This window comes from Pseudophryne corroboree, chromosome 9, assembly GCF_028390025.1.
Source record: "Pseudophryne corroboree isolate aPseCor3 chromosome 9, aPseCor3.hap2, whole genome shotgun sequence".
Lineage (NCBI taxonomy): Eukaryota > Metazoa > Chordata > Amphibia > Anura > Myobatrachidae > Pseudophryne > Pseudophryne corroboree.
In genome coordinates, this window is record NC_086452.1 from 336,246,462 (window position 1) to 336,514,100 (window position 267,639).

The 267,639-nt window shown below is 46.5% G+C and overlaps 1 protein-coding gene and 1 long non-coding RNA gene across 5 annotated transcripts; one reads left to right on the plus strand and one right to left on the minus strand.

Annotated features, from left to right (window-relative positions):
• Positions 1-41,164: 41,164 nt before the first annotated feature.
• On the plus strand, positions 41,165-243,510 carry LOC134957012 (uncharacterized). Of its 2 annotated transcripts, none has more exons than XR_010186386.1 (5): positions 41,165-41,351; positions 130,483-130,580; positions 214,444-214,564; positions 215,393-215,527; positions 243,257-243,510. It is a non-coding gene; the product is annotated as an uncharacterized LOC134957012 (long non-coding RNA). The 2 variants fall into 2 exon arrangements; XR_010186387.1 differs by lacking the exon at positions 41,165-41,351 and adding an exon at positions 111,253-111,287.
• On the minus strand, positions 94,312-129,092 carry LOC134957011 (platelet glycoprotein IX-like). 3 transcript variants are annotated; one of them, XM_063938796.1, is made up of 3 exons: positions 129,007-129,092; positions 104,167-104,270; positions 94,312-95,437 (listed from the first exon to the last, which is right to left on the minus strand). In XM_063938796.1, exons 2-3 carry the CDS (start codon positions 104,213-104,215, stop codon positions 94,881-94,883), a joined length of 606 nt encoding a protein of 201 aa, XP_063794866.1. In that variant the 5' UTR covers positions 104,216-104,270; positions 129,007-129,092; the 3' UTR covers positions 94,312-94,880. The 3 variants fall into 3 exon arrangements, with proteins under 3 accessions (XP_063794866.1, XP_063794865.1, XP_063794867.1); XM_063938795.1 differs by lacking the exon at positions 129,007-129,092 and adding an exon at positions 111,015-111,129; XM_063938797.1 differs by lacking the exons at positions 104,167-104,270; positions 129,007-129,092 and adding an exon at positions 111,015-111,129.
• Positions 243,511-267,639: the final 24,129 nt, after the last annotated feature.

Here is a 267,639-nt window from a genome sequence, read left to right on the forward strand (position 1 = left end):
AGCGGCCCCTATGCGAAATGAGTGCATCCCATAATCAGCGCTGTTAAGCCCTAACGCACATAAACTACGTTTCAACACTGCAGCGACCTGAAACCTGGTGAGCGGCATAGAATCCCTGTGTAGTAAGCATTGTGAACTTCCCGGATGCTGTAAGGGCATGTAGGCATGTGCTAGCCAAACCGGGCATAACTCCAGTTCCGCATGACTCCTTAAAGTCACCCAACGTCCCTGACCCAACTGGTCGGTCTTGGAATGGGGTATCTTGCACAGCACCACCTCCAGTTGGCATACCACGTCCGCAAACAACAGACCGGTATCCTTTGACCATTTATTTGAAGCCACCAACTCACTAACCCTAAAAGCACCAAAAAATGCCCAGGAATTAGCCAATCTGAATAGGGACGCCTCAAACTCAGAATCAGTCACTGCAGTGAGAATTGTCAGCAATTCGCGCAACAAATGGAAATCAATGGGCCTGCGTGAATCTGCAGGAGGGGGCCTCTCCTTTGGCCAACCCTTCAACGCCTTGGAGAGGACAAAAGACCTAGTGGGATCGTTACCATGTCGAAAGCGAGCTTGGAGCAAAATACCCACTAACGCAGAGCTCATGGCTGCCTTGGACCTACCCTGCCTGTAATGGTCCCAAACTAAAGCCAGCAACAGCTCTTTGTCTGACTTACCCTCTCCCGCATACCTAGTGCGATATGACTCCCGGTCTCGCCAGGCTGCAGCATAAGCCCGATGTGTCGAGGGGGCCAAAGATTTCTGTGCCAAGTCCGCTATGCCTGATCTATAATCTGCCAGACATAAGGCTGACATGTCAACCCCAAGGACTCAACCCCTGGAGCCAATTCGTGAAATCTACTGAAGTTGAAACGTGGCAAAGCATCCGCAATGCCATTCTCAACCCCCGGCACATGCCGCGCAATGAAGTGAATGTTGAAACGCAAGTATTTCAACACCAAGAATCTCAACAACCGCAATGCCTGCGGTACGGAGGAACGTTGGTTGTTGATGGCCTGCACCGCACCCAAATTGTCACACCAGAGCGTGATGGTCCGATTCGACAATTTGGGAGCCCACAATTCCACTGCTACGATGATAGGGAAGAGTTCTAACAATAACAAATTTGCCATAAGGCCTCGAGCGACCCAGGAAGGAGGCCAGGGAGCAACACACCACTCGCCCTGAAAGAACGCCCCAAAACCGGTGGACCCTGCAGCATCCGTGAATAATTGCAGGTGGGCATTAGAAACAGGCTGGATGGGCCATAGCAACTCCAACTAAGAACGTGGAACAAACTCTCAAATCATCCCTGATCTCATTGGATAAACGAATGGTTTGATGAGCCCCAGACACTCCCGCAGTGGCCCTCTCCAGTTTAAGTCAAACAATTCTACCCATGGGGATAACCCTGCAGGCAAAATTGAAGGAACCCAGAAGAGATTGCACCTGCCTCAGCCTGACCCTACTTTTGCCCAAACAGTCCTGTATTTGGCTCAAAAGCTTCTGGACCTTATCGGCCGGAATGCGGCAGCAACCCGCTGACCTATAGTCGACGTATCCACCTCGATACCCAGGTAGGACAAGCAGTATGTGGGACCCTCGGTCTTGTCGTGCGCTACGGGAACCCCCCAACCTAGTAAACAGGGTATCTGCATACAACAACTCCTGGTAAATGTTGCTATCTCTTGGTCCTATAAAGAGAAAATTGTCCTCTGGATGATAATACCCAATCACAGATCTTTAAACTTTTTGATAAGACAAATTGGTGGACATATTGTTGTATTGATAAGGGACTGTATGCTTGATGTCACCAGACTCTGAAAGAGCCTGTGCCTTTGTGTTAACATACTCCTTGCTCAATTTTGGGATATCATAATTTGATCGCCAAATGTTTTATTACCCCACAAACCTATTACCTACTTCTGAATTTCTAGGAGCCGCTCTTTTAGGTATGCTGTGTTTACCTTAACACCACCGGTCCAGAAATTTATTTAGTACCCTGACCCTCCCTTCCCTTGTTTCTCTCTTTCCCCCTCTTTTTATGGTTTACCTTTGCACTTGTGTTATTATTGATTGTTTCTGTTATAAAATGACCAGAGCGAGGAGAGACAGACAAAGATTTCTAGACAAATTTTAATATTAGCGTGTAGGGAATACTATACAAACAATGAGATCGGGACAGGCATAAAGTAAATATGTAGACACTCCTGATTACCACTAATGAGAGACCCCAGGAATATAAATAAGATCGGTATACAAAACGGGTCACCTTGGTTACAGGATATGACGTACCGGGACCATCAGCCGGGTAATCACCATGGTTACAGATGCATTGACAATGAAATACAAAAGTCACCAGAAGTGACGATGGTACGGAGCGGCGGGACACGGAAAAAGCTCATGGGACTTGCAGTAGATTGATGTATAGGAGCCACTGGGATTGGATGTGGGAGATTTAAATAGGAGGATATGGGGAAGGGACGTTATATGCCGGATGCCTTGACAAAATCCCGATGCACAGGGTTGAAATGCATTGGTTTACCTGGAGAAAACAAACGGAGTCCACTGCGGGGAACCAGACGGGAGGCGAAAGAGTCTTGGTGGTTGCCTTGGAGATATACCAAACACGCTTTTAAGAACTACCGCCTGACAGCTCTCATCAATAGCTGGTAATTGCCCATTGTTGGACCCTTTGTGGATATTTCTGTATTGTCACCTGCACTTAAGTGTACATGTGCTTTATGTCATTTTAAAATTGTGTGTGTATATTAAATCGTAACTGTGCTTCTCTATATGCACCTTTCATTTTTGTTTCCTGATTGGGACTATCAAATTGGAAACTGGGTGATTGAGGACCCCAGAAAGGAGATGGTCTATTGTCAGAACATCAATTGATGCGCTCCTTTGTATGTATTGCCACCATTTTTTCTTCTATATATATTTGTGTGCTTATGTTTGGTCTATTTGTTTCCTTCTCCAGGAAGATTCTCTTTTGATTTAGTTTTTTTGGGAGGTTATCCCTATTGTTTTTTTACGTGGCCTTTTGCCTTTTATTTTGTTGCACTTTACTCATCTGCTGGTAAGTATATGCATGCTCATAGGTTTGTGTTGTTTTGTTGGTGGTTTTTTTTTTTGCAGCGCAAGTATATTTGATTCCTAATCGTATGTTTTTTGTAAGTATATGCATGCGAATTGTGTTGTTGTTGTTGTTGTTAAATTTGTGGTGTAGTATTGTTTGTGTAAATTGTTTGAAATATTACCCAAAAAATGTTTTGTTTATTTCCTCCTGGTGTTCTACATTAAGAAATGGATTATGATACCGAAGTAAGTGTTTATTTAACTAGGTATATTTTTTTGTTTGTTTTTTGATCACATTGGATGCTGTTTTCACATTATTTTTTGTAATTTTTAAGATGTTGGTTGCCTCGTATCTAGGGTCCGAAGCCATCCAACCCCAACCTGCCCCTCATCCTCGAAGGCAATGGAGGCGTGCAAGGCCTACTATATTCCGTACCCATGTTACCCTCTTTTTGGTATGCCAGATGATGAGGTGGTGCGGTGCTAAAGGCTGCCCCCTCCTGTCATCCTAGAAACTCTCTCAATAATAGAGAGTGATCTATACAGATCAATTTGGCATCCTACAGCAATACCAGCATTGACACAATTCCTTGCTGCGTTACATTTCTGCGCCACAGGATCCTACCAGCACGTAATTGGGGTGCTGGTAGGAATCTCCCAGTCAGCATTCTCGAAAATCCTGCGGTGTGTAATTGGTGCTTTTTTCACATGAATTAAGCAGTTCATATCACTGCCATTGGATATGAGGGCCCTAGCTGTGTTGAAGCTGCAATTCCAGGAAGGGGGTAGTCGCTTTACACACATTATTGGGGTTGTGGATGGGACACATGTTCCATTTGTGGCTCCAAAACATAATGAAGAAATCTATAGGAACCGTAAAATGTTCCACTCTCTGAATGTGATGATTGTTTGTGGCCCATCCCTCCAGATCCTTTCCCTGAATGCCACGTACCCAGGCAGTGCACATGATTCCCACGTCATTAGGCAATCAGAGATCCGGCAAAAATTAAGAATGATGGAAGGCCAAGACATGTGGCTATTGGGTGAGTTGTATTGCCATATTGTAGTTAATTGTTTTTTTGTGTTTTTATGTTTGACATATTTGTTACTTATGATTGTATTGTGTTTTTACAGGAGATCGTGGATACCCTGCCACAAACGGCATTTAATTCTACGCATACAGCCACTAGGCAGCTGGTGGAGTGCACAATTGGCATCCTGAAAGGACGCTTCTGTGTGCTCCACAGCACTGGTGGTGGCCTCATGTATTTGCCAGAAATGGTAAGTAAAATTGTGGTCTTGTGTGCAATCCTGCACAATATTGCTGTAAGGAGGCGTGTTGAGCTTCCTCAAAGTGAGGAATTGTCCCAAGAGGATGAGGAGCCAGGGGTTGGCCGGACAAGGATCCGTGGCACGGAGGCCCAGCGGGGACATGCCCTTAGGGCACGAATAGTCAGAGATTATTTTTGGTATGCTTATGTCCTGAACACGTTAGACACTTGTTTATGGTAGTATTTATATTGATATTTGTGTAAGGTATAACATATGTGGATCCAGATTTGTCTTTTCTAAATTTTTACAAATAGGCATATAAATATTATATGTGGATGTGTTTTGAGTAGGTTATTAACTTACTATGAAATGAATATGTATGTAAATGGATAAAGAATAACAGTATTGTTGTGTGGTTAACATATTTATTGGCTATATCATAATGTTTATTTAGTTTTTATTATACTAGGTTTTGACGGCTCAAATTAAAATGGAACATTGTTTAATATTAATATTAATTTGACATGCAAACCTCTTGTTTAATCTATGCTATTTTTGTACTAACACCATATAAACCTGGTCACACTAATGCAGCAATCCTGGATTGTTTAGCTGAATGGTGCTGGCAATTTTGGTGAGTTATCATTATTTTTATAACAGTGAGGTTTTTAGCAATGACAGTTGCAAATAGTCGCATATGCATATGTAAGAGGAACAAACAACACATTGTTAATATACAGTAAGATGAATAAAGTTAATGAATAAAGATGACACCATCACAGGTGTCGACCAACCAACAGTTAGCACACAGTATAAATATTAGCCAATGTGAAGAAAACGCCATTGGCACCATGCGAGCTGCCGTATTTTTGATGAGGGAGCTGCGGCTCTTAACTGCCATAATGGGCCATATATCCCCAACTCCCGAGAGCATGTGGCCTACATGGAGGTCTGCAGAAGACTGCGGGCGAGGGTCCGCACCCGTTGGACCACAGTCCAGCTTGAGCGGCGGAGGTCCGACATCCGCCGCTGTCAGCCAGAATTGCTGGCGCAGCTGCGCCAGCAAATACACGCAAGTGAGTAATCCACAATAACACTTGTGTTTGTGTGAGTGTATATTTTAGCATTTAAATGCTTAACAATTTTAGCAAACATCATTACACATAACATAGACCTGTACTGTATGCATATAGACTGTGTGGGGGTAGGTCATGCAGGACACACTGGGGAATGCAGTGGTGGGGGCCCATGTGTAGGGGTGTTGCCAGTCTCCAGAGAGGATTTAGACAGATACCACTTTCGTTGAACAAACAAGTTTAGAGTACATGGTCTGTGGGACAACATAAATATATTCAGTAAACATTACTAATGCAAGCATGATAATAAGAATGCAATGGGTAAAAATTGCCATAGTCCTGCGTAGTCTAAGTTTACAGATGTGTTATGTATAATTCAAGTGCACAAGCTGGAGCATGATCCCTAGAGGTGCAGGTGGTGGGGCAAGGCACAGTGGTTCACCGGGTAACTCCCGTGTACTCCTGTGGCCCAGTACATTCCTGTATGTCTGTGAAATATTTAAATTAATTCTAAAATATACTTTTTAAAATTAGTACTAATAAAAACTTTAAAAAGTTGTCAAAAATTGTATAAAAGCCACAATTGAAAATTTGGGCCAAAAATAAAATATAAAACCATATGAGAATTATTTTATTTTATAAAAAAAAAAACACTATACTAAATCTATTGTAATAAATTTGTAAATTTGCAAACACATAATTACATATTTTCCTATCTCTTTAGGAAAAGCACAAAGGCGGCCCACAGTAGCGGAAACAGAGGAATCCTCCCCCTCACAACCACCATCCCCCCATCAATCCTCCTCCTCCTCTCAAAAACCCTCTCCCCATCAAGCCTCCTCCCCCTCTCAACAAACCTCCCCCATCAAGCCTCCTCCCCCTCTCAACAACCCTCCCCATCAAGCCTCCTCCCCCTCTCAATAACCCTCCCCATCAAGCCTCCTCCCCCTCTCAACAAACCACACCCCATCAAGCATCCTCCCCCTCTCAACGAACCACACTCCATAAATCTGCCTCATCCTCATCCTCCTCTCCTTCTCAAGCACCTGAACTCCATCATTCAATCTACTCTTCCCCCTCTCAACCACTCTCCCCCAATCCAAACACCCTGGACATTCCAAGACCTTCCCATTCAGATCCTTCTTCCCCATCCAACCTCCAACACCCTTCCAAGACCCTTCCCCTATCCAAACTACCCCCCCCCCCTTTCAACACCCTTCCCCCATCCAAACTACCCACCCCTTTCAACACCCTTACCCCATGCCAAGCTACCCAGGAGAGTGGGCAGCTGAGGCCCCTGAGGAGGTGGAGGATGCTCTTTCGGCGTCGGTGGAGAGTAAGTAATTTCTACAAGAGAAATGTATTTGTAAGTTGATTGAAATGTAGATACAACATGTGTTTACAAACTGTGTCCTTGCAAATGCTTTGTTCAAACATATTACAACATTCCCTGTCACAGTTTATGGATTAAGGCATGCTATCACTGAGTCAGGACATGCTTGGATACATAATTCCACAGCAGATGTAGAGACGCAGTTTGCTGAGCCTGGACCATAGACCAGAAATGGTGAACCCTGGCCACTCCAGATGTGGGTAAAGTACACATCCCAGCATGCTCTGCTACAGTTTTAGCATGCCTATTTTTTGTTTAAATTGCAGGCCATGCTGGTATGTATAGTTCAGCAACAGCTGGAGGGCCAAACGTTCAACATCCCTGACCTAGCTAGTGACCTGGTAAAGTATGCTTTGTGCCTTGCTTCTAAGTTGCGTAATGTGAGTCAATAATTTTGGATTGTTTACAGGGCAGGTGCTAGGGTGTTCGGCTCCTCCCTGCAAACTATAAATTTGCACCCTCCCATATTCCTTTGGCGCGCCGGGAAAAGGGGTGTGGTCTCACAAGTAAGGGGCATGGCCACACAATAGTACCCCCATTTAAAATTACGCCACAATGTAGCACAATCTTATTCATCTTATACATAATGCCTCACCCGTAGTAGTAGCATCCTTATATGTAATGCACCCCAGTAGTAGTAGCATCCTTATACTTAATGCCCCCCAAGTAGTAGTAGCATCCTTATACATAATGCCACCCCAGTAGTAGTAGCATCCTTATACGTAGTGCACCCCCAGTAGTAGACGCGTCCTTATACGTAATGACCCCCCAGTAGTAGTAGCGTCCTTATACGTAGTGCACCCCCCAGTAGTAGAAGCGTCCTTATACGTTACTCCCCCCTAGTAGTAGTAGCGTCCTTATATGTAATGCACCCCCAGTAGTAGTACCGTCCCTATACATAATCATAATGCCCCCCCAGTAGTAGTAGCTTCATTATACGTAATGCCTGCCAGTAATAGCATCCTTATACATAATGCCCCCCCAGTAGTAGTAGCATCGTTATATGTAATGCCCCCCAGTAATAGTAGCGTCCTTGTACATAATGCCCCAAGTAGTAGTACCGCCCTTATACATAATGCCCCCCAAGTAGTAGTAGCGTCCTTATATGTAATGCCCCCCAGTAGAAGTAGCGTCCTTATATGTAATGCCCCCCCAGTAGTAGTAGCATCCTTATATGTAATGCCCCCCAGTAATAGTAGCGTCCTTATACGTAAAGCCCCCAGTAGTAGCGTCCTTATACGTATTGCCCCCCCCCCCCCAGTAATAGTAGCGTCCTTATACGTAATGCCGCCCCTGTAGTAGTAGCATCCTTACATGTAATGGCCTCCCCAGTAGTAGCGTCCATAAAGCGCGCACACACGCACACACCCAATTCACACATATATACACACACATACACACCCACCATATACACACACACCCACCATGCACACACACACACACACACACACACACAATACACACACCCACCATACACACACACACACACACACACACACACACACACACACATACATTTCTCTCTCACCCTCCACTTACCAAGTCTGGCTGGCCGTCACTGCAGTGCTTACTCTCCCACTGTTCAGCTGCCTGGTCCTATGTAGCTCCGCCCCTCTATCCCATGTAGCCCCGCCCCCTCGTGCCATCATAGCCCGCCCCTTTTCAAGACCCGCTCTGCACACAGCCACTGTCACAGGTGATTAGGGGGGGGGGAGTGGGCTTTTCATGCTGCCGGCGCCGCTGCCTGTCATACAGTGACAGGCACAGCAGCTGGCAGCAGAAGCAGGGGGTACAGGATGGCGCAGCAGCAGGGAAGTGATGCAGAGCAGGGGGAGCGTCTCTCCATCCCAGCGCCTCCCTGCACTGCATACCTTCGCTGAGCGGGTAGCGCCGGGCCTGATTGTTTACATCACAGGTTCTCAAACTCGGTCCTCAGGACCCCACACGGTGCATGTTTTGCAGGTCTCCTCATAGAGTCCCAAGTGAAATAATTAGCACCACCTGTGAACCTTTTAAAATGTGTCTGTAAGTAATTAATACACCTGTGCTCCTGCTGGGTTACCTGCAAAACATGCACTGTGTGGGATCCTGAGGATCGAGTTTGAGAACCTGTGGTTTACATCATAGGTCTGCAAACTCTGTTCTCATTACCCCACACAGTGCATGTTTTGCAGGTCTCCTAACAGAATCGCAAGTGAAATAATTAGCTCCACCTGCGGACTTTTTAAAATGTGTCTGTGAGTAATTAATACACCTGTGCACCTGCTGGGTTACCTGCAAAACATGCACTGTGTGGAGTAATGAGGACCAAGTTTGTAGACCTATGGTTTACATACATTACAGATGCTGCAGTTGGAGATCCCAATGTGGGAATGCGGGAAATCATTGGCAGGATGGAGCACCATTGCCGTGGGCTCCTTGAGGAAATAATTTCCTTAAAAAGAATGTTTAGATAATTTTGTTTGTTTCAAAATGTACCTTCATTTCATTGTTTAAAAACCATTAAAAAAAAAAAAATGTTTTATTCCAAAATTGGTGTGTTGTGTTCTGTAAAAGGTAAATAACATATATCTAGAGATGTTTCATCACTTGTAAAGGGTTAAAATTAGTGATGTGCACCGGAAATTTTTCGGGTTTTGTGTTTTGGTTTTGGATTCGGTTCCGCGGCCGTGTTTTGGATTCGGACGCGTTTTGGCAAAACCTCCCTGAAAATTTTGTCGGATTCGGGTGTGTTTTGGATTCGGGTGTTTTTTTACAAAAAAACCTCAAAATCAGCTTAAATCATAGAATTTGGGGGTCATTTTGATCCCATAGTATTATTAACCTCAATAACCATAATTTCCACTCATTTCCAGTCTATTCTGAACACCTTACACCTCACAATATTATTTTTAGTCCTAAAATTTGCACCGAGGTCGCTGCATGACTAAGCTAAGCGACCCAAGTGGCCGACACAAACACCTGGCCCATCTAGGAGTGGCACTGCAGTGTCAGACAGGATGGCAGATTTAAAAAATAGTTTCCAAACAGCACATGAGGCAAAGAAAAAAAGAGGTGCACCAAGGTCGCTGGATGGCTAAGCTAAGCGACCCAAGTGGCCGACACAAACATCTGGCCCATCTAGGAGTGGCGCTGTAGTGTCAGACAGGATGGCACTTAAAAAAATAGTCCCCAAACAGCACATGCAGCACACATATGTATAGTATACTTGACGACACAGAGGTAGAGCAATGGACTACTGTACCGTACTGCTATATATATACTGGTGGTCAGCAAAATTCTGCACTGTCCTCCTACTATATACTACAATGCAGCACAGATATGGAGCGTTTTTCAGGCAGAGAACGTAGATATTTTCAGCACACTGAGCACAGATATTTGCAGCACACTGAGCACAGATATTTGCAGCACACTGAACACAGAAACTGAGAGAATGCAGCCACGTCCTCTTGCTATCATCTCCAATGCACGTGTGAAAATGGCGGCGATGCGTGGCTCTTTATATGCAATACGAATCTTGCGAGAATACGACAGCGGGATGATGACGTTCGGGCGCGCTCGGGTTAACCGAGCAAGGCGGGAAGATCCGAGGCTGCCTCAGAACCATGTAAAATGGGTGAAGTTCGGGGGGGTTCGGATCCCGAGGAACCGAACCCGCTCATCTCTAGTTAAAATAAGTGAAAAATGACTAGTTAATCAACTACTAACTGACACTTAAAAACCAAAGGCTGTGACATGACAGTTAGGAGCTGATTGTTTGGTACTTTATCATCCCCCATTTTTACACAGACTAAACAATAAAGCATATATGGTAAACTGTGTAATGTACATTATGTCAGTCAGGGATTTTTCAAAATTAAATTCTGTGGTATTGAGAAAATAGGGCTACAAATATTTAGCAAATATATATTTGAAGCCTTAATTGCTGATTGTTATTGTGCAATTAGGTTGTCAAACTCTTCATTTTGTAGACTTTGATCACTTAATTGGACTATCACATTACAAATCCTTTGCCTAATTGATTTCTTAATTTAGAAAGGAATGGGATGATAAACTGTTACAAAAAAAACTATCACAGGGGGTAATTCCAAGTTGATCGCAGCAGGAATTTTGTTAGCAGTTGGGCAAAACCATGTGCACTGCAGGGGAGGCAGATTTAACATGTGCAGAGATAGTTAGATTTGGGTGTGGTGTGTTCAATATGCAATCTAATTTGCAGTGTAAAAGTAAAGCAGCCAGTGTTTACCCTGCACAGAAACAAAATAACCCACCCAAATCTAACTCTTTCTGCACATGTTATATCTGCCTCCCCTGCAGTGCACATGGTTTTGCCCAACTGCTAACAAAATTCCTGCTGCGATCAACTTGGAATTACCCCCACTATGCGAATATTTGCAAACTAACGAGACCATGTGCAAACCAGTGAAGGAATAGCACATGTACGATGGTCTCCGTGTTGCTAGCGATGTGTTTGGCAGCCATGCAAACACAACCGCTACCATGCAAAGCACAACAGTAAACACCTACTTTGTGCATTGCTGCATGCTCGTATGCAGTTGTACGTAGTGGGCGTTTGTTTGCATTTGTGCGATGACACCGCTGCTGTGCGAACGCTGCTTGCGTGCGCATCAAATAGCGATCAGGTCAGCGTGACCCCCATGGTTTTGCCTAACTGCTAACTAATGTGCTGCTGTGATCAACTCTGAATTACCCCCCCCCCCCCCCCCCTTCCTTTCTCCATTAGGGCTAATTCCAGAAATTTCCCAGTCTAGCTAGAAAGGTTGACCATAATATCCCTTTAGTCTGGGACACATTTGATTTACACAGGTTCTGTGGCTGGCTAAAACCAGGTAAAATTCAGGCTAGAGTTTAGCCAGCCACAGAACCTGTGTAAATCATAGGTGTCCCAGGTTAAAGGGATATTATGGTCACCCTAAGCTAGAGAGGAGGGGACCCAGGCGGAGCCTGCACACGGGACTCCTCTCTTGAAGTGCCTCTAGAGTGATTTGTGCATTTTCTTTAAGGTAAAGTATAACAAATACATTAAAAGAAAAGGAAACATTATATATATATATATATATATATATATATATATATACACACAGCTTGAGTATCCCTTATCCAAAATTCAAAATCACACATTTTTGGTTCCCCTACTGAGATAATGACATATATACATATATATTATATTATAAATCTATATAATATATTTATATATATATACACATAAAATATAATATATATGTCATTATCTCAGTAGGGGACCCAAAAATGTGGGATTTTGAATTACTCAACCTGTATATATATATATACAGCAGCAAATGGTGGCACTCGCGGGTCTTTTAGTCAGAACATAACGGACACAGCAGTCACCAGTTCAGATCAACGTTTCGTTAATTTAATAACGTCATCAGGATCCTGATGATGTTATTAAATTAACGAAACGTTGATCGGAACTGGTGACCGCTGTGTCCGTTATGTTCTGACTGAAAGATCCGCGAGTGCCACCATTTGCTGCTGTGTATCTGGTTAAAAGACCTTTTTGGGAGGTACTGGGGCACTAATAGATTGAAGGAGGGAGTGCCGGCCATCAGACTTTTATATATATATATATATATATATATATATATATATATATATACATATAGAGTGCATCCGGAAAATATTCACAGCGCTTCACTTTTTCCACATTTTGTTACGTTACAGCCTTATTCCAAAATGGAATAAATTCATTTTTTGCCTCAAAATTCTACACACAATACCCCATAAAGACGTGAAAAAAGGTTTTTTTTAGATCTTTGCAAATTTATTAAATATAAAAAACTAGGAAATCACATGTACATAAGTATTCACAGCCTTTGCCATGAAGCTAAAAATTGAGCTCAGGTGCATCCTGTTTCCACTGATCATCCTTGAGATGTTCCTACAGCTTAATTGGAGTCCACCTGTGGTAAATTCAGTTGATTGGACATGATTTGGAAAAGCACACACCTGTCTATATAAGGTCCCACACTTGACAGTGCATGTCTGAGCACAAAGCAAGCATGAAGTCAAAGGAATTGTCTGTAGACCTCTGAGACAGGATTGTGTCGAGGCACAAATCTGGGGTAGGGTACAGAATAATATCTGCTGCTTTGAAGGTCCCAATGAGCACAGTGGCCTCCATCATCCGTAAATGGAAGTTCAGAACCACCAGAACTCTTCCTAAAGCTGGCCGGCCGTCTAAACTGATCAATCTGGGGAGAAGGGCACTAGTCAGGGAGGTGACCAAGAACCCGATGGTCACTCTGTCAGAGCTACAGCATTCCTCTGTGGAGAAAGGAGAACCCCCTAGAAGTACAACCATCTCTGCAGCAATCTACCAATCAGGCCTGTATGTTAGAGTGGCCAGACGGAAGCCACTCCTTAGTAAAAAAGCACATGGCAGTCCACCTAGAGTTTGCCAAAATGCACCTGAACGACTCTAAGACCATGAGAAACAAAATTCTCTGGTCTGATGAGACAGAGATTGAACTCTTTGGCATGAATGCCAGACGTCATGTTTGGAGGAATCCAGGCACCACTCATCACCAGGCCAATACTATCCCTACAGTGAAGCATGGTGGTGGCAGCATCATGCAGTAGGGATGTTTTTCAGCGGCAGGAACTGGGAGACTAGTCAGGATAGAGGGAAAGATGAATGCAGCAATGTACAGAGACATCCTGGATGAAAACTTGCTCCAGAGCGCTCTTGACCTCAGACTGGGGCGACGGTTCATCTTTCAGCAGGACAACGACCCTAAGCACAGAGACAAGATAACAAGGGGGTGGCATCAGGACAACTCTGTGAATGTCCTTGAGTGGCCCAGCCATTGCCCAAACTTGAATCCGATTGAACATCTCTGGAGAGATCTGAAAATGACTGTGCACCGATGCTTCCCATCCAACCTGATGGAGTTTGAGAGGTGCTGTAAAGAGGAATGGGTGAAACTGCCCAAAGATAGGTGTGCCAAGCTTGTGGCATCATATTCAAAAAGACTTGAGGCTGTAATTGCGGCCAAAGGTGCATCAACAAAGTATTGAGCAAAGGCTGTGAACACTTATGTACATGTGTATTCTTAGTTTATTTTTAATACATTTGCAAAAGTCTAAAAAAATTTTTTTTTCATGTTGTCATTATGAGGTATAGTGTGTAGAATTTTGAGGAAAAAAAAATGAATTTAACCCATTTTAGAATAAGGCTGTAACATAACAAAATGTGGAAAAAATGAAGCGATGTGAATACTTTCCGGATGCACTGTGTATGTATATATATATATATATATATATATATATATATATATTTATATTATTATTGCATCCGGAAAGTATTCACAGTTACACAATTACAATGTAATGAGGACCTGCTATCATTATTTTAGTATGTTCACAGCATTCCAATTTAAAACCACACAACCTTTCCCAGAGTTTGCTCTCAAGCAACATGAACTTCATATTATATTATGCAAACGTTTCAATGCTCAGAAAATAAAGGGTTAGTCACATTATGCACAGAGGGAGGCAATCAATTTGCCACCTGTCGGGATCCCAGCAGTCAGGATACCGACATCGTAATCCTGACAACCGACAATGCCTATAGCCGGAATACCGGCTCACGGGCCATTCCTACACGACACCCATAGAGTGGGAATAGATCCTGTGGCGCGTGCAGTGAGCCACTGAGCCCACAGCGAGGCAAGAGCAGCGAGCTCGCAAAGATTCATAGTGCTCACCCCGCTGCTGGCATTCTGGCGGGAGGGATGCCGCTGTCGGGATACTGGCAGAAGGCATCCTGTCCACTGGGAATACATATGTATTCCGGGTGGTCTTCAGTATGCCGCCGGCCGGGATCCCGGCGACCAGCATACCAGCACCGGGATCCCGACCGCCGGCATGCCGACACATATTCTCCCTCTTGGGGGTCCATGACCCCCCTGGAGGGAGAATAAATAGCATCCATCATGCCCGCAGCATGGCGAGTGCAGCGAACCCACAATGGGCTCATTAGCACTCGCCCAGCTGTCGGTATGCCGGCGGTCGGGATCCCGGCGCCAGTATGGTGGCCCCCGGGATCCCGGCCCCAGCCACTCATACTACACCCATGTATTCCTGCATAGACATGCACTTTATTTTCTATCATATATAAAATGATTCTATTTTTAAATCAGATCTAGTTTTATTTTAGTAATTTTATTTATATTTTTATCCTGGTTTGTGATGATTCTGAACTTTGTATTGTATGAACCATGTCTTCTGCATACAGAGGCGGATTGGCCATACGGTTTACAAGGAAGATTCCCGGTGGGCCGACGCACCTGTGGGGCCTGTTTTATTTGAGGACATGTGGTCCTTTTTATAGACATAATGAATAAGATGCAAAATAATTTGCATATATGAAAATTACTTTGCCACTTAGCCTGTGATTGCAGATGATCTAGTGTATGCTCTGTCTGCCTGCTTGGAGGACATATAAGATTGAGTGAATAGTGATTGGGATACGGTTGGTGTAATAAACAAGAAAATATATTGTTCTAAAGAATGATATAGTTTCCTAAATTCTGAAGGTGTATCGTATAATGTGCTCATAATATTTAATTTTATTCCTTTTTAACTTCCCCCTTGATGCTGGACATGCCCACTATCTGGAAAGTCTTGGGGGGAGGGTGTTGCTGCCATGGCCCATGGCTAGACCTTAGAACTCTGGTGCTGCCCATGTGGGGCCACTAGTACAAATTTTTCAAGGGCCGCTTTTTGTTCCCAATCCGCCCCTGTCTGCATACCTCCCAACATTTTAAAAGCTACGATGGACTCCCGCGAGCGCTTAGCATCCAAAAAGGGGGTGTGGTCAATCTGAAAGGGGCATGGCCTCGCAACAGTGCCACGATTGCAAGTCTCCTTTCCGTCTACCGTCACTAAAGGGGGCATGCTCCCTCTCCCTCTGTCTCCAGTGAACAGATGCTGTATGCATGCCTATTTGCCGCTGCTCTGCTAAGCAGAGCAGCGAGTTACAGGAGTCTCCCAACTGCCCCACCACCAGTGGCGTAACTACTGCCCCCGCAGACCTCGCGGTGGCTTGGGGGCGAGGGGCTGCGGGGGCGCCGCCACTGATTTAGAGCAGATTGACATGCGGACGAGCGTCCGCATGTCAATCTGTTGTCACTAACCCTCCCTGCTGTAAGGAGGGACACGGAGGGCACAGCGCGCGCCTCTCCCGTGTCCCTCCTGCATCTGCATCGGGTCTAATAAAGGAAGTGCCGTTTGTGAGCTCTGATTGGCTCACAAACTGGCACTTCCTTTATTAGACCCGATGGAGATGCAGGAGGGACACGGGAGAGGCGTGCACTGTGCCCTCCTTGTCCCTCCTTCACAGCAGCGGGGGAGCGTGCGGGGGGGGGGAGCACTGAGGGGACATATATGGCACTGGGGGGGCACTGAAGGGGCATATATGGCACTGGGGGGGCACTGAGGGGGCATATATGGCACTGGGGGGGCACTGAGGGGGCATATATGGCACTGGGGGGCATATATGGCACTGAGGGGGCATATATGGCACTGGGGGGGCACTGAGGGGGCATATATGGCACTGAGGGGCATATATGGCACTGGGGGGGCACTGAGGGGGCATATGTGGCACTGTATGTGTACCTGGCACATGGAGGGGGGGCTATATTTGGCACTGGGGGCATGTGAGTACCTGGCACCGTGGGGGAAAATCTGGCACTGGGGACATATGTGGCACTGGGAGCACAGCCCTAGCAACAAGCACTACCCCCTAGCAACGAGCATGACACCCAGTGCATGAAACCCCTGGCAACGAGCATGACACCCAGTGCATGAAACACCTGGCAACGAGCATGACACCCTGAGCATGAAAACCCCTGGCACCGTGCATGGAACCAAGAGCATGAAACCCCTGGCAACGAGCAGGTAATTTAAAAGTAATTAGAAGCCTTACTGTAGGACTTAATGTGTAATGGGCACTACGGTGTGTGGCATAATGTATCACGGACATTGCGGTGTGTGTCATAATGTGTCACAGGCATTACGGTGTGTGGCATACTATATCACGGGCATTGTGGTATGTGGTATAATGTCTCAGGGGCATTGCAGTGTGGCATAATGTAAAACGGGCATTGCGGTATGTGTCACATACATTACGGTGTATGGTATACTATATCACGGGCATTGTGATATGTGGTATAATGTCTCAGGGTCATTGCAGTGTGTGGCATAATGTATCACGGACATTGCGGTGTGTGTCATAATGTGTCAGGCATTACGGTGTGTTGTATACTATATCACGGGCATTGTGGTATGTGGTATAATGTCTCAGGGTCATTGCAGTGTGGCATAATGTATAACGGGCATTGCGGTATGTGTCAGGCATTACTGTGTGTTGTATACTATATCACGGGCATTGTGGTATGTGGTATAATGTCTCAGGGTCATTGCAGTGTGTGTCATAATGTGTCACAGGCATTGTATGTGCTATAATCTATCAGGGGCATTGCAGTGTGTAGCATAATGTATAACGGGCATTGCGATTCCTGTCGTCATGTGTCACAGGCATTACGGTGTGTGGCATAATGTGTCACAGGCATTACGGTGTGTGGCATAATGTGTCACAGACATTGTATGTGCTATAATGTATCAGGGGCATTGCAGTGTGTAGCATAATGTATAACGGGCATTGCGATTCCTGTCGTCATGTGTCACAGGCATTACGGTGTGTGGCATAATGTGTCACAGGCATTACGGTGTGTGGCATAATGTATCGGGGGCATTATGGTGTGTGCATATTGTGTCATGTGCATTATTGTGTGTGGCATAATGGCTAAGGCCACTGCAGTATGTGGCATAATGTATACTGGGCATTACTATAAGGAGGAAAAATGACAAATAATGTAAGGGGCATGAATCAGGATTATTTTTCTTTCCTGTGGTGGCTAACGTCTGGGCGTGCAGGTTGCAAAACTGGGGTATAAGGTAGTCTTTTCCTGCAATACCACACCCCTTTATGCAAAGCCACACCCATCCCAACGAAGCCACGCCCCCTTTTTGCGACGCGCACCAAAGGCATGTTTATCCCTTTAATAGTGCCAATTATGGGGGATGGGGGGGGGGGGTCGCCGAAGAATTTTTTGGCTTGGGGGAGAAAAACTTCTAGTTACGCCACTGCCCACTACCACCACCGCAGGACACTGCGGCCCGCGGGTAGGACAGCCGTACAGTCCCAAAAAACCATGACTGTCCCGTGAAAATCTGAAAATCGGGACAGTTGGGAGGTATACTTATGTGTATAAAAGATTATGTATTATGTATTGGTTTTAAATATACATACTAGTCAACTTTAAAGTTTATCTCAATGTTACAAACTTCAGAAATGTATCCAATTTTACTATTAATGGCCTCACTTTGGATCGGTCTGGGTAGGAAATACCTACAGTGGGCTCGGAATGGCCAGAATCCCAACATTTCCCAGTAAGTATCTTCTACCTACCCCTATCCCTAATCGTATCCCTAACCCTAACCCACCCCTCCTGCAGCTAACCACATCATCCCCCACTCGCAGCCTAAGCCTAACTTTCCACCTACTTCCTAATCCTAACCTCCGACCCCAATACTTACCTCCGGGATGTGTCTGTTTTCTGACTATAGGGATCATGTCTGTATTGTGACCGCATCCCTAGGGATGTGCACCAGCCCTAATCTCGGGTTTTGGGTTCATGTTTGGATCTGTATCTCCTTTGTGTTTTGGATCTGTATTTGTTTTGCCAAAACCTCCGAAGCGAGTTTTGGATCTGTATTTGGTTTGGATCTGTATTATTTTTTTTAAAATCATAAAACCAGCTAAAATCACAGAATTTGGGCCTGTTTTTGTTCCTACAATATTATTAACCTCAATAGCCTTAATTTCCACTCTTTTACAGTCAATCTTGACCATCTCACAGCTCACAATATTGTTTTCATCCAGTTTAGGCCAAAAGGTTGCACGGAGGTACAGTAGCTGGATGACTAAGCTAAGCGACAGCAGTGGGCGACACAAACATGTGGCACTTAAACTTAAAATATAGCACATCTGGGAAACAGAATGGCACTGCAGTGACAGACAGGGTGGCAGTTTAATAAACTATACAAATGTTTGTTGTCACAGTCAGCAAAACCACAAACAGCACATAATGCAAAGAAAAGAGATACAAGATGGAATTGACCTTGGGCCCTCCCACCCATCCTTATGTTGTATATATTAAACAGGACATGCACAGTTTAGCAAACCAATTATATCAGCGACAAGGACTGTCACTTGTGGCTAAAATGATTGGTTTGTTTGGGCTCCCACAAAAATTGTTTTTTAGAAGGACTACCTCCGATAAGTAATTACTCTGAGGATGTTGATGATGAGGTGTTAATTACATTATAATCTTGTACAATAAATTTCATGTCTTCACCGCAAATTACGTAACAGGGAGGAGGTGCCTAGAATGTTCCTACCTCTACTAACTATGGCCTCACAAATGGAGCAGATGCTTTCACATTTTCAGGATTGGGGTAAAAATAATCCCACAACCAAGAGGTGGCTCTTTTTGGTTTTATGCCCAAGCATCGCAATGGCTTTCTTTTTGTCACAGTCAATAACTGCAGCCACCGGAGGCTGACTGACATAAAACAACATCATCAATATTCTCAGTGTCAGATAGTAGTAGTACACACATATACCCCTCATCCTGTTCCACTTCCACACAAATCCTCAATTTATGTCCTCCTCCTCATCACCATCTTTACTTGTACTGCTCCCTACATGTGCAGATGGTTCAGAAATGATGGAAGGAGGTGAAAGAGGCCACTATGAGAAATGTCAGACTCACACATAGCTGACGTGGACACCCCTGTATGTTCCTCAAGAATGTCTGATGGTTCTGATTCTGAATGCCCAGTTTGTCTTACTGCCTCTGCAGCTAACTTTTTTTTTTTCTTTTTTTTTTCTTTACCGCTGTAAATTAAATGATTGTACATGCCCTGGGTATCTGCATTTGTAAATGACGCTGAAGGACTTGTATTGTCATGACTGGTGGAAGCACATGCACTACTAGTATGTGCTTCCTGCTCTCCTCTCAATTGTTCGTCCTCCATATCTATCCACAAACACAAATGAAATGGGGCAGAGCACACACCACAATTTCTACAGAAAAATGTACCACCTTCAGTGTCGCACAGTACAAGTATGAGTCAGAAATAGTAATCAAACACTGTAGTTTAAGTTCACCAACAGTGTCGCACAATACATGTATACTGTAAGTCAGAAATAGTGATCGAACACTACAGTTGACCTTCACCAACAGTGTCACACAATATGTGTATGAGTACGAAATAATGTTCAAACACTGCGGTTGACCTTCACCAACAGTGTCGCAACAATACGTGTATGAGTAGGAAATAAAATATATTACTGTGGTACCACCTTCACCCACAGCGTCACACAATACGTGTGTGTGTGTCCAAATAGATATTGAACACTGCAGTTGACCTTCACCAACAGTGTCGCATATTACGTGTACGAGTAGGAAATAAGTACATCCCTGTGGGCCATCCAGTGGACTCCCAAGGAGGACCTATAAAGCGTTGTATAGACTCTTGGGAGGGGGAGGGAGTAGGACCGGGGAATGAGTTTGAAAAGAGGAAAGAATAGAGAGGGTAAGGAAGAAAAAGAGAAGACAGAAACAAACAAACAAACAAACATGGAGCAAGTCAAGGAGGGAAAGAAAAGAAAGTAGAAAGTAATATGATTTAGCGGAGACCTGGAAGAGCCATATTATATTTAGTATACCAAGGCGACCAAGTGCCATGAAACTTGTCCACTGTGTTGTTCATCAGAGTGGATAGATATTCCATCTTTGCCACAAACCAGATACGGTTCATAATTTTAGGGAGGGTAGGAGGGGTAATTTGTTTTCACGATTTAGCAATTTAGAGTTTAGCTGCACAGGCTATGTGTAAAGCCATTTTGTTTTCAGATTTAGATAACTGATAGGCTGGGGCGCACAAGAGAAGCATTGCCGGTGTGAGGGGAGGACAATCAGGTATAACTGACTTAATGAGGTTTTGGATCAAAAATCAAAAGGGAGTGATATTAGGGCAACTCCACCAAATGTGAAAAAAGCCTATTTGGCCACACTGATGCCAACAAAGATTTGAAGTGGTTGGGTAAATTTGGTGTAAGCGTTCCAGAACTAGGTACCAACGTGTGTAGATTTTGTAGGAAGTTTCCTTGATGGAGACGCTAATAGAGCATTTAGAGATATTTAAGCGTATAGCGTCCCAAGCGTCATCATCAAGAGAAAGCCCCAGGTCCTTTTCCCAGGCGTTTTCATGTGCTGCCCGGGAGGGAGAGACTGGTGACAAAATAGACTGGTACAATAGAGAGAGATGATGCCTCTGTCCTTGGAATTATATATACAAAGGTTTTTTCTGGTAGTATTCATATCACAGTGTCTAATTTGGAGGTATTGATAGAAAGATTTTAGGAGGGAATGTTTCACTTCAAGGTCTGTAAAGGAGTAGGGGACATTATTGTGAAGTATATGATGGAAGTAAGTGATGCATGCTGCTGACCATTTGGAGGCCATAAGAGAGGATCATCCAGGGGCAAAGGTTGGATTATTCCAGAGTTAGGGGAGAGGGGTGTGTATAAAGGGAGGATTTGGTATTTATTAAGTCCCAGACTAATAATGTAAGGGAGACTGTTGACACGTGTTGAATAGCTTTAGGTCTATGGCGATACCTGCTATTTTTTAGAGCTTCTATAACTAAGGGTTCAGACCTTTTTGCTCCTCTGCGAATTTGCAGAGGTTTGTGATCACATAGTCACCGTCCAAACAGAGTGAATACCCGCCCCGAGCAAGTCTGTGTACGCCGGTCAGCTGCAAATCCGTTCGCAATTCACTCAACAGTCTGTGCGTAGCCCAGGACCTACTCCTACAGTGCGATAGCAACAGGCTGTTCGGGGCCGGAGCTGACGTCACATACCCTCCCTGAAAACGCTTGGAAACGCCTGCGTTTTTCCTGACACTCCCAGAAAACGGCCAGTTACCACCCCCAAACGTCCGATTTCTTGTCAATCAACTTCCATACACCTAGCGATAAAAAAAGACACTTGATTGTTTTTCAGTTTGGCCTCGTGCATGCGCATTACGATCTGTATGTAGGCGCAGTCGATTGATAATCATCTGTCCTGCAAAAACGCACAACAGCGACCAGATCTGAATATTCCATGTGTTTGCTATTCTGCACTTACACCTTCTCATGATTTCTTTCAGGCACCAGGAGGAGGAGAAGGATAACAGGAGAGATAGCTCCAGAAAGAGTAAAAAATTTAAAAATATATATATAAAAAAACAGCATTGGGGAAATCAGAAAAATCCCAAGTGAAAAAGCAAAAGATTCAGGTAGTACCAAAAGTGGCCAAAGTGAAAAAAATGAAAACTGACGCAGAAATTCCTTTAAAAAAAAAAAAATGTCGCTAGAAAACCAACAACTGTGGTTGAGGGGAAGTGGCTTGGTGGCCATACTGAGGGTGCATGTGGACTTATCAGTGCTGGTGGGGTGATCCTCCAGCACTGTTCGGTCACCCATCCTCCCCGCTGTTATGCCCCACAGTCTTGGACCCGCCACGCCACGCTTGCCGATGCTTGGAGTGAGGTGGCACCTGTACACTATGCTTGGCTTCCTAGCCCCTATTTCCTGTTGGCTACTAACATACTGATGCCCCAGCTACCCAGTTTTCACTCTTGACTGCCCTATACAGCTTGGTTCTGTGCCATGGCTCCAATGCTTCAGCGGGCCAGATCTCAATCCCTGTGTTCCTTCTAAAGGCTCTGGATGCTGGCGCTGAGGTGGTGACCTCACTACAGCGGCCACTGCTCTGCTGACTGCTGCCACTTGGCCTGACCTGGCATTTGACGGCTCCTTCTGATGTGTCCTCGATGGAGTGTACTCTTTGGCTCTGATGCTTCTGTGAGGATTCCATTGCTCACTCCTGCTGATGTAAAAGTGCTTACCGCTGGGTCCTGGCTGAGTCCTGCTCCCCCCTGTTGTGGTGTCCATCTGTAGCAGTTGTTCTAGAGAAATCAGGATGCTCCTGTGGCATCCCTTCACCTGTAATCTAAATTCATGCAAAATTAAAAATGCTACCAAAATAAAAACCAGCAAATAAATAAATTAATTAATCTCCTAGTAAAATTAATTTGTGTAATAGTTTAGAAAAATATGTAAATAAGTAGTAGACCATATCAGATAATGTTGCGGAAGACCATGTACTGTACAAACAATTATCTAATGACACAAAACAAACAGAAACCAAACTATAAAATATACCAAATATTATAAGTGACTTGTGACCTCACAGGCAGAGTGAATCAAGTTTTGCAGAATGATTATAAATGCTTATAAGCTGTTTACATTCTTAAAGGACCTGTGTGGCTATACATGGATGTAATGAAATTCTTTTTGGGATCTCTTAAGAGAGTTCTGTGTCCAAAACTGCATTGCATCTCATTATAGGTCTGTGGAAAGTCAGTAAGTTCATGTGGTTCGCCTTTGTATGCAGCTGCTGTGCTAAAATATGTTAATCAGGGACATATTAAGAGGAGGAGGCCCATATCCATTGTCCTCCATCTAAGCCCCCTCCTCTGTAGCCATCGCCTGTCAGCACTATAGAGTCTGAGCACTAGAGGGGCACAGACTCTATTGCGCATGTGTAAATCTCTGGGGAAATACCACAGTGACCATTTTCCCATAGATTTCCTTACTGCACATGCGCAAATCTCTGGAAAAATGGCTGCAGCGCCATTTACCAGAGATCTGTGGATAGATACTGCCACCGGCAGGGGATTCTGGAGAGGTATTTAAAAAATGGGTGCAGAGTGTACGGTGTGGGCCTCTCTGGTCCCCGAGTGCTCGTGTGCACCGCATACACTCCTCCCATTATAGATACGCCACTGATGATAATGAAGCAGGAGGCGTCTTGTGTAAATAAATGCTTTCTGCCATCTTCTGAGATCTGCTTCTGTTTCCAAATACGCAGCATTGGCTCAGTTTGCATGAAAGGTTACAATGGTGGCCATTGTTTCTTAACAGCCAAGACCAGTGAAGCTGCATCTTAAAACACAACCACTGGCCATGGCATGCTCAGAATGGGAACAAAACACTCCCATTTTTCTGGAACATTGCCCATCACCGCCGCTTCCCTGCACCATAATGGCCGCAGCATATCAATCATGCTGCAGCTTAGGGGGCACTGTTACTGTTGTTGCTGATATGGATCCTGATCATGCACAGAACAGATGCTGCACATGCGCAAAACAGATCCTACACATGCGCAGAACTGATCCTGATTCTTCACGTGAAGAACAGATCCTACACAGTCACAGAACAGTTCCTGCACGTGTGCAGAACAGATCCTATACATGCACAGATCAGATCCTACACATGTGCAGAACAGATCCTACACATGGTGCAGAACAGATCCTACACATGTGCAGAACAAATTGTGCACATGCGCAGAACAGATCGTGCACATGCGCAGAACAGATCCTACACATGTGCAGAACAAATTGTGCACATGCGCAGAACAGATCGTGCACATGCGCAGAACAGATCCTACACATGTGCAGAACAAATTGTGCACATGCGCAGAACAGATCCTACATATGCGCAGAACAGATCCTACATATGCGCAGAACAGATCCTACATATGCGCAGAACAGATTCTATGCATGCGCAGATTTGATAAATGGCCCCCTTAGTGTTCTTTGTGTTCTGTGGAGAGGCATAGTGGGCCTCCACATCTTCATCTTTCTATGATCAGTCCTGTGCAAAATCCCAATTCAATCAATTGATTTTTGTGTTCTTTAAGTTCTATTCAAATGACCGGATGATAAACCTAGTGATAATTGTAATGTTAAATGTAAAGATGTGTACAGAAGGTCACACAGTGATAGATGCGTTCTAGGCATGTTTAGCTATTATGTAAATGTTAAATAATGCAAATCTTATTTCATTTTTATTTTGCCCTGATTATGATTCAGCTGCTGTGCATAAGACCCTGAATCCATTGAATTGTTACGTGTTAGAAACTCATCGCTGGGAGCGACAAGCTCAGACCTGAATTTTATACTCCCAACTGCTTCTGAATACTGATTACACCCAAATTACATGTTTGTTTGTTGATCATTTCTAGTGCTATAAAGCATTTGTAACAGATGACACTTTGAAATGCAGACAGATTCTCCTGATGGCATAGATATAATGTAACATTTCAGTCACAAATTCACATATTTCCCGTTACAATTATTCAAATGTATTTTCTTTATGTGTAGGGCAATAAACATTTACCAATAATAAAATAAGAGGAGGAATGTTAATGTACAGTGAAGGTCTAGCTAATTTATAATCCAGGCTATAACAAACATTTATACAGTAGGTTGTGGGTATGGGCTGACCACAGAATGAGACAGGCCTGTCTCCCCAAGGCTCTGAAGCCTCTGCATCTGCCAAATCTGAGCTTGTCAAGCTTTCTATATTCTCTGCTCAGCCACCGGCACCAATTCTGATGCCAATAGAGATCCCCATACTAACCAGGGCTGTCTTTTTGTAAGGGCTCAAGTTACTGAGTAGCTCCAGACCTACTCACAGATTGCGATCAGCTCAGTCCGTTTAGTTCCTGGTTTGACGTCACAAACACGCCCTGCGTTCGGCCAGCCAGTCCCCGGTTTCTCCAGACTCTCCCGCGTTTTTCCCTGACACGCCTGCGTTTTTTTAGCACACTCCGGGAAAACGCTCAGTTACCACTCAGAAACGCCCCTTTCCTGTCAATCATTCACTGATCAGCAGTGCGACTGAAAAGCGCCACAAGATCCACAGCAAAACTGCTAAGTTTTTAGCTAAATAACTAAGCGCATGCGCCCTGCGTGCCTTGCGCATGCGCAATTAGCAACAAATCGCAGCATAGCGAAAATCGGCAACGAGCGAACAACTCGGAATGACCCCCATTGATAATATTATAAAGGAAAATCAAAATTGGGGGGAGAAAAGAGAAGGAAACTGTATAGTTGACGCACTAAAGAAAAGTTAATTATTCATAAAATGTAACCTTTATTAAGTATATATTAAATATATTGCGTTTAATCGACCCAAACAGCAGTGAAACATAAGAGTTAAAATCAAACAAACTAACATGTATGTGAATCCTAATAGATTGAGAAGGTGAATAAAGAATTAAAAGGCGTATCCGCGTGTGTTTCTTATATTTAGCACTTATAGAGTTACTATGTCTATCACAGTGCTATCAAAGAATGATCACTTCCGATATTCACAATTAATTAGATGTCAGCTATCACAGTTGGTACAATAATTCACTGTTATCACTGTAATTCCCTAAAATGTATTATCCTAGATAGGATCACCTGGGAAGTAGACTTCTATATGACACAAATATCTTACATCCACTATCCGCATTGATGCATACTTCACAGTGGAAAATTTAATCATGCATGTGGGGAAGAAATTATCCAGGAAGCATGTACATTCCAGTACTGGTGTGGGACTTTTGAAGGATATGACAATCCTAATTTTATTAAAACTACAACAGAATAATATTATAAAGGCCCAGAGCTGTTCCAAGCCAAACCCCATAATGTATTATAGTGAAAATACATTACAGGTTGAGTATCCCATATCCAAATATTCCGAAAAACGGAATATTCCGAAAAATACGGACTTTTTTGAGTGAGAGTGAGATAATTAAACCTTTGTTTTTTGATGGCTCAATGTACACAAACTTTGTTTAATACACACAGTTATTAAAAATATTGTATTAAATGACCTGCAGACTGTGTGTATAAGGTGTATATGAAACATAAATGAATTGTGTGACTGTACACACACTTTGTTTAATGCACAAAGTTATAAAAAATATTGGCTAAAATTACCTTCCGGCTGTGTGTATAAGGTGTATATGTAACATAAATGCATTCTGTGCTTAGATTTAGGTCCCATCACCATGATATCTCATTATGGTATGCAGTTATTCCAAAATACGGAAAAATCCCATATCCAAAATACCTCTGTTCCCAAGCATTTTGGATAAGGGATACTCAACCTGTATTATAACATCAAGGATAAAATTATGCAGGGTACAAGAAACTCATACTCTGGGCATTGTCGCAGCCAGAACTTAGTGTGCCCATAGTAACATATTTAGGGGTCTATTTACTAAACCTTGGACGGAGATAAAGTGCATGGAGATAAAGTACCAGCCAATCAGCCCCTAACTGTCATTTTTCAAACCCAGCCTGTGACAAGGCAGTTAGGAGCCGATTGGCTGGGACTTTATCTCCGTCAACTTTATCTCCATCCAAGGCTTAGTAAATAGACCCCTAAAAGAGCCACTGTCCCAATGCTTCTAGTGCCCTAGTTTATTTTCTGAGCCATAGTAGTGCCTTAGTTAATAGTATATAACATTGTAGGGCGGCCAGTACACATTATGTAACACAGTTACCCCAATTCCCATTATGACACACAGTGCCCCCAGTTCATAGTGTGCCACATTACAGTGCTGCCCCCAGTTCATATTATACCACACTAGAGTGTCTCCGCCTCATATTGTGCCACGTTACAGTGTCTAAGTTCATGAGTATTATTATATATAATGCCCTCCAGTTCATTTTATACAACATTACAATAAACAGGACCAGGGGTATAACAAAATATATTGTAGACCCCAAAGCAAATTTTGTATGTAGCGCCCAATGGTGGAAAATTTACACGTAACTTTGACATGGAAGGTGGCCCCTCTCAGCACTGGGCCCCATAGCAGCTGCACTCCCTGCACCTACACCCTTGTATATAACACATGTAACTGTGACAGGGAAGGTGGCCCCTCTCAGCACTTGGCCCCATAGCAGCTGCACTCCCTGCACCTATGGTGGCTACACCCTTGTATATAACACATGTTTCTGGGACAGGGAAGATGGCCCCTCTCAGCACTGGGCCCCATAGCAGCTGCACTCCCTGCACCTATGGTGGCTACACCCTTGTATATAACACATGTAACTATGACAGGGAAGGTGGGCCCCTCTCAGCACTGGGTCCCATAGCAGCTGCACTGCCTGCACCTATGGTAGCTACGCCCTTGTATATAACACATGTAACTGTGACAGGGAAGGTGGCCCCTCTCAGCACTGGGCCCCATAGCAGCTGCACTCCCTGCACCTATGGTGGCTACACCCTTGTATATAACACATGTAACTGTGACAAGGAAGGTGGCCTCTCTCAGCTCTGGGTCCCATAGTAGCTGCACTCCCTGCACCTATGGTGGCTACACCCTTGTATATAACAGATGTAACTGTGACAAGGAAGGTGGCCTCTCTCAGCTCTGGGTCCCATAGTAGCTGCACTCCCTGCACCTATGGTGGCTACACCCTTGTATATAACACATGTAACTGTGACAAGGAAGGTGGCCCCTCTCAGCTCTGGGTCCCATAGCAGCTGCACTGCCTGCACCTATGGTTACTATGCTATTGACTCTGGACCTGATTCAGTAAGTAAAGCAAAAAAAATAAGATTTTACTCACCGGTAAATCTATTTCTCGTAGTCCGTAGTGGATGCTGGGACTCCGTAAGGACCATGGGGAATAGCGGCTCCGCAGGAGACTGGGCACAACTAAAGAAAGCTTTAGGACTACCTGGTGTGCACTGGCTCCTCCCACTATGACCCTCCTCCAGACCTCAGTTAGGATACTGTGCCCGGAAGAGCTGACACAATAAGGAAGGATTTTGAATCCCGGGTAAGACTCATACCAGCCACACCAGTCACACCGTATAACTCGTGATACTATACCCAGTTAACAGTATGAACAATAACTGAGAATCTCAACAGATGGCTCAACAATAACCCTTTAGTTAAACAATAACTATATACAAGTATTGCAGACAATCCACACTTGGGATGGGCGCCCAGCATGCACTACGGACTACGAGAAATAGATTTACCGGTGAGTAAAATCTTATTTTCTCTGACGTCCTAAGTGGATGCTGGGACTCCGTAAGGATCATGGGGATTATACCAAAGCTCCCAAACGGGCGGGAGAGTGCGGATGACTCTGCAGCACCGAATGGGCAAACTCTAGGTCCTCCTCAGCCAGGGTGTCAAACTTGTAGAATTTAGCAAATGTGTTTGACCCCGACCAAGTAGCTGCTCGGCAAAGTTGTAGAGCCGAGACCCCTCGGGCAGCCGCCCAAGAAGAGCCCACCTTCCTCGTGGAATGGGCTTTCACTGATTTAGGATGCGGCAATCCAGCCGCAGAATGTGCAAGCTGAATCGTACTACAGATCCAGCGAGCAATAGTCTGCTTTGAAGCAGGAGCACCCAGCTTGTTGGGTGCATACAGGATAAACAACGAGACAGTTTTCCTGACACTAGCTGTCCTGGAAACATAAATTCTCAGGGCCCTGACTACGTCCAACAACTTGGAAGCCTCCAAGTCTTCAGTAGCCGCAGGCACCACGATAGGTTGGTTCAAATGAAAAGCTGATACCACCTTAGGGAGAAACTGGGGACGAGTCCTCAATTCTGCCCTATCCATATGAAAAATCAGATAAGGGCTTTTACATGACAAAGCCGCCAATTCTGACACACGCCTGGCCGAAGCCAAGTTCAACAGCATGACCACTTTCCACGTGAGATACTTTAATTCCACGGTTTTAAGTGGCTCAAACCAATGTGACTTTAGGAAATCCAACACCACGTTGAGATCCCAAGGTGCCACTGGAGGCACAAAAGGGGGCTGACTATGCAGCACTCCCTTAACAAAAGTCTGAACTTCAGGTAGTGAAGCCAGTTCTCTCTGGAAGAAAATCGATAGAGCCGAAATCTGGACCTTAATGGAACCCAATTTTAGGCCCATAGTCACCCCTGACTGTAGGAAGTGCAGAAAACGGCCCAGCTGGAATTCCTCCGTTGGGGCCTTCCTGGCCTCACACCACGCAACATATTTTCGCCAAATGCGGTGATAATGGTTTGCGGTCACTTCTTTCCTAGCTTTAATCAGCGTAGGAATGACTTCCTCCGGAATGCCTTTTTCCTTCAGGATCCGGTGTTCAACCGTCATGCCGTCAAACGCAGCCGCGGTAAGTCTTGGAACAGACAGGGCCCCTGCTGCAGCAGGTCCTGTCTGAGCGGCAGAGGCCATGGGTCCTCTGAGATCATTTCTTGAAGTTCCGGGTACCAAGCTCTTCTTGGCCAATCCGGAACAATGAGTATAGTTCTTACTCCTCTTCTCCTTATTATCCTCAGTACCTTGGGTATGAGAGGAAGCGGAGGGAACACATAAACCGACCGGTACACCCACGGTGTCACTAGAGCATCCACAGCTATCGCCTGAGGGTCTCTTGACCTGGCGCAATATCTTTCTAGCTTTTTGTTTAGGCGGGACGCCATCATGTCCACCTGTGGCCTTTCCCAACGATTTACAATCAGTTGGAAGACTTCTGGATGAAGTCCCCACTCTCCCGGGTGGAGGTCGTGCCTGCTGAGGAAGTCTGCTTCCCAGTTGTCCACTCCCGGAATGAACACTGCTGACAGTGCTAACACGTGATTTTCCGCCCATCGGAGAATCCTTGTGGCTTCTGCCATCGCCGTCCTGCTTCTTGTGCTGCCCTGTCGGTTTACATGGGCGACTGCCGTGATGTTGTCTGACTGGATCAGTACCGGCTGGTTTTGAAGCAGGGGTTTTGCCTGACTTAGGGCATTGTAAATGGCCCTCAGTTCCAGAATATTTATGTGTAGGGAAGTCTCCTGACTTGACCATAGTCCTTGGAAGTTTCTTCCCTGTGTGACTGCCCCCCAGCCTCGAAGGCTGGCATCCGTGGTCACCAGGACCCAGTCCTGTATGCCGAATCTGCGGCCCTCTTGAAGATGAGCACTTTGCAGCCACCACAGTAGAGACACCATGGTCCTTGGAGACAGGGTTATCAGCCGATGCATCTGAAGATGCGATCCGGACCACTTGTCCAACAGATCCCACTGAAAGATCCTTGCATGGAACCTGCCGAATGGAATTGCTTCGTAGGAAGCTACCATTTTTCCCAGGACTCGCGTGCAGTGATGCACCGACACCTGTTTTGGTTTCAGGAGGCCTCTGACTAGAGATGACAGCTCCTTGGCTTTCTCCTCCGGGAGAAACACTTTTTTCTGTTCTGTGTCCAGAACCATCCCCAGGAACAGTAGACGTGTCGTAGGGACCAGCTGTGACTTTGGAATATTTAGAATCCAACCGTGCTGTTGTAGCACCTCCCGAGATAGTGCTACCCCGACCAACAACTGCTCCCTGGACCTCGCCTTTATCAGGAGATCGTCCAAGTACGGGATAATTAAAACTCCCTTTTTTCGAAGGAGTATCATCATTTCGGCCATTACCTTGGTAAATACACTCGGTGCCGTGGACAGACCAAACGGCAACTTCTGGAATTGGTAATGACAATCCTGTACCACAAATCTGAGGTACTCCTGGTGATGATGGTAAATGGGGACATGCAGGTAAGCATCCTTGATGTCCAGTGATACCATGTAATCCCCCTCGTCCAGGCTTGAAATAACCACCCTGAGCGATTCCATCTTGAACTTGAATTTTTTTATATATGTGTTCAAGGATTTCAAATTTAAAATGGGTCTCACCGAACCGTCCGGTTTCGGTACCACAAACATTGTGGAATAGTAACCCCGTCCTTGTTGAAGGAGGGGCACCTTGACTATCACCTGCTGGGAATACAGCTTGTGAATTGCCTCTAGCACTGCCTCCCTGCCGGAGGGAGTTGTTGGCAAGGCAGATTTGAGGAAACGGCGGGGGGGAGACGTCTCAAATTCCAGCTTGTACCCCTGAGATACTACTTGAAGGATCCAGGGATCCACCCGTGAGCGAGCCCACTGATTGCTGAAGTTTTTGAGACGGGCCCCCACCGTACCTGGCTCCGCCTGTGGAGCCCCAGCGTCTTGCGGTGGACTTGGAGGAAGCGGGGGAGGACTTTTGCTCCTGGGAACTGGCTGCATGCTGCAGCTTTTTCCCTCTACCTCTGCCTCTGGGCAGAAAGGACGCGCCTTTAACCCGCTTGCCTTTCTGGGGCCGAAAGGACTGTACCTGATAATAATGTGCTTTCTTTGGCTGTGAGGGAACATGGGGTAAAAATGCTGACTTCCCAGCTGTTGCTGTGGAAACGAGGTCCGAGAGACCATCCCCGAACAACTCCTCACCCTTATAAGGCAAAACTTCCATGTGCCTTTTAGAATCTGCATCACCCGTCCACTGCCGAGTCCATAATCCCCTCCTGGCAGAAATGGACATTGCACTTATTTTAGATGCCAGCTGGCAAATATCCCTCTGTGCATCTCTCATGTATAAGACTGCGTCTTTAATATGCTCTATGGTTAGCAATATAGTGTCCCTGTCTAGGGTATCAATATTTTCCGACAGGGAATCTGACCACGCAGCTGCAGCACTGCACATCCATGCTGAAGCAATAGCTGGTCTCAGTATAATACCTGTGTGAGTATATACAGACTTCAGGATAGCCTCCTGCTTTCTATCAGCAGGCTCCTTTAGGGCGGCCGTATCCGGAGACGGTAGTGCCACCTTCTTTGACAGGCGTGTGAGCGCTTTATCCACCCTAGGGGATGTTTCCCAACGTGACCTATCCTCTGGCGGGAAAGGGTACGTCATTAGTAACCTTTTAGAAATTACCAGTTTCTTATCGGAGGAAGCCCACGCTTCTTCACACGCTTCATTTAATTCCTCAGATGGGGGAAAAACCACTGGTAGTTTTTTCTCCCCAAACATAATACCCTTTTTTGTGGTACCTGGGGTAACATCAGAAATGTGCAACACATTTTTCATTGCCTCAATCATGTAACGTGTGGCCCTATTGGAAGTTACATTAGTCTCATCGTCGTCGACACTGGATTCAGTATCCGTGTCGACATCTGTGTCTGCCATCTGAGGTAGCTGGCGTTTTAGAGCCCCTGATGGGTTCTGAGACAGCTGGGCAGGCACGAGCTGAGAAGCCGGCTGTCCCACATCTGCTATGTCGTCAAACCTTTTATGTAAGGAGTTGACACTTTCACGTAATTCCTTCCACAAGTCCATCCACTCAGGTGTCGACCCCGCAGGGGGTGACATCACATTTATCGGCATCTGCTCCGCCTCCACATAAGCCTCCTCATCAAACATGTCGACACAGCCGTACCGACACACCGCACACACACAGGGAATGCTCTGACTGAGGACAGGACCCCACAAAGTCCTTTGGGGAGACAGAGAGAGAGTATGCCAGCACACACCAGAGCGCTATATATACACAGGGATTAACACTATAACTGAGTGATTTTCCCTTATAGCTGCTTATATGTATACTACTGCGCCTAAATTTAGTGCCCCCCTCTCTTTTTTACCCTTTGTAGTCTTGAAACTGCAGGGGAAAGCCTGGAAGCGATCCTTCCAGCGGAGCTGTGAGGGAAAAATGGCGCCAGTGTGCTGAGGAAGATAGCTCCGCCCCTTTTCCGGCGGACTTCTCCCGCTTTTTTATAGATATCTGGCAGGGGTATTTTTCACATATATAGCCTCTAGGACTATATTATGTGATTTTTATGCCAGCAAGGTGTTTAAATAAGAATTTACTTACCGATAATTCTATTTCTCATAGTCCGTAGTGGATGCTGGGGACTCCGAAAGGACCATGGGGAATAGCGGCTCCGCAGGAGACTGGGCACAAAGTAAAAGCTTTAGGACTAGCTGGTGTGCACTGGCTCCTCCCCCTATGACCCTCCTCCAAGCCTCAGTTAGGATACTGTGCCCGGACGAGCGTACACAATAAGGAAGGATTTTGAATCCCGGGTAAGACTCATACCAGCCACACCAATCACACCGTACAACTTGTGATCTGAACCCAGTTAACAGCATGATAACAGAAGGAGCCTCTGAAAAGATGGCTCACAACAACAATAACCCGATTTTTGTAACAATAACTATGTACAAGTAATGCAGACAATCCGCACTTGGGATGGGCGCCCAGCATCCACTACGGACTATGAGAAATAGAATTATCGGTAAGTAAATTCTTATTTTCTCTAACGTCCTAGTGGATGCTGGGGACTCCGAAAGGACCATGGGGATTATACCAAAGCTCCCAAACGGGCGGGAGAGTGCGGATGACTCTGCAGCACCGAATGAGAGAACTCCAGGTCCTCCTCAGCCAGGGTATCAAATTTGTAGAATTTAGCAAATGTGTTTGCCCCTGACCAAGTAGCTGCTCGGCAAAGTTGTAAAGCCGAGACCCCTCGGGCAGCCGCCCAAGATGAGCCCACTTTCCGTGTGGAATGGGCTTTTACAGATTTTGGCAGTGGCAGGCCTGCCACAGAATGTGCAAGCTGAATTGTACTACAAATCCAACGAGCAATCGTCTGCTTAGAAGCAGGAGCACCCAGCTTGCTGGGTGCATACAGGATAAACAGCGAATCAGATTTTCTGACTCCAGCCGTCCTGGAAACATATATTTTCAGGGCCCTGACTACGTCCAGCAACTTGGAATCCTCCAAGTCCCTAGTAGTCGCAGGCACCACAATAGGCTGGTTTAAGTGAAATGCTGAAACCACCTTAGGAAGAAATTGAGGACGAGTCCTCAATTCTGCCCTGTCCGTATGAAAAATTAGGTAAGGGCTTTTATAGGATAAAGCCGCCAATTCTGAGACACGCCTGGCTGAAGCCAGGGCTAACAGCATTACCACTTTCCATGTGAGATATTTTAAGTCCACAGTGGTGAGTGGTTCAAACCAATGTGATTTTAGGAATCCCAAAACTACATTGAGATCCCAAGGTGCCACTGGAGGCACAAAAGGAGGCTGTATATGCAGTACTCCCTTGACAAACGTCTGAACTTCAGGAACAGAAGCCAGTTCTTTTTGGAAGAATATTGACAGGGCCGAAATTTGAACCTTAATGGACCCTAATTTGAGGCCCATAGACAGTCCTGTTTGCAGGAAATGCAGGAAACGACCCAGTTGAAATTCCTCTGTAGGGGCCTTCCTGGCCTCGCACCACGCAACATATTTACGCCAAATACGGTGATAATGTTGTATGGTTACATCCTTCCTGGCTTTGATCAGGGTAGGGATGACTTCATCCGGAATGCCTTTTTCCTTCAGGATCCGGCGTTCAACCGCCATGCCGTCAAACGCAGCCGCGGTAAGTCTTGGAACAGACATGGTCCCTGCTGGAGCAGGTCCTTTCTTAGAGGTAGAGGCCACGGGTCTTCCGTGAGCATCTCTTGAATTTCCGGGTACCAAGTCCTTCTTGGCCCATCCGGAGCCACGAGTATAGTCTTTACTCCTCTCCTTCTTATGATTCTCAGTACTTTTGGTATGAGAGGAAGAGGAGGGAACACATACACTGACTGGTACACCCACGGTGTTACCAGAGCGTCCACAGCTATTGCCTGAGGGTCCCTTGACCTGGCGCAATATCTGTCCAGTTTTTTGTTGAGGCGGGACGCCATCATGTCCACCTTTGGTTTTTCCCAACGGTTCACAATCATGTGGAAGACTTCTGGGTGAAGTCCCCACTCCCCCGGGTGAAGATCATGTCTGCTGAGGAAGTCTGCTTCCCAGTTGTCCACTCCCGGAATGAACACTGCTGACAGTGCTATCACATGATTCTCCGCCCAGCGAAGAATCCTTGCCACTTCCATCATTGCCCTCCTGCTTCTTGTGCCGCCCTGTCTGTTTACGTGGGCGACTGCAGTGATGTTGTCCGACTGGATCAACACCGGCTGACCCTGAAGCAGAGGTCTTGCCTGACTTAGGGCATTGTAAATGGCCCTTAGTTCCAGGATATTTATGTGAAGTGACGTTTCCATGCTTGACCACAAGCCCTGGAAATTTCTTCCCTGTGTGACTGCTCCCCAGCCTCTCAGGCTGGCATCCGTGGTCACCAGGACCCAATCCTGAATGCCGAATCTGCGGCCCTCTAGGAGATGAGCACTCTGTAACCACCACAGGAGAGACACCCTTGTCCTTGGAGACAGGGTTATCCGCTGATGCATTTGAAGATGCGATCCGGACCATTTGTCCAGCAGATCCCACTGAAAAGTTCTTGCGTGGAATCTGCCGAATGGAATCGCTTCGTAAGAAGCCACCATCTTTCCCAGGACCCTTGTGCATTGATGTACTGACACTTGGCCTGGTCTTAGGAGGTTCCTGACTAGGTCGGATAACTCCTTGGCTTTCTCCTCCGGGAGAAACACCTTTTTCTGTACTGTGTCCAGAATCATCCCTAGGAACAGCAGACGTGTCGTCGGAATCAGCTGTGATTTTTGAATATTTAGAATCCATCCGTGCTGTCGTAGTACTACTTGAGATAGTGCTACTCCGACCTCTAACTGTTCTCTGGACCTTGCCCTTATCAGGAGATCGTCCAAGTAAGGGATAATTAAGACGCCTTTTCTTCGAAGAAGAATCATCATTTCGGCCATTACCTTGGTAAAGACCCGGGGTGCCGTGGACAATCCAAACGGCAGCGTCTGAAACTGATAGTGACAGTTCTGTACCACAAACCTGAGGTACCCTTGGTGAGAAGGGCAAATTGGGACATGGAGGTAAGCATCCTTGATGTCCAGAGACACCATATAGTCCCCTTCTTCCAGGTTCGCTATCACTGCTCTGAGTGACTCCATCTTGAACTTGAACCTTTTTATGTAAGTGTTCAAGGATTTCAGATTTAAAATGGGTCTCACCGAGCCGTCCGGCTTCGGTACCACAAACAGCGTGGAATAATACCCCTTTCCCTGTTGTAGGAGGGGTACCTTGATTATCACCTGCTGGGAATACAGCTTGTGAATGGCTTCCAATACCGCCTCCCTGTCGGGGGGAGACGTTGGTAAAGCAGACTTCAGGAACCGGCGAGGGGGAGACGTCTCGAATTCCAATTTGTACCCCTGAGATACTACCTGCAGGATCCAGGGGTCCACTTGCGAGTGTGCCCACTGCACGCTGAAATTCTTGAGACGGGCCCCCACCGTGCCTGAGTCCGCTTGTAAGGCCCCAGCGTCATGCTGAGGACTTGGCAGAAGCGGGGGAGGGCTTCTGTTCGCGGGGCAGATATGAGTGGCCTTTTGCCCGCTTGCCCTTATGGGGACGAAAGGACTGAGCCTGAAAAGACGGTATCTTTTTCTGCTGCGAGGTGACTTGGGGTAAAAAGGTGGATTTTCCAGCCGTTGCCGTGGCCACCAGGTCCGATAGACCGACCCCAAATAACTCCTCCCCTTTATACGGCAATACTTCCATATGCCGTTTGGAATCCGCATCCCCTGACCACTGTCGCGTCCATAATCCTCTTCTGGCAGAAATGGACATCGCACTTACTCTTGATGCCAGAGTGCAAATATCCCTCTGTGCATCTCGCATATATAGAAATGCATCCTTTAAATGCTCTATAGTCAATAATATATTGTCCCTGTCCAGGGTATCAATATTTTCAGTCAGGGAATCCGACCAAGCCACCCCAGCACTGCACATCCAGGCTGAGGCGATTGCTGGTCGCAGTATAATACCAGTATGTGTGTATATACTTTTAAGGATATTTTCCAGCTTCCTATCAGCTGGTTCCTTGAGGGCGGCCGTATCAGGGGACGGTAACGCCACTTGTTTTGATAAGCGTGTGAGCGCCTTATCTACGCTAGGGGGTGTTTTCCAACGCGCCCTAACCTCTGGTGGGAAAGGGTATAATGCCAATAATTTTTTAGAAATTAGCAGTTTTTTATCGGGGGAAACCCACGCTTCATCACACACCTCATTTAATTCATCTGATTCAGGAAAAACTACGGGTAGTTTTTTCACACCCCACATAATACCCTTTTTTGTGGTACTTGTAGTATCAGAAATGTTCAAAACCTCCTTCATTGCCGTGATCATGTAACGTGTGGCCCTACTGGAAAATACGTTTGTTTCCTCACCGTCGACACTGGAGTCAGTGTCCGTGTCAGTGTCTGTATCGACCTGAGGTAACGGGCGTTTTATAGCCCCTGACGGTGTTTGAGACGCCTGTACAGGTATTAACTGATTTGCCGGCTGTCTCATGTCGTCAACAGTCTTTTGTAAAGTGCCGACACTATCACGTAATTCTTTCCATAAGACCATCCAGTCAGGTGTCGACTCCCTAGGGGGTGACATCACTAACACAGGCAATTGCTCCGCCTCCACACCATTTTCCTCCTCATACATGTCGACACAGCGTACCGACACACAGCACACACACAGGGAATGCTCTGATAGAGGACAGGACCCCACTAGCCCTTTGGGGAGACAGAGGGAGAGTTTGCCAGCACACACCAGAGCGCTATATATATACAGGGATAACCTTATATAAGTGTTTTTCCCTAATATAGCTGCTGTATATATTAATATGCCAATTTAGTGCCCCCCTCTCTTGTTTTACCCTGTTTCTGTTGTGCAGGACTGCATGGGAGAGTCAGGGAGCCTTCCTCCAACGGAGCTGTGAGGAAAAAATGGCGCTTGTGTGCTGAGGAGATAGGCTCCGCCCCTTTTTCGGCGGCCTTTCTCCCGCTTTTTTGTGGAAAACTGGCAGGGGTTAAATACATCCATATAGCCCAGGAGCTATATGTGATGTATTTTTAGCCATTTAAGGTATTTTCATTGCGTCCCAGGGCGCCCCCCCCAAGTGCCCTGCACCCTCAGTGACCGGAGTGTGAAGTGTGCTGAGAGCAATGGCGCACAGCTGCGGTGCTGTGCGCTACCTTATTGAAGACAGGACGTCTTCTGCCGCCGATTTTCCGGACCTCTTCACTCTTCTGGCTCTGTAAGGGGGCCGGCAGCGCGGCTCCGGGACCCATCCATGGCTGGGCCTGTGATCGTCCCTCTGGAGCTAATGTCCAGTAGCCTAAGAAGCCCAATCCACTCTGCACGCAGGTGAGTTCGCTTCTTCTCCCCTTAGTCCCTCGATGCAGTGAGCCTGTTGCCAGCAGGTCTCACTGAAAATAAAAAAACCTATTTAAACTTTTACTCTAAGCAGCTCAGGAGAGCCACCTAGATTGCACCCTTCTCGTTCGGGCACAAAATCTTAACTGGGGCTTGGAGGAGGGTCATAGGGGGAGGAGCCAGTGCACACCAGCTAGTCCTAAAGCTTTTACTTTGTGCCCAGTCTCCTGCGGAGCCGCTATTCCCCATGGTCCTTTCGGAGTCCCCAGCATCCACTAGGACGTTAGAGAAATATTGCTGCTCAGGGCGCCCCCCCAGCGCCCTGCACCCATCAGTGACCGGAGTGTGAGGTGTGCATGAGGAGCAATGGCGCACAGCTGCAGTGCTGTGCGCTACCTTGTTGAAGACCGAAGTCTTCTGCCGCCGATTTCCAGGACCATCTTCTTGTTTCTGGCTCTGTAAGGGGGACGGCGGCGCGGCTCCGGGACCGGACAATCGAGGTCGGGCCCTGTGTTCGATCCCTCTGGAGCTAATGGTGTCCAGTAGCCTAAGAAGCCCAAGCTAGCTGCAAGCAGGTAGGTTCGCTTCTTCTCCCCTTAGTCCCTCGTAGCAGTGAGTCTGTTGCCAGCAGATCTCACTGAAAATAAAAAAAACTAAAATTATACTTTCTTTTCTAGGAGCTCAGGAGAGCCCCTAGTGTGCATCCAGCTCAGCCGGGCACAAGATTCTAACTGAGGTCTGGAGGAGGGTCATAGTGGGAGGAGCCAGTGCACACCAGGTAGTCCTAAAGCTTTCTTTAGTTGTGCCCAGTCTCCTGCGGAGCCGCTATTCCCCATGGTCCTTACGGAGTCCCAGCATCCACTTAGGACGTCAGAGAAATGTAAGTAACTTTGTGTCTAGAACATACCATGTTGCCATGCAAGGAGAGCAAATATATTTATATTTTTTCTATGCAGGGTATATACTGGCTGCTTTTTCATGTAGCCCACAAATGTTAGACAGCTTCAGCATCTCTGGAAATGATGGACATGTCCCCAGAGTATGCCTCCTTCCCACCAGGCCAATCTCCCTTTTCAGGCACGTGTGGGATGGCTTTACAGCACACCAGGTGCCACTGGCCCCAGTAACGCCTGTCTGGATAGATGATTGAGAAATGAATGTACTAATGGATAAGTATATCCATCTGTGGGTTTTCTTTCTCTTTATTTACAGCATTAATATCGCTTCTCCTTTAAGTAAATTTCAAAAACAGATATTTGCTTACATTCTTTTAATTAGTTATGATAAGTGAAATAGTCCGATTTGCAAACACTGATAGAAATGGCAGCAATTGTTTATTTGGATTGTGGAGAAATTGACAGAGAGGAAGATGGATTTATAGCTTCGATGCCAGAATGTGCCACATCTAGCAGATGGTAAATGCTACTTGGATACAAGCAGTGCAGAGAGATGCTGAAATATTTGCTAGGCAGATGGAATCCAGCTACAATAAATTAGCCCTGATCCAGCAGGATAGCATTGCAGAATTCTGAATAACACTGAGAATATGGAATAGTTATACTTTCATTTACATCAAGGGGAAACCACCGTCATTATCTGGAAGTGAAGATAAATCAAACAGTGGGAAGATAAATTTCTCCATCATAAATAAACAGGTGAGATTGTTTATCACATATGTCAGCAAACTTTACAATTTGTAACTCGATAGAAGATAAATATAAGATAAATAAATGAACAGAATTTTAATTGTAGTTAATTAACAGAGTGCAAACTTTCTCATTGGCCGTCATGAGACACTTTTCAATGCTTTCTTGGAACAGTATTAACCTGTTATGGTGAAGATACAGGTAACAGCACTCCAGATTACCGGAGTGCTGATTGTTGCTTCTCTCGGGATCCCTTATCAGTGGATATACAGATAGTGAGGATGAAGTGACTGTACATTATTTTAATCCATCCACAGAAGCCAGATTTACCTAGGCAAGTGCTCGATTCCATTCAGCTAATGCAGCGGTGTGTGCATCTGTAAATTGAAAGCTCTGCCACCCATTGATTTCTTCCAGTCAATGTAACAGTCATCAATAGTACTTGCTCTTGCACCAGTCCCATGCTAGTTGCAAGAGGTACATCAGAATCCAGCTGATGAAACCCGGTATGCACCACTCGGAATCACATAGAGCTGTTGAAACACGCCCACGACACTCACATGATACTCCCGCAAAAATGCATAAATTAACATCAGCGCACGCACTATATGCAAATATTTGTCATTTGTGTCCGTGCACAGAGATCCGTCCGCAGGACCATTTTCAGGATTGCAAGGGGAGCCTGCGGCCAGTGTCTGCACAGTATTACATGCGATCTAACTGCCAGCATGAAATAAAGTTGAAAATGTCTCTCTGAAAATGGCCAGAGGTGCGAATCACAGCTGAAAACTAATGGTAGGCGGCGGCATAGATCCCCTGTCAATGAGCAGGTAATAGTGGGTTATTATTATGTGAGACATGTATTATGGTGTCAGGCAGAGCCGGCCCTAACCAATATGATGCCCTAGGCAAGATTTTGGCTGGTGCCCCCTAGCACCACCGCTGGTTCCGCCTCTGACCTTGCACCACTTTCCCAGCACCATCACCCCTCATCCATAGCAGTCCTTATTTGGGGGTTTGTACCCCCTATATTTTAAATAGGAACAGTTCGCACATATGGCGCACAGCCCAAAGAGGGGTATGTTTTTGCTGGCAAGGGACATGGCCACACAATAGTAACCCCAATTCCAATTACGCCACACAGTACTGCAACTTTATTCACATTGGTCATGCGATAGTGTCCATAATTCATATTACATCCCACAGTAGTATCACTTTACCTTACACTTCTGCACAACCAACCCACTCACATGCACACAACACTCACACTGCCACTAACGCTGTGACATCTGCCTCTGCTTGGATACAGATGTGTCCTCATAAATCTTGCCTCAATGCTAACGTCGGGCACATATTTTTATGAAAATGCATCTTATTTGCATTGCTATGTGTCTAGGATGCACAAGCAGCTTCTGCTGATTAAACTGATATGCAGCATGCCTATATACTGTGTGAGACTGAGGCTGTATCTGCATATGAAATGCTACACACAGAATATAGGCATGCCGCATATCATTTTAATCAGCAGGAGCTGCTGATGCCCCTAGGCATATCAAATGCCCTAGGCAATTGCCTAGTTTGCCTATGCCTATGGCCGGCTCTGGTGTCAGGGCAAAGCATATCTGTGGGGCATATTATTTTGCAAGGGGCATTCTGTGTGGGGCATATGATGCAAGGGGCATTACTGTGTGGCGCATAATATGGTGCAGTTGGTATTGCTGTGTGGCGCATAATATGGTGCAAGGGGCATTACTATGTGGGGCATAATATGGTGCAAGGGGCATTACTGTGTGGGACATAATATGCTGCAAAGGGCATTACTGTGTGGGGCATAATATGGTGGAAATTGTTTTCCTGTCGTGCCCAATGTCTGGATGCAGGGTCAAAAACTGGGGTGTAAAGTAGTCTTTTCCTGGAAGGCTATGCCCATTGTAGCAAGGCCACACCCATTGTAGTTAGACCACACCCCTTTTTGGTCATGCACTAATATTTAAATTTTATATGTCTATGGAGGGAGGGTGCATTTTTTTACTGTTCACGCTGGGAGCCAAATTGTCTAGGCACAGCCCTGTACATCCATGCTCCTGACTAAAGAGGCTTGTGCACAGAAATACTGCTGATCTTTTCATTTGTCACCATCTTCTGGGGGCCATCAGCCTTTATCTGACTTCGGACTACTGTACACAGATTCCCAACAGCAGATCCATCCACACATTGCAGGGGGAACCAGTCAGCACCTATAAACATGCATTTATAATAACCCCACCCCCCGTATACCATTGGCTTACAGGAGTTGGGGGGGGGGGGGGGCTTATAGAAAATGATAGACAAGCAGAGTGATGTCTCCCGGGTAGTGGCGGCTGCTGATTCCTGGGTAAGGCAAGCCATCACATATATTACATATAACAACAACATCACAAGTATGTTGTTTATATTAGAGATGAGCGGGTTCGGTTCCTCGGAATCCGAACCCGCCCGAACTTCATGTTTTTTTACACGGGTCCGAGCGACTCGGATCTTCCCGCCTTGCTCGGTTAACCCGAGCGCGCCCGAACGTCATCATCCCGCTGTCGGATTCTCGCGAGGCTCGGATTCTATCGCGAGACTCGGATTCTATATAAGGAGCCGCGCGTCGCCACCATTTTCACACGTGCATTGAGATTGATAGGGAGAGGACGTGGCTGGCGTCCTCTCCGTTTATAGAGAGTGAGACTAGAGTAGAGAGAGACACAGTAGTAATTTTGGGGAGCATTAGGAGGAGTACTTTAGGAGGAGTACTACTACTTGCTGAAGTGATAGATAGATAGTGTGACTGTATAATGTATATCTGACTTGTGGGGGAGACACTGACAGTGGGGAGCAGTTAGAGTCTGAGAGCAGGACTCAGGAGTACATATAACGTACAGTGCACACTTTTGCTGCCAGAGTGCCACACTGCCATTGTGACCACACTGACCACCAGTATAATATATATTGTGATTGTCTGCTTAGGAGTACTACTTGCAAGTTGCTGATAGTGTGACCAGTGACCTGACCACCAGTTTATAATAATCACCACCAGTTTAATATATATAATATATATATATAATTGTATATAATATATATATAATATTGTATACCACCTACCCGTGGTTTTTTTTTTCTTTCTTCTTGATACATACTACTATAGTAGCTTACTGTAGCAGTCTGCGGTGCTGCTGAGCTGACAGTGTCCAGCAGGTTCGTCATCAGTCATTACATAATAAATATATATTATATACCTGTCCGGCTGCAGTACTAGTGATATTATATATATATATATATTGATTTCATCTCATTATCATCCAGTCTATATTAGCAGCAGACACAGTACGGTAGTCCACGGCTGTAGCTACCTCTGTGTCGGCAGTCGCTGGTCCATCCATAATTGTATACCACCTACCCGTGGTTTTTTTTTTTTTACTTTCTTCTTTATACATACTACTATAGTAGCTTACTGTAGCAGTCTGCGGTGCTGCTGAGCTGACAGTGTCCAGCAGGTCCGTCATCAGTCATTAGTACATAATAAATATATATTATATACCTGTCCGGCTGCAGTACTAGTGTGATATTATATATATATATATATATATTGATTTCATCTCATTATCATCCAGTCTATATTAGCAGCAGACACAGTACGGTAGTCCACGGCTGTAGCTACCTCTGTGTCGGCAGTCGCTGGTCCATCCATAATTGTATACCACCTACCCGTGGTTTTTTTTTTTCTTTCTTCTTGATACATACTACTATAGTAGCTTACTGTAGCAGTCTGCGGTGCTGCTGAGCTGACAGTGTCCAGCAGGTCCGTCATCAGTCATTAGTACATAATAAATATATATTATATACCTGTTCGGCTGCAGTACTAGTGTGATATTATATATATATATATATATATATATATATATATATATTGATTTCATCTCATTATCATCCAGTCTATATTAGCAGCAGACACAGTACGGTAGTCCACGGCTGTAGCTACCTCTGTGTCGGCAGTCGCTGGTCCATCCATAATTGTATACCACCTACCCGTGGTTTTTTTTTTCTTTCTTCTTGATACATACTACTATAGTAGCTTACTGTAGCAGTCTGCGGTGCTGCTGAGCTGACAGTGTCCAGCAGGTCCGTCATCAGTCATTAGTACATAATAAATATATATTATATACCTGTCCGGCTGCAGTACTAGTGATATTATATATATATATATATATATATATATATTGATTTCATCTCATTATCATCCAGTCTATATTAGCAGCAGACACAGTACGGTAGTCCACGGCTGTAGCTACCTCTGTGTCTTTTAGTTGTGCCTATTAAAATATGGAGAACAAAAATGTTGAGGTTCCAAAATTAGGGAAAGATCAAGATCCACTTCCACCTCGTGCTGAAGCTGCTGCCACTAGTCATGGCCGAGACGATGAAATGCCAGCAACGTCGCCTGCCAAGGCCGATGCCCAGTGTCATAGTAGAGAGCATGTAAAATCCAAAACACCAAATATCAGTAAAAAAAGGACTCCAAAATCTAAAATAAAATTGTCGGAGGAGAAGCGTAAACTTGCCAATATGCCATTTACCACACGGAGTGGCAAGGAACGGCTGAGGCCCTGGCCTATGTTCATGGCTAGTGGTTCAGCTTCACATGAGGATGGAAGCACTCAGCCTCTCGCTAGAAAACTGAAAAGACTCAAGCTGGCAAAAGCACCGCAAAGAACTGTGCGTTCTTCCAAATCCCAAATCCACAAGGAGAGTCCAATTGTGTCGGTTGCGATGCCTGACCTTCCCAACACTGGACGTGAAGAGCATGCGCCTTCCACCATTTGCACGCCCCCTGCAAGTGCTGGAAGGAGCACCCGCAGTCCAGTTCCTGATAGTCAGATTGAAGATGTCAGTGTTGAAGTACACCAGGATGAGGAGGATATGGGTGTTGCTGGCGCTGGGGAGGAAATTGACAAGGAGGATTCTGATGGTGAGGTGGTTTGTTTAAGTCAGGCACCCGGGGAGACACCTGTTGTCCGTGGGAGGAATAGGGCCGTTGACATGCCTGGTGAAAATACCAAAAAAATCAGCTCTTCGGTGTGGAAGTATTTCACCAGAAATGCGGACAACATTTGTCAAGCCGTGTGTTGCCTTTGTCAAGCTGTAATAAGTAGGGGTAAGGACGTTAACCACCTCGGAACATCCTCCCTTATACGTCACCTGCAGCGCATTCATAATAAGTCAGTGACAAGTTCAAAAACTTTGGGCGACAGCGGAAGCAGTCCACTGACCAGTAAATCCCCTCCTCTTGTAACCAAGCTCACGCAAACCACCCCACCAACTCCCTCAGAGTCAATTTCCTCCTTCCCCAGGAATGCCAATAGTCCTGCAGGCCATGTCACTGGCAATTCTGACGAGTCCTCTCCTGCCTGGGATTCCTCCGATGCATCCTTGCGTGTAACGCCTACTGCTGCTGGCGCTGCTGTTGTTGCTGCTGGGAGTCGATGGTCATCCCAGAGGGGAAGTCGTACTCGTAAGACCACTTTTACTACTTCCACCAAGCAATTGACTGTCCAACAGTCCTTTGCGAGGAAGATGAAATATCACAGCAGTCATCCTGCTGCAAAGCGGATAACTGAGGCCTTGGCATCCTGGGTGGTGAGAAACGTGGTTCCGGTATCCATCATTACTGCAGAGCCAACTAGAGACTTGTTGGAGGTACTGTGTCCCCGGTACCAAATACCATCTAGGTTCCATTTCTCTAGGCAGGCGATACCGAAAATGTACACAGACCTCAGAAAAAGAGTCACCAGTGTCCTAAAAAATGCAGCTGTACCCAATGTCCACTTAACCACGGACATGTGGACAAGTGGAGCAGGGCAGGGTCAGGACTATATGACTGTGACAGCCCACTGGGTAGATGTATGGACTCCCGCCGCAAGAACAGCAGCGGCGGCACCAGTAGCAGCATCTCGCAAACGCCAACTCTTTCCTAGGCAGGCTACGCTTTGTATCACCGGTTTCCAGAATACGCACACAGCTGAAAACCTCTTACGGCAACTGAGGAAGATCATCGCGGAATGGCTTACCCCAATTGGACTCTCCTGTGGATTTGTGGCATCGGACAACGCCAGCAATATTGTGTGTGCATTAAATATGGGCAAATTCCAGCACGTCCCATGTTTTGCACATACCTTGAATTTGGTGGTGCAGAATTTTTAAAAACGAGAGGGGCGTGCAAGAGATGCTGTCGGTGGCCAGAAGAATTGCGGGACACTTTCGGCGTACAGGCACCACGTACAGAAAACTGGAGCACCACCAAAAACGCCTGAACCTGCCCTGCCATCATCTGAAGCAAGAAGTGGTAACGAGGTGGAATTCAACCCTCTATATGCTTCAGAGATTGGAGGAGCAGCAAAAGGCCATTCAAGCCTATACAATTGAGCACGATATAGGAGGTGGAATGTACCTGTCTCAAGCGCAGTGGAGAATGATTTCAACGTTGTGCAAGGTTCTGCAACCTTTTGAACTTGCCACACGTGAAGTCAGTTCAGACACTGCCAGCCTGAGTCAGGTCATTCCCCTCATCAGGCTTTTGCAGAAGAAGCTGGAGGCATTGAAGGAGGAGCTAAAAGGGAGCGATTCCGCTAGGCATGTGGGACTTGTGGATGCAGCCCTTAATTCGCTTAACAAGGATTCACGGGTGGTCAATCTGTTGAAATCAGAGCACTACATTTTGGCCACCGTGCTCGATCCTAGATTTAAAACCTACCTTGGATCTCTCTTTCCGGCAGACACAAGTCTGCTGGGGTTCAAAGACCTGCTGGTGACAAAATTGTCAAGTCAAGCGGAACGCGACCTGTCAACATCTCCTCCTTCACATTCTCCCGCAACTGGGGGTGCGAGGAAAAGGCTCAGAATTCCGAGCCCACCCGCTGGCGGTGATGCAGGGCAGTCTGGAGCGACTGCTGATGCTGACATCTGGTCCGGACTGAAGGACCTGACAACGATTATGGACATGTCGTCTACTGTCACTGCATATGATTCTGTCACCATTGAAAGAATGGTGGAGGATTATATGAGTGACCGCATCCAAGTAGGCACGTCAGACAGTCCGTACTTATACTGGCAGGAAAAAGAGGCAATTTGGAGGCCCTTGCACAAACTGGCTTTATTCTACCTAAGTTGCCCTCCCACAAGTGTGTACTCCGAAAGAGTGTTTAGTGCCGCCGCTCACCTTGTCAGCAATCGGCGTACGAGGTTACTTCCAGAAAATGTGGAGAAGATGATGTTCATTAAAATGAATTATAATCAATTCCTCCGTGGAGACATTGACCAGCAGCAATTGCCTCCACAAAGTACACAGGGAGCTGAGATGGTGGATTCCAGTGGGGACGAATTGATAATCTGTGAGGAGCGGGATGTACACGGTGATATATCGGAGGATGATGATGAGGTGGACATCTTGCCTCTGTAGAGCCAGTTTGTGCAAGGAGAGATTAATTGCTTCTTTTTCGGTGGGGGTCCAAACCAACCCGTCATTTCAGTCACAGTCGTGTGGCAGACCTTGTCACTGAAATGATGGGTTGGTTAAAGTGTGCATGTCCTGTTTATGCAACATAAGGGTGGGTGGGAGGGCCCAAGGACAATTCCATCTTGCACCTCTTTTTTCTTTCATTTTTATTTGCGTCATGTGCTGTTTGGGGAGTGTTTTTTGGAAGGGCCATCCTGCGTGACACTGCAGTGCCACTCCTAGATGGGCCCGGTGTTTGTGTCGGCCACTAGGGTCGCTTATCTTACTCACACAGCTACCTCATTGCGCCTCTTTTTTTCTTCTTTGCGTCATGTGCTGTTTGGGGAGTGTTTTTTGGAAGGGCCATCCTGCGTGACACTGCAGTGCCACTCCTAGATGGGCCAGGTGTTTGTGTCGGCCACTAGGGTCGCTTAGCTTACTCACACAGCTATCTCATTGCGCCTCTTTTTTTCTTTGCGTCATGTGCTGTTTGGGGAGTGTTTTTTGGAAGGGCCATCCTGCGTGACACTGCAGTGCCACTCCTAGATGGGCCAGGTGTTTGTGTCGGCCACTAGGGTCGCTTATCTTACTCACACAGCTACCTAATTGCGCCTCTTTTTTTCTTTGCGTCATGTGCTGTTTGGGGAGTGTTTTTTGGAAGGGCCATCCTGCGTGACACTGCAGTGCCACTCCTAGATGGGCCCGGTGTTTGTGTCGGCCACTAGGGTCGCTTAGCTTAGTCATCCAGCGACCTCGGTGCAAATTTTAGGACTAAAAATAATATTGTGAGGTGTGAGGTATTCAGAATAGACTGAAAATGAGTGGAAATTATGGATTTTGAGGTTAATAATACTTTGGGATCAAAATGACCCCCAAATTCTATGATTTATGCTGTTTTTTAGTGTTTTTTGAAAAAAACACCCGAATCTAAAACACACCCGAATCCGACAAAAAAAATTCGGTGAGGTTTTGCCAAAACGCGGTCGAACCCAAAACACGGCCGCGGAACCGAACCCAAAACCAAAACACAAAACCCGAAAAATTTCAAGTGCACATCTCTAGTTTATATGTGCTGACTGTCTACCCCCTGCAATGTGTGGTTGGAGCTGCAGTCCAGAGGCAGCCGCCACTGGACCTACATCTAGGTAAACCAATACTGTCCTACGATTATACAGCTCCTGACTCGGACACAGTTCCCTCATTCTGGGTCCAACTATCAGGAAACAGCTCACGGTATCTCAGTTACAATACAGTATTGGATATATTTCAACTGAGACACGCTCCCCAGGGCTGTAGAGACCTTGGCAGGGGTGCACCATGAGTCCATCAGACATATGCAGATCCAGGGGGGAAGGGTAATCAGTAGGATCAATCACCTCAGCTCAGCGGCACAGCCTTCCTGGCTGGTCCAGATTGCTGACTGGTAAGAGGGGGTGACTGTGAACCCGCGCCCTTTCTAGCAAGCCTAGGCTCGGGTAATTAGTAGTGATGAGCGGGTTTGGATCCTCGGGATCCGACCCGCCCGAACTTCACCTTTTTTTTACACGGGTCCGAGCGACTCGGATCCTCCCGCCTTGCACGGATAACCCGAGCGCGCCCGAACGTCATCATCCCGCTGTCGGATTCTCGCGAGACTCGGATTCTATATAAGGAGCCGCGCGTCGCCGCCATTTTCACACGTGCATTGCGATTGATAGGGAGAGGACGTGGCTGGCGTCCTCTCCGTTATAGTAGAACACAGAGTGACTTAGTTAGTTATAATTGTGGGGAGGATTGGGGACGGGGAGCAGCTGTTAGGGAGTACAGTGCAGGGTTTTGATTATACCACACCAGTGAGTTTAATCCTTTGTTTCTCTGCCTGAAAAAAACGCTCCACCATATCTGTGCTCACTCAGTGTGCTGCACTGCTGCATGATATATCTGTGCTGAGTGCACTGCTCTGCTCACACTGCCTAATTGTGGGGACTGGGGAGCAGTTATAGCAGGAATACAGTGCACAGTTTTGCTGACAGTGACCACCAGTCCAGTATACGTTTGTCTGCCTGAAAAACACTCCTATGTTTTGTTTTTTCTTCATACTAGTTTAGCAGTCTGCTGACAGTGTCCACCAGGTCCGTTATACAGTATATTATATATATAAGCAGCAGTACGGTAGGCCACGGCTGTACCTACCTCTGTGTCGTCAGTGCACTCGTCGTCCATAAGTAATATAATACTATACTATCCATCCATCTACATTGTATACCTGTGGTGTTTTTTCTTTTCTTTATTCATACTAGTTTAGCAGTCTGCTGACAGTGTCCACCAGGTCCGTTATACAGTATATTATATATATAAGCAGCAGTACGGTAGGCCACGGCTGTACCTACCTCTGTGTCGTCAGTGCACTCGTCGTCCATAAGTAATATAATACTATACTATCCATCCATCTACATTGTATACCTGTGGTGTTTTTTTTTTTCTTCATACTAGTTTAGCAGTCTGCTGACAGTCTCCACCAGGTCCGTTATACAGTATATTATATATATAAGCAGCAGTACGGTAGGCCACGGCTGTACCTACCTCTGTGTCGTCAGTGCACTCGTCGTCCATAAGTAATATAATACTATACTATCCATCCATCTACATTGTATACCTGTGGTGTTTTTTGTTTTTTCCTTCATACTAGTTTAGCAGTCTGCTGACAGTGTCCACCAGGTCCGTTATACAGTATATTATATATATAAGCAGCAGTACGGTAGGCCACGGCTGTACCTACCTCTGTGTCGTCAGTGCACTCGTCGTCCATAAGTAATATAATACTATACTATCCATCTATCTACATTGTATACCTGTGGTGTTTTTTTTTTTTTCTTCATTTAAGTTTAGCAGTCTGCTGACAGTGTCCACCAGGTCCATTATACAGTATATTATATATATAAGCAGCAGTACGGCTCCACCATTTGCACGCCCCCTGCAAGTGATGAAAGGAGCACCCGCAGTCCAGTTCCTGATAGTGAAATTGAAGATGTCAGTGTTGAAGTACACCAGGATGAGGATATGGGTGTTGCTGGCGCTGGGGAGGAAATTGACAAGGAGGATTCTGATGGTGAGGTGGTTTGTTTAAGTCAGGCACCCGGGGAGACACCTGTTGTCCGTGGGAGGAATATGGTCATTGACATGCCTGGTCAAAATACAAAAAAAATCAGCTCTTCAGTGTGGAATTATTTCAACAGAAATGCGGACAACTGGTGTCAAGCCGTGTGTTGCCTTTGTCAAGCTGTAATAAGTAGGGGTAAGGACGTTAACCACCTCGGAACATCCTCCCTTATACGTCACCTGCAGCGCATTCATAATAAGTCAGTGACAAGTTCAAAAACTTTGGGCGACAGCGGAAGCAGTCCACTGACCAGTAAATCCCTTCCTCTTGTAACCAAGCTCGCGCAAACCACACCACCAACTCCCTCAGTGTCAATTTCCTCCTTACCCAGGAAAGCCAATAGTCCTGCAGGCCATGTCACTGGCAAGTCTGACGAGTCCTCTCCTGCCTGGGATTCCTCCGATGCATCCTTGAGTGTAACGCCTACTGCTGCTGGCGCTGCTGTTGTTGCTGCTGGGAGTCGATCGTCATCCCAAAGGGGAAGTCGGAAGACCACTTGTACTACTTCCAGTAAGCAATTGACTGTCCAACAGTCCTTTGCGAGGAAGATGAAATATCACAGCAGTCATCCTGTTGCAAAGCGGATAACTGAGGCCTTGACAACTATGTTGGTGTTAGACGTGCGTCCAGTATCCGCCATTAGTTCACGGGGAACTAGACAATTGCTTGAGGTAGTGTGCCCCCATTACCAAATACCATCTAGGTTCCACTTCTCTAGGCAGGCGATACCGAGAATGTACACGGACGTCAGAAAAAGACTCACCAGTGTCCTAAAAAATGCAGTTGTACCCAATGTCCACTTAACCACGGACATGTGGAGCAGGGCAGACTCAGGACTACATGACTGTGACAGCCCACTGGGTAGATGTATTGCCTCCCGCTGCAAGAACAGCAGCGGCGGCACCAGTAGCAGCATCTTGCAAACGCCAACTCGTTCCTAGGCAGGCTACGCTTTGTATCACCGCTTTCCAGAATACGCACACAGCTGAAAACCTCTTACGGCAACTGAGGAAGATCATCGCAGAATGGCTTACCCCAATTGGACTCTCCTGGGGATTTTTGGCATCGGACAACGCCAGCAATATTGTGCGTGCATTACATCTGGGCAAATTCCAGCACGTCCCATGTTTTGCACATACCTTGAATTTGGTGGTGCAGAATTATTTAAAAAGCGACAGGGGCGTGCAAGAGATGCTGTCGGTGGCCAGAAGAATTGCGGGCCACTTTCGGCATACAGGCACTGCGTACAGAAGACTGGAGCACCACCAAAAACACCTGAACCTGCCCTGCCATCATCTGAAGCAAGAGGTGGTAACGAGGTGGAATTCAACCCTCTATATGCTTCAGAGGATGGAGGAGCAGCAAAAGGTCATTCAAGCCTATACATCTGGCCACGATATAGGCAAAGGAGGTGGAATGCACCTGTCTCAAGCGCAGTGGAGAATGATTTCAACGTTGTGCAAGGTTCTGCAACCTTTTGAACTTGCCACACGTGAAGTCAGTTCAGACACTGCCAGCCTGAGTCAGGTCATTCCCCTCATCAGGCTTTTGCAGAAGAAGCTGGAGGCATTGAAGGAGGAGCTAAAACAGAGCGATTCCGCTAGGCATGTGGGACTTGTGGATGGAGCCCTTCATTCGCTTAACAAGGATTCACGGGTGGTCAATCTGTTGAAATCAGAGCACTACATTTTGGCCACCATGCTCGATCCTAGATTTAAAACCTACGTTGGATCTCTCTTTCTGGCAGACACAAGTCTGCAGAGGTTCAAAGAACTGCTGGTGAGAAAATTGTCAAGTCAAGCGGAACGCGACCCGTCAACATCTCCTCTTTCACATTCTCCCGCAACTGGGGGTGCGAGGAAAAGGCTACGAATTCCGAGCCCACCCGCTGGCGGTGATGCAGGGCAGTCTGGAGCGACTGCTGATGCTGACATCTGGTCCGGACTGAAGGACCTGCCAACGATTACTGACATGTCGTCTACTGTCACTGCATATGATTCTCTCACCATTGAAAGAATGGTGGAGGATTATATGAGTGACCGCATCCAAGTAGGCACGTCAGACAGTCCGTACGTATACTGGCAGGAAAAAGAGGCAATTTGGAGGCCCTTGCACAAACTGGCTTTATTCTACCTAAGTTGCCCTCCCTCCAGTGTGTACTCCGAAAGAGTGTTAAGTGCCGCCGCTCACCTTGTCAGCAATCGGCGTACGAGGTTACTTCCAGAAAATGTGGAGAAGATGATGTTCATTAAAATGAATTATAATCAATTCCTCCATGGAGACATTCACCAGCAGCAATTGCCTCCAGAAAGTACACGGGGACCTGAGATGGTGGATTCCAGTGGGGACGAATTAATAATCTGTGAGGAGGGGGATGTACACAGTGAAAGGGGTGATGAATCGGACGATGATGATGAGGTGGACATCTTGCCTCTGTAGAGCCAGTTTGTGCAAGGAGAGATTGATTGTTTATTTTTTGGTGGGGGCCCAAACCAACCAGTCATTTCAGTCACAGTCGTGTGGCAGACCCTGTCGCTGAAATGATGGGTTCGTTAAAGTGTGCATGTCCTGTTTTTACAACATAAGGGTGGGTGGGAGGTCCCAAGGACAATTCCATCTTGCAAATCTTTTTTCTTTCATTTTTCTTTGCATCATGTGCTGTTTGGGGAGTATTTTTTGGAAGGGCCATCCTGCGTGAAACTGCAGTGCCACTCCTAGATGGGCCAGGTGTTTGTGTCGGCCACTAGGGTGGCTTATCTTACTCACACAGCTACCTCATTGCGCCTCTTTTTTTTCTTTGCGTCATGTGCTGTTTGGGGAGTATTTTTTGGAAGGGCCATCCTGCGTGACACTGCAGTGCCACTCCTAGATGGGCAAGGTGTTTGTGTCGGCCACTTGGGTCGCTTAGCTTAGTCACACAACGACTTTGGTGCAGCTCTTTTTTTCTTTGCATCATGTGCTGTTTGGGGACTATTTTTTTAAGTGCCATCCTGTCTGACACTGCAGTGCCACTCCTAGATGGGCCAGGTGTTTGTGTCGGCCACTAGGGTCGCTTAGCTTAGTCGTCACACAGCTACCTCATTGCGCCTCTTTTTTTCTTTGCGCCATGTGCTGTTTGGGGAGTATTTTTTGGAAGGGCCATCCTGCGTGACACTGCAGTGCCACTCCTAGATGGGCCAGGTGTTTGTGTCGGCCACTAGGGTCGCTTAGCTTAGTCGTCACACAGCTCCCTCATTGCGCCTCTTTTTTTCTTTGCGTCATGTGCTGTTTTGGGAGTATTTTTGGAAAGGGCCATCCTGCGTGACACTGCAGTGCCACTCCTAGATGGGCAAGGTGTTTGTGTCGGCCACTTGGGTCGCTTAGCTTAGTCACACAACGACTTTGGTGCAGCTCTTTTTTTCTTTGCATCATGTGCTGTTTGGGGACTATTTTTTTAAGTGCCATCCTGTCTGACACTGCAGTGCCACTCCTAGATGGGCCAGGTGTTTGTGTCGGCCACTAGGGTCGCTTAGCTTAGTAGTCACACAGCTACCTCATTGCGCCTCTTTTTTTCTTTGCGTCATGTGCTGTTTGGGGAGTATTTTTTGGAAGGGCCATCCTGCGTGACACTGCAGTGCCACTCCTAGATGGGCCAGGTGTTTGTGTCGGCCACTAGGGTCGCTTAGCTTAGTCGTCACACAGCTACCTCATTGCGCCTCTTTTTTTCTTTGCGTCATGTGCTGTTTGGGGAGTATTTTTTGGAAGGGCCATCCTGCGTGACACTGCAGTGCCACTCCTAGATGGGCCAGGTGTTTGTGTCGGCCACTTGGGTCGCTTAGCTTAGTCACACAACGACTTTGGTGCAGCTCTTTTTTTCTTTGCATCATGTGCTGTTTGGGGACTATTTTTTTAAGTGCCATCCTGTCTGACACTGCAGTGCCACTCCTAGATGGGCCAGGTGTTTGTGTCGGCCACTAGGGTCGCTTAGCTTAGTCGTCACACAGCTACCTCATTGCGCCTATTTTTTCCTTTGCGCCATGTGCTGTTTGGGGAGTATTTTTTGGAAGGGCCATCCTGCGTGACACTGCAGTGCCACTCCTAGATGGGCCAGGTGTTTGTGTCGGCCACTAGGGTCGCTTAGCTTAGTCGTCACACAGCTACCTCATTGCGCCTCTTTTTTTCTCTGCGTCATGTGCTGTTTGGGGAGTTTTTTTTGGAAGGGCCATCCTGCGTGACACTGCAGTGCCACTCCTAGATGGGCCAGGTGTTTGTGTCGGCCACTTGGGTCGCTTAGCTTAGTCACACAACGACTTTGGTGCAGCTCTTTTTTTCTTTGCATCATGTGCTGTTTGGGGACTATTTTTTTAAGTGCCATCCTGTCTGACACTGCAGTGCCACTCCTAGATGGGCCAGGTGTTTGTGTCGGCCACTAGGGTCGCTTAGCTTAGTCGTCACACAGCTACCTCATTGCGCCTCTTTTTTTCTTTGCGCCATGTGCTGTTTGGGGAGTATTTTTTGGAAGGGCCATCCTGCGTGACACTGCAGTGCCACTCCTAGATGGGCCAGGTGTTTGTGTCGGCCACTAGGGTCGCTTAGCTTAGTCGTCACACAGCTACCTCATTGCGCCTCTTTTTTTCTTTGCGTCATGTGCTGTTTTGGGAGTATTTTTTGAAAGGGCCATCCTGCGTGACACTGCAGTGCCACTCCTAGATGGGCAAGGTGTTTGTGTCGGCCACTTGGGTCGCTTAGCTTAGTCACACAACGACTTTGGTGCAGCTCTTTTTTTCTTTGCATCATGTGCTGTTTGGGGACTATTTTTTTAAGTGCCATCCTGTCTGACACTGCAGTGCCACTCCTAGATGGGCCAGGTGTTTGTGTCGGCCACTAGGGTCGCTTAGCTTAGTCGTCACACAGCTACCTCATTGCGCCTCTTTTTTTCTTTGCGTTGTGAAAGTCAGAAAAATATCCCCATGCACGTTGCCATATTTGCACCGCACACTGGTCCGTGCTGCGCATGCGTACGCTCTCCCGTGAAGGCGCATACCCGCAATAGCGTGCACTCGCAGGCGCGGTATGCGTATTTACGGTAGAGTTTATGTAGTCGTAGCGTGCGACTCATTCGTTACATATTTTCACAATTAATGTAGTTTATAGATCATGATCCCTTTGATAGTTTCTGAAAGTTTGGTTAATATAGAATGTCCCTGAGCTGAGGAATCCCTCTTTGTATCGTAGGAAGGGTCTAACAGGAGTCATGCAGTAGTGTTTGGTACCCATCGGAAGAGTATTTAAATAGCAATATTCCGGTGTTGGTTTGGAGCGTATTAATCGCTCGTGCGAATAGTTATGGACATAAGAAGTTTATGTCCATTTCTACTATTTACTCATACTCAGGTATGCGGCGGGAAACCTAGTTCCCCACCCACCTGAGCTGTTTGAAATCGTCACAGCCCACCTGTATGAATCAACCTATGACCTTTTGTTATGATGCAGGGCCGAATTCCGACGTCCAATGGACAATGGGATTGTAGGGACTGTAGGATTGCATTGTGTGTGGGGCATAAATAGGCAGGCCGACCACATCCAGCTCTCACTCTTCAACGGTTCTCATTGCTGAAAATCGGGTGCTGGATGTCCAGGCGCATGCGATCGTTTACCCTGTGCGTAAGTTTCTCTCCGTAATCATTGTCTTTCTGTGAGCCAATTTCTCTCATCTCTCTCCGTCTCTCTCTCTCTCTTTCCCTTCTCTCTCTCTCTCGTATCTCCCCTAGACTAGTATTGTATTGTATTAGATAGTATTGTATTTTGGTTAGGAAGTCTCTGTTATATTGTAGTGTATCATTTGTACTGTTATCCCCTTTTACAAGTATATTAGATATAATACAGTTAATAGGCTTTGGACCCTAAACCAGTATCTGTGTATTTTTCTATAGTGTTAAGTGTTCACTTGAGCGTCGGTGACGCTCAAGCAGCTTTGTAGTTAGTCAGGTTACACAAGGTTGCACTTACACCCTGTATTCACATTAAGGTATTCTGTGTATTTCATTGGTATAAGGTTTAGACATAAAGGTATAGCGTTGTGAGCGTCTGCGCCGCTGGTGATCTCCTCGTGGTCTCGAGCGTCCGCTACGCCATAGCGAATCATTACTCTAGTCATAGCCAATAACGTGTCCTGTGATCACTGGGCCGTGAGCGAACGTGACGCTTGAGCGTCTCGCCTACGGCTGAGCGATCGTTACGCAACTAGCGTACCATTACGGTACTTCTTAAGTAAACAGCGTACAGTGTTCTTAGACTTCATAAAGGGTTGTTTATACGACAAAGGAATTTAGCATTGTCAATTGGGGACTCGTCCTATCCTTCTCATATCTGCACTAGGTAGATCAGCAGACATTATCCCCCCAGCAAAGGGTGGGAGGTTGTCTCGCAGTGCTGACGGGATAAGCGTCTGCTTCGCTTAGATAAAGAGTGCTGAAGGAATCCGGGAACCGGAAGTAAGAACAAAACGCTTGTGTCTTTTAAAACTGTTTTATTTCTCTTCTGTCTTGCGTATACACGCACGCATACATTTATCTGCATTTCTTTTTCAAATTTCGTATATCACTATTCCTGTTTGCCAAGTTTTATAGTTGATAGAAAGTGCTAAAAGAGATTTGCTGTTATTTCATAGTAGAGGTAATAGTTAAAGTATAGACCAACACACGGCTTGTCTGGGAGATAAGGCAGTCAGTGTGGTGTGCGGTAGATGATCAGGGATCATCTACATTGATAAAGGTAGAAATTGTGCTACGGTGGATCTTTGTTTTGCGTACACGTGTCCCTAACAAAAGACTTGCGTACGCAATCCAAACGGCAGACGCACGCAGCGTACATTACGCAACGTAGCGTCTGGTTACGCAACGTAGCTCAAGTCACGAAAAGTTGAATTAGCGCAAAGCGATAATTAGCGCAAAGGCGATAAATAACGCGACGCGGTAAATAACGCAAATCTATTTTTGGAAAAATCTGAAATTTAGTTTAACAGATCCTGCTCCTAATTGGTAACACAGTTGGACTGAAGACAATTTCTGCGCAGAAATAGATATAGAAACAAAGTGTACATGTGTTGAGTGAGTGTTTTTATTACATAAGTTTATATAACTTAAGAGGTTGAACCAAAAGGAAAGTCGGGTACTCGTCAAGGGACACACGTGTAAGTGACATATACGGTGGCTAGGGAGGCATCCTTGGTTAAATAATATTTGAGCATTAGAGTATAGCGGACCATAAGGTAACAGACCAGGAGGTCATAAGGTAACAGACCAGGAGGTCATTAACCGACGGTAACAGACCAGGAGGTCATAAGGTAACAGGTAAAATAGACAAAGAGGTCCGCTATAAAGGTACAAGAGGCACAACGCCTGGGGTGTTGGTGCAGAACCCATATAGGCCACAAGCTCTTGCTGAAGGAATCGCGGCCGGAAACATCGATTCCATTGATCTTTCAGTACATGACAAGTAGTGCTTATGTACTGAACGATTGGACCGCACGTAATTGTGTGCAGTAGTTAGTAATCTGACCTAATACCATTAGAGTAAAGTGGTCACAAACGCTATCTGTACATTCTGACGTGATTTGTGTAATTTTTTATTTTTAAAGGGAAGTTCGCTGGTCACTCAGGAACTATCTAACAACCCCAACTTTACTGGAAAGAGTAAGTGTCCTTCGGGTAACCCTCATATGTTCCAGTAAACAGAAGGTTCACAGGGGCCCTGGGTTGGGTACAGCAGCTCTGGTTACAGTTATTGCAGTACTGGCCAACGTGGGCGAGAAGTAAGTGGGGTACTTGGTAAACCGCCACCGCCGGCCTGCCCAGGACATCTTGGTTTGTTTGTAAGGGTTCGCTGAAAACCTTGAGATAAAGATCCAAGGAGGAATAAGCAACACCTGCAGAATTATGGGGGCCAGTTGTTCAGGTAGGGGGCGATCAACCTCGGTTCGGGTTGATTCAGAGAACCGACCCGTTGGGTCGGCAAGGTACATCATGTGTGAAAAATACGGAAGTCACACAAAAGCTTTATGTGATGAATGGGAGAGAATGACTGTACAAGACAGGGACAAAGTCCCAAGAATAGGTAGCTTCAGTCCAGACGTGTTACAAAATTTAAGGAGGAGGATATGTCTCATTGAACCAACAAAGAGACGAAGTAAACATTATGATTATGTGCAGTTAGGGCAACAGGAAGGTGAATTACAAAGAGATTCAATTGACTTTTCTGAATCTTATCTTGAGAGGAGAGACATGGCATCGGGGAGGATTATGGTTGCGGAGAAAAGCACAGGGTTGAACAATAAAAACGCTCTTAGCAACTGTAGTATAGATTATAAGAATAAGTGTAATAACTGTAACAATGATTATTGTAATACTGTTGAATGTACAACTATTAACCTATGCAAGTTGCACCCCATGTCAAACTTCCCTCAGGAATACAAACAAGAAAGTGAGCCCAGAATGATGTCAGCACCTCTTCCAGCAACCATCACAAAAGCCATCCAGGTGGACGCGACCAAATTGGTAAAGGCAATAATCGAACCCCCTAACGGAGGGTCAGGTGAGGTCGTGTCCACAGGTACGTACAATGTTTCATATCACGCACAAACAGATATACCCCAAAATATAAGACCAACACAAGATGATGTAACTGAGCTCGATCTGGCCAGGGTGATCTCAGTCCCCAATGGGAAGACTGACGATCAGGGAATCATTCCCGTCAAGGACAGTGCAATGCGCTGTCTCTGGTCCCGGACCGAATTGAGATCAATTGTGTCTGAATTTCCTGATCCTAGGAAAAATCTAGTCAAATGTCAAAAGTTTATTAAAGAACTAGGAAACGCCACAGAACCCACCAACAAAGAATGGCGGACAGTGCTGAGGGCATGTTTGCCCTCCAGTGTTGACCCTGAAAAATTCATTGCTGATTGTAAATTAAACACGGAGGTACCTTGTATGGAAGAACACAATCAGGAATGTATTAGGCAGATTAACCGACAGTTAGGAATATATTTCCCAGCCGCTGTCAAGTGGAATGACATTTTCTCCATAAGGCAAAACGAAAGGGAAAATGTTTCTAATTATTTCAATCGAGCACTGCAAATAATGGCTAGAAACACTGGGATCGCAGACATCAAGACAAATGCACAACATAAAGGAATAGCGGTTAAGGTATTAATGAATGGTTTAAAAGATGAATTAAAAACAAAGGTACAGACCACCAACCCAAACTGGAGAGATATCTCGGTGACCGCACTAAGAGAGGCCGTCATCAATCATGATCAGAATATCACCAGATACAGAGAGTCACAAAGAGATGAGTTAATGGCAGCAAATATACAGGCCCAAAACACAAGACCACCCCAACAAAAGCCCCACACCCCTGTGAGAAATCCAGATATGGAAGTCTGTTACAATTGTCATAAAAAGGGACACTTTGCAAGAGATTGTAGATCAAGAGAAAGACAACACCATAATCATAAAATCCAAGGAATCAGGGAAGTACAGGGGAAACGATTGATGATGATGAGCATCCGAGCATTTGAGGAGGCATCAAATCAACCAAAACCCCAGTTCACTGACACTTGGAGAAAGCCAAGGATCTGTTACCATTGTAGAAGAGAAGGGCATTATGCCAACAACTGTAATAACCCACATAAAGTTAGACCCCCTAGACCAAGAAATGAGCAAAATTACAACACACACCATTATAATCAGGGATCATATAGGAAGAATTTTGGGCCACACCCATAATATATAGTCAGGAAAGGTGATCATTAGGACTGATGGTAAGCCTGAGGTAACGGTTAATAAATTGGGAGGTCATTCACTGAAGACACAGGAATGACCAGGTGAAAAGTTGTAAATGTATTTGTGAAAAATGTTTTTTTTTCCCTTCTCTCTCTCTCTATCCCCATCTCTGACTAGTATTGGTAAGAATTCACACATTGCATATCCACTTGGTCCTTGCAGAAGTCTACCAAACCCCAGCATGACCTCCGCCACAATGTATTTCTGGCCAGATACAGACAGTGGAGTAATGCAGGTGCTGGTGGGGAGGGACTGCTCAAGGAGACCATTAGACACATAGATATGACAGCCTAATAAGTCTGACAATGTTTTTCTAATGCTAACAATGTTTTCTTAATGTTGACAATGTTTAAAAATGTTTTGTTTCTCTTTTCTTATTGATGGTTATTGTCGAGTTATGTAATGTATATATGCACATGAATTGTTCTCTATCTCTTTTGTTTTTTTTTGTTATCTCTATCTTCCCACTCATGTTTTCATGGTTCAAAGATGCTATGTCACCCCTCAGTTGGACCAATGGTAATGCCAGATTTTTGCTCCTTACAGAAAGATCGCCGGTTAGGAAGGAATATTGCATCACCAGAATGTTCGTTTGGAAGACTGAGAGACAACACCTTTGAGAAGACAGCAGAACAAGAAGAACAACAAGACGAGAGAACTTATTATCGTAACAAGTTCTTTCCCCCCTCAAACTGTTTTCTTATGCCCCCTTTACAAATTTCTTCTTTTCTCCTCCTGTAAGATGGACTTGCCCCAAGAGACTGTGATATGGATTTTCCCGTTAACCATGATGTTGACCAGAGCAGTCTGTTTCGGTGAGAGTACCAGTGAGGTCGAGAAAGGATCCAGAAAGGTCCTGATGACTGAGACGGAGGTGTAAATTTCCAATAGCAACCCAATCACCAAGCAAAGGCGAGTACCGGGCACGATCTAACAACCATGTTATCTGTAAACATTTTCTTTGAAGGATTGTTAGCTCAAAAAGAAAATTGTATCTGTAGGCTCTGTGATAATCTGGTTGAAGATGGATGCATAAAGAAATGCCAATCCAGTTTTAATATCCATATGGACCGGCATCCATTGAGTGACTATCACTCTTTAGTGGGTAATGTGTTAAACAAAACAGATTGTTGGGTATGCTCTCAAGTACCTCAGGGTCATAGCAAATCAGGGCTAGTACCATTTCCTTTAACGTTAGGGGAGGTACTTGAGCAAAGGGTGGGAGACCGGTGGACCGGAGATTTAACATCTCCAGCCCTCCTAGTTTGAAGCTCCACCAATACCATGTGGATAGGTCCCTCTTATGTTTTAATATCTCCAATCCCCGAAAGCCGGGAAATTGGGAAGTGTCATGGAGCAACCTTACCATGACCTTTTCACACAGAGCAGATAGAATGCCTACAGATACAGAGCTTGTACGCCACATAGCCAGTAGAGGAAAATCTTTCCGGTATAGGTATACCTTAGGAAATAGGATTACTAGAGTTGGAGAGGTATCACCAGGATACTGTGCACATATCGTACAAACTGATACGTGCATTAAGCAGATGGAAGAATTAGGGTCAGGAGATTTCACCTGGAAGGTTTGTAACATGGTCATGTCCTTCTCCGTCCCATATGTTCTCCCCGATGATGCATATTTCATATGCGGGAGAAAGGCGTACAAGTGGCTTGCCCCAAACTCTGAAGGATTGTGTTATATTGGAAAAGTATTGCCTGAAGTGATGACTGTTACACATGACAAAATGAAGGACATACACCGTGGTGCCCAAGCTCCTTATACTCACACTCATTACGAGCACCGAGTTAAGACAACTGTCAGAAAGGTTAGAGCATCCGGCCTCTGATCTTATCCATGAATCCACCGGGATTCAGGTCCTGGTAGCGTTAGATTTCACTCGCACCGCTCGAGGAGTGATGAATTATAGATACATTTCCGCACTCGCCAATTTGTTAGATAATATCACTGAAATGTATGATGACACGTTTAGATACACTGGAAGAGAACTTCAAGCTTACAAAACGGAACTAGTTCAGCATAGGATGGTTCTTAATTATCTTACAGCAGTAACAGGCGGATATTGTGTTACATTGGCAACACAGTACGGCATAAAGTGTTGCACGTATATCACAAATAGCACCGAGGATCCGGTAGAAGTCATAGACCAAAAGATGGACGATATTCTCCAATTGAAGTGGGAATTTCGTCGAAAACACAATCTCACCCTTGCTGCTGTAGGTAATGAGCTGACTGGTTGGGTGTCATGGTTGAACCCGCGAAATTGGTTCTCCGGTTTAGGAGACTGGGCTCAAGGAGTCATAATGGATGTTGGAAAGTTTCTACTATGTATCTTAGGTGTTGTTATATTTATTGGATTGATATTTAGATGCGGGCAGGCTTTAATGAGGTGCAAACAAAGTACAAAAGTGATGAGCCTGAGGAGTGAGGAAACTGTAATTAACCTGGATTTGATTTATGACCCAATGATAGAAACCAGAATGTGATGAAAATGCGATTATACGGTCCGTTTCTTTCACCTGTTTTTCTGCTTTTCTCCAAGATACAAAGACCCCCTTGGACGAGGAAGTTGACGAGACGCTATACAGACAACAGACAAGCACCAAAGAAGGATTTTGACCACTTGAGAAATGGACACTTGATGAACTTTGCCATGGATCCCCAGTTTCCCTAGTACTTTTAAACTCACGCTAGCCCAACATTTTTTTGTAAATCCGATGGCTCTGACAAAGCTATTTGCTCATGCCCAAGGAGCAATACAGCGCAAAGAAGACGACTCTCAACAGATACCGAACACAACTTCGACGACAGATGTACATTTCCCTGACATAGAATATCATTGCATTTTCCATAAGTGTTCTTTATCTTTATCTCTACAACCCTCAGGTAATGACACACATAGACGATAGGGAATACAGGCACAGATATCAGCAACCACATACCTCCCCCATTCATGTATCATCAACTAAAATGTGCTCCCCATTTTGTTCAAAATCCGAAAAGAGCTCGGTAAAGTTTGACAGCCCATCCACAGACCTGTACCACAGGATAAGAAGGAATTCAAATGTATACTTCGCAATACCTCGAAGCTTGATTTACAACACGTACGGCACGATGATACATGACCCTCCAAACATGGACTCATACACACATGCTTCTGCTATCACACTAGGTCATACCCTCTTCACACCTACTCCTCTCTCCTCCCTCACCCAACCATGGAAATGAATTAACCCCTGACATATATTTTTCTCCTTTTGAAATGTTTTAGAAGGTGGCAGTTATTATTGACTGCCAAAGGGTGGACTGTCAAAGTCAGAAAAATATCCCCATGCACGTTGCCATATTTGCACCGCACACTGGTCCGTGCTGCGCATGCGTACGCTCTCCCGTGAAGGCGCATACCCGCAATAGCGTGCACTCGCAGGCGCGGTATGCGTATTTACGGTAGAGTTTATGTAGTCGTAGCGTGCGACTCATTCGTTACATATTTTCACAATTAATGTAGTTTATAGATCATGATCCCTTTGATAGTTTCTGAAAGTTTGGTTAATATAGAATGTCCCTGAGCTGAGGAATCCCTCTTTGTATCGTAGGAAGGGTCTAACAGGAGTCATGCAGTAGTGTTTGGTACCCATCGGAAGAGTATTTAAATAGCAATATTCCGGTGTTGGTTTGGAGCGTATTAATCGCTCGTGCGAATAGTTATGGACATAAGAAGTTTATGTCCATTTCTACTATTTACTCATACTCAGGTATGCGGCGGGAAACCTAGTTCCCCACCCACCTGAGCTGTTTGAAATCGTCACAGCCCACCTGTATGAATCAACCTATGACCTTTTGTTATGATGCAGGGCCGAATTCCGACGTCCAATGGACAATGGGATTGTAGGGACTGTAGGATTGCATTGTGTGTGGGGCATAAATAGGCAGGCCGACCACATCCAGCTCTCACTCTTCAACGGTTCTCATTGCTGAAAATCGGGTGCTGGATGTCCAGGCGCATGCGATCGTTTACCCTGTGCGTAAGTTTCTCTCCGTAATCATTGTCTTTCTGTGAGCCAATTTCTCTCATCTCTCTCCGTCTCTCTCTCTCTCTTTCCCTTCTCTCTCTCTCTCGTATCTCCCCTAGACTAGTATTGTATTGTATTAGATAGTATTGTATTTTGGTTAGGAAGTCTCTGTTATATTGTAGTGTATCATTTGTACTGTTATCCCCTTTTACAAGTATATTAGATATAATACAGTTAATAGGCTTTGGACCCTAAACCAGTATCTGTGTATTTTTCTATAGTGTTAAGTGTTCACTTGAGCGTCGGTGACGCTCAAGCAGCTTTGTAGTTAGTCAGGTTACACAAGGTTGCACTTACACCCTGTATTCACATTAAGGTATTCTGTGTATTTCATTGGTATAAGGTTTAGACATAAAGGTATAGCGTTGTGAGCGTCTGCGCCGCTGGTGATCTCCTCGTGGTCTCGAGCGTCCGCTACGCCATAGCGAATCATTACTCTAGTCATAGCCAATAACGTGTCCTGTGATCACTGGGCCGTGAGCGAACGTGACGCTTGAGCGTCTCACCTACGGCTGAGCGATCGTTACGCAACTAGCGTACCATTACGGTACTTCTTAAGTAAACAGCGTACAGTGTTCTTAGACTTCATAAAGGGTTGTTTATACGACAAAGGAATTTAGCATTGTCAGCGTCATGTGCTGTTTGGGGAGTATTTTTTGGAAGGGCCATCCTGCGTGACACTGCAGTGCCACTCCTAGATGGGCCAGGTGTTTGTGTCGGCCACTAGGGTCGCTTAGCTTAGTCGTCACACAGCTACCTCATTGCGCCTCTTTTTTTCTTTGCGTCATGTGCTGTTTGGGGAGTATTTTTTGAAGGGCCATCCTGCGTGACACTGCAGTGCCACTCCTAGATGGGCCAGGTGTTTGTGTCGGCCACTTGGGTCGCTTAGCTTAGTCGTCACACAGCTACCTCATTGCGCCTCTTTTTTTCTTTGCGTCATGTGCTGTTTGGGGAGTATTTTTTGGAAGGGCCATCCTGCGTGACACTGCAGTGCCACTCCTAGATGGGCCAGGTGTTTGTGTCGGCCACTTGGGTCGCTTAGCTTAGTCACACAACGACTTTGGTGCAGCTCTTTTTTTCTTTGCATCATGTGCTGTTTGGGGACTATTTTTTTAAGTGCCATCCTGTCTGACACTGCAGTGCCACTCCTAGATGGGCCAGGTGTTTGTGTCGGCCACTAGGGTCGCTTAGCTTAGTCGTCACACAGCTACCTCATTGCGCCTCTTTTTTTCTTTGCGCCATGTGCTGTTTGGGGAGTATTTTTTGGAAGGGCCATCCTGCGTGACACTGCAGTGCCACTCCTAGATGGGCCAGGTGTTTGTGTCGGCCACTAGGGTCGCTTAGCTTAGTCGTCACACAGCTACCTCATTGCGCCTCTTTTTTTCTTTGCGTCATGTGCTGTTTTGGGAGTATTTTTGGAAAGGGCCATCCTGCGTGACACTGCAGTGCCACTCCTAGATGGGCAAAGTGTTTGTGTCGGCCACTTGGGTCGCTTAGCTTAGTCACACAACGACTTTGGTGCAGCTCTTTTTTTCTTTGCATCATGTGCTGTTTGGGGACTATTTTTTTAAGTGCCATCCTGTCTGACACTGCAGTGCCACTCCTAGATGGGCCAGGTGTTTGTGTCGGCCACTAGGGTCGCTTAGCTTAGTCGTCACACAGCTACCTCATTGCGCCTCTTTTTTTCTTTGCGTCATGTGCTGTTTGGGGAGTATTTTTTGGAAGGGCCATCCTGCGTGACACTGCAGTGCCACTCCTAGATGGACCAGGTGTTTGTGTCGGCCACTTGGGTCGCTTAGCTTAGTCACACAACGACTTTGGTGCAGCTCTTTTTTTCTTTGCATCATGTGCTGTTTGGGGACTATTTTTTTAAGTGCCATCCTGTCTGACACTGCAGTGCCACTCCTAGATGGGCCAGGTGTTTGTGTCGGCCACTAGGGTCGCTTAGCTTAGTCGTCACACAGCTACCTCATTGCGCCTCTTTTTTTCTTTGCGCCATGTGCTGTTTGGGGAGTATTTTTTGGAAGGGCCATCCTGCGTGACACTGCAGTGCCACTCCTAGATGGGCCAGGTGTTTGTGTCGGCCACTAGGGTCGCTTAGCTTAGTCGTCACACAGCTACCTCATTGCGCCTCTTTTTTTCTTTGCGTCATGTGCTGTTTTGGGAGTATTTTTGGAAAGGGCCATCCTGCGTGACACTGCAGTGCCACTCCTAGATGGGCCAGGTGTTTGTGTCGGCCACTTGGGTCGCTTAGCTTAGTCACACAACGACTTTGGTGCAGCTCTTTTTTTCTTTGCATCGTGTGCTGTTTGGGGACTATTTTTTTAAGTGCCATCCTGTCTGACACTGCAGTGCCACTCCTAGATGGGCCAGGTGTTTGTGTCGGCCACTAGGGTCGCTTAGCTTAGTCGTCACACAGCTACCTCAATGCGCCTCTTTTTTTCTTTGCGCCATGTGCTGTTTGGGGAGTATTTTTTGGAAGGGCCATCCTGCGTGACACTGCAGTGCCACTCCTAGATGGGCCAGGTGTTTGTGTCGGCCACTAGGGTCGCTTAGCTTAGTCGTCACACAGCTACCTCATTGCGCCTCTTTTTTTCTTTGCGTCATGTGCTGTTTTGGGAGTGTTCTTTGAAAGGGCCATCCTGCGTGACACTGCAGTGACACTCCTAGATGGGCAAGGTGTTTGTGTCGGCCACTTGGGTCGCTTAGCTTAGTCACACAACGACTTTGGTGCAGCTCTTTTTTTCTTTGCATCATGTGCTGTTTGGGGACTATTTTTTTTAAGTGCCATCCTGTCTGACACTGCAGTGCCACTCCTAGATGGGCCAGGTGTTTGTGTCGGCCACTAGGGTCGCTTAGCTTAGTCGTCACACAGCTACCTCATTGCGCCTCTTTTTTTCTTTGCGTCATATGCTGTTTGGGGAGTATTTTTTGGAAGGGCCATCCTGCGTGACACTGCAGTGCCACTCCTAGATGGGCCAGGTGTTTGTGTCGGCCACTAGGGTCGCTTAGCTTAGTCGTCACACAGCTACCTCATTGCGCCTCTTTTTTTCTTTGCGTCATGTGCTGTTTGGGGAGTATTTTTTGGAAGGGCCATCCTGCGTGACACTGCAGTGCCACTCCTAGATGGGCCAGGTGTTTGTGTCGGCCACTTGGGTCGCTTAGCTTAGTCGTCACACAGCTACCTCATTGCGCCTCTTTTTTTCTTTGCGTCATGTGCTGTTTGGGGAGTATTTTTTGGAAGGGCCATCCTGCGTGACACTGCAGTGCCACTCCTAGATGGGCCAGGTGTTTGTGTCGGCCACTTGGGTCGCTTAGCTTAGTCACACAACGACTTTGGTGCAGCTCTTTTTTTCTTTGCATCATGTGCTGTTTGGGGACTATTTTTTTAAGTGCCATCCTGTCTGACACTGCAGTGCCACTCCTAGATGGGCCAGGTGTTTGTGTCGGCCACTAGGGTCGCTTAGCTTAGTCGTCACACAGCTACCTCATTGCGCCTCTTTTTTTCTTTGCGTCATGTGCTGTTTTGGGAGTATTTTTGGAAAGGGCCATCCTGCGTGACACTGCAGTGCCACTCCTAGATGGGCAAGGTGTTTGTGTCGGCCACTTGGGTCGCTTAGCTTAGTCACACAACGACTTTGGTGCAGCTCTTTTTTTCTTTGCATCATGTGCTGTTTGGGGACTATTTTTTTAAGTGCCATCCTGTCTGACACTGCAGTGCCACTCCTAGATGGGCCAGGTGTTTGTGTCGGCCACTAGGGTCGCTTAGCTTAGTCGTCACACAGCTACCTCATTGCGCCTCTTTTTTTCTTTGCGTCATGTGCTGTTTGGGGAGTATTTTTTGGAAGGGCCATCCTGCGTGACACTGCAGTGCCACTCCTAGATGGGCCAGGTGTTTGTGTCGGCCATTAGGGTAGCTTAGCTTAGTCGTCACACAGCTACCTCATTGCGCCTCTTTTTTTCTTTGCGTCATGTGCTGTTTGGGGAGTATTTTTTGGAAGGGCCATCCTGCGTGACACTGCAGTGCCACTCCTAGATGGGCCAGGTGTTTGTGTCGGCCACTTGGGTCGCTTAGCTTAGTCACACAACGACTTTGGTGCAGCTCTTTTTTTCTTTGCATCGTGTGCTGTTTGGGGACTATTTTTTTAAGTGCCATCCTGTCTGACACTGCAGTGCCACTCCTAGATGGGCCAGGTGTTTGTGTCGGCCACTAGGGTCGCTTAGCTTAGTCGTCACACAGCTACCTCATTGCGCCTCTTTTTTTCTTTGCGCCATGTGCTGTTTGGGGAGTATTTTTTGGAAGGGCCATCCTGCGTGACACTGCAGTGCCACTCCTAGATGGGCCAGGTGTTTGTGTCGGCCACTAGGGTCGCTTAGCTTAGTCGTCACACAGCTACCTCATTGCGCCTCTTTTTTTCTTTGCGTCATGTGCTGTTTTGGGAGTATTTTTTGAAAGGGCCATCCTGCGTGACACTGCAGTGACACTCCTAGATGGGCAAGGTGTTTGTGTCGGCCACTTGGGTCGCTTAGCTTAGTCACACAACGACTTTGGTGCAGCTCTTTTTTTCTTTGCATCATGTGCTGTTTGGGGACTATTTTTTTTAAGTGCCATCCTGTCTGACACTGCAGTGCCACTCCTAGATGGGCCAGGTGTTTGTGTCGGCCACTAGGGTCGCTTAGCTTAGTCGTCACACAGCTACCTCATTGCGCCTCTTTTTTTCTTTGCGTCATATGCTGTTTGGGGAGTATTTTTTGGAAGGGCCATCCTGCGTGACACTGCAGTGCCACTCCTAGATGGGCCAGGTGTTTGTGTCGGCCACTAGGGTCGCTTAGCTTAGTCGTCACACAGCTACCTCATTGTGCCTCTTTTTTTCTTTGCGTCATGTGCTGTTTGGGGAGTATTTTTTGGAAGGGCCATCCTGCGTGACACTGCAGTGCCACTCCTAGATGGGCCAGGTGTTTGTGTCGGCCACTTGGGTCGCTTAGCTTAGTCGTCACACAGCTACCTCATTGCGCCTCTTTTTTTCTTTGCATCATGTGCTGTTTGGGGAGTATTTTTTGGAAGGGCCATCCTGCGTGACACTGCAGTGCCACTCCTAGATGGGCCAGGTGTTTGTGTCGGCCACTTGGGTTGCTTAGCTTAGTCACACAACGACTTTGGTGCAGCTCTTTTTTTCTTTGCATCATGTGCTGTTTGGGGACTATTTTTTTAAGTGCCATCCTGTCTGACACTGCAGTGCCACTCCTAGATGGGCCAGGTGTTTGTGTCAGCCACTAGGGTCGCTTAGCTTAGTCGTCACACAGCTACCTCATTGCGCCTCTTTTTTTCTTTGCGCCATGTGCTGTTTGGGGAGTATTTTTTGGAAGGGCCATCCTGCGTGACACTGCAGTGCCACTCCTAGATGGGCCAGGTGTTTGTGTCGGCCACTAGGGTCGCTTAGCTTAGTCGTCACACAGCTACCTCATTGCGCCTCTTTTTTTCTTTGCGTCATGTGCTGTTTTGGGAGTATTTTTTGAAAGGGCCATCCTGCGTGACACTGCAGTGCCACTCCTAGATGGGCCAGGTGTTTGTGTCGGCCACTTGGGTCGCTTAGCTTAGTCACACAACGACTTTGGTGCAGCTCTTTTTTTCTTTGCATCATGTGCTGTTTGGGGACTATTTTTTTAAGTGCCATCCTGTCTGACACTGCAGTGCCACTCCTAGATGGGCCAGGTGTTTGTGTCGGCCACTAGGGTCGCTTAGCTTAGTCGTCACACAGCTACCTCATTGCGCCTCTTTTTTTCTTTGCGTCATGTGCTGTTTGGGGAGTATTTTTTGGAAGGGCCATCCTGCGTGACACTGCAGTGCCACTCCTAGATGGGCCAGGTGTTTGTGTCGGCCACTAGGGTCGCTTAGCTTAGTCGTCACACAGCTACCTCATTGCGCCTCTTTTTTTCTTTGCGCCATGTGCTGTTTGGGGAGTATTTTTTGGAAGGGCCATCCTGCGTGACACTGCAGTGCCACTCCTAGATGGGCCAGGTGTTTGTGTCGGCCACTAGGGTCGCTTAGCTTAGTCGTCACACAGCTACCTCATTGCGCCTCTTTTTTTCTTTGCGTCATGTGCTGTTTGGGGAGTATTTTTTGGAAGGGCCATCCTGCGTGACACTGCAGTGACACTCCTAGATTGGCCAGGTGTTTGTGTCGGCCACTAGGGTCGCTTAGCTTAGTCACACAACGACTTTGGTGCAGCTCTTTTTTTCTTTGCATCATGTGCTGTTTGGGGACTATTTTTTTAAGTGCCATCCTGTCTGACACTGCAGTGCCACTCCTAGATGGGCCAGGTGTTTGTGTCGGCCACTAGGGTCGCTTAGCTTAGTCGTCACACAGCTACCTCATTGCGCCTCTTTTTTTCTTTGCGTCATGTGCTGTTTTGGGAGTATTTTTTGAAAGGGCCATCCTGCGTGACACTGCAGTGCCACTCCTAGATGGGCAAGGTGTTTGTGTCGGCCACTTGGGTCGCTTAGCTTAGTCACACAACGACTTTGGTGCAGCTCTTTTTTTCTTTGCATCATGTGCTGTTTGGGGACTATTTTTTTAAGTGCCATCCTGTCTGACACTGCAGTGCCACTCCTAGATGGGCCAGGTGTTTGTGTCGGCCACTAGGGTCGCTTAGCTTAGTCGTCACACAGCTACCTCATTGCGCCTCTTTTTTTCTTTGCGTCATGTGCTGTTTGGGGAGTATTTTTTGGAAGGGCCATCCTGCGTGACACTGCAGTGCCACTCCTAGATGGGCCAGGTGTTTGTGTCGGCCACTAGGGTCGCTTAGCTTAGTCGTCACACAGCTACCTCATTGCGCCTCTTTTTTTCTTTGCGTCATGTGCTGTTTGGGGAGTATTTTTTGGAAGGGCCATCCTGCGTGACACTGCAGTGCCACTCCTAGATGGGCCAGGTGTTTGTGTCGGCCACTTCGGTCGCTTAGCTTAGTCACACAACGACTTTGGTGCAGCTCTTTTTTTCTTTGCATCATGTGTTGCGCCTCTTTTTTTCTTTGCGCCATGTGCTGTTTGGGGAGTATTTTTTGGAAGGGCCATCCTGCGTGACACTGCAGTGCCACTCCTAGATGGGCCAGGTGTTTGTGTCGGCCACTAGGGTCGCTTAGCTTAGTCGTCACACAGCTACCTCATTGCGCCTCTTTTTTTCTTTGCGTCATGTGCTGTTTTGGGAGTATTTTTGGAAAGGGCCATCCTGCGTGACACTGCAGTGCCACTCCTAGATGGGCAAGGTGTTTGTGTCGGCCACTTGGGTCGCTTAGATTAGTCACACAACGACTTTGGTGCAGCTCTTTTTTTCTTTGCATCATGTGCTGTTTGGGGACTATTTTTTTAAGTGCCATCCTGTCTGACACTGCAGTGCCACTCCTAGATGGGCCAGGTGTTTGTGTCGGCCACTAGGGCCGCTTAGCTTAGTCGTCACACAGCTACCTCATTGCGCCTCTTTTTTTCTTTGCGTCATGTGCTGTTTGGGGAGTATTTTTTGGAAGGGCCATCCTGCGTGACACTGCAGTGCCACTCCTAGATGGGCCAGGTGTTTGTGTCGGCCACTTGGGTCGCTTAGCTTAGTCACACAACGACTTTGGTGCAGCTCTTTTTTTCTTTGCATCATGTGCTGTTTGGGGACTATTTTTTTTAAGTGCCATCCTGTCTGACACTGCAGTGCCACTCCTAGATGGGCCAGGTGTTTGTGTCGGCCACTAGGGTCGCTTAGCTTAGTCGTCACACAGCTACCTCATTGCGCCTCTTTTTTTCTTTGCGTCATATGCTGTTTGGGGAGTATTTTTTGGAAGGGCCATCCTGCGTGACACTGCAGTGCCACTCCTAGATGGGCCAGGTGTTTGTGTCGGCCACTAGGGTCGCTTAGCTTAGTCGTCACACAGCTACCTCATTGCGCCTCTTTTTTTTCTTTGCGTCATGTGCTGTTTTGGGAGTATTTTTTGAAAGGGCCATCCTGCGTGACACTGCAGTGCCACTCCTAGATGGGCAAGGTGTTTGTGTCGGCCACTTGGGTCGCTTAGCTTAATCACACAACGACTTTGGTGCAGCTCTTTTTTTCTTTGCATCATGTGCTGTTTGGGGACTATTTTTTTAAGTGCCATCCTGTCTGACACTGCAGTGCCACTCCTAGATGGGCCAGGTGTTTGTGTCGGCCACTAGGGCCGCTTAGCTTAGTCGTCACACAGCTACCTCATTGCGCCTCTTTTTTTCTTTGCGTCATGTGCTGTTTGGGGAGTATTTTTTGGAAGGGCCATCCTGCGTGACACTGCAGTGCCACTCCTAGATGGGCCAGGTGTTTGTGTCGGCCACTAGGGTCGCTTAGCTTAGTCGTCACACAGCTACCTCATTGCGCCTCTTTTTTTCTTTGCGTCATGTGCTGTTTGGGGAGTATTTTTTGGAAGGGCCATCCTGCGTGACACTGCAGTGCCACTCCTAGATGGGCCAGGTGTTTGTGTCGGCCACTTGGGTCGCTTAGCTTAGTCACACAACGACTTTGGTGCAGCTCTTTTTTTCTTTGCATCATGTGCTGTTTGGGGACTATTTTTTTAAGTGCCATCCTGTCTGACACTGCAGTGCCACTCCTAGATGGGCCAGGTGTTTGTGTCGGCCACTAGGGTCGCTTAGCTTAGTCGTCACACAGCTACCTCATTGCGCCTCTTTTTTTCTTTGCGTCATGTGCTGTTTGGGGAGTATTTTTTGGAAGGGCCATCCTGCGTGACACTGCAGTGCCACTCCTAGATGGGCCAGGTGTTTGTGTCGGCCACTAGGGTCGCTTAGCTTAGTCGTCACACAGCTACCTCATTGCGCCTCTTTTTTTCTTTGCGTCATGTGCTGTTTGGGGAGTATTTTTTGGAAGGGCCATCCTGCGTGACACTGCAGTGCCACTCCTAGATGGGCCAGGTGTTTGTGTCGGCCACTAGGGTCGCTTAGCTTAGTCGTCACACAGCTACCTCATTGCGCCTCTTTTTTTCTTTGCGTCATGTGCTGTTTTGGGAGTATTTTTTGAAAGGGCCATCCTCCGTGACACTGCAGTGCCACTCCTAGATGGGCAAGGTGTTTGTGTCGGCCACTTGGGTCGCTTAGCTTAGTCACACAACGACTTTGGTGCAGCTCTTTTTTTCTTTGCATCATGTGCTGTTTGGGGACTATTTTTTTAAGTGCATCCTGTCTGACACTGCAGTGCCACTCCTAGATGGGCCAGGTGTTTGTGTCGGCCACTAGGGTCGCTTAGCTTAGTCGTCACACAGCTACCTCATTGCGCCTCTTTTTTTCTTTGCGTCATGTGCTGTTTGGGGAGTATTTTTTGGAAGGGCCATCCTGCGTGACACTGCAGTGCCACTCCTAGATGGGCCAGGTGTTTGTGTCGGCCACTAGGGTCGCTTAGCTTAGTCGTCACACAGCTACCTCATTGCGCCTCTTTTTTTCTTTGCGTCATGTGCTGTTTGGGGAGTATTTTTTGGAAGGGCCATCCTGCGTGACACTGCAGTGCCACTCCTAGATGGGCCAGGTGTTTGTGTCGGCCACTTGGGTCGCTTAGCTTAGTCACACAACGACTTTGGTGCAGCTCTTTTTTTCTTTGCATCATGTGCTGTTTGGGGACTATTTTTTTAAGTGCCATCCTGTCTGACACTGCAGTGCCACTCCTAGATGGGCCAGGTGTTTGTGTCGGCCACTAGGGTCGCTTAGCTTAGTCGTCACACAGCTACCTCATTGCGCCTCTTTTTTTCTTTGCGCCATGTGCTGTTTGGGGAGTATTTTTTGGAAGGGCCATCCTGCGTGACACTGCAGTGCCACTCCTAGATGGGCCAGGTGTTTGTGTCGGCCACTAGGGTCGCTTAGCTTAGTCGTCACACAGCTACCTCATTGCGCCTCTTTTTTTCTTTGCGTCATGTGCTGTTTTGGGAGTATTTTTTGAAAGGGCCATCCTGCGTGACACTGCAGTGCCACTCCTAGATGGGCAAGGTGTTTGTGTCGGCCACTTGGGTCGCTTAGCTTAGTCACACAACGACTTTGGTGCAGCTCTTTTTTTCTTTGCATCATGTGCTGTTTGGGGACTATTTTTTTAAGTGCCATCCTGTCTGACACTGCAGTGCCACTCCTAGATGGGCCAGGTGTTTGTGTCGGCCACTAGGGTCGCTTAGCTTAGTCGTCACACAGCTACCTCATTGCGCCTCTTTTTTTCTTTGCGTCATGTGCTGTTTTGGGAGTATTTTTTGAAAGGGCCATCCTGCGTGACACTGCAGTGCCACTCCTAGATGGGCCAGGTGTTTGTGTCGGCCACTTGGGTCGCTTAGCTTAGTCACACAACGACTTTGGTGCAGCTCTTTTTTTCTTTGCATCATGTGCTGTTTGGGGACTATTTTTTTAAGTGTCATCCTGTCTGTCACTGCAGTGCCACTCCTAGATGGGCCAGGTGTTTGTGTCGGCCACTAGGGTCGCTTAGCTTAGTCGTCACACAGCTACCTCATTGCGCCTCTTTTTTTCTTTGCGTCATGTGCTGTTTGGGGAGTATTTTTTGGAAGGGCCATCCTGCGTGACACTGCAGTGCCACTACTAGATGGGCCAGGTGTTTGTGTCGGCCACTAGGGTCGCTTAGCTTAGTCGTCACACAGCTACCTCATTGCGCCTCTTTTTTTCTTTGCGTCATGTGCTGTTTGGGGAGTATTTTTTGGAAGGGCCATCCTGCGTGACACTGCAGTGCCACTCCTAGATGGGCCAGGTGTTTGTGTCGGCCACTTGGGTCGCTTAGCTTAGTCGTCACACAGCTACCTCATTGCGCCTCTTTTTTTCTTTGCGTCATGTGCTGTTTGGGGAGTATTTTTTGGAAGGGCCATCCTGCGTGACACTGCAGTGCCACTCCTAGATGGGCCAGGTGTTTGTGTCGGCCACTTGGGTCGCTTAGCTTAGTCACACAACGACTTTGGTGCAGCTCTTTTTTTCTTTGCATCATGTGCTGTTTGGGGACTATTTTTTTAAGTGTCATCCTGTCTGTCACTGCAGTGCCACTCCTAGATGGGCCAGGTGTTTGTGTCGGCCATTAGGGTAGCTTAGCTTAGTCGTCACACAGCTACCTCATTGCGCCTCTTTTTTTCTTTGCGTCATGTGCTCTTTGGGGAGTATTTTTTGGAAGGGCCATCCTGCGTGACACTGCAGTGCCACTCCTAGATGGGCCAGGTGTTTGTGTCGGCCACTTGGGTCGCTTAGCTTAGTCACACAACGACTTTGGTGCAGCTCTTTTTTTCTTTGCATCGTGTGCTGTTTGGGGACTATTTTTTTAAGTGCCATCCTGTCTGACACTGCAGTGCCACTCCTAGATGGGCCAGGTGTTTGTGTCAGCCACTAGGGTCGCATAGCTTAGTCGTCACACAGCTACCTCATTGCGCCTCTTTTTTTCTTTGCGCCATGTGCTGTTTGGGGAGTATTTTTTGGAAGGGCCATCCTGCGTGACACTGCAGTGCCACTCCTAGATGGGCCAGGTGTTTGTGTCGGCCACTAGGGTCGCTTAGCTTAGTCATCACACAGCTACCTCATTGCGCCTCTTTTTTTCTTTGCGTCATGTGCTGTTTTGGGAGTATTTTTTGAAAGGGCCATCCTGCGTGACACTGCAGTGACACTCCTAGATGGGCAAGGTGTTTGTGTCGGCCACTTGGGTCGCTTAGCTTAGTCACACAACGACTTTGGTGCAGCTCTTTTTTTCTTTGCATCATGTGCTGTTTGGGGACTATTTTTTTTAAGTGCCATCCTGTCTGACACTGCAGTGCCACTCCTAGATGGGCCAGGTGTTTGTGTCGGCCACTAGGGTCGCTTAGCTTAGTCGTCACACAGCTACCTCATTGCGCCTCTTTTTTTCTTTGCGTCATATGCTGTTTGGGGAGTATTTTTTGGAAGGGCCATCCTGCGTGACACTGCAGTGCCACTCCTAGATGGGCCAGGTGTTTGTGTCGGCCACTAGGGTCGCTTAGCTTAGTCGTCACACAGCTACCTCATTGCGCCTCTTTTTTTCTTTGCGTCATGTGCTGTTTGGGGAGTATTTTTTGGAAGGGCCATCCTGCGTGACACTGCAGTGCCACTCCTAGATGGGCCAGGTGTTTGTGTCGGCCACTTGGGTCGCTTAGCTTAGTCGTCACACAGCTACCTCATTGCGCCTCTTTTTTTCTTTGCATCATGTGCTGTTTGGGGAGTATTTTTTGGAAGGACCATCCTGCGTGACACTGCAGTGCCACTCCTAGATGGGCCAGGTGTTTGTGTCGGCCACTTGGGTCGCTTAGCTTAGTCACACAACGACTTTGGTGCAGCTCTTTTTTTCTTTGCATCATGTGCTGTTTGGGGACTATTTTTTTAAGTGCCATCCTGTCTGACACTGCAGTGCCACTCCTAGATGGGCCAGGTGTTTGTGTCAGCCACTAGGGTCGCTTAGCTTAGTCGTCACACAGCTACCTCATTGCGCCTCTTTTTTTCTTTGCGCCATGTGCTGTTTGGGGAGTATTTTTTGGAAGGGCCATCCTGCGTGACACTGCAGTGCCACTCCTAGATGGGCCAGGTGTTTGTGTCGGCCACTAGGGTCGCTTAGCTTAGTCGTCACACAGCTACCTCATTGCGCCTCTTTTTTTCTTTGCGTCATGTGCTGTTTTGGGAGTATTTTTTGAAAGTGCCATCCTGCGTGACACTGCAGTGCCACTCCTAGATGGGCAAGGTGTTTGTGTCGGCCACTTGGGTCGCTTAGCTTAGTCACACAACGACTTTGGTGCAGCTCTTTTTTTACTTTGCATCATGTGCTGTTTGGGGACTATTTTTTTAAGTGCCATCCTGTCTGACACTGCAGTGCCACTCCTAGATGGGCCAGGTGTTTGTGTCGGCCACTAGGGTCGCTTAGCTTAGTCGTCACACAGCTACCTCATTGCGCCTCTTTTTTTCTTTGCGTCATGTGCTGTTTGGGGAGTATTTTTTGGAAGGGCCATCCTGCGTGACACTGCAGTGCCACTCCTAGATGGGCCAGGTGTTTGTGTCGGCCACTAGGGTCGCTTAGCTTAGTCGTCACACAGCTACCTCATTGCGCCTCTTTTTTTCTTTGCGTCATGTGCTGTTTGGGGAGTATTTTTTGGAAGGGCCATCCTGCGTGACACTGCAGTGCCACTCCTAGATGGGCCAGGTGTTTGTGTCGGCCACTTCGGTCGCTTAGCTTAGTCACACAACGACTTTGGTGCAGCTCTTTTTTTCTTTGCATCATGTGCTGTTTGGGGACTATTTTTTTAAGTGCCATCCTGTCTGACACTGCAGTGCCACTCCTAGATGGGCCAGGTGTTTGTGTCGGCCACTAGGGTCGCTTAGCTTAGTCGTCACACAGCTACCTCATTGCGCCTCTTTTTTTCTTTGCGTCATGTGCTGTTTGGGGAGTATTTTTTGGAAGGGCCATCCTGCGTGACACTGCAGTGACACTCCTAGATGGGCCAGGTGTTTGTGTCGGCCACTTGGGTCGCTTAGCTTAGTCACACAACGACTTTGGTGCAGCTCTTTTTTTCTTTGCATCATGTGCTGTTTGGGGACTATTTTTTTAAGTGCCATCCTGTCTGACACTGCAGTGCCACTCCTAGATGGGCCAGGTGTTTGTGTCGGCCACTAGGGTCGCTTAGCTTAGTCGTCACACAGCTACCTCATTGCGCCTCTTTTTTTCTTTGCGCCATGTGCTGTTTGGGGAGTATTTTTTGGAAGGGCCATCCTGCGTGACACTGCAGTGCCACTCCTAGATGGATAAACAAAAGGGAGAAAGAAGAAGGCTCTTGTGTGGGCGCACTCATTAATGGTAGTTAAATAACTAGAATGAATAACACTAGGTTGATTAGTCAGCAGATAAAACAAAATTTATTTGGAAATATTAAGAATATAATTGCCCCTGGTTGAGGAGATGTGAATGATCCCAGATAAAAATGTTCTGGTCCTGCCTCAGGAAATGAGATGGAGAGGGGTAGAGACACTGCAAGTCATAAACCCTTTCTCACCCGGCCAGTACAGATGATCTGTGTTAATGAGATCAATTAAGTCAATTGATTTTAGATTCTGTCATAATCCTAATGAAGGAATAACAGCTATTATGGCAATGAGTAATAATAGAAACAAATCAAAGGATATACCAGGGTAAAGAAAGAAAAGGATAGGAACAAATGGTGATGCTGCTGTTAGAGTCACATACCACACATCATATGCAATGATTGATGTTCTACAACACTGAGTATTCCATGTGAGTCTCCACCTCAGGTACTAACTCAGCCCACACTGTTTCGCTTCCAAGATCGGACGAGATCGGGCATTAGCAGTGTGGTTTGATAGTAGAAGGATTTGGTCAGACGTCCAATGAGAGTGCACCTATATAGGGGGGGATAATTAGCTGGGTCTTATAGATACAGTGTGGATCTGCTTTTTGTGTTAGGCAGGAGACATCAAGTCCCACACCGGTGGTATTGTGTCCCTGGATCACAAATGAGAGTCCACGAAAAAGGAAGATATATAGATTTATGAAAAAAACGAAGATATATAGATTTATGAAAAAAACCCTAAAAAGGAAAATGGAGATCAATTAGGCTGTAGTTATTAGGAACGGGTGATAAAAATTACCCGTCCGTATAGATACAAATGGATAAGGAAACACGGATCAAGAAATTTTTATATATATGTGTACATTGGTACTGGTGTAAGGAACAGAAAATATGTCAAAGATAATTGTAGATACAAATAAATAGTACTGGTATATGCAATGAAATAATCACTAGTGACATGGGTGTCATTAGAAACACTTTGTGTGAATTGGAGCTGTTATAATCATTAGGATATAGGGAAATAGACATGAAATTCTCATATAACCCATGCAGCAATATGACAACAGGATCTGCAGGAGGAAAGTCAAAGAAGAATGCAGTATTTCTTTCCTATAAAATGCAGTTTTTAATCCTGATGCAATAAACTAAGATGCATAAGCCTGGAAAAAGGCATAAATGAAGCCACACAAAAAGCAGATAAATAGTACTGGTATATGCAATGAAATAATCACTAGTGACATGGGTGTCATTAGAAACACTTTGTGTGAATTGGAGCTGTTATAATCATTAGGATATAGGGAAATAGACATGAAATTCTCATATAACCCATGCAGCAATATGACAACAGGATCTGCAGGAGGAAAGTCAAAGAAGAATGCAGTATTTCTTTCCTATAAAATGCAGTTTTTAATCCTGATGCAATAAACTAAGATGCATAAGCCTGGAAAAAGGCATAAATGAAGCTGCACGGATATAGATACAATTTCTATGACAGCTGGGCAAAAATTAGCCCAAAATGGCAGGATGGAATGATCTGACCTGAGGCTAGGAGTGAATCACTTGCAGTTGGACAAAACAGGACCCATTGGAATGGAAAACATGTTTCACCCCTGTGGGGCTTGCTCACTTCCTGGGTTATATGAGAATTTCATGTCTATTTCCCTATATCCTAATGATTATAACAGCTCCAATTCACACAAAGTGTTTCTAATGACACCCATGTCACTAGTGATTATTTCATTGCATATACCAGTACTATTTATCTGCTTTTTGTGTGGCTTCATTTATGCCTTTTTCCAGGCTTATGCATCTTAGTTTATTGCATCAGGATTAAAAACTGCATTTTATAGGAAAGAAATACTGCATTCTTCTTTGACTTTCCTCCTGCAGATCCTGTTGTCATATTGCTGCATGGGTTATATGAGAATTTCATGTCTATTTCCCTATATCCTAATGATTATAACAGCTCCAATTCACACAAAGTGTTTCTAATGACACCCATGTCACTAGTGATTATTTCATTGCATATACCAGTACTATTTATTTGTATCTACAATTATCTTTGACATATTTTCTGTTCCTTACACCAGTACCAATGTACACATATATATAAAAATTTCTTGATCCGTGTTTCCTTATCCATTTGTATCTATACGGACGGGTAATTTTTATCACCCGTTCCTAATAACTACAGCCTAATTGATCTCCATTTTCCTTTTTAGGGTTTTTTTCATAAATCTATATATCTTCGTTTTTTTCATAAATCTATATATCTTCCTTTTTCGTGGACTCTCATTTGTGATCCAGGGACACAATACCACCGGTGTGGGACTTGATGTCTCCTGCCTAACACAAAAAGCAGATCCACACTGTATCTATAAGACCCAGCTAATTATCCCCCCCTATATAGGTGCACTCTCATTGGACGTCTGACCAAATCCTTCTACTATCAAACCACACTGCTAATGCCCGATCTCGTCCGATCTTGGAAGCGAAACAGTGTGGGCTGAGTTAGTACCTGAGGTGGAGACTCACAGGGAATACTCAGTGTTGTAGAACATCAATCATTGCATATGATGTGTGGTATGTGACTCCAACAGCAGCATCACCATTTGTTCCTATCCTTTTCTTTCTTTACCCTGGTATATCCTTTGATTTGTTTCTATTATTACTCATTGCCATAATAGCTGTTATTCCTTCATTAGGATTATGACAGAATCTAAAATCAATTGACTTAATTGATCTCATTAACACAGATCATCTGTACTGGCCGGGTGAGAAAGGGTTTATGACTTGCAGTGTCTCTACCCCTCTCCATCTCATTTCCTGAGGCAGGACCAGAACATTTTTATCTGGGATCATTCACATCTCCTCAACCAGGGGCAATTATATTCTTAATATTTCAAAATAAATTTTGTTTTATCTGCTGACTAATCAACCTAGTGTTATTCATTCTAGTTATTTAACTACCATTAATGAGTGCGCCCACACAAGAGCCTTCTTCTTTCTCCCTTTTGTTTATGCATATGTCACTGGCTCTGGGCGCACCCCCAAACTGGACATTATATTAAAGATTTTACTTGAAAATTGTCCAAATTTGGTTTTTCTGTAATCAAAAACTATTTTTAGACCGGTGCCGGGTCGCCCCCTTTGTGTAACCACTCCTAGATGGGCCAGGTGTTTGTGTCGGCCACTAGGGTCGCTTAGCTTAGTCGTCACACAGCTACCTCATTGCGCCTTTTTTTTTCTTTGCGTCATGTGCTGTTTTGGGAGTATTTTTTGAAAGGGCCATCCTGCGTGACACTGCAGTGCCACTCCTAGATGGGCAAGGTGTTTGTGTCGGCCACTTGGGTCGCTTAGCTTAGTCACACAACGACTTTGGTGCAGCTCTTTTTTTCTTTGCATCATGTGCTGTTTGGGGACTATTTTTTTAAGTGCCATCCTGTCTGACACTGCAGTGCCACTCCTAGATGGGCCAGGTGTTTGTGTCGGCCACTAGGGTCGCTTAGCTTAGTCGTCACACAGCTACCTCATTGCGCCTCTTTTTTTCTTTGCGCCATGTGCTGTTTGGGGAGTATTTTTTGGAAGGGCCATCCTGCGTGACACTGCAGTGCCACTCCTAGATGGGCCAGGTGTTTGTGTCGGCCACTAGGGTCGCTTAGCTTAGTCGTCACACAGCTACCTCATTGCGCCTCTTTTTTTCTATGTGTCATGTGCTGTTTTGGGAGTATTTTTTGAAAGGGCCATCCTGCGTGACACTGCAGTGCCACTCCTAGATGGGCAAGGTGTTTGTGTCGGCCACTTGGGTCGCTTAGCTTAGTCACACAACGACTTTGGTGCAGCTCTTTTTTTCTTTGCATCATGTGCTGTTTGGGGACTATTTTTTTAAGTGCCATCCTGTCTGACACTGCAGTGCCACTCCTAGATGGGCCAGGTGTTTGTGTCGGCCACTAGGGTCGCTTAGCTTAGTCGTCACACAGCTACCTCATTGCGCCTCTTTTTTTCTTTGCGCCATGTGCTGTTTGGGGAGTATTTTTTGGAAGGGCCATCCTGCGTGACACTGCAGTGCCACTCCTAGATGGGCCAGGTGTTTGTGTCGGCCACTAGGGTCGAGCTTAGTCGTCACACAGCTACCTCAATGCGCCTCTTTTTTTCTTTGCGTCATGTGCTGTTTTGGGAGTATTTTTTGAAAGGGCCATCCTGCGTGACACTGCAGTGCCACTCCTAGATGGGCAAGGTGTTTGTGTCGGCCACTTGGGTCGCTTAGCTTAGTCACACAACGACTTTGGTGCAGCTCTTTTTTTCTTTGCATCATGTGCTGTTTGGGGACTATTTTTTTAAGTGCCATCCTGTCTGACACTGCAGTGCCACTCCTAGATGGGCCAGGTGTTTGTGTCGGCCACTAGGGTCGAGCTTAGTCGTCACACAGCTACCTCAATGCGCCTCTTTTTTTCTTTGCGTCATGTGCTGTTTTGGGAGTATTTTTTGAAAGGGCCATCCTGCGTGACACTGCAGTGCCACTCCTAGATGGGCAAGGTGTTTGTGTCGGCCACTAGGGTCGCTTAGCTTAGTCGTCACACAGCTACCTCATTGCGCCTCTTTTTTTCTTTGCGTCATGTGCTGTTTTGGGAGTATTTTTTGAAAGGGCCATCCTGCGTGACACTGCAGTGCCACTCCTAGATGGGCAAGGTGTTTGTGTCGGCCACTTGGGTCGCTTAGCTTAGTCACACAACGACTTTGGTGCAGCTTTTTTTTTCTTTGCATCATGTGCTGTTTGGGGACTATTTTTTTAAGTGCCATCCTGTCTGACACTGCAGTGCCACTCCTAGATGGGCCAGGTGTTTGTGTCGGCCACTAGGGTCGAGCTTAGTCGTCACACAGCTACCTCAATGCGCCTCTTTTTTTCTTTGCGTCATGTGCTGTTTTGGGAGTATTTTTTGAAAGGGCCATCCTGCGTGACACTGCAGTGCCACTCCTAGATGGGCAAGGTGTTTGTGTCGGCCACTTGGGTCGCTTAGCTTAGTCACACAACGACTTTGGTGCAGCTCTTTTTTTCTTTGCATCATGTGCTGTTTGGGGACTATTTTTTTAAGTGCCATCCTGTCTGACACTGCAGTGCCACTCCTAGATGGGCCAGGTGTTTGTGTCGGCCACTAGGGTCGCTTAGCTTAGTCGTCACACAGCTACCTCATTGCGCCTCTTTTTTTCTTTGCGCCATGTGCTGTTTGGGGAGTATTTTTTGGAAGGGCCATCCTGCGTGACACTGCAGTGCCACTCCTAGATGGGCCAGGTGTTTGTGTCGGCCACTAGGGTCGCTTAGCTTAGTCGTCACACAGCTACCTCATTGCGCCTCTTTTTTTCTTTGCGTCATGTGCTGTTTTGGGAGTATTTTTTGAAAGGGCCATCCTGCGTGACACTGCAGTGCCACTCCTAGATGGGCAAGGTGTTTGTGTCGGCCACTTGGGTCGCTTAGCTTAGTCACACAACGACTTTGGTGCAGCTTTTTTTTTCTTTGCATCATGTGCTGTTTGGGGACTATTTTTTTAAGTGCCATCCTGTCTGACACTGCAGTGCCACTCCTAGATGGGCCAGGTGTTTGTGTCGGCCACTAGGGTCGCTTAGCTTAGTCGTCACACAGCTACCTCATTGCGCCTCTTTTTTTCTTTGCGTCATGTGCTGTTTGGGGAGTATTTTTTGGAAGGGCCATCCTGCGTGACACTGCAGTGCCACTCCTAGATGGGCCAGGTGTTTGTGTCGGCCACTTGGGTCGCTTAGCTTAGTCACACAACGACTTTGGTGCAGCTCTTTTTTTCTTTGCATCATGTGCTGTTTGGGGACTATTTTTTTAAGTGCCATCCTTTCTGACACTGCAGTGCCACTCCTAGATGGGCCAGGTGTTTGTGTCGGCCACTAGGGTCGCTTAGCTTAGTCGTCACACAGCTACCTCATTGCGCCTCTTTTTTTCTTTGCGTCATGTGCTGTTTGGGGAGTATTTTTTGGAAGGGCCATCCTGCGTGACACTGCAGTGCCACTCCTAGATGGGCCAGGTGTTTGTGTCGGCCACTAGGGTCGCTTAGCTTAGTCGTCACACAGCTACCTCATTGCGCCTCTTTTTTTCTTTGCGTCATGTGCTGTTTGGGGAGTATTTTTTGGAAGGGCCATCCTGCGTGACACTGCAGTGCCACTCCTAGATGGGCCAGGTGTTTGTGTCGGCCACTTGGGTCGCTTAGCTTAGTCACACAACGACTTTGGTGCAGCTCTTTTTTTCTTTGCATCATGTGCTGTTTGGGGACTATTTTTTTAAGTGCCATCCTGTCTGACACTGCAGTGCCACTCCTAGATGGGCCAGGTGTTTGTTTCGGCCACTTGTGTCGCTTAGCTTAGTCACACAGCGACCTTGGTGCGCCTCTTTTTTTCTTTGCACCATGTGCTGTTTGGGGACTATTTTTTTGAAGTGCCATCCTGCCTGACACTGCAGTGCCACTCCTAGATGGGCCAGGTGTTTGTGTCCGCCACTTTGGTCGCTTAGCTTAGCCATCCAGTGACCTCGGTGCAAATTTTAGGACTAAAAATAATATTGTGAGGTGTGAGGTGTTCAGAATAGACTGAAAATGAGTGGAAATTATGGTTATTGAGGTTAATAATACTATGGGATCAAAATGACCCCCAAATTCTATGATTTAAGCTGTTTTTTAGGGTTTTTTGTAAAAAACACTCGAATCCAAAACACACCCGAATCTGACAAAAAAAAATTCGGTGAGGTTTTGCCAAAACGCGTTCGAACCCAAAACACGGCCACGGAACTGAACCCAAAACCAAAACACAAAACCCGAAAAATTTCAGGTGCACATCACTAGTAATTAGTAACCCTTTCCGCACTGCCTCACAGCGGTCCTGGCACTACCTGCTCACACTGAAACTTTTAATATGATCAGCTCCATTACAACACCAGATTCATTATCAAGTCTGTGCTTCGTCCCTTAATCATCTTGATATGAGACTCATTAATTGTAGGCCTATCTGTCTGCAGCAATCCCAGAGGGCAATTATTTTAAGACAACTAAAACTTCTGGGCAATCAAATAATACCTATTACTGACCATCGATTACATACTCAATGATGACACCAGGGGAGAAGCTAGAACTTCTTGGGCCCCATAGCAAAATGTTCAAAGTCCCCCTTAATGATTTTAAGTACAGACTGTTACTGTAAAGCTGTGTACACACTATACTATGTGTTCCCAGCCTGACATCGGCTGTGACGGGACTTCCTAGTGAATTGGGAAGAATCTGGAGATTAGAGGGGTGAGGCCAGGGGCGTTTCAACAGAGGAGGGGACCCGTGTGCAGGCTCCGGGTGGGCCCCCTCCTCTTAGCGGCGCAGTAGACACTGCCATTATGCCAGAGTCAACTGCACATGCGTGGACTCTGGAAATATGGCGCCCGCCATGTTCCAGAGTCTATAACTCTACTGCCATTTTAGGGCGATTTTTGCACCATGGCTGTAGCTCCGGTGCTGGACTCTGGAAGGTAAGTAATAAAAACATGCAGTGTGTGTGGTGTAGGCCCCTCCTGGACCCATGGACCCGTGTGCACTGCACACATTGCACCCATTATAGAAACGCCAATGGGTGGGGCCTAGTGATGAGTTTCTATGGAAATGCTGTATTTTGCCCCCCCCCCCATGCAAATTATTGCCAATCACAACATTTTTGATGTGAGTGGACAGGGCCTATTAATACAACTACCTCAGCCCCGCCCCTGTTGCCACACACATGCATTTCCTGCAGCAGATGTCTTGACAGAGGAATCAGCCAGAGTAGGTAAGTATGTGTTAACTTAAAAATAAATGAATAACGATTTCTTCAGAGAACACTGGTTTTAAACCTTTGATCTTACCATAGTCTGATCTTTCTCACGTTTCACTTCTGACTGACACTAGTGTGAGACTTCGCTACTGCAAAACACAAAATTGTTGCGTAATAATTAGAGATGAGCGGGTTACGGTTCTCCGAGATCCGACCCGCCTTGCTCGGTTAACCCGAACGCGCCCGAACATCATCATCCCGCTGTCGGATTCTCGTAAGATTCGTATTCTATATAAAGAGCAGCGCGTCGCTGCCATTTTCACTCATGCATTGGAGATTGAACGGAGAGGACGTGGCTGCGTTCTCTCCCTGAAAAGCTCTGTATCTGTGCTCAGTGTGCTGCAAATATCTGTGCTCAGTGTGCTGCAAATATCTGTGCTCAGTGTGCTGCAAATATCTACGTTCTCTGCCTGAAAACACTCCATATCTGTGCTCAGTGTGCTGCAAATATCTGTGCTCAGTGTGCTGCATTGTGGGGACCACCAGCATATAATTATAGTAGTACAGTACAGTAGGCCATTGCTGTATCTTGCAGCTCTGTGTCAAGTATACTATCCATATCTGTGCTGCATTATTGTGAGCAGTATATAGTAGGACAGTGCAGCATTTTGGTGACCAGCAGTATACATATAGTACAGTACAGTAGGCCATTGCTGTATCTTGCAGCTCTGTGTCACTTCTAGTATCCTGATCAGTGCTCAATATCTGCTGCATTGTTGTGACCAGTATGTATACTGTACTGTGCGACGTGTATTATACACCTGGTGATTTTATACTTCCTGTAATCTGTACTGAGCGATGTGTGAGATACACCTGGGGATTATACACCCTGTATACTGTACTGTGCAATGTTTGTGATACACCTGGTGATTATACACCCTGTATACTGTACTGAGCGATGTGTGAGATACACCTTGGGATTATACACCCTATATACTGTACTGTGTTATGTGTGAGCTACACCTGGGGATTATACACCCTATATACTGTACTGTGCGATGTGTGTGATACACCTGGTAAATAATTATACACCCTGTATACTGTACTGTGCGACGTGTGTTATACACCTGGTGATTATACATCCTGTAATCTGTACTGAGCGATGTGTGAGATACACCTGGGGATTATACACCCTATATGCTGTACTGAGGGATGTGTGAGATACACCTGGAGATTATACACCCTGTGTACTGTACTGTGCGACGTGTGTTATACACCTGGTGATTATACATCCTGTAATCTGTACTGAACGATGTGTGAGATACACCTGGGGATTATATACCCTATATACTGTACTGAGCAATGTGTGTTATACACCTGGTGATTATACATCCTGTAATCTGTACTGAGCGATGTGTGAGATACACCTGGTAATATCTGTGCTCAGTGTGCTGCATTTTGGGGACTAACAGTATATAATTATAGTAGTACAGTACAGTAGGCCATTGCTATACCTTGCAGCTCTGTGTCACTGCAAGTATACATTCCATATCTGTGCTGCATTGTTGTGAGCAGTATATAGTAGGACAGTGCAGCATTTTGGTGACCAGCAGTATACATATAGTACAGTACAGTAGGCCATTGCTGTATCTTGCAGCTTTGTGTCAGACTCAGTTCTAGTATCCTGATAAGTGCTCAATATCTGCTGCATTGTTGTGACCAGTATAGAGTAGTACAGTGCAGCATTGTGGTGACCACCAGTATATAGTAGTACAGTACAGTAGGCCATTGCTGTATCTTGCAGCTCTGTGTCACTTCTAGTATCCTGATCAGTGCTTAATATCTGTGCTCAGTGTCAGTGCTGCATTGTGGTGACCAGTATACTACAGTACAATAGTCCAGTGCTGTTCTCGCTGCTCAGTGTCAGTTCTCCGTAGTATCATCAGTGATCAGTATAATCAGTTCTCGTATGATCAGTGCGCTGTTAGACGTGTGCCCATTTTCCGCCATTAGTGCAGTGGGATTTAGACAATTGATGAAGTTATTGTGTTCCCGGTACAAAATCCCATCTAGATTCCACTTCACTAGGCAGGCGATAGCGAGATTTTACCAATTAATATCAGTGATTTATAATTATTAATTACAGTGATCTTGCCAAATAATTCCAGTGATTTTGTCATTTTCTTCCAGTGATTTGGACCAATAATATCATTGATTAGAACGAATAATTCCAGTGATTTTGTCATTTTCTTCCAGTGATTTGGACCAATAATACCATTGATTAGAACAAATAATTCCAGTGATTTTGTCATTTTCTTCCAGTGATTTGGACCAATAATACCATTGATTAGAACGAATAAATCCTGTGATTTTGTCATTTTCTTCCAGTGATTTGGCCCAATAATACCATTGATTAGAACTAATAATTCCAGTGATTTTGTCATTTTCTTCCAGTGATTTGGCCCAATAATACCATTGATTAGAACAAATAATTCCAGTTATTTTGTCATTTTCTTCCAGTGATTTGGACCAATAATACCATTGATTAGAATTAATAATTCCTGTGATATTGAGGTGTTTGTGTCGCTTAGCTTAGCCATCCAATGACCACAGTGCACCTCTTTTTCTCTTTTCTTTGCATCATATGCTGTTTGGGGACAATTTTTTTAAGTGCCATCCTGTCTGACACTGCAGTGCCACTCCTAGACGGGCCAGGTGTTTGTGCCGGCCACTTGGGTCGCTTAGCTTAGTCATGCAGCGACCTCGGTGCAAATTTTAGGACTAAAAATAATATTGTGAGGTGTGAGGTGCTCAGAATAGACTGGAAATGAGTGGAAATTGTGGTCATTGAGGTTAATAATACTATAGGATCAAAATTACCCCAAAATTCTATGATTTAAGCTGTTTTTGAGGGTTTTTTGAAAAAAACACCCGAATCCGACAAAAAATTTCGAGGGAGGTTTTGCCAAAACGCGTCCGAATCCAAAACACTGCCGCGGAACCGAATCCAAAACCAAAACACAAAACCCATCTGAAACTATGGTGGTTATTCCGAGTTGTTCGCTCGCTAGCCGTTTGTAGCAGTCGTGCAAACGCTATGCCGCCGCCCTCTGGGAGTGTATCTTAGCTTAGCAGAAGTGCGAACGAAAGGTTCGCAGAGTGACTAAAAAAAAATTGTGCAGTTTCAGAGCAGCTCCAGACCTACTCCTAGCTTGCGATCACTTCAGACTATTCAGTTCCTGTTTTGACGTCACGAACACGCCCTGCGTTCTCCCAGCCATGCCTGCGTTTTTCCTGGCACGCCTGTGTTTTTATGAACACTCCCTGAAAACGGTCAGTTTACACCCAGAAATGCCCACTTCATGTCAATCACTCTGCGGCAAGCAGTGCGACTGAAATACTTCGCTAGACCTTGTGTAAAACTGCATCGGCTGTTGTGAAAGTACGTCGCGCGTGCGCATTGCGGCGCATACGCATGCGCAGAAGTGCCGCTTTTTTGCCTGATCGCTGCGCAGCGACCGAAAACAGCTAGCGAACGAATGACCACCTATATGCCTACTAGGTTATGCTGCATATGATTAAACTGTCTATGAGTGCACTGCCTAAGCCTGGAGGATCAGACTAACAATACTGAGCTGGAGTCTTGTGTGAATGTGACAGCTCTACACCTGCGTACAACCCAACTAGTGGTGTAACTATAAAAACAGCACTGATTCCCCCACCATGGGATCTGCGGGGGCTGATGCTATGCCACTGCTTCAATCTTTTACTTCCATCAACTCGGGACCCACGCACATGCCCAAAAAGGGTGCATGGCCTCGGATGGGAGGGCGGGACCTCGCAGCATGACCCAGTTTTTGTCATTTTGGTGGCGTGCCCAGTAATCCCAGAGCAGCTGGGCAGCCCTTTAGTGCACCTCACTGCTCTGTTTATCTATTCAGGGATCACTCGCTGCTTTGCAAAGCAGCAGTGATCAAAGTCACACCCAACCTTCCCCCCCCAGCCCACGGGACACAGATGCCCGCAGATGCGACGGCAGGACAGTTCCCGAATAGCGTGACTGTCTTGCTGGAATCGGAACAGTTGGGAGGTTTATATGCTGTATTAGGTGCTGACCTTTACCTTAATAATAATTGCTTCCACAATCCACTGGCCAGAGAGGGGTGGCGTCACATGACATGCAAGTAGTGAAGCACATTTTGTAAAAGTTTTTTCGTCTAGTACTGATAACCAATTTGTCTCGTGTTATTAGAAATACACATGAGACTGATGTTAGAAAGTGAAATGGGGGAGTGGCTGGGGCCCCATGTGCATAGTCAGCCACACAGCAGGAAGTGTAGATGTGACCACGGTTGTGTATGGAATCGATGGCTGATGCAAAAACCATGGGCATTCCTGGGCAGTGACTGGGAGAAGGCCTGAAGTTTACTCAAAAGACATCTCATGGGCATGTATGGGAGTGTTGCGGAAAAGTCGGTGAATGCCGCTGCGTTCCCAAAAGCACAGCCACAGAGGGTCGGCCTATTGACTGTCTAACTAGACACTGTCTATCTATACATTGGAACCTTCACATACATAAGACAGAGTTGGTGCAAGAATTCTAGGTGCCCTAGGCAATTCTACACATACTGACCCTGCTCCATGCACTCTCTTCCCAATCCCTTATATACACATCCACCGCAAACCTTAAAGTCAGGTACACACTTGGTGATTAATCAGACGATATATCATTCCAACGCAGATTAGAGAGATATATCTGCAACACCGCTCAGTGTGTACCCAAATCCCTGGTGTCGTTCTTTGTGTTATCCTGTTGGGCGTGCTGCATGCCCAATGGGACGATCCAGGGAAAGACGGCATGCATTTTAAATGCGGCAGCCAACAATTCATCGCTCTGTCAACCACTGCATCTTGCAGTGTGTACAGACGGCATGATACATTGTGCCGTCTCTGGGTACACACATCGTTTAGTGTATACCCAGCATTAGTTGCACACCGCTGAGCTGAAAGAGAGTCAGTGTAAGCTGAGAGGGTGTCAACGCATGCTGGGAGGGTGTCAGTCTGTGTGCTTGGAGGGGGCGGTCTGTGTGCTGGGAGGGTTTTGGTGAGTGCTGGGAGGGGGTTGTTTCGTGTTGGAAGGGGTCAATGCATGCTGCAAGGGGGTCGGTGTGTGCTGGGAGGAGGTTGGTGCATGCCAGAATGGGTTCAGTGTGCTTGGATGGGGTCAGTGAGTGCTGGCAGAGTGTCAGTGCATGATGGGAGGGGGTCAGTGAGTACTGAGAGGGTGGTGGTGTGTGTTCAGGAGTTGGTGCATGCTAGGAGGGGGGGGGGGGTTGGTGTGTCCTGGGAGGGGGTCAGTGTGTGCTAGAAGGGTGTTGGAGCATGCTGGGAAGGGGTCAGTGTGAGCTGGGAGGGGGTTGGTGAGTAAGTAAGGCGCTTGGGGTGAAAAAAGCTATATGCTTCAACTTCTCTTTCAAGTACTGTAGATCTGGCTTAATTCTTGTATTATAAATGATAGGTGCCAATAAGCACATGCTCTGGCTAGCACTAGGCATGCCCACTCCAGGGGTCGCTGTAGAGACGTATCTCTAAAAGCTTAAAAATGTTGTAACTACCAAAATAATTGGGCTCCACTTTGGTACTGTATGTCCATCCACTTGCCATATCTTCCTGCTTATGTATATATATATATATATATATATATATATATATATATACACACACTGCTCAAAAAAATAAAGGGAACACTTAAACAACACAATGTAACTCCAAGTCAATCACACTGCTGTGAAATCAAACTGTCCACTTAGGAAGCAACACTGATTGACAATCAATTTCACATGCTGTTGTGCAAATGGAATAGACAACAGGTGGAAATTATAGGCAATTAGCAAGACACCCCCAATAAAGGAGTTGTTCTGCAGGTGGTGACCACAGACCACTTCTCAGCTCCTATGCTTTCTGGCTGATGTTTTGGTCACTTTTGAAAGCTGGCGGTGCTTTCACTCTAGTGGTAGCATGAGACGGAGTCTACAACCCACACAAGTGGCTCAGGTAGTGCAGCTCATCCAGGATGGCACATCAATGCAAGCTGTGGCAAGAAGGTTTGCTGTGTCTGTCAGCGTAATGTCCACAGCATGGAGGCGCTACCAGGAGACAGGCCAGTACATCAGGAGACGTGGAGGAGGCCATAGGAGGGCAACAACTCAGCAGCAGGACGGCTACCTCCGCCTTTGTGCAAGGAGGAAAAGGAGGAGCACTGCCAGAGCCCTGCAAAATGACCTCCAGCAAGCCACAAATGTGCATGTGTCTACTCAAACGATCAGAAACAGACTCCATGAGGGTGGTATGAGGGCCCAACGTCCACAGGTGGGGGTTGTGCTTACAGTCCAACACTGTGCAGGACATTTGGCATTTGCCAGAGAACACCAAGACTGGCAAATTCTCCACTGTGCTCTTCACAGATGAAAGCAGGTTCTCACTAAGCACATGTGACAGACGTGACAGAGTCTGGAGACGCCAAGGAGAACGTTCTGCTGCCTGCAACATCCTCCAGCATGACCGGTTTGGCAGTGGGTCAGTAATGGTGTGAGGTGGTATTTCTTTGGGGGGCCGCACAGCCCTCCATGTGCTCGCCAGAGGTAGCCTGACTGCCATTAGGTACCGAGATGAGATCCTCAGACCCCTTGTGAGACCATATGCTGGTGCGGTTGGCCCTGGGTTCCTCCTAATGCAAGACAATGCTAGACCTCATGTGGCTGGAGTGTGTCAGCAGTTCCTGCAAGACAAAGGCATTGATGCTATGGACTGGCCTGCCCGTTCCCCAGACCAGAATCCAATTGAGCACATCTGGGACATCATGTCTCGCTCCATCCACCAACGCCACGTTACACCACAGACTGTCCAGGAGTTGGCGGATGCTTTAGTCCAGGTCTGGGAAGAGATCCCTCAGGAGACCATCCGCCACCTCATCAGGAGCATGCCCAGGCGTTGTAGGGAGGTCATACAGGCACGTGGAGGCCACACACACTACTGAGCCTCATTTTGACTTGTTTTAAGGACATTACATCAAAGTTGGATCAGCCTGTAGTGTGTTTTTCCACTTTAATTTTGAGTGTGACTCCAAATCCAGACCTCCATGGGTTAATAAATTTGATTTCCATTGATAATTTTTGTGTGATTTTGTTGTCAGCACATTCAACTATGTAAAGAACAAAGTATTTAATAAGAATATTTCATTCATTCAGATCTAGGATGTGTTATTTTAGTGTTCCCTTTATTTTTTTGAGCAGTGTATATATCTTATACCTTATTTTCTTTGCTCTTGTTACACTCCCTGTCTGATAAATGGCGATACTGTTTTTCCATGGCTGTACCATGAAGTAATTACTTTACAATAATGCCTCCAATGCCAGTCTATTAACGCTGCTCAGAATATGGCAGCCAGCCCGTCAGTGGGGGGAGAGGGTGGCCACTGAGGGGACAATGGGACCAGACTAGTGGGGACCGGCCCAGTGGCCCAATCCGCTCTGTCTGGGTTCACTTTGAATCCACCATATTTTACTTACTTTTAAGGTATTTGAAATCAACACCACATTTTATTATACAAACATTACTGTACATTGGATACTAATAATACATCAACTCACCCATATACCTCTCTAAGGATCTGTTAGCGATTTGCACATCCTACTTTTGCAGAGAAATAAAGGAAATAAAATATATGATAGATTTAATTTCAGGAGTCAGGAGGATTGAGCACCAATAAGTGACAAAAGCACAGAACTATTTTTCATTTTAAGTTTACCTAACAGCTGGTAGCAGGACTGTTACAGAAACATCTAAAACTACTTTCACACTATCAAAATCCCTACAGCTTTTGTGATCCCAGGAGGCCCGCACGTCCCCAGCTGTTCACTACAAATTTCCATCCACAAGAATGTGTATGTACACGGCAGTTATTGCTATTATATTCACGTTTTGACCTCATCTCATTCTTTTCTAATTCCAGTGTGCATTTTTGAATACGAATATAAGAATTCAGCCCGCATTTTAAATAACAGTTTTCAAAGGGTGCCATATTTTAATTTGCCCTGGGCATCATCAACACTATTTATGTCTCTGTTTACATGTTCCAACATTTCATGTCATTTTCTCTTACTGATTTCAAATTTCATCATTTTAAATGTTTTCAAGCATAAAATCATAACAAAGAACAAAACTAAAAGTAAAGCGTAAAGAAAAGCATCATTAAATAGAAAGTCTGAACAGAGTCTTGAGGGCCTGGAGCAAGAAGCAATTTGCTTTCCTGATAACTGGCTCACTGGTTTCCCATGCAGTGAGGAGGGGGAGAGGCACTTTATCCCGCTGACTGTGTCCATGCCTCCATCAGCAAGCCACATAATTAAGTACCAGATCTTGCAGTCACAGTGCAGTGGGTTGGAGGATAAGTTTAACTTTTTTAAGTTTACCAAGTTATCAAAGGCTCCAGCAGGGACTGTGGTGAGTAGGTTCTCCTGCAAATACAATTCTTCTGTTTCTTCAGGGAAGGATGGCATGTCCTCCAGATTCCTGAGACTGCAGTCTACTTTGAATGCCTTTCCAGTCAAATTGGTACATTTACATTTTACTGGGCAATCACCTTCAACGGCAACTGTCAGGAACCAAAGTCCAAGAAGAATTAACATTTGGAGTAGATGCCATCCTGAAATGAGAAGATCAAAATGAATTGTAAAACTTTGTACAAAATTACAATGATCACCTGTGATCATCAGACAATATCAACCTACGCTGCAGAAATACTAGCAAAGCCGATAGATGAGGAAGGGACTTAATGTAGCAGATATCCCTCATCCTGGCACCTAGTGGAACCCTTGTATGATAGAGAAGGGTCTCCTCTTTCCAACAATCAGCCCCTTAGGAGTAATTTTCATGTATCATGATATGTAAACACCCTATACTGTACTACAGAAAGCATTAGACAGTCTAGAATATAAGTGTTGCGATGACCATACTGTATCTCCTGCATCCTGGTGTAAATAAACAATGAATGCTGTAGAATGTTTACTTTTCAAAATTGTATGCCTTGTTAGCTTCCATATCTTTCCTACATGGTTTATGCATTTCATTCAAATAAATTTACAATGAAGGGCATTATCATTTTTAAGTGCAAATTTTATTATAGAAACCTACATTTACAATCTGAGTTTGTGCTGTTTTGGAAAGGTGCATTAATATCAAGAAAATAAGTATTTATTGATGGCAGTCAAAGAATACAAATAAAAATGTTACTTTTAGTTGTTGTTTTTTAAAAAGCACTTTAATTTGGACTTCTTGTGTAAATTGGCTTTGTCTTGTGAAGAAAACTAAGCAAACTAATGCTATTTTCTGGACATTCAATCTTCTGAAAAAAGAAAAGTTATGTGGGCACTGCATACATAATGATGGCTATTGATTTTAGAATGTGCGCAGCCCAAAAAGTCACAGTTAGCAGTGTAGAGGTTAAGATTGGTGTGGATTTATAATCTTCATCTTCTTCTTCCTTTTCCTTCTAGATCAGAACACTGTAAAACCCCGTACACACTGGGTGACACACTGGGTGATATGACGATAATTATCTTTTTATAAAAGATCTAATGTTCATATTGTCCATTGTATATGGATGAACGATGAACGATGCGCGCACTCGCTAGTCGTTCTCATTCATCCATGATCTACCGAATTTGCAGCTGAATGTTAACTATATCTTTGAGCTGCATGTTCGGGGACAGTAGCGGATCTTGCCACGGGCAAGCAGGACTTTTGCCCGGGGCGCCGCCTTCCGGAGGGCGCTGGCGCCATCCGGAGGGCGCCGCACCATGGCAAGATCCGCCACTGCTGTGCCCTCCACTGCCCGCTGTGTCCCCCGGCTGTGCCTCCTGTGAAGGGAACTAGACGCGTAGCGTCTAGTTTCCCTTCGTGGAGAGGACCTTTGCTGAGCGGTGCGCAATGACGTTATCGCGCACCGCACAGCAAAGGTCCTCTCCACGAAGGGAACTAGACGCTACGCATCTAGTTTCCCTTCGTGGAGAGGACCTTTTGCTGTACGGTGCGCGATGACGTCATCGCGCACCGCTCAGCATTTAAGCGGCGCTACTACTGTACAGGGGGCGTAATTGACCACGCCCCCTGTATTAAGCCACGCCCCCGTTTCCTGCCCGGGGCGCAGAGCGGGCTTGAACCGGCCCTGTTCGGGGAGTGAGAGGAATGACGTCACTGAACAATATCATACATCAATATCGTTCAGTGTCCACGCACTGACGATCTTCCCTAATTAGCAATCAGTGATACAGCGCTGATTGCTAACTAACTGAGGTCGCCAAGTGTGTACCCGGCTTAAGAAAGAAAGGGTAATTTCAAGGGTAGCTGAGGCGCCTTATTGGCTGCTAAAATCATATAAACCTAATTTATAGTCTTGCTTGATTCTATTTAGGGTTACATATGGTAAGATAGATAGATAGATAGATAGATAGATAGATAGATAGATAGATACCAATGGAAAAAATCTGCGGCACTCGGAGTCTTTACTGCAAAAAGTGTGTATTTACACAAACATCCCAACCAACGCTTCGGGGCTCGCACGCCCCTTGACAAAGGGGCGTGCGAGCCCCGAAACGTTGGTTGGGATGTTTGTGTAAATACACACTTTTTGCAGTAAAGACTCCGAGTGCCGCAGATTTTTTCCATTGGTAGATACCTCACGTCACTGGAGGCACCGGAGCAGCATTACTGATGAGAGAGGAGTGCCGGTCCAGAAACCAGGATATAGATAGATAGATAGATAGATAGATAGATAGATAGATAGATAGATAGATAGATAGATAGATAGAAGGTTGTCCAAAAGTCTCTAGATTTCCATACATAAAGAAAATTAACACTTTTTAACAAAATGTAAAATGGAACTCTCTTCTTTTGACAAAGGTATTCTGCATTTTGTGAATACAGTTACATTTTCTTTAAACAATTTCTTTGTGCTTCTGCTTTACAAATGACACTTGCAACACAGATTGTTCCAATCAGTATCCCTATATTTATTACTAACTAGCTGGCTCTCAAAGTAAATTTTAGAATTATTATTCCTTATTTGCCTGCAGTTTTAATTACAACAGAAAAATGCTGCGCGCATAAGTAATCAATCCCTGCAGACTAGTACTTGGCAGAACCACCTTTTTACTAGAGATGAGCGCCTGAAATTTTTCGGGTTTTGTGTTTTGGTTTTGGGTTCGGTTCCGCGGCCGTGTTTTGGGTTCGAACGCGTTTTGGCAAAACCTCACCGAATTTTTTTTGTCGGATTCGGGTGTGTTTTGGATTCGGGTGTTTTTTTCCAAAAACACTAAAAAACAGCTTAAATCATAGAATTTGGGGGTCATTTTGATCCCAAAGTATTATTAACCTCAAAAACCATAATTTACACTCATTTTCAGTCTATTCTGAATACCTCACACCTCACAATATTATTTTTAGTCCTAAAATTTGCACCGAGGTCGCTGTGTGAGTAAGATAAGCGACCCTAGTGGCCGACACAAACACCGGGCCCATCTAGGAGTGGCACTGCAGTGTCACGCAGGATGTCCCTTCCAAAAAACCCTCCCCAAACAGCACATGACGCAAAGAAAAAAAGAGGCGCAATGAGGTAGCTGTGTGAGTAAGATTAGCGACCCTAGTGGCCGACACAAACACCGGGCCCATCTAGGAGTGGCACTGCAGTGTCACGCAGGATGGCCCTTCCAAAAAACCCTCCCCAAACAGCACATGACGCAAAGAAAAAAAGAGGCGCAATGAGGTAGCTGTGTGAGTAAGATTAGCGACCCTAGTGGCCGACACAAACACCGGGCCCATCTAGGAGTGGCACTGCAGTGTCACGCAGGATGTCCCTTCCAAAAAACCCTCCCCAAACAGCACATGACGCAAAGAAAAAAAGAGGCTTTTTACTGATATTTGGTGTTTTGGATTTGACATGCTCTGTACTATGACATTGGGCATCGGCCTTGGCAGACGACGTTGCTGGCATTTCATCGTCTCGGCCATGACTAGTGGCAGCAGCTTCAGCACGAGGTGGAAGTGGATCTTGATCTTTCCCTAATTTTGGAACCTCAACATTTTTGTTCTCCATATTTTAATAGGCACAACTAAAAGGCACCTCAGGTAAACAATGGAGATGGATGGATTGGATACTAGTATACAATTATGGACGGGCTGCCGAGTGCCGACACAGAGGTAGCCACAGCCGTGAACTACCGCACTGTACTGTGTCTGCTGCTAATATATAGACTGGTTGATAAAGAGATAGTATACTCGTAACTAGTATGTATGTATAAAGAAAGAAAAAAAAACCACGGTTAGGTGGTATATACAATTATGGACGGGCTGCCGAGTGCCGACACAGAGGTAGCCACAGCCGTGAACTACCGCACTGTACTGTGTCTGCTGCTAATATATAGACTGGTTGATAAAGAGATAGTATACTCGTAACTAGTATGTATGTATAAAGAAAGAAAAAAAAACCACGGTTAGGTCACTGGTATATACAATTATGGACGGGCTGCCGAGTGCCGACACAGAGGTAGCCACAGCCGTGAACTACCGCACTGTACTGTGTCTGCTGCTAATATAGACTGGTTGATAAAGAGATAGTATACTACTAATATTATATACTGGTGGTCAGGTCACTGGTCACTAGTCACACTGGCAGTGGCACTCCTGCAGCAAAAGTGTGCACTGTTTAATTTTAATATAATATTATGTACTCCTGGCTCCTGCTATAACCTATAACTGGCACTGCAGTAGTGCTCCCCAGTCTCCCCCACAATTATAAGCTGTGTGAGCTGAGCAGTCAGACAGATATATAATATATATAGATGATGCAGCACACTGGCCTGAGCCTGAGCAGTGCACACAGATATGGTATGTGACTGAGTCACTGTGTGCTGTGTATCGCTTTTTTCAGGCAGAGAACGGATTATAAATAAAAGTGGTGGTCACTGGTCACTATCGGCAAAACTCTGCACTGTACACTACTGAGTACTCCTAATGCTCCCCAAAATTAGTAAATCAAGTGTCTCTCTAATCTATTCTAATTCTAAACGGAGAGGACGCCAGCCACGTCCTCTCCCTATCAATCTCAATGCACGTGTGAAAATGGCGGCGACGCGCGGCTCCTTATATAGAATCCGAGTCTCGCGATAGAATCCGAGCCTCGCGAGAATCCGACAGCGTCATGATGACGTTCGGGCGCGCTCGGGTTAACCGAGCAAGGCGGGAAGATCCGAGTCGCTCGGACCCGTGAAAAAAAACATGAAGTTCTGGCGGGTTCGGATTCAGAGAAACCGAACCCGCTCATCTCTACTTTTTACTACAATTACAGTTTACTGTACATCTGTTGGTGTAAGTTTCTCCAGGTTTGCACAATGTTTGGAAGTAATTTTTGCTCATTTTTGGATGCAGATTTGTTCCGGGTTGTTCAGGTTGGTTGGATGACGCTTGTAGACTACATGTTTCAAATAATGCCACAGGTACCCAACTGGATTGAGATCTCTGCATTTACTGTACTTCATTGTAGAATGTTATCCTTTTTGTTGTTCAACCACGGCAGTGTTGCTTTGTTCTTGTGCTGCGGATTCTGCTGAAATCTGAACTTTCTCCCAATCTTTATTTTTTTTAACAGACTGAAGCAGGTTGTCTTGCAGTACTGCTCTGTATTTTTCACCATCCATTGGTCCTTCAAGTTTAACAAGATGCCCAGTTCCCTCTGAGGAAAAGCATTCCCATAACATGATGCTGCTATCCCTATACCTCACTGCCTGGATGGAGTTTGGTGAGGAATATAGAGTGTTAGCTTTGTGCCACACACACCGTTTTGAAGAGGGGTCAAAAAGCACCACATTTTAGCTGGATAACTCTGATTTATTTATTTTTGCAAATTCCACATGTGTTTTTTCTTCAATAATGGCTCCTTTCTAACCACAAGTCAGTAGTATGCAGAGCTCTTGATATGTTTGACTGGTGCATCTACACTCCAGTCCTACCTGGCTTCTCTGTGACTTCACTCATAAGTCTAGACTTGCTCAGACACAGTTTTTTGGGGGACTGTCCTTGTCTACCATTGCCTGGGTGTATGATGTATCTTCCCTTTTCTAACAATTGATCCAACAGTACTCAAAGGAATATTGTGAGCACTTGGATATTATATTATAGCCTTTTCCTGTCCTGTGCATATCTACAACTTTATCTTTAATTTTGTTAGAATATACTTTGGTCTTCATTTTCACAGTTTTTCTTCAGATTCACAGTATGACCAATGTTATTTGAATTAGGGGGTATTTTATCCATAAAAGATGACTTTTTTTAATGATTTAAAGGTAGAGGCTACTTGAAAGCCAATTATTAGGGCATTTGTTTTTATGGGTCGTGTGTAATGACGTCTGAGATGTCCAGAGGTGTGGTTTATCGCCCGAACTCAGATGTTTTTGTTAAAGTGGCAATCATTTACAAGGCAACACCATGTCTTGTCAATGATTGCCGCTTTAAAAAAAGTCAGAGTCTGGCAGAGAACCCACACCTCCGGCCAACTCGGCCATCATTACATCCGGCCCATATGTGTGTAAACTTGGAGCTTCCACAGCACTTGAGTTGATTACAAGCAGTCATTTTAATTTTTTAAAGAAAATCTGCAGACAAAAAATAATTATGAGATTGATAATTAACTTTAAGAGCCTACTGATAAAATTACTGTTTGCGTCAATCTAGCACAGCTTCCAGACTTAAACTGGAAGCTGTGCTAATTTATCAGGTTCAGTTCCACAAGAGATGTGTGATTAGACGACATAAATAACTAAACTGCAAGTGCCTCTCAAAGCTACCAAAAGAGCGATGCCTGTTATATTGCCATGGGCTACAAGCAGACACATGGATTATTTAAGAGTTGTACACTAATGCATTCACAGCTGCAATCCCGTATGCACATACTGTGAGAAAATATGTAAATATGACAAGTGACTTCTTAGATACTGGATAGAGAGACGCAGTATCATTTACCATTCATTTGATTGCCGCAGTTTTGAGCAACTCTGTTGTTGTGCAGAATGACTGCGGGTTCATACACCTTCAAAGTGATTGTGGCATGCCTACGTTTTTTGCCACCACTCCTCGTTCCCACAAATAGTCCCTGCCTATCAATCACTTTGTGAATAAATCGTTTCTGTAAACATCATCACAAGTGATTCACTGTTCGTGTACAGTTTCACCATAACTCATGTGCAGTGAGCCAATAATCACTCAGCTGTGTAAATATCAGCATGGGTAACAGTTCAGGAACTGAGTGCAGAAATCCCAGGCCACAGCAGAGGTAATCAAAGCAGAATATGTTCTTTGCAAAGAAAAACACCCAAAGGTAACCAGTCACACAATAGAGATGATTGACTGATACTAAGATGCAAATGGGATGATATAAATGCAACAGGTAGTAGCTGGCAGTGAATGTGATAGTAATGGGAAAAACAAGTATATGTCTGAGGACAAAACAACTGTAGAGGCAGTACAGGTAAGGTGCAATGAAATGCAGAAGTTGAAGGAGTAGCAGAATCGGAGTCAAAAGGCTAAGTTTGGTGAAGGCAGTGTTGAGTACATAATCAAGGTCACAAAGCAAATGTTCGGTCCAAGGAGCAATCAGTGCTGAATCAGGGTAGCAAGCTACAGTAGGGTCACGAAATCAGGTAGAACAACAGACACAAAGGAACATGGGAACAAAAGAGTTTAAGTACCATAACCAGTATCTTTTGGGGAAAAAAGGGTATCATTTTTGTTGGTACTGATATAGATGGGGGTATGTGAAGAGCGCAAACATGGAAAAATGGGCTCAGTATAGGGGTGAGAAAATCCTCAGAAAAAGGGTTAATAACTAATTTATTTACTCCCTTTTAATAATGCATTAAATCTTTATCTCCATGGACAAAGCCTTGTATAGTCTTTGAGTATCATCCTGAAGATCCTTCCCAGTGTTGAGTAAATTGATAGGAGTGTAATTATCTGTTGATACAGTATGTATGGGGTGTGAGTGGTTTTATAATTTAACAGTCACATGAAACTGAGGACTTACTGTACTTCTACCTTTAAAACCCTGTAACATTTAACCTTCCTTGACTTACACATGTTTAGCTGGATATTAATTGCCTTGTGGGCTCATGGTTCTTCTTTTAGCAAATCTATCACAGAAATCCAATGAAGAGGCATTTTAATTGTCACATTTTGCTTGTTCAGTACATGGCTATTTTCCAAAACTGATAACGTTCTAAGAGGCAAAGATGGCAGTTAAATTTATGGGGCATGAAATTAAAAGATGAAAATTTGATAAGGCAAATATGATATTACATATTTATAGAAAAAAGACTGTTTTCTTACTGCTGTTGGCATAAAAAGTACTTCTAGTTAATTTTGAACCAGAAATAAATATTTTAAGTACAGGTCTATAATTGTATAACAATCTGGGCAGCTCAAAACAGATATGTGGAATGTGAAACCCAGAAAATTCAACCTTATTAATAATAATACCCATTCTCCAACCAATAGAACAGTGGTCCAGACATCCGAGAAAATGATTCTTTATTACCAGTTATTTATATAGCGCACACATATTCCGCAGCGCTTTACAGAGAACATTTGGCCATTCACATCAGTCCCTGCCCCAGTAAAGCTTACAGTCTATATTCCCTACTACATGTACACGCAGACATTCACGCTAGGGTTAATTTTGTTGGGACCCAATTGAACTACCAGTATAATTTGGATTGTGGGAGGAAACCAAAGCACCCGTAGAAAACTCAAGCACGGGGAGACTATACAAACTCCACACAGTTATGGCCATAGTGGGAATTGACCCTATGACCTCAGTGCAGTAATGCTAACTATTACATCATCCGTGCTGCCCATAAAAATATGGTTCAGAGGATGGGGGAGTTTTTTAAGCTTTTTGTTTTTGCATATTATAGTCACACCACTGTTCTACCTAGAAGGGCTAGTCATCTTGCCATCTTCAAGAGTACCATATCAGGGCACTAATCCCCCCTGGTCTGGCCTTCCGCTTCCAAGCACATGTGACATCATGATGTCACAAACAGAGGGCCGTAAAAAGGAAGCACAGGCAGCTCTGGGGTGACTCTATAGGCTGCAGGATGCTGTACTAGGCATCCTACAAGGTAATTACAGGGCCTCTAGGGGCCCCACTAGTGTCACCCAATTGGCTTTGTGCCCTGGGTGACAGCTCTACTTACACACCTCTAGTTGTGGCGCTGTTCTTCAGTTATTGTTATTACAAGTAACCAAACCAAACAGATATTCTGAGCTTTATAAATAAAAAAGGATAGAACAAGCCAATGAAAAATAGAACAAAAATTAAGATACCTTTATTTATTAACTGAAACCACGTAGGCCCATGTCGATTTCTATTCATATTTCCTGACCACCATGGTTGGTTATTGTGATTAATTAATTCTGCTCCGGGTGTCCTGCAGAAGATGACGAGAAGAAGCAGCATTAGTGGAATAAGTAAGTTCTACATTCATGATGTGTGTGCGACGCAACTGTCCTGACACGTTGTGTTGTCAGGAAGAGATAAGAGCTGGTGGTCAGGGCATGTGAAAAACTAATAAGCAACCTAGTGTTTAGGAATGATAAGGACTTTGTAAGATATCTTAGTACAGAGCTGTTAGGCAGGCCAAAATAACAGTTTAAAAATAAAATGTGCACTGAATATTTCTCATTGGAATTGTGATGTTAATTCAAAACTAAATATAAAACCACTATGACATTCTGCAATATGTGTATAGGCCAATACTTTTGTTTAACATGGTGTATTCTATGTACAAAGATTATTATTATTATTATTATTATTATTACATTTTATTTATAAGGCGTCACAAGTATTTTGCAGCACTGCACATATGACACACATTAGAACAATACAGGGTATACAGAACTTAACATTTACAGAAAAACTAAAACAGAGCACAGGTAACAATTAGCACCACAGTTCTCAGTACACAATACAGCTGAGATGTCAGGAAGCAAAGTAGTAATCTGCGTACTACTGGGTGCGGGCAGCCGTTGGAAGAGATTGGAAGAGATGAACGGTCAGAGTGTGAGGAAATGCAGGTATAGACAGTCACTGAGTAGGGGAGAGTTGTAATTGACGTGCAAGAGAAGAGGGCTGTGAGAACAGGAGGGAAGAGGGCCCTGCTCCACAGAACTTACAATCTAGGGGGAGGGATACAATCTGGGGGAAGACTACATAGCGTGTTATTAATAATTTTATTTTGGCAACATCTTAAAAGCCTCTTTTAATTTAATCAAAAGGAGGTTAATATTTGTAAGCGGTAACTGCATGTTTGGCATGGACAGAAAGGTACATATATAAAAGTGGCATTGTGCTAGTTTCAGTGCACCTTGCAGCAAATTTTGCAACAATAATGCAACTTTCCAAATACATAACTCATACTTGCCTACTTGACCCTCTCCATGAGGGAGAAAATGCTCTGTCCCTGGACTTTCCTGGTTATGTATGATTGCCATCACCTGTGGTGAGCTAGTTAATTGATTGAAAGGTGTTTCACCACAGGTGATGGCAATCATACATTACCAGGAAAGTCCAGGAACAGAGCATTTTCTCCCTCATGGAGAGGGTCAGGTAGGCAAGTATGACATAACTCCAACATTTACAATACATACACAGAAATGTTGGGGCCTTAATTCTTCATCTAATCATGATATAATAAGCCCACCATGAAAGTTATGTTTCAGTTCCTGACGGTAGCAGTGTCTTGATTTTAACACAATTTATTATTTTTCGTACAAAAAAAATATTTCTGTATCATTTCAAAGACAAATAATGTTGGGAGAGATGTATCAAAGCATGAAAAGAGATAAAGTACCAATCATTCAGCTCCTAACTGTTGTTTATCAAGCACAGGACTCTATGTACTAAGCCTTGGAGAGATATGAAGTGCACGGAGATAAAGTGTCAACCAACCAGGCTCCTGGCATTTTTCAAAGACCGCCTTTAACATGATAGTTAGGAGTGGATTGGCAGGTACCTTATCTCCATACACTTTATCTCTCTCCAAGGCTTAGTAAAGAGACCCCACCAGGAACGTAAGTTCAACCTAGTCGCCCAGACGCACGTTGGAGTTTGATGTCAACCCCCCCCATAAAAAAAGGAAAACAAATATGGCATGTATATATATACATATATATATATATATATATATAAAACATAGCAGAATGACAGCACTCAGTAAAAAACCACGGAGAGTTGAAACGGCCGTCGGGCTGTAGTACTAGGATCATGTCCAGATGTTTCTTCTGTAAGGAATAAACCCCTTTTTTCTTTTCATCATCAAAACGTGAGTGCTGGTCTCTTTTTCTTCTCTGTTGCAAAAGTGAGTGTGTCTATATATATATATATATATATATATATATCACTTTCCAACAGCAGTGGTGGGAGCACCATTGCTTGCTGCAGCACATGCTGAGCGGTACCAGGAGGGAGCTGTCCTGTCTCCTATTGCAGGTGTTAGCAGGCAGGGCTCCAGGGATAAAGCCAATTAATTATGCAGCAGCAGAGCTCCATTAGAAGAGCAGTGGTCGCACTTGGATGACGGTGTGAACCACACAGGTGCTGCTGTACATACAGGTATCCCTTCAGAGCATGAAGACCAGAAGCAGGTACCTCTACTGCCCCTGGGAGTAACACCCCTGGACCCGACAGTTGACAGAAGCTGATTGGTTAGTACTTTATTTCTCTCCAAGCTTTCATACCTCTCTCCCACTGCCATAAATATAACTTAAGAGTTTCTATGAAAACGGCAGATATGCATGAAATAATGGTTCATCATTTTAATTTCAGTGGTTTCCTTTGTCTTTAACTATGACAGTCAGCAGATTAGCCATAATATGGATTTGCCAAGGGGTAGGCTGAACAGGGTAATGTTCTGTAGATCTCCAGAGAGCCTGGCAAGCCAATCTGCAAGTCATTAATGTAAAAAATAAAGAGCACAACACACTGTCATGGATTAATTATGAGGTTCTAAATGATACATGAAAAATACTGAATATTATGGAACTTGTTTACTCTCAAAATTCCACAAAACATCCATGGAAAGAAATGGATTTGTTAAGTTATCAAGCAACTTAAATAGGATTATTAAATAACAATCCAGTGTTGTCTTTTCATAGAAAAAACAGTCTTTATTTATCAAAAGCAGAATTCATAGTTATTGATGTTAAAATGATTTGTTAAAAAAAGCTGTTGATAAATGACATGACTGGTTATCACAGTACAACCAGCCCCATTGCTGGCCAGTCCTATAATAACCAGTCAAGTCTTCCCAGTGGTGCAAGTATGCGGGTACGCTCGGGTACGGAGTACCCTTAAGAATTTGGCAGTGGGTACACAGTACCACCTGCCACAGACTTTGCCACAATTATAATGTGCCACAAAGCAACAAGACCATGGTGCTTGGCAGCATGACAGCTCCTCCCACTTTGTCAGAGTTACTGGGAGTGCGACAGTGGCTGTATTTTCCTATTATAATGGAGGCATTACTATATATTGTTATTAAATTGGGGGCATTACTATATATTTCTATTATACTGGAGGTATCACTATATATTTCTATTATACTGGAGGCATTACTATATATTTTAGCCTTGCCTCCAGAATCCCGCCAAAAAAGGGTCTGTGTCATGTGGCCACACCGCTAGTGTCATGTAGCCACTCCCACTAGCAGCATGTGGCCACGCCCCATCACAACACATGACCACGCCCATCTTTTGTCACTCAGTACCCAAAAGAAAATATTTCTACTTGCACCACTGAGTCTTCCCATTATATAGTGAAAGCTACTGTAGCTCCCAGTTTTGTTAGTGACATGGTGACACTGTTACTGGGATAAGGCAGATAAAAACAACATTCTCCCCTCCCCCAGGCCAGTGATTTTCAAACTTTTTAGGGGCTGTATCCCTCCAGTTGTCATAATCTTTTCTGGTATTCCAATTCCCTAGCAGTACAGATCTGTACCAGACAGGGGCGTCTTAAGAGAGGAGAGGGCCCATGTGCAGACTCCGGGTGGGCTCCCAGCTCTCCACGGCGCCGTAGGCTCCGGCATTGTGCCAGAGCCTACTGCGCATGTGCATGTCTCCGGAAACATGGCGCCCGCCATGTTCCGGAGACAAAATTCGTACTGCGCATGCGAGGTGGCCATTTTGTAGGTTATTTTGTGCACAATGGCTGCGGCTGAAGTTCGATGCTGGACTCCAGGGAGGGAAGTTACTAAAATATGGGTGCAATGTGTGCATTACACCCATGATAGAAACGCCTATGGTACCAGTCCTATCCTTGTTACAAGAGATTCATCTGAAATGTGTTCCCAGTGAACTTATCCTGTGGACCAGTTGCACCAATTCAAATGCAAGTGAGATGCTGGGGGTAGATTTACTAAAGCCTCTAAAACAGACAAGTGATGATGTTGCCCATAGCATCCAATCAGATACTAGCTATCATATGTCTATTGCATTTTACAAAATTAAACAATATGATTGGTTGCTATGGGCAACACTACAACCTGTATGTTTTAGAAGCTTTACTACATCTATCCCTTAATCACTTGCAGTGGCGCACCCATGGGGGGTTTCCGAGTTTTTTTTTTTTTTTTTTTTTAGCTGCATGAGTATTGTTAATGACTGTCTAGCGTCCTCTGCAGCCTGCTGTCTTCCTGGTGGCACTTGCAAGTGCAATAAAAGTTTACTTTATTTTAATTATAGTACATATATATCCATGTGCCTACATATATACACATGTATATACATACATACATATAAACACACACACACACACACACATATGATATATATATTTACATGTGTATATATATGTGTACTGTATGTGTGTGTGTGTGTATATATATATATATATATATATATATGCATGTTTAATATGCTATGTATATGTGTATATGGGTTCACTACGATCTCCCGGCGGCCGACCTCCCGGCGACCAGCATACCAGCGCCGGGAGGCCGGCCGCCGGCTTACCAACAGTGTGGCGAGCGCAAATGAGCCCCTTGCGGGCTCGCTGCGCTCGCCACGCTACGCGCGCCACACTATTCTATTCTTCCTCCAGGGGAGTCGTGGACCCCCACGAGGGAGAATAAGTGTCGGTATGCCGGCGGTCAGGCTCCCGGCGCCGGTATGCTGGTCGCCGGGAGCCCGACCGCCGGCATACTGAAGACCACCCGTGTATATGTATGTGTGTGTGTGTATGTGTATATATATATATATATATATATATGTGTGTGTAGATATATATATATGTGTAGATATATATATATATATATATACACACACACACACACACACACACACACACACACAAACACACAGACACACTAGTTTTACGGACCCAGCATATACTGGGTCCCCTTAGTCCCCACCCCCGTGATTGGCTCCGCCCAGTTCTGGAAACCCCCCCATGCAAATCCTGCGTTTGCCACTGACTTGAATATGCATGCATCTGGCTTCAATGCATGCACAGTTGCACCAAAAAAATGCAAGATCCATCTGCAAAGCAGGTTTGCATGCAACACTGAATCAGCCTGTGTGCTGTGAATTTAAATCAGTGGTTCCCAAACTCGGTACTCAAGGACATGTTTGTTTTCCTGGTCACCTAGCGGGTGCACAGGTGTATTCAGTACTCACTGACACATATTAAAAGATCCACAGGTGGAGCTAATTATTTCATTTGCGATTCTGTGAGGAGACCTGGAAAATGTGAAATGTTCGAGGTCCTTGAGGACTGACTTTGGGAACTACTATTCTATATGATCGAGCCCAAAGTGAAAATAATAGGAAGGAAAAGCACCAATTAATAAAATTGTCTATTTTTAGTGATTGCAGGCACAGAATCCTTTGAGTAATGACCCTCTGTATGTTTAATAAACAGTCAGTGCTCTTTGTAAGCACATGCATATTATGGTTTATAGAAAGATTTTGTAAGAGGGTGACATTATCTTGCTATTTTAACCAGAGATACATGTGCTTTGATAAATATAAGAACCACTAACTATAACACATTAACATACCTCCAAACATGACCCTCTCCGGGAGGGACATAATGCTCTGCTCCTGGACTTCCCTCTAAATGTATGATTGCCGTCACCTGTGCACCACTGAGTCTTCCTAAACACCTTACTTATCCATTAACCTGTTCAATACAGGTGCCGGCAATCAGAGCTGGCCCTAACCAATATGATGCCCTAGGCAAGATTTTGGCTGGTGCCCCCTTGCACAGACACTAGTTCCACCTCTGACTCTATACTCCTTTCCCAGCACCAGCACCCCTCACCCATAGCAGTCCTGATTTTGGTGCTCCTACCCCCTATATTTTCAATAGGAACAGTGTGCACATTCGGTGTGCAGCCCAAAACGGTGCGCGTTCTTGCTGGGAAGGGGCATGGCCACACAATAATACCCCCAGTTGAAATTACGCCACACAGTGCTGCAACTTTATTCACATTATACTGTATCATGTAATAGTGTCTCTTATTCATGTTACATCACACAGTAGTACCACGTTACTCCTCACAGTAGTGCTTCTTATTCACATTACACCACACCATATTGCTCTTTATTCACATTACACAACACAGCAGTGCCCTTTCTATACGTTACGCCACAAACTACTGTAGTACACCTTATACACATAATGCCGCACGTTAGTAATGCATTTCATATGCAGTCACACACAGAATAGAGGCATGCTGCATATCATTTTAATCAGCAAAAGCTGCTTGTGCCCCTAGACATTCCAAATACCCTAGGCATTTATACCCTAGGCATTTGCCTAGTTTGCCCATGCCTAGGGCTGGCTCTGCCGGCAATCATAAATTAAGAGAAAAGTCCAGAAGCAGAGCATTTTGTCCCTCCTGGAGAAGGTCACGTTGGAAGGTATGCATTAATAGTACAATGCCACATGCTGTAGCTCACATTCTATCAAAGAATACGAGTGTTTACATCTACATTTGTGAATGTTTTAAATGCTTTCACATATAAGGCTATTATAGGTTTAGAGCTGTTTCAAAAACTTTCCAAACATATCCATCTGGAAAGAGCTCCACTATTAGTTTATAACATCTCAGGAGATATGAGAAATGCTCTGGCTTCCCCATGGCAGTTATACCACCTCACAAACTCCTTACCTCAGCAGGTGAATCCAGTTCTCCCCATAGTCACACCAGATGTTTGTTGGGGAAGATATTCATTACTGAGAGAAGGACTAATGCAGGACATATAAAGCATGTTGCTTTTGTACTGAGTTCTGCTCACACAAATATGAACCCGCCCAGACGGACTCAAGATTCTCCAGTAGTTTTAAAGGTGGAGTTCAAAAACAAACAATTTTAGCTTTATCACTAAGATTACTATAATTCTGCAAGTCAGACATTGAGATATTGCTGGGCTACAGTTTCATGGTAAGTTGGCTTCAATTTAGATATAATAATATATGTGCTATTATGGTGTAGACTAACAATATGCAATTATATGACCCAGAGAGGATGCTATTATTATGAACCGTTAGGTACCGCTAGAAACAGAGATATATTGACGCGACCTAGCAGCTTAATCATATCTCTGTATTTCTATTATCATGTAGTATTCAAATCTCCTAGCTGTTCCTTTGCAGTGTGCTGGGGGAATATTGCTCCTTTTTTTCTTGTCTAGAATAACCCCTTGCACCTGTGAAGGACTATAAAATTGACTGAGCAGCCACTATTATATAATAATATAAATTAGGTATGTCTGTTTTTCTTCTGAAAACCAAGCCTATAAGAGTTCATTTAGAGTTAGATGCACATTTGTATGGCTGCAGAATTTGCAGATGAGTAAACCATGTTGGAGTCAAAGTGGTGCAAATGCCAAATTAGGTTTGCATAGACAGAAAAATAAGAATTTACTTACCGATAATTCTATTTCTCGTAGTCCGTAGTGGATGCTGGGGACTCCGTCAGGACCATGGGGAATAGCGGCTCCGCAGGAGACAGGGCACAAAAAGTAAGCTTTTAGGATCACATGGTGTGTACTGGCTCCTCCCCCTATGACCCTCCTCCAAGCCTCAGTTAGGTACTGTGCCCGGACGAGCGTACACAATAAGGAAGGATATTGAACCCCGGGTAAGACTCATACCAGCCACACCAATCACACCGTATAACTTTTGATCTGAACCCAGTTAACAGTATGACAAATGTAGGAGCCTCTGAACAGACGGCTCACAACAAATAACAACCCGATTTTTTTGTAACAATAACTATGTACAAGTATTGCAGACAATCCGCACTTGGGATGGGCGCCCAGCATCCACTACGGACTACGAGAAATAGAATTATCGGTAAGTAAATTCTTATTTTCTCTAACGTCCTAAGTGGATGCTGGGGACTCCGTCAGGACCATGGGGATTATACCAAAGCTCCCAAACGGGCGGGAGAGTGCGGATGACTCTGCAGCACCGAATGAGAGAACTCAAGGTCCTCCTCAGCCAGGGTATCAAATTTGTAGAATTTTGCAAACGTGTTTGCCCCTGACCAAGTAGCAGCTCGGCAGAGTTGTAATGCCGAGACTCCCCGGGCAGCCGCCCAGGATGAGCCCACTTTCCTTGTGGAATGGGCCTTGACAGATTTAGGTTGTGGCAAGCCTGCCACAGAATGTGCAAGTTGAATTGTGCTACAAATCCAACGAGCAATCGTCTGCTTAGAAGCAGGAGCACCCATCTTGTTGGGTGCATACAATATAAGCAGTGAGTCAGACTTTCTGACTCCAGCCGTTCTTGAAATATATATTTTCAATGCCCGGACCACGTCCAACAACTTGGAATCCTCCAACTCGTTAGTAGCCGCAGGCACCACAATAGGCTGGTTCAGGTGAAACGCTGACACCACCTTAGGCAGAAAATGAGGACGCGTCCGCAGTTCTGCCCTGTCCGTATGGAAAATCAGATATGGGCTCTTATATGATAAAGCCGCCAATTCTGATACTCTCCTGGCTGAAGCCAGGGCCAGTAGCATGGTTACTTTCCATGTAAGATACTTCATCTCCACCGATTTGAGCGGCTCAAACCAATGGGATTTTAGAAAATCCAAGACTACATTAAGATCCCACGGTGCCACTGGGGGCACAACCGGGGGCTGTATATGTAGTACTCCTTTTACAAAAGTCTGGACTTCAGGAACTGAAGCCAATTCTTTCTGGAAGAAAATCGACAGGGCCGAAATTTGAACCTTAATGGACCCCAATTTGAGGCCCATAGACAATCCTGTTTGCAGGAAATGTAGGAATCGACCCAGTTGAAATTCCTCCGTGGGGGCCTTCCTGGCCTCACACCACGCAACATATTTCCTCCAAATGCGGTGATAATGTTGTGCAGTCACCTCCTTCCTGGCCTTTACCAGTGTAGGAATGACCTCTTCCGGAATGCCTTTTTCCTTTAGAATTCGGCGTTCAACCGCCATGCCGTCAAACGCAGCCGCGGTAAGTCTTGGAATAGACACGGTCCCTGCTGAAGCAGGTCCCGTCTTAGAGGTAGAGGCCACGGATCCTCCGTGAGCATCTCTTGAAGTTCCGGGTACCAAGTTCTTCTTGGCCAATCCGGAGCCACTAGTATCGTTCTTACTCCCTTTTGCCGTATAATTCTCAGTACCTTTGGTATGAGAGGCAGAGGAGGGAACACATACACTGACTGGAACACCCACGGTGTTACCAGAGCGTCCACAGCTATTGCCTGAGGATCTCTTGACCTGGCGCAATACCTGTCCAGTTTTTTGTTGAGGCGGGACGCCATCATATCCACCATTGGTTTTTCCCAACGGTTCACAATCATGTGGAAGACTTCTGGATGAAGTCCCCACTCTCCCGGGTGTAGATCGTGTCTGCTGAGGAAGTCTGCTTCCCAGTTGTCCACTCCCGGAATGAATACTGCTGACAGTGCTATCACATGATCTTCCGCCCAGCGAAGAATCCTTGCAGCTTCTGCCATTGCTGTCCTGCTTCTTGTGCCGCCCTGTCTGTTTACGTGGGCGACTGCCGTGATGTTGTCCGACTGGATCAACACCGGCTGACCCTGAAGCAGGGGTTTTGCCAGACTTAGAGCATTGTAAATCGCTCTTAGCTCCAGTATATTTATGTGAAGAGACATCTCCAGGCTTGACCATACTCCCTGGAAGTTTCTTCCTTGTGTGACCGCTCCCCAGCCTCTCAGACTGGCATCCGTGGTCACCAGGACCCAGTCCTGTATGCCGAATCTGCGGCCCTCTAACAGATGAGCACTCTGCAACCACCACAGAAGAGACACCCTTATCCGTGGCGATAAGGTTATCCGCTGATGCATCTGCAGATGCGATCCGGACCATTTGTCCAGCAGATCCCACTGAAAAGTTCGTGCGTGGAATCTGCCGAATGGAATCGCTTCGTAAGAAGCCACCATCTTTCCCAGGACTCTTGTGCATTGATGCACAGACACTGTCCCTGGTTTTAGGAGGTTCCTGACAAGTTCGGATAACTCCCTGGCTTTCTCCTCCGGAAGAAACACCTTTTTCTGAACCGTGTCCAGAATCATTCCCAGGAACAGCAGACGTGTCGTCAGGGTCAACTGAGATTTTGGAAAATTCAGAATCCACCCGTGTTGTTGCAGCACTAGTTGGGTTAGTGCTACTCCGTCTTCCAGCTGTTCTCTGGATCTTGCCCTTATCAGGAGATCGTCCAAGTAAGGGATAATTAATACGCCTCTTCTTCGTAGAAGGATCATCATTTCGGCCATTACCTTGGTAAAGACCCGAGGTGCCGTGGACAATCCAAACGGCAGCGTCTGAAACTGATAATGACAGTTTTGCACCACGAACCTGAGGTACCCTTGATGTGAAGGGCAAATTGGGACATGCAGGTAAGCGTCCTTTATGTCCAGGGACACCATAAAGTCCCCTTCTTCCAGATTCGCTATCACTGCTCTGAGTGACTCCATCTTGAACTTGAATTTTTGTATGTACAGGTTCAAAGATTTGAGATTTAGAATAGGTCTTACCGAGCCGTCCGGCTTCGGTACCACAAATAGCGTGGAGTAATACCCCTTTCCCTGTTGTAGGAGGGGTACCTTGACTATCACCTGCTGAGCAAACAGCTTGTGAATGGCTTCCAATACCGTCGCCCTGTCCGAGGGAGACGTTGGCAAAGCAGACTTTAGGAACCGGCGAGGGGGAGACTTCTCGAATTCCAACCTGTAACCCTGAGATACTACCTGTAGAATCCAGGGGTCCACCTGTGAGCAAGCCCACTGTGCGCTGAAATTCTTGAGTCGACCCCCCACCGTTCCTGAGTCCGCTTGTAAGGCCCCAGCATCATGCTGAGGGCTTTGCAGAACCCTGGGAGGGCTTCTGTTCCTGGGCAGGGGCTGCTTGCTGCCCTCTCTTACCCCTTCCTCTGCCCCGAGGCAGATATGACTGTCCTTTTGTCCGCTTGTTCTTATAGGAACGAAAGGACTGCGGCTGAAAAGACGGTGTCTTTTTCTGTTGGGAGGGGGTCTGAGGTAAAAAAGTGGATTTTCCGGCAGTTGCCGTAGCCACCAGATCCGATAGACCGACGCCAAATAATTCCTCCCCTTTATACGGCAATACTTCCATATGTCGTTTGGAATCCGCATCACCTGACCACTGTCGCGTCCGTAAACTCCTTCTGGCAGATATGGACATCGCATTTACTCTCGATGCCAGAGTGCAAATATCTCTCTGCGCATCTCGCATATAAAGGAAAGCATCCTTTAATTGCTCTATAGTCAATAAAATACTGTGCCTATCCAGGGTATCAATATTTTCAGTCAGGGAATCCAACCAGACGACCCCAGCACTGCACATCCAGGCTGAGGCGATGGCTGGTCGCAGTATAACACCAGTATGAGTGTATATACTTTTCAGGGTAGTTTCCAGCCTCCTATCAGCTGGATCCTTGAGGGCGGCCGTATCAGGAGACGGTAACGCCACTTGTTTCGATAAGCGTGTGAGCGCCTTATCCACCCCGTTTCCCAGCGCGCCCTAACCTCTGGCGGGAAAGGGTATAATGCTAATAACTTTTTTGAAATTAGCATTTTTCTATCTGGGTTAACCCACGCTTCATCACATACATCATTTAATTCCTCTGATTCAGGAAAAACTACAGGTAGTTTTTTCACCCCCCACATAATACCCCTTTTTGTGGTACTTGTAGTATCAGAGATATGCAAAGCCTCCTTCATTGCCGTGATCATATAACGTGTGGCCCTACTTGAAAATACGTTTGTTTCATCACCGTCGACACTAGATTCAGTGTCTGTGTCGACCGACTGAGGTAAAGGGCGCTTTACAGCCCCTGACGGTGTCTGAGACGCCTGGGCAGGTACTAATTGGTTTGCCGGCCGTCTCATGTCGTCAACTGATTTTTGTAATGTGCTGACATTATCACGTAATTCCATAAACAAAGCCATCCATTCCGGTGTCGACTCCCTGGGGGGTGACATCACCATTATCGGCAATTGCTCTGCCTCCACGCCAACATCGTCCTCATACATGTCGACACACACGTACCGACACACAGCAGACACACAGGGAATGCTCTTATCGAAGACAGGACCCCACTAGCCCATTGGGGAGACAGAGGGAGAGTTTGCCAGCACACACCCAAGCGCTATAATATATATGGGAACAACCCTATATAAGTGTTGTTCCTTATAGCCGCTTAAATATATAAAAATATCGCCAAAATATGCCCCCCCTCTCTGTTTTACCCTGTTTCTGTAGTGCAGTGCAGGGGAGAGTCCTGGGAGCCTTCCTCACAGCGGAGCTGAGCAGGAAAATGGCGCTGTGTGCTGAGGAGAATAAGCCCCGCCCCCTATTCCGGCGGGCTTTTCTCCCGGAGTTTTAGACATTTGGCATGGGTTAAATACATACATGTAGCCTTAATGGCTATATGTGATGTATTCTTTTGCCATAAAAGGTATTATATATTGCTGCCCAGGGCGCCCCCAGCAGCGCCCTGCACCCTCCGTGACCGTCTGGTGTGAAGTGTGTGACAACAATGGCGCACAGCTGCAGTGCTGTGCGCTACCTTCATGAAGACTGAAGAGACTTCTGCCGCCTGTTTCCGGACCTTCAATCTTCAGCATCTGTAAGGGGGGTCGGCGGCGCGGCTCCGGGACGAACCCCAGGGTGAGACCTGTGTTCCGACTCCCTCTGGAGCTAATGGTGTCCAGTAGCCTAAGAATCCAATCCATCCTGCACGCAGGTGAGTTGAAATTCTCTCCCCTAAGTCCCTCGATGCAGTGAGCCTGTTGCCAGCAGGACTCACTGAAAATAAAAAACCTAAAAAACTTTTTCTAAGCAGCTCTTTAGGAGAGCCACCTAGATTGCACCCTGCTCGGACGGGCACAAAAACCTAACTGAGGCTTGGAGGAGGGTCATAGGGGGAGGAGCCAGTACACACCATGTGATCCTAAAAGCTTACTTTTTGTGCCCTGTCTCCTGCGGAGCCGCTATTCCCCATGGTCCTGACGGAGTCCCCAGCATCCACTTAGGACGTTAGAGAAATAAAAGATTCTCCTGTATGCTGTACACGGGTGTAGTATGGTATGCCAGCGGCTGGGCTTCCGGCGACCAGCATACCGGCGCCGGGAGCCCGACCGCCGGCATACCGAGAGTGTGGGGAGCGAAAAGGAGCCCCTTGCAAGCTCGCTGCGCTCGCCCCGCTGCGGCCACGCTATTTTATTCTCCCTCCAGGGGGGTCGTGGACCCCCACGAGGGAGAATAGCTGTCGGTATGCTGGGTGTCGGGATCCCGACATTCGGCATACTGAAGACCACCCCTTTACACACATACTGAAGAACGTCACTTTTATTCTGCATTTCAGAGTTGGGCTAGGCCAGGACAAAATGTTGCAAAGCCAGGTCAGATTGGGCTTTCTGCCTACATACTGCCCTTTCCCTATAGCAAACAAATATTTTTCCATTTGCAAATCTGGAAGTCACCACTGGAATGTCAACAGGATGATCCCTCTACGCTGGAAGTGCCCCAGGAAGGACTTACCAGATCGTGTCTGATGTAAGCCATTAATAGAGCCCAGAACGGTAAATTTATGGCATATCTCGTCATTACACAATTTAAATCTGCAAAGATTCAACATGATCCAATGGGAGCCCACTGCTGTGAACCACTTACATTTTTTGGCTACTTCAAGAGGCTAGTAAGTTAATTGATGTTGAAGGGCGCTAGTCCACATTATGGTCTAGTCCAAGACCAATAAAGTCCCTAGGCCTTCCTAATTTAGTTCATGGCCTACTCATCCATCTCCTTGAGTACTCCACTAGACTACCAGAAAGTAGGCCACATAGGTGCGAGGGGGTATACAATTCACCACACTGTGCTAGCATTAGTTTGAGCACTAGGCCTGAGCCTACTCAAGCATAAGGCTCAACAGGAGTACAGAGAGTTATATAGGACCGTACCTTCAGATAAGCAATTGACTCCCACCATTTTCCTGCCTAAATTGGGCAGTGCCAATCATTTTCCTGACAAAATGGCCAAGGTTGGTTAGATTCTGTTAGTTAAAGGGATATTATCCATTTGTAAATCTCAGATAGTGATTGACAGTAAATATCTCTTTGTGTTGCACTGCAAGTACAGTAGGTTACCTGTCAGACATGTCCCATTAAAGACAGATGTTTGATGTGTTTCTGTTTGTTCATTGTGTATTGGTACAGCATCATGCCTTATTTGATTTACTATTTTCAGTTATGCACTTGTTTTGTATTGTATTATTTGAGTCAGGGTAGTGCACTGCACTAGTCATTATTTGTTAACTGCAAAGTTGGCTGACACATAGTTGTCTAGACTAGTGTGTATCATTTACTCTACCCATGGGCTTGATTCAATTCTGGGCGGATTGAATAGCACCGGGAAGGGCTCCCGGAGCCTTTCAATTCAGCGCCTGTCATCCCCGACTACAGAATTTTCCGACAAGACGTAGGTCCGTGATGCTGTTTTGTGCCGCAGTATGGACAAAACAGCATCACGGTCGGCTCTTTAGATGGAGGATGCCCATTTTCGTGCCTAAACACCCTGTTAAGTCTGCGAGTACGGGCATTCCCCAACTTAGTATTACGCTGAATTGAATAGTTCTGGAAGCTCCCTCCAGTGCTATTCAATCCAAGCAGAATTGAGTTGAGCCTATTGTGTTGTGTTTTCTGAGAAGGTGGGATTTAGGAAACAATGGATGGCAATCGCAAGGTCATGGCGCATATCTCAGAGAGTAAAGTCACTTTGTGTTGTGTTTACTCTTTGGACCTTATTCAGGTTGGATTGCAGATTCTGCTTTTCAGCAGAATCTGCAAACGTTTCTATCGAATGCGGGGGGGGGGGGGGGGGGCACCAGCCCAGCGGCTGCAACCGCAATTTAATTGAGCTTGCAGCAACTGTGGACAACCCCTGCCGCCCTGTGAACGCCTCTGCCTGTCAATCAGGCAGAGGCATACGCAGCCAAAGCGATCTGATCACATTGTCCAGGTGAGCACGCGCAGGACAGGACCTGTACTTGTGCACTGGCACCTGATAAGGGCATTGCGATGCAACCTGAAGAAGTCCCTTTATCTGGCCCTTGTGCAAGTAATGTGACCATGGCTGGCTCTTTGTGACAATTAGAGCCACTGATTCAATTAGGGCAACTGCAATGGGCAGCGGAAGTGTAGTCCCAGATGGGATCCGGTCACCATTCCGGCAATCGGGATGCTGACGCCGGAATACCGACACTGGTAAGAAGGCCAGCACTGGAACTCTCACATTGATCAAAATACATGCAACGAAATCCTGACTGCTGGAATCCTGGTTGTAAGTATGCCAGATTAGGGTTAGACTGCGCCGAGGTGGGGCGGTTAGGTTTAAGTTGCGAGGGGACAGTTAGCGTTAGGCTGCAGAGGGGGGGGGGGGGGTTAGGCTGCAAATAGGTGGGGTTAGGGTTAGGCAGTACCATGAATGTCTAACCGAGCACGTGCCACCACCGGCTAACCACTCACCCCTGCCCTCCCCCGCTAAGAGGACACTTACCTGTACGCAGAAACATGGGCGTGCGTGATCAACAAGCTCTGGTTTCCTTACTTGTCATCTTTAGGTTCAATTAATTTTCTTATTTTTTGCTTTCTCAATATTAAACTTTCTGTTAACTTGTCTTATTTCTCATGCTCAAAATCTCATTAGAGCTCAAGTAATTGATGTTTTGAAATACTGCTGGTCAGGGATGATTTTCATGATTTTAATTGGACAAGGGGCCAATGTATTGAAGGGCGAAAAGTCATTTAATAAATGAAAAGGGTTTTTCCTGCTACCACAACTGATAATGTTACTGCAGTAATGCAAGCAGCATCCCTTGACAGCAGAGATTACCTTATTATGTGGAAGCCTAATAACAAGTATCGTAGCAGTACTTGTATCACTGCAATACCTGTTCTGTTACTGCCATCTCAGGTTTTGGCTCACCTGCACAGTTGTGGATAGGGCTAACGGTATGCTAACCGCACCTTCATTGTATTAGCTCCACCTACAGTTTTGGTCCCACCTACATGAGGCCACTTAGAGAATTTGATTCCACAGCCACTTTGGGGGCTATTCAGAGATGGACACAGCTGCTGCATGCGCGACCCTTCACCATGCGATCGCATTCCAGAAGGATACGAATGCAACGTGATTGAGAGTGGCGGATTTCGGAGGGGCGCCAACGCAGCATTTTGCGGGTGTGGTCCAGACCACGCAGCCGTGTCCAGACTTTTTTCGGAGGGCTACGTCACACACAGCTGCTCTGAGAAAAAAACATTTTGCTGGACCGCCTGCCAGCGTAGCCAGATTGCGCAGGCACGAGTCGACCTCAAATTGATGCATTCGCAATTAAATTGCGAACGCACCATGGGGCGGCGCCACACACATGCTGAGTGGCCTTGCCCTGAGCTGGGCAGCCCGTAGCATGTGAGTAGATGGACACAGATCTCTGGCAGGGGAAGATTGGACACCCCCCTTGTTTCAAATCTTCCCCTGCCAGAGGTAACAAATGTGGCAAAGCAGTAGGGGTTGAAGTGGGGCCATTGATAACCGTCCCAGGAATGCAACAGACCCCATGCAACACTATATACCTTTTGCACATCAAGGTGGAGGGAGAGAAAATAAAGTGGGATCTCTGTGTAGTTTGTTGATGTGAAAACTTAGTGTTAGCTTGTACCTTCTTCTGTTCTGCCTGCTAAGCTTCAGTAATTGCCTTTATACACATTTCTAAAATCTTTACTAAGCTTTATAATTTTCTCATACAGTATATAAGTAATAATATCCAATAACCAATTTACCTCCACTAGATGGTGTTGTGGTTAAATGTTAGGTTTTTTATTCTTCTCCAGATCTTAATTCTAGCACCATTTGTTGTAGTTATATAAATTAATCCACAAGCTTTTATTTTCCAACAGACCAGATTCATGGGGATCTGAATTTGTAAAATCTACTTTTCCGACCAGTTTCACTGATTACATGGCTAGTGCCCTTATGTTAAAAGGTAGAACCACAGGGTGCACATTAGCACCTGCCCAGTGGTTAGCAAAGAGCAACCTGCAAATGTATTAGGATATATGAAGCTGTTACAAGAAAGACAGCATTCTTTAAATCCCGGACCATCACCACCACTAAAGGCATGCATCCAAAGTCAGCTTTACATAGATCTGAATGAAATTCCTACTTATCACTGGATATGTTCAGGAGACAGGAAGGTTAAATTCAAAGACATTCACATATTTTTAAATACATTCCTTAAGGTCAAGGTTGGATCACACTTAACCTAATTCTACACTAACCTTTAATTTCTTGCAAAACCCTAATACTTTAAATTTTGGATAAGGGATACTCAACCTGTATTAATCAACCCTACTATACCTCAACCGTCAGTAACTTTATGTAAAAATGGGATCTGAAGGTGTGATTACAGTTCATCAGTAATTACATTAATCAGAAAAGAAAGGAATCCGCCGCTGGGGAATCCAGAGAGGAGAAAAATAAAAATAAAATGAGTGTACCATTCATCTAACATGAATACTGCTTTTCACTGCATACAGTGCAGTCACCAAAGGGAGTGTTTATATTTGCATGTAGATCTCAATTAGTGACAGTGAAAGTCATAACCAGATTAAGGGGGAGCAGTGCATACTGTACCCCTAGCCCTCCTCTCTCAGGGGACCCCCCAGCCGGAGAACATTGACATCACTAGCTCTCCGTCTTGTGCAGCAGCAGAACCAGGGTGACAGAATGTGAGCAGGACAGTATGCATTGCAGGCAGAGAGACAGAAGAATCAGGGTGGTCATTCCGAGTTGTTCGCTCGTTGCCGATTTTCGCTATGCTGCGATTTGCTGCTAAATGTGCATGCGCATGGTACGCAGCGCGCATGCGCTTAGTTATTTAACTAAAAACTTAGCAGTTTTGCTGTTCGTACGGCGCTTTTCAGTCGCACTGCTGATCGGTGAATGATTGACAGGAAAGGGGCGTTTCTGGGTGGTAACTGAGTGTTTTCCGTGAGTGTGCTAAAAAACGCAGGCGTGCCAGGTAAAAACGCAGGAGTGGCTGGAGAAACGGGAGAGTGGCTGGCCGAACGCAGGGCGTGTTTGTGACGTCAAACCAGGAACTAAACGGACCGAGCTGATCGCAATCTAGGAGTAGGTCTGGAGCTACTTAGAAACTGCAAGGAATTATTTAGTAGCAATTCTGCTAACCTTTCGTTCGCTATTCTGCTAAGCTAAGATACACTCCCAGAGGGCGGCGGCCTAACGTTTGCAATGCTGCTAAAAGCAGCTAGCAAGTGAACAACTCGGAATGACCACCCAGGTTTCAGAAGATACATATGGAGCTTCCAGACGACAGATAGGAGGGAGTGAGCTGTAAGTGACCCAGGGATCCCAGCTTCTCCTCCTTCCCACCTCGCTGTCAGGGTCCTGTGTAACCTGTTATCTAACAAATGCATTCGGGTCTAGAAAGAAACACACACAGAGTCCTCCTAAGTCTTGACCCAGTGTGTAAGTTGTACAGAAGCTGCTGCTATTGCATTTTTTGCAAGATAAATTATAGATTTTATTTCTCTTACGTCCTAGAGGATGCTGGGGACTCCGTAAGGACCATGGGGTATAGACGGGCTCCGCAGGAGACATGGGCACTATAAAGAACTTTTAGTATGGGTGTGCACTGGCTCCTCCCTCTATGCCCCTCCTCCAGACCTCTGTTAGTTCTTGTGCCCAGAGGAGATAGGGTGCATTACAGGGGAGCTCTCCTGAGTTTCTCTGAAAAATAATTTTGTTAGGTTTTTTATTTTCAGGGAACAGGCAACAGGCTCCCTGCATCGTGGGACTGAGGAGAGAGAAGCAGACCTACTTAAGTGATAGGCTCTGCTTCTTAGGCTACTGGACACCAGTAGCTCCAGAGGGAGTCGGAACGCAGGTCTCACCCCGCCGTTCGTCCCAGAGCCGCGCCGCCGTCCTCCTCGCAGAGCCGGAAGATAGAAGCCGGGTGAGTATAAGAAGAAAAGAAGACTTCAAGGCGGCAGAAGACTTCAGATCTTCACTGAGGTAAGCCATTGCTCCCCCCCACACACACACAAGGCACTGATGGGTGCAGGGCGCAGGGGGGGCGCCCTGGGCAGCAATAAACCTCTAGGGCTGGTAAACATACATATATAGGCTACAGAGGCACTATATATCATAACCCCCGCCAGTATTGTAAAAATGAGCGGGACCGAAGCCCGCCGGTGAGGGGGCGGAGCTTGATCCCTCAGCACGGAAAGCGCCCTTTTCTCCACAGCATGGAGCTGGCTCCCCGGACTCTCCCCTGCTGAAGACACAGGGCAAAACAGAGGGGGGGGGGGGCACTTATTAGCAGCAGTGAGTGTATATAATGTGATTATATATATATATTTATATAAAAGCGCTGTTTTATCTGGGAATTCTATTTCCAGTGTCAGTGGCGCTGGGTGTGTGCTGGCATAATCTCTCTCTGTCTCTCCAAAGGGCCTTATTGGGGCTCTGTATCCATATAAATATCCCTGTGTGTGTGGGGTTGTGTCGGTACGTGTCTGTCGGCATGTCTGAAGCGGAAGGCTCATCTAAGGAGGAGGTGGAGCAGTTGATTGTGGTGTCTCCGTCGGCAACGCCGACACCTGATTGGTTGGACATGTGGAATGTTTTAAATGCACATGTAATTTTATTACATAAGAGATTGGACAAAGCAGAGTCCAAGGATTTGACTGTGTCACAGGGCCCTTCAGGGTCTCAAAAACGTCCCCTGTCCCAAATAGTAGACACTGATACCGACACAGATTCTGACTCCAGTGTCGACTATGATGATGCAAGGTTACACCCAAGGGTGGCAAAAAGTATTAATTATTTGATTATTGCAATAAAAGATGTTTTGCATATCACAGATGACCCCTCTGTCCCTGACACGAGGGTACACAGGTTTACGGTAAAGAAACCTGAGGTAGCGTTTCCCCCATCTTATGAGCTGAACGCATTATTTGAAAAAGCTTGGGAAGCTCCAGACAAAAAACTGCAGATTCCCAAAAGAATTATTATGGCGTATCCTTTCCCCTCAAAGGACAGGTTACGGTGGGAATCATCACCCACGGTCGACAAGGCCTTAACACGCTTGTCCAAAAAGGTGGCCCTACCGTCCCCGGACACGGTGACGCTAAAAGGTCCTGCGGATCGCAGGCATGAAACTACCTTAAAATCAATTTATACACATGCGGGGGCTTTGCTCAGACCGGCAATAGCATCGGCTTGGGTTTGTAGCGCAGTAGCAGCTTGGACAGATTCCTTGTCAGCTGATATTGATACCCTAGATAGGGATACCAGTTTATTGACCTTAGGTCACATCAAAGACGCAGTCTTATATATACTGTGGACCCGCCAATGGACGGGTGATGCCGACTCAAAGAGGCATATGGAAATTTTGCCTTACAAGGGTGAGCTTTTAATTGGGAAAGGTTTCGCGGACCTGGTTTCAACAGCTATCGCGGGTAAATCTACCTTTTTTGTCGTATGTTCCCCCACAGCAAAAGAAAACGCTGCAGTATCAGATGCAGTCCTCTCAGTCGCATAAGTCCAGAAGAGGTCGGGCTCTTCCTTCCTCGCCAGAGGTAAGGGTAGAGGGAAAAAGAATGTCTGCTACGGCCAGTTCCCAGGAACAGAAGTCCTCCCCGGCGTCTACTAAATCCACCGCATGACGCTGGGGCTCCACTGAGGGAGTCCGCTCCGGTGGGGGCACGTCTTCGACTCTTCAGCCACGTCTGGGTTCAGTCGGATGTGGATCCTTGGGCGATGGAAATTGTGTTCCAAGGTTACAAGCTGGAATTCAAAGACGTGCCTCCGCGCCGATTCTTCAAATCGGCTTTACCAACGTCTCCCCCTGAGAGGGAGATAGTGTGGGCTGCAATTCGAAAGCTGTGTCTACAGCAAGTGATTATCAGGGTTCCCTTAATGCAACAGGGAAAAGGGTACTATTCAACCCTATTTGGGGCAACCGAAACCGGATGGCTCGGTCAGACCCATTCTCAACTCAAAATCCCTGAACCTGTACTTAAAAAGGTTCAAGTTCAAGATGGAATCGCTCAGGGCAGTGATCTACAGCCTGGAAGGGGAGGATTTTATTGTGTCACTAGACATAAAGGATGCATACCTTCATGTCCCCATTTATCCTCCTCATCAAGCGTACCTGAGATTCGCTGTACAGGCCTGTCATTTCCAATTTCAGATGTTGCCGTTTGGGCTTTCCACGGCCCCAAGGGTTCTCACCAAGGTAATGGCGGAAGTGACGGTACTCCTGCGCAGGCAAGGAGTCACAATTATCCCGTACTTGGACGATCTCCTGATAACAGCGAGATCAAAGGAACAGTTTCAGAAAAGTGTGTCGTTCTCCCTGAGAGTGCTGCAGCGACATGGCTGGATTCTAAATCTACCAAAGTCACAGTTGGTTTCAACAACTCGGCTGTCTTTCTTAGGCATGATTCTGGACACAGAACAGCTGAGGGTTTTTCTCCCAATGGAAAAAGCCCAGGAACTCCAGAACAGGGTCAGAGACCCAGGGGGTCTCTCCTGTGGTGGCTGCAGAGTGCTCATCTTCTAGAAGGTCGCAGGTTCGGCATTCAGGACTGGGTCCTGGTGACCACGGACGCGAGCCTCCGAGGATGGGGAGCAGTCACACAAGGAAGGAATTTTCAGGGACTGTGGTCAAGCCAGGAGGCTTGCCTACACATCTATATACTGGAATTAAGGGCCGTTTACAACGGCCTACGACAAGCGGAGAACCTTCTTCGCGGCCTACCGGTTCTGATTCAATCAGACAACGTCACAGCTGTGGCTCATGTAAACCGCCAAGGCGGTACAAAGAGCAGAATGGCAATGGCGGAAGCCACCAGGATTCTGAGGTGGGCAGAAAATCACGTAAGTGCTCTGTCAGCGATATTCATTCCGGGAGTGGACAACTGGGAAGCAGTCTTCCTCAGCATACGCGATCTCCATCCAGGAGAGTGGGGACTTCATCAAGAAGTCTTTGCAGAGATAACAAGTCGTTGGGAGCTTCCTCAAATAGACATGATGGCATCACGCCTCAACAAGAAGCTTTGGAGGTATTGCGCCAGGTCAAGGGACCCTCATGCAGTAGCCCTGGTGACACCATGGGTGCTTCAGTCGGTCTATGTGTTTCCTCCTCTTCCTCTCATCTCAAAAATATTGGGAATCATTAGACGGAAAAGAGTACTGACAATACTCATTTTTCCAGATTGGCCTCGAAGGGCCTGGTATTCAGATCTTCAGGGGATGCCCACAGAAGATCCGTGGCCTCTTCCTCTCAGAGAGGACCTGTTGCAGCAGGGGCCTGCATGTTCCAAGACTTACCGCAGTTACTTTTGATGGCATGGCGGTTGAACACCGAATCCTAGCGGAGAAGGGTATTCCGGAAGAAGTCATCCCTACTCTGATAAAGGCTAGGAAGGAAGTGACGGCGAAACATTATCACCGTATCTGGAGAAAGTATGTATCTTGGTGTGAAGCCAAGAATGATCCTACGGAAGGTTTCCACTTGGGCCGTTTTCTCCACTTTCTACAGACAGGAGTGGATATGGGCCTAACTTTAGGCTCCATTAAGGTACAGATTTTGGCCCTGTCTATATTCTTCCAGAAGGAATTGGCTTCTTTCCCAGAAGTCCAAACTTTTGTAAAGGGAGTGCTACACATCCAGCCACCTTTTGTGCTCCCAGTAGCAGTAGTGTTACAGTTCCTTAAATCGCACTGGTTTGAGCCTTTTCAAACAGTTGAATTGAAATTTCTCACTTGGAAAGTGGTCATGTTATTGGCCTTGGCATCTGCAAGGCGGGTGTCCGAATTGGCAGCTTTGTCTCACAAGAGCCCCTATCTGATTTTCTGGGTGGATAGAGCGGAATGGAGGACTCGTCCTCAATTTCTACCTAAGGTGGTTTCGTCTTTTCACATGAACCAACCTATTGTGGTGCCTGTGGCTACGGGGGACTTGGAGGACTCCAAGTCCCTGGATGTAGTCAGGGCCTTAAAAATTTATGTAGCCAGGATGGCTAGGGTTAGGAAAACAGAGGTTCTGTTTTGTCCTGTATGCAGCCAACAAGGTTGGGGCTTCTGCTTCTAAGCAGACTATTGCTCGCTGGATCTGTAACACGATTCAGCAGGTTCATTCTACGGCTGGATTGCCGTTACCAAATTCGGTAAAGGCCCATTCCACTAGGAAGGTGGGCTCTTCTTGGGCGTCTGCCCGAGGCGTCTCGGCATTACAGCTTTGCCGAGCAGCTACTTGGTCGGGTTCAAACACTTTTGCAAAATTCTACAAGTTTGATACCCTGGCTGGTGAGGACCTTGCGTTTGCTCAGTCGGTGATGCAGAGTCATCCGCACTCTCCCGCCCGGTTGGGAGCTTTGGTATAAACCCCATGGTCCTTACGGAGTCCCCAACATCCTCTAGGACGTAAGAGAAAATAAGATTTTAAACCTACCGGTAAATATTTTTCTCCTAGTCCGTAGAGGATGCTGGGCGCCCGTCCCAGTGCGGACTAAATCTGCAAGACTTGTATATAGTTGTTGCTTACATAAGGGTTATGTTACAGTTGGAATCGTTCTTTGACCGATACTGTTTTTTGTTCATACTGTTAACTGGTTGCGTATATTCCAGGTTATATGGTATGATTGGTGTGGGCTGGTATGAATCTTGCCCTTAGATTAACAAAATCCTTTCCTCATATTGTCCATCTCCTCTGGGCACAGTTCTCTAACTGAGGTCTGGAGGAGGGGCATAGAGGGAGGAGCCAGTGCACACCCATACTAAAAGTTCTTTATAGTGCCCATGTCTCCTGCGGAGTCCGTCTATACCCCATGGTCCTTACGGAGTCCCCAGCATCCTCTACGGACTAGGAGAAAAAGATTTACCGGTAGGTTTAAATCTTATTTTGTTCTGTGTGTATTTTAAGGTTGTTTAAGTTGTCTTTGTTCCACTACAGGAAAACTTTATAAAATAGTTGTCTCTCAATTAGACGAAGCTATAAACAGTACCCAGGCATTATTAAACTATTACTTAAAATCAATTATACACCAATGGTTTATATTTAATATACACAATCCATACATCCCAACATGACCCATTCCAGAAGGGATAAAATGCTCTCTACCAGGACTTCCCTCTTAATTTATGATTGTAATCATCTCTATTGAAATGCCTTTCTTGTAAATTAAATAGTTCAATGCAGGTGACGACAATCATATATTAAGAGGGAATCCAGGTGCAAAGCATTTTGTCCCTCCTGGAATGGGTCATGTTGGGAGGTATGCACAATCTAATGTGTATACCTCTTAAAAGACTATTCAGTCAGCCCCACAAATTCTGATGGCAGCCCTGGCTGCATGTATGGGAGGGGTTAATCTATGCAAGAAAAAAAAACATTTAAAAAGTTTTACATGAACTTGCCTATTCAAAGCTATCTTAACATCTATTATGACGTTATGGATCCAAACTGTTATGCTCGCAATGAAAAATAAAACAAAACAGTTTGTAATATTTTTAAATCTATGAAGAATAAATGAGATAATGTAATTCCACTCACCTAGCATTATATAAATTATCTCAAAGAAATCTACCATATCTTCTAAGGTCAATAAACTTTGTTTTAATTCTGAAATAAAATCTAAACAAAAATATATGTTAAGGTATGTCTTGCCAACATATGTGAAATATTGCACTAACAAGCATGATGCGGCTAGAGTCCAGAATTGATAAAGAAAGAGGTTAATAAAGATCCCTTTGGCGTATAAGCATGGACCTCCATTTCAACGCGATTCACAACATCAGTCAGCTTTGCTTCTCCAGGCAGAAGGTTTTTTGTTTTTTTTAACTTTATTAAATGAGACTTCATTTGGTGCAGGTATTCCATCTTTTTGAGCGATTGTATCACACATCAGGCATGCTAACTATGCAGATTTATTACTTGCATTAAATTATGTATATGACTATTGATTCTTAAAATATTATTGTGCTGTTATGTTAAGCATTTTTATAGAAATTGATCATTTTTGCTCCGGCCTTGGGACTGAGTCTGACCCATGGTGCAATCTGTATTGCGTTTGTATTTTGTAAACGCCTGCTCATGTTCCTAAACAGAATCCTAGAATGTTGCTCTGTATTTGTCTTGCTGTTATTTAGCACTTAGGCCCATAGATGGAAAGGCATGCTGCTGCTGCATTAATTCTAGAGATTTTTCACCATTAATAGCTGTGCTCTTCTCCCACCACCTTCTTCCATAATAGCTCTGTGGCTGGATATAGGAATGGTAATAAATGCTCAGCAGACTCAGGTTTAATGGTTTATTGATTGAGTGATTTATTATTACATCCCTTAGTGTTCAGAGCTGCCTGATGCCTGTAGTAAATATACCATAGCAGTGCACATATGATACAATCACCTATGTCCTATGCAAATGGATGATGGTACAGTAATGACTTCCAATAATGCATCACTGAATTATTGGAGAAATTTCCTAAAAGTCATTACAATACAAACTGTATGCACTACATTAGTATTGTATATAGTAGGTAGTACACTTGAGTCTCAAGATCAGCGACAGGCAGCCTGTGTCTCACAACCTACTTTAGTGCCCTGTTTTTGTGGCTATGATTGCATAGGTTTAGGCACCACTGTGTACACCCTTAAAAATGAAGGCTATCTCTATCAGTCATACCTCCCAACATGACCTATTCAAGGAGGGACAAAATGCTCTGTTCCTGGACTTCCATTTTAAATTATGATTGCCATCACCTGTGCTGAAACGCCTTTCTTATCCATTGACTAGTTCAACACAGGTGATGGCAACAGAGCATTTTGTCACTCCTGGAATGGGTCATGTTGGCAGGTATGCTTTCAGTTTCGGCCAGGACTACTGATGACCAGGGCCGAAGCTACCAAGGTGTCAACCTTCCGGAACTCTCCCAGCCCCCGGCACTGCACTCTCACCTGTCAGTGCGGCAGAGTCAGCAGCAGTGGTGGCCACATCTTCCCTCTCATCTGTTCCTCTCCTTTGTTCCAGATGCCAATGTGTCACTGGTGACCCTCACATGAGAAGCTCTGACCCATAGACAATGCAATAAGCTGCTGGCCTGCTGCTGCTGAATGAAGCCTAGTAAGGTATATCTTTTTTTTTTTTTTTGGGGGGGGGGGGGGGGGTTGTGCATGTGTGTTTGTTAATGATACTCAAATCTACCTATCCTAACCTGATTTGTCTCTATCTGTACTGGGCCGTGTCACTGAATGCCTTTCTGCCATTTCATCTTGGATATCATCTCGCCACCTCAAACTTAATATTTAAAAAACAGAGTTAATTATAGCCAATAGTAGGTACCAGTGCCGTAACTAGACATTTTAGTGCTGTGTGCAAGAAACAGCATCGGCGCCCCCCCCCCCCATATACAAAACAGGGCCAGTGCCAGCCGCAGGTGGGCGCCAAAATTACAGGGGCATGGCTTCATGGGGAAGGGGCTTAGCCACAAAATAATACCAATTTAAAATTACGCTGTACAGTAGTCTCCATAATTTTAAGTTATCTAGCACAGTAGCGCCACTTACACACATTACACCAGGTAGAGCCCCTGTCACACATTATGCCAGGTAGAGCTACAATTTACACGTTACAGCAGAGTCCCTCTTTTTTACACATAACGTCAGGCAGAGTCCCATTTTTACACATTACGGCAAACAGTGTCCACTTTTTACACATTACGGCAGACAGTGTCCCCTTTTTACACATTACGGCAGACAGCGTCCCCTTTTTACACATTACGGCAGACAGCGTCCCCTTTTTACACATTACGGCAGACAGCGTCCTCTTTTTACACAATACGGCAGACAGTGTCCCTTTTTTACACATTATGGCAGAGTCCCCTTTTTACACATTACGGCAGACAGCGTCCCCCTTTTTACACATTAGGCAGGCAAAGTCCCCTTTTTACACATTACAGCAGGAGTGTCCCCGTTTTTTACACATTACAGCAGAGTCCCATTTTTTTACACATTAGGCAGGCAGAGTCCCCCTTTTTATACATTTACAGCAGCCAAGTTCCCCTTTTAACACGTTAGGCAGGGGGGGAGAGAGAGGGAGAGGAAGGGAGGGAGAGACTAGCTTGCCGTTGGGGGAGCCGCCACTCTTTTCCGGTGAGCCCACAGTACGGGGGAGTCACCGCTCCTAGAGCCCAGCCATTGGACAACAGGGGGAGCAGCTACCCCTGATACAGTGGGGGAGACCAGCATGGAGACCACAAGCTGCAGTGCCCGGCAAAAGTCTATATCACACGATGACAAGGTTGCCAGGCGCTTCAGCTTGTCGGCTGCACGCTGGTCTCCCTTGTGCGGTGCAGCCCCTATGTGGCACGTGTGTGCCAGCGGGATGCGCCCACAGTGCAGATGCAGGCACACACCTCAGTTACAGCTATGCAGCATTTTTACATTTATTTTCTTGCACTAACACAACTTATAAATAAAAACAAAATGTGGGACTCTTTGATTTGCTGTATAAGCGAGATGTGAACCGCATATTTTATGCCTCTGAAATAATCTGTAAAGGATCAGAGCAAAAGTACCTTCTCTTTGAAGAAAAAGATTTATGTCAAAAGCTGCAGAACAACTCACGATGCTGCTCCATGAGGAATGAGCTTGTACAGGTTGAGTATCCCATATCCAAATATTCCGAAATACGGAATATTCCGAAATACGGACTTTTTTGACTGAGAGTGAGATAGTGAAAACTTTGTTTTTTGATGGGTCAATGTACACAACCTTTGTTTAATACACAAAGTTATTAAAGTTATTGTATTAAATGACCTTCAGGCAGTGTGTATAAGGTGTATATGAAACATAAATGAATTGTGTGAATGTACACACACTTTGTTTAATGCACAAAGTTACAAAAAATATTGTCTAAAATGACCTTCAGGCTGTGTGTATAAGGTGTATATGAAACATAAATGCATTCTGTGCTTAGATTTAGGTCCCATCACCATGATATCTCATTATGGTATGCAATTATTCCAAAATACGGAAAAATCCGATATCCAAAATACCTCTGGTCCCAAGCATTTTGGATAAGGGATACTCAACTCTGTATTAGAAATTACACAGTGTGCGGGCTATTAGTGGAGTTACGGTATCAGGAAGTGCAGTGCAATGGACGGAATCATCTTGACAGATCGTCTTTGTCTCTGTTGAAGTCAGAGTCAGACTAGCAGCTGCAGAGCGGGGTTCTGCGTGCTGCCAGGCACACACTGATTTATATACACCCAGGTCCTACGTGTCGTCTCCACATTACATAGCTATATGCACAGGACTGCTGGAGTCAGGAGGTAGATGTACAGTAGCAGAAGGGTAATTTCGGATCACTGCAGTGGCTGGTTGCGCCCCCAGGCAAAGTGCGCTGTGTGCAAGGCACACTTCGCACACTGCTAGTTACAGCACTGGTAGGTACCAACCTGATATCTCTATCACTGCTGTAAACTCGATAATCAACCCTACCACACAAGCTCGCTGCCTAGGTGTCATCCTTGACTCTGATCTGTCTTTTGTTCCCCACATTCAATCTGTCTCAAAATCATGTTACATGCATCTAAAAAACATATCCAAAATACGACCATACCTTACACAAGAAACTGCTAAAACTCTAATCCATGCGCTCATTATCTCCCGCATTGATTATTGCAATAGTCTCCTAACTGGTCTTCCCAAAACGAGACTCTCACCACTACAATCCATTCTGAATGCAGCTGCGAGGCTAATCTTCCTCGCTAGACGTTCATCATCTGCAGATCCACTCTGTCAGTCCCTCCATTGGTTACCTGTATTCTACCGTATTCAATATAAAATACTTTTACTCACACACAAGCCAATTAACCAAACTACACCAACGTACATCACTTCGCTTATCTCAAAATATCTCCCAACCCGACCTCTTCGCTCTTCACAAGATCTGCGTCTCTCATCCACACTCATGACTCGCTCCCACTCACGATTGCAGGACTTTCTTCGGGCTGCACCCACCACTCTGTGGAATGCCCTACCATGCACAGTAAGACTCTACTCTAGTCTACAAACCTTCAAGCGTTCCCTGAAAACTCACCTCTTCAGGCACGCATATCAAATTCCAGAACTGCCCACATAACTTTCATAAACTTTCCTATCAAATTGCATCCACTCAGCACAGTCCTCACATGTCTTCTCATTCTTCACTTTCCCTTCTTCCCGACCCCGGTTCATCATTGCTGTGTGACCATATAATACAGCCCACCAAGAACCTTTGCAATCTGGTGAACAACTATGCAATAGATAGGCATGGATATACAAGGATAGGTGCTATCTCCCTATAGATTGTAAGCTTGTGAGCAGGGCCTTCCTACCTCTATGACTGTTTGTTATTACCCAGTTTTGTTATAGCATTGACATTTCCAATTGTAAAGCGCAATGGAATTTTCTGTGCTATATAAGAAACTGTTAATAAAATAAATAATAAATAAATAAATCATGAGTGCTGACAGGGTGTGTGCGTTGTGAATGCTGGTTAACTTACAAGAAGAAAAACCAATACCTTTTACATTAAAATTCAAGCCGCTGCGGCCGCTGGATGTAATCCTTAACCTACGTACTTTTTAGCCACTTAGCCACTTACAGGCCCATACCATGTACGCACTTTGCGTACACCCGCCACAACTGATGTACTAAGTACACGCTTTGAGTACACACATACCGACATGCTGTTAGCACAATGCAGCTACACGTGTGGCTGAAATACACTTTAAACCTTTAGCAGGAAAAGGGACACAACACCAATTGTATTTAAATATGTTGGGATCCGACCCACCAACAGTTATTTACTAACAGGGGGTTAGAACAAATAATACAATCACAATAAGAGAAGAGAGGCTACAATCAATGATACATACGTTTGTTTCGCCAGCGCCACCTGGTCCCGGTCCTCAGTCAATCAAGATAGATGACCTTCAGAGAATGTGTGTGGCCGGCCAGGCAGCTGGGCTTTTATACATTTGTTCAAGACATGATACAATAGAAACTGTAATCTCTTCACCTATAGTTCAAAGGGCTGGTCATTTACAGTACAGGAGGGGTCATAGGTCGGTTTGAATAGGTGGGCGATGCCTGGTCCAGGTGTACTTGCAGTTGGTCTCCACTGGGTTGCCGCCGAATATCAGGAGTACAGTAAATACAGTGTGATATTAATATTCTGGGCGCAGGAGCGTGTTATCTTCTGCAAACTGCTACCGGAATATTGCTCTTAAAATACCTTACAGCTGGATACCAAACACCACCTCCTAGCCTAATTCTGTCCCCTTATATCCTGTAAAGGTGAATCCCTTTGTTGTTGTACCTTTTTAAGCAAGTGTAACTCGTTGGTGTGGTGCATGTGGGCTATGTGTAAATCGTGCATTATGTGGATTAAATATGAAATGTGTCTTTGTGGCTTTTCCATGCGAATACAAATGCTACCGTAATTACTCATACCACGCGCTAATACGAACTACCGCGTGAGCGGTTATACGCAACTTGCGAGCATGTGCATGCACGGCAGAATAAGTACGCGCACGGAGGCCATCTGTGTGGTGTTTGTATGTGATGTGTATGGCTGTAATATTTTCGACTTTGGCAGTCATCAATAACTGCCACACTTAACTACTAAACTGAAAATATTTTCTATACATTATATACAAGTTTGGATGATCGGAGGAGAGTTGTAGGTGGGAAATGTATAGCCTAGTGGGATAGTAAAAAGCATGTATGTATGAATCAATGTCTGAGGGGCATGTATCATTGTGCCGTATATGTTCTAAGCAAGCTTTGAGGTATTGCGAAGTATACATTAAATCCTTCTTATCCCGTATTAAGGGTCTGTACATGGGCAAACAAACATTACCGAGCTCTCTTCGGGCAAGGGCTTTTACCCCTCACCCTTTTCGGCTTCTTATTTCCAACAAATGGGGAGCACATTTATATGATGATACATGGAGGGGGAACATATGTGAGTGCTACTATATGTGGATAATACCTGTCGACTATGTGTGCCATTAACTGAGGGTTGCAGAGATGAGGGTAAGACACATATAAAAATTTACATTCACATAAAATTGGGTATGGTTGACGTCTTTTCCGGTTGGATGTTTCTGGGTAGAGGGGAAAACAGAGAGAAATGGTGAAAGAAACAGGCCATGAAATTCATTTGCAATCCTTATCATAACACTGTCTCTACGGATGGATCATAAATCAAATCTGCTGCTGTAACGCCCTCGCTCCTTAGACTCATCATTTGTGCCGAGTTTGTGCCGCGTCAAGATTCGAACACACCTGAATATCAAACCAATAATTATGATGACTATCAGGATACAAAGGAGAAACTTTCGCACACTCATGATTACATTCTGTGCCCACTCTCCTAACCCTCTCCTAACCCTGAGAAACACTTGCGTGGGTTCAACCATGAGACCCAGCTGATCAGTTCATTACCCACAGCCGTCAAGGTAAGGTTGTGTTTCCTCCTGAACTCCCACTTTAACTGCAAGATCTCGTCCATCTTTTGATCGATGATCTCCGTGGGGTCGTCAGTGTGCTATTCGTAATATACGTACAACACTTCACACCATATTGAGTAGCAAGGGTAACACAGTACCCACCTGTCACAGCCGTAACATAATTAAGGACCATCCTGTGCTGGATCAGCTCCGTCTTGTAGGCTTGTAACTCCCTGCCCGTATACCTGAAGGTGTCATCATACATCTCGGTGATATTATCTATCAAGTTCGCTAGCGCATGGATGTACCTATAATTTATAGTTCCTCTGGCAGTACGGGTGATATCTAATGCGATAAGGAACTGAATCCCGGTGGATTCACGGATCAAATCAGAGGCTGCATGCTCTGTCCTATCTATGAGGTGTCTCTTGATGATGTGTTCATAATGGGTGTGAGTATAAGGAATCTGAGCGTTGCAGTGAATGTCTTTCATTTTATCGTGTGATATGGTCATGACCTTTGGTAGTACTCTCCAAATATACCACAACCCTTCAGAGCTTGGAGTAAGCCACTTGTACGCTTTCATCCCACATATGAAATAGGCATCATCTGGGAGAACATAAGGGACAAAATGTAACAACACCATATCACAAATCTTCCTTATAAAGAAACCAATCCCTAGTTCTCTCATTTGCTCAGTACAGGTATCGGGCTGGATGATGTGGGCACAATACCCCTGCAATACTTTTCCAACCCACATGGTTTTGATCCCACGTGTATACCTATACCAAAAATACTTCCCACTGGTGGCTATCTTGCGTACAAGATCAGAGTCAAAAGGTATCCTATCAGCTCTGTGTGAAAAGGTCATTGTCTGGTTATTCCAAGTCACTTCCCAATTTCCTGATTTTCGGAAATTGGAAACATTAAAACATAATAATGACCTATCTACGTGGTACTGGTGGAGCTTCAAGCTAGGGGGCCTAGATATATTGAATTTCTTGTCTACCGGTCTCCCACCCCGTAATTCGAGTACCTCATCTATCGTTAAAGGGTATGGCACTAATCCCGTCTGGTTTAAGATCTTACCCACTATTGAGTGGTAATTACTCAATGGATGTCAGCCAATGTCAATATTACTGTTTGACTGACATCTCTGGATGCACCCATCTTCGACTATGTTCTCGCAATTTCTACATATACAATATTCGTCAGAAGATAACCCTTCACAGTGCCTCCGACCTCCGTGACTACCAGATCGCTTACTGACACCAGCCTTTACTAGAGTGATGTGCTGCTCCTGAGATCTTACAAATCCGTACTCGCCATCAGAACCCATTCCAGATCCTTGCTCAACGTCTCTGGGACCCTCACAAAAACAGATTGTCCTGATCAAAAACAGAGTTACTAGAAAAACCCGAAATGCATTCTCTTGAGGTAGATCCATTTCATTAAGGAGCAAAAAGAAAAATAAGAGGGGAAATAAAAGAAAAATGCAGTAGGGGGTGAAAAAAGAAAATGGTACGACAACCGTCCTTGATCTTGTTGTTCTCCGCGCTCAGGTGCCTTTCAACAGTCCTGCCTCTCAGCTTTCCCGGAATAAATTCTCTAGTGATACGAGGTTCTCTTCACCTTGCTCTTTGTCACGAGTTTTCTCCGGGTCAGCGACCTTCTTGCAGTGGGATGAGTCGACCCAAGTCTCTCTCTCGGCGACCTTTAGTGCTGTCGTGCTGGTCAACAAACTTGGTACGGTCCTTCCCACCTGTCTATGAGGCAACCTGAGCGTAAAAAATTTCGAATCATCACATAATCCCCAGGCTCAATGTCATGACAATTACTGTTCGGTAGGTCAGGAATCACCAGCTTTAGATTCCTTTGTTGATTTCTCAGCTGCTGGCTCATCCTAACCAAATATTGCACAGTTATTTTGTTATTGCACTTCAAATCATCCTGGGAGTCTATCATTACTTGCGGTTGTCGACCAAAAAGAACTTCTAAGGGTGATAAGTTAAGCGGTGACCTGGGAGTGATTCTGATGCTGTACAACACTAGTGGCAATGCTTCTGGCCACAACAATCCAGTCTCAGCCATCACTTTGCTCAGCTTATTCTTAATAGTGCTGTTCATTCTCTCCACCTTCGCACTCGCCTGTGGCCGGTACAGAGTATGCAGCTTGCTATTAATACCCATCAGTTTGCACATGACCTGAAAGACTTCACCTGTAAAATGGGTACCCCTATCACTTTCAATCATTCTAGGGATACCATATCTGCACACAAATTCCTGCACGATTTTCTTTGCAGTGAACACAGCAGTATTTGTGGCAGCGGGGAATGCTTCTACCCAGTTTGAAAACACATCAGTACATACTAACACATATTTCAAATTCCTACAGGGTGGAACTGTATGAAGTCGATTTGTATTACCTGAAAAGGTCCATCTGTAGGAGGGATATGGGATGGCTCTGTTAGTATTGCCTTACCAATATTCTTCCTCAAGCAAGTAAGACATGTCATTGCTTTCTTACCCACATGAGAAGAGAACCCTGGTGCACTCCAGTAGGCTCTTACCAGCTTGCACATACCTTCTTTACCTAGATGAGTCAGACCATGTGCCGCCTCCGCTAGGCTTGAAAGATATGCTCTGGGGGCCACTGGCTTACAGTGTCCATTTGTCCAAAGTCCTGAGGACTCCTGACCATATCCGTTCACCTTCCAGACTGCCTTTTCCTGTAGGGAACACAAATTTTGCATTTCAATTAACTGTTGTGTGTTAACCGTGTTGAATGTCATCAGTGGTGTGATGTCAGTTTGTATGGTGGTGCTTGCTGGTGATTTTGCAGCTTTGTCTGCCCGGATGTTACCAAGTGAGATTGGGTCTTGGCTGTGAGTGTGTGCTTTACACTTGATAACAGCCACTCTCTCTGGTTCTTGTATTGCTGTCAGGAGCCTTTTTATGTGGGATGCATGCGCTACAGGTGTGTCAGCTGCCGTCATGAAATTTCTGAGGCGCCACAGGGCCCCAAAATCATGCACCACTCCAAAGGCGTACCTAGAATCTGTGTATATATTAGCTGACTTACCCTTTGCCAACTCACATGCTCTAGTCAGTGCTACCAGCTCAGCAACTTGTGCTGAGTGTGGTGGGCCAAGGGGTTCAGCTTCTATAATACCTTTGTCATCTACAACTGCGTATCCGGTGCACAGGTCTCCTGATTCCATCTGTCTGTGGCAACTACCATCAGTGTAGAAGGTAAAGTCTACTCCTTCCAGTGGGTTGTCACTAATGTCAGGTCTCGCAGTGAAAGTTTGGTTCAGGTATTCCATACAATCATGCGTATCTGCATTAAATCCTCCTTCACCATCGTTCTCATCGTTTGTGCATGACCAGGCACACTTGGCAAGTAAGTTGCAGGATTTAGTGAGCTGCATCTCCTAATGGTGATGTTTACAGGGGCCATCAGTGATAATTCCCACTTTGTAAACCGAGCAGATGAGACATGTCTGGTTTGGGTGGAGTTCAGCAAGGCTGATGCTGCATGAGGTGTATGAATGGTCAAGTTGTGTCCTAACACTACGTCCTCGCTTTTACTTACCAGCAAAGCAATGGCTGCAACACTTCGCAAGCAAGTGGGGAGAGATCGTGCTACAGTGTCCAACTGTGCACTGTAGTAGGTTACCGGTCTGCTGGCATCACCATGTTTCTGTGTTAAGACTCCTGCCGCGCACCCAGCACTTTCAGTACCGTACAATTCAAAGGGCTTCTCATAATCTGGCATACCCAACGTAGGTGCTTGTGATAAACACTGTTTTAGTCTCTCAAACACCAGTTCGGACTCATCTGTGTGAGAGACCCGTTACGGTTTGTTCAAAGAGACCATTTCTTGCAAAGGTAGTGCCAGTATAGAGAACCCTGGAATCCAGTTCCGACAGTACCCACACATTCCGCGGAAGGTGCGGATCTGTTGCTGAGTTTGCGGCAGAGTCATGTCGCGAATGGCCTGTATTCTATCAGCGGTCAGGTGCCTAAGTCCTTGCGTCAAACAGTGTCCCAAGTATTTAACCCTGGTCCGGCACAACTGCAACTTATCCTTTGAAACCTTGTGTCCTGTCTGGGAGAGGTGAAACAAAAGTTGTTTAGTATCTGCCAAGGACGACTCAAATGAGTCAGAGAACAACAACAAGTCATGAACATATTGTATTAGCACTGACCCACTCTCAGGTTGAAAAGATTGCAAACAGTCATGTAAGGCCTAGGAGAAAATACTTGAGCTGTCAATGAAACCTTGGGGGAGACGAGTCCAGGTGGACTGTACTCCCCTGTAAGGGAAGGTAAAGAGGTATTGGCTGTCAGGGTGAAGAGGGACAGAAAAGAAGGCAGAACAGAGATCAATGACAGTGAAGAATTTTGAGGTATAGGGAATTTGCATGAGGATGACAACTGGATTGGGCACTACGGGGAATTGGCTCTCAACTATCTTGTTTATCCCCCTTAGATCCTGCACTAGCTGTAACCCCTCCGCCCACTCTTTTTAACAGGGAAGACGGGACTATTGGCTGTGCTGGACGTCCTCACTAGGATGCCCTGCTGTAGCAGCCGCTCTATGACGGGTACACTCCTAATTCTACCTCTGGCTTCAGAGGATACTGGGGAATTTTTGGCGCTATCCTGCCACCTTTTACTTGTACTGCTACTGGGGCTACATTCGCCATCAATCCAGTGTCCTGTCCATCTTTGGTCCAAAGGGAACCCAGTATTTGTGAGATAATTTCTTCTACCTGCGATGGACACGTGTCTATAACAGTAGAGTGTAACATTAGCCTTTGAGGGGTGTCTAATATATCTTGAACTTCTTGTGCATGGTTCTCAGGTATATCTAAGAACACACCCTCAGGGGTACAATATATGACACACCGCATTTTACACAACAGATAATAATAATAATAATTTTATTTATATAGCACTCTTTCTCCAATAGGACTCAAGGCGCTTAACAGATACATAGCATAATATAGTACAGAAAATAATGAAGTACATTTTCATAAAATACAGAAGCATGAAGATACTAAAAGGGACATTATGGAAATGCTTGAGTAAACAGAAAAGTCTTGAGTCTACTTTTGAAGGATTCTATAGTTGGGGCCTCTCGCACTGTGCGGGGAAGTGAGTTCTATAGAGTCGGAGCCGCATGACTAAAAGCTCGACCCCCAGATGAATTACGGTAGATTCTAGGTACTGCTAAAAGTCCTTCATCTACAGATCGCAGTAATCGAGTGGGGCAGTATGGGGTCAGAAGTTGTTTCAGGTACCTTGGGCCTTGGTCATGTAATGCTTTGAAACTCAGTAAGCCAATCTTGAAGATGATTCGCCATCGTACAGGCAGCCAGTGAAGGGAGTAGAGGATGGGTGTTATGTGGCTAGAATGGGGCTGGTTGGTTAATAGCCTGGCAGCTGTGTTTTGCACCAGCTGTAAGCGCTGCAATTCTTTTGCTGGTAGACCAAGGTAGAGGGAATTACAGTAGTCTAAACGAGATGATACAAATGCATGTATGACTTGGCATATCATCTGAGGGAATTAAGTGCTTGATTCTGGCTATGTTCCTCAGGTGAAAGAATGAGGATTTGATTGTGGCTGATATCTGATGTTTAAGTGTCAAGCCACCATCCAGAACAACGCCAAGATTCCGCACACGATCACTGGTCTGTAATTCTGAATCCCCGAGTGTAAGTCCAGTTGGTTGGCTATGCTGCAGTCTTGTCCTTTGATGTTGCGGTCGTATCATAAGGACCTCTGTTTTATCCGGGTTCAGTCGCAGCCAACTGGCGCTCATCCACTCCTGTAGTTCAGCTAGACAGCCATTTAGGGTTGCTGTTGGGTTATCAGTGCCCGGAGCAAAGGACAAGTACAGTTGTGTATCATCTGCATAGCAGTGGTAGACCAGGCCATGGCGCCTGATTATTTCGCCCAATGGGAGCATGTATACTGCAAAAAGCATAGGGGATAGTATAGAACCTTGTGGGACACCACATGGCAATGGCACTGGTGGTGATGAGTATAATCCAGATGATACTCTCTGTGACCTGCCTGGGAGAAATTATTTGAACCAGCTTAGGACTGTGCCATCCAGACCACAGAAATGTATCAGTCGCTCAATCAGAAGCCCATGGTCCACGGTATCAAATGCTGCCGAGAGATCCAGAAGGATTAATATTGAACAGTCACCTCTGTCTTTTGCCATCAGAAGATCATTTAACACACACACCAGGGCTGTTTCAGTGCTATGTCTTCTCCTGAATCCTGATTGAAATGGATCATAAATATCATGGGTTGTCAGGCGGGTTTCCAGTTGATTTGCAACGACTTTCTCAATAACCTTTCCTAGGAAAGGAAGGTTTGATACCGGTCTGTAGTTGGTCATGCAGTCGGGATCTAAATTAGGTTTTTTAAGAAGCGGTCTAACAATTGCTTCCTTTAGGGGTCCAGGAAAAATGCCTGTCTGCAAAGAGCATTGAACAATTTTTTTAAAGACAGGACCAATTATATCCATACAACCTATTAGAAGCTTGGTTGAGGCTGGGTCCAGATCACAGGTGGTGGGACGCAAAATCCGAGCAATTTCAGCAGTGTCCTTTACATCCACTGGATCAAAGCTGGTCCATGAAGGCAGGTAGCTTATATTGGCAGGCTTTGTAGTTTGACACTCCTTTGATGGCACTGTGGAGATTCCAGCCCGGATGGTGGATATTTTATCTGCAAAGAAGTTTGCAAACTCTGTACATCTTGCCTGGGAGAGGGTCTCATCAGTCTGCAGGCATGCTGGCTTGCAAAGCATCTCCACTGTGCGGAAAAGTTGAGCTGGCCTATTGGTTGCTGCTGTGATCTCATTTGACAGGAACTGTGCTTTCTTACGAGTGATTGTCGATTGATATTCTTCGTTATGCTTTATTAGTTTTATTTTGTCATCCACTAGGTTAGTCTTCCTCCATCGTCTTTCCAGTCTACGCCCCCTTTTCTTGAGCTCACTAACACTGTTGTCGAACCATGGAGCTTGACGTTGTGGTTTACGAGGTCTTAAACGCACAGGGGCGATAATATCAATTGCAGCCATAACATCCCTATTATAATAATGGACTAGGGAACAGGGATCTTCACAGGCACCCAGTATAGCAGAGAGATCCAGATTTGCTGCAAGAGCCTGGGGAGTCATACCCCTCCTTGGACGATACCTGGTCAACTCCACGGGCAGAGATCTTAATTGAGGGGTTGCAACTGAGAACCAGAGGGAGTAGTGGTCTGACCAGATGACTGGGTTTATTTTTAGGTCAGTGACTTCTAATCCAATCTGAAAGACAAGGTCGAGAGTGTGACCACTTTTATGTGTGGCAGAGGGAATGACCTGTGTGAAGCCCAGACCATTCATTGTGCACAGGAGGTCTTGGCCAAGGCGTGAGAGCTCATCATCCACCCATGCATTGAAATCCCCGAGGATGAGCCATCTTTGATGTTCCAGAACCAGGCCAGCAACAGTGTCTGCAATTTCTTGTAGAAATATCTTTCCATCTCCAGGTGGCCGGTAAATGAGAAGTACTCTGAAACCTAATCCTGTCGAACTCCGGGCAGCAATGCACTCAAATGAGCGAGTAGTTTCAATAGGGTGGACCCTAAGTTTAAGTTCTTTTTTGAAGCAGATAGCCACCCCGCCACCCCTGCGGTCCAGTCTTGGGTTGTGGATGACAGAGTAGTTTGTTGGTACTGCAGCCTCCAATATAGGTGCTGCTTTTTCATCTAGCTAGGTCTCTGTAATACAGGCTAGATCTGCAGATTCAATAAGGTCAGCAATTGTTGCAGTCTTGTTTCTTATAGATCTGGCATTACAACGGACTGACCTGATTGGGCATACCAGAGGGCCTTCAGTTTTCTTTATGTTAAGTGCAGGAGCTCTGGGTATGGGGGTCACAAAGTGAGAGTTGACAGTTCTGTCCTTCCAAACACAGGGCCGTCTTTTGGGTATCACTTCTATTTGATTGTTCTTTGAGTATGGGGGTGAGCAGGTGGGCAAAGGACTTAGATGGTTACCGGGGGAAATACATTTCCGGCCTGCTCGCTTCCCACGAATGCGCCTGTGTTTTCTTTTTAAAATGCCAAGGGATTGGAGAATAGAAGCCTGTGATGTTGTGATAGGAACTGCAGAACGTGGTGGGCGGAGTGAAAGAATGAAGCTGGAGCAATACGTATACATTTGGTCATCAATGACAGATTACTATAAATTTGAGCTGCATATGATGATGAGAGAGGGAGAGAAAGCAATGGTTTTTTTTTGTTCTTGGTTTTTTTTCTTTTTTTTTTCTTTTTGTGTTTTGTTTTCCCCCAATTCGGTATGTGATCCAAAATTAAAATGGGATTATGAACAAAGTTATTGCTATAACCTATTGTGTATATTTGAAGCAAGTAATAAATAAAATAACTGCTGATTTAGTAAATTATCCTAGGATAGGCAGCCTTTTGGGAAGGTGTTAGAAGCCAATTCCTACTGTGTAGGTGTGAAAAGTCTCAGTGTGAGAGGCCTTTGAAGTAGATTTGTTTTTGTGGGGGTAGTGATAACGTGTCCTGGAAATGGATCCTGATTTTAAACAGTGAGCCTTCAGCAATTCAGAGCCTGAATATACTGATAATAGTAGATTAATGCAATAAGTCAGTAATTTGTTGCTCAGAGAACAGAGGTGGATGATGTCTAAGTGAGGGGCTGGATGTAGCCAAAGATAGGTTGTAATCCACAGTACCTTATCTGGGTAATGTCCAATGCAGAGTACAGCAGCTGCTAAACTGAAGGATTTCTCAGTGGAGATATGCAGAGGATTCAGTCCAGGATTCAATCCAGTGTGTATCTCAGCGCAGGAATGCAATCCGTTGGTTTTGATGAAATGTCTGCGTAGAGTAGTACAAGTTCAAGGTAAGTCCTTGGAAATTTATGATGATTCATAGGTCAGTTGTGGTGAATTTAAGCTGTTTTATGGAGATGATCAGGAGCATACAAAAGGTGAGGCAGCCATCTTGGGCGCCATAGCACATAGATCACATAGATCTCTGCCAAGTAGATTAGTCGGAGCCAATGCAGCCAGCAGAAAGGAATGTTTAGTCTGCAATGGCCCTATCGTAATCTCTGCAGGTCTACTCAAAGGGTATTGTTGCACCGTTCCTGTTACTCCCATTGCCGAAATCGTTTTACCCTTGGTTTCTCTAACGTCCTAGTGGATGCTGGGACTCCGTCAGGACCATGGGGAATAGCGGGCTCCGCAGGAGACAGGGCACATCTAAAAAAGCTTTTAGGTCACATGGTGCGTACTGGCTCCTCCCCCTATGACCCTCCTCCAAGCCTCAGTTAGGTTTTTGTGCCCGTCCGAGAGGGTGCAATCTAGGTGGCTCTCCTAAAGAGCTGTTTAGAAAAGTTTTTTTTTAGGTTTCAATCTCAGTGATTCCTGCTGGCAACAGGATCACTGCATCGAGGGACTTAGGGGAGAGATTTCCAACTCACCTGCGTGCAGGATGGATTGGAGTCTTAGGCTACTGGACACTTAGCTCCAGAGGGAGTCGGAACACAGGTCAGCCTGGGGTTCGTCCCGGAGCCGCGCCGCCGATCCCCCTTACAGACGCTGAAGAGACGGCAGAACGGAGGTCCGGAAAGCAGGCGGCAGAAGACTCCTCAGTCTTCTTGAAGGTAGCGCACAGCACGGCAGCTGTGCGCCATTGTTGTCACACGGCTCACTGACTCAGTCACGGAGGGTGCAGGGCGCTGCTGGGGGCGCCCTGGGCAACAATATAATTACCTTTAGTGGCAAAATAAATACATCACATATAGCCATTAAGGCTATATGTATGTATTTTAACCCAGGCCAGTTTCTTAAAAACCGGGGAAAAGCCCGCCGAAAAAGGGGCGGAGCTTATTCTCCTCAGCACTCAGCGCCATTTTCCTGCTCAGCTCCGCTGGTGAGGAAGGCTCCCAGGTCTCTCCCCTGCACTGCACTACAGAAACAGGGTAACAAAGAGAAGGGGGGCATAAATTGGCGATATTTATATATTAAGAGCGCATATATAGTAAACAACACCTTCTAGGGTTGTTTATATACATTTATAGCGCTTTTGGTGTGTGCTGGCAAACTCTCCCTCTGTCTCCCCAAAGGGCTAGGGGGTCCTGTCTTCGATTAGAGCATTCCCTGTGTGGCTGCTGTGTGTCGGTACGTGTGTGTCGACATGTATGAGGACGATGTTGGTGTGGAGGCAGAGCAATTGCCGATGATGGTAATGTCACCCCCTAGGGAGTCGACACCGGAATGGATGGCTTTAGTTATGGAAATAAGACGCCCGGCAAACCAGTTAGTACCGGTTCAGGCGTCTCAGACACCGTCAGGGGCTGTAAAACGTCCTTTACCTCAGTCAGTCGACACGGGTACCGACACAGATGAATCTAGTGTCGACGGTGAAGAAACAAACGTATTTTCCAATAGGGCCACACGTTATATGATCACGGCAATGAAGGAGGCTTTGCAGATCTCTGATACTGCTGGTACCTCAAAAAGGGGTATTATGTGGGGGGTGAAAAAACTACCTGTATTTTTTCCAGAATCAGAGGAATTGAATGACGTGTGTGATGAAGCGTGGGTTAACCCCGATAGAAAACTGCTAATTTCCAAGAAGTTATTGGCATTATACCCTTTCCCACCAGAGGTTAGGGCGCGCTGGGAAACACCCCCTAGGGTGGATAAGGCGCTCACACGTTTATCAAAGCAAGTGGCGTTGCCGTCTCCTGATACGGCCGCCCTCAAGGATCCAGCAGATAGGAGGCTGGAAACTACACTGAAGAGTATATACACACATACTGGTGTTATACTGCGACCGGCAATAGCCTCAGCCTGGATGTGCAGTGCTGGGGTAGTGTGGTTGGATTCTCTGACTGAAAATATTGTTACCCTGGATAGGGACAGTATTTTATTGACTCTAGAGCAATTAAAGGATGCTTTCCTTTATATGCGAGATGCTCAGAGGGATGTTTGTACTCTAGCATCAAGAGTAAGCGCGATGTCCATATCTGCCAGAAGAAGTTTATGGACGCGACAGTGGTCAGGTGATGCGGATTCCAAGAGGCATATGGAAGTATTGCCATATAAAGGAGAGGAATTGTTTGGGGTCGGTCTTTCGGACCTGGTGGCCACGGCAACTGCCGGCAAATCCACTTTTTTACCTCAGACCCCCTCCCAACAGAAAAAGACACCGTCTTTTCAGCCGCAGTCCTTTCGCTCCTATAAAAAGCGACCAAAAGGACAGTCTTATCTGCCGCGAGGCAGAGGAAAGGGTAAGAAAGGGCAGCAAGCGGCCCCTGCCCAGGAACAGAAGCCCGCCCCGGCTTCTACAAAGCCATCAGCATGACGCTGGGGCTTTACAAGCGGACTCAGGAACGGTGGGGGGTCGACTCAAGATTTTCAGCAATCAATGGGTTCACTCACAAGTGGACCCGTGGGTCCTGCAGATAGTATCTCAGGGTTACATGCTGGAGTTCGAAAGGTCTCCCCCTCGCCGGTTCCTAAAGTCTGCTTTACCAACGTCTCCCTCAGAAAGGACGTCGGTTTTGGAAGCCATTCACAAGCTGTATTCTCAGCAGGTGATAGTCAAGGTACCCCTCCTACAACAGGGAAAGGGGTATTATTCCACACTATTTGTGGTACCGAAACCGGACGGTTCGGTAAGGCCTATTCTAAATCTGAAATCCTTGAACCTGTACATAAAGAAATTCAAGTTCAAGATGGAGTCACTCAGAGCAGTGATAGCGAATCTGGAAGAAGGAGACTTCATGGTGTCCTTGGACATAAAAGATGCTTATCTACATGTCCCGATTTACCCCTCACACCAAGGGTATCTCAGGTTCGTGATACAAGACTGTCATTATCAGTTTCAAACGCTGCCGTTTGGGTTGTCCACGGCCCCTCGGGTCTTTACCAAGGTAATGACCGAAATGATGGTTCTTCTACGAAGAAAAGGCGTATTAATTATCCCTTACTTGGACGATCTCCTGATAAGGGCAAAGTCCAGAGAACAGCTGGAAGTCGGTGTAGCGCTAACACAAGTAGTGCTTCAGCAACACGGGTGGATTCTAAATCTTCCAAAATCTCAATTGACCCCGACAACACATCTGCTGTTCCTGGGCATGATTCTGGACACGGTTCAGAAAAAGGTATTTCTCCCGGAAGAGAAAGCAAGGGAGTTATCCGAACTTGTCAAGAACCTCCTAAAACCAGGAACTGTGTCAGTACATCAATGCACAAGAGTCCTGGGAAAGATGGTGGCTTCATACGAAGCGATTCCATTCGGCAGATTCCATGCACGAACATTTCAGTGGGATCTGCTGGACAAATGGTCCGGATCGCATCTGCACATGCATCAGCGGATAACACTGTCACCGAGAACAAGGTTGTCTCTCCTGTGGTGGTTGCAGACTGCCCATCTGTTAGTGGGCCGCAGATTCGGCATACAGGACTGGGTCCTGGTGACTACGGATGCCAGCCTACGAGGTTGGGGAGCAGTCACAAAGGGAAGAAACTTCCAGGGCGTGTGGTCAAACCTGGAGACGTCTCTTCACATAAATATACTGGAGCTAAGAGCGATCTACAATGCTCTAAGCCTGGCAAAATCGCTGCTTCAGGGTCAGCCGGTGTTGATCCAGTCCGACAACATCAAGGCAGTCGCCCACGTAAACCGACAAGGCGGCACGAGAAGCAGGAGTGCAATGGCAGAAGCTGCAAGGATTCTGCGCTGGGCGGAGAATCATGTCGTAGCACTGTCAGCAGTGTTCATCCCGGGAGTGGACAACTGGGAAGCAGATTTCCTCAGCAGACACGACCTTCACCCGGGAGAGTGGGGACTTCATCCAGAAGTTTTCCACATGATTGTGAACCGTTGGGAAAAACCAAAGGTGGACATGATGGCGTCTCGCCTCAACAAAAAATTGGACAGGTATTGCGCCAGGTCAAGAGACCCTCAGGCAATAGCTGTGGACGCTCTGGTAACACCGTGGGTGTACCAGTCAGTGTATGTGTTCCCTCCTCTGCCTCTCATACCAAAGGTACTGAGAATTATACGGAAAAGAGGAGTAAGAACAATACTGGTAGCTCCGGACTGGCCAAGAAGAACTTGGTATCCGGAACTTCAAGAGATGCTCACGGAGGATCCGTGGCCTCTACCTAAAGAAGGGATCTGCTTCAGCAGGGACCTTGTATGTTCCAAGACTTACCGCGGCTGCGTTTGACGGCATGGCGGTTGAACGCCGGATTCTAAAAGAGAAGGGCATTCCTGAGGAAGTTATTCCTACTTTAATTAAAGCCAGGAAAGAAGTGACCGCACAACATTATCACCGCATTTGGAGAAAATATGTTGCGTGGTGTGAGGCCAAGAAGGCTCCAACGGAAGAATTTCAATTGGGTCGATTCTTACATTTCCTGCAAGCAGGATTGTCTATGGGCCTCAAATTGGGGTCCATTAAAGTTCAAATTTCGGCCTTATCAATTTTCTTCCAGAAGGAATTGGCGTCAGTGCCTGAAGTACAAACTTTTGTCAAAGGTGTACTACATATACAACCCCCAATAGTGCCTCCAGTGGCACCGTGGGATTTGAACGTGGTTCTAAATTTTCTCAAATCTCATTGGTTTGAGCCTTTAAAATCGGTAGATTTAAAATACCTTACATGGAAGGTAACCATGCTGTTGGCCCTGGCTTCAGCCAGGAGAGTTTCGGAGTTGGCAGCTTTGTCATACAAAAGCCCATATCTGATATTCCATTCGGACAGGGCAGAATTGAGGACACGTCCTCAATTTCTCCCTAAGGTGGTTTCGGCATTTCACTTGAACCAGCCTATTGTGGTGCCTGCGGCTACTAGCGACTTGGAGGACTCCAAGTTACTGGACGTTGTCAGAGCATTAAAAATATATATTTCAAGGACAGCTGGAGTCAGAAAATCTGACTCGTTGTTTACATTGTATGCACCCAACAAGTTGGGTGCTCCTGCGTCTAAACAGACGATTGCACGTTGGATATGTAGTACAATCCAACTTGCACATTCTGTGGCAGGCCTGCCACAGCCTAAATCTGTAAAGGCCCATTCCACAAGGAAAGTGGGCTCATCCTGGGCGGCTGCCCGAGGAGTCTCGGCATTACAACTTTGCCGAGCAGCTACGTGGTCAGGGGAGAACACGTTTGTAAAATTTTACAAATTTGATACTCTGGCTAAAGAGGACCTGGAGTTCTCTCATTCGGTGCTGCAGAGTCATCCGCACTCTCCCGCCCGTTTGGGAGCTTTGGTATAATCCCCATGGTCCTTACGGAGTCCCCAGCATCCACTAGGACGTTAGAGAAAATAAGAATTTACTTACCGATAATTCTATTTCTCATAGTCCGTAGTGGATGCTGGGCGCCCATCCCAAGTGCGGATTGTCTGCAATGCTTGTACATAGTTATTGTTACAAAAATCGGGTTATTACTGTTGTTGTGAGCCATCTGTTCAGAGGCTACTTCGTTTGTGTTATCATACTGTTAACTGGGTTCAGATCACAAGTTGTACGGTGTGATTGGTGGGGCTGGTATGAGTCTTACCCGGGATTCAAGATCCTTCCTTATTGTGTACGCTCGTCCGGGCACAGTACCTGAGGCTTGGAGGAGGGTCATAGGGGGAGGAGCCAGTACGCACCATGTGACCTAAAAGCTTTTTTAGATGTGCCCTGTCTCCTGCGGAGCCCGCTATTCCCCATGGTCCTGACGGAGTCCCAGCATCCACTACGGACTATGAGAAATAGAATTATCGGTAAGTAAATTCTTATTTTTTACACCTGTGGTGGAATTCAACACTGATCTGGCCGCCCCTGTATCTACAAGAAAGGGTAGTGGTACACCAGCTACATCAACCATGACCTCAGGTTCACTACCAAGGCTAGCAATCAATTTCACTGGCTGTAGACTACAGGTGTGGCCTAACCTCTATTGTGTAGTGGGACCCTCCCGCAGGGCATTGGCAGCTACAATATGTGAGGGGGATAACTGTGAGTTTTCGGAGGCCTGCCAGTCCCTCCTGGGTGGGTACCTCCTTGTTTCCCCTCTATGCGGCTCATAATGCCTTCTATGTGGTCCCTGGTCCCAACTATGTGTATTGTAGCGTGGTTTGTATTCTGGTCTAGGGGGTCTATATACGCTATGTGACCCGCTACTTCTACAGTCTCTGGCAAAGTGTCCTTCTTTTCTGCAAAGAAAACATGTGATTGACCGTGACCTACCATCAGGGATCTGCGGTTTTGGCTGATGGGGCTTTCCTGTAAGAGCCTGTATACTTACCATCATCAGCTTCTCCCCTTGTGACTCCCTGTGTTTACTGATGTTACGATCATGCTCGATAGCGGACTCTCTCAGCGCAGCCACCAAAATACCTCTCCAATTTGGCAGAGAGGTTTGCACCCTCGTCCTCAGTGCCTCCTTTAATCCATCCATTAGCACAGAGACAGCTACCTCCCTGTGGTTGGCATTCTCATTAATATCCTCTATCCCAGTGTATCTAGCCATTTCCTGCAGTGCTCTATGGAAATATTCAGATGCCATTTCACTGTCCTTCTGTCTTATGGAGAAAATTTTGTTCCTTTTAATAACAGTAGGGAAATACACTCCTAATTGCAGGTTGATTTGCCTTACATTCTCCTGATTGTACTCATCAGTGAGAGGCACTTCTGCATCTAATTTACAATCCGTTATGAATTTTGGGATGTCAATATTTGATGGTAAACACACTCGTAGCACTGTTCGCCAATCTTTATTTGTGGGCTCATGGGCATTGCCCAATTCTTTAATAAATTTCTGGCATCCGACTAGATCTTTTCTGGGATCGGGGAATTCTGACATACTTGACCTCAACTCTGCTCAGGACCAAGGACAATGCATTGCAATGTTCCTGATGGGAGTTACTCCCTGACTATCAGTTCTCCCATTGGGAACTGCAATCACCCTGACTGGATTTAACTCAACCACATCCTGTTTGTTTGACTCTATAATACGGGGAGCTATTGTCTCTGCATAATGTATGGTACCGTACTTACCAGTGGACACAACCTCACTCACCCCTCCACGGGGGGAGGTATCGCTAATACTCTTGGTGGTTGGGCCGTGCCCACCTGGGTATCCTGTATGGTGGCTGCTAAAGAGAGTGCCGATATCGTACTGGGCTCATCATTGTCCTGACAATCCTGGGGAAAATTCAAAATGGGATACAACTGGCAAAGGTTAAGGTTAACACATTGATTAATCACTTTTCTATCCTTTACCAATGCACCATTGGTTGTAGCCAATTTCTCCCCATCGACATATGGCGGTGGTGGTGCGCTCACAATCGCTTTCCCGCTAGGTTTGGAACTTGCTGTGCGAGCCAGTTCCCTTTGCACCTCCCCCTCTTGCTGCGACAGGTTTAAACAGTCGGTATGTATGATCCTTTGTTTTTTAGATTTGATCAGACATATTCTAATCCTTATGTTCTGTAAAACCTCTGATTCAAAACTACCCATCCTAGGGAACGATGCCCTATCTTCAGCAGTCATATGCATCCATTCATTGCAAAAAGCCTCCGTGTGTGGACCATATTTCTCACACATAATAAACCTTGCTGTACCCCTGGGCTGCACCACTGACCCTTGCTTGTGCAATTGGATCCCATCGCGGACTTTTTGCCTGATACACAATCCCCAAATGCACAACACAAATAGACAGTGAAAGACACCTAGCGCTTTCACTCGCTCCTTCTCCGCTGACGTACCACGACTCACTCCAATAGTGACCACCGCGTACCCAGCGAGGACCCTAACTGGTTTCTATTCACTGGAAGTTATAAGAGTAACTTACCCTTTCCAGTGAATAACTACCGTTGAAGATTTTCCTCAGAGAGACCAGCGAAAACTTCCCTTTTTGATATACACAAATCACGCTTGCGTATGCTCTACACTGCGCTAATGATACCACGGTTTGCGCAAAAGCTTGCAAAAATAGTATCACGTTGCGCCACGTATCGCACGTACAAACGCGCGGTCCAATCGCACAGCGTATAGATACTTGTTATCTATCTGCCCTGCGATTAATGGAGTCGAATCCACAAGCTGCGTTCCTCAGCCGGAGCGTAACACAAAAACCTTAACTTCAATTCACAATTCTAACTTCACAATGCACAATTCTATATCACGCTCCTCTGCAAATCTCCTCACGATTTGCTTATTTCTCTATCTGTATTAATGTAAGTCAGCCGCCTCACGCCACCAAGCCTCCGCTAACTTGGTGTCACCACGGGATCCCGAATTTCCGGGGTTCAATACACTCACTCCTACTTTCAGCTCACACAAATACACAGTGTTTTTCTTTACAGAAAATATCACTCCCTTTGACCGGTTACTTTACCCCAGAGGTAGTACAGTTTAAACAAAATCTTACACTTAATCTGCTTTTGAAATCGGCTAGTTATGTGCTATTTGTATTAAATGTATACTATCCCGCCTTTAATTGAACAACTATCGTGTGGTTTTACTTTGCGCCCACAATCCTATGCAACCTTGCGGAAACACGCGACCGAGCATGCCTTTACGCCACGTGCCCGCTCCTGTACGCTGTCCTCGCGTACCGTACCACGTGTACAAATGTGCGTCCGCAACTCAATAAACCACACAATCTCTATAAATGGGAGCAATAAAACTACTATCGCTCACTAAACACAACACACAATTTTTTTCCGTATTAACCTATGCGACCAGGCCGGAACTGCACTTTGTGTTTTACAATTACACCCTCAACACACTATTTCAAATATTTATATAGCAAACAAATGTATCCGATTTCACACAGATCTATAATGATTGTAATAAGCTCTGGCAACAATATGTGAGAGGGTATGCAAAGTATCGGTACGCTTTGTGTACGTTTTTCCCGCCAAAAACTTGACACACAGATTTTAAATAGCTTTTTTCCTGTGTCCTCCGGGTTAGATCAGCACCTCTTAAGACTGCAGTACAAACATGATCTAACAACACAAAAGAGGGTTTTAAAACACCCAAGCAACCACAAAAAGGTTTACCTAAAGATGCGTCTCCACCCTTTGTTGCTAGATCAAAGTCTGTTTTATGGCCTGAAAGTCTATGAGTGTGTGAAGAACCGGACTGAGCCCCCAAATGTGAATGCTGGTTAACTTACAGGAAGAAAAAGCAATACCTTTTATACTAAAACTCAAGCCGCTGCGGCCGTTGCATGTAATCCTTAACCTATGTACTTTTTACCCACTTAGCATATACAGGCCCGTACCGTGTACGTACTTTGCGTACACGCACCGCAACGGACGTACTAAGTACATGCTTTGCGTACACACATACCGACACGCTGTTAGCACAATGCAGCTACACGTGTGGCTGAAATACACTTTAAACCTTTAGCAGGAAAGGGACATGACACCAATTGTAGTTAAATATGTTGGGATCCGACCCACCAACAGTTATTTACTAACAGGGGGTTACAACAAATAATACAATCACAATAAGAGAAGAGAGGCTACAATCAATGATACATACGTTTGTTTCGCCAGCGCCACCCAGTCCCGGTCCTCAGTTAATCAAGATAGATGACCTTCAGAGAATGTGTGTGGCCGGCCAGGCAGCTGGGCTTTTATACATTTGTTCAAGACATGATACAATAGAAACTGTAATCTCTTCACCTACAGATGTATCCTCATACACCGTTGCTCATAGCGCGCTATTTAGGGTCCTGAATCGCGAGTTGTAATAACGTTATGGCGTGCGTTGTGTCCCACGCCATGTAATACACATTTTCACCGCTAGGTGGCGAATGCTCCATGTTAAGCACGGTGCCGCGCGTTCACTAAGAGTAGAACACATCATATATTTACCTGGAGAGCCAGCTCATATCGTTGTCAGCAGTGGCATAATGGTTACAGTGTCTGCTTGCAATGCGTGTATCCCATGTTCGAATCCTGTTGAGACTAGAATTTATTTATTTTTTGAGAATTTATTTAATGTCATTTTTTATTGAAAAAAAAAATGGCGTGGGGTCCCCCCTCCAAAGCATAACCAGCCTCGGGCTCTTTGAGCCGGTCCTGGTTCTAAAAATCTGGGGGGAAAACGGACAGGGGATCCCCCGTATTTTTAAAACCAGCACCGGGCTCTGCGCCTGGTGCTGGTGCAAAAAATACGGGGGACAAAAAGAGTAGGGGTCCCCCGTATATTTTACACCAGCATCGGGCTCCACTAGCTGGACAGATAATGCCACAGCCGGGGGTCACTTTTATACAGTGCCCTGCGGCCGTGGCATTAAAATTAAATATCCAACTAGTCACCCCTGGCCGGGGTACCCTGGGGGAGTGGGGACCCCTTCAATCAAGGGGTCCCCCCCCAGCCACCCAAGGGCCAGGGGTGAAGCCCGAGGCTGTCCCCCCCATCCAAGGGCTGCAGATGGGAGGCTGATAGCCTTGAGAAAAATGACAGAATATTGTTTTTTTCCAGTAGTACTACAAGTCCCAGCAAGCCTCCCCGCAAGCTGGTACTTGGAGAACCACAAGTACCAGCATGCGGGAGAAAAACGGGCCCGCTGGTACCTGTAGTTCTACTGGAAAAAAATATCCAAATAAAAACAGGAGTCACACACCGTGACAGTAAAACTTTATTTCACACATGTCGACACACATACATACTTACCTATGTTGACCCCCGGCTGTGGCATTATCTGTCCAGCTAGTGGAGCCCGATGCTGGTGTAAAAAATACGGGGGACCCCTACTCTTTTTGTCCCCCGTATTTTTTGCACCATCACCAGGCGCAGAGCCCGGTGCTGGTTTTAAAAATACGGGGGATCCCCTGTCCGTTTTTCCCCCGGATTTTTAGAACCAGGACCGGCTCGAAGAGCCCGAGGCTGGTTATGCTTTGGAGGGGGGACCCCACGCCATTTTTTTTCGGGTTTTTCCCATTCCATTTAAAAAAAATAAAAAATAAAAAAAAATAATATTTTTAAAAATATATAAATAATACTTGTGCCTCCAAAAAAGACAAACCAAGTACCTAATCCCTTCTAATATAAATATGGTTTGTACACAGACACCGGACAAAATCCGTTAATAGTACACCACATCAAAACACATCATATATTTACCTGGAGTACCAACTCATATCATGGTCAGCAGTGGCATAATGGTTACAGTGTCTGCTTGCAATGCGTGTATCCCGTGTTCGAATCCTGTTGAGACTGGAATTATTATTTTTTTCTGGTGAATTTATTTTTATATATATTTTTTTAAATAAATACACTTGTTTGGTCTGTTTTTTCTTTCCCGCTGGGCTCCATTATGTTTTGTACACAGACACCGGATAAAATCTGTTATGGGTATACCACATTGCAGGCGGTGGGGAAGCAAATTCAGTTTGCACGCATTGTGGGCTACAGATTCAATCCACGGTTTGTGGACTGCATCCGGCATCTTACTGTACATCAGGCAAAAATGGCAGGGAGACGCTACGTTAGAGGGGAGCTTCTGATCCTGCTTAGGTGGCGGGACCGGCCATTTACTACGAACTCGGAGAAGCGGCGGGCTTACAATAAAGCCCGCCTTGAGATCCGAGCAAAATATGGCCAGTCCTGCAGCCTCAGGTCACTCCAGAGGAAGTGGAGTGATCTGGTCACCAGGGAGCCCAGGAAACTGGAATTACTGCGGCTGTCCCTGAGGAGTAAGTACAGTCCAGTACTGCACATTATTACTAATGTATTTAAGTAATGTACATTTCTCTAATGTCCTAGAGGATGCTGGGGTCCATTTAGTACCATGGGGTATAGACAGGTCTGTAGGAGCCATCGGCACTAAATGACTTTAAACGTGTGGGCTGGCCCCTCCCTCTATGCCCCTCCTCCAGACGTCAGTTTAGAAATTGTGCCCGGAGGAATCTGTTTGGATGGGCGACCATGTTAAGGTCGACAGTCATTAGGTCATTAGGTCGACCACTATTGGTCGACAGTGACATGGTCGACATGGACTCATGGTTGACACATGAAAATGGTCGACATGACAGGTCAGCATATGAAAGGTCTCCAGTGATGAATACTCACCACTCTTCTGACTTCTGGCTCTGTTAGGGGGTGGCGGCAGTGCTGCGGGAGTGAGCACTGGCCAAGCTTGGGCTATGTTCAGTACCCTCAGGAGCTAATGGTGTCCTGTCAGCGGAAGCAGAGCCATGGAACTTAATGAAAAGTTGGTTCCTACTTCATACCTCCCAACTTTCTTATGTTCTAAGGAGGGACACATGCGTGGCGAACCCGAGTGCTCCCGAAAAGGGGATAGGGCCTATGAAAAGGGGCGTGGCTTCGCGGATGCCCCGCAGTTGCTAGCCACGCTAAGCAGGGCAGCGAGATCTAGCATGCAGGCCAATCTAGCACCAGCGATAGCGATGCGCAGAGCTGCGCATCGCTATCGCAGTGGGAGGTACACACGGAGCGATCATGCGTAAAATCTAAGCAATCTAGTCAAATCTAAGTGATCGCTCCGTGAGTACCCCCCTTAAGTCCCACAAAGCAGGGAGACTTGCCAGCAGCATCCTCTAGGATGTTAGAGAAATACAGGCTTTCCGAAACATACAGTATCTGAGTGAGCCTAATAATGAGTATACTGTGAGATACTGTATGACATACTGTACAGTATGCTGTATCCGAAGTGGTGCATTCATGAACAAACTTCATATGCAGTAACCTTTTTGGTTGCTTTAAGAAATATCCTTCACAATATGGCAATCCCTGCCCCCCAGTCAAAACCTGTTTCTGTAGACACTAGTGTTCAATTAGCAGCAATTGAATGTGTATTCAGATTAAAGTGGATTAACTAGTGTCTGCAGAAATGGTGTTTGACTGGGGGGAGGGACAGCCATACAATACTGTATAGCAGTGATTTTCAACCTTTTTTTAGTCACGGCACACCGAATAATATTTTAAAATTCCCAGGGCACACCATCAGTTCCCCACAGAAAAAAAACAAAAAACACACATTGGCCCTCACAGTAAAGAAAAGAAAAATCCACACATACATTGGCCTACACAGTTGCTCCCCACATAAATCATGTTGCTCACACATAAATCAATCACATTTCTCCCCACATAAATCGTATTGCTCCCCACGTTAATTATTCAAATTGTTCCCCCCATAAATCCATATAAATCCTTATTCTCCCCACATAAATCTTATTGTTCCCCACAGGAGAAATAAAATAACAAATATTAGCCCCTACCGGTCAGCTGTCCTCCTCCCTGTCCCTCGGTTGCGGGCGTTCATAGTGGAGTGCTGCAAATACTGAGCAGGGGGGTGGTTGGGCAGGTGTGGATGTGGGTTGGCAAGGAAAGCTGTGTATGCAGGCGGGAACTGGAAGATGTGTAAGCAGGCAAGTGGGCTGGCTGGGTGGTAAACGCGGCAGCAGTGACCTATGATATCACACCGCCGCGTCTTCAAGTCATAGGTCACGGCCGGAGCATGACTGATCCTCTAAAAAGAGCCCGGGCCAACAGTTCACTCTGAAGGTGCAGGACACTGCTCTGGCTCCGCGGCACACCTTGCAACTGGTCGCGGCACACTAGTGTGCCATGGCACACTGGTTGAAAAAGCCTGCTGTATAGTATACTGTAAATGACATTTCTTAGCAAACAGAAAGCCCTCCTTGTGATACATTTCTCTGTGAGTGAAAAATTGCACCAGCAAATCAGCTCATACAGTAACTGTCAATTTTCAAAAACAGTCTGTACCATGACAGTTAGGAGCTGATTGGCAATGGCTGAAACATTACTTACCGAGTAACAATGCAGTGGTACTGATCATCAGGGCAGCGGGCGGCAGTGGAGCATAAACTGAGAGGAGCAGCTGCAGCAGTTTATCACTGCTGCTGGGCTGCCCCTGTCACCCCAGGATCAGAGTTGGCAGCAGCCTGGATGGTGTGCATGGCTTATTACACCTGCATTAAAATAAATGTTGCCAGCATGAGGGGTATCAAATGCAAAAAGGATATACAGCATATTCTCTTGCATACTGTATATCAGTGTGCCTAAGTTCACGGCTCCCATATATTATAAATTATCATATGTCACTTCAAATGCTGCCATAATATCTAAAAGGGGGAGCTCTGCCTGCCGTAATATCTAAAAGGGGACTCCACCTGCCGTAATGTCTAAAAGGGGGCTCCGCCTGCCATACTGTGTAAAAGGGGGCTCCACCTACATACTGTACTGTAGGGGTGTCCCTTATTCATGTTATGACACACATTAGTGCCCCTCATACACAAAGCCCACAGCAGAATCACCCCTAATACACATAATGCCCACAGCAGTACGGATTTTTAGAACCAGGACCGGCTCGAAGAGCCCGAGGCTGGTTATGCTTTGGAGGGGGGACCCCACGCATTTTTTTTTCTGACTTTTCCCATTCCTTTAAAAATGACATTAAATAAATTCACAAAAAAAAATAAAATTCTAGTCTCAACAGGATTCGAACACGGGATGCACGCATTGCAAGCAGACACTGTAACCATTATGCCACTGCTGACCATGATATGAGTTGGTACTCCAGGTAAATGTGATGTGTTTTGATGTGGTGTACTATTAACGGATTTTGTCCGGTGTCTGTGTACAAACCATATTTATATAAGAAGGGATTAGGTACTTGGTTTGTCTTTTTTGGAGGCACAAGTATTATTTATATATTTTTAAAAATATATTTTTTTTTTTTTTTTTAAATGGAATGGGAAAAACCCGAAAAAAAATGGCGTGGGGTCCCCCCTCCAAAGCATAACCAGCCTCGGGCTCTTCGAGCTGGTCCTGGTTCTAAAATCCGGGGGAAAAACGGACAGGGGATCCCCCGTATTTTTAAAACCAGCACCGGGCTCTGCGCCTGGTGCTGGTGCAAAAAATACGGGGGACAAAAAGAGTAGGGGTCCCCCGTATTTTTTACACCAGCATCGGGCTCCACTAGCTGGACAGATAATGCCACAGCCGGGGGTCACTTTTATACAGTGCCCTGCGGCCGTGGCATTAAATATCCAACTAGTCACCCCTGGCCGGGGTACCCTGGGGGAGTGGGGACCCCTTCAATCAAGTGGTCCGTCCCCCCCCCCAGCCACCCAAGGGCCAGGGGTGAAGCCCGAGGCTGTCCCCCCCCATCCAAGGGCTGCGGATGGGAGGCTGATAGCCTTGAGAAAAATGACAGAATATTGTTTTTTTCCCAGTAGTACTACAAGTCCCAGCAAGCCTCCCCCGCAAGCTGGTACTTGGAGAACCACAAGTACCAGCATGCGGGAGAAAAACGGGCCCGCTGGTACCTGTAGTTCTACTGGAAAAAAAATACCCAAATAAAAACAGGAGACACACACCGTGACAGTAAAACTTTATTTCACACCTGCCGACACATACATACTTACCTATGTTGACCCGCCGACTGCCACGTCTCCCTCGTCACTGTAGAATCCGGGGTACCTGTGAATAAAATTATACTCACCTGATCCAGGGTCCAGAGTATAATCCACGGACTTGTAAAAAAAAGAAAAAAAACGCAATTACCCGTGCCAGCGGACTGAAAGGGGTCCCATGTTTACACATGGGACCCCTTTCCTCGAATGCAAAGACACCCCCATGACTGCTGTCACAGAAGTGTCTCTTCAGCCAATCAGCGAGCGCAACGTCCTTGCACTCTGCTGATTGGCTGTATGCGCCTCTGAAGTGACAGAAGCGCGTCGCAAAGCCTCTCCATTACTTTCAATGGTGGGAACTTTCCGGTCAGCGGTGGGGTTACCCGCGGTCAGCCGCTGACCGCGGATGACCTCACCGCTGCCCGGAAAGTTCCCACCATTGAAAGTAATGGAGAGGCTTTGCGATGCGCTGTCTAACCTCAGACGCGAGACAGCCAATCAGGTGAGCGCCACGAAGTAGCGCTTCCTGATTGGCTGAAGGGACCTCAGTGACAGGAGTCACATGGGGTCCCGGCATTCGGAGAAAGGGGTCCCATGTGTCAACATGGGACTCCTTTCAGTCCGCTGGCACGGGTAATTGCGGTTTGTTTTTTTGCCAAGTACGTGGATTATCTCCCGGACCCTGGATCAGGTGAGCCTAATTTTTTTCACAGGTACCCCGGATCGTCGGAGACGAGACGTGCCGGTCGGCGGGTCAACATAGGTAAGTATGTATGTGTGTCGACATGTGTGAAATAAAGTTTTACTGTCACGGTGTGTGTCTCCTGTTTTTATTTGGATATTTTTTTTCTAGTAGAACTACAGGTACCAGCGGGCCCGTTTTTCTCCCGCATGCTGGTACTTGTGGTTCTCCAAGTACCAGCTTGCGGGGGAGGCTTGCTGGGACTTGTAGTACTACTGGAAAAAACAATATTCTGTCATTTTTCTCAAGGCTATCAGCCTCCCATCCGCAGCCCTTGGATGGGGGGGACAGCCTCGGGCTTCACCCCTGGCCCTTGGGTGGCTGGGGGGGGGACCCCTTGATTGAAGGGGTCCCCACTCCCCCAGGGTACCCCGGCCAGGGGTGACTAGTTGGATATTTAATGCCACGGCCGCAGGGCACTGTATAAAAGTGACCCCCGGCTGTGGCATTATCTGTCCAGCTAGTGGAGCCCGATGCTGGTGTAAAAAATACGGGGGACCCCTACTCTTTTTGTCCCCCGTATTTTTTGCACCAGCACCAGGCGCAGAGCCCGGTGCTGGTTTTAAAAATACGGGGGATCCCCTGTCCGTTTTTCCCCCGGATTTTTAGAACCAGGACCGGCTCAAAGAGCCCGAGGCTGGTTATGCTTTGGAGGGGGGACCCAACGCATTTTTTTTTCTGACTTTTCCCAAAAAAAATAAATAATTCTGGTCCCGCTAGGATTCGAACCCGTCAGCCAATCAGCAGGTAGCGCTACGAAGGGTCCATTGGCTATTTGAGGCATTCGCCATAGAGTTTAGGAAAAACGACATCTGGTGGACAGAAAGTAGAATGCATGTTACAATTATAACGTGACGTCACATTTACAACGCATCTTATAACGGGAGTTATAGCGCAAGGAGCTGGCGCGAGTTGCATGGCGCCCGCTATGCGGTACGCAGCAACGTTATAGCAGGACATATCTGTATAGGTCAAAGGGCTGGTCATTTACAGTACAGGAGGGGTCATAGGTCGGTTTCAATAGGTGGGCGATGCCTGGTCCAGGTGTACTTGCAGTTGGTCTCCACTGCGTTGCCGCTGAATATCAGGAGTACAGTAAATACAGTGTGATATTAATATTCTGTTCCTGCGCATATCTATGCGCAGGAGCGTGTTATCTTCTGCAAACTGCTACCGGAATATTGCTCTTAAAATACCTTACAGCTGGATACCAAACACCACCTCCTAGCCTAATTCTGTCCCCTCATATCCTGTAAAGGTGAATCCCTTTGTTGTTGTACCTTTTAAGCAAGTGTAACTCGCTGGTGTGGTGCATGCGGGCTATGTGTAAATCATGCACTATGTGGATTAAATATGAAATGTGTCTTTGTGGCTTTTCCATGCGAATACAAATGCTACCGTAATTACTCATACAACTCGCTAATACGGACTACCGCGTGAGCGGTTATACACAACTTGCGCGCACGGCAGAATAAGTACGCGCGCGGAGGCCATCTGTGTGGTGTTTGTATGTGACGTGTATGGCTGTAATATTTTCGACTTCGACAGTGTTAATGAGTGTTGACAGGGTGTTTGTATGTATTGGGGAATAATAACTGCTGACAGGGTTAGTGTGTGTGTAGAAAGGGTTTAGGGAATGCTGTCAGGATGGCCGCTGTGTGTGTGTGTGGGGGGGAAGGGTGTATGGGTTAATGAGCGCTGTGTGTTTGTATGTTTTTTGTGTGTGTGTCAATGAGTGCTCGCAGGGTGCGCGTAATATTAGTTGGGACATTTCTATATAGTATATTATGAATTTGGGACACTGCTGTATGGCATATTAGAAATTGGGGGCACTGATGCATGGCATATTATTAACTGGAAGGCGCAGGGGCCGTGGGTAAAATATTGTCTAGGGTGCCAAAAAAACTTGCACTGGCCCTGCCAGCAATGAGTTATAGCCTGGCCCGCCTGCAGACCATTTTGAGCAATGTCAGATAAATGGCCAAGTGCAGAGAGCAGGGTGGGCTCCTCTGCCTGAGGGTCCTGCCCCTTACATTAGGGAGGCAGGGCTGACCTTGTGTGTGTCAGATTGATAGAGGAGTTCTGCAACCTATTAGCACTGATGATCACAGCCACTTACTGCCTCTAATTAACAGACAGCTGTACATTTGTGATTCTCTGCTGTCTGTAAATTAAAGGCAGCCCATAACCAGTGTAACTGGCGCTGTCAGAGTCTGTCTGACCGAGTGCTAAGCTGAGGAAAGCACAAGGAACAGGGTTTCCTGTCACAGACAGAGCAATGGCCGCTGTGTTCCTGTCCCCTCCAAGGTACATGCTCCCTGTACTCCAAACAGCGCAGGACATTGTACTTGTACCCCTGTCACCTACTGCCTCTCCCTATCATCCACTGCCTCACCCTGCATTCTGCTGTCACCCTCTGCCTCTCCCTGCCTTCCATTGTCACTCTCTGCTTTAATCTGTCACCATTTGCTTCTCATAGTCACCCACTGCTGTGTGGTATATTGTGACCTTGGGTTGGGGAAAGGATGGGGACCCAAATTATACTTTTGCACTTTGGCCCACAACTTACAAGTTCCGCCACTGGGTTGCATTTATACTGGGTGTTGAATTTTGGTAAGCTGCTCTAACACTTAAGCAGGAAAATTAGCAATGGGTATTGGTAAATAAGCTTAGAAGCTTTAGATCGGGTTGGAAATTTATATAAAAAAATGTACCACCCCATCTGTTTTTTAGTAGTTAAAGATTTGTGTATGTAGGTTTGGAGTAATCTGTTCTAAAGGAAGTTACCCTGAGAAGAAGAAGGTACTGTATGGGATGAGTGACTCACAGTAACTAAATCCTATTGTTGGCTCAAGTCTTTCAATGAGGATACACCAGTTGTATGTATGGTGAATCCTGCAAACCCGCTGAAGAGAAGTTTACCATGACGGTGACTGCGTTGAGTGGAGTTTAGATCTTGGGGGCTTTTGCACAGTGAATGTTTTGCCTGGCGTATCTTGCATGTTTTCAGACTGTCAGTGCCAGATTAAGGGCCTCATGGGCCTGGAGATTAAATTTATCAAGGGCCTATTGTGTGCTGCTGCAGGAGGTATGAGCAGCATGGCGGTGAGGGTTGTGTCTATAACCCCTTCTGTGAAATGTGGTGGATCATGGGAAATACCATCAGACTCGCGATCACATGGGGAGGTGCAAGGTTCAGAACATGGGACCCAAATTGTACCCTCGCCCAGCTGCGGACTAGGGCATGAGGGGCCCACCGGGGAAATGCAGTGGTAGGGCCCATGTTTAGGGGTGTGGCCAGTCTCCAGAGGGAATGTGACCAGCTGACTCACTGATTTGCATAAGGCTTTATAGAGCGCATGGTCAGGGACCCTTGATCATACCTCCCAACATGACCCTCTCCAGGAGGGACAGAATGCTCTGCTCCTGGATTTTCCTCTTAATTTATGGTTGCCATCACCTGTGCTGAAACACCTTTTTTATCCATTAGCCTATTCAACACAGGTGTCAGCAATGAGAAATTAAGAGAAAAAATCCAGAAGCAGAGCATTTTGTCCCTCCTGGAGAGGGTCATGTTGGGATGTATGCCTTGATATATATATATATATATATATATATATATTTAATAGAAATGTTCTGATCCGCGCACACTATCTTTCAGACTTGTAAGGATTACATGTAATGCCAGCTCGTCCACTCCAGCCAGGAGTCACAGATTTCTAGAAAGCATCAGAATAAGGAGAGCGCACTAGTGAATAATTTTAAAAAGTAACACTTTTACTTGTGTAAATATCCACGTACATGTGATTTAAAAACGTTGCACTTAGCCACATATCCCCGATGTCCACCGCTGAAATCAGTTCAATCATATAGCGATGTTCTTTTCCACGGAGATAGCCGTCAGCTCTGCTGCTCAACGGGTGACTGAACTTAGTCCGCAATGGTAAGCCACGCCCAACGTGTTTCGCCACAGGATGACTTCGTCAGGAGCTGTACTGTTGGTCCCGAGTGCTTCACTTTTTAAACGCCATAGTATAAACTGATTGGTTGGTTTCATGGTGATTGATTAACCCCAAGAGTGCTTGTTTCTTTTCTATTCAAGTATCATAAAATGCATTGCATATACAAAATAGACCTTATTCATTTCCATTAAAAATATTTATCCGAAGCCAGACCAAAAATCTGTTATACGGTACTTCCCTATACCACTTTCTTCATCTTTACTATTAATTCCCCTCTTTAAAACACTACCCATATTTTAATTATGTATCTATTTCTTTAAAACAATCTATTTTTGACCGGGAAATAGCCTTATTTAGACCATGGTTCTTGCTTCGGATATTACAATAATTAATTTCATACTTTACAGCTATCAGTGATAATTAAAAATATAGCATTCAAGAGTAAATACATTTATCTTAAGAACTTTTTACTCATTCTTAATACAAAAAATTATTAAAAATTCACATCTTAATATAGAGACAGGAAAACGGAAGGGGGAGGGAAAGCAGATGGTTATAGACAAATTAAATACAAACAATTATTAATATATCACTTATACCCTATAATACCCTGATGTACTTGAACTCGGAACGCAACATCTATTCTGCATTAACTGGATATGGTCCCAAAGTGCTTTGTCACTCCCCACCGGGTGATAACACCAACTGCAGTAGGGACTAGCGACCCTGGGCCATTTACTAGTTAATTGTGCAAAAACGGTACGATATTGCATCCTTCGTTCAATCCATCTGGGGTCAGTGTGCCTAACGTGTATATCCAGAAAGTCTCTCGTTGCGATAGCAACTTCAGAATATCTCCCCCTCTATCACCTATGTGTACCTGTTCTATGGCTTTAAATGATAAATTATCTATCTGGGAGTCACTACATTGTAGAAAATGACGGGGAACACTATGATTTAATACTTTGTTGTTAATGTTTCGTGTATGCTCCAAAACTCTTATTTTTAGTTGCTGTTTGGTTTTGCTTATATATCTCTTTCCACACTTACATTCCAACATGTATATAACATGTGTACTTAAGCAGTTTAATTTACCTTTTATTGCCCACGATTTTGTTTTATCATAATTCCATATCTTTTTATTATCCTTGCTGGCTAATTTACATACCTTGCATCTATTACAGGGAAAAAATCCATGGAGATTACTTAACCACCCTTCACTCCTTTTTATTGGTAAATTACTGGGTGCTAATATAGCTTTTAAATTTCTCGCTTTACGGCATATAACCTGCGGTTTATCTGGCAACACATTTCTTAATATTGGGTCAAGTTGTAAAATACCCCAATGTTTTTCCAAGATTTTAGTAACGTCACCTAATCTACTATTAAACATGGTGACAAACGGAACATTACAAAACTTGCTTACCAATTCTTTTTTCCTATACGCCATCAATTCTTTTCTATCTCGATTTCCTGCTTTTCTAGTGGCATCTTCTATTAACCGTTCTGGATAACCTTTTACTTTAAATCGTTGTCCATATATTTCCGCTTGCTCATTATATTTCTCCAAGGTGGAACAATTACGTTGCAGCCTCACAAACTGCGAGTATGGGATATTTGATACCCATTTTTTATGATGACAACTGTCAAAATGGACATAACTGTTACAGTCAACACTCTTGATGTGTGTATATGTCATGACCTGATTACCCTCTAAACAACAAGCGCTATCTAAAACTAAATCCAAAAATTATATCCTATATTTATTTATATTTGATGTAAATTTAAAATTATATGTATTAGAATGTAGGTATATCATAAATTTCTCAAACACCACAACATCTCCCTTCCAGATAATTATAATGTCATCTATATACCTTTTAAACAGCCTTATGTTTTCATTGAAGGGGTTATCATTAAGTATCATTTCTACTTCCCATTTTCCAAGATATAGATTTGCCAGATTCGGGGCATAAGGCGTTCCCATGGCCACGCCCCTTCGTTGTATATAATAAGTATCTTTAAACTTAACTTTAAAATAATTGTTTGTTAATATATATTCTATACAATCTAAAACAAATGCTTTTTTTCATTGTGTTCACCAAAGGGTCATGTTCCAAATATTCACCTACCGCTTCTAAACCTTTTCGGTGCGGTATGCAGATATATATATATATATATATATATATATATAGTAACTATAGTTAGTCAATGCAGGGTAATGTATCAGTTTATTAACAGGAATGCACTATAGAAAATATCCCATAGTCATGTGCAGTATAATGTATCTTATATATAATGTAAAATTGAAGTGCACAGTCTGGAACAGGATACCTATAGGAGGAGGTGGGGCCCCAGGCAGTGGGGCCCAACGGGGGTATCCCCTGTGGGCCAGTCCAACCCTGCCTTTGCCACATTTTGGGGTCAGTGGCTCATTTCACTTGCCACAAGTTACTTTGGGGAATAAATGTTGACATGGAAAGTAAAGCTAATAGCCCACTTACCTTGCTCTTCCCCCAGCAGTCGCAGGTCAAATGGTATGTCCCATGGTTCACCACAGTTTACTGAAGAGGAAAATCTAGTCGCTACCTGGCAGGAGAGTGACTACTGAGGGGTGTGACCAGTTATGTGAGGGTGTGGTCTGTCTCATAGAGTGTGGCTAGCACCATGGAGGGCATAGCTACCTGCCTACCTACCTTCAACCACCTCAATCTCCCTCACCTCTTTGCTTATATGAAGTGTTCACCAACTGTTAAGCAAGCTGAAGGCTGTCTAAGCCTAAAGCCACATAAGCGCCCTGGTTTTTTGTGACTAATGGGTTAAAGACAGGGCAGTGCTAGCTTAGTGATGTAATTTGTGGTCAGGTGTTTTTGTCTGCCTATTAGAGAGATTGTAGGAGGGGTGTATAATACAGTACTTATAGGCAGGTCCTGGGGGCCATCTTTCTCTTTGCCATTTGGAAGCCTCTCCCACCCACCCTGCAATTTTTTCACTTTGATTTTTGGTTCGCCAATTGCAGAGCTGAAGATTGTGGCGAGTGAGACACTGACCCCCCTAGCATGCGGGGGGCCGGTGTGAAGATGGCGGCATCAGGGTAGGAGCGCAGTATTAACTGCGCTCCGGGAGGCTCAGTGGTACATTGTGTGGCGCTGTGAGGGGTGCCCTGAGCCAGCGCCTGCACCCTACCCTGGTCACTCCCCGGATCTCAGCCAGCATCAATTCTCAGGCCAGTATAATCCTATGAAGAGCGGGAAGACAGCACCATTTTGGGGGAGAAGCTTCTCCTCAGAACGGACCCAGCAGCGTTCAGCGCCATTTTCCTGCCTGCACAGCGCTGTCCAGGAAAGAAGCAAGTCCCTCCACAGCAATCTCCAGCTATCTCAGGTACCAGGGGGTTGTAGAAGGGGGGGGGAGGCTGTAAAACGGCTTTGTAACCTATTAAGGTACACAGCGCTAATAAGAGGTCTGACGATGATGATGGGGTACGGGGGACAGCATCTCTTGCTAAAGGGGTGCAGTTGATGATAGAGGCTATTAGGGATGTGTTGAATATTAATGATACACCACCTGAGCAGGTTGAGGAGGCTTACTTCACTGAGAATAAGAAAGCCTCGCTAACCTTCCCTGCGTCAAAAGAATTAAATGCTATTTTTGAAAAGGCTTGGGAAACCCTGAGAAACCTTTCCAGATCCCTAAGAGGGTTAAGGTGGCGTTTCCTTTCCCTGTTGAGGATAGGAAAAAATGGGAAAACCCGCCTATTGTTGACGCGTCAGTATCCAGACTTTCAAAAAAGGTGGTGTTGCCTGTTATGGGATCTACCGCCTTGAAAGAGCTAGCTGATCGTAAGATTGATAAGATTGATTTTCTCCTGCTGGTAAAGGCTCATCTCCATCTATGGCCGCCAGCCCCTAATAGTAGGATGATCACTCCCTCAATACTTACATCTTAGTATTTTGTCTTGAGAATGTGTGGTGCTCCTTGTTACCTGTACTCTATTTCTGTTATGTATTTACTGTAATGCTAAGTTTTGTCTCCCTGCACTGTCCTTTGTACGGGCGCTGTGAAACACTTGTGACGCCTTATAAATAAAATGTAATAATAATACGCTCAAATCCATGTACACGGCTTCAGGGGCTATACTGCGTCCCACTATTGCCAGTGCTTGGATTGCCAAAGCTATAGTAAAGTGGTCTAGCACCTTACTTGAAGATTTGGATACTATGGATAAGAATGATGTTGGCTTATTTTTGCGCAACATTCAGGATTCAGCAGGATTTCTGGTGGAATCCATGAAAGACCTGGGTTCCATGGCTGCAGGAATTTCTTCCATGTCGGTCTCAGCGCAGCGAGGACTGTGGCTACGTCAATGGTCTGCCGACACAGAGTCCAGGAAAAGTGTGGAGTCCCTACCGTATACAGGTCAGGCTCTCTTTGGGGAAGCGCTAGATGTGTGGATTTCCACGGCTACAGCGGGTAAGTCTCCCTTTCTTCCCTCAGCTGCTCCTGCTCCAAAGAAACCGTTTTCTTCACCTACATCACAGCCCTTTCGGTCTACGAAGCCCAGAAAGGCCAGGCCGTCCAACACCTTCTTTCGGGGAGGTAGGCCCAAGTCCAAGAGACCCGCTACGGCTGGTTCCCAGTAACAGAAATCTATTTCAGGTACGCCAAAGTCCTCCGCATGACGGTGGACTGCTGGTCCCAGAGGTGGGGCCGGTGGGAGAGAGACTCAGGCAGTTCAGTCACGTCTGGGTGTCGTCCAGCCTGGATCCCTGGGTGCAAGATATTGTGTCCCAGGAGTACAGGCTGGAGTTTCAAAATCTCCCCCCTCACCAATTTTTCAAATCAGGTTTACCAGCTCTGCTGGCAGACAGGACGGTCCTACAAGCCACTGTCCAGAAGTTGGTGGAACCTCAAGTCATTGTGCCCGTACCACCTCATATGCACAACAAGGGTTACTGTTCGAACCTTTTCGTGGTACCAAAACCGGATGGTTCGGTCAGGCCCATTCTGAACCTAAAGTCACTAAACCTCTTTCTGAAGGAGTTCAAGTTCAAAATGGAGTCTCTAAGAGCCGTGATATCAAGTCTGGAAGAGGGGGAATTCCTGGTATCCCTGGATATCAAGGATGCGTACCTCCACATTCCGATCTGGCTGCCGCATCAGGCATATCTCCGCTTTGCCTTGTGGGACTGTCATTTCCAGTTCCAGGCCCTGCCATTCGGCCTTTCAACGGCACCGAGGGTATTCACCAAGGTAATGGCAGAGATGATGGTTCTCCTTCTCAGACAGGGGGTGAACATCATTCCATATCTGGACGATCTGCTGATAAAGGCATCATCCAGGGTGAAACTATTGCGGTCCATTGCTCTCACGACCGATCTTCTCAGTGTCCACGGTTGGAATCTGAACCTTCCAAAATCACACTTGGAACCAACCAGGAGGTTGTCCTTTCTGGGGATGATCCTCGACACGGAAGTACAGAGGTTATTTCTTCCACTGGAAAAAGCGTTGGTGATACAAACAATGGTCCGGGATGTCCTGAAGCCAGCCCAGGTGTCGCTTCATCAATGCATTCGCCTTCTGGGAAAGATGGTGGCCTCTTACGAGGGTCTACAGTACGGAAGGTTTCATGCTTGGTCCTTCCAACTGGATCTCCTGGACAAGTGGTCAGGATCTCATCTGCACATGCAACTGAGAATTCGTCTGTCGCCAAAGGCCAGGATTTCGCTCCTCTGGTGGCTCCAACTACCTCACCTTCTGGAGGATCCTTCTAACCACGGATGCAAACCTCCGGTGCTGGGGCGCAGTCACTCAAGGGGATACCTTCCAAGGAATGTGGTCAATTCTGGAAGTCGGCCTTCCAATCAACATTCTGGAATTAAGAGCCATATACAACGGTCTTCTTCAGGTGGCCCATCTTCTAAAAAATCGGGCCATTCAAGTGCAGTCGGACAACGTAACAACAGTGGCTTACATAAACCGATAGGGTGGAAAGAAGAGCAGAGCTGCCATGGCGGAGGTAACAAGAATCCTCATTTGGGCAGAAAAACACGCGTTGGCGCTGACAGCAATCTTCATTCCGGGAGTAGACAACTGGGAAGCAGACTTCCTCAGCAGACACGATCTCCATCCGGGGGAGTGGGGTCTCCATCCGGAGGTGTTCAAAGACATGTTTCCACCACTCCCAAGAATCCCAAAGCTCACAAGGAGAACAAGGGCTCAAGCGATCCTCATTGCTCCAGACTGGCCAAGAAGGGCTTGGTACGCGGACCTTCTGGATCTACTACAAGAAGAGCCGAGGCCGCTTCCTCTTCGAGAGGACCTGCTGCAGCAGGGGCCGTTCGCCTATCAGGACTTACCATGGCTACGTTTGAACGGCATGGAGGTTGAACGCCTGATACTAGTTCAGAAGGGCATTCCGAACAAAGTTATTCCTACACTGATACAGGCTAGGAAAGGAGTAACGTCTAAACATTACCATCGGATTTGGAAAAAATATGTGTCTTGGTGTGAGTCCAAGAGGTTTCCTATGGTGGAGTTTCAACTAGGATGATTTCTCCTCATCCTGCAGGCAGGAGTGAATATGGGCCTGAGGTTGGGATCTGTGAAGGTCCAGATTTCTGCCCTATCCATTTTCTTCCAGAAACAATTGACTGCCCTCCCTGAGGTTCAGACCTTTTTGAAGGTAGTTCTGCACATCCAGCCTCCCTTTGTACCACCTACGGCGCCATGGGATCTTAACATGGTGTTGCAGTTTCTCCAGTCTGACTGGTTTGAGCCTCTGCAAGAGATAGAGGTCAAGTTTCTTACGTGGAAGGCTGTCACTTTGTTGGCCTTAGCTTCTGCTAGACATGTGTCGGAGTTGAGGGCTTTGTCTTGTAAGAGCCCCTACTTGATCTTCCATAAAGTTTCTTCCGAAGGTTGTGTTGGCATTTTATATCAACCAACCTATTGTGGTGCCAGTTACTACTGACTCCTCAATTTCATCTAAGTCCTTAGATGTGGTAAGGGCTCTGAAGATCTATGTGAAGAGGACTGCTTGTCACAGAGAATTGGACTCTCTTTTTGTCCTATATGATCCCAAGAAAATTGGGTGTCCTGCTTCAAGGCAGACTATCTCTCGCTGGATCAGGTTCACTATCCAGCATGCGTATTCTACAGCGGGATTGCAGTATCCTAAGTCTGTTAAGGCCCACTCTATTCGTATGGTGGGGTCTTCCTGGGTGGCTGCCCGAGGTGTCTCGGAATTACAACTTTGCCGAGCAGCAACTTGGTCTGGGTCGAACACGTTTGCAAAGTTCTACAAGTGCGATATTTTGGCCTCTGATGATCTGAAGTTCAGTCAATCAGTTTTGCAGGAGCCTCCGCACTCTCCCTCCCATTCTGGGAGCTTTGGTACATCCCCATGGTACTAATGTGGACCCCAGCATCCTCTAGGACATAAGAGAAAATAGGATTTTAATTACCTACCGGTAAATCCTTTTCTTGTAGTCCATAGAGGATGCTGGGCGCCCGGCCAGCGCTTCGTTTTCCTGCATTTGTTATCTGGTTCAGTACAACTTTGTTGTTAGTTATGTACTGCATTATTACTAGGTAAGTAATGTTTCAGCTGTTGCTGAAGTTTTTCAAGCTCGTTAGCTTGATGTGCCTTGTATGTGTGAGCTGGTATGAATCTCGCCACTATCTGTGTATAATCCTTCTCTCGAAGATGTCCGTCTCCTCGGGCACAGTTTCTAGACTGAGTCTGGTAGGAGGGGCATAGAGGGAGGATCCAGCCCACACTCTCAAACTCTTAAAGTGCCAATGGCTCCTGGTGGACCGGTCTATACCCCATGGTACTAATGTGGACCCCAGCATCCTCTATGGACTACGAGAAAAGGATTTACTGGTAGGTAATTAAAATCCTATTATTTCATTATTGTAGCGGTCAAAAGCTTGCATAAGTGGTCATTGTGGGGCACCCTCTTTTGGTAAGACGGCGAGTGTGTCCTCCCCCTGCGGGTGGACTACGGACGTTCCCGTGTGGTTTCATCCATTGCTCTGCTAGAGTAAAGGGTGGTGAGTCCTACACAATGCGGGTTATGCTTTAGGAGGCGGTGGTAAGTCCCCTCCTAGGTTGTTTGGTATTATTATAGTTGACTGGTGCTGGTAAGTTGGTAGCGCCTTTCTCTGCCATCCTCCAATACATAGTTTAAATTAGGTCATCTAACAATAAATACCTTTTGACCTTTTAAATCTAGCAGTTGGTGTCCGTGTCGTTATTTCTTAGTGCTAAGCTAGTTTAAGTATATATATATTCAAGTGTGTCACAAAATAGTCATGGGCGACTTATATTATTTACCCCTGAATAAATACAAAAATGTTAAAAAATACTATGGTTTATTAATAAAATGCAACAATTTTTGATCTGAGAATTGCTAGTTTTCCAATATTTATCTTACCTGGAGGCCCCCAAGATCCACCAACATGGAACTACAAGAATCGGCACACCCTCCAACCTACTGATCCCATACATGGAAAGTGAATCAGAAAACATGCCACCCATAAAAATAATAGGGTACATACAAACATAATACTTACCAAGCTAAGGGGGACATTTACTAAGCAGTGATGAGAGCGGAGAGGTGAGCCAGTGGAGAAGTAGCCCAATCAGCAGCTCTGTATAATTTTATAGTATGCAAATTATAGATGTTACTTCAGTGCTGATTGGTTGTTATGGGCACTTCTCCATTGGCTCACTTCTCGGCTCTTATCACTGCTTAGTAAATGTCCCCCTACATTCCCACACTGGACCATCCTTGGCACCACTTCACCGTGTGTGATGACATCGTAGGACACTACAAGTGAGATGTAAACAAAGAATGTGTGTCACGATCCGGGTATCTGGACGCCATTACTTACCCTTCAGATGCCTCCTAAGGCTGGCTCAGCGTTCCAGGACCGGATCCCGCTGTTCCTGAGTTTCCACATGCAGAATGTCAGAGTGGTGATTTCATCAGCCGCGGCCTCCGCTGTGCCCGCGTGGTTAAATGTGCGCTTGTCAGTCTGGCGTCTCCTGTCTCCTGTGGCCGGCGTCGCCATTACTGTTTCAATTCTCACATGGATTACAAACCAAACTTCCCTCCAAGTGTCTGCATGGGCGCAGCCATCTTGGATTTTGTCATCTGATTATTTCCACCAATCTGCTGTCTGTATTGTTGATTTGCATAATTGCCTAGCCAACCCCTTCCTTGCTGCAGGTATAAGTGTGCTGTGCCTGAGCAAGGAAGGCGTCAGTGCTTTGGTTGTCTAACCTAGTTCCAGTTTGTCTCTCTCCTGTGGTTGTCTTCCAGGTTCCAGCTCCTGTCTCCAGACTTCTGCTATAGAGACCCGCACCAGCAATTCCATCTGCGGTGTAGCCTGACTCTCCGATCCATTCTGGACTCACCTGTTTCCAGCTACAACAATCACCTGCTTCCAGCCCAGCTTCCAGCAGTGTACAGCTTCTCTTAAAGGGCCGGTGTCCTTTCTGCAGTTTACCACTCTCCACCGGTATTATTATTTCACCGCTCTCAAACAATCACCTGCTTCCAGCCCAGCTTCCAGCAGTGTACAGCTTCTCTTAAAGGGCCGGTGTCCTTTTCTGCAGTTTACCACTCTCCACCAGTATTATTATTTCACCGCTCTCAAACTCCAAACTTCATTATTATTTCATCGCTCTCAAGTTCGTTTATTATTTAACTGGTTCCAGCCAGTATCCACTCCGTACCAACAACAGTCTGGTTCCAGCCAGTATCCACAGCAGCCGTTTTACCTTCAGCAGCCCAGCCTTTCCTGGAACATCAGCTGGTACGATCCTGGGTTCTCTCCATTGCTACAGTCAGGCCTGGTAAGGACTTTCCAACTAGAAGATTATAAGAACTGTCTCACACTACCAGTGCCTGTGGCCCTTGCCACCCTGTAGTACCCAGGAATTGTATTTATCCTCTGTTGACTTTTATGTTTCCTTTTACTGCTGCTGTGTTACGGAGTTTGTCATAATAAACATCATTGACTTTTATCCTGGTTGTCGTGGTCACGCCTTCGGGCAGTTATTCTACATGTTACTTACATGTCTAGGGGTCTGATACAACCTCCCAGGTTCCGTTACATCTCAGCCCCTACAACTGAGGCTGCCTCCCGTCAGCTCAGGCCCTCAGTTGTGACAATGTGATTGGGATTCTGTGGTGCAATGGACGGTCCAGTGTGGTTATTTGGCTTAGTAAGTAATATGTTTGTATGCAATCCAACGAAAACGTTAATGTAGCATCTGCCTCTTCATATCTCGTACAAATATTGCGCTTTTATTTGCCATTGCATTATGTCCTCATAACACTGCAGGCTATCTCCAGGATGCAGTCACGATGCCGGCTGTCGAGATCCCGGCAGTCAAAATACCGACACTGGGATCCCGACACCCTTTAGAATCTCGACATCGGAACTCTGAATGGATAGGGATCCCAACAGCCGCCATCCAGACCGTAAGTATCCCTGCGATCTTAGGTTTAGGCTGGGGGGGGGGGGGGGGGGTTAGGTGTCAGGCAGGGGGGTTAAGGTTAGGCTGCGGGGGCGGGTAAATTAGGGTTAGGCTGCATGGAGAGTGTGTTAGGGTTAGGCACCCCCGGGGTAGGTTAGGCTGCAGGGAGGGAGGGTTAGGTTTAGGCAGTGGGGAGAGGGGTTAAGATTAGGCACCTCCACAGAGGGGTTAGGGTTAGGCAAAAAGGGGGGAGTTTAGGGTTAGGCTGCGGGAATGGTGGGTTAGGGGGGTGGGGAGAGGGGAGAACACCCCTTACTCACCCCTGTCTGTCTTCTCATCAGCGGGATCCCAGCGTCTGTAATATGACTGCCGGAATTCCCTGCACCGGCAATTCATACTGATCCAATATCTTCTAATTTCAGACTCTGCCACCTACAACATCCAATTTATCCTATTATGGGTTTAAAACAAATATGGCTTGTAGTCGGATACATACAAATGTAGCATGTAACTTATTGCGAGACCCTATGAGTGTGACTTAATTGGGTCTTTGTTTTCAGACAGAATTTGGATGTATTCCCTGAAGTTAATTCATTTGCATTAAAGACAGTATATATGACATAATAGTGAATTGTCACAATAATTCTATTATATGAAGAAATACTGTCAGCAAACAGTGGATTGAGTATTTTAATTAAAATTTATTGTACCACAACACAATTTCTTCACATTTTTACTTACTGTATCTTCCACTGGCCTTTAATAATTTGTAATAAGTTATGTTTTAATAAATATACTGTGGTCACACACTATATATATGAAGCATATTGCTGTGTTTTGAAGTGCTTTATTGGAGTGCAGCCTACATGCTGCATATACTGAGCTCTGTGTAAAGGGACACCTAGGAGGGCACCCAAACAAAGCGATTTGGGAGTGGTGCCCGGTTTGGACATTATGGGTGGAATTCAATTGTTTGAAAATAAGAATTTACTTACCGATAATTCTATTTCTCGTAGTCCGTAGTGGATGCTGGGAACTCCGTAAGGACCATGGGGAATAGCGGCTCCGCAGGAGACTGGGCACAAAAGTAAAGCTTTAGGACTACCTGGTGTGCACTGGCTCCTCCCCCTATGACCCTCCTCCAAGCCTCAGTTAGGATACTGTGCCCGGACGAGCGTACACAATAAGGAAGGATTTTGAATCCCGGGTAAGACTCATACCAGCCACACCAATCACACCGTACAACCTGTGATCTGAACCCAGTTAACAGCATGATAACAGAGGAGCCTCTGAAAAGATGGCTCACAACAATAATAACCCGATTTTTGTAACAATAACTATGTACAAGTATTGCAGACAATCCGCACTTGGGATGGGCGCCCAGCATCCACTACGGACTACGAGAAATAGAATTATCGGTAAGTAAATTCTTATTTTCTCTGACGTCCTAGTGGATGCTGGGAACTCCGTAAGGACCATGGGGATTATACCAAAGCTCCCAAACGGGCGGGAGAGTGCGGATGACTCTGCAGCACCGAATGAGAGAACTCCAGGTCCTCCTCAGCCAGGGTATCAAATTTGTAGAATTTAGCAAACGTGTTTGCCCCTGACCAAGTAGCTGCTCGGCAAAGTTGTAAAGCCGAGACCCCTCGGGCAGCTGCCCAAGATGAGCCCACCTTCCTTGTGGAATGGGCTTTTACAGATTTTGGCTGTGGCAGGCCTGCCACAGAATGTGCAAGCTGAATTGTACTACAAATCCAACGAGCAATAGTCTGCTTAGAAGCAGGAGCACCCAGCTTGTTGGGTGCATACAGGATAAACAGCGAGTCAGATTTTCTGACTCCAGCCGTCCTGGAAACATATATTTTCAGGGCCCTGACTACGTCCAGCAACTTGGAGTCCTCCAAGTCCCTAGTAGCCGCAGGTACCACAATAGGCTGGTTCAAGTGAAACGCTGAAACCACCTTAGGGAGAAATTGAGGACGAGTCCTCAATTCTGCCCTGTCCGTATGAAAAATTAGGTAAGGGCTTTTATAGGATAAAGCCGCCAATTCTGAGACACGCCTGGCTGAAGCCAGGGCCAACAGCATTACCACTTTCCATGTGAGATATTTTAAGTCCACAGTGGTGAGTGGTTCAAACCAATGTGATTTTAGGAACCCCAAAACTACATTGAGATCCCAAGGTGCCACTGGAGGCACAAAAGGAGGCTGTATATGCAGTACCCCCTTGACAAACGTCTGAACTTCAGGAACTGAAGCCAGTTCTTTCTGGAAGAAAATCGACAGGGCCGAAATTTGAACCTTAATGGACCCTAATTTTAGGCCCATAGACAGTCCTGTTTGCAGGAAATGCAGGAAACGACCCAGTTGAAATTCCTCTGTAGGGGCCTTCCTGGCCTCGCACCACGCAACATATTTACGCCAAATACGGTGATAATGCTGTACGGTTACATCCTTCCTGGCTTTGATCAGGGTAGGGATGACTTCATCCGGAAAGCCTTTTTCCTTCAGGATCCGGCGTTCAACCGCCATGCCGTCAAACGCAGCCGCGGTAAGTCTTGGAACAGACAGGGTCCCTGCTGGAGCAGGTCCCTTCATAGAGGTAGAGGCCACGGGTCCTCTGTGAGCATCTCTTGAAGTTCCGGGTACCAAGTCCTTCTTGGCCAATCCGGAGCCACGAGTATAGTCCTTACTCCTCTCCTTCTTATGATTCTCAGTACCTTGGGTATGAGAGGCAGAGGAGGGAACACATACACTGACTGGTACACCCACGGTGTTACCAGAGCGTCCACAGCTATTGCCTGAGGGTCCCTTGACCTGGCGCAATACCTGTCTAGTTTGTCTTCTGAGGAAGTCTGCTTCCCAGTTGTCCACTCCCGGAATGAACACTGCTGACAGTGCTATCACATGATTTTCCGCCCAGCGAAGAATCCTTGCAACTTCTGCCATTGCCCTCCTGCTTCTTGTGCCGCCCTGTCTGTTTACGTGGGCGACTGCCGTGATGTTGTCTGACTGGATCCGCACCGGCTGACCTTGAAGCAGAGGTCTTGCTAGGCTTAGAGCATTGTAGATGGCCCTTAGCTCCAGGATATTTATGTGAAGTGATGTCTCCAGGCTTGACCACAAGCCCTGGAAATTTCTTCCCTGTGTGACTGCTCCCCAGCCTCTCAGGCTGGCATCCGTGGTCACCAGGACCCAGTCCTGAATGCCGAATCTGCGGCCCTCTAGAAGATGAGCACTCTGCAACCACCACAGGAGAGACACCCTTGTCCTTGGTGACAAGATTATCCGCTGATGCATCTGAAGATGCGACCCGGACCATTTGTCTAGCAGATCCCACTGGAAGGTTCTTGCGTGGAATCTGCCGAATGAGATTGCTTCGTAAGAAGCCACCATCTTTCCCAGGACCCTTGTGCATTGATGCACTGAGACTTGGCCTGGTTTTAGGAGATTTCTGACTAGTTCGGATAACTCCCTGGCTTTCTCCTCCGGGAGAAACACCTTTTTCTGGACTGTGTCCAGGATCATCCCTAGGAATAGAAGTCGTGTCGTCGGGATCAGCTGCGATTTTGGAATATTGAGAATCCAACCGTGCTGGCGCAGCACTATCTGAGATAGTGCTACTCCGACTTCCAACTGTTCCCTGGATCTTGCCCTTATCAGGAGATCGTCCAAGTAAGGGATAACTAAAACTCCCTTCCTTCGAAGGAGTATCATCATTTCGGCCATTACCTTGGTAAAGACCCGGGGTGCCCTGGACAATCCAAACGGCAGCGTCTGAAACTGATAGTGACAGTTCTGTACCACAAACCTGAGGTACCCTTGGTGAGAAGGGTAAATTGGGACATGTAGGTAAGCATCTTTGATGTCCAGAGACACCATATAGTCCCCTTCTTCCAGGTTTGCAATCACTGCTCTGAGTGACTCCATCTTGAATTTGAACCTTTGTATGTAAGTGTTCAAGGATTTTAGGTTTAAAATTGGTCTCACCGAGCCGTCCGGCTTCGGTACCACAAATAGTGTGGAATAGTACCCCTTTCCCTGTTGTAGGAGGGGTACCTTGATTATCACCTGCTGGGAATATAGCTTGTGAATGGCTTCCAATACTGCCTCCCTGTCTGAGGGAGACGTCGGTAAAGCAGACTTTAGAAAACGGCAAGGGGGAGACGTCTCGAATTCCAATTTGTACCCCTGAGATACCACCTGAAGGATCCAGGGGTCCACTTGCGAGTGGGCCCACTGCGCACTGAACTTCTGGAGACGGGCCCCCACCGTGCCTGAGTCCGCTTGTAAAGCCCCAGCGTCATGCTGAGGATTTTGCGGAGGCGGGAGAGGGCTTTTGTTCCTGGGAACTGGCTGTTTGTTGCAGCCTTTTTCCTCTCCCTCTGCCACGGGGCAGAAATGAGGCGCCTTTTGCCCGCTTGCCCTTATGGGGCCGAAAGGACTGCGCCTGATAATACGGCGTCTTCTTAGGTTGAGAAGCTACCTGGGGTAAAAATGTGGATTTTCCAGCAGTTGCCGTGGCTACCAGGTCTGATAGACCTACCCCAAATAACTCCTCCCCCTTATAAGGCAATACTTCCATGTGCCTTTTAGAATCCGCATCACCTGACCACTGCCGCGTCCATAAACCTCTTCTTGCAGAAATGGACAGCGCGCTAACTCTTGATGCCAGTCAGCAAATATCCCTCTGTGCATCACGCATATATAGAAATGCATCCTTCAGATGCTCTATAGTCAGTAATATACTGTCCCTATCTAGGGTATCAATATTTTCAGTCAGGGAATCCGACCACGCCAGGCCCGCACTGCACATCCAGGCTGAGGCGATTGCTGGTCGCAGTATAACACCCGTGTGAGTGTATATACATTTTAGGATATTCTCCAGCTTTCTATCGGCAGGTTCCTTTAGGGCGGCCGTATCAGGAGAGGGTAGTGCTACCTGTTTAGACAAGCGTGTGAGCGCTTTATCCACCCTAGGGGGTGTCTCCCAACGTGCCCTATCCTCTGGCGGGAAAGGGTACGATGCCAATAACCTTTTAGGAATTATCAGTTTTTTATCGGGGGAAACCCACGCCTCATCACACACTTCATTTAATTCCTCGGATACCGGAAAAACTACAGGCAGTTTTTTTCTCACCAAACATAATACCCTTTTTAGTGGTACTTGTATTATCAGAGATATGCAATACATTTTTCATTGCTTCAATCATGTAACGTGTGGCCCTAGTGGAAGTCACGTTTGTCTCCTCATCATCGACACTGGAGTCAGTATCCGTGTCTGTGTCTGCCATTTGAGGTAACGGGCGTTTTAAAGCCCCTGATGGCGTTTGAGACCCCTGGACAGGCACAAGCTGAGTAGCCGGCTGTCTCATGTCGTCAACTGTCTGTCGTAAAGAGCTGACACTGTCACGCAATTCCTTCCATAAGCTCATCCACTCAGGTGTCGACTCCCTAGGGGGTGACAACTCTATAATAGGCAATTGCTCCGCCTCCATCTCATTTTCCTCCTCAAACATGTCGACACAATCGTACCGACACACCGCACACACACACTGGGAATGCTCTGATAGAGGACAGGACCCCACTAGCCCTTTGGGGAGACAGAGGGAGAGTATGCCAGCACACACCAGAGCGCTATATATAGACAGGAATACCACTATAAAATGTGCTTTTCCCTTTATAGCTGCTGTTAGTATTAAAACTGCGCCAAATTAGTGCCCCCCTCTCTTTTTTACCCTTTTCTGTAGTGCAGGACTGTAGGGGAGAGTCAGGGAGACGTCCTTCCAGCGGAGCTGTGATGGAAAATGGCGCCTGTGTGCTGAGGAGATAGGCTCCGCCCCCTTCTCGGCGGCCTTTTCTCCCGCTTTTTGGTGAGTTCTGGCAGGGGTTAAAATACATCCATATAGCCCTGGGGGTTATATGTGGTGTATTTATGCCAGCCAAGGTGTTTACATTGCTGCTCAGGGCGCCCCCCCCTAGCGCCCTGCACCCTCAGTGACCGAAGTGTGAAGTGTGCCTGAGTAACAATGGCGCACAGCTGCAGTGCTGTGCGCTACCTTGTTGAAGACTGATGTCTTCTGCCGCCGCTTTTTCCGGACCTCTTCTTGCTTCTGGCTCTGTAAGGGGGCCGGCGGCGCGGCTCTGGGACCGAGCTCCGAGGCTGGGCCTGTGTTCGGTCCCTCTGGAGCTAATGGTGTCCAGTAGCCTAAGAAGCCCAAGCTGGCTGCAAGCAGGCAGGTTCGCTTCTTCTCCCCTTAGTCCCTCGATGCAGTGAGCCTGTTGCCAGCAGGTCTCACTGAAAATAAAAAACCTAAAACTAAACTTTCACTAAGAAGCTCAGGAGAGCCCCTAGTGTGCACCCTTCTCGGCCGGGCACAAAAATCTAACTGAGGCTTGGAGGAGGGTCATAGGGGGAGGAGCCAGTGCACACCAGGTAGTCCTAAAGCTTTACTTTTGTGCCCAGTCTCCTGCGGAGCCGCTATTCCCCATGGTCCTTACGGAGTTCCCAGCATCCACTAGGACGTCAGAGAAAAGTCGGTTGGGTGTCTGTTTTTTCCTGTCTATTAGATAGTAAAAAACAGACTCCCAACTGACTTTTCAAACAATTGAATACTCCCCTATGTGTGTGTGTGACTTGGAGTGAGACATTAAAAGTCCATGGGTGACCCACCAATACTTTCTCTTGTATATTACCTGTAATTATTATAAGCAGCAGCTGCCAGTCCAGCAGGTCTGTCACCTTACTTCAGTTGGGCCACTGCTGGGCCAACTTCCTGTGTTCGTTGGATAGTGGAGGTCTCTGGAGTCTCCTGACATTGCTGACCATCGCCCGCGTTGCTTGCTTCTGGGTGCGCTGGTGATGAGCAGCACATTTGTGATGTCAGATGCGCAGGGCCGGTGCAAGGTCTCTCTGCACCCTAGGCAAAGCTTCAACCTGGTGCCCCCTAACCTGTAACTCTCCTGCAGGAGATGTGTCAGGACTATGAGGAGCCACCACGGGGCACCCCTCGGGAGCCATAATTATATCTGCCTCCTATGTGCCCTCACATGACTTGATGTTACACGTGTCAGCATGGAGGAAGCACTGAGGCACTATGTGGTACAGCCTGATAGTGGTGGCTGCACCTAATTAGACCGGCAGCAGTAGGCAGCACAGTGTAAAAAGAGGTGTAAAAAGAGAAGGCTGCATACAGAGATATCCTTCAGTTTTTTGCTAGATTAATTCAGTGGCGCCCCTAGGCAACCGCCTAAAGCTGCCTAATGGTAAAGCCGCCCTGCAGATGCGGAGATATCATGCGGCACGAAGGAGGATGTGCAGGATTAATATGCATATGCTGCGCAGGGAAAGGAGGGAAAGCCTTTCACTTGTACCGATGCCGCCTTTATGGATAAGCTATCTGTGCCGGCGGAGGTGTTCGATCCACTGGAGCCATGGCCGGGATGTGGGAAACAGGGCAGGGTGGGGTGGGGGGAGCTCCGATGACCACTGGCAGCCTGCTGTAGAAGTAAAGGAAAAATCCTTCTACAGCAGCTCAGCAGTGTACATTGGCTATGGGCCTATTTTAATAGTGGACCTGTAGCTGCAGCTTCATCAGCCCCATTGTTAATCCGGCCCTGCAGACTGTGTATGCTTGGAATGGGTGATGCTGTGTTGCACACATTTTAGTTGCACTTCTGTAAGTCTTACCAGGGCTGTAATGTAGCGTTCTTACACAGGTAAATTTGAAGAGGGTATGTGAGCTATGCAGAGTTGTCCAGTAGGGTAAATGCACATATTTTTCAATTGTGTCTTTTGCACCAAGTATAGGACTGGTGAAAACGTGCACAAGTGAGTATCAATCCATGGGGGTAATTCTGAGTTGATCGCAGCAGCAAGTTTGTTAGCAATTGGGCAAAACCATGTGCACTGCAGGGGGGGGCAGATATAACATGTGCAGAGAGAGTTAGATTTGGGTGGGTTATTTTGTTTCTGTGCAGCGTAAATACTGTCTGCTTTATTTTTACACTGCAATTTAGATTTCACTTTGAACACACCCCACCCAAATCTAACTCTCTCTGCACATGTAGTATCTGTGCCTCCTGCAGTGCACATGGTTTTGCCCAACTGCTAACAAAATTGCTGCTGCGATCAACTCAGAATTAGGCCCCATGTATCAATCCGGATAGGAGCAGTTCGCTTACAGAGATACATACACCTCTGCATAAGGGGGGAATATACTCGCACATGCAGCAGTTAGGGTGACTTGGGGGGAGATTCATGAATGCTTGGAGAGCGATAAGGTGGAGAGAGACAAACTACCAACCAACCAGCTCCTGTTATTTTACAAAGACAGCCTGTAACATGGCAGTTAGGAGCTGATTGGCTGGTACTTTATCTTTCTCCACTTTATCACTCTCCAAGCTTTCATGAATCTCCCCCTTGGTTTCATCACTGCATCAGCTCCTCTGCCACTGTCAACTGCTCTTTGCAGTCTTTGTTAAATTTAAAAATAGATTTAAAGATATGTGGCTTCTAGCACTTACCAGGACAAATTTATGTTATGTGGGTATTGTGGTTGGCTGGGGAAGAGCATTCACTCTTTGAACTATCATAGAGATTAATATTAACATATTCAGCACACTAAGGGGGAGAGTTATCAGATCTTGGAGAGAGATAAAGTGGAAATCTTCTCCACTTTATCCCTCTCCCAGATTTGATAACTCTCCGCCTAAGAAACTAACATCATTCAGTAAATGTTCAGTTCTTACCTTGGACCAAGGAGGGCCGTTTCCAGCCAATCTGGCTCCCAGTGCAAACATGGCACTTCCGTGTAGCGCTGTGAGAGCCTGTGTCCATTCTCCATTACTAGAGATTGAGTAGGACCTCTAGCATGTCTCCCAGGCAGTGGACATTTTGGCAGGTACATTTTTAACTCTATTACACGCGGACGGCTATTCAACATGTAATACAGCTGTAGACAGTGGCAATCGCAAGGCTTGCCCGGCCCTAGAAACGGCCCTGTGACCAAGGTTATTGTATTGATCATATTGTCAAATGGAATGTTGTTATATTATATTTATTCATGTAAAAATAAGATTTTAAACCTACCGGTAAATCTATTTCTCCTAGTCCGTAGAGGATGCTGGGGACTCCGTAAGGACCATGGGGGTATAGACGGGCTCCGCAGGAGATAGGGCACCTAAAAAGAACTTTGACTATGGGTGTGCACTGGCTCCTCCCTCTATGCCCCTCCTCCAGACCTCAGTTAGAGAACTGTGCCCAGAGGAGATGGACAATACAAGGCAGGATTTAGCAATCCAAGGGCAAGATTCATACCAGCCCACACCAATCATACCATGTAACCTGGAACATACATAACCAGTTAACAGTATGAACAAAAACAACAGTAACGGTCCTAGACCGATGTCAACTGTAACATAACCCTTATGTAAGCAACAACTATATACAAGTCTTGCAGAGTTTCCGCACTGGGACGGGCGCCCAGCATCCTCTACGGACTAGGAGAAATAGATTTACCGGTAGGTTTAAAATCTTATTTTCTCTTACGTCCTAGAGGATGCTGGGGACTCCGTAAGGACCATGGGGTTTATACCAAAGCATCCAATCGGGCGGGAGAGTGCGTATGACTCTGCAGCACCGACTGAGCAAACGCTAGGTCCTCATCAGCCAGGGTATCAAACTTGTAGAATTTAGCAAAAGTGTTTGACCCCGACCAAGTCGCCGCTCGGCAAAGTTGTAATGCCGAGACGCCTCGGGCAGACGCCCAAGAAGAGCCCACCTTCCTAGTGGAATGGGCCTTAACCGAATTTGGTACCGGCAATCCAGCCGTAGAGTGAGCCTGCTGAATCGTTTTACAGATCCAGCGAGCAATAGTCTGCTTCGAAGCAGGAGCGCCAATCTTATTGGCCGCATACAGGATAAACAGAGCCTCTGTTTTCCTAATTCTAGCCGTCCTGGCTACATAAATTTTTAAGGCCCTGACTACGTCCAGGGATCTGGAATCCTCCAGGTCACTTGTAGCCACAGGCACCACAATAGGTTGATTCATATGAAACGAAGAAACCACTTTAGGCAAAAATTGCGGACGTGTCCTCAATTCAGCTCGATCCACATGAAAAATCAAGTAGGGGCTCTTGTGTGACAAAACCGCCAATTCTGACACTCGCCTTGCTGATGCTAAGGCCAACAACATGACCACCTTCCAGGTAAGAAATTTCAACTCAACCTTGTTAAGCGGTTCAAACCAGTGTGATTTTAGGAACTGCAACACCACGTTCAGGTCCCATGGTGCCACTGGAGGCACAAAAGGGGGCTGGATGTGCAGCACTCCCTTTACAAACGTCTGGACTTCTGGAAGAGAAGCCAATTCCTTCTGAAAGAAAATCGAGAGGGCCGAAATCTGTACCTTAACAGAGCCTAATTTCAGGCCCATATCCACTCCTGTCTATAGGAAGTGGAGAAGACGACCCAGATGAAAATCTTCCGTAGGTGCATTCTTGGTCTCACACCAAGACACATACTTTCGCCAGATACGGTGATAATGTTTTACCGTCACCTCCTTCCTAGCCTTTATTAAAGTAGGGATGACCTCTTCCGGAATCCCCTTTTTTGCTAGGATTCTGCGTTCAACCGCCATGCAGTCAAACGTAACCGCAGTAAGTCTTGAAATACACAGGGCCCCTGCTGCAACAGGTCTTCCCTCAGAGGAAGAGGCCAGGGGTCTCCTGTGAGCATCTCTTGTAGATCCGAGTACCAGGCCATTCGAGGCCAGTCTGGGACAACGAGTATCGTCTGTACTCTTCTTCGTCTTATGATCCTCAACACTTTCGTGATGAGAGGAAGAGGAGGAAACACGTAGACCGATTCGAACACCCACGGTGTTACCAGTGCGTCTACTGCTACTGCCTGAGGGTCCCGAGACCTTGCGCAATACCTCCGAAGTTTTTTGTTGAGGCGTGACGCCATCATGTCTATTTGAGGGGTTCCCCAAAGACGTGTTACGTCTGCAAAGACTTCTTGATGAAGTCCCCACTCTCCTGGATGGAGATCGTGTCTGCTGAGGAAGTCTGCTTCCCAGTTGTCCACTACCGGAATGAAGACAGCCGACAGAGCGCTTACATGATTTTCCGCCCAGCGAAGTATCCTTGTGGCTTCCGCCATCGCGACTCTGCTTCTTGTCCCGCCTTGGCGGTTCACATGAGCCACTGCTGTGACATTGTCTGATTGAATCAGAACCAGTAGGTTCCGAAGAAAACTCTCCGCTTGTCGAAGGCCGTTGTAAATGGCCCTGAGTTCCAACACATTGATGTGTAGACAGGACTCCTGGTCTGACCAAAGACCCTGAAAAGTCTTTCCCTGTGTGACCGCTCCCCATCCTCGGAGGCTCGCGTCCGTGGTAACCAGGATCCAGTCCTGAATCCCGAACCGGCGACCCTCCAGCAGGTGAGCACTTTGCAACCACCACAGGAGGGACACTCTGGTTCCTGGGGACAGAGTTATTTTCCGATGTAAGTGCAGATGGGACCCGGACCATTTGTCCAGAAGGTCCCATTGAAAAGTCCTTGCATGGAACCTTCCGAAGGGAATGGCCTCGTAGGCCGCCACCATTTTCCCCAGAACTCGAGTGCATTGGTGAACTGACACCCTTTTCATTTTTAGCAGGTCTCTGACCATGTTCTGGATGTCTTGGGCCTTCTCTATTGGGAGAAAGACCTTCATTTGTTCCGTATCCAGTATCATACCTAGGAACGGTAGTCGAGTTGTCGGAATCAACTGTGACTTTGGTAGATTTAGAATCCAACCATGTTGCTGGAGCACTCTCAGAGAGAGCGCCACACTGCTCAGCAATTTCTCCCTTGATCTCGCTTTTATCAGGAGATCGTCCAAGTATGGGATAATCGTGACTCCATGCTTGCGCAGGACCACCATAATTTCCGCCATTATTTTGGTGAAAATCCTCGGGGCCGTGGAAAGTCCAAACGGCAACGTCTGAAATTGGTAATGACAATCCTGTACAGCGAATCTCAGGTATTCCTGATGGGGGTCATACATGGGGACATGAAGGTACGCATCCTTTATGTCCAGAGACAGCATAAACTCCCCCTCCTCCATGTTGGCTATTATCGCTCTGAGAGATTCCATTTTGAATTTGAATCTTTTTATGTACAGGTTTAGGGATTTCAGATTTAAAATCGGTCTGACCGTACCGTCCGTTTTCGGGACCACAAATAGGGTTGAATAGTAACCTCTTCCCTGCTGGTGCAGGGGAACCTTGATTATCACTTGCTGTATACACAGCGTTTGAATTGCAGCTAACACTACATCCCTTTCTGATGTGGAAGCTGGTAGGACCGATTTGAAAAATCGGCTCGGGGGCACATCCTCGAATTCCAATTTGTAACCCTGGGAAACTATTTCCAACACCCAGGGATTCAGGTCCGAACTGACCCAGGCCTGACTGAAAAGTCGAAGACGTGCCCCCACCGGTGCGGACTCCCTCAGGGGAGTTCCAGGGTCATGCTGTGGTTTTTGGAGCAGCCAGGGAGGACTTTTGTTCCTGGGCACCTGCCGAAGCAGGTGCTCTCTTGCCTCTGCCCTTACCTCTGGCGAGGAAAGAGGATCCCCGACCTCTTTTGGACTTGTGCGACCGAAAGGACTGCATCTGATAGGGTGTTGCTTTCTTTTGCTGTTGGGGAATATATGGTAAAAAATTAGATTTACCTGCTGTAGCTGTGGAAACCAGGTCCGTCAGCCCATCCCCAAACAATACATCACCCTTATAGGGTAGTACTTCCATATGTTTTTTGGAATCCGCATCACCCGTCCATTGGCGAGTCCTTAAGGATCTTCTCGCTGAGATAGACATGGCATTGGCCCTGGAAGCTAGCAATCCAATGTCCCTTTGAGCATTCCTCATAAATAAGACTGCGTCCTTTATATGGGCTAGAGTTAGGAATATAGTATCCTTATCCATAGTATCAAATTGATCTGTCAGCTCATCTGTCCAAGCTGCAATTGCGCTACACACCCATGCCGACGCAATCGTCGGTCTTAACACAGCACCCGTATGAGAATAAATACCCTTTAATGTAGTTTCTTGCCTGCGATCTGCAGGGTCCTTAAGGGCCGCTGTGTCAGGAGACGGTAGCGCCACTTTCTTGGACAAGCTCGTCAGGGCCTTGTCCACAGTGGGGGGTGATTCCCAAATCTCCCTGTCCTGCTTAGGGAAAGGGTATGCCATAAAAATTCTTTTGGGGATCTGCGGTCTCTTATCCGGAGTCCACTAAGCTTTTCCAAAGAACTCATTTAATTCATGAGATGTGGGAAAATTAATAATCTGTTTCTTTTCCTTAAACATGTGTACCCTTGTGTCGGGGACCGAGGGTTCATCCACAATATGCAACACATCCCTTATTGCCACAATCATGCACTGAATGGTTTTAGTCACCCTAGGGTGCAATTTTACTTCGTCATAGTCGACACTGGAATCAGAATCCGTGTCTGTAGTAGTGTCTTTTGTTAAGGGACGCTTTTGAGACCCCGAAGGGCCCTGTGAGTCGGTCCAATCTGAGGATTGACCGCCTGATGTCCCCCCTAAACCAGCCTTATCAAGCCTTTTATGTAAAGATGTCACACTTGCATGCAACGTATGCCACATGTCCATCCACTCTGGAGTCGGCACAACCGACGGGGACACACCACTCATTTGCTCCACCTCCTCCTTGGAGAAGCCTTCCGCCTCAGACATGTCGACACACACGTACCGACACCCCACACACACAGGGAGTTACCTATAAGGGGACAAAACCCCAACCAGGCCCTTAGGAGAGACAGAGAGATAGAGTACGCCAGCACACACCCAGCGCTTAAAAACATTGGAATATATGACCAGATAGCGCTGTTATATGTATATAATTGTAATCTCCACTCACTGCGTCGCCAAAGTGCCCCCCTCCTCCTTTTTCCAGCCTGTGAAGCTCAGCAGGGGAGAGAACAGGGAGCCAGCGTTTCCTCATGCAGTCTCTGTGGAGAAAATGGCGCTGGTTAGTGCTGAGGATCAAGCCCCGCCCACCCGACGGCGGGCTTCGGTCCCATCAACTTTGTATAGAAAAATGGCGGGGGTTACTGGATTTACTGTGCCCCAGCCTAATCCATGCTTATCCATGCCAAATAATAAGATTTTACTTACCGATAAATCTATTTCTCGTAGTCCGTAGTGGATGCTGGGACTCCGTCAGGACCATGGGGAATAGTGGCTCCGCAGGAGACAGGGCACAAAATTTAAAAGTTTGACCACTAGGTGGTGTGTACTGGCTCCTCCCCCTATGACCCTCCTCCAAGCCTCAGTTAGGATACTGTGCCCGGACGAGCGTACACAATAAGGAAGGATTTTGAATCCCGGGTAAGACTCATACCAGCCACACCAATCACACCGTACAACTTGTGATCTGAACCCAGTTAACAGTATGACAAACGTAGGAGCCTCTGAACAGACGGCTCACATCAATAACAACCCGATTTTTTTGTAACAATAACTATGTACAAGTATTGCAGACAATCCGCACTTGGGATGGGCGCCCAGCATCCACTACGGACTACGAGAAATAGATTTATCGGTAAGTAAAATCTTATTTTCTCTGACGTCCTAGTGGATGCTGGGACTCCGTCAGGACCATGGGGATTATACCAAAGCTCCCAAACGGGCGGGAGAGTGCGGATGACTCTGCAGCACCGAATGAGAGAACTCCAGGTCCTCCTTAGCCAGGGTATCAAATTTGTAGAATTTTACAAACGTGTTCTCCCCTGACCACGTAGCTGCTCGGCAGAGTTGTAATGCCGAGACCCCTCGGGCAGCCGCCCAAGATGAGCCCACCTTCCTTGTGGAATGGGCCTTGACAGATTTAGGCTGTGGCAGGCCTGCCACAGAATGTGCAAGTTGAATTGTGCTACAAATCCAACGAGCAATCGTCTGCTTAGAAGCAGGAGCACCCAGCTTGTTGGGTGCATACAGTATAAACAGCGAGTCAGATTTTCTGAATCCAGCCGTCCTTGAAATATATATTTTCAATGCTCTGACAACGTCCAGCAACTTGGAATCCTCCAAATCGCTAGTAGCCGCAGGCACCACAATAGGCTGGTTCAGGTGAAACGCTGAAACCACCTTAGGCAGAAAGTGAGGACGCGTCCGCAGTTCTGCCCTGTCCGAATGGAAAATCAGATATGGGCTTTTATACGATAAAGCCGCCAATTCTGACACTCTCCTGGCTGAAGCCAGGGCCAGTAGCATGGTTACTTTCCATGTAAGATATTTCAAATCCACCGATTTGAGTGGCTCAAACCAATGGGATTTGAGAAAATCCAAAACTACATTAAGATCCCACGGTGCCACTGGGGGCACAACCGGGGGCTGTATATGTAGTACTCCTTTTACAAAAGTCTGGACTTCAGGAACTGAAGCCAATTCTTTCTGGAAGAAAATCGACAGGGCCGAAATTTGAACCTTAATGGACCCTAATTTGAGGCCCATAGACAATCCTGTTTGCAGGAAATGTAGGAATCGACCCAGTTGAAATTCCTCCGTCGGGGCCTTCCTGGCCTCACACCACGCAACATATTTTCTCCAAATGCGGTGATAATGTTGTGCAGTCACCTCCTTCCTGGCTTTTACCAGGGTAGGGATGACCTCTTCCGGAATGCCTTTTTCCCTTAGGATTCGGCGTTCAACCGCCATGCCGTCAAACGCAGCCGCGGTAAGTCTTGGAATAGACACGGTCCCTGCTGAAGCAGGTCCCGTCTTAGAGGTAGAGGCCACGGATCTTCCGTGAGCATCTCCTGAAGTTCCGGGTACCAAGTTCTTCTTGGCCAATCCGGAGCCACGAGTATCGTTCTTACTCCCCTTTGCCGTATAATTCTCAGTACTTTTGGTATGAGAGGCAGAGGAGGAAACACATACACTGACTGGTACACCCATGGTGTTACCAGAGCGTCTACAGCTATTGCCTGAGGGTCTCTTGACCTGGCGCAATACCTGTCCAGTTTTTTGTTGAGGCGGGACGCCATCATGTCCACCATTGGTCTTTCCCAATGGACCACAATCATGTGGAAGACTTCTGGATGAAGTCCCCACTCTCCCGGGTGCAGATCGTGTCTGCTGAGGAAGTCTGCTTCCCAGTTGTCCACTCCCGGGATGAACACAGCTGACAGTGCTAACACATGATTTTCTGCCCAGCGGAGAATCCTTGCAGCTTCTGCCATTGCCCTCCTGCTTCTTGTGCCGCCCTGTCTGTTTACGTGGGCGACTGCCGTGATGTTGTCCGACTGAATCAACACCGGCTGACCCTGAAGCAGAGGTTTTGCCAGGCTTAGAGCATTGTAGATTGCTCTTAGCTCCAGTATATTTATGTGAAGAGACGTCTCCAGGCTTGACCACACGCCCTGGAAGTTTCTTCCCTGTGTGACCGCTCCCCAGCCTCTCAGGCTGGCATCCGTGGTCACTAGGACCCAGTTCTGTATGCCGAATCTGCGGTCCTCTAACAGATGAGCACTCTGCAACCACCATAGCAGAGACACTCTTGTCCTTGTGGACAATTTTATCCGCTGATGCATCTGCAGATGCGATCCGGACCATTTGTCCAGCAGATCCCACTGAAAAGTTCGTGCATGGAATCTGCCGAATGGAATCGCTTCGTAAGAAGCTACCATTTTTCCCAGGACTCTTGTGCATTGATGCACAGATACTTTTCCTGGTTTTAGGAGTTTCCTGACTAGATCGGATAACTCCCTGGCTTTCTCCTCCGGAAGAAATACCTTTTTCTGAACAGTGTCCAGAATCATCCCTAGGAACAACAGACGTGTCGTCGGGATCAGTTGGGATTTTGGAAAATTCAGAATCCACCCGTGTTGTTGGAGCACTACTTGGGTTAGTGCTACTCCGACCTCCAGCTGTTCTCTGGATCTTGCCCTTATCAGGAGATCGTCCAAGTAAGGGATAATTAAGACGCCTTCTCTTCGAAGAAGGATCATCATTTCGGCCATTACCTTGGTAAAGACCCGGGGTGCCGTGGACAATCCAAACGGCAGCGTCTGAAACTGATAATGACAGTTTTGGACCACGAACCTGAGGTACCCTTGGTGTGAAGGACAAATTGGAACATGAAGGTAAGCATCCTTGATGTCCAAGGACACCATAAAATCCCCTTCTTCCAGATTCGCTATCACTGCTCTGAGTGACTCCATCTTGAACTTGAATTTTTGTATGTACAGGTTCAGAGATTTTAGATTTAGAATCGGTCTTACCGAGCCGTCCGGCTTCGGTACCACAAATAGCGTGGAGTAATACCCCTGTCCCTGTTGTAGGAGGGGTACCTTGACTATCACCTGCTGAGAATACAGCTTGTGAATGGCCTCCAATACCGTCGCCCTGTCGGAGGGAGACGTTGGCAAAGGCAGACTTTAGGAAACGGCGAGGAGGGGACTTCTCGAATTCCAACCTGTAACCCTGAGATACTACCTGCAGGATCCAGGGGTCCACCTGCGAGTGAGCCCACTGTGCGCTGAAATGTTTGAGGCGACCCCCCACCGCACCTGAGTCTGCTTGTAAGGTCCCAGCGTCATGCTGACGCCTTTGTAGAAGCCGGGGAGGGCTTCTGCTCCTGGGAAGGAGCTGCTTGTTGCAGTCTCTTACCCTTTCCTCTGCCTCGGGGCAAATAGGAATGTCCTTTTGCTCGTTTGTTCTTATAGGAACGAAAGGACTGCGGCTGAAAAGCCTGCGGCTTTTTCTGCTGGGAGGTGACCTGGGGTAAAAAGGTGGATTTTCCGGCCGTTGCCGTGGCCACCAGATCCGATAGACCGACCCCAAATAATTCCTTGTCGTTTGGAATCCGCATCACCTGACCACTGGCGCGTCCATAAACTTCTTCTGGCAGATATGGACATCGCACTTACTCTTGATGCCAGAGTGCAAATATCTCTCTGTGCATCTCGCATATAAAGAAATGCATCCTTTAACTTGATAAGCGTGTGAGCGCCTTATCCACCCTAGGAGGTGTTTCCCAGCGCGCCCTAACCTCTGGCGGGAAAGGGTATAATGCCAATAACTTCTTTGAAATTAGCAGTTTTCTATCTGGGGTAACCCACGCTTCATCACACACTTCATTCAGTTCCTCTGATTCAGGAAAAACTATCGGTAGATTTTTCACACCCCACATAATACCCCTTTTTGTGGTACTTGCAGTATCAGAGATATGCAAAGCCTCCTTCATTGCCGTGATCATATAACGTGTGGCCCTACTGGAAAATACGTTTGTTTCTTCACCGTCGACACTGGATTCAGTGTCAGTGTCTGGGTCTGTGTCGACCGACTGAGGTAAAGGGCGTTTTACAGCCCCTGACGGTGTCTGAGACGCCTGGACAGGTACTAACTGGTTTGCCGGCTGTCTCATGTCGTCAACCGACTTTTGTAGCGTGCTGACACTATCCCGTAATTCCATAAACAAAGCCATCCATTCTGGTGTCGACTCCCTAGGGGGTGACATCACCATTACAGGCAATTGCTCCGCCTCCACGCCAACATCGTCCTCATACATGTCGACACACACGTACCGACACACAGCAGACACACAGGGAATGCTCTGATAGAAGACAGGACCCCACTAGCCCTTTGGGGAGACAGAGGGAGAGTTTGCCAGCACACACCCAAGCGCTATAAATATATATATAGGGACAACCTTAATAAGTGTGTTCCCTTTATAGCAGCTCAAATATTATAAATATCGCCAATAAGTGCCCCCCCTCTCTGTTTTTACCCTGTTTCTGTAGTGCAGTGCAGGGGAGAGTCCTGGGAGCCTTCCTCGCAGCGGAGCTGGGCAGGAAAATGGCGCTGTGTGCTGAGGAGAATAGGCCCTGCCCCCTTTTCGGCGGGCTGCTTCTCCCGGTTTTTTTGGAACCTGGCAGGGGTTAAATACATCCATATAGCCCCAGGGGCTATATGTGATATATTTTAGCCAGAATAGGTATATTACATTGCTGCCCAGGGCGCCCCCCCCAGCGCCCTGCACCCTCAGTGACCGCTGGTGTGAAGTGTGCGGAGAGCAATGGCGCACAGCTGCAGTGCTGTGCGCTACCTCATGAAGACTGAGACGTCTTCTGCCGCCGGTTTCTGGACCTCTTCTCTATTCGGCATCTGCAAGGGGGTCGGCGGCGCGGCTCCGGTGACCCATCCAGGCTGTACCTGTGATCGTCCCTCTGGAGCTAGTGTCCAGTAGCCTAAGAAGCAAATCCATCCTGCACGCAGGTGAGTTCACTTCTTCTCCCCTAAGTCCCTCGTTGCAGTGAGCCTGTTGCCAGCAGGACTCACTGAAAATAAAAAACCTAACAAACTTTTTCTAAGCAGCTCTTTAGGAGAGCCACCTAGATTGCACCCTGCTCGGACGGGCACAAAAACCTAACTGAGGCTTGGAGGAGGGTCATAGGGGGAGGAGCCAGTACACACCACCTAGTGGTCAAACTTTTAAATTTTGTGCCCTGTCTCCTGCGGAGCCGCTATTCCCCATGGTCCTGACGGAGTCCCAGCATCCACTAGGACGTCAGAGAAATGAGGAATATTGCTGCCCAGGGCGCCCCCCCCTGCGCCCTGCACCCTTCAGTGCCTCTTGTGTGTGTGTGACTGGGAGCAATGGCGCGCAGCTTACCGCTGCGCGCTTACCTCATGAAGATCTGATGTCTTCTGCCGCCTGAAGTCTTCTTTGCCTTCTCATACTCACCCGGCTTCTATCTTCGGCATCTGTGAGGAGGACGGCGGCGCGGCTCCGGGACGAACCCCAGGTGAAACCTGTGTTCCGACTCCCTCTGGAGCTAATGGTGTCCAGTAGCCTTAGAAGCAGTGCCCAACTTAACAAGCCAGCTCTGCTTCTCTCTCCTCAGTCCCACGATGCAGCGAGCCTGTTGCCAACAGGACTCCCTGAAAATAAAAAACCTAACAAAATTATTTTTCCACAGAAAACTCTGGAGAGCTCTCTGCAGTGCACCCATTCTCCTCTGGGCACAAGATCTAACTGAGGTCTGGAGGAGGGGCATAGAGGGAGGAGCCAGTGCACACCCATAGTCAAAGTTCTTTTTAGGTGCCCTATCTCCTGCGGAGCCCGTCTATACCCCCATGGTCCTTACGGAGTCCCCAGCATCCTCTAGGACGTAAGAGAAATAGTATATACTGTATAGATCAAATAATTTTAGAATTTTGAACGACATTAGAAATACCGATGTCTCTGCGGATTCACTTTCCATTCTACTGGTTCCAATAGAAGAATGAGCAGCGAGTGCTGAGATATTCTCATCAGCTGTGTGGGTGTACAGTATCTGTATAAATGGCTTCTATGTGATATTCAGTGTGTGACCACCGTATAACATTATGCTGCACAGGCTGTCATTTATTAAGCTCCAGATGTGATGAGTTTGTCAATTTATTCAGTTACAGTTCCGTGATCTCTGTGTTGCAATGTTCTGCAGAGAATCGGGGGATCTTGTTCCTATCCATTAACTTGTAAATGATAACAAATAATTGTATATTCAATTGCTGAGTGCTCAGGGAGAAAATATTGTATAATTAGCAATCTTACCATATAAAAATGTGCATAAATAAACAAATGTAATGGCACATTGCTGTAATTAAATATTTCAATGAGAACAAACTCTACACACAAATGATTCCAGTAAGAATTGTTGATCATCAGTCATATAAATGCTTTTATTGTGCCTTCCTGAACTGCAAATAAATAATATGTGAGAGAGTTTAACAACCAGGCAAGAACTGGCAAGTGCCAAAGGAAGGGTAGCACTAACCTATGGATGGGCTTCCGATCCATATAGTCATATCTGTAGTGCACATTGTATAGTACTCTTTTGATGTCACATGACCATAAGAAAGCTCAAATACCTTTAATGCACAACAGAAGCAATCTATAACCCTTTTTAACCAATTAATGGATATGGTTTTCATTTACATTTTACAACCTAATACTGTAAATATTTAACTAGTACCTCAATACTTACTCTGCATACCTCTGCACCGAGCTGATTTTGATAGGACAGTCCTGATTTTGGCAGATTCTCCTGCCATCCTGGCAGCTACTGTAGGTCACTTGACTTCTGGGACGGAAGTGGGTGCACAGGTCGAGAATTGCAGTAAATAAGAATTTACTCACCGGTAATTCTATTTCTCGTAGTCCGTAGTGGATGCTGGGAACTCCGTAAGGACCATGGGGAATAGCGGGCTCCGAAGGAGGCTGGGCACTCTAGAAAGATCTTAGACTACCTGGTGTGCACTGGCTCCTCCCACTATGACCCTCCTCCAAGCCTCAGTTAGGTACTGTGCCCGGACGAGCGTACACAATAAGGAAGGATTTTGAATCCCGGGTAAGACTCATACCAGCCACACCAATCACACCATATAACACGTGATATGAAACACAGTTAACAGTATGAAACAATAGAGCCTCTCAACAGATGGCTCAACAATAACCCGATTTAGTTAACAATAACTATGTACAAGTATTGCAGATAAACCGCACTTGGGATGGGCGCCCAGCATCCACTACGGACTACGAGAAATAGAATTACCGGTGAGTAAATTCTTATTTTCTCTAACGTCCTAGTGGATGCTGGGAACTCCGTAAGGACCATGGGGATTATACCAAAGCTCCCAAACGGGCGGGAGAGTGCGGATGACTCTGCAGCACCGAATGAGAGAACTCCAGGTCCTCCTCAGCCAGGGTATCAAATTTGTAGAATTTTGCAAACGTGTTTGCCCCTGACCAAGTAGCTGCTCGGCAAAGTTGTAAAGCCGAGACCCCTCGGGCAGCCGCCCAAGATGAGCCCACCTTCCTTGTGGAATGGGCATTGACAGATTTAGGCTGTGGCAGGCCTGCCACAGTATGTGCAAGCTGAATTGTACTACAAATCCAACGAGCAATAGTCTGCTTAGAAGCAGGAGCACCCAGCTTGTTGGGTGCATACAGGATAAACAGCGAGTCAGATTTTCTGACTCCAGCCGTCCTGGAAACATATATTTTCAGGGCCCTGACAACGTCTAGCAACTTGGAGTCCTCCAAATCCTTAGTAGCCGCAGGCACCACAATAGGCTGGTTCAGGTGAAACGCTGACACCACCTTAGGGAGAAACTGGGGACGAGTCCTCAATTCTGCCCTATCCATATGGAAAATCAGATAAGGGCTTTTACATGATAAAGCCGCCAACTCTGACACTCGCCTGGCTGAAGCCAAGGCCAATAACATGACCACTTTCCACGTGAGATATTTCAGATCCACGGTTTTTAGTGGCTCAAACCAATGTGATTTTAAGAAACTCAACATCACGTTGAGATCCCAAGGTGCCACAGGAGGCACAAATGGGGGCTGAATATGCAGCACTCCTTTCACAAATGTCTGAACTTCAGGTACTGAATAGGACGCCAGGACTATTAGGACGCTGCAGTGGCTATTTTATGAAGTGGCTAGTTATAAAGTGGCAGCCCAAAACAGCAGTGTTATACCTGTGTTTCATTAGTTACATTTTCAACTGATATTCAAAATTGACTCCTGTCTCTCCTTCTTGTCAACAGGTAAATATTTGCAGAACATTGATACTCTGTTAGTAAAATCTTGCTGGTAAATATTTGCAGAACATTGATACTCTGTTAGTAAAATCTTGCTGGTAAATATTTGCAGAACATTGCTCATTAAATTGTATGTTTTTAAAATTGTTTAAGTTGTTTAATATCTGTAGTGTGCAAAAACTTATAGTTGTTGACTGGGGTTTTCAAACCTCACATTTGTTAGCTGATTAACACCTTTCGGTGGGAGGGTTGCTGTGTGGGGGAGGGGGTTGTAATCAGGACATATGTTTGTAGAGCTATTTAGTCAGTAAAGCATAGGACGCCAGGACTATTAGGACGCTGCAGTGGCTATTTTATGAAGTGGCTAGTTATAAAGTGGCAGCCCAAAACAGCAGTGTTATACCTGTGTTAAACCGAAGGAAAACAGAAGGCAAACAACCAAACAAGATCACAGAAGGACTGCATCACAACCTCAAAACTCTGGAACTTAATGTGGCCTCTCCTCGCATCAAACATGAGAACACCAAGACCAGGCTTAGCACCTCTCTGGCTGAGAACATCAAGCCCGCCCCCGGGCCTAATCCCCAAGTTGAACAAGGAACTGTGGGGCACAGGACCAGGTTCAGCAGGGACATCCCTATTGCTTCTAAGTATTGAGTATGCCCCCCACATTATCCTACCCACCCGTACTAAGATCTAATCAAAATGTTAGCCCAATCCTACTCTGCCACTAGTTACCTGTTTTTTTTTTTTGTTTTTTTTTTTCCTCCATTGCTCGCTTCCACTCCACCATGTGTTTTTCCTGTAATGTTTACCTACACTGATTGCACACCTTTCCATTGTGCCCTACATGCAGGGTACATCATACTACAACATAAGCATCAGTTTTCCCACATTTGACCTTGGCCCTTGTATGGCTCACCTCCCACAGTGTAACCTCCAAAGTGCGCCCAACATGGCTGCCCCATATGGTACACTTGTGGATGGGATGAAAAATACATAGGCCTGATGGTTTTGATGGAACCCTACTCTGAACTGTAGGACTCTGAAATCACCCCCATTTTGTGTCATCACTTCTAGGGGTGGACTATCCCACCCTGGGTAATCCTACGCCGAGCGCCTAATATGGCTGCTGCACCTGGTACCTTGTGAGGGTGGAATACACAACCCTTGGAAGTTATTACCCAAAATGCCTGCACCAATCCTGCGTTATGCTTTCTGTGGGCTTAAGGTTTTCTTTTATGTCTGTTGCTTGTCAATTGTTGTATTACTCAAATCCTCTGTATCATGTGCATTGTTTTTGATGTCTGTAAAGCGCCTTGAGTCCTGTTGGAGAAAGAGCGCTATATAAATAAAATTATTATTATTATTATTATTATTACTGAAGCTAGTTCTTTTTGAAAGAAAATCGACAGAGCCGAGATCTGTACCTTAATGGAGCCCAGTTTTAGGCCCATATTCACTCCTGCTTGCAGGAAATGCAGAAATCGACCTAGTTGAAATTCCTCTGTTGGGGCCTTTTTGGCCTCGCACCATGCAACATATTTCCGCCATATGCGGTGATAATGCTTTGCCGTAACATCTTTCCTGGCTTTAATAAGCGTAGGAATGACTTCCTCCTGAATGCCCTTTTCCTTCAGGATCCGGCGTTCAACCGCCATGCCGTCAAACGCAGCCGCGGTAAGTCTTGGAACAGACAGGGGCCCTGCTGCAGCAGGTCCTGTCTGAGCGGCAGAGACCACGGGTCCTCTGAGCTCATCTCTTGAAGTTCCGGGTACCACGCTCTTCTCGGCCAATCCGGAACCACGAGAATTGTGTTTACTCCTCGCTTTCTTATTATTCTCAATACCTTTGGTATGAGAGGTAGAGGAGGGAACACAAACTGACCGGTACACCCACGGTGTCACTAGAGCGTCCACAGCTATCGCCTGAGGGTCTCTTGACCTGGCGCAATACTTCTCTAGTTTTTTGTTTAGGCGGGACGCCATCATGTCCACCTGTGGACGACCCCATTGATTTACAATCATTTGGAAGACTTCTGGATGAAGTCCCCACTCTCCCGGGTGGAGGTCGTGCCTGCTGAGAAAGTCTGCTTCCCAGTTGTCCACTCCCGGGATGAACACTGCTGACAGTGCTAGTACATGATTCTCCGCCCATCTGAGAATTTTTGTGGCTTCTGCCATCGCCGTCCTGCTTCTTGTGCCGCCCTGTCGATTTCACATGGGCGACTGCCGTGATGTTGTCTGACTGGATCAGTACCGGCTGGTGTAGGAGCAGGGATTTTGCTTGACTTAGGGCATTGTAAATGGCCATTAGTTCCAGAATATTTATGTGAAGGGCAGTCTCCTGACTTGACCATAGTCCTTGGAAATTTCTTCCCTTTGTGACTGCCCCCCAGCCTCGTAGGCTGGCATCCGTGGTCACCAGGACCCAGTCCTGTATGCCGAATCTGCGGCCCTCCAGAAGATGAGCACTGTGCAGCCACCACAGAAGAGACACCCTGGTTCGTGGAGACAGGGTTATTAAACGATGCATCTGAAGATGCGATCCGGACCACTTGTCCAACAGGTCCCACTGAAAAATCCTGGCATGGAACCTGCCGAATGGAATTGCTTCGTAAGAAGCTACCATCTTTCCCAGGACCCGCGTGCAATGATGCACCGATACCTGTTTTGGTTTTAGGAGGTCTCTGACTAGAGAAGACAACTCCCTGGCTTTCTCCTCCGGGAGAAACACTTTTTTCTGGGCCGTGTCCAGAATCATTCCCAGGAACATTAGACGTGTCGTGGGGACCAGCTGTGACTTTGGGATATTCAGAATCCAGCCGTGCTGGCTCAGCACTTCCTGAGATAGTGCTACTCCCACTAACAACTGTTCCTTGGATCGTGCCTTTATTAGGAGATCGTCCAAGTATGGGATAATTAAAACTCCCTTTTTTCGAAGGAGTATCATCATTTCCGCCATGACCTTGGTAAATACCCTCGGTGCCGTGGAGAGTCCAAACGGCAGCGTCTGGAATTGGTAATGGCAGTCCTGTACCACAAATCTGAGGTACTCCTGGTGAGAATTGTAAATGGGGACATGCAGGTAAGCATCCTTGATGTCCAGGGATACCATGTAATCCCCCTCGTCCAGGCTTGCAATAACCGCCCTGAGCGATTCCATCTTGAACTTGAATTTTTTTATGTATGTGTTCAAGGATTTCAAATTTAAAATGGGTCTCACCGAACCGTCCGGTTTCGGCACCACAAATAGTGTGGAATAGTAACCCCGGCCTTGTTGAAGTAGGGGTACCTTGATTATCACCTGCTGGGAATACAGCTTGTGAATCGCTGCTAGCACCGCCTCCCTGTCTGAGGGAGCAATCGGCAAGGCGGATTTTAGGAAACGGCTGGGTGGAGTCGCCTCGAATTCCAGCCTGTATCCCTGAGATACTATTTGAAGGATCCAGGGATCCACCTGTGAGCGGGCCCACTGATCGCTGAAATTCCTGAGGCGGGCCCCCACCGTACCTGGCTCCGCCTGTGAAGCCCCACCGTCATGCGGCGGACTTGGAAGAGGAAGCGGGGGAGGACTTTTGTTCCTGGGAACCTGCTGTTTGCTGCAGCCTTTTTCCCCTGCCTCTGCCTCTTGACAGAAAAGACCCTCCTTTTCCCCGCTTGTTTTTCTGGGACCGAAAGGACTGAACCTGATAAAATGGCGCCTTCTTAGGCTGTGAGGGGACATGGGGTAAAAATGCTGACTTCCCAGACGTTGCTGTGGAAACTAGGTCGGAGAGACCATCCCCAAATAATTCCTCCCCCTTATAAGGCAAGACTTCCATGTGCCTTTTGGAATCTGCATCTCCAGTCCACTGGCGAGTCCATAAGCATCTCCTAGCAGAGATAGATAATGCACTTATTTTATATGCCAGCCGGCAGATTTCCCTCTGTGCATCTCTCATGTATAAGACTGAGTCTTTTATATGGTCAATTGTTAGCAGGATCGTGTCTCTGTCTAACGTGTCAATATTTTCTGACAGTTTATCTGACCACGCAGCGACAGCACTGCACATCCATGCTGACGCAATAGCTGGTCTGAGTATAATGCCTGAGTGTGTATATACAGACTTCAGGATCGCCTCCTGCTTTCTATCAGCAGGTTCCTTAAGGGCGGCCGTATCCTGGGAGGGTAGTGCCACCTTTTTAGACAAACGTGTGAGCGCTTTATCCACTCTCGGGGGTGTTTCCCAACGTAACCTATCCTCTGGCGGGAAAGGGAACGCCATTAGTAGCTTCTTAGGAATTACCAATTTCTTATCAGGGGAAGCCCACGCTTCTTCACACACTTCATTTAATTCATCTGACGGGGGAAAAACTACAGGTAGTTTTTTCTCCCCAAACATAATACCCTTTTTTGTGGTACCTGGATGTAAATCAGAAATATTTAACACCTCTTTCATTGCCTCAATCATGCAGTGAATGGCCTTAACGGGCATTAAATTTGACTCATCGTCGTCGACACTGGTGTCAGTATCCGTGTCGACATCTACTTGTGCCACCTGAGATAACGGGCGTTTCAGAGCCCCTGATGACTTTTGAGACACCTGGACAGGCACGAGCTGAAGACTCGGCTGTCCCACAGTCGGCATGTCGTCAAATTTTTTATGTAAGGAGTCTATACGTGCACTCATTTCCTGCCATAATACCATCCACTCAGGTGTCTGACCCCCAGGGGGTGACATCCCTGCTAAAGGCATCTGCTCCCCCTCCACATCATTATCCTCCTCAAACATGTCGACACAGCCGTACCGACACACTCCACACACACAGGGAATGCTCAAATAGAGGACAGGACCCACAAAAGCCCTTTGGGGGGACAGAGTAAGAGTATGCCAGCACACACCAGAGCGCTATATATATACAGGGACTAACTGAGTTATGTCCCTAATAGCTGCTTTTTATATAATATACTGTATACAGTGCCAATTTTAATGCCCCCCCTCTCTTTTCCCTCTTACTGTACTGTAGAATTGCAGGGAAGAGCCAGGGAGCTTCCTTCCAGCCGAGCTGTGAGGGAAAAATGGCGCCAGTGTGCTGAGGAGATAGGCTCCGCCCCTTTTTCGCGGCCTATTCTCCCGCTTTTTATGGGATTCTGGCAGGGGTATTTACCTCATATATAGCCCCAGGGGCTATATATTGAGGTATTTTAGCCAGCCAAGGTGTTTTTATTGCTGCCTCAGGGCGCCCCCCCCCCAGCGCCCTGCACCCTCAGTGACCGGAGTGTGAAGTGTGTATGAGGAGCAATGGCGCACAGCTGCAGTGCTGTGCGCTACCTTGGTGAAGACAGGATGTCTTCATGCCGCCGATTTTCCGGACCATCTTCTTGCTTCTGGCTCTGTAAGGGGGACGGCGGCGCGGCTCCGGGACCGAACATCAAGGCTGGGCCTGCGGTCGATCCCTCTGGAGCTAATGGTGTCCAGTAGCCTAAGAAGCCCAATCCGGCTGCAAGCAGGCGAGTTCGCTTCTTCTCCCCTTAGTCCCTCGCTGCAGTGAGCCTGTTGCCAGCAGGTCTCACTGAAAATAACAAATTCTAAGACTATAACTTTCTAAGAGCTCAGGAGAGCCCCTAGTGTGCATCCAACCTCGGCCGGGCACGAAATCTAACTGAGGCTTGGAGGAGGGTCATAGTGGGAGGAGCCAGTGCACACCAGGTAGTCTAAGATCTTTCTAGAGTGCCCAGCCTCCTTCGGAGCCCGCTATTCCCCATGGTCCTTACGGAGTTCCCAGCATCCACTAGGACGTTAGAGAAATAGAGTTGGGAACAGCGTAGTGCAGTGATGGCTAACCTTTACACTCCAGCTGTTGTTGAACTACACATCCCAGCATGCCCTGCTACAGTTTTGCTATTTAAGGTAAAAAACAACAACTAACTGTTAAATAGCGCCCCACAATTTGGTTTGTGTGTATACACAAAAGTGTCAATAATGAATATAGAATTATCCTGGAAGACTGCGCATCCGTAAATACTATGTGTGGTAGTAATCAATTGCAGAAAAGAAAAGAATACGGAGAGCGCTGAATTCCAGGAAATATATTAAACGATGAGAGCCAACAATTCAGAATTAATACAAATTTATTAATAAATGTGAACAAAAAATAAATAAAAACCGCATGTAAGACCTAAAAAGAATGGATTAAAAAACACCTCTATATACTCCGTATCTGGACATCAGATGAGCATAAGTTCATATTGATAATAAATGAAGAAGATGTCCATAATTGATATAACACCGATGAATGCTTTGCAAATAGCCGGCAATAGAAAGGTGAATGCAGTCCCGGAGTGTAGCGAGCTACATGAATGAACGTATGACAGCTGGCAATTATATGAAGGACTGTAATCCCAGAGTTGTGTTTATTTCAAATCACCTGGTTCAGGGTGACTGTTTTACCTCTCCTGTGGGCTGGCGATGGGCCGAGCGTCCTCGGCCTGATGTCCTGCAGTGCCCACTTGCGCTGTGCAGCGTGATGGAGATGAAGATGATCACCCGAGTATTCAGGATATTGCCAGCGTTGTGTTGTAGAGCCGCGGCCAGCGGTAGTTGGGAACTTGGAAGCACTCGCACCGGAGCAATGCAAATGGTGTATTAGTGAGAACACCGGAGTGGAGGTGAGCTGGAGGCGGAGTCCTAACAGTCCTTCATATAATTGCCAGCTGTCATACGTTCATTTTTTAATCCATTCTTTTTAGGTCTTACATGCGGTTTTTATTTATTTTTTGTTCACATTTATTAATAAATTTGTATTAATTCTGAATTGTTGGCTCTCATCGTTTAATATATTTCCTGGAATTCAGCGCTCTCCGTATTCTTTTCTTCAGTTTTGCTATTTGGCCTTGATAAAACTGATGCAGGGCATGCTGGGATGTGTAGTTCAACACCATCTGGAGTGTCAAGGTTAGCCATCACTGGCCTAGTGCTTCAGAGGAGCTAGGCACACCCACAGGCCAGGGCATATTCATCATGAAAGAATTGTACAATGAGAATTTTTAGTTTCTCTTACGTCCTAGTGGATACTGGGGTCTTGTACTTTAGTACCATGGGTATAGATCGGGTCCACTGGAGCCTGACACTTTAAAACTTTTAGTGTGTGCATGTGTGTGCTGGCTCCTCCCTTCTATGCCCCTCCTACCAGACTCAGTTTAGAAAAATGTGCCCAAGGAGCCGGGGACCGAACCAACCTCCTGAGGGTTAATGGTACGTAATCCCAGCTGACAGGACACTTAGCTCCTGAGGTACTGATCACACATCATTAGTATGTGTGCCCACGCCAGCAGAAAGCCGCCACCCTCTAACAGATGCCGAAGACCAGGTGTGATGAGTGTTATACCGGGGTCCCGGTTAGCGGGTCCCCGTGCTGTGTCGGCAGCAAGTTAGCAGCGGTCACGGTCCCGGAGCTGCAGTGCCCGCCACGGACAAACTGGCTCTGGGCTACAAGCGTGCAGTGCTCACTGTCTCTGAAGGCTTTGTGTGAACTGCTACAGACAATGTTTATGGTGTTTTTTACAGTTGTGGCCACTGCACTCCCTGCACCTATGGTAGCTACACCCTATATATATAATACATAATACATAATATAATACATATAACTGTGACAGGGAAGGTGACCCCTCTCAGCTGTGGGTCCCAAAGCAGCTGCATCTATGGTAGCTACACCCTGCATATAACACATGTAATTGTGACAGGGAAGGTTGCCCCTCTCAGCTCTGCATAGCAGCTGCACTCCCTGCACTTATGGTAGCTATATCCTTGTATATAACACATGTAACTGTGACAGGGAAGGTGGCCCCTCTCAGCACAGAGCCCCATAGCAGCGGCACTCCCTGCACCTATGGTAGCTACACCCTTTATATAACACATGTAACTGTGACAGGAAAGGTGGCCTCTCTCAGCTCTGGGTCCCATAGCATCTGCACTCCCTACACCTATGGTAGCTACACCCTGGGGTTTATTTACTAAGATTCGTAATTTTCAGAATCATGTTCAAGTTCAATCACGACTGACATCGACAGTGTAAAACTGCAACTTTTTGAATTGATTACGATGGATTTACTAAGCTGTCGTATTCGGGTTTTTCTTTTCTTCCGATGTCGATGTCATTCGTGGTTTTTTACCTATTTTTACGGCAGTGATTAGCAAAACACTGCCGACTTTTTTTACAATCAATCTCGGCCGGATCTGTGTGATCCGTGCTGGGGTTTATTTTATTTTTTTTTTTTTAATTAAACACTGTAAAATAATAAAAAAAAATGCGTGGGGTCCCCCCTCCTAAGCATAACCAGCCTCGGGCTCTTTGAGCCGATCCTGGTTGCAAAAATATGGGGGAAAAAAATGACAGGGGTTCCCCCATATTTAAGCAACCAGCATCGGGCTCTGCGCCTGGTCCTGGTCCCAAAAATACGGGGGACAAAAAGAGTAGGGGTCCCCCGTATTTTTAAAACCAGCACCGGGCTCCACTAGCTGGACAGATAATGCCACAGCCGGGGGTCACTTTTATATAGTGCCCTGCGGCCGTGGCATCAAAAATCCAACTAGTCACCCCTGGCCGGGGTACCCTGGGGGAGTGGGGACCCCTTCAATCAAGGGGTCCCCCCCCCCCAGCCACCCAAGGGCCAGGGGTGAAGCCCGAGGCTGTCCCCCCCCATCCAATGGGCTGCGGATGGGGAGGCTGATAGCCTTTGTTGTAAAAGAAAAGATATTGTTTTTAGTAGCAGTACTACAAGGCCCAGCAAGCCTCCCCCGCATGCTGGTACTTGGAGAACCACAAGTACCAGCATGCGACGGAAAAACGGGCCCGCTGGTACCTGTAGTACTACTACTAAAAAAATACCCAAAAAAAGACAAGACACACACACCGTGAAAGTATAATTTTATTACATACATACATACACACATACATACATACTTACCTTAAGTTCCCACGCAGGTCGGTCCTCTTCTCCAGTAGAATCCAAGGGGTACCTGTTGAAGAAATTATACTCACGAGATCCAGGGGTCCAGGCTCCTCGAGAAATCCAGGGGTAATCCACGTACTTGACAAAAAAAACAAAACGGTGTCCCGACCACGAACTGAAAGGGGACCCATGTTTGCACATGGGTCACCTTTCCACGAATGCCAGAAAGCCACTCTGACTTCTGTCTAAGTGGGTTTCTTCAGCCAATCAGGGAGTGCCACGTTGTAGCACTCTCCTGATCAGCTGTGTGGTCCTGTCCTCACTGACAGGCAGCACACGGCAGTGTTACAATGTAGCGCCTATGCGCTACATTGTAACCAATGATGGGAACTTTCTGCTCAGCGGTGACGTCACTTTAGGTCAACCGCAGGGCAGAAAGTTCCCATCATTGGTTACAATGTAGCGCATAGGCGCTACATTGTAACACTGCCGTGTGCTGCCTGTCAGTGAGGACAGGACCACACAGCTGATCAGGAGAGTGCTACAACGTGGCACTCCCTGATTGGCTGAAGAAACCCACTTAGACAGAAGTCAGAGTGGCTTTCTGGCATTCGTGGAAAGGTGACCCATGTGCAAACATGGGTCCCCTTTCAGTTCGTGGTCGGGACACCGTTTTGTTTTTTTTGTCAAGTACGTGGATTACCCCTGGATTTCCCGAGGAGCCTGGACCCCTGGATCTCGTGAGTATAATTTCTTCAACAGGTACCCCTTGGATTCTACTGGAGAAGAGGACCGACCTGCGTGGGAACTTAAGGTAAGTATGTATGTATGTATGTATGTGTGTATGTATGTAATAAAATTATACTTTCACGGTGTGTGTGTCTTGTCTTTTTTTGGGTATTTTTTTAGTAGTAGTACTACAGGTACCAGCGGGCCCGTTTTTCCGTCGCATGCTGGTACTTGTGGTTCTCCAAGTACCAGCATGCGGGGGAGGCTTGCTGGGCCTTGTAGTACTGCTACTAAAAACAATATCTTTTCTTTTACAACAAAGGCTATCAGCCTCCCCATCCGCAGCCCATTGGATGGGGGGGGACAGCCTCGGGCTTCACCCCTGGCCCTTGGGTGGCTGGGGGGGGACCCCTTGATTGAAGGGGTCCCCACTCCCCCAGGGTACCCCGGCCAGGGGTGACTAGTTGGATTTTTGATGCCACGGCCGCAGGGCACTATATAAAAGTGACCCCCGGCTGTGGCATTATCTGTCCAGCTAGTGGAGCCCGGTGCTGGTTTTAAAAATACGGGGGACCCCTACTCTTTTTGTCCCCCGTATTTTTGGGACCAGGACCAGGCGCAGAGCCCGATGCTGGTTGCTTAAATATGGGGGAACCCCTGTCATTTTTTCCCCCATATTTCTGCAACCAGGATCGGCTCAAAGAGCCCGAGGCTGGTTATGCTTAGGAGGGGGGACCCCACGCAATTTTTTTTGAAAAAATAAGCACTTTCCCACCCCTTCCCACTGATATACATGCACGGATCTCATGGATCCGTGCATGCCTATCCAATCACGAATAAAAAAAGCAGGTCTGTTTTTTTTTAGTACTTTTTTACGAGTTGTAATTTTTCACGGCAGTGTTTGTTCTTTTTTTGCTTTGCACTTCTTAGTAAATGACCGAGATTCATACTTAAACAGCCGCGTTTTGACCGATGGTGTATTCATTCGTAATTTTTTACCTGAACTAGCAAAAAATTACGAATGCCCTCATCACTGCCGTGATTAGTGCTTAGTAAATTACCGAGATGACACTTTGATGAAAAAACGGCATCTCGGTCAAAATCGGGAGCTTAGTAAATATACCCCCCTGTATATAACACATGTAATTGTGACAGGGAAGGTGGCCCCTCTCAGCTGTGGGTCCCAAAGCAGCTGCATCTATGGTAGCTACACCCTGCATATAACACATGTAATTGTGACAGGGAAGGTTGCCCCTCTCAGCTCTGCATAGCAGCTGCACTCCCTGCACTTATGGTAGCTACGTCCTTGTATATAACACATGTAACTGTGACAGGGAAGGTGGCCCCTCTCAGCTCTGGGCCCCATAGCAGCTGCACTCCCTGCACCTATGGTAGCTACACCCTTTATATAACACATGTAACTGTGACAGGGAAGGTGGCCTCTCTCAGCTCTGGGTCCCAAAGCAGCTGCACTCCCTACACCTATGGTAGCTACACCGTGTATATAACACATGTAACTGTGACAGGGAAGGTGGCCCCTAGCAGCTGCACTCCCTGCACCTATGGTAGCTACACCCTGTATATAACACATGTAACTGTGACAGGGAAGGCGGCCCCTCTCAGCTCTGGGCCCCCTAGCAGCTGCACTCCCTGCACCTATGGTAGCTACGCCCTTGGCGAGCCCGCATGGGGCTCTGTTGCACTCGTACCCCCACCGGCAATCTGACGGACAGGATCCCGGCATCAGGATGCTGACCGCTGGGATCCCAACCGACGGTTACACGATCCCAACACATGATAGAGCATATGGTACTTGCCTATTCTCCCGCAATGTCTTGGAGACTGCAGGATAGCAGGCACCAAGGTGTAGGCATATCTTCAGTAACTCCTCAGTTCCACACGCTGATGCCCACTCCCCATGTGAAGTGACCAGTCCAGGTGAGCTGATGACACTATTCCTGCTGAATCCCATCATCATGGCCCCTTCCCCCGATTTACAATGATGTAATCGTGGCTTTATATACTGTGAGTTGATGATGCGATTCTGCTGTCATGCCCCTGCACTGCCCACATGGTTGCGTCATACCCCTCCCAACTGGCAGCCAAGAACTTGGTAAGTGTGTGATATCTGGGCCCTGTAGCTCACCAGCAAAAAAGTATCTATTTTTTAACCATTTCATCACCCCCACATCCACTGCATACAATGGGGTCTATGTACTAAGCCTTGGAGAGAGATAAAGTGGATGGAGATAAAGTACCAGCCAATCAGCTCCTGTCATCTTTCAAACCCAGCCTATAATATGACAGTTAGCAGCTGATTGGCTGGTACTTATCTCCGTCCACTATATCTCTCTCCAAGGCTTAGTAAATAGACTCCAGTAGTTGTAACGAGCCCCAGTGCTTTAGCCTACCAAACACCCACCACCACCACCAATTTTGCAACTAAACACTGTAAAGCATGAGAGGACATGGGCTGTTATCCGATGTCTCCACTGTACAGCTGGCCACACGCAGGCCCATCCCGCCTCTGGAGCTGCGGCCCAGGATTATTGATCAATTTGACCTCACACTTGGATGGCCAAACCTGACATGGACCAGTAAAACAGCCCCATGGGGTTTCTGGAGGATCTATGGGGCTAATTCAGACCTGATCGCTCGCTAGCTGTTTTTTGCAGTCCTGAGTTCACATAGTCGTCGCCCACCGGGGAGTGTATTTTAGCTGTGCAAGTGTGCGATCGCATGTGCAGCCGAGCGGTACAAAAAGATTTTGTGCAGTTTTTGAGTAGCCCAGGACTTACTCAGCCGCTGCGATCACTTCAACCTGTCCGGGACCGCAATTCACGTCAGACACCCGCCCTGCAAACGCTTGGGAACGCCTGCATTTTTCCAACCACTCCCAGAAAACGGTCAGTTGACACCCACAAATGCCTTCTTCCTGTCAACCTCCTTGCGATCGCCCATGCGAATAGATTCTTTGCACAAACCCATCGCAGAGCAACAAACCGCTTTGTACCTGTGCGACGTGCCTGCACATTGCGGTGCATACGCATGCGCAGTTCTGACCTGATGGCAGCGCTGCAAAAAACGCTAGTGAGCGATCAGGTCTGAATTAGGCCCTATAAACACTGTGTTATGTGCACATTAAGTGGTATAAATGAAAATGTATGGAACTGAGTAATTAACATGAATTAAAAACAAATCATCACATTATGATGAAGTCCAGTAAACATGACACGATGGGAGTTGTAGTGCACCAAGGACCTCCTAGACAAATCTGCACATGACATTCCACATTGCACTGGGCTCAGCCACCAAGCATCCCTGGAACTTGTTATAAAATGTTGCCAAGTATGACAGTCACATATCAAAGTAACTCTAATAGGCCCTACACACTGGCCGATTTGTTTGAAAGATATGAACGATCTCGTTCATAAATGAACGAGAACTCGTTCATATCTTTCAGTGTGGAGGCTCCAGCGATGAACGATGCACGGCCCCGCGCTCGTTCATCGCTGGTCCCTCGTCGGCTGTGCATGCAGGCCAATATGGACGATCTCGTCCATATTTGCCTGCACTTCAATGGAGCCGCGTGACGGGGGGAGTGAAGAAACTTCACTCCCCCCATCACTGCCCCCCCGCTGCCGGGTCGCTCGTCGGCCGTATCCGCCATCGGGCAGCTCGGTGGCGGATCGGCCAGTGTGTAGGGCCCATAAGTGTATCTACTATATAAAAGCGAAAATCCGTCATTCTGTCTTTCTATACAAATCCACAGTTTACAAGCGACGATCATGAAATGTTATATACAAGCGTATTAAAACACGGCGGAGGCAACTAAAACAATTAGAAATCCCTAACACCCCTAGGGGGGCAGACAGCAGCACAGAGTATATCAGGAGACAGCATAACTCCGGAATTGCTGGAGCAATGTACTCAAAACTTGGTACACATATGCCTTACAATCTGGGAACAAACACGGTGGTAGGAAGACACCCCTAGCACCCCTAGGGGTGAGGCAGCAGCACTGAGTATTTCAGCAGACACCATAACTCTGGAATGCCTGAAGCAATTTACACCAAACTTGGTACACATCTGACTTACAATCTGCAAACAACCTCTGTGGGGGTTAGACACCCCTAGGGGTGGGACAGCAGCACACAGTATGTCAGAAGACAGCATAACTCCCGAATGCCTGGACCAATTTACAACAAACTTGGTTCACATATGACTTGCAAGCTGGGAACAAACACTGTGGGGATAAAACACCCCTAGCACCCCTAGGGGTGAGGCAGCAGCACAGAGTTTTTCAGCAGTCAGCATATCTCTGGAATGCCTGGAGCAATTTACACCAAACTTGCTACACATATGACTTACACTCTGGGAACAAACACTGTGAGGGTAACACACCACTAGCACCCCTATTGGTGGGCCAGCAGCACACACTATATCAGGACATGCATGATATCTCAGTGATGACAGGGCTGCATGTGACAGGGCCAGTGACATGATGTGAGGAGGGGAATGGAGGCAGCAGGAAGCCACAGACTGAGAGTTGAATAGTGGGAAGAGCAGGGTCCATTGGGGGACCAAAAAGGGGTGCGGCCACTACACAAAGTGCATCAGGGAAGGGAGATATGCCTATATACTAGATCTCCAATCAACGTAAATTAACAAACTATCATTCTAATTTACCATTCTCATCCTGTACCAAAGCACGGGTATTCAGCTATTTACAATGTTATTTATATTGTGTGTTTATATTTACATTTATTTTTGTAAACAGACATTCTTAAAATCCGAGGCAACGCCGGGTACTCCAGCTAGTATATACTAAATCATCTGTCACAGTAGCAATATTCTGAGCATATTGGAAGTCTCGCAACAGAACATTTATAGATGGAGTTTAAGATCATACATGTTAACATTCAATAATATGCTATGCCGGCATGCCCTCTTATGGAGTCTATGTAAGTCATTAGCAAAACCAAATGCTCCGTCTACATACAGTACAGCGCAGGCACAAGGTCGTCATGCAATAAGTGATATGCCGGCCAGACTCTTATACCTAAGTTTCCTTTTGATGCTTCATCCAAATAATGTATCACTAACAATGACATTACTGAGAAGTGAAGGAGAGATGATTAGGATGGTCACCTGTAACACACATGCAATGTTTCTGTGACATGGAAAAACAATGGAAGAAATGTTATGGAGTCACCTTCATTGTTGTCCTAGTTGATAGGATAACCAGAAGAGTAGCTTTGGGTGGAGTGTCATGAGATGAAATGAAAACAAAAAAGTTATGTACCCTCCAGGTTCCGTTCTCAGCAGTCCAGTTGTCAGTACAATGGTGCCACGTGGTGCCACAGGGCACAGCCACGTTCACTGTCCACTCAACCTCTTTCCAACACGTCCAGCGGGTGTGAACAAGTCGAGTGGCTGTCATTACATATTCCCTGTGAATGTCACCTTGCGGGCCCGCCTTACAGTTTAATATATGCTGGTATTGAATAATACATTTCTAGTGCGCCACAAAAAAGATAACTCTTATTTCTTCTCCTCTTTATACGCTCATGGGTTACACAGGTTCTGTGGCTGATTAAACGAGGTGAAATGCAGACTTGAGGTCAGCCAGCCACAGAAACTGTATAATTCGTGAGTTTTCTGGTTTAATGGGATAGTATGGTTAGTATAGCTATCTCTCTCTCTCTCTCTCTTTCTCTCTATATATACACACACACACACACACACACACACACAACGGAGAATGATTAATTCAGCCTCTTAGATAAAGAGCTTTATTTCCTTATACAATATAAGCAGTGATATAGTCTAGAAATTCCTGTCACTTATGTTTTCCCTTTACCTATATATTGAGGCACTCTGTACAACATTGCCTTATTCTTCATTTTCTACACTAGTCTCATTTTTTTAAACTAGAAACTCATGTATATCCAGTTAATTAATGTAGAAATGCATATGTAAGATAGCTGTAACTCTGTAGCTATGCTGCTGGTTACTGTGACATCGCACCTAGCTTGTGACATCACTAGCCCATGACATCACAATGCTTCTTCCTGTAACATTCTATCTACAGCTGCTGACGTTTCCAGTTTCCATGCAGTAGACAGGTAGGAGGAGGTGAGTCCTACATAGCAGGGTATAATGGAGGGGGGTAAGGAAGACAGAGTGCAGTATAGTCCGCTGAAAGGCAAGACAAGATAGACAGAACAGGAAATACAGGCACAAGGACACATAAATAGGAGAAGCGCAGGAAGGAACAACATATTTAGGAATAAAAATGTAGTGTTACAGGAATAAAGAGGGCAGTATGGAGGATAAGCACACATACGGGGATGCAGATAACCTGGGTCTCTATGAGGCAGGATCGTGGCTTTGGGATGAAAAATATTATTAATAACTTTGAAAGTATCTTGTTTGGTTTAAGGAAAATTGGGAAACTGGTTGACTCATGGACATTTTATTGTACTTAAACTAGTACTATGCTTAATGATAGTCTTTTGTGTTTTAGATCATCTGGCAAAGAGATTTGCAGAGTGTCGGGTGACCGACAAAGAGATCTGCAAAGTGTCAGTTGAAGACGACGGGAGGGGTCGCAGAGGTAGCAACAACTGGAGTATAACTTGCAGGTGGTAAGTTACCATACTCTCTCTGCACATGTTACATCTGCCCCACCTGCAGTGCACATGGGTGGTCTTTCCGACTTGTTCGCTCGCTAGCAGTTTTTAGCAGCCGTGCAAACACTATGCCGCCTCCCACTGGGAGTGTATTTTAGCTCAGCAGAAGTGTAAACGAAAGGATCGCAGAGCGGAGGCAAAGTTTTTTGTGCAGTTTTAGAGTAGCTCAATACCTACTCAGCGCTTGCGATGACTTCAGACTGTTCAGTTCCTGTTTTGACGTCACAAACATGCCCTGCGTTTGCCCGCCCACGCCTGCGTTTTTCCTGGCAGGCCTGCGTTTTTTCGAACACTCCCTGAAAACAGCCAGTTGATACCCAGAAACGCCCACTTCATTTCAATCACTCTGCGGCCAGCAGTGCGACTGAAATGCTTCGCTAGACCTTGTGTGAAACTACATCGTTCGTTGTAATAGTGCATCGCGCATGCGCATTGCGCCGCATGCGCAGAAGTGCCTTTTTTTGCCTCATCAGTGCACAGCGAACGAATGCAGCTAGCGATCAACTCGGAATGACCACCATGGTTTTGTCCATTAGAGAACAAATTTGCTGCTGCGATCAGGTCTGAATTAGGCCCAGTGTATGATACTAACATGATCCTAACACTAGGGAAGATAAAACCTGGAGCAGATAACTTGGTCTCTATGAGAAAGGATCTTGGGTTTTGGATAAAAAGTCAATAAAATAGATAAATTGCAAATTAATAAAAATGAAAGTATGTAACAAAATGTAGTAGTATAATTACACACATAGTATGTCTAAACAGGAAATTCTGGTTATTTAGTTCATCATTTGACAAAGTTCTGGCAAAGAGATTTGCAGAGTGTCGGATGACCGGCAAAGAGATCTGCAAAGTGTCAGTTGAAGACGACGGGAGGGGTCGCAGAGGAATTAGTGACTGGAGAATAGCATGCAGGAGGTAAGTTACCATACTTGTGTAATTGTGTGTGTGGTGGGGGGTATTGAGAGCACAGTATAAAACATAGGGTCTAGGGTGGGGGAGAGCAGACAATACAAAACATGCAGAAGGGGGCAACTTGGTATAGCACATACAGATTGTGTGAGGGTACAATACAAAAAAATAAGATTTTACTTACCGATAAATCTATTTCTCGTAGTCCGTAGTGGATGCTGTGACTCCGTCAGGACCATGGGGATTAGCGGCTCCGCAGGAGACAGGGCACAAAAATAAAGCTTTAGGATCAGGTGGTGTGCACTGGCTCCTCCCCCTATGACCCTCCTCCAAGCCTCAGTTAGGATACTGTGCCCGGACGAGCGTACACAATAAGGAAGGATTTTGAATCCCGGGTAAGACTCATACCAGCCACACCAATCACACCGTACAACTTGTGATCTGAACCCAGTTAACAGTATGACAAACGTAGGAGCCTCTGAACAGACGGCTCACAACAATAACAACCCGATTTTTTTGTAACAATAACTATGTACAAGTATTGCAGACAATCCGCACTTGGGATGGGCGCCCAGCATCCACTACGGACTACGAGAAATAGATTTATCGGTAAGTAAAATCTTATTTTCTCTGACGTCCTAGTGGATGCTGGGACTCCGTCAGGACCATGGGGATTATACCAAAGCTCCCAAACGGGCGGGAGAGTGCGGATGACTCTGCAGCACCGAATGAGAGAACTCCAGGTCCTCTTTAGCCAGGGTATCAAATTTGTAGAATTTTACAAACGTGTTCTCCCCCGACCACGTAGCTGCTCGGCAGAGTTGTAATGCCGAGACCCCTCGGGCAGCCGCCCAGGATGAGCCCACCTTCCTTGTGGAATGGGCCTTGACAGATTTAGGCTGTGGCAGGCCTGCCACAGAATGTGCAAGTTGAATTGTGCTACAAATCCAACGAGCAATCGTCTGCTTAGAAGCAGGAGCACCCAGCTTGTTGGGTGCATACAGTATAAACAGCGAGTCAGATTTTCTGACTCCAGCCGTCCTTGAAATATATATTTTCAATGCCCGGACAACGTCCAGCAACTTGGAATCCTCCAAATCGCTAGTAGCCGCAGGCACCACAATAGGCTGGTTCAGGTGAAACGCTGACACCACCTTAGGCAGAAACTGAGGACGCGTCCGCAGTTCTGCCCTGTCCGAATGGAAAATCAGATATGGGCTTTTATACGATAAAGCCGCCAATTCTGATACTCTCCTGGCTGAAGCCAGGGCCAGTAGCATGGTTACTTTCCACGTAAGATATTTCAAATCCACCGATTTGAGTGGCTCAAACCAATGGGATTTGAGAAAATCCAAAACTACATTAAGGTCCCACGGAGCCACTGGGGGCACAACCGGGGGCTGTATATGTAGTACTCCTTTTACAAAAGTCTGGACTTCAGGAACTGAAGCCAATTCTTTCTGGAAGAAAATCGACAGGGCCGAAATTTGAACCTTAATGGACCCCAATTTGAGGCCCATAGACAATCCTGTTTGCAGGAAATGTAGGAATCGACCCAGTTGAAATTCCTCCGTGGGGGCCTTCCTGGCCTCACACCACGCAACATATTTTCTCCAAATGCGGTGATAATGTTGTGCAGTCACCTCCTTCCTGGCTTTTACCAGTGTAGGAATGACCTCTTCCGGAATGCCTTTTTCCCTTAGAATTCGGCGTTCAACCGCCATGCCATCAAACGCAGCCGCGGTAAGTCTTGGAATAGACACATTCCCTGCTGAAGCAGGTCCCGTCTTAGAGGTAGAGGCCACGGATCTTCCGTGAGCATCTCCTGAAGTTCCGGGTACCAAGTTCTTCTTGGCCAATCCGGAGCCACGAGTATCGTTCTTACTCCCCTTTGCCGTATAATTCTCAGTACTTTTGGTATGAGAGGCAGAGGAGGAAACACATACACTGACTGGAACACCCACGGTGTTACCAGAGCGTCCACAGCTATTGCCTGAGGGTCTCTTGACCTGGCGCAATACCTGTCCAGTTTTTTGTTGAGGCGAGACGCCATCATATCCACCTTTGGTTTTTCCCAACGGTTCACAATCATGTGGAAGACTTCTGGATGAAGTCCCCACTCTCCCGGGTGTAGATCGTGTCTGCTGAGGAAGTCTGCTTCCCAGTTGTCCACTCCCGGAATGAACACTGCTGACAGTGCTATCACATGATCTTCCGCCCAGCGAAGAATCCTTGCAGCTTCTGCCATTGCTCTCCTGCTTCTTGTGCCGCCCTGTCTGTTTACGTGGGCGACTGCCGTGATGTTGTCCGACTGGATCAACACCGGCTGACCCTGAAGCAGGGGTTTTGCCAGGCTTAGAGCATTGTAAATCGCTCTTAGCTCCAGTATATTTATGTGAAGAGACATCTCCAGGCTTGACCATACTCCCTGGAAGTTTCTTCCCTGTGTGACCGCTCCCCAGCCTCTCAGACTGGCATCCATGGTCACCAGGACCCAGTCCTGTATGCCGAATCTGCGGCCCTCTAACAGATGAGCACTCTGCAACCACCACAGAAGAGACACCCTTGTCCGTGGCGATAAGGTTATCCGCTGATGCATCTGCAGATGCGATCCGGACCATTTGTCCAGCAGATCCCACTGAAAAGTTCGTGCGTGGAATCTGCCGAATGGAATCGCTTCGTAAGAAGCCACCATCTTTCCCAGGACTCTTGTGCATTGATGCACAGACACTTTTCCTGGTTTTAGGAGGTTCCTGACAAGTTCGGATAACTCCCTGGCTTTCTCCTCCGGAAGAAACACCTTTTTCTGAACCGTGTCCAGAATCATTCCCAGGAACAGCAGACGCGTCGTCGGGTTCAATTGAGATTTTGGAAAATTCAGAATCCACCCGTGCTGTTGCAGCACTACTTGGGTTAGTGCTACTACGTCTTCCAGCTGTTCTCTGGACCTTGCCCTTATCAGGAGATCGTCCAAGTAAGGGATAATTAATACGCCTTTTCTTCGCAGAAGAAACATCATTTCGGCCATTACCTTGGTAAAGACCCGAGGTGCCGTGGACAATCCAAACGGCAGCGTCTGAAACTGATAATGACAGTTTTGCACCACGAACCTGAGGTACCCTTGGTGTGAAGGGCAAATTGGGACATGCAGGTAAGCATCCTTGATGTCCAGGGACACCATAAAGTCCCCTTCTTCCAGATTCGCTATCACTGCTCTGAGTGACTCCATCTTGAACTTGAATTTTTGTATGTACAGGTTCAAAGATTTCAGATTTAGAATAGGTCTTACCGAGCCGTCCGGCTTCGGTACCACAAATAGCGTGGAGTAATACCCCTTTCCCTGTTGTAGGAGGGGTACCTTGACTATCACCTGCTGAGAAAACAGCTTGTGAATGGCTTCCAATACCGTCGCCCTGTCTGAGGGAGACGTTGGCAAAGCAGACTTTAGGAACCGGCGAGGGGGAGACTTCTCGAATTCCAACCTGTAACCCTGAGATACTACCTGCAGGATCCAGGGGTCCACCTGTGAGCAAGCCCACTGCGCACTGAAATTCTTGAGTCGACCCCCCACCGCTCCTGAGTCCGCTTGTAAAGCCCCAGCGTCATGCTGAGGGCTTTGCAGAACCCGGGGAGGGCTTCTGTTCCTGGGAAGGAGCTGCTTGCTGCCCTCTCTTACCCTTTCCTCTGCCTCGGGGCAGATATGACTGTCCTTTTGCCCGCTTGTTCTTATAGGACCGAAAGGACTGCGGCTGAAAAGACGGTGTCTTTTTCTGTTGGGAGGGGGTCTGAGGTAAAAAGGTGGATTTCCCGGCAGTTGCCGTGGCCACCAGATCCGATAGACCCACGCCAAATAATTCCTCCCCTTTATACGGCAATACTTCCATATGCCGTTTGGAATCCGCATCACCTGACCACTGTCGCGTCCATAAACTTCTTCTGGCAGATATGGACATCGCACTTACTCTCGATGCCAGAGTGCAAATATCCCTCTGAGCATCTCGCATATAAAGAAAAGCATCCTTTACTTGCTCTAAAGTCAAAAAAATCCAGGGTATCAATATTTTCAGTCAGGGAATCCGACCAGACCACCCCAGCACTGCACATCCAGGCTGAGGCGATGGCTGGTCGCAGTATAACACCAGTATGTGTGTATATACTTTTTAGGGTAGTTTCCAGCCTCCTATCAGCTGGATCCTTGAGGGCGGCCGTATCAGGAGACGGTAACGCCACTTGTTTTGATAAGCGTGTGAGCGCCTTATCCACCCTAGGGGGTGTTTCCCAGCGCGCCCTAACCTCTGGCGGGAAAGGGTATAATGCCAATAACTTTTCTGAAATTAGCACTTTTCTATCTGGGTTAACCCACGCTTCATCACATACATCATTCAATTCCTCTGATTCAGGAAAAACTACAGGTAGTTTTTTCACACCCCACATAATACCCCTTTTTGTGGTACTTGCAGTATCAGAGATATGTAAAGCCTCCTTCATTGCCGTGATCATATAACGTGTGGCCCTACTGGAAAATACGTTTGTTTCTTCACCGTCGACACTAGATTCAGTGTCCGTGTCTGGGTCTGTGTCGACCGACTGAGGTAAAGGGCGTTTTACAGCCCCTGACGGTGTCTGAGACGCCTGGGCAGGTACTAACTGGTTTGCCGGCTGTCTCATGTCGTCAACTGATTTTTGTAATGTGCTGACATTATCACGTAATTCCATAAACAAAGCCATCCATTCCGGTGTCGACTCCCTGGGGGGCGACATCACCATTACCGGCAATTGCTCTGCCTCCACACCAACATCGTCCTCATACATGTCGACACACACGTACCGACACACAGCAGACACACAGGGAATGCTCTATTGAAGACAGGACCCCACTAGCCCTTTGGGGAGACAGAGGGAGAGTTTGCCAGCACACACCCAAGCGCTATAATATATATGGGAACAACCCTATATAAGTGTTGTATCCTTATAGCAGCTTAAATATAGTAATATCGCCAAAAAAAGTGCCCCCCCTCTCTGTTTTACCCTGTTTCTGTAGTGCAGTGCAGGGGAGAGTCCTGGGAGCCTTCCTCACAGCGGAGCTGAGCAGGAAAATGGCGCTGTGTGCTGAGGAGAATAAGCCCCGCCCCCTATTTCGGCGGGCTCTTCTCCCGGAGTTTGTGAGATCTGGCAGGGGTTAAATACATCCATATAGCCTCAAGGGCTATATGTGATGTATTTTTAGCCATAAGAAAGGTATTATACATTGCTGCCCAGGGCGCCCCCCCCGGCGCCCTGCACCCTCAGTGACCGCTGTGTGAAGTGTGCTGACAACAATGGCGCACAGCTGCAGTGCTGTGCGCTACCTCATGAAGACTGAAAAGTCTTCTGCCGCCTGTTTCTGGACCTCTTCAATCTTCGGCATCTGCAAGGGGGGTCGGCGGCGCGGCTCCGGGACCGGACTCCATGGCTGGGCCTGTGTTCGATCCCTCTGGAGCTAATGGTGTCCAGTAGCCTAAGAAGCCAATCCATCCTGCACGCAGGTGAGTTCACTTCTCTCCCCTAAGTCCCTCGATGCAGTGAGCCTGTTGCCAGCAGGACTCACTGAAAATAAAAAACCTAAAAACTTTTTCTAAGCAGCTCTTTAGGAGAGTCACCTAGATTGCACCCTGCTCGGACGGGCACAAAAACCTAACTGAGGCTTGGAGGAGGGTCATAGGGGGAGGAGCCAGTGCACACCACCTGATCCTAAAGCTTTATTTTTGTGCCCTGTCTCCTGCGGAGCCGCTAATCCCCATGGTCCTGACGGAGTCCCAGCATCCACTAGGACGTCAGAGAAATAAGAATTTACTCACCGGTAATTCTATTTCTCGTAGTCCGTAGTGGATGCTGGGTACTCCGTAAGGACCATGGGGAATAGACGGGCTCCGCAGGAGACTGGGCACTCTTAAAAGAAAGATTAGGTACTATATCTGGTGTGCACTGGCTCCTCCCTCTATGCCCCTCCTCCAGACCTCAGTTAGGGAAACTGTGCCCAGAAGAGCTGACATTACTAGGAAAGGATTTGGAATCCAGGGTAAGACTCATACCAGCCACACCAATCACACCGTACAACTTGTGATAACTATACCCAGTTAACAGTATGGACCATGGGGATTATACCAAAGCTCCCAAACGGGCGGGAGAGTGCGGATGACTCTGCAGCACCGAATGAGCAAACTCAAGGTCATCCTCAGCAGGGTATCAAACTTATAGAATTTTGCAAAAGTGTTTGATCCCGACCAAGTAGCAGCTCGGCAAAGTTGTAAAGCCGAGACCCCTCAGGCAGCCGCCCAAGAAGAGCCCACCTTCCTCGTGGAATGGGCTTTTACTGATTTAGGATGCGGCAGTCCAGCCGCAGAATGTGCAAGTTGAATCGTGCTACAGATCCAGCGAGCAATAGTCTGCTTTGAAGCAGGAGCACCCAGCTTGTTGGGTGCATGCAGGATAAACAGCGAGTCAGTTTTTCTGACTCTAGCCGTCCTGGAAACATAGATTTTCAGGGCCCGGACTACGTCCAGCAACTTGGAATCCTCCAAGTCCCGAGTAGCCGCAGGCACCACAATAGGTTGGTTCAAATGAAACTCTGATACCACCTTTGGGAGAAATTGGGGACGAGTCCTCAATTCTGCCCTGTCCATATGGAAAATCAGATATGGGCTTTTACAGGACAAAGCCGCCAATTCTGACACACGCCTAGCTGAGGCCAAGGCCAACAGCATGACTACCTTCCACGTGAGATACTTCAACTCCACGGTCTGAAGTTGCTCAAACCAATGTGATTTTAGGAAATCCAACACAACGCTGAGATCCCAAGGTGCCACTGGAGGCACAAAAGGGGGCTGAATATGCAGCACTCCCTTAACAAACGTCTGAACTTCAGGCAGTGAAGCCAGTTCTTTTTCTTGTAGTTCCGAGTACCAAGTTCTTCTTGGCCAATCCGGAACGATGAGTATAGTTCTTACTCCTCTCTTTCTTATTATCCTCAGTACCCTTGGTATGAGAGGAAGAGGAGGGAACACATAAACCGACTGGTACACCCACGGTGTCACTAGAGCGTCCACAGCTATCGCCTGAGGGTCCCTTGACCTGGCGCAATATCTTTTTAGCTTTTTGTTGAGGCGGGACGCCATCATGTCCACCTGTGGCCTTTCCCAACGATTTACAATCAGCTTGAAGACTTCTGGATGAAGTCCCCACTCTCCCGGATGGAGGTCGTGCCTGCTGAGGAAGTCTGCTTCCCAGTTGTCCACTCCCGGAATGAACACCGCTGACAGTGCTAGCACGTGATTCTCCGCCCATCGAAGAATCCTTGTGGCTTCTGCCATCGCCATCCTGCTTCTTGTGCCGCCCTGTCGGTTTACATGGGCGACCGCCGTGATGTTGTCTGACTGAATCAGCACCGGTTGGTTTTGAAGCAGGGGTTCTGCTTGACTCAGGGCATTGTAAATGGCCCTTAGTTCCAGAATATTTATGTGTAGGGAAATCTCCTGACTCGACCACTGTCCTTGGAAGTTTCTTCCCTGAGTGACTGCCCCCCAACCTCGGAGGCTTGCATCCGTGGTCACCAGGACCCAGTCCTGAATGCCGAATCTGCGGCCCTCGAGAAGATGAGCGCTCTGCAGCCACCACAGCAGAGACACCCTGGCCCTCGGGGACAGGGTGATCAACCGAAGCATCTGAAGATGCGATCCGGACCACTTGTCTAACAGATCACACTGAAAGATCCTTGCATGGAACCTGCCGAAGGGAATTGCTTCGTAAGAAGCTACCATCTTTCCCAGGACTCGCGTGCAGTGATGCACCGACACCTGTTTTGGTTTCAGGAGGTCCCTGACCAGAGATGACAATTCCTGGGCCTTCTCCTCCTGGAGAAACACCTTCTTCTGTTCTGTATAACAAAAAGAGGCGATCTCCCAGCGCTGCTATACACAATCTCCAGTCCGTATAGTTTCTTTTTCCTCAAAGAGAAAACGAATTAGTGAGTCCCCTTATTCTCAATCGATCCTTTAAGTCCCAATTTTTAGGAGACTGACCTTTATAATTGGCCCTATGTGCGTTGAAAGGTATCTTTGGGTCCTTGCTTCTATTCTGGACCTCCCCCAATGTTTGTTATATGGATAACTTCTCAATACACCAAATCACATCAACTTTATGATAGGTCTCCCATCTGCACCAGGCTTACCTTTATATCAAGCCCTATGTGCATTGAAAGGTATCTTTTTGGTCCCGACTTCTGTCCTTGACCTCCGATACCCCCACACTGATGGCTCCCGGGCGTTCAATAAAATGGAAAATCCCGCCAGAAAGATGATGATTTTTTTATTACTAAAAAACTTCTTAGAACAATAAAATAGATAAAAATGGAAATAGTCCACAAGACCAAAATCAAAATAACATAAACACAGGAGATTCCCTATATGAGAAAAGGTGAGGCCACTTCCACTGGTACCCTTCAGATGGAACAAGGAAAAATAATTTTTAGGTTGCAACAATCCTTGCCAAAAAAATACTAGTACCAACATACGTGGTGTGGTTCAGCCTAGGGTCCTCCTGTGTAATTCACCAACGCGTTTCGGATAACAAATCCTTCCTCAGGGTGCATGGTGGAAGTGACCCCCCTGGTCTCTTTATACCCCTCTGGCTATGTTTCATATCCTCCTCAGCCAATCAGGTTCCACCATCAGAATTAATACATATTCAATACAAATACAGCCTAAAAACCTATATTTATATATAGTACATATACATATCAGTTAAATGCAATATCCATATACTGCGTTATACTAAAACATATCCATAAAATTACATTCTGTGTCTAAATTGGTTACATGCAAAAAAAGGAATGGATCCATGCGGTCAACATTATACAAGAGGTTTGCCTCCCATCCTGGGTATTAGCGTCCATGATTTACACTTGATCTGACTGCCGAAATCACCGGTTTTTACTGGTTTCCGCTGACGTCTTTCCTGTTTGCATGTGTTGCCATGGAGACGTCCCGTCTCCAATCCCTTCGTCAGCGAGTCTCTCAAAGACGGAAGTTCCCGTCATGTGGTGCGGCCGACTTCCGGTTGTTGGAACGCAACCCCGGAAGTTCTTTCCATTCACTGTGTATCGCACCATCATATCTCACTCATCCGTACCCGGATATATGTAAAGAGATATGGACAAGCATAAATATATTGACAGTTAGCAATCAGCTTATCACTTTATAAATGCTAATTCTATTAATCTCGATATGTGCATCTATTCATCACCATATACCCTCATTACATCGAACAATAAAACTCCATATAAAGGATATGTAATAAAGGTCTCAATCTGCAACATGTTATATATGGGTTTATAGAAACCACTTGGTTTCAAAATCCATGTTATGACCATTCGGATATAGTGTCTTCAATTCATAGATCTTTCTCATTTCCGCCCTAGCCAATCTTATATCGTCATCCTTTTTGCGCCAATTAGGTGGAATACCCACAATCGCGCAAAAATCCACTAAATGATTAATATTACAATTGTGTACATTCTTGAAGTGTGATGAGACACTATGTGTGTCCAATCCTTTTTTAATATTGCGGACATGCTCCGCCATGCGTACTTTGAGTGCTCTTGTGGTACGTCCCACGTTTTGTGAGCCACAAGAACACTCCAATAAATATACACAATTTGTTGTGGAACAAGTCAAAAATTCCCTAATGGGATATACCATATTAGTTTGCGTTGATCTATATTCTATTATCTTATTTCCTTTTCCTTTGCAGTTACGGCACATTATGCACATGCCGCACCTATAAAAGCCTTTAGATTTGACCCTGGTTTTCATTCTTGGGGCCACCAGAACGCTACTGACAATATTGTCTTTTAAATTTCTAGCCTTTCTATATGTAAAGCTAGGTCGATCCGATATATGATCTTTTAACATCGGATCTCTAGTAAGAATATCCCAATGTTGTTTAAGGATTTTTTCAACTTGTTTATATTGGCTGTTGAAATCCATGATAAACGCTATTCCTCTATTGTTAGTACTTAATCTACGTTTACCACTGCTATTACCATCCAGATATGCCTCCCTATTTATGCTAGAACCTTTATCTCTTGCTTTTTTTATTATTTCTGAATCATAACCCTTTTCTTGGAATTGTTCCTGTAAAATATTGGCATGCTGTTCATATTCCTGTATGTCTGTACAATTCCGTCGAATACGATGGAATTGACTAACAGGAATACTCCGCAGCCAATTATGATGATGATTACTAGTGAAATCTATGAAAGAGTTGCAATCAGTACTTTTCATGTGGTTACTAGTTTTAATAATACCATCCTCAATATATACCTTCAAATCCAAAAAATTTACTTCAACTTCACTTATTTCAAATGTGAATTTTATGTTATATTGATTGTCATTAAGGTGTGTGCAAAAGGTGTCCAAAGAACTCCGGCCACCACCCCATACAAAAATAACATCGTCAATATACCGATGCCAGGACACCAGACCGGCACCCAGCTGATGGCTCCCCCATACTGCTTGTTCTTCCCAGTGGGCCATAAAAAGATTGGCATAGCTGGGTGCCAGCCTGGTGCCCATGGCTGTTCCTGTGAGCTGGTAATAAAAAGCATCATGGAACCAAAAAAAATTATTTTTCAAAATGAGAGAAATGCCATCCAGAATGAATTCTTTTTTATTTATGTCTACCATATCTCTGTTGAGAAAAAACTCTGTGGCTTCCAGACCATGTTTATGTTCTATAATGGTGTACAGCGACTGTACGTCCGCTGTAACCATTAAGAATCCAGGTTCCCATTTAACGTTCATTAATTTGTTTATAATATTGATAGTATCTTTAAGGTAAGAACGAGTGGATTGCACCATAGGCTGTAATATCTTATCTAAAACCAGTGATAAATTGGAGAGGCATGAATCTGTTCCCGCCACTATGGGGCGTCCTGGAGGTTTCTCCTTGTTCTTATGTACTTTAGGGAGTATATATAACACTGGTATAGAGGGATTGTCTATGGTTATATATTTCATATCATCCTCCTCTATAATCCCTTTGGATAGGTATAGTGCCAAGAAGGTTTTAAGTTTATCAATAATACCTTCACCTGGATTTGTTCTAAGTTTTTTATATGTTTCTCCATCTTGCAGTTGTCTGAATACCTCCATATTATAATCTTCTACGTTCATAACAACCACACTGCCCCCCTTATCCGCGGGTTTAATGACTATGTTACTGTTTCCTCTTAAAGATTTGATAGCCCCACGCTCAGCTTTTGTCAGGTTCATTCTTCTATTAGGTTTTAATACAATGCTGTCTAGATCATTTTTTACAGCTTTTTCAAATGCCTCCACGAAGCTGCCCTTTTTATGTTTCGGATAGAAGGTGGACTTACGTTTTAATTTAAAATGGCCCTCAGTCTGGGAAACCTCCTGTTCCGGTTTCTCAGCAAAAAACCTTTTTAGGGTGAGACGTCTGATGAATCTCTCCACATCTACAAACACACTGAATTTGTCACATCGATTCGAGGGAGCAAATTTTAAACCCTTCTCAAGGATGCTGATCTCGTGTGCTGTTAGTTGGTAATCACTTAGATTGTGGACTCTGGTGACATTATTAATACTAGGATTGGACATGGGGCATTTCTCCCCTTCTACCTTCCTATTTGATGGTGTATCGTTAGATGTCAAAGGCTTTCTCATCTTACATCTTCTTTTGGAGTTTAGTGTTCTCATTTTCCCTCCTCTTTTACCACGTTTTTTAGGGGGTTTTACCTCCATCTTCCGTTTGTCCTCTGACCTCTCCCTAAAAAATGCGAGTTATTCCTAGGGGAATCTTGTTCTACCTCTTCCCTAGAGTCCCTGAATTCCTTCTCTCTATATGTGTATCTCTGCCTATATATATCCATATCCTTCCTATTTCCAGAGGGATTTACTTCCTCCCTTCTAGAGTATGTCCTTTTATCGGCCAAACTTTTGGATTGATTACTCTCTCTGTTCTCATTATTCCATCTATCCCTATATTGTCTGGAGCCTTTATCTATCCACCTATTTGGTCTCCCTCCTACTTTTGGATTAATTCTCCTGGTCCTCTGCTCTAATGGCTTTTCATAGTTAGCTTGGATGTTATTTTCTTCCCTTCTAGTATCCCTGGGTAGACCTTCTTTAATCTTTTTACATTCATCAATATCCCTAAAGTACTTCCTTTGCTTTTTGTTTTTAATGTCCTTTTCAATTTTTTCTATCTTCTTAATGATCCCTCCTTCCAATTCCTTATAATCCTCTGATTCAGAGTATGGTTCCACCAAAGATCTTAGGGATCCAATTTCCTCTTCTAACTCTTTAAGGGTATTACCTTTTTCCCTAATAATTAACTGCATGAGTGAGTAGGAACATCCATCTAGGATCTTTTGCCATTCCTTCATAAATGCATCTGACTCATTATTAAACGAGGGTACTTTGATAATTTTCAAACCCTTAGGCGTAAGGCCTTCTGTGCAATACTTTTCTAAGAAAGCCACCTCCCACCATATTTTACTCTCTCTTATGAGTAATTTCTCCAATTTGCGCATAGCGCTATCCAAGTCATCATCCACCAATTCAATATTATCGCTTTCATTGAATAATTTCTCCACCTGAGCTTTCCTATTCACTCTATGTGCAAACATGATTCTGGGCAGCAAGACACAATAACAATGGTGCAAAATAGACAAGTAAAAAAAAAATGTGTAACAGTAACTTGCGCCCTAGCTGCAGCTCGGCAAACCACCAAATGAGGAGCACCACTCCTTTCTAGTCACAATATAACAAAAAGAGGCGATCTCCCAGCGCTGCTATACACAATCTCCAGTCCGTATAGTTTCTTTTCCCTCAAAGAGAAAACGAATTAGTGAGTCCCCTTATTCTCAATCGATCCTTTAAGTCCCAATTTTTAGGAGACTGACCTTTATAATTGGCCCTATGTGCGTTGAAAGGTATCTTTGGGTCCTTGCTTCTATTCTGGACCTCCCCCAATGTTTGTTATATGGATAACTTCTCAATACACCAAATCACATCAACTTTATGATAGGTCTCCCATCTGCACCAGGCTTACCTTTATATCAAGCCCTATGTGCATTGAAAGGTATCTTTTTGGTCCCGACTTCTGTCCTTGACCTCCGATACCCCCACACTGATGGCTCCCGGGCGTTCAATAAAATGGAAAATCCCGCCAGAAAGATGATGATTTTTTTATTACTAAAAAACTTCTTAGAACAATAAAATAGATAAAAATGGAAATAGTCCACAAGACCAAAATCAAAATAACATAAACACAGGAGATTCCCTATATGAGAAAAGGTGAGGCCACTTCCACTGGTACCCTTCAGATGGAACAAGGAAAAATAATTTTTAGGTTGCAACAATCCTTGCCAAAAAAATACTAGTACCAACATACGTGGTGTGGTTCAGCCTAGGGTCCTCCTGTGTAATTCACCAACGCGTTTCGGATAACAAATCCTTCCTCAGGGTGCATGGTGGAAGTGACCCCCCTGGTCTCTTTATACCCCTCTGGCTATGTTTCATATCCTCCTCAGCCAATCAGGTTCCACCATCAGAATTAATACATATTCAATACAAATACAGCCTAAAAACCTATATTTATATATAGTACATATACATATCAGTTAAATGCAATATCCATATACTGCGTTATACTAAAACATATCCATAAAATTACATTCTGTGTCTAAATTGGTTACATGCAAAAAAAGGAATGGATCCATGCGGTCAACATTATACAAGAGGTTTGCCTCCCATCCTGGGTATTAGCGTCCATGATTTACACTTGATCTGACTGCCGAAATCACCGGTTTTTACTGGTTTCCGCTGACGTCTTTCCTGTTTGCATGTGTTGCCATGGAGACGTCCCGTCTCCAATCCCTTCGTCAGCGAGTCTCTCAAAGACGGAAGTTCCCGTCATGTGGTGCGGCCGACTTCCGGTTGTTGGAACGCAACCCCGGAAGTTCTTTCCATTCACTGTGTATCGCACCATCATATCTCACTCATCCGTACCCGGATATATGTAAAGAGATATGGACAAGCATAAATATATTGACAGTTAGCAATCAGCTTATCACTTTATAAATGCTAATTCTATTAATCTCGATATGTGCATCTATTCATCACCATATACCCTCATTACATCGAACAATAAAACTCCATATAAAGGATATGTAATAAAGGTCTCAATCTGCAACATGTTATATATGGGTTTATAGAAACCACTTGGTTTCAAAATCCATGTTATGACCATTCGGATATAGTGTCTTCAATTCATAGATCTTTCTCATTTCCGCCCTAGCCAATCTTATATCGTCATCCTTTTTGCGCCAATTAGGTGGAATACCCACAATCGCGCAAAAATCCACTAAATGATTAATATTACAATTGTGTACATTCTTGAAGTGTGATGAGACACTATGTGTGTCCAATCCTTTTTTAATATTGCGGACATGCTCCGCCATGCGTACTTTGAGTGCTCTTGTGGTACGTCCCACGTATTGTGAGCCACAAGAACACTCCAATAAATATACACAATTTGTTGTGGAACAAGTCAAAAATTCCCTAATGGGATATACCATATTAGTTTGCGTTGATCTATATTCTATTATCTTATTTCCTTTTCCTTTGCAGTTACGGCACATTATGCACATGCCGCACCTATAAAAGCCTTTAGATTTGACCCTGGTTTTCATTCTTGGGGCCACCAGAACGCTACTGACAATATTGTCTTTTAAATTTCTAGCCTTTCTATATGTAAAGCTAGGTCGATCCGATATATGATCTTTTAACATCGGATCTCTAGTAAGAATATCCCAATGTTGTTTAAGGATTTTTTCAACTTGTTTATATTGGCTGTTGAAATCCATGATAAACGCTATTCCTCTATTGTTAGTACTTAATCTACGTTTACCACTGCTATTACCATCCAGATATGCCTCCCTATTTATGCTAGAACCTTTATCTCTTGCTTTTTTTATTATTTCTGAATCATAACCCTTTTCTTGGAATTGTTCCTGTAAAATATTGGCATGCTGTTCATATTCCTGTATGTCTGTACAATTCCGTCGAATACGATGGAATTGACTAACAGGAATACTCCGCAGCCAATTATGATGATGATTACTAGTGAAATCTATGAAAGAGTTGCAATCAGTACTTTTCATGTGGTTACTAGTTTTAATAATACCATCCTCAATATATACCTTCAAATCCCAAAAATTTACTTCAACTTCACTTATTTCAAATGTGAATTTTATGTTATATTGATTGTCATTAAGGTGTGTGCAAAAGGTGTCCAAAGAACTCCGGCCACCACCCCATACAAAAATAACATCGTCAATATACCGATGCCAGGACACCAGACCGGCACCCAGCTGATGGCTCCCCCATACTGCTTGTTCTTCCCAGTGGGCCATAAAAAGATTGGCATAGCTGGGTGCCAGCCTGGTGCCCATGGCTGTTCCTGTGAGCTGTAAATAAAAAGCATCATGGAACCAAAAAAAATTATTTTTCAAAATGAGAGAAATGCCATCCAGAATGAATTCTTTTTTATTTATGTCTACCATATCTCTGTTGAGAAAAAACTCTGTGGCTTCCAGACCATGTTTATGTTCTATAATGGTGTACAGCGACTGTACGTCCGCTGTAACCATTAAGAATCCAGGTTCCCATTTAACGTTCATTAATTTGTTTATAATATTGATAGTATCTTTAAGGTAAGAACGAGTGGATTGCACCATAGGCTGTAATATCTTATCTAAAACCAGTGATAAATTGGAGAGGCATGAATCTGTTCCCGCCACTATGGGGCGTCCTGGAGGTTTCTCCTTGTTCTTATGTACTTTAGGGAGTATATATAACACTGGTATAGAGGGATTGTCTATGGTTATATATTTCATATCATCCTCCTCTATAATCCCTTTGGATAGGTATAGTGCCAAGAAGGTTTTAAGTTTATCAATAATACCTTCACCTGGATTTGTTCTAAGTTTTTTATATGTTTCTCCATCTTGCAGTTGTCTGAATACCTCCATATTATAATCTTCTACGTTCATAACAACCACACTGCCCCCCTTATCCGCGGGTTTAATGACTATGTTACTGTTTCCTCTTAAAGATTTGATAGCCCCACGCTCAGCTTTTGTCAGGTTCATTCTTCTATTAGGTTTTAATACAATGCTGTCTAGATCATTTTTTACAGCTTTTTCAAATGCCTCCACGAAGCTGCTTTACATATAGAAAGGCTAGAAATTTAAAAGACAATATTGTCAGTAGCGTTCTGGTGGCCCCAAGAATGAAAACCAGGGTCAAATCTAAAGGCTTTTATAGGTGCGGCATGTGCATAATGTGCCGTAACTGCAAAGGAAAAGGAAATAAGATAATAGAATATAGATCAACGCAAACTAATATGGTATATCCCATTAGGGAATTTTTGACTTGTTCCACAACAAATTGTGTATATTTATTGGAGTGTTCTTGTGGCTCACAATACGTGGGACGTACCACAAGAGCACTCAAAGTACGCATGGCGGAGCATGTCCGCAATATTAAAAAAGGATTGGACACACATAGTGTCTCATCACACTTCAAGAATGTACACAATTGTAATATTAATCATTTAGTGGATTTTTGCGCGATTGTGGGTATTCCACCTAATTGGCGCAAAAAGGATGACGATATAAGATTGGCTAGGGCGGAAATGAGAAAGATCTATGAATTGAAGACACTATATCCGAATGGTCATAACATGGATTTTGAAACCAAGTGGTTTCTATAAACCCATATTTAACATGTTGCAGATTGAGACCTTTATTACATATCCTTTATATGGAGTTTTATTGTTCGATGTAATGAGGGTATATGGTGATGAATAGATGCACATATCGAGATTAATAGAATTAGCATTTATAAAGTGATAAGCTGATTGCTAACTGTCAATATATTTATGCTTGTCCATATCTCTTTACATATATCCGGGTACGGATGAGTGAGATATGATGGTGCGATACACAGTGAATGGAAAGAACTTCCGGGGTTGCGTTCCAACAACCGGAAGCCGGCCGCACCACATGACGGGAACTTCCGTCTTTGAGAGACTCGCTGACGAAGGGATTGGAGACGGGACGTCTCCATGGCAACACATGCAAACAGGAAAGACGTCAGCGGAAACCAGTAAAAACCGGTGATTTCGGCAGTCAGATCAAGTGTAAATCATGGACGCTAATACCCAGGATGGGAGGCAAACCTCTTGTATAATGTTGACCGCATGGATCCATTCCTTTTTTTGCATGTAACCAATTTAGACACAGAATGTAATTTTATGGATATGTTTTAGTATAACGCAGTATATGGATATTGCATTTAACTGATATGTATATGTACTATATATAAATATAGGTTTTTAGGCTGTATTTGTATTGAATATGTATTAATTCTGATGGTGGAACCTGATTGGCTGAGGAGGATATGAAACATAGCCAGAGGGGTATAAAGAGACCAGGGGGGTCACTTCCACCATGCACCCTGAGGAAGGATTTGTTATCCGAAACGCGTTGGTGAATTACACAGGAGGACCCTAGGCTGAACCACACCACGTATGTTGGTACTAGTATTTTTTTGGCAAGGATTGTTGCAACCTAAAAATTATTTTTCCTTGTTCCATCTGAAGGGTACCAGTGGAAGTGGCCTCACCTTTTCTCATATAGGGAATCTCCTGTGTTTATGTTATTTTGATTTTGGTCTTGTGGACTATTTCCATTTTTATCTATTTTATTGTTCTAAGAAGTTTTTTAGTAATAAAAAAATCATCATCTTTCTGGCGGGATTTTCCATTTTATTGAACGCCCGGGAGCCATCAGTGTGGGGGTATCGGAGGTCAAGGACAGAAGTCGGGACCAAAAAGATACCTTTCAATGCACATAGGGCTTGATATAAAGGTAAGCCTGGTGCAGATGGGAGACCTATCATAAAGTTGATGTGATTTGGTGTATTGAGAAGTTATCCATATAACAAACATTGGGGGAGGTCCAGAATAGAAGCAAGGACCCAAAGATACCTTTCAACGCACATAGGGCCAATTATAAAGGTCAGTCTCCTAAAAATTGGGACTTAAAGGATCGATTGAGAATAAGGGGACTCACTAATTCGTTTTCTCTTTGAGGAAAAAGAAACTATACGGACTGGAGATTGTGTATAGCAGCGCTGGGAGATCGCCTCTTTTTGTTATATTGTGACTAGAAAGGAGTGGTGCTCCTCATTTGGTGGTTTGCCGAGCTGCAGCTAGGGCGCAAGTTACTGTTACACATTTTTTTTTTACTTGTCTATTTTGCACCATTGTTATTGTGTCTTGCTGCCCAGAATCATGTTTGCACATAGAGTGAATAGGAAAGCTCAGGTGGAGAAATTATTCAATGAAAGCGATAATATTGAATTGGTGGATGATGACTTGGATAGCGCTATGCGCAAATTGGAGAAATTACTCATAAGAGAGAGTAAAATATGGTGGGAGGTGGCTTTCTTAGAAAAGTATTGCACAGAAGGCCTTACGCCTAAGGGTTTGAAAATTATCAAAGTACCCTCGTTTAATAATGAGTCAGATGCATTTATGAAGGAATGGCAAAAGATCCTAGATGGATGTTCCTACTCACTCATGCAGTTAATTATTAGGGAAAAAGGTAATACCCTTAAAGAGTTAGAAGAGGAAATTGGATCCCTAAGATCTTTGGTGGAACCATACTCTGAATCAGAGGATTATAAGGAATTGGAAGGAGGGATCATTAAGAAGATAGAAAAAATTGAAAAGGACATTAAAAACAAAAAGCAAAGGAAGTACTTTAGGGATATTGATGAATGTAAAAAGATTAAAGAAGGTCTACCCAGGGATACTAGAAGGGAAGAAAATAACATCCAAGCTAACTATGAAAAGCCATTAGAGCAGAGGACCAGGAGAATTAATCCAAAAGTAGGAGGGAGACCAAATAGGTGGATAGATAAAGGCTCCAGACAATATAGGGATAGATGGAATAATGAGAACAGAGAGAGTAATCAATCCAAAAGTTTGGCCGATAAAAGGACATACTCTAGAAGGGAGGAAGTAAATCCCTCTGGAAATAGGAAGGATATGGATATATATAGGCAGAGATACACATATAGAGAGAAGGAATTCAGGGACTCTAGGGAAGAGGTAGAACAAGATTCCCCTAGGAATAACTCGCATTTTTTAGGGAGAGGTCAGAGGACAAACGGAAGATGGAGGTAAAACCCCCTAAAAAACGTGGTAAAAGAGGAGGGAAAATGAGAACACTAAACTCCAAAAGAAGATGTAAGATGAGAAAGCCTTTGACATCTAACGATACACCATCAAATAGGAAGGTAGAAGGGGAGAAATGCCCCATGTCCAATCCTAGTATTAATAATGTCACCAGAGTCCACAATCTAAGTGATTACCAACTAACAGCACACGAGATCAGCATCCTTGAGAAGGGTTTAAAATTTGCTCCCTCGAATCGATGTGACAAATTCAGTGTGTTTGTAGATGTGGAGAGATTCATCAGACGTCTCACCCTAAAAAGGTTTTTTGCTGAGAAACCGGAACAGGAGGTTTCCCAGACTGAGGGCCATTTTAAATTAAAACGTAAGTCCACCTTCTATCCGAAACATAAAAAGGGCAGCTTCGTGGAGGCATTTGAAAAAGCTGTAAAAAATGATCTAGACAGCATTGTATTAAAACCTAATAGAAGAATGAACCTGACAAAAGCTGAGCGTGGGGCTATCAAATCTTTAAGAGGAAACAGTAACATAGTCATTAAACCCGCGGATAAGGGGGGCAGTGTGGTTGTTATGAACGTAGAAGATTATAATATGGAGGTATTCAGACAACTGCAAGATGGAGAAACATATAAAAAACTTAGAACAAATCCAGGTGAAGGTATTATTGATAAACTTAAAACCTTCTTGGCACTATATCCAAAGGGATTATAGAGGAGGATGATATGAAATATATAACCATAGACAATCCCTCTATACCAGTGTTATATATACTCCCTAAAGTACATAAGAACAAGGAGAAACCTCCAGGACGCCCCATAGTGGCGGGAACAGATTCATGCCTCTCCAATTTATCACTGGTTTTAGATAAGATATTACAGCCTATGGTGCAATCCACTCGTTCTTACCTTAAAGATACTATCAATATTATAAACAAATTAATGAACGTTAAATGGGAACCTGGATTCTTAATGGTTACAGCGGACGTACAGTCGCTGTACACCATTATAGAACATAAACATGGTCTGGAAGCCACAGAGTTTTTTCTCAACAGAGATATGGTAGACATAAATAAAAAAGAATTCATTCTGGATGGCATTTCTCTCATTTTGAAAAATATTTTTTTTTGGTTCCATGATGCTTTTTATTACCAGCTCACAGGAACAGCCATGGGCACCAGGCTGGCACCCAGCTATGCCAATCTTTTTATGGCCCACTGGGAAGAACAAGCAGTATGGGGGAGCCATCAGCTGGGTGCCGGTCTGGTGTCCTGGCATCGGTATATTGACGATGTTATTTTTGTATGGGGTGGTGGCCGGAGTTCTTTGGACACCTTTTGCACACACCTTAATGACAATCAATATAACATAAAATTCACATTTGAAATAAGTGAAGTTGAAGTAAATTTTTTGGATTTGAAGGTATATATTGAGGATGGTATTATTAAAACTAGTAACCACATGAAAAGTACTGATTGCAACTCTTTCATAGATTTCACTAGTAATCATCATCATAATTGGCTGCGGAGTATTCCTGTTAGTCAATTCCATCGTATTCGACGGAATTGTACAGACATACAGGAATATGAACAGCATGCCAATATTTTACAGGAACAATTCCAAGAAAAGGGTTATGATTCAGAAATAATAAAAAAAGCAAGAGATAAAGGTTCTAGCATAAATAGGGAGGCATATCTGGATGGTAATAGCAGTGGTAAACGTAGATTAAGTACTAACAATAGAGGAATAGCGTTTATCATGGATTTCAACAGCCAATATAAACAAGTTGAAAAAATCCTTAAACAACATTGGGATATTCTTACTAGAGATCCGATGTTAAAAGATCATATATCGGATCGACCTAGCTTTACATATAGAAAGGCTAGAAATTTAAAAGACAATATTGTCAGTAGCGTTCTGGTGGCCCCAAGAATGAAAACCAGGGTCAAATATAAAGGCTTTTATAGGTGCGGCATGTGCATAATGTGCCGTAACTGCAAAGGAAAAGGAAATAAGATAATAGAATATAGATCAACGCAAACTAATATGGTATATCCCATTAGGGAATTTTTGACTTGTTCCACAACAAATTGTGTATATTTATTGGAGTGTTCTTGTGGCTCACAATACGTGGGACGTACCACAAGAGCACTCAAAGTACGCATGGCGGAGCATGTCCGCAATATTAAAAAAGGATTGGACACACATAGTGTCTCATCACACTTCAAGAATGTACACAATTGTAATATTAATCATTTAGTGGATTTTTGCGCGATTGTGGGTATTCCACCTAATTGGCGCAAAAAGGATGACGATATAAGATTGGCTAGGGCGGAAATGAGAAAGATCTATGAATTGAAGACACTATATCCGAATGGTCATAACATGGATTTTGAAACCAAGTGGTTTCTATAAACCCATATATAACATGTTGCAGATTGAGACCTTTATTACATATCCTTTATATGGAGTTTTATTGTTCGATGTAATGAGGGTATATGGTGATGAATAGATGCACATATCGAGATTAATAGAATTAGCATTTATAAAGTGATAAGCTGATTGCTAACTGTCAATATATTTATGCTTGTCCATATCTCTTTACATATATCCGGGTACGGATGAGTGAGATATGATGGTGCGATACACAGTGAATGGAAAGAACTTCCGGGGTTGCGTTCCAACAACCGGAAGTCGGCCGCACCACATGACGGGAACTTCCGTCTTTGAGAGACTCGCTGACGAAGGGATTGGAGACGGGACGTCTCCATGGCAACACATGCAAACAGGAAAGACGTCAGCGGAAACCAGTAAAAACCGGTGATTTCGGCAGTCAGATCAAGTGTAAATCATGGACGCTAATACCCAGGATGGGAGGCAAACCTCTTGTATAATGTTGACCGCATGGATCCATTCCTTTTTTTGCATGTAACCAATTTAGACACAGAATGTAATTTTATGGATATGTTTTAGTATAACGCAGTATATGGATATTGCATTTAACTGATATGTATATGTACTATATATAAATATAGGTTTTTAGGCTGTATTTGTATTGAATATGTATTAATTCTGATGGTGGAACCTGATTGGCTGAGGAGGATATGAAACATAGCCAGAGGGGTATAAAGAGACCAGGGGGGTCACTTCCACCATGCACCCTGAGGAAGGATTTGTTATCCGAAACGCGTTGGTGAATTACACAGGAGGACCCTAGGCTGAACCACACCACGTATGTTGGTACTAGTATTTTTTTGGCAAGGATTGTTGCAACCTAAAAATTATTTTTCCTTGTTCCATCTGAAGGGTACCAGTGGAAGTGGCCTCACCTTTTCTCATATAGGGAATCTCCTGTGTTTATGTTATTTTGATTTTGGTCTTGTGGACTATTTCCATTTTTATCTATTTTATTGTTCTAAGAAGTTTTTTAGTAATAAAAAAATCATCATCTTTCTGGCGGGATTTTCCATTTTATTGAACGCCCGGGAGCCATCAGTGTGGGGGTATCGGAGGTCAAGGACAGAAGTCGGGACCAAAAAGATACCTTTCAATGCACATAGGGCTTGATATAAAGGTAAGCCTGGTGCAGATGGGAGACCTATCATAAAGTTGATGTGATTTGGTGTATTGAGAAGTTATCCATATAACAAACATTGGGGGAGGTCCAGAATAGAAGCAAGGACCCAAAGATACCTTTCAACGCACATAGGGCCAATTATAAAGGTCAGTCTCCTAAAAATTGGGACTTAAAGGATCGATTGAGAATAAGGGGACTCACTAATTCGTTTTCTCTTTGAGGAAAAAGAAACTATACGGACTGGAGATTGTGTATAGCAGCGCTGGGAGATCGCCTCTTTTTGTTATATTGTGACTAGAAAGGAGTGGTGCTCCTCATTTGGTGGTTTGCCGAGCTGCAGCTAGGGCGCAAGTTACTGTTACACATTTTTTTTTACTATTCTTCTGTTCTGTGTCCAGAATCATGCCAAAGAACAGCAGACGCGTCGTAGGAATCAGCTGCGACTTTGGGATATTCAGAATCCAGCCGTGCTGTTGTAGCACTTCCCGAGATAGTGCTACTCCGACTAACAACTGCTCCTTGGACCTCGCCTTTATAAGGAGTTCGTCCAAGTACGGGATAATTATAACTCCCTTCTTTCGAAGGAGTATCATCATTTCGGCCATTACTTTGGTAAATACCCTCGGTGCCGTGGACAGACCAAACGGCATCGTCTGGAATTGGTAATGACAGTCCTGTACCACAAACCTGAGGTACTCCTGGTGAGGCGGGTAAATGGGGACATGTAGGTAAGCATCCTTGATGTCCAGGGACACCATAAAATCCCCCTCTTCCAGGCTTGCAATAACCGCCCTGAGCAATTCCATTTTGAACTTGAACTTCCTCACATAAGTGTTCAAGGATTTCAAATTTAGAATGGGTCTCACCGAACCGTCTGGTTTCGGTACCACAAACATTGTGGAATAGTAACCCCATACCTGTTGAAGGAGGGGAACTTTGATTATCACCTGCTGAAGGTACAGTTTGTGAATTGCCGCCAGTACTACCTCCCTTTCCTTGGGAGCAGCTGGCAAGGCTGATTTGAGGTAACGGCGAGGGGGAGACGCCTCGAACTCCAGCTTGTATCCCTGAGATACCACTTGTAGAACCCAGAGATCCACCTGTGAGCGAACCCACTGGTCGCTGAAGTTCCGGAGACGCGTCCCCACCGCACCTGGCTCCACCTGTGGAGCCCCAGCGTCATGCGGTGGACTTAGTGGAAGCAGGAGAGGATTTTTGTTCCTGGGAACTGGCTGTCTGGTGCAGCTTTTTCCCTCTACCCCTGCCTCTGGGCAGAAAGGACGCGCCTCTGACCCGCTTGCCTTTCTGAGGCCGAAAGGACTGTTCTTGATACTACTGTGCTTTCTTAGGCTGTGAGGGAACCTGAGGTAAAAAAGTCGACTTCCCAGCTGTTGCTGTGGATACGAGGTCCGAGAGACCGTCCCCAAACAATTCCTCACCCTTATAAGGCAAAACCTCCATGTGCCTTTTAGAATCAGCATCACCTGTCCACTGCCGAGTCCATAATACTCTCCTGGCAGAAATGGACATTGCATTAATTCTAGATGCCAGCCGGCAAATGTCCCTCTGTGCATCCCTCATATATAAGACGACGTCTTTAATATGCTCTATGGTTAGCAAAATAGTATCCCTGTCAAGGGAATCAATGTTATCTGACAGGGTATCAGACCAAGCAGCTGCAGCACTACACATCCATGCTGAAGCAATTGCAGGTCTCAGTATAGTACCTGAGTGTGTATACACAGACTTCAGGGTAGCCTCCTGCTTTCTATCTGCAGGCTCCTTTAAGGCGGCCGTATCCTGAGACGGCAGTGCCACCTTTTTTGATAAGCGTGTGAGCGCCTTGTCCACCCTAGGGGATGTTTCCCAACGTAACCTGTCCGTTGGAAAGGGTACGCCATTAGTAACCTCTTAGAAATCACTAATTTCATATCTGGGGAACACCACGCTTCTTCACACAATTCATTTAACTCATCAGATGGGGGAAAAGTCACTGGCTGCTTTTTCTCCCCAAACATAATACCCTTTTTAGTGGTAACCGGGTTAATGTCAGAAATGTGCAACACATTTTTCATTGCCGTAATCATGCATCGGATGGCCCTTGTGGACTGTACATTTGTCTCATCCTCGTCTACACTGGAGTCAGACTCCGTGTCGACATCTGTGTCTGCCATCTGAGGTAGCGGGCGTTTTTGAGCCCCTGATGGCCTCTGAGACGCCTGGGCAGGCGCGGGCTGAGATGCCGGCTGTCCCAAAGCTGTTACGTCATCGAACCTTTTATGCAAGGAGTTGACACTGTCGGTTAATACCTTCCACATATCCATCCACTCTGGTGTCGGCCCCGCAGGGGGCGACATCACACTTATCGGCTCCTGCTCCGCCTCCACGTTAGCGTCCTCATCAAACATGTCGACACAGCCGTACCGACACACCGCACACACACAGGGAATGCTCTGACTGAGGACAGGACCCCACAAAGTCCTTTGGGGAGACAGAGAGAGAGTATGCCAGCACACACCAGAGCGCTATATAACAGAGGGATTTACACTAACACAAAGTGAATTTTCCCCCAATAGCTGCTTATATCACCTTTTGCGCCTAAATTTATGTGCCCCCCCTCTCTTTTTTACCCTTCTTGTAGTGTATACTGCAGGGGAGAGCCTGGGGAGCGTCCTTCCAGCGGAGCTGTGAAGAAAAAATGGCGCCGGTGTGCTGAGGGAGATAGCCCCGCCCCCTCCGCGGCGGGCTTCTCCCGCTTTTTTAATAATGTTAATGGCGGGGGATCAGGCACATATACAGTTTATAACTGTATTATGTGCACATTTGCCAAAAGGTATACTTATTGCAGCCCAGGGCGCCCCCCCCCCCCCCCAGCGCCCTGCACCCACCAGTGACCGGAGCGTGTGGTGTGCTGTGGGAGCAATGGCGCACAGCTGCAGTGCTGTGCGCTACCTTATTGAAGACCGGAGTCTTCAGCCGCCGATTTTCTCCTGGTTCTTCCATCTTCTTGCTCTGCAAGGGGGACGGCGGCGCGGCTCCGGGAACGGACGATCGAGGTCGGGCCCTGTGTTCGATCCCTCTGGAGCTAATGGTGTCCAGTAGCCTTAGAAGCACAAGCTAGCTGCAAGCAGGTAGGTTTGCTTCTCTCCCCTCAGTCCCTCGTAGCAGTGAGTCTGTTGCCAGCAGATCTCACTGAAAATAAAAAACCTAACAAATACTTTCTTTTCTAGTAAGCTCAGGAGAGCCCACTAGGTGCATCCAGCTCAGGCCGGGCACAGATTCTAACTGAGGTCTGGAGGAGGGGCATAGAGGGAGGAGCCAGTGCACACCAGATATAGTACCTAATCTTTCTTTTAAGAGTGCCCAGTCTCCTGCGGAGCCCGTCTATTCCCCATGGTCCTTACGGAGTACCCAGCATCCACTAGGACGTCAGAGAAACATAGAAATTGTGGCGTACTCTATAGGACATATAGAGGAAGGACATACACTTTTGGGGGCTGCGAGATGTAGTAAATACTGTAATACAGAAAAACAGGAAGGGTGGGGAGAGCATGATACAGAACATACAGATCGGGGGAAGAACAATACAGATCGGGGGAGATAGTGAAATGGCTGACATTTACAGTATATCAATGAACTGGGGGCAGGTGTACAAAGCCTGGGAGAGTGATAAAGTGGAGAGAGATAAACTAACAACCAATCAGCTCCTAGTTGTCATTTTTCAAACACAGCCTGTAACATGGCAGTTAGGAGCTGATTGGCTGGTACTTTACCTCTCTCCACTTTATCACTCTGCAGGGCTTAATACATCTCCCCCATAAAATAACCAAATGATGAAATGGTACAGAATGGTATAAATGATGTGAATTGGAGCTGTAACAAGTGACTGTTTCCCTATCTTTACATATAATAAAGGTGACATAGTCCTTTCCCTAGAGTCCTTCTCCTTACCGCTCAGGGGGCCTGATTCAGATGCGGTCGCAGAGCTGCTGTTGCACCAAGTGGCTCAATGCTTTTTCACTGTGCATGCGTGTAAGCTGCACTGCGCACTAAATGAAATCAAGCTCACATAGAGGATCCCATCGCAATGTGATTGACAGGAAGTCAGCGTTTGAGGTGGTAACGGGGGTGGCTAACTGTATACAGGCGTGTCAGGTCCGTTCAAACGCCGTTCTATGTGCGTGCTTAAATTACCCATTGTGACCTGTGTTGCTGCTGGAGAGACCCCTGTGTCTAGGAGACTTGCTCAGCCTACAACTGCTCAGACTCACGATGCAACTGTGAACGGCAAGATTGGAGCAGCGATCGCTTCAACAACCACAACTGAATCAGGCCCACAATTACACCATTATATTTTACTATTTTATCACATTTAACAACTAGGGAGTCAGTTTAATTAGGTGCGAGTTTGTCTTACAACAGCCGCACTTTCCAGTAGCCCCATAGGCTGAATCTGACCATGCAGGGTGTGAGTTTGGATGCTGTTGAAACGTCGCAGCAATGGTAACTCGTACCTAATTGGATTGACCCCTAAATGTTAGCAATTTATAGCTTTTATTATTTACTGGTCAAATTTATTTTCTGAAGGTACCCACTAATTACTATAAGAGAGAACTTATACCCCCAATGTGTGTATTGTATAAAAACAATGGGCCCTTTGGGATAATTGTCCTTATTTTAGGTATTTTCCATGTCCTCAGTAGTTAGAGTAACATATTTACATAGAGAGATTTTTCTCTCTACACAACCACACCACTGTTTGCAGTTTGTCTCTCTGCTTGTTCATCCACTAACAATGATTTTTCATCTCTTCCTCTTCGTCTACACGCAGTTGGTGATCCCTGAATAGCTGCCCTGGGAGAAGAGCTGTGGACACATGCTCCGAATGTTGGGACATATGCATTACCTATTAGGAGATGCGGTAAAGATGCCGGCTGTCGGGTTTACGGCAGTCAGAATACTGACACTGGGATCTGGACACTTTTCAGAATCCCGACGTTGGATCTCCGAATGGGCAAGGATACCGACGCCCGTACCCCCACGATCATAGGTTTAGAGCTGGGCAAGGGGGGACAGGTTTATGCATCAGGCACGGGGGGGAAGGGGGGTGGTTAGGCTGCGAGAGGGTTAGGTTTGCGCGTCAGGCGGGGCAGTTAGGTTTAGGCATCAGGCAGGGGGTTAGGGTTAGGCTGCAGATGGAGGGAGGTTAGGGTTAGGCTGCGGATAGGGTGGGTTAGGCACCCATGGGGGAGGTAAGGCTGCGTGGGAGGGAGGGTTATGTTTAGACATCATGCGGGAGGCTTAGGTTTAGGCATTAGGTGGGGGGGTTAAGTTTAGGCTGCGGGTGGGCGAAGCTTAGGGTTAGGCATCCCCGGGGGTGGTTAGGCTGCGTGGGAGGGCGGGTTAGGTTTAGGCAGGGGGATTAGGTCAGGTGAGGGGGTTAAGTTTAGGCTGTGGGTGGTGGGAGGTTAGGGTTAGGCTGTGGGTAGGGTGGGTTAGGGTTAGGCACCCCTGGGGGTGGTTAGGCTGTGGGGGAGGGAGGGTTAGGTTTAGGCATCAGGCAGGGGGTTAGGTTTAGGAGTCAGGAGCTGGGTTAGGTTTAGGCTGCGTGTGGGGGGAGGTTAGCGTTAGGCTGTGGGTAGGGTGGGGTGGGTTAGGCACCCCCGGGAGTGGTTACGCTGCGAGGGAGGGAGGGTTAGGTTTAGGCAGCAGGGACGGAGGGGTGGGTGTTAGGCTGTGGGAGAGGGAGGGTTAGGTTTAGGCAGCAGCGAAGGAGGTTAGGATTAGGCACCTCCGCGGGAGGGTTAGGCACAAAGGGGGAAGGTTAGGGTTAGACTGCGGACAGGCAGGGTTAGGGGGGTGGGGAGAGGGAGAGCTTTAGGCATCAAGCGGAGGTGTTAGGGTTAGGCTGCGGGTGGGGGGAGGATAGAATTAGGCTGCGGGTAGGGTGGGTTAGGGACCCCTGGGGGTGGTTAGGCTGCGGGGGAGGATAGGGTTAGGTTTAGGCATCAGGTGGGGAGATTAGGTTTAGGCATCAGGCAGGGGGTTAGGTTTAGGCATCAGGTGGTAGGAGGTTAGGGTTAGGCAGCGGGTAGGGTTGGTTAGGGTTAGGCACCCCCGGGGGTGGTTAGGCTGTGGGGAAGGGAGGGTTAGGTTTAGGCATCAGGTGGGTGGTTAGGATTAGGCAGCTGGTGGGGGGAGGAGAGGGTTATGCTGCGGGTGGGGGGAAGTTAGGGTTAGGCTGTGGGTAGGGTGGGTTAGGCACCCCCGGGACTGGATAGGCTGCAGGGAAGGGAGGGTTAGGTTTAGGCAGCAGGGACGTAGGTTAGGATTAGGCACCTCCGCTGGAGGGTTAGGCACAAAGGGGGGGTTTAGGGTTAGACTGCGGACAGGCAGGGTTAGGGGGGTGGGGAGAGGGGAGAACACCCCTTACTCACCCATTAGTCTTTTCTGTACTGGGATCCCAGCATCGGTATGACAACCACCGTGATCCCATGCGCTGGGATAGCATACTGACCCCTATATTAGTACACCTCTTAATGCCCAGAGGGAAGGGCGATCCTGAGGCCATGGTTCCCCAGAGGTTTCCCCCCAAGGGGGTTTTCCTCTCCTGAGTGCTGAAGGATGACTCTTTGTGAGTCCAGAGGTGTAGCTTTTATGCCATAATGAGTACCAATCTCATGCCCGTCCCTGCAATGTATAAGAAGTAAAATAATTGCTAATGCGATCACTTTACTTCTGGGTTTAGACCCCGGCTGCGCTAGTTCACATGTGCAATCGTCAGACTGCGTATGTGAGAGCAGGCAGTAATGCAGAGGGATCCCAAGGATCCTTCTCCTGGGAATTATTGCATTATGTAGCCCACAGGCTACAAAAGCCATTTAGAAATGACATTAGCTGCCGGGCCAAGCTCAGAAATGCTTTGCATTCTGGAGCTTGGTGAGTTTCACAGTTTACCATCTGCCGTAGAAACCTTTGGTGGCTGCTTTTGTGTTCAAAATAGGAGGAAGGCAATAGATATCTCAAATATCCATTGCAGTCCCCAATACATACATTCAGGGGCTGGTTAATATTTGTGGGCAGCCCCAAAACCGACTGTTTTTGGAGATGTCTCGCAAATATTATTTAATTAAATATTTCACTTAATAAACTTTTAATATTTTAACATAAATTAAAAAAAATTTTTGTATTCATTGACTTAGTCTCCCGTGTTTAGTGAATGCTAATTTCACAGGGTCCGCAAATTATTACTGATATGACTGTTACTCTACTGTCCTGCTGGTGCTCCAGGCCTGCTGTATAGCAGCCAGACATATATTTTATATTCAGCACTCTTGGGGAGATGTATCAAGCTTTGGAGAGAGATAACGTGCAGATTTCCAAACCACCCAATCATCTTCTGTCACTTATCTAGCACAGTACATGAAATAATACCTGTAGTTGGAAGCTTCATTTGATTTGGGCAAATACTCAACTTTATCTCTCTCCACGGCTTGATACATCTCCCGGAAAATGTCATGTCTTCCTTTCACTTAATTAACAAGTTAAATTAATTAATTGTCTTGGAAACAGAGTAAGAAATTCACAGTATAAGATAATGTTATAAAGGCTTGTCAATACCTCCTGGTACATTTACATTGATTTATCATTCACATTTCTTCCATGCCAGACAGGGGTGGATTGGGAACGTAAAGTGGCCCTGGAAATATATGAAAAGTGGCCTCATGTAGGTTGGAGTAAGTCAGCTATAAGCGGGGCCCAACACAAATTGGGCTTAAGCAAACTGTTAGCATTCCCCACAGTGGTAGTAAGCAAGGCTAATGCAGCATGGTAGGCAGTCACAGCACCAACAGGAGGATCGTGTCACAGGAGGTGGAGATCACACCAGTAGGTGGGGCATTACACTGGTAGGCAATCACAGCACCAGCAGTAGGATCGTGTCACAGGAGGTGGAGATCACACCAGCAGGTGGGGCATTGTACTGGTAGGAAGTCACAGCACCAGCAGGAGGATCATGTCACAGGAGGTGGAGATCACACCAGTAGGTGAGGCATTGCACTGGTAGGCAGTCACATAACCTGCAGGAGGATCTTGTCACAGGAGGTGGAGATCACACCAGTAGGTGGGGCATTGCACTGGTAGGCAGTAACAACAGCACCAGCAGTAGGATCTTGTCACAGGAGGTGGAGATCACACCAGTAGCTGAGGCATTGCACTGGTAGGCAGTCACAGCACCAGCAGTAGGATCATGTCACAGGAGGTGGAGATCACAGCAGTAGGTGAGGCATTGCACTGGTAGGCAGTCACAGCACCAGCAGGAGGATCATGTCACAGGAGGTGGAGATCACACCGGTGGGTGAGGCATTGCACTGGTAGGCAGTCACAGCACCAACAGGAGGATCGTGTCAAAGGAGGTGGAGATCACACCAGTGGGTGAGGCATTGCACTGGTAGGCAGTCACAGTACCTATGGTAGCTACACCCCTATATATAACACATGTAACTGTGACTGGGAAGGTGACCTCCCTCAGCTCTGGACCCCATAGTAGCTGCCAGAGGCGGATTGGGATCGAACACCAGCCCGGGAAATTTATGGAAGCAGCCCTAATGAGGGCGGAGTCTGTAGAGGGGTAGGGGCCTGTGAAGAGGGCGGGGTCACTCCTCAGAGGTCCTGATTCTGAGATAGACACAGTTGGGGCCTCCTTTGCTTTACGTTATGCTATTGTTTACCTGTGACTGTGGCCCTCATTCTGAGTTGATCGCTCACTAGCTACTTTTAGCAGCCGTGCAAACGCATTGTCGTCACCCACGGGGGAGTGTATTTTCACTTTGCAAGTGTGCGATCGCATGTGCAGCCGAGTGACACAAACACATTTTGTGAAAAACAAGACCAGCTCTGTAGTTACTTATCCTGTGCAATGATTCTAGCGACAGAGGTCCCGGAATTGATGTCAGATACCCGCCCTGCAAACGCCTGGACACGCCTGCGTTTTCCCAAACACTCCCAGAAAACGGTCAGTTGCCACCCACAAACGCCATCTTCCTGTCAATCTCCTTGCGATCGGCTGTGCAAATGGATTTGTCGCTAAAAGCATTGCACAACAATGAGGCTCTTTGTACCCGTACGAAATGCGTGCGCATTGCGGCGCATACACATGCGCAGTTTTACCGTTTTTTACCTGATCGCAGTGCTGCGAAAATCGGCAGCGAGCAATCAACTCGGATTGACCCCCTTTATGCATATGCTGCTACAATACCCTTCCCTGATGCACATCTGTACGTCTGAATATACAAGGACTGATATGCCCACTTTCAGTGTCTACTAACACTCAGTGCCAGATTAATGTCCACATGGGCCTGGAGCTGAAATTTATTAAAGGCCTATTGTGTGCCGCTGCAGCAGATCCGGATAAAGGAGGGGGGAGCAGGGGATATATTATCCCAGGCGTCCATGCCTGCCATCAACCACCGGCCGATTGCATGTATTTTTTTTTTTTTTTTATGAAGGTCAGCTGTGGGAGCGCCCCGTCCACATGTGTTCAGTGGTTACCTCTAATACTCCCACCGTACACCTTAAAGCTGTGTACCCAACATGGCCAGCTCACATCAGCGGTGGGTGCTGATTTACATTTGCCATTAGAGGAGGCATCACATAGAAGGAAAAGTTAAGGATGTCCTGTGCTCCCCTGCTGTATAAGTGAACAGAACCGTCACATGACAAGAGAAAAGGGTTAGTTTTTTTTTGTATGTGAAAGGGTGAGAACTGTTTGCCTTTCCTTGGGTGCTAAAAAAGTTTAAATAAAAAAAATACAAAATTGTTCAGTAATTATTACCATATTTATTTAAGTGTTCATCCCACAAAATGAACAGCCTTCTTAGCTGTTGTCTGTTTACAAAATAAATATTGTAGCTGCAATGGCAATACTGCACCAGGGCAGTAAGTGTTAACTTACTGCATTGCAGATGTTAATGCATGAGTCAGCTTGAGTTTAACTTTTTAATTAAAAAAATACAAACATTTAAAAAATATATATATTTAAGCTGATAAAAAATATATATATATATATATAAAAAAAAGTCTTTACATATAAAAATACATCAACAAAAAAACAATTTTAAACTTAGATGGCGCTAACAGAACAGGTAACACGGTTGTGCAAATACCACTACTCTACTAGCTAAATTATAAATTACAGAGAGCATCAGTGACCACCATACAGATGTGTCCACTTGCATCTTACCTCCCTGCATATTAAGCAGCCCTTCTAGTCACATCATGCTGTGGCGTGACTCTGTGGCACCTAACGTTTTTACATGCAACTTTTTCCATTAAAATGTGTCAGAACGATGTGAAAAGGACGCCTCCATATAATACAGAGAGCATCAGTGACCACCATATATTACAGAGAAAATCAGTGACCACTGTAAATTACAGAGAGCATCAGTGACCACCATATATTACAGAGAGCATCAGTGACCCCAGTTTACCACAAAGAGCATCAGTGGCCACCAAATATTACAGAGAACAACAGTGACCCCATATACTACAGAAAGCATCAGTGACCACCGTATATTAGAGAGCATCAGTGACCACCATATATTACAGAGAGCATCAGTGACCACCAGAGCCATAACTAGACATTTTGGTGCCAGTGCCAGAAAGATCATTGGTGCCGCCCTCCATATTTCATATAGGAATGTGACTTTGTGGGGAAGGGACGTGGTCACAGATTAGTACCAATTCACATTACAAAGTAGCGTCCGTTACTCATATTACACCACATAGTAGCATCCATTACTCCCATTACACCACACAGTTGCGTACCCTCAACATAACCCATCTCATTAGGTACAAATTGCTCTGTTTCTGGACTTCCTTTCTAATGGAGGCTCCAGAGGTGTGGCTGCAGCATAGTCCAAAATTAAGATAGGGGAGCCACACCAACTGCCACCCCAAACTGCCAAATGTTGCCTGCCGGGACTTATTGGCAGTTGGTGTGGCTCCCCTATCTGAATTTTGGACTGCTCTGCAGCCCCACCTCTGCAACTGCCACTGGCAAGGAAATCCAGGAACAAAGCATTATGAACCTAATGGAACAGGTCATGTTGGAGGATATGCAGTTAGACACATTACACCGCACAGTAGCGTCCGTTAGTCACATTATACCGCAGAGTAGCATCCGTTATACACATTACACCACCACACAGTAGTGTCTGTTATACACATTACACCACCACACAGTAGTGTCCGTTATACACATTACACCACCACACAGTATTGTCCGTTATATACATTACACCACCACACAGTAGTGTCTGTTAGTCCCATTACACCGCACAGTAGTGTCCGTTATACACATTACACCACCACACAGCAGTGTCCATTATACACATTACACCACCACACAGCAGTGTCCATTATACACATTACACCACCACAAAGTAGTGTCTGTTATACACATTGGGCGGTATTCAATTGATTACCGCACCCGATCTCCCAGCTAAAGTGACGGGAGATCGGGCGATAGTCAATCACAGTATTTGTTCACGCTGATCGCATCCATAGAGGTTGGGTTTTAGCTGCGTAAAGCAGCTTAACCCAACCAAAGTGCTGGACGCATTTGTGAAAAGTGCCGTTTGGGTGCCCAAACAGGGCACTCCTCTTGCATTTCAGCCGCGCAAGCTGAAATATGAAACCATGACAAACAAGGACAGACTTAAAAACAAATGGGTTGTGTCTATGTTGCCTTCGTGCAAAGGACCTGGACGTGACAAAACGAGTGGGCAGGAGACAACTTCCGCCCTTACAGCTCCTAAATGTTTCCTTCGTTCTCCGTTCGTTTAGGGTATTTTTTTTTTCTATGCAGCATTGGACCCCTCGCGGGCTCGCTTCGCTCGCCACGCATCGGGCTCGGTGTCTCGCTTCGCTCGCCACACTTTTCTATTCCAAATAGATTGTGACATGGACCCAGGGGGTTATGGGAAAGGTCCTTAGCACGAAGAGAATCTAGATGCAACCGTAGGGAAAAGGTATGGTAAGTGACACTTGTGAAGAAAAAAAAAAGAAAAAGACACCTGATTTAATGATGTACTTGCATACACCCAGGCCAGAACTAACCTAAGGTACCAGTGCAAGTGCACTTGTTTACACTTTATTAAATATAGATGGATAGAATTACATACAAACACTAATATATATATATATACACACAAACACACAATATATCTGAGCAATATTTAAAACACTATGCTAATAAGGTTAGAGAGCATGCAGACATAACTTTCAATGTTGGTATTTCATGTGGTAACACAGAGGAGCAGTGTGAGAATGCTTATTGTTCTATCCTGGGCATAGGGATACACAGCGTAGTGCTCTTTGTTACCTCAAGCAGCAGCTGTGGAAAACCTTCACAATAGACCCGGACGGACGGTGAGTGACTACTGCAGTGTTCTATACAGTGGGCGGAGCTTAGAACGGCCCGGGGGTGGGGCTTAGGGCAACAGGGGGCTCAACTGTGGAAGACTCAGGGTGAGGGAGCTTATAGTGGCCCAGTGACACACAGCATGGATGGCATATGAGAGGAACTGGTAATCGGGAGCACAGCTACAGATGGACCAGGAGGCGGAGCTAATCGTGATTTGGGGGTGGAGCTTATTTCAAACCTGGCAATAAGCTTCAGACAGCAGGGGGGTGGTTGGGTCTCTTGGGAGGAGATAGGTGGAGCTGTGGGTCTCTGTGACAGGAGATGAATGGGAGAATACTGTTAGTGATGACAGGAGAAAAGGTTTTTTTCCCTGTCAGCACTATCTGAACTGGGATCCGGACTGAAAGTCGACAGTAACTAGGTCGACAATGTCTAGGTCGACCACTATTAGTCGACAGTAACTAGGTCGACAGGGTGTCTAGGTTGACAGGGTCTTTAGGTCGACATGTTCTAGGTCGACAGGTCAAAAGGTCGACATGAGTTTTTCACAATTTTTTTCTTTTTTGAACCTTTTCATACTTAACGATCCACGTGGACTACGATTGGAACGGTAATCTGTGCCGAGCGAAGCGGTAGCGGAGCGAAGGCAATCGCTCGCCATGCGAGGGGATGCGGTGCACTAATTGGGATTCCCGGTCACTCTACGAAGAAAACTACACCAAAATAACATGAAAAACTCATGTCGACCTTTTGACCTGTCGACCTAGAACATGTCGACCTAAAGACCCTGTCGACCTAAACACCCTGTCGACCAATAGTGGTCGACCTAGACATTGTCGACCTAGTTACTGTCGACTTTCAATACCACACCCATCTGAACTGCAGGGAACTCTGTGGGCCTATTTTCAGTGGTGGGGGGCTTGGAGCTGCAGCTCCATCCGCCCCATTGTTAATCCGGCCCTGCTGACACTGCAGTCATGCCTTTAATCTACTTCTGATTTTATTGATTTTTCATTCTACAAACCCCTTTTTTCAACCTTATATGTTTCAATGTACAGGGAGGAGGAGCACACACTACATACAGCACAGTATAGAGAGGGAGCACACACCAGTAGTGAAACACAGACACAGGGGACCAGCGCAGCAGAATCTGTCCCAGTGGCCAATCCGCCCCTGATTACATACATAGCCACCAGGGGCGTCAGAACGTTTTTTGGTTGGGGGGGGGGGGCAAGATAAAATATCTGTTTGGCGCCCCTAGCTTCTGGCCACCATAGATGGGTTGCTTGCACCTATACGGAACTCTATGGAGCAGCTGGGAGTGAGTGGACCCTTGTACACATTACACCTGGTAGAGCCCCTTATACACATTATGGCAGGTAGAGCCCATTACACACATTGCACCTGGTAGAGCCGCTTGTACACATTACACCTGGTAGAGCCCATAGATATAGCCCATTATACATATTACGCCAGGTAGAGCCTATTACACATTACGCCTGGTAGAGCCCATTATACATATTACGCCTTCTAGAGCCTATTACACATTACGCCAGGTAGAGCCCATTATACATATTACGCCTGGTAGAGCCTATTACACATTACGCCAGGTAGAGCACATTATACACATAATGCCCGCTATAGCCCAATATGCATATTACGCCAGATATAGCTCATTATACACATTACGCCTGGTAGAGATCATTATACACATTACACCTGGTAGAGCCCATTACACATGTTATACATTACCCCAGATATAGCCCATCTGCTAGATAGAGCGCATCCTGCTCCTCCTTATTGCTCCTCTCGCTACGCCTTCCCCACAGCCAGCAGCTATGCTGCTGCTTACCTCTGCTGTTACGAGCAGCACGTCTCCGCAGAGCGTAGACACTTCGGTAAAAGGTGGGGTTGGCGGAGCACACGGGGAAGGCAGCTTCAGCGCTGCACGCTGTGTAAAGTAATAGTAGCGGTGCCGGACGCACCGCTGCTAGCAGGGCCGGCCCGAGCTTAATTTTTTTGGTAAGCAAATATAGATTTTTGGTGCCCCTTGATGGGATACATTTTGTAAGGGTGCAGTATGCGCCGAAGGCAAAAAGGGGTGTGGCTACACAAGGAAGGGGCAAGGCCACACAATAGTAACGCCATGGGTACAGGGAGACAGTGGGTGACTCGGAAGACAGTGTAGCTAGCAGCCAGCCGTAGGATTGACAGTGAAAGGAGTCCCAGTGGGATAGGGCCCTGGGAATTTCCTCCCAGGCCCAGCACTATTATAGTGGTAACCGGTGGCAGAAGCAATCAGTAGGTATCAAACTGGTAGACTCTGCTCCCAATATAATAACTCATTAACAGTTCTTTAAAAAAAACAGGGAGAGAGCAGGTGAGAGGCACACGAGGGGAGAGGCAGGGAGAGAGCAGGTGAGAGGCACAGGGGGTGAGATAGGGAGAGAGCAGGTGAGAGGCACACAGGGAGAGCAGGTGAGAGGCACACGAGGTTAGAGGTAAGGAGAGAGCAGGTGAGAGGCACACAGGGGGAGAGCATGTGAGAGAAACACGAGGGGAGAGGTACACGGGGGAGACAGGTAGAGAGCAGGTGAGAGGCACACGGGGGGAGAGACAGGTAGAGAGCAGGTGAGAGGCACACGGGGGGATAGACAGGGAGAGAGCAGGTGAAAGGCACACGGGGGAGAGACAGGGAGAGAGGAGGTGAGAGGCACACGGGGGAGAGACAGGTAGAGAGCAGATGAGAGGCACATGGGGGGAGAGACGGGGAGAGAGCAGGTGAGAGGCACACGGGGGGATAGACAGGGAGAGAGCAGGTGAGAGGAACATGGGGGGATAGACAGGGAGAGAGCAGGTGAGAGGCACACGGGGGGAGAGGCAGGGAGAGAGCAGATGAGCGGCACACGGGGGGAGAGACGGGGAGAGAGCAGGTGAGAGGCACACGGGGGAAAGACAGGTAGAGAGCAGGTGAGAGGCACACGGGGGGAGAGACAGGGAGAGAGCAAGTGAGAGGCACACAGGGGGAGAGACAGGTAGAGAGCAGGTGAGAGGCACACGGGGGGAGAGACAGGGAGAGAACAGGTGAGAGGCACATGGGGGAATAGACAGGGAGAGAGCAGGTGAGAGGCACACGGGGGGAGAGACAGGGAGAAAGCAGGTGAGAGGCACACGGGGCAGAGACAGGTAGAGAGCAGATGAGAGGCACACGGGGGGAGAGACAGGGAGAGAACAGGTGAGAGGCACACGGGGGAAGAGACGGGGAGAGAACAGTTGAGAGGCACACAGGGGGATAGACAGGGAGAGAGCAGGTGAGAGGCACACAAGGGAAGAGACAGAGAGAGAGCAGGTGAGAGGCATACAGGGGGAGAGCATGTGAGAGACACACGAGGGGAGAGGTACACGGGGGAGACAGGGAGAGAGCAGGTGAGAGGCACACGAGGGGAGAGGCAGGGAGAGAGCAGGTGAGAGGCACACAGGGGGTGAGACAGGGAGAGAGCAGGTGAGAGGCACACAGGGGGAGAGCAGGTGAGAGGCACACGAGGTTAGAGGCAGGGAGAGAGCAGGTGAGAGGCACACAGGCGGAGAGCAGGTGAGAGGCAAACGAGGGGAGAGACAGGTAGAGAGCAGATGAGAGGCACATGGGGGGAGAGAGCAGGTGAGAGGCACACAGGGGGATAGACAGGGAGAGAGCAGGTGAGAGGAACACAGGGGGATAGATAGGGAGAGAGCAGGTGAGAGGCACACGGGGGGAGAGAGCAGGTGAGAGGCACACGGGGGGATAGACAGGGAGAGAGCAGGTGAGAGGCACACGGGGGGAGAGACAGGGAGAGAGCAGGTGAGAGGCACACGGGGGAAAGACAGGTAGAGAGCAGGTGAGAGGCACACGGGGGAGAGAGACAGGGAGAGAGCAAGTGAGAGGCACACAGGGGGAGCGACAGGTAGAGAGCAGGTGAGAGGCACACGGGGGGATAGACAGGGAGAGAGCAGGTGAAAGGCACACGGGGGGAGAGACAGGGAGAGAGCAGGTGAGAGGCACATGGGGGAGAGACAGGTAGAGAGCAGATGAGAGGCACATGGGGGGAGAGACGGGGAGAGAGCAGGTGAGAGGCACACGGGGGGATAGACAGGGAGAGAGCAGGTGAGAGGAACACGGGGGGATAGACAGGGAGAGAGCAGGTGAGAGGCACACGGGGGGAGAGACGGGGAGAGAGCAGGTGAGAGGCACACGGGGGGATAGACAGGGAGAGAGCAGGTGAGAGGCACACGGGGGAGAGACAGGGAGAGAGCAGGTGAGAGGCACACGGGGGAAAGACAGGTAGAGAGCAGGTGAGAGGCACACGGGGGAGAGAGACAGGGAGAGAGCAAGTGAGAGGCACACAGGGGGAGCGACAGGTAGAGAGCAGGTGAGAGGCACACGGGGGGAGAGACAGGGAGAGAACAGGTGAGAGGCACACGGGGGAATAGACAGGGAGAGAGCAGGTGAGAGGCACACGGGGGGAGAGACAGGGAGAGAGCAGGTGAGAGGCACACGGGGGAGAGACAGGTAGAGAGCAGATGAGAAGCACACGGGGGGAGAGACAGGGAGAGAACAGGTGAGAGGCACACAGAGGAAGAGACGGGGAGAGAACAGGTGAGAGGCACACAGGGGGATAGACAGGGAGAGAGCAGGTGAGAGGCACACTAGGGAAGAGACAGGGAGAGAGCAGGTAAGAGGCATACAGGGGGAGAGCATGTGAGAGACACACGAGGGGAGAGGTACACGGGGGAGACAGGGAGAGAGCAGGTGAGAGGCACACGAGGGAGAGGCAGGGAGAGAGCAGGTGAGAGGCACACAGGGGGTGAGACAGGGAGAGAGCAGGTGAGAGGCACACAGGGGGAGAGCAGGTGAGAGGCACACGAGGTTAGAGACAGGTAGAGAGCAGGTGAGAGGCACAAGGGGGAAGAGACAGGGAGAGAACAGGTGAGAGGCACACGGGGGGATAGACAGGGAGAGAGCAGGTGAGAGGCACACAAGGGGAGAGACATGGAGAGAGCAGGTGAGAGGCACACGGGGGAGAGACAGGTAGAGAGCATGTGAGAGGCACACGGGGGGAGAGACATGGAGAGAGCAGGTGAGAGGCACACGGGGGGATAGACAGGGAGAGAGCAGGTGAGGCACACGGGGGGAGAGACAGGGAGAAAGCAGGTGAGAGGCACACGGGGGGAGAGACAGAGAGAGAGCAGGTGAGAGGCACACGGGGGAGAGACAGGTAGAGAGCAGGTGAGAGGCACACGGGGGGAGAGACAGGGAGAGAACAGGTGTGAGGCACACGGGGGGGGAGAGAGCAGGTGAGAGGCGCACGGGGGTGAGACAGGTAGAGAGCAGGTGAGAGGCACATGGGGGGAGAGACAGGTAGAGAGCAGGTGAGAGGCACACGGGGGGATAGACAGGGAGAGAGCAGGTGAGAGGAACACGGGGGGATAGACAGGGAGAGAGCAGGTGAGAGGCACACGGGGGGAGAGACTGGGAGAGAGCAGGTGAGAGGCACACGGGGGGATAGACAGGGAGAGAGCAGGTGAGAGGCACACGGGGGAGAGACAGGGAGAGAGCAGGTGAGAGGCACACAGGGGAAAGACAGGTAGAGAGCAGGTGAGAGGCACACGGGGGAGAGAGACAGGGAGAGAGCAAGTGAGAGGCACACAGGGGGAGCGACAGGTAGAGAGCAGGTGAGAGGCACACGGGGGGAGAGACAGGGAAAGAACAGGTGAGAGGCACACGGGGGAATAGACAGGGAGAGAGCAGGTGAGAGGCACACGGGGGGAGAGACAGGGAGAGAGCAGGTGAGAGGTACACGGGGGAGAGACAGGTAGAGAGCAGATGAGAGGCACACGGGGGGAGAGACAGGGAAAGAACAGGTGAGAGGCACACAGAGGAAGAGACGGGGAGAGAACAGGTGAGAGGCACACAGGGGGATAGACAGGGAGAGAGCAGGTGAGAGGCACACTAGGGAAGAGACAGGGAGAGAGCAGGTAAGAGGCATACAGGGGGAGAGCATGTGAGAGACACACGAGGGGAGAGGTACACGGGGGAGACAGGGAGAGAGCAGGTGAGAGGCACACGAGGGGAGAGGCAGGGAGAGAGCAGGTGAGAGGCACACAGGGGGTGAGACAGGGAGAGAGCAGGTGAGAGGCACACAGGGGGAGAGCAGGTGAGAGGCACACGAGGTTAGAGACAGGTAGAGAGCAGGTGAGAGGCACAAGGAGGAAGAGACAGGGAGAGAACAGGTGAGAGGCACATGGGGGGATAGACAGGGAGAGAGCAGGTGAGAGGCACACGGGGGGAGAGACATGGAGAGAGCAGGTGAGAGGCACACGGGGGAGAGACAGGTAGAGAGCATGTGAGAGGCACACGGGGGGAGAGACATGGAGAGAGCAGGTGAGAGGCACACGGGGGGATAGACAGGGAGAGAGCAGGTGAGGCACACGGGGGGAGAGACAGGGAGAAAGCAGGTGAGAGGCACACGGGGGGAGAGACAGAGAGAGAGCAGGTGAGAGGCACACGGGGGAGAGACAGGTAGAGAGCAGGTGAGAGGCACACGGGGGGAGAGACAGGGAGAGAACAGGTGTGAGGCACACGGGGGGGGGGGGGAGAGCAGGTGAGAGGCGCACGGGGGTGAGACAGGTAGAGAGCAGGTGAGAGGCACATGGGGGGAGAGACAGGTAGAGAGCAGGTGAGAGGCACACGGGGGGAGAGACAGGCAGAGAGCAGGTGAGAGGCACATGGGGAAGAGATAGGGAGAGAACAGGTGAGAGGCACACGGGGGGCGTTGGAAACTAGGGGCATCAAACTCATGCTGCAGCAGCCTGCCTGGATAATATTATACAGACTGTAGTGTGGAGTAAAGAAGTTCATTAATTAGTGTATAAGAGTATGATCAACATGAAACTGAAAATAATAGATTGCAGCAGCGTACCTAAATAAGAGGCCCCTGGGATTTGATGGCGCAGGCACCGACGGGCAGCGCGTTCCAACTGTCAAATCGCGCTTCCTTCACTTGAATGTTAAATGTGGCGTCCTGCCCCAGCACAGTTTCCGCATATTGTAATGAGCGGCGTGACGTCATGACGCCTCGTCGCTCATTACATATGCACTGAAGGCCTAACAAGGAAGAGCTGCGATCAGTGAGTGCAGTTGTAATACAGTAGGGACACAGACTGCCGGCTGTGTCGCGGCTAGCGTGCCTTCTATATGCAGCGCCTTACACAGCTATCGTAGTGGCTGTGTGAGTGCTAATACAGCGCTGAAGCTGGTGGCGGCGGCTGCGGATCCGGGTGGATGCAGATGGCGCCTCTCTCATATTTTGTGGGAGCGAGCTGTCCCCTTGCCCCCCCCCATTCCGACGCCCCTGATAGCCACCATATTACATACATAGCCACTACATTATTACATGAATAGCACCACATTATACAAATAGCACTGCCTTACATGTATAGCACCACATTACACATATAGCACCCCATTACATGTATAGCACTACACGTATAACACTGCATTACACAAATAGCACCACTTAACATGAATAGCACAACATTACAGGTATAGCACCGCACTACACGTATAACACCGCATTATATGACTAGCACCACATTACACACATAGCCACCGCATTACATATGTAGCCACCGCATTACGGGAGTCATTCCGACCCATTCGCACGCAGCTGTTCTTCGCTGTGGTGCGAACGGGTCGGAAATACGCATGTGTGGTGGGTGCATTGCGCACGCGCGTCATTGCCTAGCGACAATCATGGCCGCGCAACGACGCAGCCAGCGACAAATGTGATCACAGCGGCGATCGCAAGAAGATGGACAGACGGGAGGTGTTCCAGGGCGGATACTCAGTGTTTCCAGCCGTTTTCGGGGAGTGGTAAGAACGCAGGTGTGTCCAGGCAAACGGAGGGCGGATGTCTGACGTCAGGATCGGGACCTGCATCGCTGGATCCGTCGCACAGGGTAAGTAGGTATAGGGCTACTATTGTTTTGAGTGAAACTTTTTTAGCATAGCAGGGCTGTACAAGCGTTCGCAGCCCTGCTATGCTAAAATACACTCCCTTATAGGCGGCGTCTAGTTGATCGCACGAGCAGCAAAAAGTTGCTACGTGCGATCAACTCGGAATGACCCCCTACATACGTAGACACCGCATAAATAGGCCCATCATCATGGACAGACATTGGGCAGCTATAGGGCTGAAGGACGTTGCATTAGAGATTGTCCCAGGGCTGGCTGTGAGTGCTGCCTGGTCAGCTGGCATCCTGAGAACAAAATACAGCCTGCTCCTGTCCAGTCCCCAAACCATACACTGTGACCGGGGACACCCTATCCTTTACACCATCATGATAATGCAAATAACGTAATAAAAAATAACCTCTCTGCCGGGTCCCCTTCAGTGGTCAGTCGCCGTTCTGGCCAGTTCAGTGAGAGTGCGGGAGCTGGGGTGGCAGCGGGTGTAGTGAACCCGGCTCGACCATCGCTTTTCTGCTGCTCCTGGCCCGGGCTCGTTGAAGAGACCTTTGGCCGGGGCCAGGGAGAGGATGCTGCTGGGTTGGTTAACATTCTCAAGGTCCCCCATTGGTAGAAAAACTTCACCACTTTTCACGGCTAGCAGCACCTGGAAGTGTCCACTAGCCTAACTTCCGGATTACATTTCAATGAACCACAAGTACTGGAAGCAGTGTGAGCCAGACCAGCCTGAGTGTGAATCGGCCTGGCTGAGGGGGATATGGGACCAGCCCATCGGAATCTGTCATGGTGTCCTGGTGGGCCAATCCGTCCCTGGTGGCCAGTATAAACTGTGAGAGACCATGCGCCATTATGAGAGGTGGGGCTTCCTGGAGCGGGACCAGCGGCGAGAAGGCGCCATTTCCTTGCTGCTGCGGATCATTAAGACAGCATGCACACTGCTCCACCAGGACCCACACTGTTACAGTCTGTCTGAACCGGTACCAGGGGGTCATAGCCGGGGGGAAGGCGCCAGCGGTAGCGCCGCTGCACTGTTATTGCATACACTCATTTACACACATTGTGCTGCTGTGTTCTGTGTGCTGGGTCCGCTCCTCTGTGTCACTCCAAAGGGCTCCTTAGTGTCCGTGTGGGGTGAGGGACATTTGGTTGCACTGTTTTTTTACTGGATAATGTCTGTAGATTAGGTTATGTGTGCTGCTTGTAATTCTACCCCGTCTTTGGCGGGGTCTCTCATGTGTGAGCAGTGTTCCTTGTCTCCTCAAGGACCTAGCTCACAGGCACCTGACTGATTGGATAGTTTTAAGAGCATGATTTAAAATGTCAATTCGGAATTAGCTGCAGCTAAAAGGGAGAGACAGGTGTTAAAACACTCAATTGACTGTGCAGCTAAGGCAGCAGATTTCAGCAAGGCTTCGCAGCCCCCTCTAGTGGCTTCACATAAACGCTCACTACCACAGGTTTTACAGTCTGATTCTGATCAGCCAGATGTGGATAATGATGATATGGATGAGGACAGCTCTCTGTCCCCTGGGGTGGAGGCCCTCATTTTTGCCATAAGAGAGGTCCTTCACATACTGGACCCAGAGGCGGAACCAGATGAGGAGTTCTACTTTAATGTAAGACCCAAGAGTTCAGCTACCTTTCCGGTGTCTAAGGAGTTAAACTCCCTGGAGGCTTGGATAGGAAGTTCTGGGAAAACCCCCGTCGGTCGATACATCTGTATCCAGACTGTCAAAAAAATTGGTTCTGCCTGTCCCTGGGGCTGTATCTCTAAAGGAACCTGCTGACCATAAAATTGAGACAACGCTCAAGTCCATTTTTACGGCAGCCGGTGCAGCACAGCGCCCCACAATAGTTTGCGGGTGGATCTCCAGGCTGTGGTAAAGTGGTCTGACAATGTTATTGATGGTTTAGATGATCTGCCCCAGAATGAGGTAGTTACCCTGCTGCAACATATACAGGATGCTGCAAATTTTATGAGCGAGGCTATAAAGGAGATGTCTAAGATTAATGGCAGCACTACTGCTATGGCGGTCTCAGCACGCAGAGCTCTGTGGTTACATCAATGGGCGGTGGACGCTGATTCCAAAAAGGGTGTGGAAAATCTTCCCTTTACAGGTGATGCCTTGTTTGGAGATTAATTGAATAAGTGGATCTCCCAGGCAACGGCGAGTAAGTCTACTTACCTGCCGTCAGCTGCACCACCTGCTAGACGTTCTTACACCAGACCCTCCTTGCTGTCCTTTCGTGTGGCAAGGTTCAGAGACAGGGGATGAGGGGTCTGCACCACTTCCAGAGGATATCATGGAACTACCTCCTCACAGGTTTTTCAAGTCGGGCTTACCAGCTTTACCTGCAGCAAAAGTTACCTTGCAAGAGGCTAGTCAAAAACTCTTGCAGACAGGGGTGGTAGTTCCTGTACCTCCTCTGTTACGCAACAGGGGTTTTTACTCCAGTCTTTTTGTCATTCCCAAACCAGATGGTTCAGTGTGCACCATCTTGAATCTGAAATCTCTCAACCTGTATCTGCAGGTGTTCAAATTCAAGATAGAGTCCATGAGGGCGGTGGTGTCCGCTCTGGATGAGGGGGAGTTCCTGGTGTCTCTGGATGTCAAGGATGCTTACCTTCACATTCCGGTGTGGCCTCCTCATCAGACTTACTTCAAGTTCGCCATTTTGGATGACCATTTTAAATTTCAGGCCTTACCCTTCGGATTATACACAGCTCGGAGGGTCTTCACCAAGGTCATGGCGGAGATGATGCTGCAACTGCGCATAATGGGAGTCAACATAGTCCCCTACTTGGACGATCTCTTACTAAAAGATGTGTCCGTGGAACGTCTGCTACACAGCATCAATCTGACAACTCGCCTTCTCACGGATCATGGGTGGGTCCTGAATTTCCAGAAATCTCACCTGGAACTGACCCAGTGTCTTCAGTTCTTGGGAATGATACTGGACATGGTATCTCAAAAGGTGTTTCTCCCAAAGGACAAGGCCTTGGCTATCCAGGCTACGGTCCGCTTGGTACTCCGTCCTCGCAGGATGTCTATCCATCTTTGCATCGGGTTACTGGGCAGGATGGTGGCTGCTTACAAGGCAATCCAATACGGCAGGTTTCATGCCCGGCCTTTTCAACTGAATCTGCTGGACAAGTGGTTGGGTTCTCACCTGCGTATGCATCAAGAAGTGACCCTCCGAAAGCCCGGATCTCTCTATTATGGTGGCTTAAACTTCCTCCACTACTAGAGGGCAGATGACCCAAGGGGCTCAGTTCCAAGGGTTGTGGTCAGTTCAGGAATCTACTTTACCGATAAACATCCTGGAACTCAGGGCAGTTTACAATGCTCATCTACAAGCCTCCCATCTCCTGAAGGATCAGGCAATCCAGGTTCAATCGGACACTACCACGGCTGGCATACATAAACCGACAAGGAGGAATAAGAAGCAGAGCGGCAATGCGAGAGGTGTCAAAAATCCTCCTCTGGGTGGAGGCCAACGCAAGGGCCATCTCAGCCATATTCATTCCAGGAGTGGACAACTGGGAAGCAGACTTCCTTGGCAGGCATGACCTCCATCCAGGGGAATGGGCCTGCATCCCCAGGTGTCCCCAGGGGCTGTCCGCAGATAGATTTGATGGCTTCTCATCTCAACAAGAAGCTCTGCCGTTCATGGTCCAGAATGAGGGATCCACAGGCCGTAGCAGTGGTTGCGCTGACGACACCATGGACATACCGGTTCGTGTACCTGTTCCCTACTCTACTGCTAATCCCGAGGGTGCTAAAAAGGTTAAGAAGGGAAAGCATTCAAGCAGTTCTTATTGCCCAGGATTGGCCTTGACGGCCGTGGTACTCGGACCTCTGGGCCTTAGTGCTGGAGTATCCCTGGCCTCTGCCGCTCCAAGACGATCTTCTTCAGCAAGGTCTGTTCTTCTATCCAGACTTACTGCGGCTACATTAGACGGCTTGGAGTTGAGAGGGAGATTCTAGCAAGAAAAGGTCTTCCCTCCCGGGTTATTTCAACCATGGTCCAGGCCAGGAAGATTGTATCTGGAAAAAGTATGTTTCCTGGTGTGAAAGTAGAAAGGTTCCTCCTGTGGAATTTAGAATTGTTCGTTTTCTACTTTTCCTGCAAGCGGGAGTGGATATGGGCCTACGCTTAGGCTCCATCAAAGTCCAGATTTCGGCACTCTCTATTTTCTTCCAGAAACAGCTTGCTATGTTGCCTGGAGCACAGACTTTCCTGAAGGGTGTTCTTCATATGCAACTGCCCTTTGTACCTCCCACGGCTCCGTGGGACCTCAGTGTGGTTCTGTCTTTTCTCCAATTGGATTGGTTTGAACCCTTACATAGGGTGGAGTTGAAATCTCACCTGGAAGACGTTGATGTTATTGGCATTGGCGTCATCCAGTCGTGTCTCTGAATTAGGGTCCTTGTCCTGCAAGAGTCCTTATTTGATTTTTCATGAAGACACGGCGGAACTTAGGACCCGTCCTCAGTTTTTGCCGAAGATGGTGTCAGCTTTTCATGGAAAACCAGCCTATTGTGTTTCCAGTGTTGTCTGACGCTTCTGTGGGCCCCGAGTCCTTGGATGTGATCAGGGCTCTGAAGATTTATGTCAAAAGGACGGCACGTCATCGGAAATCTGACTCGCTGTATGATGCCTCCAAGATTGGTCACCAGCTTCTAAGCAATCTATTGCTCGTTGGCTCCGTTTGACCATTCAACAGGCTCACTCGATGAGGTCAGTGGGGTCCTCCTGGGCGGCTGCCCGGTGTGTCTCGGCCCTACAATTGTGCTGAGCTGCAACTTGGTCTGGTTCGAACAAGTTTGTTAAATTCTATAGGTTCGATACCTTGGCCAAGGATGACCTTCAGTTTGGTCAGGCGGTTCAGCAGAGGTCTCAGCACTCTCCCACCCATTTGGGAGCTTTGGGACTTCCCCATGGTACTAAAGTACAAGACCCCAGTATCCACTAGGACATAAGAGAAAATAGGAATTTAATACCTACCGGTAATTCATTTTCTCTGACGTCCTAAGTGGATGCTGGGACTCCGTAAGGACCATGGGGAATAGCGGCTCCGCAGGAGACTGGGCACAACTAAAAGAAAGCTTTAGACTACTGGTGTGCACTGGCTCCCCCCACTATGACCCTCTTCCAGACTTCTGTTAGAATCTTGTGCCCGGCTGAGCTGGATGCACACTAGGGGCTCTCCTGAGCTCCTAGAAAGAAAGTATATTTTAGGTTTTTTATTTTACAGTGAGATCTGCTGGCAACAGACTCACTGCAGCGAGGGACTAAGGGGAGAAGAAGCGAACCTACCTAACTGGTGGTAGCTTGGGCTTCTTAGGCTACTGGACACCATTAGCTCCAGAGGGATCGACCACAGGACCCGACCTCGATGTTCGGTCCCGGAGCCGCGCCACCGGCCCCCTTACAGAGCCAGAAGCAAGAAGTGTTCCGGAAAATCGGCGGCAGAAGACTTCTGTCGTCAACAAGGTAGCGCACAGCACTGCAGCTGTGCGCCATTGCTCCTCATGCACACCTCACACTCCGGTCACTGATGGGTGCAGGGCGCTGGGGGGGGGCACCTGAGGGCAATATAATACACCTTGGCTGGCAAATCTACACCATATATAGTCAGGAGGGCTATATAGGTGTAAATATACCCCTGCCAGAATTCCTGAAAAAGCGGGAGAAGTCCCCCGGAAAATGGGCGGGGCTATCTCCCTTCAGCACACTGGCGCCATTTTTCCCTCACAGCTCCGCTGGAAGGACGCTCCCTGGCTCTCCCCTGCAGTGTCAAGCTACATAAGGGTAAAAAAAGAGAGGGGGGGCACTAAATTTAGGCGCAGTATATATAATATAAGCAGCTATAAGGGGAAAAACACTTATTTATAGTGGGATCCCTGTGATATATAGCGCTCTGGTGTGTGCTGGCATACTCTCTCTCTGTCTCCCCAAAGGGCTTTGTGGGGTCCTGTCCTCTGTCAGAGCATTCCCTGTGTGTATGCGGTGTGTCGGTACGGCTGTGTCGACATGTTTGATGAGGAGGCTTATGTGGAGGCGGAGCAAATGCCGATAAATGTGATGTCACCCCCTGCGGGGTCGACACCTGAGTGGATGGTTCTGTGGAAGGAATTACGCGACAGTGTCGACTCCTTGCATAAAAGGTTTGACGACATACCAAATATGGGACAGCCGGCTTCTCAGCCTGTGCCTGCCCAGGCGTCTCAAAAGCCATCAGGGGCTCTAAAACGCCCGCTACCTCAGATGGCAGACACAGATGTCGACACAGATACTGACTCCAGTGTCGACGACGATGAGACTAATGTATCTTCCAATAGGGCCACACGTTATATGATTGAGGCAATGAAAAATGTGTTGCATATTTCTGATGTTACCCCGGGTACCACAAAAAAGGGTATTATGTTTGGAGAGAAAAAACTACCAGTTGTTTTTCCTCCATCTGAGGAATTAAATGAAGTGTGTGAAGAAGCGTGGGCTTCCCCCGATAAGAAACTGGTAATTTCTATGAGGTTACTAATGGCGTACCCTTTCCCGCCAGAGGAGAGGTCACGTTGGGAAACATCCCCTAGGGTGGATAAAGCGCTCACACGCTTGTCAAAGAAGGTGGCACTACCGTCTCCGGCCGCTCTGAAGGAATCTGCTGATAGAAAGCAGGAGGCTATCCTGAAGTCTATATATACACACACAGGTATTATACTGAGACCAGCTATTGCTTCAGCATGGATGTGCAGTGCTGCAGCTGCGTGGTCAGATTCCCTGTCGGAAAATATTGATACCCTAGACAGGGACACTATATTGCTAACCGTAGAGCATATTAAAGACGCACTCTTATACATGAGGGATGCACAGAGGGATATTTGCCGGCTGGCATCTAAAATAAGTGCAATGTCCATTTCTGCCAGGAGAGGGTTATGGACTCGGCAGTGGACAGGAGTTGCAGATTCTAAAAGGCACATGGAAGTTTTGCCTTATAAGGGTGAGGAGTTGTTCGGGGATGGTCTCTCGGACCTCGTTTCCACAGCAACAGCTGGGAAGTCTACATTTTTACCCCATGTTCCCTCACAGCCAAAGAAAGCACCGTATTATCAGGTACAGTCCTTTCGGCCCAATAAGGGCAAGCGGGTTAAAGGCGCGTCCTTTCTGCCCAGAGGCAGAGGTAGAGGGAAAAAGCTGCAGCATACAGCCAGTTCCCAGGAGCAAAAGTCCTCCCCCGCTTCCTCTAAGTCCACAGCATGACGCTGGGGCTCCACAGGCGGAGCCAGGTACGGTGGGGGCCCGTCTCAAAAATTTCAGCGATCAGTGGGCTCGCTCACGGGTGGATCCCTGGATCTTTCAAGTAATATCTCAGGGGTACAAGCTGGAATTCGAGACGTCTCCCCCCGCCGTTTCCTCAAATCTGCCTTGCCAACAACTCCCTCAGCCATGGAGGCAGTGTTAGAGGCAATTCACAAGCTGTATTCCCAGCAAGTGATAGTAAAGGTGCCCCTACTTCAACAAGGACGGGGTTACTATTCCACAATGTTTGTGGTACCGAAACCGGACGGTTCGGTGAGACCCATTTTAAATTTGAAATCCTTGAACACGTATATAAAATAATTCAAGTTCAAGATGGAATCGCTCAGGGTGGTTATTGCAAGCCTGGACGAGGGGTATTACATGGTATCACTGGACATCAAGGATGCTTACCTGCATGTCCCCATTTACCATCCTCACCAGGAGTACCTCAGATTTGTGGTACAGGATTGTCATTACCAATTCTAGACGTTGCCGTTCGGTCTATCCACGGCTCCGAGGGTCTTTACCAAGGTAATGGCCGAAATGATGATACTCCTTCGAAAGAAGGGAGTTTTAATTAGCCCGTACTTGGGCGATTTCCTGATAAAGGCGAGGTCCAGGGAGCAGTTGTTGGTCGGGGTAGCACTATCTCGGGAGGTGCTACAACAGCACGGCTGGATTCTAAATATTACAAAGTCACAGCTGGTCCCTACGACACGTCTACTGTTCCTGGGGATGGTTCTGGACACAGAACAGAAAAAAGTGTTTCTCCCGGAGGAGAAGGCCAAGGAGCTGTCATCTCTAGTCAGAGGCCTCCTAAAACCAAACCAGGTGTCGGTGCATCACTGCACGCGGATCCTGGGAAAGATGGTAGCTTCCTACGAAGCAATTCCATTCGGCAGGTTCCATGCAAGAACTTTTCAGTGGGACCTGTTGGACAAGTGGTCCGGATCGCATCTTCAGATGCATCGGCTGATAACCCTGTCTCCAAGGACCAGGGTGTCTCTGCTGTGGTGGCTGCAGAGTGCTCATCTTCAAGAGGGCCACAGATTCGGCATACAGGACTGGGTCCTGGTGACCACGGATGCCAGCCTTCGAGGCTGGGAGGCAGTCACACAGGGAAGAAACTTCCAAGGACTATGGTCAAGTCAGGATACTTCCCTGCACATAAATATTCTGGAACTGAGGGCCATTTACAATGCCCTAAGTCAGGCAAAACCCCTGCTTCAAAACCAGCCGGTACTGATCCAGTCAGACAACATCACGGCGGTCGCCCATGTAAACCGACAGGGCGGCACTAGAAGCAGGACGGCGATGGCAGAAGCCACAAGGATTCTCTGATGGGCGGAAAATCACGTGTTAGCACTGTCAGCAGTGTTCATTCCGGGAGTGGACAACTGGGAAGCAGACTTCCTCAGCAGGCACGACCTCCACCCGGGAGAGTGGGGACTTCATCCAGAAGTCTTCCAACTGATTGTAA

What these genes read in the sequence shown, in the direction of transcription:
- LOC134957011 (XM_063938796.1), bottom strand. Translation starts at nt 104,215, where the DNA reads ATGAATAGAAATCGACATGGGCCTACGTGGTTTCAGTTAATAAATAAA. An exon ending in GTTTCAGTTAATAAATAAAG is followed by an intron (nt 95,438 to 104,166) that starts GTATCTTAATTT and finishes TTCTCATTTCAG; the next exon opens with GATGGCATCTACTCCAAATG.